Source organism: Trachurus trachurus, assembly GCF_905171665.1.
Source record: "Trachurus trachurus genome assembly, chromosome: 19".
NCBI lineage: Eukaryota > Metazoa > Chordata > Actinopteri > Carangiformes > Carangidae > Trachurus > Trachurus trachurus.
Window position 1 is genome coordinate 18,921,906 of NC_139913.1, and position 250,132 is coordinate 19,172,037.

General features: G+C 41.6%; 2 protein-coding genes across 2 annotated transcripts; both read left to right on the plus strand.

Moving 5' to 3' along the window:
- Window positions 1-1,882: 1,882 nt before the first annotated feature.
- On the plus strand, window positions 1,883-3,383 carry LOC311002311 (transmembrane protein 238-like). The gene has a single exon (XM_083993640.1). It carries the CDS (start codon window positions 2,116-2,118, stop codon window positions 2,599-2,601), a length of 486 nt encoding a protein of 161 aa, XP_083849766.1. The 5' UTR covers window positions 1,883-2,115; the 3' UTR covers window positions 2,602-3,383.
- Window positions 3,384-5,283: 1,900 nt separating this feature from the next.
- Window positions 5,284-174,292, plus strand: snx29 (sorting nexin 29). The gene is made up of 21 exons (XM_083993820.1): window positions 5,284-5,689; window positions 7,012-7,076; window positions 8,119-8,171; window positions 9,151-9,275; window positions 11,487-11,667; window positions 11,781-11,851; window positions 13,779-14,039; window positions 16,223-16,625; window positions 18,017-18,129; window positions 18,457-18,553; window positions 18,692-18,774; window positions 26,132-26,195; window positions 26,907-27,035; window positions 40,817-40,902; window positions 94,911-95,017; window positions 116,748-116,864; window positions 119,294-119,349; window positions 119,777-119,858; window positions 144,756-144,896; window positions 160,386-160,525; window positions 171,104-174,292. Exons 1-21 carry the CDS (start codon window positions 5,683-5,685, stop codon window positions 171,228-171,230), a joined length of 2,508 nt encoding a protein of 835 aa, XP_083849946.1. The 5' UTR covers window positions 5,284-5,682; the 3' UTR covers window positions 171,231-174,292.
- The last annotated feature ends 75,840 nt before the right edge of the window (window positions 174,293-250,132 follow it).

Genomic DNA, 250,132 nt, shown 5'->3' on the forward strand with positions numbered 1-250,132 from the left:
GCACAACGGCCACCAGACTGTTAAAACAAATGCAGCTTCTTACTGCAGATGTCAAGAAATCTGATTTTCCTTTTTGTAGAGTGCATCTGTGTTCAGCGACCAGTCCAACTTATTATCCAGGTGTACACCCAGATATTTATAGTTTAATACCACGTCAATGTCCACCCCACAAGTCTTCACAGGATGGAGAGGGGGCTTGGACCTATGGAAATCTATCAGCATTTCCTTAGTGTTTGAGATGATCAGTGGGAGGCAGTAGTCACTGAGGGCTTTCATCAGATCCTAATATTGAGATTCCTGTCCATTCCTGATGATCACCACAATAACAGTGTCATCCGAGTATTTCTGGATGTGGCAGGATGGTTGTAAATATGATTGTACAATAAATTATACAATGTGTTTTGGGTTTTGTTCAGACTAAACAAACTAAACTATGTCCTGTCACTATTTAAGTCAGTGGTTCCCAACCTTTTTTTGGCTCGTGACCCCATTTTGACATCACAAATTTCTGGCGACCCAATCAAAATGCGCCAGCTCAGATATTCGCATTTTATTTGAACTCGATTTATATTTGTGAAAGTATAGAATACAGTTGTTGAAGATTGTGTGAGGTGTTTTAATCATAATTTTAAAAAGAATAATAATTTCTTAAAAAATATTTATCAGTAATTTTTTTTTTCAATCAATTACTAGACATTTCTGGCGGCCCCATTTGAATTCCATGTGACCCTACGTGGGGTCCCGACCCCAAGGTTGAAAACCCCTGGATTAAGTGGTTAATAAAAAAAGAAAAAAAAAGGAACGAGCAGCATAATTTCACCTCTGTGGTGGTTAAACTGGGTGTTTGTTGTACAGACCGTAAATATAACTGTTTCTACATCCTTTGTTGCTGTACCATCATAAGCCTTGGGTGATGTTTACTCTTTGACATGCAGCCATCAGACCTGTGCATGTACTGTATACCTGCCAGCTGTATCACATGACATCCCTATTGTTAATGGGATAATACTCAGCCTTGTACAACAGCTGCCTGCTATTTGCCTGCACTGCACTATTACATCCTCCATATGAGACACCTAAACATTCAGAAACTGTCACGTGCACAGCTGAATGAGAATCCTCCCACATTTACAGATAAAGCATGTTGGAGGTGAAATGTAATAAGATTATCATGTTAACAGCCAATCAGTGGTGATGATGTTGTTGTCAACAGGTGGGATGGTCGCGTCTATTCATCCGGGCCCTCCCTCTGCTGTGTGGGTGTGGTGGTGGGCCATCTGGAATTACAGTGTGTTCACGGTTACTGGGCAGCAGAATAAGAGATGCATCATGCAGATAGCCTACTCCTGCTGGTCGTGCAGATGATTTGTCTCCTCCGCGTGACTGTTTGGAGGCGGCTGCAGTCATGAACATTGATCTCAATGGGCTGTGGCTCATCTAACAGGAAGCCTCAAGACACAGATGAGAGAAGACATTGGATGTTGAGTGCCTGCAAATTCTATCAATTGTGTGTTAAAAGTTTTCCCAGAGGGGAGAGATGAGATGAGATGCTAACAGGCGTTCTGTGAAGCAGCCATGGAAGTAATTGGAGAAACATCATTGGAGGATGACTGTGGGAGCCCTGCTGCGGCCCCGGGGAGGGCCTACCTCCACAAGCCCATCATAGTGATGGTGATGGGATCTCTGATGTCTGCTGCAGGCGGGCTCCTCTTCCTGCTCCGGTCACTGGGGGCGACCGAAGCGCCCCGCTCCGTGGCCTCGGCCTGCGTGTCCATAGGGCTGATGTTTGTGGTGATGGGGCTGGTGTGGATCCCTGTGCTGAAGGAGAAGCAGAGGAGGAAACATTACACTCAGACCATGTAAATGTCTAAGGTGAAAGTTATTTCTGTGAGCTCAGCTGTGATGCAACGGTTTCCCATGAAACGTCCGGTGAAGTCATGAACCTTGTGTTGTTGGTGCTGATAACCACTCGTGTACATTGCACTTTGACCAGTGTCACTGCCGATGGATTGTTTCATGTGTTTCTGACTGTCATTCGCCGTCCAGCTGCCGCCTGCACCACCTGCTGCTGCTTTTCCACATCTGGATTTTTTGGAGGTGATCTCCACTGCCACCATGTCAACATCTGTGCTGGTAGTAGAGCCGGTGGTGGAGAGGAGGTACGAGGGAGTGGGTCGCTGCAAGTGCTCCTTCTGGTTCGCAGTGGCCCACGACGTACTCGGCGTCTTCATCATGTTGGTCGGGGTGTTCGGAGGGCTGGTCATACACGACTTGTTCATCTACGCCGGGGCCATCATCATCTTCCTCAGCCTGATCTGGTGGGTGTTCTGGTACTCGGGCAACATCGACGTCCCCCCCGAGGAGCTGGAGGACGACGTGGGCCTGATCAAGCTGAAGAACAGGGGGCTGAGCCGGGTGGTGAGGCGAGTGTCCAACCGCGTCTCCAGCGGCATCAGGAACTCTTTCAGAAAGAGCGGCAGGTCCAACAGCAACAACAACAGATCTTCAAACACTGGTACAGATGTGTCACTCTCCACTATCTATGACCCCAGCTTTGCCTCCTCGTCCAAAGAACTAGTGAGAGAGACACTGTCAATATGAACTCATCCATGGAAATGACACTGAGAGACACTGAACTTGGATATTTACATTTGCTTCATTTGCTCGTCTGTTTATGCTGTTTGAAGGGAATCTATGTTTGATCTGCAAACATGTGCCGGTAATGATTAGACAACATTAAGATCTTATCTAGATAAGATCCACATGGTCTTATCTGGCTGATAAGAGGTCAACTTTGCACGCTCTATGTGTGTGAGTGTTGCAAATGACACTGAATCAGAGACCACAGCTTTCTAATCTGTCACTCTTTTTGTAATAAGTCATGTTTTGTTGATTCATAGACTTGCAGCAGAGTGCAGCGGGTTTTGCTTATATTTATTTTTATTATAATAGTCAATTAAAACTTCAGAAACCTCCACTGTAAGTCAGCTGTGTCTGACTTCACTGAAAAGCTCCTGAGGGTTTCAAGTTTGTCATTGTGGTAAATAATGTATTATGAATGCACTTGGAAACCATAAGCCATAATGGGCTTTTGCATTACTTGTGGGTGTCACTAGTGCAGGAAGATGTGCATGCAGACATTTCAGAGACATATAAATAAATCTTCCTTTTCTGAAAACTAAGTACAGTAATGGTGACTTTTTTTGAGGCACAGTTTGCACAGTTTTCTTTTTCCTCTGTCACCTACTGGGTCCATCGTGGAGACTGTTGTGCTCTGTTGTTTTCCCTCATGAAAACATCATCACAAACTCTTACGATCTCCTCTCACCTCTTTGCTGATGATTCACAGCTTTATCTCACATTACGATCTGGAGATTACAGGACATTTAGGGCTGGATGGTAAATAATTTCCTTCAGCTAAACAGTACAATACAGAGAAGGACAACACACTGTTTAACTGCGAATGACTATTTTCTATTTTGTTATTTTTGTTATTTATTTAAAGATTATAACTATTCAAGTCTGGTCGCTTTTCTGCTGTTTTGCTAACCCTCCTCCTGGCCATGTGCATTTGATGTCAACGAAGCCGGCGAGAAATCAATCCATGTAGTGGTGGATAAGGTTATATAGCTATCATATACGCATTACGATGTGTGTATCTGTGTAGTCTTGTCTGTCATAAACACAAGATTATGGGTTATAGGGTGCGTTTGTGTTGCCGTGTCGCAGAGATGAGAGTCAGAGGTGCTGATCTTGCAAAGTTGTTTGCACCGTCTGTTGCAGAAGGAGCTGCTTAGGTCTCCCACAGTCTGATGCAGGGGCTGAGAGGGGTTGTCCGAGATCGATGTCAGCTTGGCCAGCGTCCTCCGCTCACCCACATCCTCGATGGAGTCCAGGGAACAGTCCAGGACAGAGCTGACCCGTCTGACCAGCTTGTTGAGTCTCTTCCTGTCCCTCTCTCTGAGCTTCCACTGCTCCAGCAGACCACTGCATCCAGGATGGCAGAGTCATAAAAGAGCCGTAGCAGTGTCCTGCACGCTACGAAGAACCTTAGTCTTCTCAGCTGACCCTTCTGTCCAACACCCTATTTGTACCCCTCCACGATCTCAATGTCCAAACTCTGGATATTTACCGGTGCAGTGTAAGGCGACTTCCTGCAGAAGTTGATCACCACCTCATTTGCCGGGGCTGATGTGCAGATGGTTCAGAGCTCACCAGCCGACAAAAAATGGTGATGACCTCCCTGTACTCCAGATGATTCCCCTGCGATACACACCCCACAATGACTGTATCATCGCAGAACTTCTGGGGGTGACAGCTTTTGTCTGAGGTCTGATGTGCACATGGTGAAGAAAAAAGGACAGAGCACAGACAGTGGTCTTACTAGTTGCAGCTCAGGTGATGCAGTGAGAGACAGAGTAATAAAAAATGGTTAGAGAGACAGACATTGAATTAATTAACAAGTGATATTATGTATACGTATATATTATGAAAATTCAACAGTTTGTGTGAAATATACTATACTATTAAAGATATATCCTACATTAATTTTTCTTCCAGTCAGAAGCTTGTCCTCAGTGAACGGCAGCAGCTCAGGAGTCACAGTAAGAGGGAGAAAACATAGAGATTAATATTAGAGAGGAAAAGTATTTTCAGTTATGATAATAACAATAAAACAGATTCACTATAGTTGCAATAATTTAACACTAATTTCAAACTGAAAACACCTTTTGGGGTTATGAAAAATTATTTCTTAGCATTTGGCATAAAATAAAAAGATGTGGTCTTACATTGAAAAGAGGTGACCCACCACCGGTCAGTAGGTGCTCCTTCGCTGGGGGTCCATCTGTAGATGAAGCCTTCAAAGTTGTTTTTCCAAGCATTGTTTCACTGTAGAAGTATCCTTTTGGTTTTCCTGGGACCTGCACTTGAGGAGCTCAACAACTAACCCAAGAGAGGTTTTGGCTTTAAGGATCAATAAAGTTATTCAACTTCTGAGTCTGATTAACTACATAAAAATATGTCTTATGTTTAGCCTACAGAAAAGTGACACATTTTTCCTTTTTATCCATGTTGATGGTTCAGTCTTCACAGAGTTTAAGTGTTTGTTTTTAAAAACCTCCACACCTCCACTTTTTTGTCTGTGAAAACAATCCTGTTGTAGTTTCACAGCCCTCTCACTAAAGACTACAACTCCCACTCCGCATTTCGCGTCATATGACAGCTGTATGTTTTGTCACGTGACCTTGACACTGCTCAGTCGGCTACTCCGTTTCTCTTTTTCGCAGTGTCACAGGCTCCAAACTGAAAACACTTTGACTTCTCTGCTCTGCCAACCCCACACACACTTCACACAAGAGCTTCCGCACCTCTGCTTTCACATTCCGGGTTTTTGTGTTTGGACGGTTTTTTCCTGCATGTTTTCCTCCATGCAACTCTCACATGTCAGAGAGCGGTAGACTCGCAGCCCCGGCGGCTCCCCGGCAGGCCTTTGCCTTCACCGAGTGACTGTCAGTGTCCACGCCGCCGTAGGGTGGGTCCGGCTCGGCTACAGGGGCAGCATGGGTCCGGTGCAGGGCTCGGTGGAGCTTCTGGTGAATTAAAGCCATAGGAAGGGATGAATCACACCTGCGTTCATCTGTTTAGCTTGGATGTCACTGCCACCGCAGCTCAGCTGTCAGAATGAACGGTGAGTGCTGTTGTTTCATTGTTATTTCTGTCTTTCATTCAATTCTAAAAGCTTAAAAATGTCTCATCATGCCTGCAAGAGGAGACTCAGTCACTTGTGTTCAGACAGTCAGTGGTTTCTGCTGACTTGTTCACAGCTAAGGACACTAGTTCCCCACTGTTAACATCCAGCTGACTGCACAGCTGCAGTTTTCACACCTTGGTGAATCACTGGATCAACTTTACTCCTGCTCCAGGGAAAATCAACATCATTCAAATTGCACTTTCTGAGCTTTTAAAACTGCACGCTCTCCATGCAAATTACATCCAGTGCCTGACATCCTGCCCCGCCACAGAACCACACACTGTTCACTTCACAGCCTCTGTGACAGACAAGCTGCAAAACAGCTGATCGGTTTAGTGTCCAAGTGGCAGGTTAAACGATCAACAGTGTCTTTACTGAGGCTGTAAGTGATCATGAGGTTATAGAAGAGCAGTGGGGACAAGTTATAAAGCGACTGCTGTGGTTTGAGCAACTATAAAACCCAGAGCTGCAGACTATAAACGCCTGAGTAAGAAGTCCCATACTCATAAATAGATAGATATAGATATTCTTATACTACCGTAGAAATAAACAAAAAAGAGGCACACTGTACAACTGATAAAAAAAATAAGGCAGGATATGAAGAAGAACAAACTGCACAAAGTATAAAAAAATATGTCTATTACTGGTAAATTTTCAAATAATGGTATGAAAATGGAAATATAAATGAAAACAGCATCCATGTGTACAAAGCTGTGACAGTAGGCCTACACTTTCACTCCAGGTTCGTGAGATATAATGGCGCAAGTTTCACATTGAGTTGTAATAACTCACATTTAGACCTAAAAACTAAAAAAAATATCACAATAAGAACTGCAGCTTCTGTTCATTATTACACTCCTAATCACTGATTACTGTATAAACAATAAACTAGACAATAATAATATAATAGAGATTGTATTTTTCTGCTGGTCAATAAAGCACTGAGTCATTTCAGCTCTAAATTCAACTGTCATCATCAATCATTGAGAGTTAATGTAAAAGCATTATGAGAAAAAGAGAAAGCCTTGAGCTGTGTTACAGGAATACTCTAACACTATAACAACATGGCTCCTAATGTCATCATTGATGTATTGTAGTAACTGTTTTTGTCACGCTGACTGTGATAGCTCAGGACTTCAGTCAAAGTGAATTTCCTTCCTCCAGTATTGAGAAATCGAGTCAATCTTCTAGTTATGTTCCTAATCTGTCATCCAACTGTATAACGGGGTTGTTTCCTTTGCTTGTTGTCCCTCCTGCAGGCACTCAGCAGAGTGATACCAAGAGACAACACCTCCTGGAGAGGCTGCTGGATGCTGTCAAACAAGTGAGTCACCATTAAAAACTGCACGGGGCCGGTCGCCAAAATGTTGTACAGCAGCTCGATGGGAGAAAAGAAGACGCAAATATGTATTGATTTGACTTTATATTCACATCTGTCTCAATCTTTCTGCTCTTCAGTTCAAACACTTGTTTAGAGATGAACACACAGAGACTTCCATTACGCTGATACTGCGTTTTATGGTCAAGACGTCAGTATCACAAGTCGTATTAAAAACATCAAGCGTCTGTAGTGACGTGACGTTTTTCTCTGGAAAAAGGAAACTGACAATTTTAGTTCCCTCACCTGCTAACCCTAACACCAACGCACTAAAACACCATAAGAAGAAGTAAAACTGGCCACTGTTTATCATGTCTGGCAGATATTAGAAAATAAAGAAGTCATATTCTGTGAAATGTGCTTAACAGTAGAGCAAAGGAAAACAGTCACGGCAGACATGTTTTTATGGTTTTATGTCCTCTGCTGTGTGAAGAGGGAAAGAGAAAGTGGGAAGTTAATACAAAGTATCAGGGCTAGTCTGTGTTTGTATGAGATTTAGAGAGTAAAAACCAAAACTGAATGCACATCGGAGATATTTAATAATCCTAAACCTGCATGATGCAAACCTCTGTCTCATGCTGAGTTCTGTAACATTTCTTCAAGTGATCTCTGCTCAGGTTTTCCCAGAGGCTTGTGAGACGGCTTTCATTTATCTGAGTGTAAACAAATCCACAGCCCTGCAATTGTTGCTAGTGGCATCAAAGCCTGCGTTTATTTAGTCTTAAATTGATTGTCTGCAGTTCATTTTATCTGGTCATAATCAGGACTTTAGCCGCTGGTGCAGTTAACAACCTGCTGGGTTTGTGCTATTGTACAAAATCTTCATCGGTTCAGAGCATCGACAAAGTACAGTGTCCGTCTTTGTGGCCGCTGGAGCGATCAAGGCCGATTGAAATGTAAGCAATGTGCTCGCTGCGCTCTGGAGTGCGGTTTGGAGAAAAGAAGTGTTTCTTGGGAAGCCATTATCATTCCTTTCATATCTTTGCAGTGCCAAATTCGCTTTGGAGGAAGAAAGGAGATTGCTACAGACTCAGACAGCAGGTAAGAGAAGCTGCCTGTTAACCCACAGACCCTTTTGTTGTAGGCTACTGTATGTGTGTATGTGTCTGCTCAGCAAACAGGACGTTGTTTGGTTTACGTGTTTGAATCCAGGTCACTTGATGCTGTAGTGCTCCGCTGTTCCTCCAGCCTCTTCTATGCAGTGACCTGGCAACACACTCAGCTTGATCATCCCTTCCTTCACAACAAAACTATCTCAAAATCAAACTTTTTTTTAATCAATAAATGAATGAATGAATTTATTTCGAACATAAGAAAATAAAATTAAAAACAACAAGTAAAACTTATATAACCCTACCTCTTTCTTACTTATCTATTAATACATCTATAATTCTAATTTAATTTAAAATTAATATTATTACCAACACCCCCAGTGGATATTAGTAATAATTAATAATATATAATTATTAATCATATAAAACAAATCATCCCTTAACACAACTCCTCTTCAACCCAAGATTTCTTTTCTTTCTTTTTTTTTTTTTTTTTAAATATCTGAGATCTACACATTTTATTGCATAGAAGCAATAAGAAAGCTTTTTTAACTTGAAATATGTACGTTTATGTATGAAAAATGAGCTTCCAGCTTTAATTTCATCTGGCCTCATCATCCATCATCATCATCATCAAAATTTCATATCCTCTTCTTTTTACAGCTCATATTCAGGTTGTAACTTCAGCTTCTGAGCATTAATTACCATTCAAGACTGAAGCACTTCCACCTTGTAGCCAGCAAAAGACCGATAATGGATCAGAAAACGGACATTTCCCATGTGAAACTACATAATTTTACAATGATGTGTTATCTATCCATTAATCACGTGTTATCCATCCATCTATCCATCCATTATCCATCTAGTGGAGTTTCAAATTTCATCAAAGTGGTGTACTATGCTCCTTCATACCACTGTACATGTAGTTAAACCACAGTAATCTTGTCTTTGTTTTTGTCTTTGTGCAGAGTGATCTGTCTGTGCGCCCAGTTCGAAGCGGTGCTGCAGCACGGCCTGAGGAAAAGCAGAGGTCTGGCCCTCACCGCCGCCGCTCTCAAGCAGGCCGCAGGCTTCAGCAGCAAGACTGAAGCAGGTAAGATCCCTCCCACAGGCTGAGGAGACACGGTCTGAACCTGGAAATCAGGGCAGAGACGTGACATTAGCCTCCAGTGTTTACCTTGGAAAAGAGAGATCAGAGGAAGTGGCTGCCGGGCCTGTGTTTTCTGAAAGTCATGAAGGCGTTGGAGGATGTAGATGTGTCAGTGGGAAACACACACACACACACCTGGCTGATGGTCAGAATACAGATAAGAGTAACAGTCCATAGTGGTGAGTGTTTTTTTCCCTGTCTCAGTGGGCAGGACGCATGCTGTGACTTTGCTCTGCTCAAAAATACACAAGCTGAATTATCTCAGTTAGTTTGTCATTATAAATACATGTTGTGTATCCAAGCACTGTTTAAACCCACAGAGGTTTATTTTGAATTCCAGTCAGGATCTCAAACAGCCTATGGCGCTTTCAACTACTGGGACATGAAGTGACGGTTGGCACAAAATACAAAACACATCTGGTATAATAAGTTGATGTGATAGGGGAACGCTAAAACAACTTGGGTTGTGTCATATATAACTAATATGTATTTGGAACATGAAGACAGCATATACAACACACAGTGTTATATCTGGAGGTTCTCCTCCTCTGATCCTTAATGTTCTCAGACAAAAAGCATTTTCAAACCCTGTTATTTGCTCATTTTGTTCAAACAGAATCGTTCCAGACAGTCCTAATCCGACTAAGAAGCCTCATGTTGTTTGTATTTGTCGCTGCCGAGAGTTGCAGCTTTGTGGTTGTGGCTCCCAACCAGTTTTTTGGTCATCAACATAGCCCATTATTTTAACAAACATGTAAATCAAACTGGATGTTATTTAAAATGCTAAAATGTGTATTTAACAACACAGCAGCATGACCTTGATGCTTTAATTCTATAGTCATTACTTAAACTCATTACTTTTTATAGTTTATACATTTTTTTCCACCATTTATTCTTTAACCAGTATTTTTATGTATTTTAATTCAACTGGCTGAAAAGTCCTCTCTCTTACTTTTAGCTAGCCTACATATTACAGATGTTTATGCATTGCATTATGTTTGGCCAACTGTTCTGTTTATCTATTACCTTTAGCTAATTATAATTTTATGTACTTATGTATTTTTTTTTTTTTTTTAACCTTTTTCTGCCATTAATTTAATGAAATTTAATGAAAATACATCCGATACAGGATATAAATCCTCTACATCAGACTCAAAATAATGACAACAATACAGAAAATAAACACAAATATACCATTAGAAACTTCAATAACCTGTAGGTTACATAATATCAAAAAAAGTGTGGATTTAAAAACAAAAACAAATTATAATTTATCTCATCATAGCTGAGCTGCTTCTCACCACCAAACACACCCACACTGACAAATACAGATGTGCGCTGACTGGGGATCAGTGCTGTATACGTTACGTCAGGGAAGCGAACGGAGCGGAAAGTTTTATTTGCAGCCGTTACAAATCACTGAAAGCATTCAGCTGCTTGAGAGACATTAGTTTCACATTTTACTAAATTGTTTCTACTCTGTCATATTGAAGAACCTTGTGGTTATTAATCCCACGTTGAGAGAGGGGGCTGGGGGTGGGGGGTGGTGCATGACTTGCGTAATGGCTACCACCCCATATCCATTAGCATATCTGACATTTCCTGTATTTCACAGTCAATTACAAGAAAGGATTGTGGCTGAACTCATGGATTTCAAGCTCATTAATGAAGCCAAGACCTCAAAGCCAGAAATAGCTCACATCATTTTGAGGTTATATGCTGATTGCGAGAAAGCCTCTCCTTCCTACTGGTTACTGTACCGCTGCATAGAAAACTTGACAGGAAACAAACAGACACACATGATGTGAGTTCTGAGGTCAGTGAGACTACGGGGAGAGGTGGAAGAGGAAGTCAGGTGGGAGTGGTTGATATTTGTTAATGAGAGAGTGAAGATGTGCTGACTCTTGAGACTCCAGAGGTGTTTTGCATCACTGATCCTTTAAACCTGTTGTGTAACGCAATGATAGTTGTTTTGCAGCTGAGATAGAATAGAACTAATTCTTTCCACCTTTGCCTCTTTTTCTCTGCACCTTGCTCCTTTAACTCTTCATCATCCCTCTTTCCCTATTCCATTCCTTCCCTCCTTTTCCATATCTTAATTTTGTCCTCGCTCTCTTGTCACTCCTCTTCACCTTCTGCTCCGTCTCTTTCCAGAGTTGACTTTCTGGTTCTATGTGAAGGAGCATCTGAACCGCCACGAGCTCCAGCGCTTCTACTCGCTCCGGCAGATTTCCTCAGAGCTGGGCCGGGGTCGTGCATGGCTGCGCTGCGCCCTCAATGAGCACTCGCTGGAGCGCTACCTGCACACGCTGCTGGCTGACCGCCCACGTCTAGGGTCAGTACCGAGTGTGTGTGTGTATTTTCACATTAAAAGAAAATGCATTCAACGTTTTGCATCTGTTCTCCAACTGGAGAGCGTTACCTCAACTGTTGCCTCTTTTTTCTCAGAACTTACTATGAAGACTGGGCTTTTATTCTGGATGAGGAGAGAGCGAGTATGCTCCCCACCATGGCTGCAGGTGAGTGTGTGCTGTAAGACTGGGTTATTGTAGGTAAATGGGGGCACGCTGGTGGATCATTTGGTAGAACATGCACTGCACCATGTAGGTTTAGTTGTAGCTCTCAAAAAAATTCACCACGCTATGAGATAATAACGGAACGCTACGAGACAGAGTTGTTTTCGAGGTTAATTCATGCAAAACTGCTGATGCGTGTTGCCTTCAGGGAGAGTTTCTCAGCAAGCAGTCTCTGTATTTATGTGAATGTGCAGGTCACAACTTGTCCACAAGAGTGTTCTGGAGTTGTTGGATTGTGTATTTGATGAGTTTGATGAGGGAAACCAAGAAATCCCATGAGCCTCCGTAGCGTAGCTCTGAGCAGCTCGCGGCTCTGCTCCGCTGTTCTAAAAATAGCTTGCACCGACAATTAAAGGTAACCAACCTACTGCTATGACTATAGGGATTATGGCAATGGGCCAATTTGCCAAAATGTTGAACTATCCTTTTTAAGCCATGTAAGTAAGTAAAACTTTATTTTTATAGCACTCATCATAATACGCGTACTCGGGTGGGAGCGCATTCCACAACCTAGGGGCCACTGCCCCAAAAGACCGGTCCCCCTTTGTTTTTAGCCGGGTCCGGGGGACTGACAGGAGACCCTGGTCAGATGATCTCAGGGACCGGCTGGGGGTGTGGTGGTAAATGAGGTTGCAGATTTAACTGGGGGCGTGACCGTGGAGGGCTTTATAAGTGTGTAGCAGCACCTTGAACTGAATTCTGAAAAGGACCAGTGCAGAGTGGCAAGTATGGGTGTGATGTGGCAGGATTTTTTTGACCTTGTGAGTAGTCTGGCAGCTGCATTTTGGACAAGTTGAAGGCGGTCGATGGATGACTGATTAAGGCATGTGAAGACTGAGTTACAATGCTAATGCTACAGGTAATGGAATGTCTACATTAGTGTAATGAACCTGGAGTGAAACCATAAAACTCTAACCCACAACCTTATTGCTGAAACAGTGTTCGTACAATTGTACAGTGACAATAAAGACATCTTGAATCTTGAATCTTGTTGTACCACTGTGCCAACATTAACATTGATATTAATATGCTAATAATTATTAATTATTTATGTAATATAATTAAATTGTATGCATTGCTAGCATGGCAGGATTTTAATGTTTAGCTTGATAGAATAACAAAATATATGCCTAATTCACATGTAACTTACATTACAATATCATCATCTTGCATCATAATGGTGATAGTTGAAGCAGTTCAGTTCCAGTTAGCACGATAAGATGGTGTTACTTGTGTGTTAACATGTTAGTATGTTAGCATGTCAGTATGGTAACAGTAGCAGTAGTTGGTAAAATGCAGCTGAAACTGAGTCAAGCCTGTTGGAATAAAGTATAAAGAGTCTGACAGTCTGATCCTCGACAGACCACCATGCACAGGGAAACCCCGTCTTTTGAGGATCTAAAACCAAAACGAGAAACTTGTGACTACATTTTTTTTTAATCCACCCAAACAGTTCTACTGTTCTTCTAGTCTGAATGAAATTTAAAGCTGCTTTTCTCCGATGGAGCTGCTGTAAAGGCAGTGACTTAACTGACTTTGCACTTTTCTAGTGAAGCATGGCTGGGTTTACTGAAAACTTGAACGCCTTATGAATCTTAATGTCTCTTGCTTCGTAACTATTGATGAGCACAACTTGGATGAGCACAAACTCAAAAATATTAAGAATATTCACCATTGATCTTGTGCCAGAGCCTTTCCTCTGTTTTCACACACGGTCAGATCGCCTGGGTTCATCTTAGTTTTCCCTCTTTCATTGTGTGAGCCCAGAACTGCTCACCAAGCACTTTGCTGAAGTTCCTGATCTGTGATGAATTATACTTTGCCTCCCTCTCTTTCTCTCTCTCTCTCTCTCTCTCTGTGCTGCACTCAGGCCTGAACTCCATCCTGTTTGCCATCAACATCGACAACACTGACCTGAACGGAGGGGTGACGCGGGGTGGAGCTCCGTCCGTCTCAGACCTCCTCAAGGAGTCGACCCAGGGCATCGGCAGCCTGTGGAAGGAGTCGGCTCAGGGCGTCAGCAGCCTGCTGCGGGAGATCAGCACCGCCACGGCCGTGGTGCCCGGCTTCACCCCCCGAGTGGACGGAGCCTCAGACCCACTACCTGTCGTCCCACGCAGCACCTCTGCTGGTAGGAAACAGACGCATTTAATATGACTTCATGTTCTGCAACAGAATAATCAACAATACAGCACTATGACAGAGAAAAAGGAAATTACTGTTGTTTGTATTTGTGCCGTTTCAACTTTTGTCCAAATGCTGTTCTTCTGCAGATTATGAAGCTTTCTTTCTTTCACAGATTATATAATCTAGGTCTTTTGGCCAATTCATGCACCAACAGCAAAAATCTAACATTTGATTGAAATAAACTTTGTAGACATAGACACGGTATATCAGCAATTTCTTCGCAAAGCCAGCATTGTATTTTGCCAAGTTGGTAAAGGAGTCAGCTGTGAAATGAGCTGAACAGACGAGCAGATTCGGACTAAAATCCTGCGCAACCCAACTAAAAATAAACAAAAGCCACCGTTCTCTAAAGGCTTTGTCTTTGGGCAAACTGTGCAACGACACGTAACCCTCCTTGCATCCATCTACCGCACAACAACGCTGACATCTTGTCGGCTCACCTACTCCTACTACGCAGAATGAAAGGTACAGTGGAGGCGGGCCAGCTGGTGGAGGTGGGCGGAGTTGCCTTGTGTGTGACATCACATAAAGGAGGAAGTGCTATCCGCTCATCTTAAAGAGGAACTAAGCAGGATTTCTCCTGTGGCTATGCTACATTTACCTTAATTAAAAAGCTCCGGAGTAGTTGTGATAGTTAACTACATGACATGTGACTTGTTACAAGTGAGAACGGAGGCTCTCTGCCTTCCACCTGGCGTCTCATGGCTGAAAACCAACCTTGCAACATGTAGTTACTCGGTCGCCGCCCCGGTGTCCCAGCTCTCGTTTCTTCCGCACCGTGACACAAACATGGTCCGTAACCTGTAATCTTTTGTTTATGACGGTTAAGACTACATAAACACACACGTCGTAACATTATCCACCCTCCATTTATTGATTTTTCGCCTGCTTCATTGTAAACAAATGCACATGGCTGAGAGGAGTGCAACCAAAACAACGGAAAAGCGACCAGACTTGCATAGTTCCCCTTTAAAGGGAGAGTTTCTACAAACGGGCGGTGTGCATTTCTCCGTTTATGACCAGTTTGATGCATGGGACAGTATATAGGCTACGTGACCCCAAGACCTTCCCAAGCATGAAAAAAAAAATCATGCCATGGCGCCTTTAATTTGGGATTATTTTACTATGTTGTAAGGTGTAACTGTTGATTTGTCCATTTAACAAAGTGAATTATTCACCATTCAGTCGCAGCAGGGTTTTAACTGTTTTAGGCTTGGTGGTGACAGGTTTATTGTTGTGGTTCATTGTGTGTTCATCCTGAATCATCAGTAGTTTGATCTGAAACTTAATTTGTAGTTTCTGTTATTTTACTACACAGATCAGTCACAACATTAACACCAATCACCTGTTATAATATGATGGCTGATGGGTGGATGTCCTGATCCTCTGATTCTCAAATGAAACTGATCGGACAGACACACGCTTTATTTCATTCAAACAGAATATTGTTCTTTACTCTTTGAAAATGTGTTTGTGACACAAATTTATCCCAGAATCAACACAAACAGCACAACAACAGATGGATCAGTTTAAGCATGCTTAATGAATGCACTGGTATAACAAGTGCATTCGAGTGGATGCGACACAATGCATCTGCAGCACTGATCAAAATCCCCCATGAAGTGAATACACTCCCAGATTTCAGCCTCCTTATTTGACCTGGTTTAGCTCTCTGCCCCGGTCCGTCCCATCAGGGAAAACATCACACCGTTTTCTGGCCAGTTTTCTCAGTGAAATGAACAAGCTTTTAAATTCTAACTGTGCGCCGCTAAAACTTTCTACTGAAATGAATGCAAATTAAATTCGTGGGGCACCACCTCGTCTTGGTGCCCCCAGCTCCTTAAAGTGGGAAGAGCCATTCAGATTATTCAATGGTCGACTTGCTGATGCACAGCCAGGCTTTTTGGCTCCGAAAAGGAAAAGAGATGAACCACAGAAAAGCACTTTTAGAGGTATAATTGAAATAAACTTTAGATGCTGATGTCACCGTTACTAAACTTTATATGAACATTTAGAGGGAGCCAGTCTGGAGAGGGCGAAAAGTACTGAATTAATTTAAGTTTCACTTAATTTTGGGGCGAGATTGAGCTTTTTGTTCACTCTTTATTTCATCTTTCTCCAACCCAGACTCGGGGCTGAGGAAAGAGCGCCGCAGGAAAAAGAAGATCACCAACATCATTTCCTTTGATGATGATCTGGATGGAGGGGCGGAGGATGAGGAGGAGGGGGAGGAGGACTCCCAGAAGATGGGCGTGATGAGGAAGAGTCACACAGCTCCTGCTCAGAGCAGCGTGGAGGAAGGGATAGACCCCCTGGAGCCGGCCTTCTCCCAGTCGCCGGCCCAGAACGGTCTGGCTGAGCCGGGCATCGTCAGCTGGGTGGGGTCGCCCCACGCATCGCGTACGCCTCCCATGACTACACCTCCTTTGCCCGACAGTAAGAGCATAGACAACGAGGAGGAGGAGGAAGAGGAGGAGATGTACAAACCCAGAGCACAAACCCAGGAGGAGGAGAGGATCAGCTCAGAGCAGTGAGTCAGAGGACCGCAGCTGAATATGTGCAGAAATGAATATGAGCTCAAGGTCGCCCAGTAAACACTGGAGAAATTCAAAAGGAGATGATGGAAAAAAAAATTTAATTAGAGGCTCCTGCTGCTGTGTAACAGAACATAAAAACCTTTTTATCAGAAAACAAAGGCATTCAGAGCCTGAATCAACGCCATAGCTGCACTAAAAAGTAGGAAGCACTTCAGCTGGCCAAATGAAAAAATAATACTAATGAACAATAATTATAATAATGATAATAATGACAATAACTCTAATTTATATAGCTCCTTTCAAAAGGAGTTTACCGTATGTTTAATTTATGACAATCAAGATAATCTTGACGACCATAATTGCCAAGGCACAATGCAAGTTGCACTATTTCAATCAAATCATGATTTCTTACTTTCTTCATGTCATTTATGTATTTATTTTTTATTTGCCCTGAAAGAAAGAAAGAAAGAAAAAAAGTGACATACAACTCCTTAACAGAGGTATGAGCAAACAACAACAAAAAATAAATAAATACTTAAAAAACAAAAGACCTGTATGCTGTTTCGTATGGTACAACAGAAATAGACTTCAGGTCATTTATTTATAACATAAAACACAAATAAGTAAAAGATGCTCCACATTGCTAAGTTTTTAAGTTTTCTTCAGTATCGAAATAACCCAGTGTCAGTCATTTTTACATGCATCAACATGTCCCTGCTAACAGATAATTCAATAAATCAATATCCAATATCCTTTATTTAACCAGGTAAAAACTCATTGAGATTTAAAACCTCTTTTCCAAGACGGCAGCACACAAGCAGATCAGTTGCACAACACACAAGACACAAATAAAATACAATCACACATTTCAGGAAAACATGATTAAACAATGCAATCACACAGTCCGATTGAGCTCAATTCTCTGTCTATTATAATCGACTTGAATTCCCCCAGAGTTAAAAGATGTGTCAGTTTCAAGTCCTTCTGCACATCGTTCGGGGCAGAAAATTTAAAAGCCCTTTTGCCCACTTCCGTTCTCACTTTTGGGACCTGCATCTGTATAACGTCCAGAGAACGCAGGCCATATCGGCTGTGGTTTCTACACATGTGTAAACACAAATATGTAGGCAAAAGTCCAAGAATAGATTTATAAATGCCTTTAATGATTTTAGCAAAATGTAAACACATTTAAAAGTTTTAGTCCACAGCCAGACTCACTGATTGTAGTCCAGCATTCAACTTCCTGTGTCAGACTTTTGACCCACCTACACAACAGACTGTGGGCTGTGTTGTGTTGTGCAGCTGAGGCAGAGTGGAGCAGAAACACAGTGATTTAACAGACCTGCTGAACAAACTGACTGTGATTGAACGTCTCCTGTTGCAGGGTGGTGGTGGGGAGTCTGTCCAGCGTGTCCACCTGGAGCCCTCTACAGGTCATGACCAACCACAGCAGCTCAGACATCCTCATCCCCCTCAACCCCGCAGACCCTCAGCCAGGTACCACACACACACACACACACACACACACATACACACACACGTCATCCGCATTCCTGCACCTATACAAGGAAGACAGAAGCAAATCAAAAAAACGCTTCCTCATATCAAACTAGTTTTTAAATCTCTTCACTGCGCTCACTCACGCTGCATCACTGCTCTCCCATTTCCTACTGCTGTACTGTCACTGTTCACAGTTGACTCTGTTTGACTGCCGGCAGCAGCTGCTGTGTGTGTGTGGAGATCAGTTATCTATCAGATGAAATGTAGGGACTTTCTCTGTCTACTGCTCCGTCTACCTTCACTTTCACTTCCATTTTGTTTCAGTGAGCTCTGTGGAGGACACGGCCGCGTTTCCTGCCCAGTGTGAGTCAACAGAGCTGGTGGGAAACTGTGGGAGCAGCAGATCAGAGCTGACGTTCAAGTAAGCTTCACATGGGGAGCGATGCGTTGTCATGGGAGTTATTTGCAGGGCAGGGGAATAAATGTTTGTCAGGTACAGTCACAAATATGATGACACAGAGATTCAAAAATACCCGATTCCTCTTTCCACGTGTTGCAGTATGGAGTCCAGTCCACCGGCTCAGCCCACTCCGCTCTCCAGTGTCCTGCCGACATCTGGTCTGCCAGAGTCCATGACAGTCGGTGAGTGTTTCTCCTTTTCCTGTCTCTCTCTCTCTCTCTCTCCATCTCCATTATATAGCTTCCTTTGCTCTTCTTGTTTGGGTTGTTCTCAAACCTGTTCTGTGGAATGAATCTAACCATGTGAACCAGCTTTATAAGCTAACAACAAGGTGGATTTCATTCCTGACGACTGATGGCTATGGTAAAAAAAAACTAAAAAAAACATGTGAGGATTCGAACTGTTCCAATCTAAAGGATTCATTAGCCTCCCTCCGGCCTCTCAGGAGACACTCTGAGACTTCAGATAAAACCTGCACTAACAGGAGCATCAGTCATGCTCTGCAAAAATCTCCCCTGATAGTAAGAACAGCAGCCGCTCTCTCTGTGAACTAGTAAAATTTGCTGATTTCAAAAAAAAAAAAAAAAAGGAATCTGCCAGTGGGGTCAGCATAAATCACTTCTGAAGTTTTCTTCAAATTAGCATAAAAATCAAGGCTCTCCTAAACACTATTAATCCTCAAAAAAAAAAAAGGTTTGAGGCTGTTTAGCTCCATATAAACAAAAATACTGCAAGTTAAAGTTAGTGACTGATTAAATCTGTGGTGCAGTGGAGCACAAGTCTCTACAGGTCAAGTAAATATGAATAAATTCATGCATACAAACAAGTCAGTTTAAACACAATAGTTGAGTTGAATCCCCACTTCCTCTGGAGGGTTTTATCAGATTCTCTTATCTCAGTTCATTCCCAAAGTTAGTGACTGTAATAAATCCTTGTTTGGAAATGTCGCCCCAGCTGTTGTAAATGGAATCAAACCTGTCTACTCTGAGTGTTTTTGTCTTGTCCTTGCTGTTAAAAGTCATCTAATTGCAGTGAGCGACGCCCCCGAGCAAAGAGATTGCTCCTGTTATTCTTCCATCATAGCCCACGATCCACCAGGTGGCACTGTTGGTCCAGTGTCTGCACATGTTACTGTACTTTACACACACACATTCCCTCTCTGCCCCTTTAAAGGATTTTTCCTTAGAGGAAAATCAGACTGTGAATTCTTATAAAGTACGTCAGCTATGCAATTTCAGACATTTGAGATTCATGAAACATTTGATGAGCATTTTGTGTTTTTTTTTCTGCTCGGTGCCCTGCAGCAAATCAGAGCTCAGTCCCTTTAGTCGCTCCCAGTGATGGATGTTTGATTCTTGAATTCTCTGTGCACATGTGTGTGTGTGTGTGAGCCCAGTCACCTGTAACTGCAGGGATTGAGCCACTGTCCAGTCTATTAGCTCTTGATAAGAGGAGGTCACGGGGTCACGCAGAGAGCTGGTGATCTAAAAGCGGCCGGGCGGGCAGAGAGAGACGAGTCGTCACGGTGCAGAGTCACACGAGGCCTTAGAAACGTATACAACATCTGACCTCAGTCGGGGGTCAGGCTCTGATTAAGACAAGTCCACTGTTTTTTGATGCCTGTGGCTTTAAAATCACACAGCAACGAGCTTCTTCTCCACACGCTCTGACATCCAGCGATCACATTCAGAGCGATCCATCACGACGGAGGCAGAGGCACAAATTTCTACACCTACTGTCGGCTCAATAGACCGGAAACCAACGCAGCCAAAACACATTTTTGCATTTTGAATGGGAGACGGTGACTTTTTTTTTTTCTCGACTGACAAAAAAGCCTCTCATTCTCACTGGTTTGCTCTCCCCGCCCACTCACCTAAAACCCACAGCAACAAGTACAGCCTGCATTTCTCCAGGGGGTTGCACCAAGTCGTTCAAACGTAGTAAACCAGAGTCCTGGATGAGTTCTTAGAGAGAACTCAGGTTAGAAATTCATGATGCGCTGATTCTCTAAGACGACAAAAAGGCAGAACAATGTTTCTCATCTCACTTTGCTCACGACTTGTAGCTTCAGAGGCCAAATTTAAAGCGGCGCTGCAGCAGGTCTATATGATGTTCACTACTCATCGGGATGAGTAACGCTCACTCGGTGAAAACAGTTATGTAATGTCTTGTGTGGCTCTGGAGGGAGCTTTTGTAAAGTTCACAAAAAAATAACCCTGGTGATGTCATAGTGATGTCATCAGCGATATCTCTTCCTCCGCTTTTTCAATTTCAATACTTCCTCATGGCCAAGGTTGGACATTGACAAATAGTTTTTTTTTAATGCAATATTCAATCAATAGCCTGAAACCAAAATGTCTCAATGTGTAATTTTGAAAACACAAAAAAAGAAAAGAAGAGAGTTTTCATTGCTAGCGGCTGGAATCATCATTTTTATTCTAAAGAATTAGTTGAGTCATTTATTGATTGTCCTTGGCTGTTTGACGACCTGTCTCAGCACTAACTGTAGGTGATTCTAGTGAATGGGAGATTAATGATCTCTGGATAACACACTGAGAAGAAAATCAAACTTTGAGGACTTTGCCCTCACAATTTCATTCCATTCATAATGTAAAAAAAAAAATATATATATATATATCTATATATATATTTAAAGATCCCCTCCAGACATGTTTAAAGATATTTACCAATACTCTGATGCAGTTATTCCACAAAATTACATGATGGAAAATTCTTACATCTACTCCACCTCCCTTCATGGAAATATCCAGGGTGCGTGATGTCTCCTGCTTCACTGATCAGTCCATTATCAGTGCGTGTGCATGTTGGTTCACATCTAAAACTCAGTGATCACAGGGAAACTCAACTTCCAGCAAATGAACGTGAAAACGATAATGCATCATTGGAAAAGTGAAAAGCGAAGGCCAAATGCAAATTCAGCGATATGATATCCTTTCCTCTGCTTTGGTTCAAGGAAGACGAAAAAGATATCGTAAACTTCGATCTGAGGGTGAGAGGGTTGAAAGAAGAGGTCAGATAGGAGACACTGAGGGTCTTGTGAAAAACACTTTCTGCAGCATTATGGGAAATTGAGCATCTTGGTTTCTTCTTTTTTTGGAGTTTAAACAACTCCTGACTTCACTTCAGCTCAGCTTCTGTTCTTCTTTACCCTCACACACTTTGTTTAAAGGGATAGTTCAACATTTTGGCAAATTGGCCCATTGCCATAATTCCTATAGTTTAAGAAGTAGGTTCATTACCTTTAATTGTCAGTGCAATTAGAACGGCGGAGCAGAGCCGCAAGCTGCTCAGAGCTACGCTACGCAGGCTAATGGGATTTATTGGTTTCCCTCATCAAACTCATCAAATACACAATCCAACAACCAAAACACTCTGGTGGACAAGTTGTGACCTGCACATTCACCACCACGCTATGAGATAATAACAGAGCGTTACGAGGCATCTTGGTTTCTTCTTTTTTTGGAGTTTGATGAATATTAACGAGTGAAAATCAACATATTTCAACCCCTGCTGCTTCAATTTCGACAATTTTGTTGGAATTAGTCTCTTTATGGGTGAATAATACTAAATCACTTGAGCCCGTTGATTAATCCAGCAATCTGAAGTGAGTAATGACACGTTGTATGAATTGAAAAATGAGCAGTATATCATTAAAGCATATGTAGTGCTGAAGAATTTAAAAAAAACAACAACAAAAAAAAAACAGCTGATGACAGGGTGTGCTCCTTTCTTGATTAGGCCTTTGCAAAACACACACATACACACAAATGAATCCAAATCAGTCTGGATGTGAAGCTGTGTGTAGCAGCACAAGCTCTCCCACGCTGATCTCCGTCCACATGTGACAGCGTCTGAGGCTGCGCAGTCATTGATTGGAGAGTATGGAGTCTATAATTCACAAGGCACCTCGATTACATGGCCTTGCTCTCTGCTAATGCCTCTATTATTGGAACAATTGAGCAAGAGCAAGGCAGGTTTCCGGTGGACACACACACAGACGCACACACTTTACACATGCACTCATGCACAGTATATACAGTTTTTTTTTTTTTTTTTTACACTTTTCCCAGCAGAGGTGCATATATACATTCTCCACTCTCACACTTGTGCTGTAATTTGTCCGTGTCCCCTCTTTGAGGACAGAGGGGCGTCTGGCTCCACTGAAGTCCCTAATGGCTCGTCTGTGGCACCCGCTGTGAACGCGTGGTCGGACTAAAGGTCACATTTATTTCTGGCCTGCTGATGTGGAGAATGGAGCAGTGGAGATAATAGACTTTACTCTTTTTCTGCTCCCGTGTTGTGCTCTTCATCACTCTCCTCCTCCTCCTCCCCCCCCCCAGTCAGGCACTTACCTCGGGGCTGGAGGAGACCTACTTGTGTCTGGGGCTACATTGACACCCTACATTAGTTATGAGAATGGAGATGTGGTCTGTGTGTGTGTGCGAATCGAGGAATTCAAAGTGCAGAGTAGATTAACTCCTTGTCTCGTGCTTGTTATTTTGGGAAATTTGTGGTCTTCTTGGGTGTGCACCCCCACAACCAGAACTAAGAAGATGAGTCACTGTATCAGCATCTGTCCTGAACATCAGAGTGGAGCTCAACATCAGTCAGCAGCTGGAGCAGTTCTACTCAATGATCCCAAATTAGGAATAAGAGTTTTAGACTAAAGTTTCTGCTATCGATATCGTGAATTATCCATACTGTGTGTTGCTGCTGTGCCCATTAACAATTGTTAAATTGTTGAAATCAGTATTTCAATACTTCCTCATGGCCAAGGTTGGACATTGACAAATAGTTTTTTTTAATGCAATATTCAATCAATAGCCTGAAACCAAAATGTCTCAATGTGTAATTTTGAAAACACAAAAAAAAGAAAAGAAGAGAGTTTTCATTGCTTGCGGCTGGAATCATCATTTTTATTCTAAAGAATTAGTTGAGTCATTTATTGATTGTCCTTGGCTGTTTGACGACCTGTCTCAGCACTAACTGTAGGTGATTCTAGTGAATGGGAGATTAATGATCTCTGGATAACACACTGAGAAGAAAATCAAACTTTGAGGACTTCGCCCTCACAATTTCATTCCATTCATGATGTAAAAAAAATAAATATATATATACGTATATATATATTTAAAGATCCCCTCCAGACATGTTTAAAGATATTTACCAATACTCTGATGCAGTTATTCCACAAAATTACATGATGGAAAATTCTTACATCTACTCCACCTCCCTTCATGGAAATATCCAGAAACATTTGTAACACCAGGGTGCGTGATGTCTCCTGCTTCACTGATCCATTATCAGTGCATGTGCATGTTGGTTCACGTCTAAAACTCAGTGATCACAGAGAAACTCAACTTCCAGCAAATGAACGTGAAAACGATAATGCATCATTGGAAAAGTGAAATGCGAAGGCCAAACATCCAAGTGAAGTAACTTTAAGCCATGCACATTTCAAAGTGTAGGAGGACATATTATGTAAATATCACTTTTTGAAGGCTCTTTAACGTATATTTGGGTGTTTGTCTTGCCTTCCGGCCCCCAAAATGTGAGAATTAACAAAAAAAATCTGTAATGTGCTGGCTACCGAGGTTGAAATCCACGTGGTTTTATGAGCTGTTCCCTCAGTTGTCTTCCAGTGATCTAACTAGGTTTCAAATTTGAATAACCGGTAGGTAGGTGACCTGGGACCGGTAGAAGGGGCGGGGCGAGCAGTGGTTCATTTGCATTTAAAGGGACAGGCACTGAAACCAGCCGTTCTGAACAGGGCTGTTTTGAGAGGATGAAAAGAGCTGTGATGTTTGATCCTTGGGGGATTTTGACCAAAGCATGTCACAGACATGTCTTTAAGACACCTGGGAACTATTTTAATTTGTGGAAAGGGGGCATAATATGTCTCCTTTAATGAAATAAAGACAAAAGCAGGTTCTTCTGTCTTTGAAATGCACATATTTTATTCATATACAAAGAAAAAAATGTGTTGAACCCCTTGGTTCAACCTGGTTTCCATGAATTGGTTATAAAGTCAAACCTGATCATCAAATCACAAGTATAGACAAACCTAATGTGCACAAGGAAACACAAACAGTTACTATGGAAACAACCTTCAGGTCAGACCTGCACAGAGTTAAGGTATTTTGAACCGTTCTTCCCACAGAGCTGCTTCAGTGTCACAGCCTCTCCGTTTCATTAAGGTAGATTTTCTGATTTCATTTAAGTCCATGTGGTGGCCTATCAGTCAATAGTATTTTTTTTTTTTTTAGAGGATCACCTTCCTCTGTGGTGTCCTGCCATGGACGCACTCCTCCGCCATGATTTGCATATGACAGACTTGTGATTAGTGATGTTAACCAGCTCCAGTGATTCCTTTTAGAGACACTTTGTGGACTGATGAATATTTAGACTCCCTGAGATGACTTTGTAATCCCTCCCAGCTTTATGCTAATCAACAACTCTTGATTATAAGTGTCTGGGATCTATTTTTTGCAAAGCGTGGTTCACATCAGCAGACACGTCTTGTGAATAGCAAACTCAAAATAAGTCAGAGTGTCTCTAACTCACACCTCTGATCTTCTCTCCCTGACTGGACTTTAACAACTCCTGACTTCACTTCAGCTCAGCTTCTGTTCTTCTTTACCCTCACACGCTTTGTTTAAAGGGATAGTTCAACATTTTGGCAAATTGGCCCATTGCCATATAGTCTATATATAGTCTTAGGAGTAGGTTCATTACCTTTAATTGTCGGTGCAAGCTATTTTTAGAATGGCGGAGCAGAGCCGCGAGCTGCTCAGAGCTACGCTATGGAGGCTAATGGGATTTCTTGGTTTCCCTCATCAAACTCATCAAATACACAATCCAACAACCAAAATGCTCTCGTGGACAAGTTGTGACCTGCACATTCACCACGCTAAGAGATAATAACGGAACGTTACGAGAAATAGTTGTAAAACTATAGGGATTATGGCAATGGGCCAATTTGTTGAACTATCCCTTTAACCTGCACAAAGAGTGTTTGATTGACCTTTTCAATACAATTGCAACTTGATAAGTGTTTGACCATTTGACAAGAGTATACATTAACGCATATTCTATAGGGATCATTTGCTTTTTCTTACCACTCTAGTGTCATGCGAATGTTATCCACCTCTACATTTATCTCACATTACTTTCTTTCTTCAGTGTTTTATAGGCGCTAGCATAAAAGTATGATTTAGCAATAAAGACCCTGCTCTCTGTTAGTCTGATATATAACTTCTGTCTGTGGGAAAAAAAAAGTAAAACCTAATTTTATCAAAGCAGTTCATCTCAGGGATGGAGGAAAAGTGCAGCATTAATCCAGCGAATGGGGAGTGAAAGTGGGATTTTGTTATTTCTACATTTTCAAAAACTGAAGGTTATTAGTTTATGCATATTGCTGTGTGTAGTGTTTGTGTGTGTGCTTTATGAGATGTGAGGGCGGATTTAGTGCAGATGTCTCAACTCTGGTCTCTCTCTCTCTCTCCCTCTCCTCTGCAGTGGAGCTGCGTCAGGCCATCGTAGCCATGATGAACAGAAAGGACGAGCTGGAGGAACAAAACACGTACGTCGGGATCTATCCTTCCTTATCTGCTGCTCCCAAATCCCCCAACACACACAAACACACAAACACACACATACATACACTACACACATAGATATCGAATGACCTTTCTTTAAGAATGGTGTCAGCTTGTTTTCTTCTCATCCTGAGACGAGAGGCAGTTCGGTGCTGAATTTGAGGCGGGAGACAGTTATGATTATTATTTTTTTGTGTGTGCGTGTGTTTTGGTTTTTCACACAAAAGCCACCAGAGGCTGTGATTTACACTCGTTTAACAGCTGCTGGAATTGATCGTGGAGCAAACTGCAAAGCATAGCTCAATAATCTGCTGTTAGAATGGCCAGAAAACTCAGTATTTACGCGTACACATCTTTGTGATCAATCATAATTAATGCGAGTCTTCTGCCAAGCAGCGTCGAGATTTTTATGTTCCACTGTGATTTGCAGTCGCGGCATTAAATCAACAGCGATGCAGTCACAGATGTGTGTTCAATGTTTTATACCAGAGCCGAACGAGAGTCAGCTACTCGGTTATTATAGCAATTAAGGAAGCTTAATAATGTTTATCCAATCTACTGTTTATGATCCAAACATCACCACAATGTCAACATTTAGTGCAGCAGAGCAGATATATGCATCACCTGAATGTAACTTTAGTTGCAGAAAGCAGTCATGTACGTTGTGTGTGTGTGTGTGTGTGTGTGTCCGTCAGGTCTCTGCGCTGTCTGCTGGACGGGGAGATGGAGCACTCAGCGGGCCTGAGGCAGGACACGGATCAGCTGAAGAAGAAGCTGGCAGAGCTGGAGGAGAGACACACAGCCAAGGTCCAGGCTCTGGCCAGGTGAGAGGCAGCTGGACACGCACGTGATCATTTCTTCATGCAGTCTGGTCAATATTTTTAGCCCAGTTCAGGGCCGCAGGGTTTGATAAGCCGTTATCATGCTAGACTGACGCTATCCGGCTTCTGAGGTTTTCACCATTCGCTGCTGTTTCGGTAACCCTTTCATTCACAGGCAGTTAATTACGTGATCATTTCAAGAAATAGCCAAGAAATAACAATTGATTGCATCAAAATGTCCAGAAATAACGGTTAATTTCATAGTTATGTTGAGAAATATAGCCAAGAAATAACAATTGATTGCATAGAAATAGGACAGAAATAACGGTCAATTGCAACTAAGGACTTGGTGGAGAAAAATCTGGCCTTTCCCAAAAAATTCAAAGCATGAAAAGCATATGTAACTTTTTGCCTTTATGAAAAACACGACATTACATTATTTTTTCTAGGCTATTTCTTGACATCATCACGTAATTAACAGCTTGTAAATTAAAGGGTTACCTTCTGTTCTTTGTCTTATATTTAAGTAAACTAAATAACTGTGGGTGTTGGACTGCAAGTCAGATAAAAAATGTTTTTTTTGTTGATTTAAGTTTTTATTTAATTTCTAATGTCAAACATCATACAAAGACATCCAACTTCAACACAAACAAATCCACCATATTAAAACAAAAATACACATAATAACAACAAAATGTGCATATACATTTAAATAAACATACATATACAAATCCCAGCCCACAAACAGCGCAGCACATCTCCCAGCACTAAACCCTTTGTACACAAAAAGATTATATGATAATACATGAGTTGGATAAAAAAGGATTTTGAAATGCCACCATAACTGATATTTTCACTATTATAGACCAAATAGTCAATTAAGTAGTTGAAATAATTAGCGGCTGAGTCAATAAGGAGGAGAAAAGGTTCATTTTTGAAAAAACATATCAAAGGGAACACAGGGCTTCATAATCCACAGGTCTTTCACAGAAAACGGAGCAGACCCACTTATGACTGAAAGTGTTGCCAATATATATTTCCCTTCAGAGGTTTAAACTCCAGACAAATCACCCTCTGTCTGTGTTTTCATAGCTAAAACATGACGTTTCACGATGTAGCCATTACTGTCAATCTACGACCAAGAAATTACAACATTGACAGTTTCCTGGCACATCTCTCGGCAAACAATAATATAAATGTCACTGAAAAGAAATGTGACACATCAGAGAGATGAGAAGAAAGGAGGTGGCACACCTGATGTCCAGTAGGTCCAGGCTGAAGGACAAGATGCTGCAGATGTCGTTTCCTCAATCTTCATCTGAAAAGTAACAGGACGATGCAGGTGGGAGGAAAATATTCCAGAGTGCAGGAAAAACTTTTTTTTTTTTAAAGCCAGAAATGTAATCGCCTGACACTGTAATGACTGGGTCACCGGCACTCACCATTAACCTGTAACCTGTAGATAATGGCTGCTTCCTGCTTTAATTCTACGGCCACCTGGCCCATCTCTGTCGACCTTTCCCCCTGTTCCACCCCGTTACAATAGGAAACCTAATCACATTAAAGGGATAGTTTACACAAAATTGAAATTTCACTCATTATCTACTCACCCTCATGTCGACTAAGGGCTGGGAGAAGTTTCAGAGTTATCCGTGGCTTCTCTGAGTTACAGGGGGTCTCGGCGTAGCAGTGCATGTCCATATGACGGTTGCAAATGGATACCAACTGTCTTCGTAACACACCAAAAAACATCCAAATACCTCCATGCTGCTTGTATGTAATGTCCGTCTTGTATTGAAGCCCCGAAATGCGAAATTGTCCCGAAAAAAATTAAATAAGTCTATTTTTCAAGCTTGTTTGTAGCGGAAGCTCCTCTTCCTGCTTCGTCACATTTGGACGAACCAGGGTCTGTCCTCTTCCCAGTTCGTCCAAATGTGACGAAGCAGGAAGAGGAGCTTCGAGAAGCTTCCGCTACAAAACAAGCTTGAAAAATAGACTTATTTAATTTTTTTCGGGACAATTTTGCATTTCGGGGGTTCAATACAAGACGGACATTACAGACGAGCAGCATGGAGGTATTTGGATGTTTTTTGGTGTGTCTTTTTGTTACGAAGACAGTTGGTATCCATTTGCAACCGTTATATGGACATGCACTGCTACGCCGAGACCCCCTGTAACTCAGAGAAGCCACGGAGGACTCTGAAACTTCTCCCAGCCCTTAGTCGACATGAGGGTGAGTAGATAATGAGTGAAATTTCAATTTTGGGTGAACTATCCCTTTAATGACGGTCATCGTTAACAACAACTTCAAACTAGTCAAAGAAGAAGAGTCGGTTGTGAACTTTCGTTTATCGCCCTCGCTAAATCCCGTGTACACGTTTAAAAAAAGAGCTTGTAAGTCAGCGCAGCATCAATAACAGCTTCATGTGTGTGATTAAAGCTGCTCGTTGCTCTGGGCTGTGCCTTGTACCTACAGCAGCAGCATCACTGTGACACATAATCACAGTAATTAACCACTGTACGCCGACAGGAAGTGGAACTGTAACTATTGGATGAACGTCAGAGCAACTTGGAAAACTTTTTTTTTTTAAACATTTCCCGCCGTAAGATGAAGCGTACGCACACTTTTCGTCCCAGTGAGCGGCCACCTACAGTTTCCCTTCAGGTGATTTGCGTCACCTCGGCATCTACAATCGATTGCCCGGACGCCAGAAGTCTTCAGTTGAGCCCCGAGCCCTTTAAATAGAGGATTAGTCATCCCTCAGCAGTCTAAACAGGAAGCCCCATCACATACTGTAGTAGCCTCCTACAGCAAGTGGAGCCACCAGCGAGGATTGATTGAGTTACTCAGAGTTAAGTGTGTGGGGAACTGCTGAAGCTGCTGGGTTGGTAGTCATGACAGTGCAGGGGCTGATGGGGCTTTTTAATATGTGATGATTTTCATGTTCACATCATGGAGCACTTTAATGGAGTGGGCATGACAAGAGAGAGGTAGAGAGGAAGAGGGTACTAGGAAACTAAGTGATGGCCTCACTTTCCTCTGCAGGTGACTGTGACGTACAGTACAGTGCGCTTTTCCGTTTTCAACACACACACACACACACACAACGCGTAGACGCACAAAGCCGGTTCTATAGTCTGACGCTAAATCTCAAGTGCTGCTTTTCCTCCTCAGCCAAATCTGCCTCGATCAATCGCGGCTATAAATACCACTGGAGGAGCAGCTAGTAGCCACTGAATGAGGGTTGAAAGCTGTCAGCATCATTCAGGGAAAGAAGCTACTGGCAACAGTTGCTATGTATCCCACAATTCTTTGTGATTATCTCACACTAGGAGGAAGCTGGGAGCCAGAAAGCCTGACACTCAGCGCCATTATCTTAGCAGTTGGAAGGACTGTTGGCTCTCTCATTGACCAACAACTAACTGGGCTCCTCTGCTGGTTTAATCTGCACTAACGGCTCCAGATGGATGATGCTGCCAGTCAGCTGTGTGTTTTACTTCCTCTCCTAGTTATTACAACTCATATAGCGGCAGCCAGACCCACAAAAGTGGCAATTGTTTGTGTGCGTGCGTGTGTGTGTGTGTCTTGAGCCTGTCTATGGGGGTGGCAGAGGATGAGCGAGTCGCCATAGATAGATTTTCGGCTGACGTCGACTCCAGCAGAGGGGAGTGGGCTTACTCACACATCCATCCAAATATAACATGAAAATGTAAGACCCTTACTCGCACACATTGACACGTAGCCCACAGCCCACGTCCTCGCTCCCGGCTTCTTCCCGGACTGTCGAAAATCCAGGCGCACATGCAGCAATCCTCTTGTCTGGTTACGCATATACAGTTAGACCCAGTGGCAACTGAGTGGGTTTAGTTAGGCAGCAACAGCAGTCGCACTGTAAAACCTCCTCACATGAAGGTTATGATGCTCAGTGTTTGTGTTGTTTCAGGTCAGTTTTTGGAGGATTCAATTTGTGGTGCTGCATTATGTCTATGTTATTCCCCCTTCACTCATAGACTGTGTGTAATAGCTAATTGTTAAGTATAATAATAATGAGGGGTGGGAATCATCAGAGGCCCTGCGATACGATATTATCACGATACTTGTGTCTCGGTACAATATTAATGGAAATTAAAAATATTGCAATGTGATATATATAGTAGTTTTTCCACTGTAAATAATGTCATCAAATGAAAACTTTGTTAACATAAACAAGATAAAGAAAGATAAACTTCTTAGTCTGTTCAGATCGATACTTGGCGTCCGTATGTAGTTTCAATATTGCCATGCAAAATATCGCAATACTGTGCTGTATTGAATTTTTCCCCCACCCCTAAATTAATCTAATCTAATCTAATCTATTAATCACTAAGTGTTAAATCGGGAGCTAAACTTTGACTTCCCAAATTATTGTTTTAGGAACACCTTAACACCAGGTAGCTGCAATATTTTTGTGTTGAAATACATTTTTCTGATGAATTTTGAAGTGAACACACTTTGTTTAATGATAAATTGGAACTTTGATTGATAGGAAATCAGTGTGAACAAAGTCACATGGTTGTGGTCGATACAAATACATGTGACACATGAGACTTTGATGCCAATAGTCTCTGTTTCACTGACAACAGTTGGTGGTGATAGAAGGAGCACTGTGTTATCTAGGTCAGTGGTTTCTCACAGTGGGCCCCCAGGGGTCCTTGCGGGAGTTCCTGGGGGTTCCCGGACAAAATGGATTATCATCATAATTCCATCCATAACACAATGTACAAAGTAGGTAAGCATGTGAGTAACACAATGAGAAATTATATGGCTATTTTGTTTGTAAACGGCTTGTGTAATGAAGTCTCTAAAAGAAAAACTCTTAGCAGATCGAGGTCTGTGGTTTAATTTGCGTCCTTGATGTGAAAATGTTTGCCAACCACTGATCTAATTAATATGAACATAAACACCACTGGATTTACAAATCTGTTTTGCAACACTGGGTGTTAATGTCACTTCATTTCCCTGAAAAACTCCACAGGACGGCTTCAATTAGCAGTGTGATAGTCAGAAATATCGCAATTAAATTGAACAATTTCCTTTTTTAAGTTTGTTTCAATATGATGAGCAAACCCACGCACGATATCTGGCCTCACATCTTCACTGTCGCCGTTAATGATAACAGAAATAGAGCCATTAAAACAGTGTTGCTTTAAATATAGATGTCTAAAGTAGTCTTGCTCTGAATGTCTAACCCTCAAACTTAGTCTCTCAAGGGCCGCAGATGAGACACACACACACACACACACAGCAAACTTTCCCCACAACCATTTCTTGTCCCCCTTTTTAGACGTCACTTGGCAGAGCAGAAAGCAGGCCCCTCGCAGTAGGGAGATGGGAAGGCAGCCAGTCGAGTGGGCTCGGGCCAGGAAGTGGTACCTCGTCACAGGGAGAGGGGGTGGTTGGACAGGCGGACACATACTCACACTCGCAACGCACGCACACACACACACACACACACACACACAAAAGAAATGAGAGCAGATGCCTTTTTCTTAGCTGGCAGCGCTGCAGTCTTTTCTCCAGGCAGCCAGTCTGGTGTGGCTGATCTAAGAAGTGGCAGCGAGAGTGACTGTGAAGTTTGCCTAGTTTACTTGTTGGGAGTGTTTAGGCTCGCTGTTTTCCTGTCTGTGGGAAGTCAGTTATGTCACTCTGCCCAGGGGGGGCCTTTTCCCTTCAATGCTGAGGTTTTAACAATCCAGCCCCGCACCCTAGCCTGGCCTTGTTGTGCTTGAGAGTGGATATATATACTATACTGTACATATGTGAGTGTGTATGAGTTTATACAGCTCTGGGCCTTTTGGAAGTGTGACACAAGAGTGTCTGCTTATAATGTATTTTCTGAGAGACTGAGCGGTAAATTGCACTCAGGAGTTTTGCCCAGCGACGGAGCCGTCTGTCTCCGAGGGCGTCTTTGTACTTCTCATTTACTACTTCCAAACAAAACCAGATCGTACCTGAAGAACAGACAATTTAGCTGTGTTTATTGCACATTAAGTCGTCTGCAAAGCATGGTGATGATAAAAGAACGGGTGAGGGGAGGATACAAGAGAGAGAAAGAGAAACATGAAAATCACCCCAGGGCTTCAACTCAACTTAAGAAATTACTGTGTGTAGTTTAAGATTTCCTCTGGAGATACTTTTTTTTTTTGTTCTTTTTCCAGAGAAGATAAGACGCATCCTCCCTCCTCTCTCTCTAATAGTCTGTCACAGTATTTGCTTTATACAAAGCACACTCGAACTTTACTGTCATTACTGACTTCCCCTCTTTCACACAAAATATTTACCATTTCTTTATCTCTGTAACACACAGTTTGGTGCACTTTTTCCATCTTCATTTGCAAACACAACAGTATGAATTAGTCGCACTCAGATCACACAGTCGTTCTCTGTCTCACTTATTCTTCCTTTGTTCATAGAAGCAGCCACCGACTCGTTTATGAATCTTCTTATGCGCAATCGCTGTTTGTCTTTCTCGCTGGCCTCTCACATGGAAGAAGAAGATGAGATGACTTCAACAGTTTTATTAATCAACACAGCTAATAGGCTTATCCTCTGAGCACACATTCAGTCTCCCAATATTTCTGGGTCACACTCCCGTCCTTAATGAGAGAGCAGTTTGTGGCTGGTCCCACGTCAGCTGGACAGAGGATGCAGTCGTTCCAACGGAGAGATGCCGAAAAGCACTTTGCTTCCGACACACTCATTTAAAACTTTACAGTCCCCGGAGGCAGAGGAGGCACTTAGAGCTTCAGATGAGTTTCAAACACTCCACATTTGCAGTGATCCAACATTCACTCCAAGCGAAGCATCAAACAACTTAATGGATCGCTCTCAATTGGAAAGCATCGACAACAGAGACAAAGCTGCAGTTTCTTAGTACAATTTGTGGGGTTGAGAAAATGTGCCGTGTTGTAGCCTCCTGGGTGGTTTGTAGTTTAGCTTTGTGTAGTATCAGTGGCTCACCTGAATAATGTGGGTTCACTAAACTGAATTTGTAATGACAGACCTCCCAGAGCCCACTAATCTAGAATAACAACCTTACTTAGTATTTAAGCCGACACAATACATGGAAGTCTGCAACATAGTTCACTCACTAGTATCCAGGTCTAGAAAGCAGGGCATATAATAGGCAATATAAAAGCAGTATTTCTTCCCAAATTTTTTTTATTTATTTTTCCTGGGTAACACGATTTTTTATCCATTCTAGTAGATCCCCGACTTTATCATCATACAGATTTTCATGATCCCCAGAGGATGAATGAACCCCTCATGACTTTGGTGATATAGTGAGACCAGAATGTCAAAAACTTCCACTTTGTCCTGTGAAATATCTCAACGTCTACCAGATGAATTTGAAGAAAATTTAGGACATAAACAGTCATGGTTCCCAGAGGATGTATAACAATTTGGTTTGGTGAAGGGCTGCCTCAAAGAGCTGCCACAGTTTACATCTTCAGACTTCTAAAGCTGTTGAAATGACAAAAAAGAGATGGAAGAGAAGATGACTGACTGAACTGTCAAAGCAAGGGCAAGGGCTCACAAGAATGAAGGCCTCATTTGTTAGGTTTGTTTGCAAGTTAGGGACACAGGCGGTTTATCATTTAGTCGACTGACACAAAATGGCATCAGCAATTTTAATAATTAGATTTTCAGTCATTTAAAACAACATTTTTAAAGCAAAAAAAATCATGGTGGTTTGCTTGTCTTTTTGTCTTTTAATGTGTTTAATTTTTCTTGGTCTGTTGCCTTGATCTCTGTGAAATTTCATTGGGCATTTTCACTACTTCCTGACATTTTATTAATTAAAACAATGATTTGATCAATAAAAAAGAAAAAAAAATAACAAAACGAAACAAAAAAAGTACATAATTGCAGATGATCCAAGTGCCTTTAGCTGCAGCCCTATAGGGAAGCATCAAATTAAGAGGGTGAAATGTCATGCATCAAGAGTAACAGCAAATTTCTTTGGGCCTTGATGAGATGAGATGAATCCTGCTCTGTGAGTGGAAACATAAACTAAGAAGATTGATTGTTGAGGAGATGTTGAGGCAGGTTATTGAGAGGTTTCCCGTCAGTGCTGAGCAGGTTCATTGCACGAGAGGGAAATTCTGCTTTTGATTTAACATATGTTGGCTAAAGCTGCTGTATGACCTGAGGGAAGCAGCTTCAATTCAGTCAGGACACAGAGGATGTATTACACGCCTCAGAGTTGTGTTTTATCAGTCTGCACTGAAATTGGATTGGAAAATATACTGTGCAGCTCAGCCTGTTGTAAGAGTGGTGTTCGCTCAAAACCTTCAGGGCACTTATTTACATGGTTCCTGTAACGTTACCTGATATCAGTGTATAATTTCCCTTGTGGCCGCTCATGTTGTAATGTAGGTGTACATCTGTGTCAGGATTTTGTTGTTACATCTCTTCTTAAAAATTGATTTATTACTTTGCTGATAGTAAATGTCTGAGTAGCAGTCATACTCTTTTAGCTGTGAGTAAGGCCGAGGTTGACACAGTGGTGTAATTTTATCTGTTTAGACATTCCCTTTGTTTTTTAGTTCAGCCAGTGTTTTCAGATGGTTTTAAGAGAGACCACATCACATTTGCAGAAAACATTTCAGTTGGATAAGGGTGATCAGTGATTCAGCGAAATGTTTTGATTCACGGGTGGACTAACACTTAAGTATTGTTTGTTCAGACAATAATTTATTTACAGAAATGAAAAATTAGCTGTGATTAAATGATTCTCTGAACAAAGGAGGCTGAAAAACAGCCGTGTTCCTGAATAACTCAGTAGCTATTGGCAGCAACTCAACTTGTGGTGAGTTGTTATTATTGAAATGACCGAGGTACGTAATGGATTGTAGGCATCATAAAAACCCAGACTGATGGAGCACATCTACAGGCTGAAATGACTACATCTTATATACCGATATGGGCAAAAAAAACATTGTTTATGGAGAAGCATTAGCATGGATTTGCAAATGGATTCCTGGACATCTCAATGAATGATCTATTCTTGGCTGGTTTGTGGCTGAGAAAAAAAACATCAGAGAATGAACAAGATATTGAACCTTAAAGGAGACATATTATGCCCCCTTTCCACAAATTAAAATAGTTCCCAGGTGTCTTAAAAACATATCTGTGACATGCTTTGGTCAAAATACCCACAGCTCTTTTCATACTTTCAAAACAGCCCTGTTCAGAACGGCTGGTTTCAGTGCCTGTCCCTTTAAATGCAAATGAACCACTGCTTGCCCTGCCCCACCCCTTCTACCGGTCCCAGGTAGGTGATATTATGCAAATTCGAAACCTAGTAGTTACATCACTGGAATAGAACTGAGGGAACAGCTTGTAAAACCACTTGGATTTCAACCTAGGGAGCCTGAAATTCTCACATTTTGGGGGCCGGAAGGCAAGACAAACACCCAAATATATGTTAAAGAGTCTTCAAAAAGTGATAATTCCAGACTCAGCCATGAGAAGATGAGGCTGCAGTCAGCACAGTCACCAACAATGGTCTGTTGAAGAATGAAAAAAATGGCGGCCGGTCTGATGAATCTGGATTTCTGCTTAGGTGTGCAGGTGACAGGGTCAGAATTAGATGTCAACCACATGAATCCATTGACCCAACCTGACCCAACAGTCCAGGCAGGTGGTGGTGGTGGTGATTGATTTCCAGGTACACTTTGACCCTTTAATACCAGACATTGTAATCTTTGAATATCACAGCCTTACTGAATAAACAACCCTTTAGGCCTCAATTTACTCATGATCGAATGGCTACTTCCAGCCTGATAATGCATATGGTTAATATTAGCAGAATTTGTAGACCACAAAACCAACACAATGAGCTTCACAGAGCTGGAGGTAATAGCACGGTTGGGTTATAATCAAGGAGCGACCCCCTTTCACAATACTTATATCACAATAATTCTTATGTGCGTCATATGAAAATATTGACTAGTGCATCTTAAATGATGTCTACAAAGATGGTAAACATTTCAAGGTATTGTGAACTGATGACACAGTGGCACCTCTGTTTGTCTGAGGCTGAAAGGAGCAAACAAGAGAAAATAGCTGAAGTGATTAAAGTATTAACTAGAAAGGCACTCAGCAGAGCGTGTACCTCCAACAAGGCCAAACAGTCTGGCAGGTCCAGATTATTATCTGTGTCTCCCCTCCGATGTGTAGAAAGGCATCAATCTCAGTACTGTGAGTGTTGTGACACAAAGATTCATATGTTATTTCCTCAGCAACTAACGAAGGTCTCTTATCTGGATCGGCATTAGTAATACATCCTTCCTTGGACCCCACCCACCACTCAAAGTCGAGTCCAAATTGCTTCAAGACTTTTTTGCTTAATCCTGCTGATAAACAACCAAATATGGATGAAAACATGACCTGCTTGGTGGAGGTAACAAGTAAAAGCTCTACATTTGCGAAAAGAACATTTTAACCTGAGTCTCACGTACTGTACCAAGGCCAGTTGACTCACAGTTTTGTCAATTGCTATAATCTACCTGCTGCTACAATATTCGTTGTCTGTAAAAATGAGGTGGTTTCTGAATATCTATTTCCCCTGAGCTCCTCCACAAACACACACATGCACACACACACACACACACACACTTAAACCAAGTGGTGTGCATTAGCTATAATTTAATCAGGCTGGAACGGCGTCTGGGCCCCGGGTGGTTCTGATAACAACGATGTGGACGGCTCCTCGGAGAGCTCATCGTGTGGATTCAGGAGGTCTCCCGGCAGGCGCCCCTTTTGTTGGTGGAGAATGAGGGCTGATAAGCAGAGCACCAAAAAATCACCTATGGAGAAGGAAAGGTTGGGGGCCGGCGGTGGAGCAAGACAAAGGCTGTTAAATTTAACTGCCAAGGGCATAAAGCCACACTCCAACTCTGATTGATTTCCTCCCCAAAGTCGATGATGTTCAACCGGTTGCGGCTTGTAAGGCGGCTGCCTCGGTCTCTCACTCTTTTTTTTACCTTTATCACCGTATCTTTGTGTCTGAATCCTTAACCACAGTCCAACATGCACCCTCACATATACCAACACCCTGAGACTTACTAATGCGTGATTGTAGCTGAACAAGGCTGTAACTTTGACCCCATTTACACCTTACATCGTCCTCCCTCCTCTACCCAGACTCCTTTTCTGCTGTGGCTGGGTTTTATATAAACACATAGTCTGAGTACTGAAATCCAGTTTGGCTCAGAGGTCTGAGCAAAAGGTGCTTCTTCATGTTAAACTCTTGGATAATCTGCATACATGAAGCTCCTTGTGGACTCCCTTTGAGCCTTATGCAACAGATTAAATCATCCATTTATGTTGGTTTTCCACGTAATTACAGTTTTGAATTTGTTTGTGTGTTGTGCTGTTAGTATTTACTCAGTGTTTCCTTGTCTTTCACTTTTTCTGATATTCATTTATGCAGATGATTCCCCTTTGTTTCTACAGACTAACTGCAGTTGTCTTATATGTCAAAACACTGCAGTAATGAGTCGTCATGTCAAACATTTGCCCTGATGCTAAATTAAATTTTAATGTTCACCCTTCAACATTGCACCTAAAGGCAAACTTTTCATACCAAAATCATGGGTGTTATTAATACACTTTAACAACAGCTTTGACGCTGACATGAAGACTTTCCACAGCGCTTTAGAGCCTGGAGTCACTGCTCTGCTTTAAACTTAAGGAAACCATTTCTTTTTCATGTCAGTTTGAATCTTCATAGACAGCGACAGCCTCTAGCAAACTACTTCTCCCTGGAACTTGCTTTGTAGACGGGTCCATCAGTTTGAAACAGGCCTTTCCCAAACTGCTGGAAGTACACTGTTGTTGAAAATATCACTGCACGCTGTCGCACTGAGAACTCACTTTATGTGAACTGCGGTGCGTAACTGGAAAGAGGAAGAGCCGCCCCAAAAAGAACCCAACAGTGCACATGCACAGGTCTGTCTGCCATATGCTGTAGCTGTACTCACATTGGAGCCAGTATTAGTATTCACATGTTTAAAAATCTTCGCTCGCCCCCGACCATCAGTATCAGATTTGGACAGAAGCTGGAAATATACTGTTCATTTCCAGGCTGCATGTAGGCGAACATGCATAGGGTTTGCTGTGAGACATTTGCATGGCTACATTTATAGTTGCATTTATAACTTCACTGCACAGCTGTTACTTTATTTTTCTCAAATATGGTTATTGAGCTTTTTCCTTTTTTTTTTTTTTTTTTTTTTACATTAAAGCAGAAGTAAGCGATCCGGTCGTTTTGGCAAACTTTCTGTCAGCCTATGGAGTTAGCAGTCCCCGCCTTCGTCCCTACGCCACCACATTCACGCGCATCCCTTGGCTGCACACACACAGAGGACCGCCCCTTTATGCCGTTCTCTCTCCTCATTGGATAAAGGTTGTAGGATACAAGGAAAGTTTTCTCCTCGGCTTACAGCAGAGCTGAGTGACTAACAGACCCGTGTTTCAGACCAAACACTCTATATAGGTGATTGCTGTCGGAAGATTTAACTATTTAAGACTTATATTAACACAAATATTCCGCTTACTTCTGCTTTAACATAACCACAACAACAAAACAACAACAAATCATTCAACAGTGCTCTAGACAGTCCGTATACATACTTCTCACATAGACCTCACAGGTAAAATAAATAAAAAGCCCATAAAATCAATAAAATACACCCTGAATCACATTTTTGTGAGTCTCAAATGACAAGGTTGCAAGTACAGTGTTATGAGCACAACACAAGAAAAGAGCCAAGGGTCCATATAATGTTTTTTGTGACATCTGGAAGAAGTGTGTGGATTTGATTGCCCCTCTCTGTGTATCTTAAAGGGATACTTCAACATTTTTGCAAATTCACCTATTACCATAATCCATATACGTAGTCATAGGAGTAGGTTCATTACCTTTAATTATCGCTGCATGTTGTATTGAGATCCGCGGGGCAGAGACACGAGCTGCTCAGCGAACACAATGGAGGTGAATGGTACAGGTCCCCTGAACCTACCTCCTATGACTATACAGATTATGGCAATAGGCAAATTTACTAAAATATTGAACTATCCCTTTAATATACAGACCCAGACTGCCTGCCACCTCTTTACTCATTGTTTGGATCCACATTGAGAAGATAATCATCAGTTTTTGCGGCTCCTCTATATGCTGTTCGCTTCAATCCATTTACACAGCTGGATTTCATCATCTCTCCTTATTTCCACTTGAAAGTCTGTCCGGTGTAAATATCCAGCGTAAAGTCAGGCCTCTGACCCGTCTCTTACTGGTCTGACTCTGACTTGGCTCTTAGATCATGGGACCAGTCACATCTCTGTAAATACACCTCAGCCTGACCACCTGGATTAGATTTCAGCTTCTTATTTTCATCGCTCCTCAGGTGACAGTTGTGTCACAACAACAAGTTTCACACTGTCTCCCTTCACCACCCTGCTGTCATGAACCAGAGTAAACAACTTCCTATCACTGGTGTGTCGCAGCTCTCGGAGATGTTGGATGTACCCTTTGTCACATTACGCTCGTCGGTAGCATCTTCACTGTGACCAACCCCAGACAGCAGATGATTATTTTGTCTGCTACGAACAACAGTAGAGATAGTTCACATGAAAAGGTCTAAATTGCTTGTCTACAATGTATTGTGGTTGTAACCTTTTGTATTTCTGTTCAACCCTGGTTGTAAACTGTGTGTGTATGTGTGTGTTTGTGCAGGGAGAATGAGGTCCTGAAGGTCCAGTTGAAGAAGTATGTGGGGGCGGTGCAGATGCTGAAGAGAGAGGGGAGCGAGGGCAATGACGGTAAAACACTCACACACACACACACGCTTGCACTCCCGTACACTCTCTCTGCATCATTATGACCTGAAATTAGATTTCATATCTGTGTCCCAGTCCATCTATTCCGCTCGCAAACACAAACGCTTATAGATGTATACACAGAGAAATAAGGTCATCAGTTTCCTCCACATCCCAGATCAGTTCTGGTGCATTTCTCAGGGGCTCGGCTGACTAACCTTCGTCTCTGTGGTATGATGCCCCCCCCCTCTGTCTGTCTCCCTCAGACTTATCCTTTTCTTTTTAGTTTTTCTGGATAGGTTTGATGACTTTGACTTTGCTTTCCTGTTGCCGGGGGGATGCAAGCGGTGCTCTGTTTAAAGACTGGCGAGATAAGCCCCGGCTGTATCAAAGCAAATAAAATGAACATGGCAGATTATGGAGGGCCACATAATGGCTAATTGCATTTTGGGGGATAGAAGGGAGAGCTGTTATCTGTGACGCCCCCCAAGGGTTTATGTGTTTGTGAAGGTTTTTTGTGTATGTTTTTGTGAGACAGAGGTAAAGAGTTTTGTCGAACTTTGTAATATCTAGTTAATGGCACCTTAGTTTTTTATAATGACATTAGAACAAATGGTTACATTTTGCTGCTATGAGATAAGCCCTTTTTATCAAGCACCACAATGGTTATTGCTTTTATAAAAAACAAGCATGGATTTCGGTGATTGCATTGTCATCTATTTATTAAGTGAAACGAAAATTCCAGTTTTTTAAAAGCCCCGGCTGTCATTATTTTCGGCCATCAATTGTAGCCGTTATATAAACATGGCAACTTCAGTGCAGTCCAACAGTGCAGGACAAGCAGGGTATGGAGTCCGAGGAGTGTCATAAAAAAGAATAAGTCTGTCAAAGAGTGAGAAAAAATAAGTGTGAAAATATAACAATAAACAGATAAAAGAATAAGAAAAAGGCTTTCATCATCAGCCATTCATACAACAGCAAGTGTGGAAGGTCAGGTTTGTTGATGGATGTTGGTCTGTGATCAGTGATGCTGTGATGTAGGAGTGAATGAATGAGTCAAATCCTCCCCCAGTACTGAGATCAGGAAACTTCAAACCTGAGTATAAGTGGACAAATTTAAAGCATCACTGTTGGAAAGGTTTTTTTTGTTGGAAAAATCTAAAAACTCAAAACACACTGCTCACATTGTAATGTAATGTGAGTAATGACACTTGGATTATTACGTTCTATAAATGTGACATATTCACTTTCATATTCTGCTCTTACTCCTGTGATGGTGTTATACATGTGTGTTGAATGTGTCTATGAGCTCTCTGGGTTATTTACTAACATTGCTGTAATGGCAATAAAGTCAGCTGGAGGAAAAAAACAGCATCAGCATATAGCTGTATCACTCATTACATTGTTTCATTTTCATCACAAGAACCTTTAAACAACCTCAAGTTGATGGAGAGAGAGTATAACATGTAGTAGCCAACAGGCGTAGACATGAACCGTGGTGCAGCAGTGGGGCCTGAAGCCTGAGTGGGATCCTCCAGGGCGCCTCACGTAAACTCTGTTATAATAGAAAACAAGACGTTGTGATTTAAGCAGCAGTCGGCCTGTGGTCAGAAAACTATTTACCGACCGTCAACAGCCAACGTCAGCTTAGTCAGCAACATATTCCATCCTTGCACGGAGCCGCGGGGCTCGCACAGCCTCCGACTCTGAACAACAACCAGTCAGTCCAACCCTCATTGGTAGGCACGGCTACCGTTCACTCGCTGCTAGCCAAGAGGATGCAGGATTTAAATTAGACACTTTACCAGGAGGCACATTTCTCCTCTTGCCATAGAGGCTCTCCACCTCTGTGCCGAGCGAGGAGGCCGCATCCTGCAGCAGCAGCAGCAGCAAAGCACAGGAAACAGTCACTCCATTTAAAGTCTTGGTAACTTTGACTTCATGAAGTCTCACTGGGATTCACAGTTACTGAAACCTATTTGATGAATAATGCCAAATTTTACTGACTCTCGCTGATGGTTGCACAACCCTGCTGTGATGGAAGTTTTTAACAGACAGTTTGAAGAACAGTCTTACCATCTGCTTTGTTCTGCGGAGCGAATAAGTTTGTCTTTGTTTAAAAGCTGCTCATATTGTTTCCTTTGTGCCCAACATCTCTATGATATTATACATATTGTGGCCAAAACTATAAGGACCTAAGCTGTGTGAAAACTGGAATTCACATGTGTTGTGTAAATGTACTTGGTGCTTCATTTCAAGACACATACATTTTTTAAAAACCTTTATTTTACCAGGATTGTCCCTTGAGATTAAATCTATTTTGCGAGGGAGACCTGGCTAAGAGTTTGCACTGGTACAGCAAACATACAAACATACATACTGGTACATACAAGCACTTAAACATAATACAAACATATCATCATTCAGGAATAGCAGGTGCACTTTTCTGTTAATTTATGTTTTATAAGGGCTTTGAATTTCTTTCAATTGGATCCAAATCATTGATGGGGAAAACCATGAGGGCACCTTGTCGGTGTGTAAAAGTTATTCAGAGCAGGTAAAGCTGATGTCAGGAGGCTTGACAACCCCCTGCCTGTTCTCCAGACACACACACACACCTGTGTAACTCCGACCCACAGTTGCATCATGTCGGTCTCTGGTTCCTCAATTTCTGTGTGCAGCGTCGACCTTGGCCGCCTGGCCCACTGACACTGATGATCGGAGCGAGAAGGTTCCCTCACTCATGAAAATATGCATGTAATCAGGAAATAGCCACCACCCAGCTTAACTCCACGGTCCTGACAAACACGTTGTGGTTTGTTATCAGGCAACTTCTCTTGTGTGTGGTTTTGTTTTGTATGTTGTATGTGTTTTCTTTTTTTTTTTTCTTTTTTTTTATACCTCCGCTCATTATCTCTCTCACCGATGTTGACTTTTCTCTTTTCCATCATTTGTACCTTTTCTCCCTCCCTCCCTTCCCCCTGCTCCCTGTCTCTCCCTCTCCTTCCGTTCCCGCTCCCCTCATCCCGACAGGCGTAGTAATTCCCTCTCCACAGCGGCGTCTAAATGATTTCATCCTCCCTCGCCTCTGTCTTCTCCTGCTAATGATGTGCCTCGTTCCATCATACTTTGATGTTGAATACCAGAGTCTGCTGGTATTACGTGCGAGAGCGTATGTGTGTGTGTGTGTGTGTGTGTGTGTGTGTGTGTGTGTTGGGAGCATAGGAGGAGGAGGAATGATGTGTGAGCAGTTTAGAGGGGAGCAAAAATTGCGGAAAGAAAGAGGAAAAGGAAAAAAAAAAGAAGAAGACGAGGATGAATTGATACACAAGCGGCTCTTTTTCATGTGCTGTCAGCATGCCTCCCCACCATCAGTGCGCTGCCTCTCTGAAACCTCTCCTGTCTAATGACAGCGCCGCAGACGTGATCTCTCAAACGCTCCTCAGGCGCTGTCAGCCCCACTGACACGCCACAAAAGATGCTTCTCCTTTCCCTCTGTTTCAGAGGAGTGATAATTATTGTTTCCTGTGTGATGCCATCTCGCTCTGCTTCTTTGGGGGGGGGGTGAGGGGGGATTTCCCCTCTCTTATACTTATACTTGCATATGAGAGAATAGCATGTTTCCTGTTCCTGTGTGTTTTTCACATGAGCCCCTCTAACACGCGTGGAAAATCTGCATATGTCTGTTTAGCGGAAGGCAGGAAGTAGATGAACGTTACATTACAAAGTGGGCTGAACGCTCCAGATAGGTGCGCGTACGTGTGTGTGTGTGTGTGTGTGTGTGTGTGTGTCATTAAGAGAAGCCATTAGTGGCACCCAGAGGGACTTGTAGTGTAACAGTGACAGTCATGTTTACTGTAACGCAGAGTCAGATGAAGAGAAATCTCCAGGGAAAGACACGGAGCAGCGTGCGGAGTAACCCAGTTTTCCACAGTTCCCGTGGGTCTCCAAGATCCTCGAAGGTTTATGCAAACGTATTAAGTTTTTTTTTCTTCTTTTTTTTCCCCCCAACATGAATCAGTGGCCTTGAAAGAGCAGCAAATGAGTTTTTAAATTACTATAATCTGTGTAAGTCCCCTTCACTCCTCTTTATATTTGTGCAGGTAAACTTCAAACAAAGTGTCCACAGCGCGCTTTGGTTTTAATATTTCTGTCATGCCAGACGCCCACAAAACACATTTCTTAATCCATCATCATTTCCGTCGTGTCGCCCCAGCTCGCTCTGCAGCTCGCTCTGTCAGGGACCTGATCTGAACCGGACTCCGCATTCATACATAAAACATGGAGATCCTGTATGAAAAGGGACCAAGTCCAAACAGACTGAGGGATAATTAGACCTCATCCAAAGTCCAGTCAACCAAGGCAGACCTAACCAGAGAGAACAGTGACAGTGATTATGACGCAGCGTGTGATCAGAGCTGCTGAGAGCGAGTACGCTCGGACACACACACACACACAGACTGTGTCGATACAATAGGACACTGCCCAACCCCGTGAAACTGACTCAATTACAATATCTTTTGGATCATCTCCTAATTGGGTCCTGAGTTTTTCCGATTTTGGTTTCTAGGACCTGATTGGTCCAGTGAACACATCCTGTCCAGTTATCAGTATTTCTGTCTCTCTTCTTCTCTTCTCTCTTTCTCTGAGAACCCTAGGGTTGTGTATTGATTTTCAGTAACCTATTGGTTCTGATTCCACTACTTTGAATTTAATTTTTAACCATTCTTGTTTTGATACCAGTTTTTTTTTTTTTTTTTTTTTTAGCTTTTTCTTGTTATCTGATATCTTGGTTCACTGATGCCAAATATTCACTTCTTCACTCCTTAGGTATTTCAGATCAGATCAGATCAAATCAAATCAGAAAAACTTTATTAAATCTCCAGAGGGAAATTGAATTGTCATAGCAGCTACAACAAACAACAGAGCAAAAACTGGATTAGAAAAACATATTTATTTAAAAATAAAATAAAATATTTAAAAAATCTATAAAACACAAATATAAATATAAAAAGGACACTACTATTAAAGCAGATATCAGCTTCACGGCCGTTTCGGCTAATGCTGCGTTCAAGGCAGGCTTTTGAAACCGTAAGTTACAGCTTCAAGTCACAACTACGACTTGGTAGCGTTCCAGGTAACCCGTAGCTCGTGTTTTTACCATCCTGTTGTCTGTGAAAGTTCCCTATAACGGCCACTCGTAACTTCCGACCCGTGAACTCGTACCAGATCGAACTGGTATGACTTCACAGGAAGGAAAAACACAAAGTACGAGTTTCTTTGAACGCACCATGAGTTAGCAGCCCCCGCCCTTGTCAGGCATCAATTGGTCCTCGTGCTACGTCACCACATTCACGCGCATCCCTTGGCTGCACACACAGCCCTTCATGCCGTTCTCTCTCCTCATTGGATAACACTTGTATCCCACAAGGAAAATTTTCTCCTCGGGTTACAGCAGAGCAGAGTGACGGAGAGACTCGTGTTTAGGCTGAAATACTTCATGTAAGTGATTGCTGACGGAAAATAGGACTATTTAGGACTTATATTAACAAAAACATTCGGTAACGCTTTATATTAAGGTCCTTGTAATAAGCATTAGTTAATAGGTAATAAGGCTCTTATAAGTGATTACAAGATGCTTATTAACATTATTATGCATTTATAAGACTATATATGTATTAATAGACTCATTATAATATAGTTAATAGCAGACTATAATTGATTTATTATAACTTATAATAAACTTAGTTAACTGTTTGTTGATGCTTATGAACATTAATAAAATCCTTATGAGTATCTTATAATTGTTCATAATAACATTACAAACACATATATTGACTCAACTAGCCCAATCATTATGTCTTTGTTATGCCTTTATTAATCCTAAGGTATGTGTAATAAGCGTTAGTTAATAGGTAATAAGGCTCTTATAAGTGCTTACAAGTATTAATAGACTCATTATAATATAGTTAATAGCAGACTATAAAAGATTTATAATAACTTATAAGAAACTTGATAACTGTTTGTTGATGCTTAAGAACATTAATAAAATCTTCATGAGTATCTTATAATTGTTCATAATAACATTACAAACACATTGAGTGTAGCCCAACCATGATGTCTTTGTCATGCCTTTATTAATCTTTTTTGTTTGATTTATTAACATTATTATATACTTTATTGCTCATCTATTATAAATTAACAATGCACTTGTTAACAGTTAACTATGCTTTTTGCAGGTACTGGATCTAAAGCGAGAACAATGTCTTATTAAGGCTTATAAATCTTTTATTGTGCATTATTATGCCCTTATTATCAGTTAACTATGCACTTGTTAACAGTTAACTATGCTTTTTGCAGGTACTGGATCTAAAGCGAGAACAATGTCTTATTAAGGCTGATAAATATTTTTATTGTGCATTATTATGCCCTTATTATCAGTTAACTATGCACTTGTTAACAGTTAACTATGCTTTTTGCAGGTACTGGATCTAAAGCGAGAACAATGCCTTATTAAGTCTAACAAATCTTTTGTAATGCATTCATTAATGGTTAACAATGATTTTCACAACTTCCACATCTGTAATGAACAATACATGTGGTCAAGGTTGATGAAATGTAAAGAAAAGATTGCATAGTAATACAAATGTTTCAACAGTGAAGCCCAACATTGTTTTATTCATTGCTGTCAAGTAAAGAGACATTTTACTGAAAATGTATAAAAATCTAAATCACCTAAAACAGGTAGAAAGCACCTTTAAAACATTTAGGGATATTATACAAAACATAATCAAAAAAGTGCAATTTTGCAAAGTGCAACATGATTTTTATACTTAAAATGTATAAAAATAACCTAAAACAGGTCTTTGAAAAAAAAGTACACTTTTATTTTTTTAAATTTTTAATTCCATTGAACATTTAACGCAGCTGCTCTTTTGCACTCTTGTTTGCATCAAAAGCAATTCCCTCTTCCACTTCTTCTTGCCATCATCTGAGGTTGAGGAGCTTGAGGAGTCTGAGGAGGGGTCGGTAGAGAATGAGGATAGAGGAAATTTACATCTGAGTTTTCATTGACATTTTTTTAATGTAAAAACATAAAAATAAAAGTCTCGATATATCCTGCAATAACACTTTACAGTTGAATTTTCAAGCATTTTAAATAGAGTCTTAATGTAGCACATTTCATTAAACTCAAACTCAAATGACTGTGCTGAATGTTCACAGCAGTAAGTAGGCTATCATGTACAGAAAAGTGTCAAGAACATATCAGACGGTGCACAACGAAAGAGAGAAGTTAGCCTATATATTTCGACAATGTACACTGTATGTACTGTATATAAGCCTAGCTGGAGACAAAATAAACTAAATTTTAATATAAAAACTTTCTCACTGATAAACAGAGGAGCGCTTCCGTAGGGCAGCAACAGTCTTGAGGCGGCTAGGTCTACACTAGCTTCGGCTAACGTTAGCTATGCATGTTTGAGTTTGTACTAACTAGTTAGCAGCAGTTAAACTTACCAGAAGAGTCATCTTCCGTCTCACAACGCTTCCTCTTGTCAGCTGCTTCTTTTCGAGGCCCAGAAAGGGTTTGAATTCTACTCGGGGGCAGAAATGTTGGGCAACTAACTCCATTTTACACATGGGCATTAAGCTATCAGCTGCTAGCTTAAACCGGAACTTCCGGTTTTGCTGTTTGCCTTCAAAATAAAAGCGAAAGGGTAAAATGTTTCAAGTGAGAAGAAACTCTACAAGTCTGCTCTTCTCCTCCGACGCACCTTTCTGAAAACCAAAATCAAATGCATAATAAAAGATTTATCAGCCTTAATAGGACGTTGTTCTCGCTTTAGATCCAGTACCTGCAAAAAGCACAGTTTACTGTAAACAAGTAAACTTATAATAGATGAGCAATAAAGTATAATGTTAATAAATCAAACAAAAAAAAAGATTAATAAAGGTTCTTATAAGCATCAACAAACAGTTAACAAGTTTCTTATAAGTTATTATAAATCTCTTATAGTCTGCTATTAACTATATTATAATGAGACTATTAGGCTAATACTTGTTAGCACTTATAAGAGCCTTATTACCTATTAACTAACGCTTATTACACAGACCTTAAGATTAATAAAGACATAATGATTGGGCTAGTTGAGTCAATATATGTGTTTGTAATGTTATTATGAACAATTATAAGATACTCATAAGGATTTTATTAATGTTCATAAGCATCAACAAACAGTTAACTAAGTTTATTATAAGTTATTATAAATCTCTTATAGTCTGCTATTAACTATATTATAATGAGTCTATTAATACATATATAGTCTTATAAATGCATAATAATGTTAATAAGCATCTTGTAATCACTTATAAGGGCCTTATTACCTATTAACTAATGCTTATTACAAGGACCTTAATATAAAGCGTTACCAAACATTCCACTGATATCTGCTTTAACACTAATATTTACAAGTTATTATCAGGTAGAAAGGTGGTGTGCAAATTTGTGTTCTGGAGTGCAAAAAATGACAGGGTGCGATGAAGATTGTTAAGTCCAGTTCTGTATGTGTAGGTCTGGCCTGTTTAGATTTGGTATTGACTGTCGAGGCTTATTTTGATGCCCCATATAAGATTGAAGTTTGATACCATCAGGCTTAATTATTTTCAAAGGTGGAGGAGCTACCTGCCTCTTATTTTCTAGTAAAGTCCTGCAGCCCAGTGGGATCTCAATGCACATCCACTCTCGAAGAGGAAAAACATCAGCTTTATCAGCTTTACTCCTCAGAGTGACATATCACGGTTTTTATGGTGCATCAGATGTGGACTAACAACGTCATTAAATGATACGCCAGCAGCACCGTCGTCTCATTTCAGCTCAGCCGTCCTCCAGTACAGAAGAGACGGGGAAAGAAGTGTTGGAGGAAGATTTACGGCACAGCGGAGAGACGACGAGGACATAAAATCTCCGTACAAGTCAAAGTCAGAGACGATTATTAGGGCTGAAACTACCTAACGCTCTTATTTTAGTCTTATCTCGGTACTGATGTGAAGGAGGCAGCTCTGCTCTCGGTCACTGGGAGAGAGAGAAAGTGCTTGAGGTGTGGATGTCTATTAACTAAAGAAACACCACGGGTTAAGACGAGAGCGGATTGTGATGGAGCTGCTGTTGTCTGAAGTCAATTGGTGCGATGATAGATTGGAAATAAGGACATCGACTAGATAAAAAAAAACATTCATTTTCTTCAGAGTTGCCTGCGCTGCCTCGGCCTCAGAGGAAGCTCTTTGTCTTCCAGGTGATAATGTTTCGAGGCGTTTCATTCCCCCAGCGGGGAGCTTTAATGGCCGGCCGGTGTTTGACTGACTGCTTCACCTGGGGGATTGATTCCCTTCGGGAGGAAACGGTCACTGAACCCCGAGGAAACGGGCCCGGCCTCCTCCCTCTGAGATTGGCTGATTGCTGCATGCGGTCAGCTGAAATTGGCCCGCGGCGCTGTATATAAAAAAGATTGGCCTGCCAGCAGCGGGATAGGGATCAGGAGTTATTAACCTGTTAAGTGCTGGCTGGGCAAGCCGAGGACACTGGAGGAGATCGATAACAGGTCAGAGGGCAGTTAGTCGGGTGAGATGGAATTCCCCCTCTTCCATTTTCTTGTCGAGAGCTTAGTGATATTTCTATTTCCTCTCATTTTTTATCTACGCAGGCCATTACTGCCTCACATTAATGCTCTGTTTTTGTTGGGACAGCACAAATGGGAAAGAGTGACCTCAAGATGTAAAAGACTGAAGAAATTGGTTTTGTTTGTTTCAACCAGTCCCTTCCCCCCAAAATCCTTCTTTTTTTTTTTTTTTTTTTTACTTAACTTTATGACCTTATGTTTGTTTTTTCCAGATCCTTATGGATCCGGCTCCTCAGGGGTTTCCCATGGAACAAATTTGATCTTTACTTTCAGCCAGAAATAACTGTTTTTCAAAAAGATGTGCTATTTTGTCAGTCCAGTCTGGTTTCTGTACCTTCAAGAATTTTTTATTCCATATTTCCTGTCTTATTTTTTCTCATCTCCTGTGTTTCTCCCACCAGGATTAGACACGAACAACGAAAAGACCGGCGCTTTGATTCATTTTGCTTTTTGCCTGTCACTGCATACGTGTTTAATTCGTCCATAAATAAACTCGGCGCAGACAGCAGCTTATTCATCTCCAATAAGGAAATGGATTACATGGCCTTTTAAAACCCAATAAGCTTCCCCTCGCTTTGCCTTGGTGTCTCCTGCTTCCTGCCGACAGCCAGTGGCCCAGTGAGTGAATGAGAGGCATTTGTCACCGCTGCCCGGCCTAATAGGAGTGTGTAACTTATTCATTACGCACATAGATCTGCGTTTATTGTCCCCGTGCGCGCTCCGCTTCGCCCTTGTTGGGCCTCGGGGAGGTCAGCAGGCTTCCAGCTGTGATGTGTCAGCTCTATGAGTATGTGTGTGTGTGTGCTTTTTGTGTTTTTATTAATATGCACAAGTTGTGTTTGCATGTTATTAAAAACTTGAGACTGTACTGTAGGTCTTTTTTTTTTTAACCTGTTTTCTGGTTGGAGTTGGAGAAAGTACACAGCTCCAGAATAAGTTTATACTCCTGCTCAGGTGTTACTGCAATACTAGTTAAAGTTGTTCTGTTTGATTGAGTCGTGATTTAAAAAATACTAAGTACACATAAATGCATTTTTGATGTTGACACATTGTTGAATTGCTCAACATTTACAGAACCTAATGGCTCTGAAATGAATTACTGAAGTGCTGAGTCACTGTAGAAGCAGCTGTAGAATAATGGCCATAAAAACCACAATGAATGAACAGAACAACAGACATCTACAAGCTGTTTATCTGGATATAAACAAACATTTCAGGCTCAACATGTTTTCAAACATTGGATGGCAAATTTCTGTAGGTAGTGAAGAATTGTAGTCGTCGTTAAACGCAGTAAAAGTTTAAAACAAATGATGAATTTCAAACATGAATGTGAAGCCTCTTCTTTCTCATCTTTACCCAGTCGCCGTGACTGGGACAATACTTCACTTCAGAAATTTAGTGGAGTCATAAGTTCACTATTTGTCTTTTAAATGTAGTAGAAGAAAAGTCATAATCTTAGAAAGAATGAAATATAACACCTAAATTCATGCAAAACCACTGATGCGCGTTACAGTTCGGTGCAGTTTTTCTGGCAAGCAGTCTCTGCATTTGCCTCGAAAACAACTCTGTCTCGTAACGTTCTGTTATTATCTCATAACGTGGTGAATGTGCAGGTCACAACTTGTCCACCAGAGCGTTTTGGAGTTGTTGTATTGTGTATTTGATGAGGCAGATGAGGGAAACCAAGAAATCCCATTAGCCTCCGTAGCGTAGCTCTGAGCAGCTCACGGCTCTGCTCCGCCGTTCTAAAAATAGCTTGCACTGACAAATAAAGGTAACAAAACCTACTCCTAAGATAGGACCAATTTGGGCCAATTTGCCAAAATGTTGAACTATCCCTTTACAGTAAGTATATTGCTCAAGTACCCTACTGTCCACTTCTGGCTGTGTGTGTGTAGGTGTTAGTATAGAGGTTGGTTTTCATTACTTACTACTTTCATTACTAAACTTATGTGAGGAAATCAGGTCACGGCGGCGAGAGGGGAGTCATTACTAAACAAATGTGTGTGTAGCTTTGTGTTTTGTCGGGCGGCAAATGTGCATGTGTGCGCACGTTTCCTCCCATACTGTATTTGTATTAATCGGCTTTCTGAGTCCCCCGTCCCCTTTGGTGGGAGTGTAGGTGAGACTCGGTGTGTACGGACGCCGTCTAAATTAAACTGTGCTTTAGCGACTGTAGGTGGGGTACGAAACTGTTGTATCTGGTGTGTAAGTGCTTCATGTTATAAAGTTATTTACATCCCAGCAGGCCGACTGTAAAAGAGCAAAGGATGAGTAATTCTCTATGTGAATTGAGCTTAATTGTGCCCACACACTTTCAGCCGCAGCCTCCGATGGTAACGACAAGAGGCCGGGGCGGGCAGCAGCTCATATTGTTCCTTCTCTCAGGTCTTAATCCAACAGATTGGGGGTGTTTACCAGCACCAAGGTGTGAGCGGCTTTCATTTATTCAGCGCTGGGGTGGTCTGTTTGTGTGTATATACCACAATTAATCCCACAGACACTGTTTATTTGCCTGGCACGAGAGAGGTGACATTGCTTATTGTTTGTCGCAGGTGGGACCAGGTGGTCACCGCCCAAGCATAGAGTGTATGTATATGTGTTTATGTGCGTGTGTGTGGATTTATGTGTCTGTGGTGTCACATCTCACAGGCTGTTTCCATGTGGGTGCTACAGGGGTGTGTAACAGATTTCATAACCTGGATGGATCGGTGTTAATGAACATTTTAATCATCTCGCCCAACGCCAGAGCCTGCTGAGTGTCATCACGTCCGCCCTTTTCCCACGGATAAATATGGAAAACCACGGCCGAGGATGGAACGCGCTCCAGCAGGGCGTGTGTTCCCCAAACAGACTTTGGCTTCTTTTTTTAAAAAGTTTTTTTGTGTGGCTTTTTTTGCCTTTATTTGACAGTATAGTTGAGATAGACAGGAAATGGGGCGCCTGCTCTACTCACTGCACCGCTGTCTCATTGACTCATTGTCATTTTATTTCCATATTCGAGAACCTGAACGTCGCCGCGTTCGGTTCTCTCTCCGCTGTTTGGCTGTTGAGGAAAGAAGCCGTCAACTTGCTGGAGCAGGTTAATCTGTGTGGAAGCCGAAATCCTTCACTTGTTTCAACTATCAAAATCATCTTCAAACAGGATCAGGGAAGAGCTTACAGAGGGGGCAGAGCGATTTCCGAGCTCCGGGGCGACTGAGGCATTGTGAGCAAAAACTTGAGAGCAACTCCATTTTCGGAGGACGCCTCTAATATTTGCGCCGGTTCAATCCTCTTGAAGCTTTGTAATGGAGCGAGGCGTCCATCTCTGAGCCCGGATTAAGTAGAGAGAGAGCTGCTATGAGTCTGAGGATGATGGGGTGGGGAGGATGGGGGGGGCTCCAGGTGATGCATCTGGAGATTCACATCCTTATCTTGCCGTAGGATGTTTTTGAATCCACACTCTCGTTTGTTCACTCTTCTACAGATACACACACACACACACACACACACAGGCCTCCAGGCTGTTACTGTACCTGGTGCTCAAAGTCTTTGCAATCTGCGTCTCCCCTCCCTGCAGCCACACAAGTTCTTATATTCGTGTGCGAGACTGATGTGTTTGTGTTTTGCGAACCACCTCTAAATGAGCAGTCTCAAACACATCCACACACAGTCTCTCTTTTTAACATCGCCTCTTCTTTCCTCCTCCTCCTCCTCCTCCTTCTCCTCCTCTATCTTGGGAGTGATTACATCTGGTCCCAGCTTGCCTCCCTGCCTCCCAGCCTCTGTGAGGAACTGGTGCTGTATTAGCAAAAGGCCGTGGCGGCTAGCCGGTCATTTGCCGCATGGCTGCCCGTGCTGATGGCGACACGGCACGGACCTACTTTAGCATGCTGTCCAGCGGAGTTGGAGCTGAACACTCCTGCTCGCGGTGAGCAGATGTCTGGGACAGAGAAACGACACAGTTGCCTCTTGTTCTGTCTGCAGTTCTTTTATTTTGACATGTTTTTTTGTGTGTGTGTGGTGGAGCCGACAGTCGGGCACGTGTTTCACAAAGTAAAGAAGGAGAGTTTGAGGTCAAGTGTGTGTTTTGAAGCACAAAAGTTAAGAGTTTGATGCCTGTGCGCTTGTTTAAAGGAGGCGGTTTTTTAATTACAACAGCAGCTGCCTGTCAGACACCCGCGGCAGCTTCCACACCTCCTCTTGTTTGTGGTCGTTGAAATGCACTGTGGGTAGGAGGTGGAGGCCCGCGAGCGCACGTCGGCAGCGGTGATGTCATCGGCTCACAGAGGGGATATTAATCAGAGCCGATCGGTGCTCTGCGACGGCCGACCTACGCCGAGTCCCACACACAGAGGTGATAATGAAATTGTTTGGAGCATCTGTCTCTGTTGTCCTTTCCCCTCCAAGTGTTTTCCTCTCATACTGCTGAAGCCAGTATCTTTGGGATGTGAACGTTGTGAGAATGTACAGCACAGTTCCTGTTGTTTCCCAGCCTGGCCTCGTTCTTGTTGATTAACACAAGACTGCAGGATTATCAGCAAAATGTGCGATGACACTGTTCAATGTTGCGTTTACGATATGCGATACGATATATATATACATTCTTTTAAAGCCCCTGTACGGAGCTTTTAACTGGATACGCAAAAGTCTCTGGTTTCTGCTGATGTGTCTCTGTTACCTGTAACAGCAAATGAGCCCATCAGTGTGAAGATACGCTATTTCTAAGTAGTCTAATTCTATACCTCTGGAAGGTATGGTCGGGTCAGACCACTGACGAAACGATATGAATAGATACATTACGCTGCTTATGTAAAGTGATGAGCCCTGTCAAAGACAAATTTCTGCTACCCTTTGGGGCAGACAATAAATCCATCTATCTATCTATCTATCTATCTATCTAAAAAAAAACAAGTCTTCTTTCCGACGTTTCCAAAACAAATCTAAATGCGCCGGCCAGACAAACGTCTTTGTGACAGTGGGAAATGCAGTCTTCATTCCGCCGCTTTCGTCCACAGGGGCCGCCAAAATCAACACTAAATGATTATAGCTGCTGCGCAGCGATGGGTCGGGTCCGGGCTACTTTTGGGCATATTTAGGCAATTCTGAGCAACAAACAGGAGAATAGGAAGACAAGACAGTTGACCTTATAATGTTCAATTTGCATCATTTGAGGATTGAACCCAAAACCTCTAGAACCAAAGACCGTTGTCTATCGCACTGAGCTAATTGACAAGTGGCAGTGCAACAGTGGCTTCACAAATTGAGTAAGCCATTCACTGTCGTGTAGGCAGATTTGAAACCACAGTAAAAAGAAAAATCAGTTTTTGAGGTAAAATAATGATATGTATTTGTAAAACATCTACTGTGACTCTAAGATGTTAGGAGCCTTCGCACATGGTCCAGTCCAAGCTATTTGGATTTTTTAATTTAGAGGCTTGCTGTGATGGCACCATTAGGACAATTGTCTTGTGTTTTGTGTTGAGGACAACATCATCATCATCATCACCCTTGCTGGGTCTCGAACCCACAGCCTCTGACACCAAGAACCAGCTCCTAACTCGCTGAGCTAATTGGCTGGTAGTGAGGCCTGCTGTGTAGCTTCATTTATCCACTCAGGTGAGTCAGTGCCCGGGCAGCTGTTGTGAACGCAGATTTCAAAAATGGTCAAAAAGTCAGAAATTCTGTTATCTAAACAAAAATCTGTTAATACATAAATTGCATCTAGACAGCAAAACAGCTTGAGGACATGTGACATTTTGAACTGTTATCGTCATCATCACCCTTGTTGGGTCTCGAACTCACAATCTCTGACACCAAGAACCAGCTCCTAACCCGCTGAGCTAATTGGCTGGTAGTGAGACCTGCTGTGTAGCTTCATTTATCCACTCAGGTGAGCCAGTGCCCGGGCAGCTGTTGTGATGAAATGGTCAAAAGTCAGAAATTCAGTCATCTAAACAAAAATCTGATAATACATAAATTGCATCTTGACAGCATGGAAATGTTGGTGATTTGTTTTTAATGATAAGTGTTTTGCTTCATAAGAGAAAATGTGATGTTTAAAAATTCCACACTCACATTGATTGCAGTTGTTCCCATGAGAGCAGAATTCAAAATGTTCTCAAAAATTCAGTTTTTGAATTAAAATTGTGATATTTGCTAAACTTCATCAACCATGACTCCAGAATATTCTCATTTTTTTTCAGGAAGTTTGAAAATGTATTTAGCAAGAATTTGATGGTATATGTTTACAGTACCGTTTACAGTCAAACGTTTTCATGCACTGTAGGCTCAATTTTTGCTTAATCAAAAATCCGAGAAACAAGTTTTGTGGAGGACAGTCTGGAGATGCTCTGTAGCAAGTTTGGTGTCAATTGAGCAAAAATTGTAGGAGGAGATACATTTTAAAAGTTTTACAGTTATTGAAAAAAACAGAGTGATGGACTTCATAATTTGTAATAAATTTAAGTGGACAAAAGTTTCAGCAGTATTGAGGCTACATTGTGGTGAAGTTTCAACACTGTAGCATCTACCGTTGGTTTGGTAGGAATTTTTAAAGTTTTTAAATTTAAACGCTTATTGTGCCCCCCCTAGGAGGGGGGGGCACATGTCCTTGGAGTTGAGTGAATCTGGCATGGGGTCGGATGTTTCTGTGAAGTTTGGTGAGTTTTCGCCCATGGGAAGTATGACTTCCTTGGAAGAAGAAAGAAAGAAAGAAAGAAAGAAAGAAAGAAAGAAAGAAAGAAAGAAAGAAAGAAAGAAAGAAAGAAAGAAGAAGAAGAAGAATTCCTAGGAATACAATAGTGTCCTGGCAGCTGCGCTGCCCGGACCCTAAAAAGTCTGTACAGGGGCTTTAAGTACTTTTTGGGGGGCTTTTTGTCTTTAATCGATAGGACAGTTGCGAGAGACAGGAAATCGGAAGGCAGATAGAGGGGGCATGACATGCAGCAAAGGGCCACCAGGGGAATCGAACTGCAGTCAGCTGCAGTGAGGGCCCCCAATAAGCATATATTCAAGTGACACAGTTCCTGGATTTTTCTGCTTTAATCGAATAATACTATATTGAGCATACATTCATACTTTTATTGAAAAAAGTGCACATGAATGATCAATCAATTAAACAGAATGTTAATTTAACCCTTTCCTTACTCATTGCATTTTAGACAACCTTTTGTGATGTGTTTATCGTGCATGTTCATATTATGATGATAATGAAAATATACGGTCAGCTCTAATTAACACAGACTGTAATGGAAATGACTTCACTGTAAGTGATTAAAATAGTATAAATAGTTGTGATTATGAAGTTGACTAGTTAAAGATGTAAGTGAGATGTGATGTGATGCTCACATGTTTCTTATATTAGAAGCATCATTTTGTTATTTTAACTTCACATGTTTAATTTGAAATGGCAGCCTCAGATAATTGTCGATCCTCCTTTTAATTTGAGATGGACCATGAATGAGCAGCAGCAGATGTCGCCCCAATTTTCTGAGGTAGAGTCTGAATAAATTGGTTTGAGTGCAGAGGATTATTTGGTGTTTATTGCTTCAGACAGCTGACGGCAGTGGAGTCGCGCTTTTACATTAAATGTTTCATTTCTGTTTTATCTCCACACTTTGTGATTCTAGGTGGAGAAACAGTTAAACGTCAGATGCAGATGTTCGTTCTAATGTCTCCACGCTTCCTCAGAGTGTCTGTGTTTTTTCCCTCATCACGATCTGCTGCTCTCATTAATTATCACGGAGCTAAAATAGTGATCAGTCAGTTTGACAGTGACCCACGACACATCTCATCTCCTGATCAACTTAATGACTTAATGACTGTCAAAAGAAATATCTATCTTTTGTTGTGTGATACAGGGCATGTAGCCTACTCATACATGTGACATGTAATCTGACTGATTGCAAACTGCGTAGCCTGGGGAAGGTCTTTCAAATGATATTACTGTATTATATGTTTAAGCAATAATCAATATAAAGGCTGACTGAGGCCAATACTGACAGGGAGTTCAGAAATCTGATCACCAATTAATCACCCAATATTTCTCATACTTACACAGTGAAATATATCTGTGGGTCAAACAGTTGTGACAATTATGTAGTGGAGGCCAAACATTTTAAGGAGTCTGGAGGTTTTTGCTCAAAAATAAACGCTAGATTTATAAATGAAATCCATCTTAATCATCACTTATGGGCTACTAGTCCTGTGTGGTGGTGACTGTGTCTACAGAGCCCCCTCCCCCTGCCTGTATTTTTGTCTTTTGTTTTGTAGTGCACGGGGATGCCTCTGGGTGGAGAGTCGTGTTTTCTCTCCAGCCAATGACAGAGCTCAGGTGAAGTTCCATGCAGCACTAGTAGGAGGGCTCCTAGCCCCGCTAGCTGTCCCGGATGCTGGTGAGTGCTAGCGGGAGATGCTTTCCGCTATCGCTAATACCCGCTAGCTTAGCGTTAATTCCACTAGCGGTGGCGACTAGCATTCGCCGCTTGCACCCGCTTCCCAGCCCACCACAACGGCCCTCCTACTTGTTGCAGCATAACACTCGAGGCTCCCGCTGCTGGTAACGTCCAAGTTTTGGCCCGCCGCCCGAGAGGAGGGGCCCAGTTTAAATGTTTCAGCTGTTTCTAGAATCTACCTTTAAAACTAAATATTAGTGATGTACCGATTGTGAAGTTCTGGGCCGTTAACAATCGGCCAAACTGTTAGCTACTTTAAACATTGGCAACGGCCCAGAAACTTTAACAAATTGAAAGTGCACACAAGCCCCCCCCCCTTTCTGATGGCTGATGGCAGTCAATGACGCGAATATCAGCCGATACCGATGTTCAGCCGATGCATTGGTGCATCCCTACTAAATATATTGTGTAGCAATGTAGCACTGCAGCAAATTCTTGGAAAATGTAAGTAAAGTAAATAAAACTACAAAATGGACAAAAGCCTCTAATAAATAATTACACACTTTCTTCCCACAAGCCGTAATCAGACCTACAGTATTGTGTTGAGGCAACCTACAAATAAACGAACCACAATGAATGTAAACATTATTTTTTCTCTAGTGGATCAACCAATGCAAGGACATTCTGTCTAAATTAAACCCAGGCAGTTTGCGGTTCACCTGGGCACGAAATAAATGTTCATGGTGGTTCTTATTGGCCAGTGCAGATAGTGAAAACTGATATCTCTGAGAAGCACTCATATCAGCCAATTAAATCAGCCAGCCGATCAATCAGCCGGGGCCGTATAATTAGGTAATAAATCGGTTTAAAGTTTTTCTCATCAGTGAAATGATGGCGGTACTTGGCAGTAGGGCAGACACCAAAACTGCAAAACAGTAAAAGAAGATGACATATTATGAAGTAATGACTTTATATTGCACTATTTGATACTAACATACTAATGTGAAGCAGGTGTGTTCACTGTCTCACTTACGCTTAGCTGCTAATGTCCTCATGCAGACATTTGCCAACTGGCACCAAAGACTTGGTGCAGCTGAGGCTCATGGGAACATCTTTAATTTTGCAGGTGTTCGATCATAAAACAAAGAGAAATTAAAAAAAAGATTGGAGCTGAAAACTCAGGGGATGACTGGAGTTATTATTCATCTCATCACTCTCCTGTCACCGTGGGTAGTTGTACTTAATTTCGTTTCAATCTATTTAACAGCAGTTGAGTTACTTCAGTGTGGACCGGAGACTGTTGTTTGGTCACTGCAGATTAACAAGCAGACACAACAAGGACCGCAAAGGTCAACGCCACGGCGCCGTGATAAATGACTGGCACCAGAGCAGCTGCATGTGGGAGTCGCTGGCACCGGAGTGACTGCGACGAAAATGGCAGAAAACAAGAGTCACGCAGAGAAAGACGTTCAAATTTATTCCGAGACACCAGCGTTTCCTGTAATAATGAAAACAATAAATTTAGTTTGGAGTGGCTTTTAAGGAACCTGAGGATGCTGCACGACACAAAAGAATGATTCTTCTCGTCTGGTTTCAGATTGACTCTCCAAACACGTCGGAGTAATCTGTTTTGAGTGATATGTCTCGACTTGATTATGAGTTTTATTTTTCTTCTTTGGCGCGCTGCTGGGATTTTGGATATGAATATTTAGAGTCTTACACAGATAACTATCCACGCTCGTCTGGAGCCTTTTCATTTCAAACCCCATGGAGCCTTTGAGAAGCCGCGGCAACTCTCTTCTGAATAAGTGCCACCAGCAAACCAGCAAATCTCTATCTCCTTATCTCTTCCTCATAGCACATTACAACCTCCCAACCCCCCAACCCCTAACTCCACCTCCTCGTACTGAGTCGCTGCTTGTGTTCCTCTTCCTCAAAGACCCCCCCTCGCTCTTTATGTATATGTGTGTGTGTGTGTGTGTGTGTGTGTGTGTGTGTGTGTGTGTGTGTGTGTGTGTGTTTGACTTGTGGTTAAGTGTTTAGCTTGTTAATGTGCTGTGTGATAACAGTCCTGCTCTATAAACAACTTAATCCTGCTTCTCATGTGCCCGGGAGCTCTGTGCTCCTTCAAAGACCTGGAGGCTTAAGAGGAGAGGTGCAGGTGAGAGGGGTTAGGTCTGCATATACGTGTGTGTGTGTTTGTGTGTTTGTTTGTGTGTGTTTGTGAAAGGCTGGTGGATTGGTGAAAGTAATGTGAGTGAGAAGCAGGTGTATAGAAAGCGGTTTGAGCAGCACAGATTGAGATGAAAGTAGAAGAGGAGGATTTTTTTTTACTACAGTTGTAACTTGAAAATCTTAAAGTGCAGATTCTTCTTTTGCTCTGAAATCAGTGAACACTTTGCTGGATTTTGACTTGTCTTTGGTCATGATTGGAGTTGAGATTGAAGTTTTTACATTAGGCTTCATTGTTAATTTTGATGGTGGCTGTGGCTCAGGAGCTTGTCCACCAATCAGAAGGTGGTTTGATCAGAATTGCTCTTAATGGCATAAAGGCATTCTATTCTATTCTATTCTATTCTATTCTATTCTATTCATGTATTTATGATTGATAATTGATAGAAATGTGCAAGGAAGAGTAGAGTGGTGTTGGGGCGAATTGAAGGCAGAAGTACTGGAACACGCCTGTCCTTTTGTTCTTGTCCCTGTCTTTGTTTCTATCTATCTATCTATCTATCTATCTATCTATCTATCTATCTATCTATCTATCTATCTATCTATCTATCTATCTATCTATCTATCTATCTATCTATCTATCTATCTATCTATCTATCTATCTATCTATCTATCTATCTATCTATCTATCTATCTATCTATCTATCTATCAATTTACCAGTTAACTATTTTTCTGTTGAGATAAGAAACAACAAGAAAAAGTTTGTAGTTTCACTTCGCCACGCAAGCAGATGTGGCCCCACGTTGTTCGCTGCTCCTCAGTCCTGTATTTCTGTATTTGATTTATACAACTCTCTACATATCATCACATATTGTGATCAGATTTATTGCTACCGCTCAGAGTGCTGATGTTACAAGACGACTCTCTGCTGCGAGTTTTGACTCTTCTCATTTGTCATCGCCACATCTGGAGCCATGACAGAGAAACAGCAGCTTAAACCCTCTGCTTCCTCCAGAGTGAGACAAAACAACACCGGGCAAATGAGAGGAATAAAAGATAAGTGCCAGAATGACCAGATAGTTGTAATTCGGTAGCTTGGAGTAAAATATAAACTTCACATCCCCTTCCTCTAATGTGCAATGTCAAGAAAGGACAGCTCATTTAAACCAGCCAACAGATGCTTTGACGTGTTGAAAGGAGGGGAACGTCCTACATCGACACTTGCAGGCTACACAGTGTGATGTTCTTGTCTCTGTAGTGCGTGTCTTAGAAATGTTGGCCCTCACTTGTCAGTCTGTGACACTATTTTCCACAAAAAGCCCCAAAACTAATTTTTTCTTCTCTTCAAAAAATGGAAAATGTGTCCAATAGCCTCACTGTCATTAGAGCTGATATTTTGCCACACACACACACACATACACAAAAAGCTGAATTTCATTTCCAATGTGACTGCATTTTAAATTCAGTGTGTTACCACATCACATTTTTGTCAGACATTTTATGGCTGTGGTTTGATATTACCATCTCTGGTGCTCTCTCTGCGTGGTGCTTAGATTTCACTGCACGACTTTACGCCACTCGTCAGTGTCACACACACTGATGCTCTGCAGTTTTTTTTTTTTGTAACTGTTTCAATAAATCTTCCATCTAAACCCGTAAGCATCTACCCCGTGTCGAAGTGAAATGGATTTTTTGGGCTTTGCAGAGCACATTTGGTTAAAAAATTAGAATTTGTTTCAACAGCATTAAACTGGTGTTGACATGTTATGGTTCTGGGGGAGGTGAAGGAATGAGAAGAGAAGGAGTGAGAAGGATGAGAGACGGTGCAGTTTCTACCGAACCACTCCCTGATTACCTTCCCATCTCCTGACTCCAGATGGCTCTTTTGTATTTGTCCAATACAAACCCTCCTGTGCTGAGGATGAGAAGAGCTCCCCGAGGGCCTTTTCCAAACTTTCTCTCATTTCCTTTTTTCCTCCTTGTTGGGTGAAACACGAGCTCCGCCTGTCTTTCCAACCTGTTCTACTACATCTGACTCTGAATACTGATGAGGAGGTGAAATGTTTTGTCTGCCAAGCGGCATATTCTGCAGCAGCACACGGAGGAGCTGAGTCATTTACAAGTAATTTATGTCCTCCTCTGACACTAACACGCGTCAAGGGTAATCAGATTTTAATTTGTGAGCCAAAGAATGAATAAAAATCCAGGTGTAAATGCACCCAAGATGTATTAAAGATCTGCTGTTCTATATCACCCACAGGAAGAAATCTGAGGATGTCAGATATATAGGATCAAACCGTGAATGCTGCGTTGTAGAAATCTTTTGCAAACAGCCGTGTGTTGATTTTGGACAGTCAACACTGATGTGTGATTGATCTGAGCTGCTGTATTCAGTCCATGCATCTGAATAGATTATATAGCATTGAGTGTACTCAAAGCCTATGAATGTGATAGAGATGTAAATATATATGTTTCTGTTTTGGCCTGTATCTGATTGTGATATTGGTCGAGATCAGACGGGAGCCTTTGAGACTTATTCCATACTGTTTGTTTTTTAGCATCTCAGCTGAGTCCATAGCTATATTCCTCTAGTATTCAGAAACAAATTTACACGTCTTACTCAGCAATCTCATCTTGCATCATCTGTTAATCATCACATTTACATGTATACAAATGCAAACAAGCCCTTCTCAGATGTAATTGCATTATAAAGCTATGGTTGTGACACAGTAATGATAAAAATTGTTATTATCAAATATATTATTTGTAAGAATACCAGTTTGATATTTTGGGAAAATGTAACAAGTGGCAACCTCAGGGCGTGAAAATGGCCACTTAAAGAGGAACTATGCAATTTTTTTTTTACCTTTATTACGTTTAAATGATTAATTTATTAAACAGCTTTGGAGTAATTGTGATGGTTAAATGACTTGTTACAGGGAGAATGGAGGCTCTCTGCCTTCCACCTAGCTTCTCCTCGCAGAAATCCAACTTTGCAAGAAGGGCACCTCCGACCTGGTCCAGCTCTCGCCTCGGCAGCACCACGGCACATAACCCGTAATCTCTTGTTTGTGACAGATAAAACTATTGCCTTCTCCATTGAAAACAAATGCAGCGAGGAGGATTAGCAAAACAACAAAAAAGTGACTGGACTTGCATAGTTCCCCTTTAAGCCTGGCTCCAAATGGAAATCAATCCCCATAGACTCCCATGCTAATGTGCTCAGTCAGAAATAAACACTCAGTGCGTGTTTTATTTACAGACACTCATCTATTCCAAACGGTAGGCTACATTTTAATCTAGTCGGCCAGTGGTTAATGGTCAGTTCATGAGCCTTTGCCTCTTTGAACAAAAACATCCCTGGTATCAGTCGTCTCATCTAACTCTTGGCAAGAAAACACATTAGATTATTGCCCATAATCTAAACTAAACTACCGGCTGTAGTTGCTTATTGGCTCATTACAGGGGCACTGACACAGTGGCTCCAATGAAGTAACTTCCACAGGAGCTCCTCTCTACAGGCAAACTAACTGTGTCAAGTGCTGCAATGAAAAAGTCTCTGGCCATTTGTTTTAGCTTGTTTGAGTTGCTGATCGTTTCCAGGGGCCTTCGCAGTTTAATACTACATCAGCTGTAGACACTTTAGGTTCATTAATGTGAAAAGCAGACTGAATTGAAGACCAAACCCTTCATTATGGTGTTCTCCTCTACATGCCCCCGCTCCTGCCTGCTCCTTCTTAAATTGGAAGACTCTGTTGCTCTGATTAAATTGAGTCCTCAAAATTAACATGTTCCCAGCGCTCAATATACATACAAAACCCTTGGCATCTTTTATCCTGGAATGAGAACAAAACTGCTGAGGAAGATGAAAAGCGAACTTTCTACAACGTAATGAAGATAACTCACTTGGTGGGAATCCACTTAGTGAGAAAAGTTTTTTTTTTTTTTTTTTTTCCCTTCCTGCATTTTTTTTTGGACTTCATCCCTTGGTGAATCCCACTGTGCTGCAGCCAACTCAAAGAAATGCTTGTTTTGTAAAAGTTCTTTGGAGCCCGGATCAAAAGCATTTTCGTAGCAGCTCAATCTGTGATTGAAATATTTAATGCTGGCACCAGGCCTTGTGCAATCTCTTTCTCATGCTGCTGCTCACTTCAATCAATTGCATTCCCTCTCCTTTACATTTTGTTCCCCCGTTCGCCGTCCCTCCCTCTCTCTCTCACGTTTATTCTCTCCCTCAATCTTGTTGCATTAATAATCAGTGCTAATGCAGTGTGGATGTGGAGATATAAATAAGACACTGTATATATATTTGATCATCTCCAAGACCTCTGACCGGCCAATGAAAGCAGCTATAGCAGCTAATGCCGTGACTGAGCTGTCATCACAGAGAAAATAATGGATGTAGTCGCAGAAAAAAGAAAAAAAAAACAGTAACACAAAAGTACACTTAGAGTGGTTTTGCTGCGTCTCTCATCTCTTTCATGTGTAGAAAAGGCTCTGAAGTGCTGTGTTTTTTTTTATTCCTTCCGTGTTTTCCTCGTTGTGTAAATATGAATATGGAGAGAGGTGTCAGGATGTTTGTTGGGGGGGGGGGGGGGTATTGACAACAGAGACATTGCCGACTACTTCCTGGAGGTTTGCTGCTTAACCTCCTGAGACCCTGCGTCCTCATACGAGGACATTACATTTTTGCCTCTTAGCACCATGATACTCCATTTTTAAAAACTTTGACCTATTAGCCACATTTAGGGACACTGCCTGCACCAACTTGTGGTGATATCACAAATTTCACCAATTTCTTTGGGGGAAAAAAATGGCGGGAATTTCAGCCGGAGCCTTCTATGGCAGTTCCCAGAAGATAAAAGACCAAGATAAGAATTAAATCCAAATTTTATGAATGAAACCAGTGTATTTATGTACAACAATGTCTCTGTCTTCATATGGCATTAAAATTTGACATATTTTAGTAATAGTAGCAGACTAGGACATCAATAAATGTCACGTCCTCGTTTGAGGACGTTGGGACTATGTTATGTTATTAAAGTACCATGTTGTTGTCTTTTTTTTTGTGATATCACCACAAGATGGCACAGGCAGTGTCCCTAAATGTGGTTAATAAGTCAATAGGTAAGATAAGTTTTTAAAAATGAGAGTATCATGGTGCAAAGAGGCAAAAATAATGTCCTCGTATGAGGATGCAGGGTCTCAGGAGGATTCACATTTCTTAAAAACTACTTGTTATTACTTGACCGTTCCACTTCAGACTGATAGTACTTGACCTCAGGATGACACTCAGAAAAAATGAGGCCAATCTGATGTGGCATTTTAGAATAAAACCCCTTTGAACTTCCATATGTCACTGTATTCTATATACAGTAGGAGTCATTGTTTTTCGACCCGATGTCCTCATACGAGGACACTGATTTTTGAGAGAACTACTTATTGTAGAAAGCTGAAATTTTGAATTTACACAAATTGGGCCCTTCTGGTCCCAAACAGCAAATACAGTTTTTTTATGTTGAGATAGTCCCAGTGTCCTCATATGAGGACATCATTTTTTGCAAAAGCTACTTCCTGTACAAAGACAAACTTTAGGTATTGTACTTATTAGGTCCTACTTATCCCAGATAGCAAGGAGAAATAAAAAATGCACACCAGAACAAAGCTCGGGTCTCAGGAGGTTAATGACTGTATGTGTGTGTGTGTGTTTGTGTTTTGCATATGCCAGGGACAAGACAGGTGATCTGTTCACATCAGCTTAATGTGGCTCTCTGGGATAAACACAACAGCGAGGGGTCATTTCACAGTTTCAGCAGCTCTCAGGCTTTGTTTCCTCCTACCTGCTTTCCACAGCTCGGCTCTGCTGATTAGGCTCGACGAAGACAAAGCTCGGACGTCTGCAGATAAAGTTGGCGTGATTAAAGGCCACCTAATAAACTTTGACAACTTCTGGTGTCAGGACTTATTAGCTCCAGTTGCGCTGAGCCCCCGTTTGTGGTTGTGTGTGAAGGAGCTCGGCGTCGCAAAGGCGCGAAGTGGAGGAGTTTACAAAAACATATTCAAATACGGCACGGTTGTTTTCAAGAGCAAGGAGCGAGGAGCAGGTGCCGCTGATTGAAACTCGCCGTCACCTCGGGTGATTAGCGACGTCTGAACTTCAGTGTGTAATGGCACCCTCATCTCCTGCGTAATTGGCTCTCGTATTGATTAAATAACATATGCAGTTGGTTATGTTTGTTTGGGAACTCAGGAAGTTGGAGTTGTTGAAGTTGTGAGGCGGTGGTGTTAACACCTCCTTCCACGCCGGGGTTCACTGTGAATGGCAGCTGTATGATAAAAAGAAAGATGCAGGTACTTCAGTCGTTCTCTGCGCTGTTTGGAAATGCATAACACTTTTTGGAAGCTGTTTTGTGATTACATAGGTTTTTTTTTAAATTCCATTTTCCCTCCACGTTCCTTTATGTGCAGTTTTTGAGTGATTAAATCAAAAGATTTGCTTTTCCTAGATTTGTGTCAAGTTGTAGGTTCAGTTTTCTCTGTCAGGACATGGGGCATAATTCTGCAGGGAATAACTTCCTAGTTTAGTTTTAATTCTTCATCCTGCATGATTATCTTAAAGGGATAGTTCAACATTTTGGCAAATTGGCCCATTGCCATAATCCATATAGTTTTAGCAGTAGGTTCGTTACCTTTAATTGTTGGTGCAAGCTATTTTTGGAACGGCGGAGCAGAGATAATAACGGGAGACAGAGTTGTTTTTGAGGTAAATTCATGCAAAACCGCTGATGCCTGTTCCCATGGGGGGCAGTTTTTTGGCAAGCAGTCTCTGAATTTGCCTCTAAAACACTCTGTCTCGTAACTTGTCTTGTCCACGAGAGCGTTTTGTTGTTGTTGGATTGTGTATTTGATGAGTTTGATGAGGGAAACCAAGAAATCCCATGAGCCTCCGTAGCGTAGCTCTGAGCAGCTCACGGCTCTGCTCCGCTGTTCTAAAAATAGCTTGCACTGACAATTAAAGGTAACGAACCTACTGCTATGACTATAGCGATTATGGCAATGGGCCAATTTGCCAAAATGTTGAACTATCCCTTTAAGGCAGAAAGAGGACTCTTGGGCACATTGGTGTATTAGAGGGGGAAGATAGCCAATAAATACTCCTCAACTTCCAGACCACATGTTGCTGTGATGGCTGAGGCTTGATCCTATACATCTTTCAGCTTTTAGCAGGTCCATCACATGCCAGTGTCAGGAAAGCTCAACCATAACAGATAAATCGTCATTCGTTTTCCTTATGTTGCAGGAGAAGGAGCTTGTCTATTGTAAATCAATATGACGAGACACCATACGGGACGGGGTCAAGATATCATTTGTGCAGAATCTCTTGGCAGAAACTGTCTGGATCTGATGAGGATTTAACCTGGGCACAGAGTTATTTGTCGACATCAGTGCTTTTTGTGGATTCTGCACACACAACCCTTTCAAGGTTCAAGTGCTACACAGTGAAAGATTCACCTTTTCTCATCGGTCTAGGAAGACGAGGGGTTTTACAGACAAAATAATCAGCACAGAGATGTGATCTATAGATCTGACACAGTGCTCTGCTGAAAGCTGTTTCTGCAGCTGCAGTAGACTCAGAAGCAGCAGCAGCCATAGGTTAAAGCTGATCATAATTCTGGGTAAGTTTTTGTTGTTGTAGATTAAGTTGTTATCTACAGTAGATACTGAAGACGCAGCGAAGAAAACAAAAAGGCTTAAAGGGATAGTAGCATTTTAGAGGTTTTAGAGGTTTTACCTGAAAAAAATACACAGTTCCATTGTTCGCTATAATATAATTTTTTCCAGCCCCTCAAAGTGCAAGAAAAACGCAGTTTTTATTTGGACCTAATCAACTGCTGATCAGCGGGCGCTAACCCTGGGCGGAGGGATACGTGAGTTGGTTAGGTCCAAATAAAAACTGTGTTTTTCCTGCACTTTGAAGGGCTGGAAAAAATTATATTATAGCGACCAATGGAACTGTGTATTTTTTTCAGGTAAAACCTCTTTTAGGCCACGAAAATAGGCCGTTTCTTTGGGTCTGTTCACAACACTGTATGTTGTAAATCTCTGGGCAGGGCTATGGGCTGGCATTGCTAATGGGAGGGGTGCAGAGAGTCTTCATACTGCAATTAAAGTACTTACTGTAGGGGCTATTTGTAGATCATACAACCCCACTTTAAAAAAATGCTACTATCCCTTTAACTTGACTGATGAGGTGAGACAACAACAAGTTACAGTGTGGTAAAACTTTGCAGGAGGCAAATGTAGCACTAGCAGCAGGTCAGTCAGGTCAACTATCGACCGGTCTCTGAGAATGAGATTCCTCAACACAGCAGCACAGCTCCAGGTTCAGCACCACGGACAGCGGTCGTGACCACAGCAGCACATCACCAGTAACACCAGACTCTTGTATGGACTCTTCAATGACATTACACCACAGCTGATTTAGTTGTTTCCTCTCAGCAGCACCTGATGTTAATACATTCTCTTTCCTGGATCAGCTAGAAAAAATAAACCAACTCCTCTCTCAGTGTTATACACATGTCTGCTCAAGTAGAACAAGGTCTTTTGTACTATTCATTACCTGCCCCAGACGTATGTATATATTTGTGTGCCCACGAGTCTCCTGCACCACATGTGAGTGGTGTAATGAGAGGCAGACAGCCACTGACAGACCTCCCTAATGTAGATTTACTGTAATGGCCTGCAAGGAAATGAGATGTACACTGTTAAATAGTTTGGAAAGACATCTTGCTCCGCTCTGCCGTGGTCTGACCCCGCTCTATGAGCCAGCGAAACACCAGACCAGAACATCGATTTGACAAAGGCCGTGACTAATGATACTAGTTAAGAAGCGGGAAGAGAGGACAAAGGGGAGGAAAAAAAGCCGTCACAGTCTGTCTTTTCTTTTTTTTATCTCTGTTCTTTTGTGGAGATGTGGGGTGAAGTGATCTGAACCTGTTGATAAGGTCACGACAGCAGAGCGGTTTTCCATTAACGAGCGCCACCGACACATGCTCATGTACTCCCAACCCCCGTCTGCCGGGGATGTGCCTCCTCTTTCATCCGCCACCGGCTCTTTTGTCCTTTCACTTGGGTCCCTCAATTAAGGTTGCCTTTTGTTCCTGAGACTCATATGGAGCCAGTGATCTGTGTCGTTCCTCCTCATCCATTATGGATCCAGCAGCAGGAGTTAGACCAGAGCTCTGAGTGTTTTTGTAGAGATGGACTTGACTTGTGTGACTAGAGGTGACTGAGTGACAGTGGTTTTGATGATAATGTCGAACTTGGTGAAGATAATAAACAACTTTTAACATACATCAACTACCATCCATTGGCTGCAGTATATACTGTATATGTGTGGGGTTGCAGGAGGAGGCTGGAGCCAACCCCAGCTGACATAGGGCAGGGGTACACCCGGGCCACCATGAGGGCAGTTTAGAGTCATGCATCAAAATGATGGTTCAATTTTAGTTCAAAGTCAGATTTTAAGTTTATTTATCTTCTAGACTGTTTTCCAGTTGTGTTGCTTTGGCAATGGGCAAATCACAACTTGCTTTCACCAGTGCTACACACAGAGGCCCTCAACCTGTTGCACAAACAAGTTAACACCACTTTAAATGCATATATCTCAGTGGGTTGAACAGACATTACTTGCTTATTTCACCTATGCAATACTATGCAAAAGTTTCAGGAAAAAAAGGTGCTGAAAAGTGAGGACAATTCCAAAAATAATGCCCCTGCTATGTTTTTTTTAATCAATTAACTTCAAAAACTGTTGTATCAAGAATGATAAAGCTCTTCTAAATGCCTTTGTGCAGTTTTTCAGGGTACTTTGCAGGTAGGTTGTTCCAAGCATCTGGGAATTTGCCACTGCTCATCTCTCTCTTGATGCAATCCCAGACTGACGCCATGATGATGAGATCACGGCTCAGAGGGAGCCATGTTATCTGCGGCAGGACTCCTTGTTCTTCTTGTCCCTGGAGGTGTGCTCTTGACTGCTTGTGTGTTGCGTTGAGCTTGTCATACTGCTGCAGAATGATTTGACATCTCCAGGATGGTATTGCGTGATGGATAAGAATCTAAACATCTACAGTGGTGGAAAGTTTTGCAGAGAACTTTACCAATGCAGATGATGTGGTGAAACATTAGAAATATAAAGGAAGAAGATAAAGTGGCAACCCTTTAGTCTTACATTTTAAAGGGATAGAACATTTTGGCAAATTGGCCCATTGCCGTAATCCCAATAGTTTTAGGATTAGGTTAGTTACCTTTGATTGTCAGTGCAAGCTATTTTTAGAACGGCAGAGCAGAGTCGCGAGCTGCTCAAACCAAGAAACCAAGAAATCCCATTAGCCTCCATAGTGTAGCTCTGAGCAGCTCACGGCTCTGCTCCGCCGTTCTAAAAACATCTTACACCGACAATTAAAGGTAACGAACCTACTCCCAAAACTATTGGGATTATGGCAATGGGTCAGTTTGCCAAAATGTTGAACTATCGCTTTAAATGGGTGTTAATATTTCATTCTGTGTAGCACAAGAACATTGTGTCTGGCAACCTTTCAGTGGGTCACTGCAAACTGGGGAAATACAGATGAGATACTGTACGTGTGTGTGGTTTTTACCCTGGACTGGATGTGATCAGCTGTTTTTCTTTCATTCTTCTTCCTTCTCTTATTTGTCCTGACCTATTAATTACTTCTCTTATCAATATGTGTGTGTGTGTGTGACACTTTGTCGCTGCCATTCTCCTTTCCATTCATACACCGGTGCCTTCAGTAAAACTCACCTCTGCTGATCTTGATGACCACCTCTGTCCCGCTGCTGTCTCTAACTTCCTGTCCCTCTGCTTCTCATTATTGCTTTTCTTCTAATTCCCTCTCATATCTCTCTCTGTCACTTCCAGTAGCCTCCCTCTGTCACCATCCCTCTGGTTTTCCCTCAGCTCTAAAATAGGAAATGCCTAAATTACACTTGCTAATGGGTTGCAGCAGCCCTGTTTTTCTCCTCCTCTCTCCCCCCTCTTTCTGTCATCTTCTTTTTAATTCAGTGTTTGGGACTGTGCGCATTTCATTTGATACTAAATGAAGGAATTGGTCTGATCAGCTCCTGAAAAAAGAAAGGAAATACTCCTGTCTTCTCCTCTTCTTCCGTCCAGATGGGAACATTTATTTTTAATGCTCACTCTGCCCCCTCCCAATCTCACCATTCAGAACCGGAGCATGGGGCACCATCTCCTCCTTCACTCATCTGAAACACCTACAAAAACATCTCATCATCTTTTTTTTTTTTTTTTTTTTAGGTAAATACTCCCAAGACACCTGCGCCTGATCCTCATTACCAGTACTTCATGCAGTGCACACACATCAACAGATGATTAACATATTAATTTTGAGACATTAGAATAACTGCTCTCAACAAACGAGGCAATCATGGAGATGATTGGCAGCCTCCTCTGGCCTCTGCAGTGTGTTTTACATTTTGTGCTGACGGGTTGGACTTTCTGGGAACTTAACTTCATCGCATCTGGGCTGGCTGAGAGACAGATTGACTTTGACACTCACAAAAAAAAGAAAAAGCAGTGTTTGCGCTGTGTAAATGGGAATAGAAGAGTTGCTCACGATGGCAAAAAGTGAAATGAGAAATTAACTCTGACATCCAAAAACAAAGAAATAGAAATCCTCTCTGAGCTGTAATGAAATGAATTGTTCAATTTTTAGTCTATAAATCAGTTTTCAGAGTCCGAGTCCTGATTCTGGGCTCCTAATTCTATCATGTCTTTAAGCTGTGATTAAATAACAAAACAAACACGCACAAAAGAGTATTCAGAGTATTCAGTTCACCACAATGTTTTTTAGTCCTATTGTAACAGTGTGACTTTGGGGATAGCAAAGCCACTGTGTTGATTAACTGGTCCACAATGGAAAATCTCAGAAATCTTGACGTTCCCCCCTGTAGGGCCTGGACGATGGATAGAAACGCTTCTCCTCTAGTGTCACCACAAAGTTGCCTTCTCACTTTGTCCAAGACTTTTTGGTTTGTTTCCTTTTTTCTTTAAAACCCCAGTATGTAACTTATTTGGCTTTTTATTAGCAAAAATCAAATATTGATTTCATAAATACTAGGGGTGTAACGGTATATGTATTCGTCCCGTGCCGTCACGGTACGGGGGTCACGGTTCGGTGCACACAGTCACACGACGAATACGTCTGAATGAATATAAAAAAAAAAAAAAAAAAAAAAAAAAAAGTCGAGTCCTCACTCGAATCCAGGTGGCGGTAATGAGCCTCGAAGCTGCCTGCAGCCGTCATAGCAGACGAAGAAGAGAAGTGATGAGAGAGTGAAGTTAGAGGAGAGAGCTGTCTGCTTCATTCATGTCACTGTGGCTTCTCAATGAAACAAACGGCGGCGGCGGCGGCTCGCGACCATAATACATCCATGCTCGCGACAAAGTCCGTCGGCGATGTTTCACGGATGCGCGGTGCGTCGCTAGAAACGCATCAAACACGTAGCGCATGTTCAACCCGATATGTCAATCACTGGTGCAAGTAAAAAGACTAGTTGTGTGCAACAACTTATCCTGCAGCTTTTAAGCCTCTTGACATGAACACAGACAGGTGAGGAGAAAAGGAGACCGCACACTATATATAATCAGACACATTTTGTCTGATGAAGGGCTGACGCCCGAAACGTGTGAGTGACATTAAACTGTCACGGGAGCTTTCAACTAGTGTGCGGTCTCCTTTTTTCCTTACCTGTGTCTTTCTTGGTGGTCCAGCGCCTAGTCTTCAGATTTTTGGGGGATGTGCGTGTAGCTGCCTAATATGTTTTATGAACACAGGCAGGACCAGAAACATCACCAAAGTAACTGCTAGTCTAATTTAACTGTGTTAACCAACATTGATGTCAGTTTATTGTTTTGTTTTTTAATAATATTTTTTTAATAATATTTTTAATAATTCAAATAATAGTTGCCAGTTGTCAAGTGCACGTTTTTTTTCCTCTAGAATTAATGAATGGCATTATAACACTCCTAATGCACTTGTTATATTTTGTATTCTTTTTTCTTTTAACTTTTATAACACAAGACAGATTTTAGTTTTACATTCAATTAGTGTCTGTTGTACCGAAACCGTACCGAACCGTGACCCCTGAACCAAGGTACGTACCGAACCGTGACTTTTGTGTACCGTTACACCCCTAATAAATACGTATTTCACTGAAGTCGAATCACACCCGCATACAAATGAAAGCTTTCTCGTACCTTAAAATGAGTTGTTACAAATCGTTACAAATACATAAGAGGGGGCGCACCGTAACTTGGCTGTCATGTTGCCTCGCCATTTTTTACGTTGATTGGCAGCGTGACCGTAGGTAACCACGGAAACTCAGCGGAGCTGTCGGCTCGGGGAGAAAGTTTTCCAGGTAGCGCCTGTTAAAACTGTCACCACTGTGTAGTGTGAGGAAGGACGGAGGCACTGATGTTGCATTCAGGTGCAGTCAGGCAGACGGCCGTCGGCAAACCAACCGGATGTCATTTTACTCGACTAGAGAAAGACGGTAAAACGTGGGTCTGGTAAACAATACGGCATCACCATGACAACATATTGTCACGCCTGTATTGCGTCTGTTGTCTGTCTGACGTCTGCCTGATTTCACGTGAATGCAACATCAAGAATACGTTCCGATATGCAACCGCACCGCTAGATGGGGGTAATTCCTACATATTATACCTTTAAGTATATTTTTGAGCTTTTATAGCTTTATGATAGGACAGCTGTAGAGAGACAGGAACAGAGAGAGAGAGGGAATGACATGCAGCGGACGGCCACTGGCCTTTTTGAAAAGTTGCATCCAAGAATCCAGTGATGAACATGAGCTTCACTGAGGATCTTTGTCATTCATGTTTGCAGGAAGAGAACTGCAGTCAGTGATCAAATTTTGTGGGTGTCTTTTAACTTTGGAGGTTTCACAGAAACATGTGCATCGAAGCTTCCTCTCTCAGGTCGAGGTCCTTCCTTCTTCACACATGTAACTAACAAAGTAAAAAGTAAAACTGTGAGAGAGTGGATTCGACAAACTCCATCTGTAGGTCAGATGACACATCCCAAGAGTTTTTTTTTTCCCCCTGATGACTGACGGGAAGCTTCTGTTCAGAAAAATGGGTTTCTCACCCCATCCAGCTGTGTAGATTTTTCCTCCATGACAGGAGAATAAAAATTAAAACCGCCAATCAGACTCAATCAGTCATGTATGATTGATTTAACCGGAGAGGGAAGCTCTTTTTCTACGGCTCTGCTCTCTTCAGGAAATCAGCCACCTTGTTGTACAGAGTCAGAGGTCGGTGTCCTTGCTCTGCAGACACACAGTCAGCTCAGCCTGCTGAATATATCTGTCTTATAGCACCGCTTAGCCAGCCAGTGTCTGCCCTGAGAGGAAGGTCACAGCTCCAACAGCCTGTTGAGTGAGGGCCAACACACTTCTCTGCAGTTGTACGTTTTCTGTGCATTGAGTTTCTTTGACTTAATGAAGTTTTCTCACCTTGATCCACTGTGTTTCAGGGATTTTGCATTTGAATTTAAGCCATAAACCTTTTCATGCAATTCAAGCCTTTAGCAGGAACCCATTAACAACATCAAACAAAACACGTCCTCTTTTGGTTTGGTTTTGACCTCCAACCGCCTGCAGAAAGGTTTATGCTAACAAAGGTTGTCAGTATCAATGTCCCAGGAAAGCATTAAGCTGCGCCTCTTCCCTGACCTCTGTCCACTCTGGAGCTGGAGTGAAAAGGACTCAACAAGTTTTCTCCCAGCTTGATCAACGCTGTCTGTTCTCATCGTGTCTGTTCTGCTGCAGAGAGGGTCATTTGACAAAGGCACAGATTTTTTATTTATCTGCTTTTTAGTTTCGGTTCATTTCAATGCTACGCCCCCAGGAAGCAGTAGGACCTCGCCTATACGATGAACAGCTGTGTTGTTGCAGAGACTTCCTGAATCATTTATCTGGACGTTGTTCCAACTCGACATTGATGTTTTGTCTGAGATGTTGTTAGAGGGTCGTTATATATAGGTCTCTGTTTTCTTTTGCACGTCTTTCTTTGTGTGTTTTCAGATGCTTTTCAATTGTAAATACACTTTAATTTGATTTTGATTTTCATCTGTCCTTCAGTATTGACACTGGCTCTCTGCTCACAGTCAATATGATTTGTGCATTTGTTGCCTTGTTCCTGGAGCGTTTATTGCCTTTCACCGTTTGTAGCATTTATTGGTTGTACTGAAAATATTGAATACAAAACATAGTTTATTAAACATTCTTTTTAAATTGTTGTATGTCAGGGTTCCCACATGTCATGGAAAACCTGGAAAACCTGCAATTGGTTGACCAATTTTCCAGTCATGGGAAACACATGTAAAATGAGGAAAAAAGTCAAATGTCCTGGAAAAGCTGGAGTTGTCCTGGAAAATTATTTATCACATGGTGACATCAGCTACCAGAGCTCTGTTTGACTTTTTCAGATAAGGATTTGTTTTCCAAAGAAGTGCCTATAGTGAGAACTAGAGACTTTGAGTTGATGAGTGTTTCCAGTATTGGGCCGCGAGCATGAGGGTTTTCTCTGCTGAGTGACAGATAGAGGAGCTGTTGGGCGTGGTTTAAGAACAAAAACAACACGTTTCGTTGTTCTATGATAAATTTGTGAGATGTAAGCATGTAAGAGATTATTTCATTTTCAGTTAGAGCCATAGACTGCACATCTTTAAATCAGACTTCTTGTAGTGAGAGAATCTGAATCAGAATCAGAAAACCTTTATTGTCCCCTGCAAAAGCAAAAGCAGTTGAAATTCTTCTTTGACGTGTGCATAAAAGAAACACAAGTTAAGAAAAACACAGTTTAACATAACTAAAACAAACAACAGATAGATACAGAATAGCACAGATAAATACAGAGTAACCTTAAAAGAACATTAAAAGATTTCATAGTGAGTAGTTGATGATTGATGATTGAAGATAGAAACAAACTGATTAAATGTACAAGGTATAAGGGTATAAACTGTCAAAAAAGAATACTTCTCCAAAGCATGAATGGGACGGGGGATGTGTTAGTGTATGGTGTAATAACATATCTGTCATACTGTAGCAACTGAAAATGTCCTGGAAAATTCATGGAAAATGATTTCAAGAAAAGAGTGGGAACTCTGATATTGTATATTGTAGGAATGATGCATGGCTGATAGTACAGTACTTCCTGCAAGACTGAGTTCTACTGATCAACTCCACGGTGGTTAAAGAGCTGGACATGTATATTCATCATCACTGACATCATCTGTTTATCACAGTTGAACCACTGTACCACAGTCTGCTGGTCACGTCGACCCTCCTGCATTAGTCATTACTTCTCACCAACATTTCCTGCACTCGCACATGTTATTTCCTTGTATTTCTGTCACACTGGCAGCGGAGTCAGCCGAGGCGAGGTTCTGTAGAGGCGCTGTAGGTTTTCGGGCAGCGATCCATGGCAGACATGACGGCTAGACGACGTGTTTATTTGTTACTATGGCTTCACGTTGCCTTTTAAGTGCACGCGGAGCTCAGCTGCTGTGTACCTGTAAATGTCAAGGCTTGATGTTCTCTCGTTGCATAGTTACATTTTTTGTCTGCTGTTGTGATGTATGGCTCGCGTTTTCACACTGCATTCAATATCTGGTTTTCTTCAGCCCACACAATATTTACTTTGTCTGTGGTTTGGCCGTGATGAGGAGAATCATACACTCTGCTGCTGCTCTGACCAGAAGTCGAGCTCACCACTCCTTTTACACCTGACAAGTATTTTAACCTTTCTTTCAGCAGGCAGGGCCGACTGAGACGCAGCTCTGTTTTTATATAATCTAAACAGTAGAGCTTTGCTGCCCGATGCAGCCAGTCTGCCACAGCATGATACTGTCAAAGCTTGTGCCCATTTCTCCATTGTTATCTTCATTCATTTTCATTTTTATTTGTTCCATGCATGGACATTTTCGATTCATACAGAAATGACAAAATTATAACACATCCCATGCATGGAAAGGAGCAGGATGAAGAAAACTTACATTCAAACCCTCCACTCCTGAAACAACGTGTTGTCCTCCTGGGTCAGGGAAGGAAGGATGAAGGGAAGGAAGGAAGGAAGGCAGGAAGGACAAAGGGAAAGATGGGAGGAAAGAAGGAAGGAAAAGGAAGGAAAGATAGAAGGAGAGAGGGAACAGATTGGGTCAAAAAGGAAGGAAGAAGAAAGGACGAAGGGAAGGAAGGAAGGAAGGAAGGAAGGAAGGAAGGAAGGAAGGAAGGAAGGAAGGAAGGAAGGAAGGAAGGAAGGAAGGAAGGAAGGGAAAAGGGAAGGAAAGAAAGATGGAGGGAGGGAACAGATTCATTCAAGGAAGGAAGAAGGGAAAGAAGGGAGGAAAGAAGGAAGGGAAAAAGGAAGGAAAGAAAGATGGAGGGAGGAAACGGGTTAATTGGATCAAAGGAAGAAGGAAGGAGGAAGGAAGAAGTAAGGATGAAAGGAAGGAAGGAAGGAAGGAAGGGAGAGGAAAAGGATTGTGGAAAGAAGGAAGGGAGAAAGGAAGGAAAGAAGGAAGGATGGAAGAAGGGAACAGATTACAGGAGGATTAACAAGTCTCTGGTATTCTCTCTCCAGCTGACAACTGTGTTGTCCAAGTTTTACTACGCAGAGCTTACGCAATGCAGGTCGTTTAGGAACTGACCCTTTAACCTTCCTCATTAGTCATCGGTGCTAAATGGTGGTTGGTCAGCAGGCGGCTCCAAATGAATGTTCTGTGCGATTAAGGTGGATATTAGCAGCACAGGTGCCCTTTAACAGCTCAGACTATTAACACAACAACAACAAAAAAGCAATTAGATTGACTTTCTAAAATGGCAGTCAATTAGCAAAGCTGCTGCATCGTGGGAAAGGTGAGGAGGAGGAGGGGCGGGGGGGTAATCAGAGAAAGAAAGAAAGTGCTACAGACTGCATTCACCTTAAGTGACAAAACAAACATGTCATTTGATGCAATTTGGACTTAATAAACATTTTTATTCAGTGCAAATTCTCTGTTTCAGGGCTTTTATTGACCTCAGTAGTGAAGAGAAGTTAAACAGCCTTCTGGTTTTATTTCTTCTTTCCAGTTAATGCAAACTCGAAACATCCTCCATGTTAACCACCAAGCCATCAGGACTTCTGTTCCTTTATTACAGTATGTCACAACAAAGCAGTCACTACTCTCAGGCGCCCACCTGGACCCACCAATCTGGCCTTGCAGGAGTGTTTTACCTAAAATCTGCTATATTTTTTTCCAATCAATCAGAAAACAGACAGCCAATCAGATGTGAGGCTCAGACCATCCTATCTTCTGATTGGCTCACCAATGTTGTTGCTACAGCTCCAGAGAGAAGACTGAGAGAGGAGATGTAAAACTACACTTCTTAAGTCCACAAATATATCTTCTTATGGATTAAGACTTCAAATAAAACAGGGAAAGTGTAAAATATGGGCCCTTTAATAGATGTATTTTATCGAAACAGCCTATTCTAGTGTCGGTCCAGTCACACATTAAAAGGTTTAGTTCTTTCAAACACTGAAGTACAAAGGAAAAACCTGCTCAAAGCACTTTTTGTGAGATGATACAAAGATTTAAATCTTACAAACAAACCTGATTCTTTGTTTCTTTGGTTTATGGCTTAAAACAGTTTAAAGTGTTGCACAGCCATCTGTCTTTGTGTAATGTCTCCTGTCAGAACAAAGAGAGGGCCAGATTGACAGACACAGTTTGATTCTTATCCTTGAAATTTCAATTGAGGTCCACATCAATGCTATTTAAGTTTGTAAGTTGGAAAAGTCAAGTTTTTCTACCTGACATCTCCATTTTTTCTTGCATGCTGATGATATTTAGCCTAAAGAAGACTTGTGTCTGCGTGCCCGTCTGTCTGTACAGCACGGCCTGTTTGTTATTCAAGGGAGAAGCAACACAGCTTTAAAGAAAACGATGAGAAAGCCACTCTTCTCGCCATGCAAATTAAAGGTATTTACTCTGAGATGTTTTTTCCTGTGCTGTTTGGAAGTAAGAGCACTTTGCTACACGGGGAGTGAATGAAGAATAATGTTGTCAGGACATCACAAGGTCTGATTGTATGCTTCTGCACAGTGTGCAGACTGCTGCCACATGGAAGAAGACTTGTCAGGAAATAAGAAACTAATGTTGTCATGGGAATAGACATGATAATAGACTAAGAAGCCTTGGCCAGGCATCAAAGGCTGATACCTGTTTACATTAGGGCTCGTAGGTGATCCAGTCCTAAGTGCATATGTCTAAATATGTCGTCATACACCCCAAAGATGTTCAGTGTGCACTGAGAACCACATCAACAGATAATCAGGAATACAGTTAGAAAATCATTCATTAAGAAAAGTCAACAAACAGCCTTGGTACGGCAAACAAAGAGAGGAAACAAAACCTCCAGACTGAGAAAACTAGAAGTGGGGCACATTTGATATTTTTGTTTGAAAAATGAAGCTCACAAAATAAGAAGAACAGATGAATTATCAAGTGTAGTTGCTGTTTAATTTTCTGCCGATCAAGTCATTGGGTAATTGACTAATTTCAGCTCCACAGCACCGTACACAGAGACCACATAATTATGAATTAGAAGAAACGAACAGAAACGGGGCTAAATTGGGAAATAGCTGTTTCATGGCTTAAATGCATCACGCACAAACCATGTCATAAAATGTTGCACATCACTGGCACACACTCATCGAGACGGAAGAAGCAGCCACAATTTATGAACCTGATATTTTAGGGAAGGTGTCTGATGGTTTTGGCACATAGATATCGAAGTTAATAGCAGGTATATTTTAATAAAAACAAACTAACAGCCAGTGATGAAGTCACATTGCTCCCTAGTTCACTGATTTAGGACATTTTAATAATCTTATTAATCATTCTGTATGTGTGTGTCAGGTTATCATATACAGCATTAAATAGCAAAGGAGGAAGAACCTGTTTTGGCTTTTCAGTCTACATTTGTGCTACAGTAAGACTGCAGAGAACCAGGCTAACGCAGTAGAAAGTTTTTCCACTTTGATGCCTGAAGTACTAAATGTTCAGAATACCACAAAGCCACAGTATTCAGATCATAATGGAGCGATGAAACTTGTAGTAAAAGCTGCAATAAAGAAAAAGCATCGACCAACTCGGAGCCATTGCCAAGCTATTTAAATCAAAAATCACGTTAACTGCAGGTTGTGCAGAATAAAAAGCTCCATGTATCAGTCTGACCTCGAGACCTTCCACTCAGTTTTACTGTTTCAATCCTCACAGCAGTTTTTCCGCTTCATACAAGTTTTGTTCCTGCTGTCGAGACCAGGAACGCAAGATATCATCTACATGTGCAAATGCTCTGTGTTTATATGCAGGCATGCACAATATTTCATGCATAACCAATCATGAATTCCTGCGTGCTGTGTCGTGTGAGTTGTTTGGGAAGTCACCAGAATCGGCGCATAATGTGTTTGTGAGCCACTTTGTAAGTAAATGGCTGAACACGGCGTACGTGAGGATTGTTTTAAGTCAACTGGTTCACAGTTTCCATGTGATCGGTTCTGTAAATGTACGAATTTTGTCATGCATGAGTGTCAGGGGGTGTGAGCGCTCTGTGAATGCTTAATAACTCTTTTAATAGGTTGCAGCAGATTGAGCTGTGATGCTTTCCAGCTGAGACATTTTTGGGTCAGAGTGTATTTTTTTTTTTTTTGTCTAATAATTGCTTTGATCAAAGGAATAATCAGGTTTTCTTCTTTCCTCTGCTCAAAACACACACACACACACACACACAGTCTAATGGCCGACACAGGTACCTGCGCATGCACATTTCACACACTTTTAAAATAAACTCACAGATAGATACACAGATGGTTGTGTTTTGGAACAAGCTACGAAACAAAGTGAAACGCCGTCGCCTCGGAGATTGAGAGGGAACTCAATCGCCTTAATGCACGTAGATAATGTGAAGCTTCACCTTACTGAGCCGGGATAAGAAGCGATACCGAAGCTGCTTGTTTGCTGAGGGGAGCCGGGCCTGCTGTGCTCAAGGTGGAGACTTATAAAGCGCAGATTCAATTACAACGCCCCCCACAGTGTCGCTTTTCCTCCTGAGTCTTTTTATCTTAGAGGTACAATCATATCGTGCAGTTAACTTTTATATGAGTCCGGAGTAATCCAGCAAGTTTGAGTTTGTTTTTTTTGCTAAGATGGAATCATGAGCATTTCTTTGCAGAGGAATGCAACAAAAACTAAATTCGTTTAATTCCCTTCCTTCCCCAGTACCTGACTTTATTGCCTGGAGCTCTGCATTCGTTATGCTGAGGTGCAGTAGACCAACAGTAAGCAGAGAGAAGACATTTCTGTGTTCTAAATATGATAAAGAAAAGTGAGGAGGACCACAGTAAAAAGGCTTATTTTTCTCCTGCAGACAGAGTTTTAACACCACTGAGTTTTCTCCTGTGGAAACCTAAAATATCAATGTGCTAAATATGCACTGAATGAAGAAAGTTCAGTAACACTTTATTTTTGACGCCTATCTCTATAACACATTATAACCATACTTATAATGAGTTAAAATGCAGTTATAGCACTGTATAACTATAGTTATAAACACTCATAAATGATCATAATGCTTTATAACGATAATCATAATACAGTAGATTTCACCTTTATGATCTTTTCTTACCATCATGAAGTATTATAATACTTGACCTTATAAGCCATTATAAAATGCTCTATAATGTGTTATGCTTATTGTTATAAAGCCTTACGATAATTTATGAGTGTTTATAATGATAGTTATACATGTTTATAAGCCAGTTACAACACATTATAACTATATCTATAATATATTATTGATGTGGGCATTGTCAGCGAGTTACTAAAAATTATAGCATATTATAATACCTGACCTTAAAAGACATGATAAAATGCTTCATAGTGTGTTATTATTGTTATAAAGCATTATGAGAATTTATGAGTGTTTATAACTATAGTTATACAGTGCTATAACTGCATTATAACTATAATAATATATTATAAGTATGGTTATAATGCGTTATAGAGATATAGAGAGCCAAATAAAGTGTTACCGAAAGTTCTTCCACTGGTTTAATTTTGTGAAATGAGATTTTGCGCAGGTGTGCTTCCAATTTATTCCAGAGATAAGTGTTTTGTGTCTGTGTATGTTCCTGTGTGTGTGTGTGTATGTGTCCATGTATGACGGATGGCACATGCACACACCTCCTCCTCCACACAGTAATCCAGTTTTTGTCCTCACTCAGATTATGAGCCTTTGTGATTAAGCTCTTTACATTTCCTATAAATATTTATTAAATCATTCCACCACACGTAATCCACATATTGATCGCCCACAATCCACTGCATGACCAACGTCTCATCTTATCGCTTTCATCAGTGTTGCACAGCGCCGCACAGATACAGCTGCACTCCGTAACCCACCGAATGTATTCATGTAACACCGAGAGCTGTGGAGGCTAAACAAAAGCTGAATCCTTCAGATTAGAGCAGATGATAAAATGAAAGTTTAATAATCCCCGTGGGGGAAAGTGGGTCGTCTCAGAAGTGAGGGATAGAAGACGAGAACAAATGGAGACTTGAAGATAACGCAAGTAATTACAACCAGGAAGGAGATGCGGGTCAGGATGGGGCGTTGTTTACTGGCAGCATCAGCAGGTTTGAAACGTGATGTTCACTTGGACAGAGCTGAGAAGAACATATGCTGAGAACATATGCTCAAAGACGTCTCCCTGTCATCGCATTTAACAGCTTTGTTTGGGCACATTTAACTGCATCTCTCAGTTTGAACTGTGAACCTTTAATAAAGCAGAACAGCAGCCTCACAGCAAGCTCGTCAAGAAGCAGAAAAGAAAAAGAACAAATGTTGCAGGTTGCGGCTCGCTGAGGTCACACCAACACACTTACTTGGATTATGCGCTTGTCCAAACAATCAGTCGGCTGATTTGATCAGTATTGCGGCAGCCGAGCGGTCTGATTGCAGGCTGGATCTCTCATTATAACCTCGGCGTAACATAATCAGATTTAATCGTCTGCGTCCTTGTAAGCGCATCAGATGAACTTTATTGATCCTGGCAGCTAAATTGGGTCATTACAGTAACAACTATTAGAGGTGTATGTTGGACATCAAACAAACTCATTTTCTGATTCTCAGTTGATTCCCGAAGGAGAAATTCATTTTGTTAATGTGTGAACAAATTTTTTTATTGAAATAACAGTCGTAGGAGAGTTTTTAGCTCAGGTTCATAATGGTTGAATGAATATATCACCAGGGCCGTTGGATAGGGGGGAAAGGTGATGATAATTCTAGGGGCCCAGCGCCCAGTAGGGCCCACAAAAACCCCCAGTAGTTTAATCTTTGTATGACTGAATTATTCTGCATAAGACCCTGACTAATACTCATCAAAGCATGTGGGCTAAAGTGGGCTAAATAAAAAACGATAATACGTTTGTAGTCTAAGAAAAAAAGTGGAAAAGTCAGGGGGTAGGGGCCCACTTTAGTATTCTTTCAGGGGGCCCAGAATTCCTAGCAATGGCCCTGTATATCACCACCACTTGGTGCAATTTGAAAGTGAATTATTAAGTTTTGCACCTTAAAGCTGTGTTAACTGATTACTTTTGAGCCACTGATGTATTTCCACTAAAGTTATTGCCTATTGTCAAATGAAAAAAGCAAAAACATAACTTTAGAGTTGTGTTTCTGGCAACCTGACAAATCAAGTTCTACCTTCTCTCTTTTTATATCCTCTTATTTTGCTCTCCACCCTCTGCTGAAGGAAACATCTGGTTCTTTAGCTGCTAAACGCTCTGCTACGTTCACCAGCAGTCACCAGCTGTGTCTCCCAGTGATGTGGTGTTGGACGGAGGCTGTGTCCCAATTCATGGGGGCTGCATCTTCCAGACGCTGCATTTGAAGACCAATTGTGTCACAGCTGTGCAACTAGGCTGTCCCATATTTCAAGGGCTCCTTCAAACGCGGCCGTCTTTTCTTGGGCGATGAATGATGCTCAAAAAGTTGTGTGGTCGCAGGGTTGCTAGGTGACAGGAGACAGGAGAGACACTTTATGACGTGATGGTCAGGATGGGCGCAGCAAATCCTGCTCGGGCCGGACTGTCTCTGACTCTCTTTTTTTTTGTTTAAAATGCTGTTATGTTTGGAAGAGATGAATACATGAGAAAAGACAAAAAGAGAGAATGACCCAAAACAATTAGCTTAAAGGTCCAGTGTGTCATATTTGTCAAGGTTTATTGGCAAAATCTGAATATACTACCAATGAATATATTTGTAAAAAGTGTATAATCACTATAAAATAAAATCTGTTTGGTTTTCATAGCCTTATAATTCTTCTTTTATATATACATATACAGTAGCAAGGGTCTTGCTTAGAGAGTGTCGCCATCTTGCGCCACCATGTTTGTATGGAATGGAAAATCCAGCCAACCAGAGAGCACGTTTCAAGAGTTTCATGTTCATAAATAAACAATAGAATTATTTAATACATAAATAATAGAATCTGAACGCTAGATGTCACTGTTTCCCCTCATTTTACACACTGGACCTTTAAGGACCTTAAAATATTAATTGTTTTCTCAATGTTCATTTTCAGAGCGAGTCCTGCTTTATTACTCATAGCCGTTTTGGTCGCAGCTTTACACAGGTTATAAAGCAGTGAAGGTGAAAACGGCACAGATGAAATATTTAAATAGAGATGATCATCACTGCTCAGCCTGTTGACGTGTCTCTATCTGTGCTCATGTCATCATCTTATTACTTGCGTTAAAAACTCACCCAACGCACTGTTGCCTTTACGAATGTTCCGCATGAGTCATGGGCGTCTCATGATGCCGTTATGTCACCAGACCCGCCACGTCTTGTTACTATGGGTGGCTGTTAAACAGGAAATATTTGCTCATTTCTATTCCTTACCATCTGCCATACGTGATTTACTGATAGTATTCAGCTGAGGCCTTGACAATAACAAGACGTTGTGTTAAGGCGGACGGTTGGCGTCCAATCACAGAGTTCAATCAAGTGAAATCATGATATTTTATAGGAAACTAAATTGTTTTCAGAATTCTATTCAGAGTGTTTGGGGACATAATTTGACCTGGGGTGTAGTGTAAAATAGAAAACCCATAGTCTGGGACAGATGAAAAATGCTTTCAACCGCTTTTCAGCCTTTGTGTGATTCAGGGCTGCACACTGGCTGCTGTGGTGGTGATAGATGCTAGATGATAGTGGTTTGCTGTGATTGGAGTTGAATTCTGGAGACTTCTAAGAACAGAGTGAGCGAAGAGAAGCCATGGAATGAAAGAAGAGCGCGCACACAAAGAGCTTGACGGTTTGGAAATGATAAGTGAGTGTGTGTGTGATACATGTTTTTACATACAGAAGTCTTTATGTTCAGAATCTCCCACATTCAACACATGTCATTCGTTCACATGGTTAAAGTGAAAGCACCAGAGGCGTTGCAACAGGACAGGCACCCCAGGCAATTGCCTAGGGCCCTGAGCTGGAAGGGGGCCCCCAGGGACGGCTGACATTGGTCCATATCGGTGACAACCTGATGGATGGCTGGATCTGAAAAAACAACAAGCAAGCGAATGATTATGTACATTCAATTAACAAATATTATGAAAATAAAATATATATTTCTCGCTAGAAATGAAATCAAAGGGCATTTTTATGCAGAAACTACCTCAAAATATAGATTTTTCCACTAAAACTTATAGAAATATTTACTATGTTTTTTGTTCTCACCGCCAGAAACTTGAGAGTCACGTGACTTGGACGCAAAACAATAGGAAAAAAAATAGTCAGACAAAATGTAACAGTCATACAATTTAAGAGCCGTTATTGTAAACCCTCTATGTTTTTGCACTTTGGACTAACGTAGCCAAGGTACGTTTTATAGATAACCATGAGACTGGGTTGGCATAGTATGCAGAATTGAATCATTACAGTATAGTTTGGGATTTTTGGATTCATTAACAGTTAATGTTTGCGGTCCTGGTTGGGGCTGGGGGCCCTCCAAGTTACCTCTTGCCCGGGGCCTCCAGAGTGTCTAGAAACGCCCCTGGAAACCACCAAACTAAAACTACACCACACTCGTCTCACTGTTCATGAGCCGTGACGCCACTGATTGAAGCATGTCCACACTTTCTGCCCCGTACCTGTGTGTGTATCAGTCGGTGCACCCCCCCCTCCTTTGTCCTCTCCATACACATACATGGGCTGATAAAAAGGCCTCTGTTATCTGAAGGAGGGCAACACGAGAAATGAACTATGAATGATTAGAAAATGAAAGAAGATTGCTTTTGATTAGCACTCCTTAATTAACTCCGCCAGCCGCCCGCCTGCTCCCCAGCCAACAATCAACAATGTATGGTCTGACTGCCTTATTAACACAATTTTTTGTGTGTGTGTGCACGTGGGTAGAATACATGCTATTGTGCGTGTAGCAAGGCATGTGTTCTAATTCTCCTGACTTTTGATTGTATAGTTTTTTTAATCAAAAACAGATGAACCTTAAACCTCAATTTGCTTTGACGTCCGTCAGTGTGTGATGCTCACCTGTGTGTGTGCGTGAGAAATCTTTTTATGCATGTTTTCATTGATATGCATGCCTGGCCTTCGCAACACGCATGATTAGCCGTATGGGACTGCTGTAACGCCACAGCACGGTACGCCGCCGAGTGAAACTGAATGACAATGAATGATTGATAAAGGGGAAAAGGAATTAAAGGAGAGATGAGAGAGAGACGATGAGGAGGAGGAGGGATGGGGAGGAAGCGAGGAAGATTTCAAAGGTGAAGCGAGTATGAAGAGAAAGGATGAATGAAGGTTGCATACACAAGCAGAACGTGGGGAATACAAGGGTTTAAAGGAAAGATGCAACAAAGACGAGTGGGGGGAAAAAAAAAAAAGCCGAATCAATACTTCATAGAGAAAACTGCAAAACATTAAAAAGGAACATGTTTTTAAGTGAAAGGAGATGAAAGAAAGTTAGGGGCGCCAAAACAGAAAGAACAAAGGATGTGGAGTGGGAGCTGGGAGGGATGGAGCGATTTCATAAGAAGATAAGATACGGAAGACGAGATTTCACAAGAGCCCCAATTTCACAGCGGTGTGAGTGCCGTGGGTTTGTGCCGTTACGGCATTACAAGGAGCGCTTCACTTGATTGCGCATTAGTCCTATTGTGGTGGGAGCCCGGCGCATGTTTTATTTAGCAGGGCTCGCTCCGAGGCTCGGCTGGAGCAAGGATGGACGCGTGTTTGTTCTGCAGCCCGCTGTGCACTCGGGGGTCGCCGATGCAGAGCGGCGTCTTCTTGCTGCTAATGGACGGAGCAGCGTTGAGTCGAGTGTGTCAGGCCCTGCCCCCCTCCACCCCTTCCACCCTCTCTCTCCACAGCAGCCATCGACATTGTTATCACCCGTCAACACCGGAGGATGCATCCGGCTTTTTCTTGATTCGGCCCTGCAGGTGAAACGTCCCTTGAATAAGAACCCGCTGCTGCTGGAAATCAGCTTCATAAGGTCAAAAACCGAATTACGCCGTCTCCTCTCGTCTCCGAACCCCCTTTTCTTTCCAGCTGCTCGCAACAGCAGGACACGAGAGAGGAAATGTCTCCGCCTGTCCACGTCTCACCCTGCGCCATGGCTTCCGGTTGTGCTGGGAGACTTTTCTCTTGATCTCTTGACCTGCAGACAGTAGGCAGTTTTCAGCAGCTTGCCCTTGACACCCCCGGGGGCCTGATAAACGACTGAGACTCTGCTTCAGACAGCAGATTGTTATGTAACGGGCTGCGATGTCCATCTGCTCCGTGCTTCGCAATTAGAATCATTTTAATCTGCGAGAAAACAACAACAAAAACAACGACATGGAGAAGGCGCCGAATGGAAACGTTCCAAATTTACTGACATAATGATGTAACGTCGTGATCACTGGGCTCAAACAAGAGAGCAGGAGCTCGTGGCATCTTGAAACAAACAGGACACCGAGGACGGTTTTAGACCAGACCAGGGTTAGGGATTCTCACCACGTCCTTCCCTCCACCTGCTCCTGTTTCTTATTCAAGATCTTGTGTGTTAGGACGGGAATCCACCCTGTGGGTGTGTGTGTGTGTGTACACGAGGCCATTATCTATGTATGATATCTATCTTGCCGCTGCTCACTCAGCTCTGTGCTGCTGGGACTATGAGGGGAAGAACCCATGAAAAAAAGAAAAAAATCATGGAAGACTTCAGCAATGACCTGAATCTATTATCCATGGCAAGTCTTTCCCTGATGTTCAATTTACTTTTGATACATGATATGATAAAGCCAAATGCAAAACACATGTTGAATTGACATGATGCCTCAGACCTGATCACAGTACATCTCCTCACATATGACATGTTTTTCCAGTTTACGGATCAGTAGCTGTAAATGTCTGATAGTTCAGGTCCTAGTGTGGACAATATTACAGATAGTGTGTTGACTTTTGTCTCCTCTGCAATGGACACAAAGGCATCAGGGAGAGGTTATAATCTGTACGTCGTCTTTGTCTTTATGCAGCCTCTTTCCACACACATGTCGACATCCCTTCAGCAGAAAGAAAAGCTCCTGTGTTTGTTGTGTTCAGCTGAACAACGTGGAAATAACATGGTTTGAGTGAGTGTTTAAAGAGAACAGGGCCTGGTATAGGGAATACAGTACATAGACACAAAACAAGTTTCTAGTTTAACTGTCAAGCTCATGCACAGTCAATGTGTGGAAACCATGAATTGACCCTGAGATAAGCACCGTGAACCACAGTGGCTCGGATGCTAATGTGGCCTTCAAGGACCTGAGACATCATCGGTCCAGGGCGCACGGTGTCTGTCCGACTTCCTATTTCTCCAACTTCCTATTTCTCCGACCATACATTTCTATATTTTTGCGTTCATTAGTCCGACCTCCCATTTCTCTGACTTAAGTAACCCTAACCATAAGCCTCTAGAATAAGTTGGACTAATGGGTAAGGTGCAGCCACACTATACCCGACTAAATCATGTAGTGTCGTGTCGCTCTCATTGGGTCACACCGACACGGTGCAACCCAATGTATTCACAATGAGAGCGACATGACACTCCATGATTTAGTCAGGTATAGTGAGGCTGCACCTGTAGCCGGAGAAATGGGCGGTCAGACTGATGTACTGTATGCTCCCCATCGGTCCACAAGTAATACATTCTGTATTAAAATTTTAAAGGTTTTAACTTAAAAACTTGAGGTTGGAAAATACACACAACACAGTGTTTATATGATATAGGCGATTATAGAAGCATAGCATTAAGATAGATTTGATTTTGGGCAGTAAAAATACAAAGGCTACATTTACATTTGTATTTTCTTTAACTAAACACTTGGTTAACATCCCCAAAAATATAAAACAATGCCAAAGCCACTAAAACAGAACCAGAACACATCACTGCTCCTGAACGCTGCCTGTCTGAACACGTTGTCCAGTTTGAGGGAAACTCCTCAGTGTGAGGGTGCAGCCACTGGCCTGTATGCGTGTGTGTGTGTGTGTGTATGTGTGTGATCTCTCAGCGGACTCCCCCTCTAAACTGGCTTATTATCTCACACACAGTGAGCGACGCCTCTAGAGATGCACACACACACACACACACACACTCAGGTGAAAACCCGGGGGAGTTGCACCTCTGGGACGGTGCAGCAACAGAAACACACACAAACAAACACGCTCCAATAAACAGTTTCATAATATGATGCGACACCGTTTTCTGCTGCATGTGTCATTTGATATGTGGCTCATGTGTAGCTCAACATTTGTGAGGCTTTATACCGACACACACACACCACACACCACACACACACACAGCTGCTGGGGAGTGTTGCTCAGTTAGCTTTGTTATTACAGACCAGCTGTCTGCCAATTTCCCCGAGTTAGGAACATCTGTGTGCCCCCCTCCTCTCTATCTCTCTCTCTCTGTCTCTCTCTCTCACACACACAAACACACACACACACACACACACACACACACACACACACACACACACACACACACACACACACACACACACACACACACACACACACACACACACACACACACACACCATGTAGGTTTCATTATTAAGAGCCGATCAGTATGACAGGTAACTCAAATTCAACTGAAGGGAGGGAGAAAAGTCAGAGCTGAGGCAAATTGGTATCACAAGAGAAACCATCAGCAATCCTCCATACGTATGTGTGTGCGTGTGTTTCTATTTTTGTGTGTCTCTCACTGTGGGTGTACATCTTCACTGTGAATGTATAACTAGACTATTTTTACAGTACCTACAGTATGTATGTATGTATATTTTCACTCTGTCAGTAAGTCTGTGCATATGCTGTGTGTGTGTGTGTGTGTGTGTGTGTGTCCTACCAGCTGCTGACTGAGGTGTGTGGTAGCTACAGTGCTATTGGGGGCCGGAGATAAGCTCAGGGTTTTCTGTGCCGCTGGGGCGTCTGCAGGAGCCACGATAATGTGTTTCTGTCAATCTCTGTATACAGTATAATTGTGTGTGTGTGTGTGCGTGTGTGTGTGAGAATGCATGTGTACATCCAACTCTTTACAGTATGTGTGGGTGGGCTGGTTTGTGTGTGTAACTTTCCTGCTCTACCTGTACAGTAGTTGTAGGTTGTAGCACGAAAGAATTTTGTAGTTTAAGTTTGAACTCTGTATCACAGCTTCAGTGTGTGTGTGTGTGTGTGTGTGTGTGTGTGTGTGTGATTTGTGTTTTTATTTTATCTGAGGGTTTAGACTAATATTAACGAGACCATGATCAGCAGATGTTAATAAAAAGACAATAACAAGAGCAGCAGTTTAATTAGAAAAGCCCAATGTGATAATTTGCAACTTTCCTTTATCCCGCAACAGAATCACTGTGTTGTAATTGTTGCTTTGACAAATGTAATAATTTCAACAAGCTGATACAAGTTTTCATAGAAATGTAAAGCTCAAATTGTGAGTCACGAGGCAGCAGCAGGAAGTTAGAGAATCAGGTTTGTTAATGAAACATCGCCCATTTTGAAATTAAGAGTGCCTCCGAAAACCTGGAACGATAAAATTAATTTAAAGTTGGAGGAGCGCTGAAAATGTGTTTTTAATTAAGATTGTGGTTCCTGTTCCTGTATTTTAGAAAAATATTCAGGCCCCTTCTTTTTTCCTCATTTTATTGTGTTGTAGATTTAATTTTAAATGGATGAAAATTATTATTCTTGTCCACCAATCTACACTTTAATGAGAAAATCCATAGTAACAGTGTGTTTGGGAGATTTTGTCCATTTATTTGAAACCAAAAAAAAAAAAAACCAAAAAAACTAACAGACTTGCTGCAGACTGAATTGATTGGACATAATTTATATAAGTCCCCATAATTGACCCAGAGCTGCAGAGACATGAGAACCTGCTGGAAGGACGACTGTCTCACCTCCAGTCATCAGTCACACCTTTATGATAGAACAGATTAGCAGGTGACACAAAACATACGTAAATTAAAGGGTGGGAGCTACTTCACTCTGCTGTTTCATTATCAAAAAGGGAGTGAAGTAAAAACAAAGCCAAAAAAAAAGAAAAAGAAAGAAGAAAAGGCCTGTTTTCATATTCTGAGAAAGTTGGAGCCAAGATTTCACAGCCTTCCAAGGACTACATGCTCATCACAGGACAAACACAAAGCAGATACTTTGTATTTCTGATTTCAAAGTCTGGGTTGAAAATGATGCAGCCGAGCAGTCATTGTCAGAAATCTCAAAGTATCTTAAATGTGTAGTTGGTAAAGGTTTAGACTTAATAGATTGAGAAGCAGCATTCAAGACAAGGAGGAATGAAGCCAAGTCCTTGAAAAAAGATCTAACTCAGAGTGCATGTGACCTGACAGTTCAGCTGTCAGCAGCCTATAGGGAGTCCTGAAGGTGGGAGTTCACAAACACTTCCAATTCTAACCATTGGAGAAATGAGAGCTGCACAAATCTAAGCTTGTGGAGACTTCAGCCTCATTCAGACACATTTACCCTGTGTTAAAACAACGCGAGGGGGCTGCAGTGATGTGGGTGGAGGGTGTGTTGTTTCATGCACCCCTGAAGCACTGAAATGTAACCCAGAAAACCCATATGTGATTGTCTAATGCAGCATCTTCCCAGAGGAAGTCCTGGTGCAGTGGTTCATGAGAGTTGGACTTCACATATTCAGACTGAGAGTAAACAACATGGTCGTCTTCGTTTGCCTGTTCCTTACTCTATAATTTCTCCTCAAATAAACTCTCCCCTTCCATCCTGCTGATTTCCATTGAGCTGATAGAAAAGTGTTTTTTTCCTCTTCCATTTTATTTATATAAAGGTAATTTGACGCAGTTTGCTGTCTCCCTCAACAAGAATTGCCAAATTGCCTTTGAGTGAAGTGTTAAAGGCTGGTTGGTCGCCTCAGTCCATCAGTGCTGTTATTTGTGTACCTGCAGCAGCTTTTCCCCCTACTGTATGGTCCTGTCTGTGTTGGAACTACACTCAGCCTGCCTTCTCCGTCAATACCTGCCTCGCTCTGTCTAGACGCGCAGACACTTGCTGGGTTTTCAGCCTTTATCTAATCGGCACTATCGGCTGTATATTTTCTAAAATAAAAAATAAAAAAAACTCCTGCCCGTAGAGCCACCGCCACAGGTTTATTTGAGCTCCGCGCATGCAGCCTCTGGACCTGCTGAATTTCTCTCTCTGTGTACTTTACCTCCACTCTCTCTCCGCGCATATCACTCTCCCTGTCCCCTCCGTCCTCCCAGCCTCAGTGTGTTTGTCGAGGTGTTAGCTCCGGTGCACTGGCAGTAAAACCAACGGTGTTTATTTGCTTCTGTTGTGGTGGAAAAAACCATCCATCGTCCGCCCTCTGCAAAAAAGACACACAGCTCCTACTTCTAAGTTCAGTAGTTTTATTTCTTTATTTATCTTGCAGAAGGAACCCGATTAGCGGAAGTTTATGGGCTCAGAAGCGGCGCTTTAGGCTCCGTCATGATGACTTTAGCTGGTTAGTGAGCTACAGTCGTGCAAAGAAACAATAAACTCAGTCTGAGAGGAGTAGAACAGGCCATGGCGAGAGAGCGGGAGTTTATCATCTTGACAAAATGGAAACAAAGTTTTTCTGCGGATGAAAAATGTGTGAGTGCTCCAGCATTTTATATTGGACATACGAGGAAGGATGCACGCAATATAACCCAGAGGCCTTTGTGTGTCGCCGTCTGTGGGTGTGTGTGTTTGCCGGGCTAACCTCCATGATTATATGCTTTTTTGTAGTGTGCATGACTCATATCTTCTATAGTTTATAACATTAATTAAATAAAATAGGGGTTCATGGCCATCTCCTGGCTGCTAATGTGTATATTATATAGATGTGCTGCTCCCTGCGCTCCGTCTCGCGCTGCCGAAACAAAAGCATTAAACAGCCGCAGGTGTCACAACTCGCCACAGATGAAAACACAATGTGCATAATTGGCAAAAACCCACTGTTTATAATTCATAGCAAAGAGAAGAGGCTGTCAGTGCAGTGTGTGTGTGTTTGTCTTTTGTGTGTGTGTACAAATGTGTAAATGTGTGTTCTCTCTGTGTCTCTCTCTGCTGCAGCCCTGTCAGTGCTGCGGTCCAGTGAAGAACAGGCTCCTGTCCCGCAGAATAAGTTCATGGGTGACATCGAGGAGCTGGCTGCCAGCTACGAGCGGAAACTCATCGAGGTGAGTGCTTTTTCTCTCTCTCCCCCCTTCTCTCTCTTCTCTTCTCTGTCTCTGTTTGTTTACTCCTCACTGTGTATTAGTTGTGATAGTTGTCTAGGAAATCCACACTACCATTTCCCACAGGTTCATTTTATTGCTGTCACAGCTAATGCGCATTACCGCAAATTCCTTTTAATGCCACTATTTTCTTTCTTTCTTTCTTTTTTTTGATGCATGATTGTATGTTTTGGTCTGACCCCTACAGTAGTTTGAATCACTTGCCGGTGTTACAGTGATATCTGTGATCACTGTTGCACATTTTCAGCATTGTCTCATCGACTGTGAGTCGACATGTTGGTGGTGGTGTGTGTGACAACTCAGCCGAGCCCCAGTGGAACTGTCCACATCCTGTTTGCTAATTCAGCCCAGGTGGATGAAGACAGTTGTCTGGAGAAAGCAACAGGCTCAAGTTATGTTAATGTTTGCAGATTGTGGACGTTCGTTCTGCTATCTGTACATGGACGAACAGTAGAGTCTCATGGTCCTCTGATATTTGTTTCACAGTCGAATTGACAAGTTAAACCATCTCTGCTAACAGTCACCTCTCAGATAGAGCTGTCATATTATTATTTTAGCATATTTTGTAATACCCATGGCAGTGAGGCCTTTGAGTTTTTCTGGACAATAGTTCATGTATTATAAAGTTACATTGCGTAAAGCAGCATATTTTTCCATCATTATACACTTGAAAAATATTGCTTTGTGGTACATAAAAAAGAAAACATATGATTAATTTTCAATTACTGTGTGATTAATTGCGATTATTTACAGTATGGACACTTATTAATCGTCATTAAATATTTGAATCATTTGACAGCCTTAGTTCATTTCTCTCGGTGGGTAACAAATCAAATTTACAGCATTTAAAGGATCAGTTCAACATAACGAGGAATATTATCATTGATGGAAAGATCAATATCCTCCTGTCTGTCTGAGAGCCAAAGATGAAGCTAGAGCCGAGAGGCAGCCAGCTTTCCATAAAGACTGATGCAAACAGAAACAAACTAGTCTGGAGTCTGGAGTCACTGCAGGTTGCTTGGCAACCTCAAGGTAACAACAAGATGCTAGGATGACTTTTTTTCCCCCCCTTTGTAGTTTTGTTTCTTGTGTTGTTTTAAGACACTTGTTTTTGTTTTGTACCATTAGCTGTTCAACAGAGCTCGAAGCCAGTACTTAGATTTAAAAGTGCAACCCTCAGACTCTGGATCCATGAAGGATCCACCCTGAGGAGTCCTCATTGCCCCGGAAAGGAAGGCTGTATTTCTCTGCCATATTTGAAGGAGTCTTCAAATATCTAATCCCACAGCTGTGACGCTGTTAGTCTTCACATGCTGCCTCTGAAGGATGTGGGTCCTAAATTAGGACACGGATATAGTGTCACAGATAACTAATAGTTTCTGGTTTGTTACAAATTGAACAAAGTTTGTTTGTACTTTGGACAAAGCAAGGCTACCTGTTTACCCCTGTATCTACCATTCACCCTAACCTTAGCTAATTGTCAAGTTAATTGCTTTAAAGGGATAGTTCAACATTTTGGCAAATTGGCCCATTGCCATAATCCCTATAGTCATAGCAGCAGGTTCGTTAGCTTTGATTGTCGGTGCAAGCTATTTTTAGAACGGCGGAGCAGAGCTGTGAGCTGCTCAGAGCTACGCTACAGAGGCTGATGGGATTTCTAAAACTATAGGGATTATGGCAATGGGCCAATTTGCCAAAATGTTGAACTATCCCTTTAAAGGAAATCCAGAGCATGTAAGACTGTTTACAATCTGTTTGCTCTTATTCCAACAACTTAAATCACATTGCTACTTGTATTTAGAGGATGTTCAGTCTGAGTTTTGTATTGCTTGTTTAACAGAAATAGAACGAGCCAATTTGATTTCTCTGACCTGCTGTCACACGACGTAAAAACAGCGAAGGAGCCAATAACATTGTCGGCTGACAGTAATTTAATTCACATGTGGTAATGATTTATTGATGTAGACTGGAAGTTTTTAGTAAAGCCTGAACGGGTACATTAGCAAACACAGTTTAAGAAAGAATGATAAATTAGTTTGAGCTTGTAAGAGCTGTGCAGGGAATTTCTAATTCTTATACCCACCTGTTTTATCTAAATAAAACAGAGTGATGTACTTTTCAGTTGCATTGATATAATTTTCTTCTCAACGGCTCTGAGAGCTATTCCCCGAGCAGGTTCTTCTCCAATATTTTGATTGCAGCACACAGTGACGCTCTGTAATAATTGGACATCAGGCGCACTGCTGCCAGCTGTGTGAGGGATGATGGGAGCTGTGTCCAGTTCCCCGTTAGTTTGACCACTGAAGCAACACTCCCAGTGAGAGTGACATTGGCAGAGGAAAACAGCAGCGACGTCTCTGTTTTCTAATGGATAGTGAGGTGTGCTGGGGACGGCGGGGGGGGGCGTCCACATGAATAATTAATCCACAGTTCTATATTTCTTTAATAAGAAATAATTCTGCCTGTGTTTGGCCAAACTATGTTTTCACTTATTTATGCACATGTATGTGTGATGCATTTTTAATGGTGTTTACTTATTTATTTGTTCATTTGCTTGGCTGTCACTTTCGATTGGGCTTTCACAGAGAGCCTGCAGGGTGGTAGTGGGACACGATCGTGCTGCAGGGTCTCATCTGGTCCCAGGCCAGCCAGGACCTGGTGGCGTTGTACAAATAAGCCTGTCATGAACAACACAAGTGTTTTCCTTGTCGCCGGTATATAACAAGTTGAAATAAGCAGAAATATAGTGCAGTGAAGAACAATGGCTGCAGTGGTAAAGAGAACAGAGAAAAGAAAGATATTCAGCAAACAGGCGAGGATGTTTTCAATATTGTTCATCACTACTCTGGTTCAATAGGAGTTGTTATAAAATTCAGAGGGACAGTGTAACAGGGGTGTGTAGTGGTTAGCATTATAGTATGAATTATAATAGGCCTGGTTATGCCCTGCCCTTCCCTGATTTCAGATGGGATTGTGATCCTGAATGGAATAACAGTAAAGTTAATGAATGAAGAGGGGATAAAAGGTGAAAAGACGGATAAAGGAATTTAGTGTGTTGGTCTGTGTACAGACCTGTTGTCAGGATTGAGAAATAGTGCGGTTTACATGAGTAGCTGTCAACACTCCTGGTTCAGCTGTCTCGCTTCAGCGACTGAGACAAAACCTGACCGACCAAGTTATTGATTTTTGGAAATGTCACATCGAGGCTCGTTGGATACATAGAGGCCAGACACAAATAAATATTGGACAGGACTCAGCCTTCATTAACTTGGGAAATACGCCCGTGTTTGTGACCTACTTCAATTTTAATTTATTGATGCTAATTCATTGTATTGACTTTGGCTTTGTTTGTATTTGAGCCAAATCTCGAGTGGCCTGATGCTCTTTTCCTGATGCATGTGTCCTGTCAGGCTCTGCACTGTGCACGGGTCCATGAAAAGGCATTTCAGGTGAGGAATTTCTCCTATTGGCCATTGTCACCCCTTTAACTGGCATCAGCGTACAGTGGAGGTGGTGGTGGGGTTTTAAACACATCATCGGCCATGTGAGAAGCCGTAGTGTCGCTCTGCAGGTCAGTGGTTTCATGCCTTGTGGGACATTGTGCTGGTAAAGCCCTTCACTGAATGTAGCCCTGGTTCCTCTGAAACTACTGATTGCAGCATTCAAGCCATCAAATATGATGCTTTAGTCACTGATGGAAATAAATGAGCAGATTTTACTAAAAAAAAAAAAAAACACCTGCCGTTGGTTTTGGCTACAGTCGACAGTCAGTGTTTAGTAGATAGCTGAACGTTGCATTAGTTGATGTTTTGGCCTCTTGTGGTTGGCAGGACTAGCTGAAAAAAATCAGTAATTAATGTAAATGAAATTATCATGAAGCAACTGCTCATTCACACACACTTAGCAGCATTAACATTCGTGTTTCTGTTTTCCTTAGTCAAACATCCTCTTTTCACCAGCTCACTTTCTGGTTTTACTGACTCTTGAGTGAGATATCTGCTCCCCAGTTGCAAAGTGCTTCACTCTGTTTATCAGCTAGTTGCTAACTTTGTCTAGCTGCTGTTAAGTGGTGGGCAGGTTGTGCAGTCTACTCTGGGTTTATCAGAGCTGCTTCGCTAAAAACAAAGTTGCTGGCTGGAGATGAGGGTAGTGCGAGTGGAGTTTGTGGATCAGGAAAAACAACACAACAAACTTTAAGAGTTATTTATACATTTTTGCTGTTGCTACATGTCCAACATTAGAGTTACTTATCAGTCTAAAAGAAACATTGAGAGCTGTCTCCAGCTGTGGAAAGCAGCACCAATGTTAACTCTTGTTTCTATCACATATCACAAGTTAGCCTGCTAACCAGCTATCCACGGCCTGTCACGTCACTTTCCGATAGCGACTCAGTGGAGCATCTGATCTGCCCAGAGGACATAGCGCTGCTCAGACGACGTTTTACCACTTGTATTATTAAGTTAATGATGGCTGAAGCTCTTATCAAGCAACTACTCATGTGTACCCAGCAAGAATTCACCTTCAGTGGCAGAGAAAATGTGTGAATAGCTCCTTTAAGTCCAAAAAGCCTGGGAGAGATAACTGCACAGTTAATAATTTTGTGTAGGTTTGAAACTTTGAAATTGGTCAATCACACACATTCACTTCATCTCTTGTCAATATAGAAATATAAAAATGAATAGCTTCAATTCCGTTTGTTACATATTTTTATTCTCTGATAAATATTGAACATAGAGTTCATCCTTTCTAATTCATTAAACATAGTCCAATCTCTTGTCACAGTAGTGTGAATAGCTGCTAAGTGAGAAATGTCTGAATTTTAGAAATTCAGACGTTCTCAATATTTCTAACGTCCTCCCAGTGTTTGTATTCAAGGTTTCCTCCTGGTCTCCTTCTCCAGTTTCAGACACATGTGATTTAGAAATTGGTCCTAATGTCCATGTAGCTTTGTTTTTCTGACATAATATGAGCTGTTGGACATTGATTTCCTTGGTCATCTGTGTGTTATGTTTTAACAGTCTCTTACCTTAGTTCTGTCCAGCCTTGGCCCGTTATTTCACCAAACTGACTAAGAACATGAACACAGGGGTGGCTTGCGGAGGAAGTGCTTATTTTTACCCTTTGATGATTTCAGGATCTTCTTCCACTACTTTTTCCTACATGATTCTTCACACTTCTTCCTCTCTCCCCTCACTCCTTCAGCTCCTCGCCCTCACTTCTCGACTGTGACAGTGACAAAGTGATATGAGGTGTGTTCCTGTGTATGTGTATGCGTGTGCACATTCACGAGGTGTGTCGATTGCTGCCAGGATGAGTGTTTCTCACACTGATCTACATGGATGCTTGATCTAAATGGGTTTAAAAGGGGGAGGGCACTTCAACGTGTCCCCATGGACCGGTGCTTGTCAGAAATTGAAGAAAAAGACAATGAAATGATGAAATGAGTGAAAGACAGACGGAAGCAGAGAGAGATTAAATCATAGAGGGAAGAAAGTAAAACTACAACTCAAGGGGATACATGCATAAGAATTCTAATTTCCATCTTTATTGCATGGTGTTTTTCATTGTGTGTGAGTAATAAAAACAAATTACATAACGCAGTTAACTTGTCCACCGAGATTTCTGAGAAACAGCAAAACAGCATGACATTGATCTGTGAGGTTGGAGTGATAAGGAGAGGGTGGGCAGGTAGTGATGTAACACGTCCTCTTATCAGCACTCACAGGCTGCTGGTGTCAGGCTGATGGCAGCCTATACACTACACCACCGTCCCTCTGGACTTATCGACCGGCAAATCATTCACTCTCACCAGCATGTGACTGTTCACTTTAATTACATTTTTAATCCAGTTTGTTGTGATAGTTGCATCGATGTGTTGTGCTATTTTTTTTATTCATATGGTATAGAATGACGTCAGGGGTGCCGTTGTCAGTATTGTTATTGTCGCTCATGCAAACTGATAAAACAGACAGAGGGTGAAGACGGCCTCTCCTCAGGCACTTCAGATTTTCTAACTCAGTCTTTTAAGCCACTCGTGGCCGGTGTGAAAGAGGCATTCAAGGACTCCTCTTGAGCAAACCGTGTCTCAGAAAACCAAATTTGAATCTTTTTAAGAAGATATTAATGTTGCCTGCAAGTGGGTTGAATGATAATTTGCAAACCACTGAAAGAAATAGAAAAAAAAGCTGGCAGCAATAGACTGACTCTACTATGAATACACAACATATTCAACCACCTTTTATCATGTTTCATGCACAAACCTATACCCTGGTCAGGTCAGATGTCATGTTAATGCTGTCATTGCTGTAAGTTGAAGACTATAAAGACTATAAACTGTGGGAAATAAGGTTAGAGTTTAAGTTATTTTGTCAGAATACTGCTCCAAAGTCAAGAATCAAAGAAACTCTCAACTAAATCTTCTTCAGATTTATGAAAATGAATTGAAGTAAAGCTAACCACATCCCTACTTCACACATTTATCCTAAGGGGAACTCTTTGAAAGTTTAGTTTTTCCGACAAATTCAACATCAGCATTTACAGATTCATTAGCACTCACAGACTTGATCTCTCTACTTGTCACACGGTGTTTTCAGAGGTGGGAAGCCACCCCTGTTTTGCTTATTTTTCTTACTCACTTTCCTCTCTTGCAGTTATCACTCTCGCTGTGGCCCAGTCAGCCTCCTCCTCCTCACTCTCCTGCACAGAGTCATTGTAGCGCCCGGGCCACAAGCAGCACTGCTCACATTCATTGTAAATGCAATGAAGCTCTCAGCAAGGTAGATAAGCAACCAGCTGTTAATGCTAATGTAGCCATGTAGCGAACACAAAACTTACAAATAGCTCCCTGGAAATGTGCTCAGCTTGATTTATGTCCTCCTTAAAAATGCACAAAGTTAGAAGAGGTTTGGTCATTTCACATCGCTGATTTTTGATTTCCCTTTTTTTCTGGGCTCTTTTCTTTTGAGGGGGGGATGGCTCACCTAGACTAAGGGCACATTAAAGACATTTGACATTTGAATCAGAGCTTGATGATAGTTGTTGAGCTGTCAGTCAGATCAACACACACCCACACAGTCGCGTTAGAGCAGATGAGCAGAGTTTTTGAATTAAACTCTTAATAAAACATAAAGATAGGACGTTTTTTTAGCTTTCATTTTTTATTAAGCCATTAAGGTTTTCAGGGGCTTTAAAGATGTATGAAGTAATTTGTGCGACTTCTGTCGATGTCTGTTGATCACCAACAAATTAAAGAGATTAGTAATAAGATTACTGTAGCATGGGCACACTTTGAATAGAACGTGTTAGCTGTCTAATTAGAGCAGAGATCCAACAGGGATATCTGTGAAGATAACATCGCTGTATAAACTAGTGCTGTTTTGTAATATGTCCATATGGCCTGTGAACAAAATGTTTAATAGCACATAAATGTAATACAAGTAGGAAAATGACTTTATAAGCAGCCGTTCATGCAGATATGTTGTTGTTGTGCTATAGAAGCCCATATATGTAGTAAAAACACCTGCAGATTTAGATCAGTAGATCAATAGATGGCGCCAGGATGATTTAGGTGTTTCACATTTTGACAAAATGCTTTTGTGCTCCAAACTGAGGCCTCATTACATCACACACTGGTTCTGTAAACTAACTGGCTTCAAGGCTGGATCATCCTAACCCAAATTCTCCAGCAGACGTCTGACTCACATCCAATAAACAAACAGACTCTACATTGGGAGTCTTGTGACTATGCATTTACAGTTACAGCACATATTTTTTGTTGTTGTTTTGTTTTTCCCGTAGTGGATTTTTTTTTCTATTTCTGCTGTGCTGTACTGATGAGTAGAGGGAGAGTACTTTTGGAGGATAGAGAAGAGATATGGGTCGAAACTTCCAGTGGGATCAGGGATTCTCCCTTTGATCCGCAAGCTCATTAATTAACCATAAACAACATCAAGAACAAGAACAACAATTACAAGCCACCGACTCAGAGTCTCCTCTGTTCAGAGAGAAGACGCAGTAATAACCAGGAGAATATGAACCGATGGGCTTGTATAAGGCCTGTTCTTTTCGCTGTGTAATGCACGTGAATTTGACCCTTGAAAAGGAAAAGTACTGCATAATGCATGCTTTTCTTCTCAGAATAATGTAGGTGAGTCGTCTTTGAAGTGTTTTTCTCATTCTCCCAGTACGAAAACATTTGTAGGCCTTTTTCTTTTACGCAAATGATATCCTGTTTTGTAAGTCTCCATGTAAGAATGTCCATGTCCAGAATGGGATGACACTTTACCATCTTTTTATGCAAAAACAAAACGTAAATGCTTCAGTTACAATTTATCAACATTTTATTCCTAGTTAGATGAATCATCAAACCAGTATTAGAACTCAAACTTCCTGCTATGTGACTCAAAGATGAGCATTTACAGTGGGGTCAAAAGTCTGCACCTACTTTTAGATGTTGAAGTCATCCAGTGCTACAGTACAGTCTCTGCTACTTTTAGTACTGAGCTCAATGGGGAAATGACTGCTGGATTCATACATTTTGCATTGCAACTCTGCAATAGCAGTCAGTTAAAAACAAGTCCTACTTCATTATCAGACTTTCTCGCAGCTTCATAATCTGATTATTAAACTCAGATCTCTTTTAATTACATGTGCTAGGTTCATTGTGTGCAGTCGACAATAATAAGGCAGATTTGCTTCTCAAAACTCTGTAATTTCGAAACAGTGGGTCTTTGATTTAAGTCGGAGGGAAAAGTAGCTCCTCAACTGGAGCCAGAGACAGCAGATTGTGTCGTCTTAAATGCCACCTGTCGTTCGCAACTTTTATCCACTGTACCTAGCTAACTAGATAGCTAATTAAGCTTATTTTAGTGAATGATAAATTTGTTCCACAAACCTTGAAAGAGCGCTTTTAACTATTGTCTTAACGTGGCTAAAGCTACTGTACATTACCAGAAAACACCTGCAGATATGGAAATAAAGAAAGTTTGTTTCAACACTTGGATAGTAGCCTGATGTAGTTGCTATGCTAATGTTAAACCTAAACACTGTGGAGGCTTAAGTGAAGGATTTTCAAACATTGTCAAGTAAGCAGACAATACATTGTTTATTGTGCCTCTTGGTCTTGGAGAAAATCCTGGGTTACTAACATGTAAGATAGTTAGCCTGATGCTAATTATTACATTTTAGGTCTATGGATTAAACCTACTGTAATAAACAATGTTTAGGAGTTCCTTACTCTTTAAGGCTAAAAAAGACACCGCCCTCAAAACTCTTGCTGAGTCTTGCCACAGTCTTTTACCATCACAGAAACACAAATGCTTAAACTTTGACGTGCGGCAATAATCCATAAACCCCATCTTCACATTGTAAGTCCTGTCGGTGTACATTCAAATTTTGTCTCTTGATAGTGAAACGACTTTTTGAATGTAAACCTAACCTTAATCTGTCCAAATACTTTTGTCATGCGTAGACGGGGAGAACATGCACTAAGAGAGGGTTTTAGTCGCCTGAACGTTCATCCACATTGTGATGAAAACAGCCCAAAATTAAAGCTGACAGACTGTACTTTAACATTGTCATCACCGCAGCGTTTCAAAGTAATAATACTACATAACCCAAGAAGTGAGTGATCCGAGCGCTCATGGGGCTCTCTGTGTGATGCGGCAGTGACAAAGAGCTACGTCTGTACCATGGGCCAGATTTAGCCTTTTCTATAAACTCCCATTTCTGTCTTTTCTATTGGTCCATCTGCCGCTCTCATGTGCTCACACTTCTTAAGTCATCTCTCTCTCTCTCCCTCCATCTCTCTTTGTGTCTTTTTTTCCCACCTCAGTTCAGAGTGGACAGCACAGCTTGTGATGTCTATATTGGTCCTCTCTCACACTCCTTTTCCTCCTTTTTTCCCATCTCTCAGCCGATGTCTCTCCCTGTTAAGGAGCAGCTGTGCTGAAGTGAGTCAGAGACACAGAGTGAGACACAAGCAGCATTTAGATTTACAAAGTAGCCCAGCGTTGGGCCATATTCTGCTTGAGGTCTCACCCCGGTTCAAGATGTTTAAGTGAACCTTTGATGCCCTGCGACTGGGTCTCTCTTCTGCCATGAATAAAAAACGATGAAAGAATTTTCCTTTCAAGTCATGCTGTCCTGCCCACTATGAAATGGTCCCAGCTGTGATATGAGCACAGAGAACTGGCTCCCATTAGGTTTTATGTAACATCACAGTATGCGATAACATATCCTGATGAACATTTAATTTTTCTAAGAAATGTTCCAGTTGAATTGGAAAAGAGAAAAGTGCCGAGCACTGGAGCAAGTATTACATGACATACTTTCACGGAAGAATTTACATCAGAAAGAAGATTACATTTGACTTCTGGACTAAATTTTGGTGAGCATGTGAAAAACTTGGGATGAGTTAAAGAATGATACTGTAGAAACCAGTAGAAGTGATGTAGATGCTGAACTTACTTGGATTTGTAAAGGTCTGTTTAAATATGATGTAAATCTAAAATACATACTGCATTTCATCCCCTCTGTCTTTAAAGCAAGTTTCCAGTTCTTTATTTTCAGCTTTTAGATGAAAACTATTTTTTTTGATGTTTAACATTGTTAGAAGGAGAAGTAGTCTCTAACCAGGTCTTATTTTTCACAAGACTCCAATGATACTGGTGTTACTTTGCACTGTGTCTCTGTTGATGACAAAATATAGGTACATTTACCATAATAGGGAAACTTCGTTTTTTTTCAACCTGGGCCCTGTTTTCATATGTTTTTCTGTATACGTGAGTGATGGATAATACAATTATTGAGGTGGCTCCAGTATTGAGCAGGACAGGCAGCCTGTAGCCCAACGCTCTTCAACCGGGCAAGTGGCTCCCATCAAAGTTCGCCCTATTAAGGTGCATTTCTTTTCACACTGACAGGCTCAGATAGTTACAACGAGTGTCCGACGACATACTAGAAAGGAGAAATTAACGTACGTATGTCTCTACCTTTCTCTCTTCTTTGACTGGCAGTAGTCATCCCCGGTCAAAGTGCTCCTTTCTAGTATGTTGTTGGACACTCAATTGTAACTATCTGAGCCTGTCAGTGTGAAAATGCACGTTTATAGGGCGAGCCACTTGTACATTACACATTGTATTATCCATCACTCACGTATATGAAAACAGCGCCCAGGTTGAAAAAAAACAAACAAGTTTCCCTTTAAGTACGGATCTTTTAATGTGATCCTCAACATTTGGAATCAGAAGTATTGATCTGCACACCAACACTTTATGGGCCCACAGAAAACAGTCCAGAGTCCGTCCATCCATTCATCTATCTTCTTCTGCTTAGTCCAAAAGCTTTTCTCCATGTCAGTTATCATAGTAGCAAACAAAGCATATGTTTTCTTTCTAAACAAAAATGCAAGCAGCATTTATGTATCAGAGGGTAAATGCACCCAAAACTTGTATCTTGACTTTTTACCTTATATTTCCACTGAGCCAAAAACAAATGGCTTAAGTGACTGGGTTATAAAAAAAAACAAAAAAAACATCAGTGTGCATGTGATTGTTGTCAGTAAATGTGACCCCCAGTGCTGATATCAGCTCGCCCATGACCTTGTCTATCCGTCTGTCTCAACACTGACGTGGTTTGATATTCACTTCTTCCTTCTGACCTCATTTTGCTCCACCCCACTCATCCTTCGCGTCCAGACGAATTAAGGTTATTAGGTTTTGGGTCAGCTACACCACTGCTTCTCTTGCTCTCCTTTTCTCTCTTTTTTTTTGGGGGGTGGGGGTGTTCCAGCTCTGCCAGGGCTTTCTCAGCCTCTTTATTCAGGCCAGCTCAGCTTGGAGCGGCTCAGATCAGATCAAACACCAGAGGAGAGGAGAGGAAGAGGCACAAAGAGATTCTGCAGAGATGGGAGAGGGGAGCAGAGGAGGATGACAAGGCGTTGTGTGAAGGAGGAGATTTGTGTGTGTGTGTCTCTGTGTGCGGTGTGGTAGAGCGGAGTGTGTATGTGCGGTAGCGTGTGGTCAGCATCACTTGGGTGGCAGTTAGCTATGATGACTTCAGCAGCGCCGACAGTTGCATCACATTAAGCCAGCCCTGCAGCAGATACAAAGTGTCTGATAGCAAACAATTTGCATCACTGTTCTGCCGGTTGCTGTTTCAGTCACATCAGGCCATAAAACCCTTAGACCTTATATCATACACATTCACACTAAATATGTGATTGATTTGATTTATTCGTACATTTGACAAAACATAAACATATACACAAACAAATCAGTAATTCATGATCAATATGGGCGAAGGGGCGAAGGGAGAAGCAAAGCTTATTAATGCCTACCCTGTTTACAGAAAGAAAGATTACAAGAACAAAACAAAACAAAATTGTAAGAAGATTAAACGATTAAAGAGTAGAGTAAGTAAAGTAAATAGTATCAAAACAAAACAAGCAGAACCATCATTTAATAATAATAATAATTAACTTACTTTATCCTAGTGTTAAATATTTATTCAATACATTGATTTTAAACATCATTTTAAATTGGGTACTAGTTGTACATGATTTTAATTCATTGTCAAGGCTATTCCATAAATTTACTCCAATGACAGAAATGCATTTGCCTTTAGTATTTGTCCTTGCTTTTGGTTTGTTTAAAATGCAGGTCCCCCTGAGGTCATACTGGGACTCTCTAGTTGAGAACAACTCCTGTATGCAGAGTGGAAGTAGGTTGTTTAATGCCTTATAAGTTATTACAGCCGTGTTTAAATTGACCAGGTCTTCGAATTTCAATGTACTGGTACTGATGAAGAGCGGATTGGTTGGTGCTAAGTAATCCTTATGGTGTATAATTCTAATGGCTTTCTTTTGCAGTATGAAGATAGGATTAGTAATTGTGTTTCCCCATACCTCAACACAATAAGTTAAGTAAGGAAGAATGAGGGAACAGTACAGTATGTAGAGTGCGTTTTTGTTCACTATGTACGTACTTTATTTTATGTAGTATTGCGATTGTTTTGGAGACTTTTGTTTTAATATGATCAATATGTGATTTCCAGCTGAGTCTATTATCAACAATGGTTCCCAAAAAATTATGTTCCTAGATAAATAACACAGATAAAAAACTAAAACTATGTCACAGAGCTGAACCTCTTCTTACAAATGTTGTGCCTATATTTGTTTTTGCCTTATAACCTTATAGGGGCGATTGTATTATTGTATTATTCCCACCCACATTATGTAATTTGTTCTGACAGATACATGTTTGTAATACAACAAAAAGTTCACGCTTTTTATTCACTGTACAGTTCCACTTCTCTGCATTGGATGAAATAAATGATGCCAATTTATCTTTATTACATAGGGAATAACCAACATGGATGCTAATGTTCACTGCAGTGTACACAGGGTACAATGCATTTGTCATTGTTAATCACATCTGGAGAGAATGTTTTAAAAAGTTGGTTAGGTCATAGTTAGTTTTTATTGCTTTGTTTGTTAAACATTTTAGTACAAATTACATCAGATCAAATAAAAGAAGACGTTATAGTAGAACATATCAGAGTATTAATAGAATATTGTCTTTCATAGTTTTAGTTTTTTTATCTGTGTCATTTATACACAACAAAAACAGATTTATTGCCAAATAATTTCATTTCTGCAAAACTTAAGGAGCTGTTTTTACACTCACTGTTTCTCCCTAAAATTCACAATACCTGTCATTGATCCCTCGCACACCTATCAGATGCATTTCCTCCTTTTTCATCAAACATTTAGAATACAATCTTTATAGACCTGCATTGTTTACACGATGTTAGCTGCTAGCAGACTTTCACTCCCTCAGCGCTTTGCTGCGTTTCCTTCCACATTATTTCCTCCATCTGTCAGTCAGTAGAACGGCTTTAAACAGGCTCAGAAATGTGCATCACATCCCCATAAAAAACATTGGGGTCTGAAACTGTGCAGTCTACTTCTAAATCGTTCAGAATTTCCAAGCCAAACCCAATGATGAGAACGATGCACTTGCTTGAAGTGATAGGAGTATTTTACCTGATTCAGAAATAACTCAGTGAGAAAGAGCTGGGGAAAAACCACACAGTTTGTATACTACTGCAAAAAAAAAAAAGACTGTAGAGATTTATAAACAAGTTGCTGAATCTTCTTGTCTCAGCTCCCCAGGCAGAGCACTGCAGCACAGTCTGGTTGCTTTTGTCCTGAGCTTTGATGGTAGGATGGCCCTGGGAGCTCCCAGCCTGAGCCACACAGTCATGGCTTCAAGGCTGCGGTTAGGCCGGGACCTGGAGGAGGAGAGCAGGAGACGACGGCCTCTGCTTGGCTGACTTGTTGAGCTGTCAGGTTTAACCGTGATGTTTTTTTATGGCTTCGCAGTGACAGCTTTTTTTCAACCTGAAACTTTGCTGTTGCCACAAAGGAAATTGTGAGCCGTTCCATCACCCTCGGTGCTAACAAGGTTGTGAGTGTCAGGAGGAAACACACAGTGAATATACTGTAGACTCGGAGGCTGTACAACTCTGCTCCCCTGTTAGAATTAAAACCATCTCCCTAGGTTGTTCATTATTTTCTGTATGGCATGTTCTTTGGATCCAATTTAATCATTTATTATATTCAATGTTGAAATCATTTGTGCTGTTAAGCCGAAACCTAACTCGCTCCGACAGCGGCCTTTGGTTTTCAAAACCTCTTTGTTTTGGACTTTTGTTCTCTCTCATTAGTTTCTGCATCAAATAACTCACCCACGTCCTGCAGATATTCATTGGCTGATAGGAGCCTGCAGCCAGCTTTGGGGTGGAGAAAGGTCATCTAAAGGGAGAGATATTGCAACAGAGTAAAACGCCGCCCTGCATGGAAGGATCCGGGCACCAGCAGCGCACGAATGCCGAAACCTAGTCATGCATCATCACAATAACCTTACGTTAATAACAGTAGACCATTAAAAAAATTGGCAACACTAGCACGTAGCCACACAGCCAGTGCTTAATATAGACCGCCGAAGAGCAATGCACACACATACTGTACTGTACATGCAGACACACACACACACACATACACACGCGCCACCAGAGAATGACAAACTGATTAGCTCCCTCTCACTGAGAATTAATTGGGTTTCTTCACGCTTAAAATTAATTCCCTCTTTTATAATGTCCTATTTAAGAGTTGTGGCAGCTAAATAAATGAATGATGAATGGTTGGTGTGTTGAGGACAGTCACAGTGTTTCAGGGTGTTACCACTTCCTGTGTTTTTTCTTTTTTTTTCCCCCTTCAGAGTGGAAAATGCCAGGAGGTGGTGATGTGTGTTTGGGTTCTTGAAACCAACATCAGGGTTCTTCCAGGATACAGACAGAGACGTCAGAGGTTCGGGGGGATTAATTTTTGAGCCGGAGCTGGTTTTGTTTTATGTCTAAAGATTACCATCAGCTGTATTTTATTACTTTGCAGCCCTATCTGATCCTGAGGTTTCTAACATCTCTGCCGTTAAGAGTCACGTAGATATTGACTGAGAGCACTGATGTGTCGGTTTTTATTCGCTTAGAGTAAAAAGAAGCAAGACTGGGGATCAGCTGAACCCAAGTGCTTGGATCCAGTTTGATTCCCACCACCTACTGTAGTAGACTTCTGAAGTGTATAGTTGCTGAAGTAAAAAGAAATCTGCTACTTTCCATTATTTTTCACCCTTAAGTAAAAGACGCTTTTTTTCCCCCCCTTACTGAAAAAGCATGAAAATGATTATCGCTCAAATCAGCTGCAAGCGGCTGAAGGCCTTCCGAAATTCCCAGACTTGTTGCAACTAATTTATTTTGTACTTTGGATGATTTACTGCCTGTAGAGCTCAGGTTGTATTTGACAGTGGAGAGATTTAACAGCCTGCCCGAGGAAACGCACATTGTTATTCACTTCATAACTCTGGAGCGGCAGTTAAACAGTGGTACTGGGAGACAAAGACGGGCAGACACACAAATCAAAGAGGACTCGTTCACTGTAGCAGCTGTTGTGTTGGTGAGGGGGGTCGTTATGAATACAGCAGCATCCATTCTCAAAGTGTCATCACGCAGACAGAATTATTAGCATGGTTGTTGTATGATTGGTTTTATTTAGTGTGTATTATAGTCGTGTGAACACCCTGCCTGTTAAATACAATCAGTTGTGATTGTGCGCTTCATCCATTTTACTTAACATGCTCCCTCCGTCCTCTGAGTCTTTGTGCTTCCTGTTACAGTTTTTCTCTGTTGGTTTGGCTCATTTCTTGAAACAGAAATTACATTCTTAAAACTATAAGACCATTTGGCCAAACAGTCTTACAGTTCTGCACAACATTACAGCTCACTAGCAAAAGCGCATATCTCTCCCAAAACTGTTCACACATGCTTCAAAACTAGATTCCTTTACCATGTAAAGTGTCAGTACCATCAAAATGGCAAAGATCTTTCTCAATTGCTTTTGGCTCATTTGCATTCACTTAGTGCTTTTACCAAAAATAAACTGGATGGTTCAGCATAACACCATGGATGAGCTGCAGAACCTCATATCTCTCCCAAAACAGTTTACTTATGTGTCAAAACCAAACTTCTTTCTCATGTAAGTAGTCAGTGCCCCCAAAATGCATCATCCCTGTGGCATTCTGTGAGCACTGCAAGTCAAAATGCTTAGATGTTTTGTCACTATGGCAGAGACGTATAAAACCGAAGAAAAGGACTTTACAGTAAGAGCAGCCTCCAAAGTTTGACATCACACACACTGCACTCATATTGCCAAGGAAATTGTAACCATTTTTATTCACATATAGCCTACATAAGGTAACTCAAGATTATGTACTGTAAAAACAAAATGTATAGGCCTACAGTTCTCTGTACATGTACATGTATGAAATCCGCCTATTCCACCACGCATCTGCACTCCTCCTCCTCTTCTTCTTCTTCCTCCTCTTCCTCTTCCTTGAGCAGGGAGTTGCTCATGATAATTTTCTTGGCCAGGTACCTCCATGTTTATACTGCAAAAGGTACAGGCCCTAGCCAAGCTCTATATATACGCGTTTGGCAGCATTCACAATCATAGACAGCACCAGTCAGGTAGCTAAACAGCTGATTGATTGGTCATCTGAGATGTAGGAACTCCTCCTTCGTTAGTCAAGTTCTAATTTCACCTGACTGTCAATTACTGTCATGAATTTATGAAATGCTGCAAGAAATTCATATGGTTTTCATGGTATTAGCCTACAGTATGTTGACTAATTTTGACAGTTGAACAGACTATTGTGCATATGATGATTTACACAGTGAAATCATGCTGACATGTTTTGGAGAGAGCAACCATTAGACTGAGAATCAACTAATCAGCTTAGATCAGCAAGATCTATTCATTTGGAAAATGTGCTAAATGTATGCTCATTGTGCTAACTCTAGGGTACTTGTACATAACCATTTGCAAAGATGCACTAAGACACTTGAGACATGTACTAAGACATTTGCAATTTGATGAAATCAATGAGAAATGCCATTCTGTTGTGAACATTTGCAAGGTGGTTTGGAGATTTGTCCATGTTATTTTGAGAATGTAATTTCTGTTTCAAGAATTGAGCCAAACCAATAGAGAAAAACTGTAATACAAATGGAACAGATGAAAGCCTTTGTCTGCCTGAAACTTTAACAGCGCAGGGACGAGTGAGTGCAGCAGCATCATCTGAGGAGACAACATTTTGGTTCGGCGACTAAGTTGGCAGGTGATCTTAGGGGTTTTCTGATCATATTTTAAGGCAAATACAAGCAGCTCCCGATCAGAGTGTGATCTGTGCTCCATGTGGCCGTGCCTGTGTGCTGGTGAATACTGCAGCTGAGAGCGAGGACTTTGTCTGTGTAACAGCACCTGCAGTCGGGCTCAGCTTCACACTCAATACCTCGACTGTGGAGCTTCAAGTAGTTCATTTAGCCCTGTCTTTTATATTTCTCCTTAAAGCGCTCTTGCATAATGCAGTGAACAGTTTTTTTTTCTTCTTCTTATTGAAATGTCAACTTTGACTGTCAGATCTCTCAATGACACTGCGCCACCATCTGACCTTCAAATCTCAAGTTCCCAAAAGGAGAAATTATTTGTTATCATTCAGCCAGAGACAGTCTGCTCCAGAGGTGGGGACAAACACATGTACTTTAGCCTTGCTCTCTGTGTGTGTTTTTTTTTTTTTGAACTACGGTTGTCATGGCAACTGAAGCCTTGAAACTACTTTAATACCACAGCCAAAAACTGAATTCAGTGACTTTTTTTTTTTTTAATACTCATTAAATATGTTCCCCTGCATCTCCACTGCAGCATCACCTCTAGAGGGCAGCAGCGTGTGGCTGCCCCCCTACCAGGACTGATGGACAAAGCTGCAATTCACCTTTAATGATAGATTCATATTGTTTCTCGTCCTGTCTCGACAACATTTACACACCCGTGTGAACATTTAAATCAGTTTCTGGTGCTTAATAATTTTCCTTCCTGACTGAGCTGGCTGCTCACAGATCAGCCCCTAATGTGATTACTATGGGAGAGATGAGGTACAAAATTCAATGTCCTTATGTTTTCTGGCTTTAGTAAGTTTCCTCCTGTGCATAAACTCCTCCACTGTAGCTGAGGAGGAATTTAGGGAAACACAAAGCTCTTACATTAGAGCTGCATTAAGAAGGAGCCATAACAATGACTAAAAATGCTTCAGGGTGCAGTATAAGTGTTTTTAAGGACATATTTCAACATTTGAAGGGATATACTAATAATGATAATTAATACCAGTTTATTTGTGGCTTTTACATGTACCTGTAAGGCTCCAGCCAGCTGCTGGTTAGCATCGCTTATCATTACAAAGAGAAACATGGGGAAACACCTAGTCTCTCTCTCTATGAAGGTAACGAAATCCACTTAGCAACACATCGAATCTCACTAATTAACACATTGCGTTGCATTTTCCATCGAAATACAAAGGTGTAAAAACGACGTGTGTGTGTGTGTTTTTTTTTTTGTAGCTGCGAGCAGTCTTTATACCTGAAGTGTTGTGAGGTTCCAAGGACAGTCAGCACACAGACTTAAAGCACCCAGCCAAGAAACAGCAGTGAAGATAGACTTGAAAAAAAAAAAAAAAAAAAACAGTGAACCTGTCTGTGGTTGAAATGTTGTGAGCTGGAGAAAAAGACGATCACCAGGAGTTCAGATGTCTCAGGCAGAAAGTATTTATTGTAAGCTTTGGCGGTGAGGGGAAAATGATGAGCAGTACACAGCCAGAGGGACTCAGAGGAGCGCCACACCAATTTCTGAAGACGTCTGCTCTGACAGGGCGTATGTATTTATATTCCAGGGTACCACACAGTTGCAAAACTCTTCCATACTTAAATAAAGGTAAACTATAGTCTAAACCTGTATGTACTCAGACTGAAGACTCTTTCCTAATTAATATTGCATCTTTCCTTTTGCCTACTCCACTCATCCTTGTGTTTGGGCAGCATTCTCCAAGTTGATGCTCTTCCCTGCATCCTCGCATTGTCTGACAATGTTATGATCTGAACTCTTGGAGTGTGACTAAGGCCAAGAAAATAACGAGAGGTGACCAGAGGAATAAAATTCCTTCACACTGTCTTTTTACGAGGTAAATAAACTGGAGCTGGGGGTGAAATGTGTAGCAGAGGTCACTTGGTTAAATAAAGTTGATGATGGATGACCAAACAGTAAAGGGGACATATTATAGAAATATCACTTTTTGAAGGCTCTTTAACAGATATTTGGGTGTTTGTCTTGCCTTCTGGCCCACAAAATGTGGGAATTGACAAAGAAATCTGTAATTTGCAGGCTACCGAGGTTGAAATCCACGTGGTTTTACGAGCTGTTCCCTCAGTTGTCTGACAATGATGACAATTTGCATAATACCACTCCTACCTGGGACCGGTAGAAGGGGTGGGGCAGGGCAAGCAGTGGTTCATTTGCATTTAAAGGGACAGGCACTGAAACCAGCCGTTCTGAACAGGGCTGTTTTGAGAGGATGAAAAGAGCTGTGATGTTTGATGTTTTGACCAAAGCATGTCACAGATATGTCTTTAGGACACCTGGGAACTATTTTAATTTGTGGAAAGGGGGCATAATATGTCTCCTTTAAAGGTTTTGTTGCAGTGTCACCCACAGTCATATAATGACACAGGTCACAGCTTCCTGGTCATTTATTCTCTGTACCCATCATGCAGTATACAAACCAGGGTTATTAAAGTTATCAGAAAAACTAAGACTTAAAGCAGCAGTGACAATTTTATTTAATTAACTGAAATTTAAAAAACAAAACAAAACAAAAAACTTAACAAAACTAAACTAAACTGAAATCAGCTTTGTTTTTGTTGTCTCTTTAGTTTCACTTCTTGAGATAACGGGCTGCTTCCAGACGGGGGCAGCATAGTGTGTATGGCCTGGCGCATTCCGTAGAAGAAGATGCTCAACACGCATTTTGATTTGCTAGAAGTGGTTAAAGTTGCAGGAAGAAAATGCCACAGCCTTATGTGGGACTCAGCCTCTGCAAATCAGGGCTTTCTTCCTTATACCAAAAAGCTAAAACTAAATAAAAGCTAAACTACATTTAAAACTAGTCAATTCCTCAAAGTAAAAACTAGACTAAAAGTGCTTAATCGGTTGTTTAGCTAACTAAAACTAAATAAAAACTAAGGAAAATTTTAAAACTAAAATAACCTTGATTCAAAACTCACTGAAAACTGTCTCATTGCACAACTGCCTTTGTGTTTTTCTTATACTGTAGAAGTAATGTAGTCCCTGTACTTTCACCACAGCCTCTTGTTGAGATAATCCATGCTCATTCACTGTGGTGTAGTAATATTAAATTCTAGATCCAGACTTATCAATCCCACTTTGACACAAAGCTGCTTTGCGAGGTTTCAGCTGAACTCTGCTTCAAGTTTATTGTGATCATTATCACTGTTGTTATTACATAACAGGCCTTTCCTCCTCCTTTATGTCGGTGTGTGGGCTCTTAAATGTGGATGTGAATAAGTTAATGTACAGTATGAGGGTCTGCTTGCCTGTCAGCCGTCGATGGCGCTCTGCTGAAGCGGCCGTGACAGCAGGTGTCCTCCTTACAGCACAGTGTGTGTCACAGCTGTCAATCTCCTGACAGAGACCTGTCCGCACCGCCCAGCCTGGTTAGGCAGACACACACACACACACTCACACACACACAATAACCTGGACATATTTGCAGGAGCACACACATGCACACAGATGTGAATGAATGAATTGAACACCACGTCAAGGTTAGTTAGAGCTGAAGACAATTGATTAGCGGTCTGGCAGGAGTCTGGCTGTTTAGGATATGAACTGGTTTCACCCTCTCTCACTCTCTCTCTCTCCATCTCCATCTTTCTCTCTCTATTTCTCTCTCCTTCCATCTCTCCCATCTCTGTCAGGGGTGTGACTGTTTCTCAGAATCTGTCCCGCTGTCAACATCTATTACGTCTCACCTGGGGTGTCTCTGCCTTTTGTGTCTTCAACGGAAACTTGATTTATTTTTCTGTTTTAAATGTTCTAACGCTGCAAATAATGTGTTTACATAGTTCATAATTGTGTGTGTTCTTCAGCATGATAAATTAAAGTGCTTTTTTGTGCATTGTTTCTCTCTCCATGTGTGTGTGTGCGCTGCAGGTGGCCGAGATGCACGGTGAGCTGATAGAGTTTAATGAGCGCCTGTACCGTTCCCTAATGGCCAAGGACCACCTCATTGTCCAGATGAGACAGGAACTCATTGACCTGAGAGGACCGGTGAGTGACTGACTGGACACACACACACACTCTTGCACGCTGAGATCCCCTTTCATGTGATTTCTCTGCAGGTTTGCTCTTTCCTCCTTCCTCCCTCTGCCTCTGTTTGACTTTCATCTCCTCTTCGCTCTGTGTGTGTGTGTGGTTTTTTTTTCTGCACCGGTTCTCTGCTCATTTTCCTCCACAGTCAATGGGCTGCCGATAACGGTTAACTGCATTTTTTTTTATGTAGTTGTCATCAGTGAAGTTTCCCCGAGATAATCTGTCAGTCAAACAGCGCGTCCACCGCTCACGTCTCCCTCTCCCTCTCTCTCCGTGGGTGAAGTTTGATTTCCCTGTCGACGCTAATGCTAACCATCCGTTCCCGCTGTTCAGGCAAACTACTTTTTTCTCAGTACTTTCTAAGTTGTCCTCTGAAATAACAACAAACACAAACGGAGCGCCAACATCTGGTCATGCTCAGGAGAGCTTGAAGCAGTCGACTCGACACACACATACACGCGCGAGCTCTCCACAGTGTGAGTTGATACATTGGCAGTGATGGGAGCCCGAGGCAGAAGATAGTTCCTCTTATCCCTCAACTTCAGCCCTGCTCTGCTGGACCGCTCACTATGACTGTGTGTGTGTGTGTGCGTGTGTGTGTCCATCTCTGGCTTCTGATTGCTGCATGATTCCAGCTTGTAAGAGCTGCTACACATGACCAGGCAGCGGGTTACTTTCTCACCGCCTCCCACTTCCTTTACTTTCTTTCTCTTGGAGGGTTTGGGCAAAGCCTCTAGACAAGAGACCCCACTGAAAGGCCAGTGGTGGTGTAGCCCAGATCTGAAAAGTCTCTCTCTGAGGACTGAGAAGCTAAGAGGACAGCTCTGCTCCAGAGAGATGGATGCTTATTGCTTAGTCACACAAACTCACAAATACACACACATACAGTACCTGGAAGCATGCAAAGAGCGAGACAAATCACAGGTTTAGTCAACTCTCTCTCTCACTCTGCCTCCTTCTCTATCTTTTACACACACACTCACACATTTAGATAACACACAAACAACTGCACAGGTTAGTATGTGCATGTTGTGGCATTCCAGATGTGTACTCCAGCTGAGTAAACAGTGTGTCGCTCTGAGCTCCAGCTCCCCTTCAAGGACACCACCTGTCAAGCTGGAGATGAATTAATTTCAGATGATTTTAAAGGGGACGTTCCACAATCGGATGTTTTTTTATACAATTTAACTGTATTAAAGGAATAGTTCATCAAAAAATGAAATTCATTCATTATTGACTCACCCTCATGCTGATGAATACTAGTAGTTTTTTATTCCTCATAGTACATCTGGAGACCCGAGAGGGGGGTTCGTAGTCCAACAAAAATTTTTAGTCCAGAGTTTACTCGAAACAACGTAATTTTAAAAGCCTAAACAGTCCTGTATTGCACTCTGACGTTCACGCGCCCCAGGCAAATTCAATACAGGACTGTTTAGGCTGTAAAAATGTCCTAAATGACTTGTTTCAAGTAAACTCTGGACTATATCCCTTCAGGACACTTGGATTGCAGCGGACGAGCAGTAAGGAGGAATATTAAATGTTTTTATTGGTAGTTTTATGGACGTTTTTGTGTCGGCCGCTATTACTCTCATACATTTTTCGTTGGACTACGAACCGGCCTCTTGGGTCTCCAGATGCACTTTGAGGAATAAAAAACTACTCCGGAGTGTTCATCAGCATGAAGGAGAGTCAGTAATGACTGAATTTATTTTTATGGAGAACTATTCCTTTAAGGTCAAGTCTACATTTGCATTTGGCCTGGGTGGGGCAGAACATATACTGTAGGTTCAACCCATTCTTACCTTACTTTCAGATATTAATGTCACTTGTAGCCATCTGTTTACTAGTTTAACTGTTGACTTTCAGATATAGGATCTTTTTAGCTATATTACTGTTTATCCAGTACATCTAGTAGTATCCAGTATTATTAACTACCTATTATAAATCCCTGTCAGCTGACTGCTCTGCTCCTGCCTATGTTGTACTCATCCTTAGTTGCAGCACCTCAATGCTCAGGTGTTTGTGACTTAGGTCAGTGTATATTGTGTATTTTGCAGTTGGTCTCTTTTAGTGGGTAGTATAGTAGTTTGTGACAGTAGATCTTCTATAGTGAAGCATCAAACCTATTTCTATTTGTCTGTTCATAGTCATCCTCTTATGAATATGTTGCTATAATGGGGGAAAAAAAGACATATGAGTTATTATATGAGTCATGATATGATTTGCTCCACTGTCTTTCCATTTACCCCCTGCCAACTACAAAAGAACTTCCTGGCATGTTGTGCGTATTTGTTATATATGTATATTAGTTTGTACTGTATATATATACTGTATATATATATGTAATGAACATATATTGTTTTGTTTCTTTCTTGCTCATTTACCAGGTTCCAGGAGATTTAAGCCAGACGTCAGACGACCCCAGCTTGTCAGACTTTGAGACGTAAGAATATTTCTGTCTCTCTCTCACTCACTCTCTCTCTCTCTCACTCACTCTTTTTATACTAATTCCATCTCACCCCTGCAGTTTCTCTTGTTTTGAATCTTGAAATAGTATGTGTAAAATGTAAAATATCTGTTCTCTGTAATTATATCAAAGTTATATCCTCAAATCTACTGGTGAATAAGCTCAAAACACTGTTTGATTTCATCCACTCATTCGTTCGTTCTACTCCCGGTTCAAGACCAAATTAGATTTTGAGGTGTTTTACCCCAGAGAGCTGTAATTTGCTGTAACTGCCCAAGCCCGGTGCCGGCACACTGTTGATGCTGCCGCTGCCACTGAAAATGATAATGATGATGATATGATGATGATGGTGATGATAATGATGACAGCAGTGAGGATGGTTTGTTGTGTGTGTGTCACTCAGGGCTCATCGCGCTCTCATCAACGTGTGGATCCCCTCTGTGTTCCTGCAGGGCAGAGCTGCCAACGCCTACCACGTCTATCAGGTACGCTGCCTGAGCCGCGTCAGCATCCTCTGTTTACCAGGCTAAACTAACAAGCTCAGTCATTATGTCAGGACATATTGATTTCACATATAGCCATGCTTGACACACATCATATTCACAGCGGGGGGTCAAGCCCGGAGCGCAGAAGACATCAAGTGGGAGGTTTCATTTTGTGGTCATTTTTTAATTAAGATATAAACAGTACAATAAAGGAAATGAGTTACAAGTTCATTAAACCAAGTAGCGAGGGAAGAAATGATTAAGCTCTAAAAAAAGATACATTAATAGCTCATCACCAGTGTTCATGTCCATTAGCGTTGTTGCACTCGGTTCAAATGGTCAAACAGACTCTAATTCAAATAGACAGGGAGAAACTGTCAAGCTGTGTAGCCGTCCCAGCAAGGACAGTGTTGATGTGCTGGCCTGTCAGTCCGTCCGTCCGTCACCGTGGTCCCCACACACAAATACCTCAACGACAACCAGCACCAGATGCGTCATTTGTTCTGTTTGGCTCATGACCTGCAAACCTAGAGACATTCCCATCAGCCTCATTGTACTGAGTCATTAGAGTTGTTCCTGTGCTAGAAAAGTAAAATAGGATGGTGAAGTTGAGGAACTGAAGTTTTTGGTATATTATATATTATATTTCTGTCGGCTTCATCTTTCAATCCATTTCAATTCAATTCAGTTTTGATTTAAAGTGTATAATCACCATAAACTTGGTCTTGAAACACCTTACATTTGAATCAAAACATAGACAAGCAATACATTTACAAATTACAAACAATGTTATTACAGGAAGGAGAGAGACCAATGAAATAGGTACAATGAAACAGTTACAAAATAGAAATTAAATAGAAATAGGCAATAACACCAGTGAGTTGTACTCCTGTAACTGTATATTTCAGCCTCCGATGTTGCTGCCTGTTCAGTACTCTCCCATGTTGTACACTGTGTATGCAGTATACTACTCTATAAAGTAGTGAACTGTGGCTGTCAAGGTGAACCCACTCAAAAACACAGTAATGAATGTGAATGATACATGATTGGAGACTCAGCAGAATCTGAGAGCTGCTAGATTTACTTTCTACTTTCCAAGGACTGGATCGCAGCACTAAAACATAGTTTCAGGCTTCAGAATCTGTTGTGAAGAGCACGTTGCTGTTTTTTTGTTTTTCCAAATCTTTTTATTGAGATTTTCCAACAAAATGACATATAGTGGTTAGAGCTGTGCGATATGGATTTTTTTTTATATCCTGATATAGACAATTTTATATCCCGATAACGATATATATCCCGATATATTATTTTGTCTTAACATTATATATGAAATGAATGGCAATTTCTCTTATCTTTTCTCCTTTTATTTACCAAACACATTTAATTCCATACAGTAAAAAATACATTAAAAAAAATATATAAAACACAAATATCCAGTGGACAAATGGTCCACATAATAATCAGTTTCAAGTATGTAGTATCAAGTATAAAGAGAATTTAGAGATTGCCTCTGTGATTTTAGATGCTTATCAGTAGGGTGACGTCACGGTGCGTTCCACCGGGCCGCCGCCATGCTGGGTACCGAACACTGAGTTAACCTCTATTCAGATCAGTGCAGCCACATCCTCTCTGACCAGAAATGACTGCAGCCTGTAGTTTGGATATGGATATTTCTCATTTTGATGGCCTTGCCTTGAAAGCACACACCTCCAGCACCTTTCTGCTGAGACGAGCTTTGACAGCGCGGTGCGCCGCTCTCTCTCCCGTTAAAAGTGAATCTCGCTCACCCAGTGGACCTCTCTCTCTCTCTCCTCGTGCCTTTGGCGAATGCCTCTTTCAGGCATGTTTGGTTGTCTTTTTTCTTTTCTTTTTCACTGCGCGGTTCTGGGTTAGGTCGGACTTTCAAGCTGTCGTTGTACTGTTTTTCATGCCGTGTTTTTAAATGATAGAAGAGGTTTGTAGTGTTCGAGTCCCTCGTAATCACTTGCTGGCGGCATATTTTACAAATTACCGTGCTCTGGTCGGTGTCATTCTTTTTAAATCCAAACCAAAGCCAAGCGACAGAACTTCGGTTCCCTCTTTTTGGTATCAGTTCCTCCTCTGGCTCGTTTCCCCCTGCATTCTCAACAGGTCTGTCCTCCAAACTTTCCTCCGAACTCACCGCCCCCTGCATGTTGTTGTTTGCATCCATCTCTCCTCCTGTGCATGCTGCAGTGCCAGTGCCGTAAAGTCGCGGGTGACGTAAATTCCGCCGCAAAGTAGTGGCGAGGTGCTGCAATTAGAGCCCTCTGATTAATGTAGTTAAAATTACGATTTAAACGATAGACGGCTCTTTCGTACGGTAGACGTTTTTATATCGTACTACGATATATATCGTAATATCGCACAGCTCTAATAGTGGTATCTTACAGTGTGGGAAAAAGACATTTACAACAGTAGGCCTATGTCAACAAATCATATCTCCGCATCCAGAGATAGGTCAGGAGAACCAACAAACTCCAAGAAGGGATGTCAGGTGTCATGGAATCTCTTGGTGGAGCCACTGAGTGAAGGTTTTCAAGTTTCAGGTTATAAAGAAAAAGAACTTAAACCCAGTGATTACAGTATATGATGGGGGGCGGGTGAGCTTCCAATCAAGCAGAATCAGCCGGCGAGCCAGCAAGGTTGAAAAAGTCAGGGCTGTCTCACCGCAGCAGAGAGGTCACTGTCAGGAGGAGCCAGAAATAGCTGATATTGAGTTAGGGGGAATAATCTGGTCATAAGCGCCACACCTAATGGTATCAAAAATACTTTGCCAAAAAGTCATCAATGTAGGGCACGACCAGAACCTTGCTGTTTTTCAATGCTACTTTTTAACCCGTCTTTTCCAGCACAGGAGGAGGTTTTGACGCGACAGTCACTTCCTCGTGTTGTCACCCCTCCAGCTGAGCCGCACGGTGTCCCTTGTCACTGATTGGTGCCTCGCCAAAACTTTTCAAGACACAAGTCCATCCCAGAATAGTGACCCACTACAGTGTGTGCCACTTCTAAGTTTGCAACCAAGTCTTGTCAGAACTTATGACATTAGCTCAGCACAGCGGGGCTGGAACAGCTGCTCTTAACTAAAACTGTGGTTTGGTTTCCGTGCTCTGTGCCTGGTAACTGATCTGAGTGAGGCGTGTTGGGACCTGGACTGGAGAGCAGCTCAGCGGACCGGGCTGCTGCTGCTGCTGCTGCTGCTGCTGCTTCTTGTATCTGTCAAGTCATCGAGCAAAGTAGACAACAGCGGCTCATTCCCTCTGTGACTGTTTTACTGTGTCTGTCACATTAACAAGGTGTTACACCTCAGCTCTCACAGCAGCCGTCCCAGGGTTTCCCCCTTTGAGACACACACACACACACACATCCTTGTAATGCTATCTTTGTGAGGACACTCATTGACATAATGTATTTCCTAGCCCCTTACCCTAACCTTAACCATCCAAAACAAATGCCTAACTTTAACCATTACTCTTAACCTAATTATAACCTAAGGTCTTAACCCTCAAACAACCCTTGGAAAAAGTGAGGACCGGCCAAAATGCCCTCACTTCCCAAAAATGTCCTCACTCTGTTGGTTAAAAACTTGTTCCAGTCCTCACAACGTAGTAAGTACAAGAACACACACACACACACACACACACACACACTCAGTCCCCTGGCTCGGCTTCTTTTAAAAAAAAAAATTTTTATTGTGCGATACCAGTGACAAACATTAAGCAAACATAAAGACATGACATAAAGTAGCACAAGACCCTGGCTCGGCTTCTCGAGACGGACAGAGACTGACAAACTCTCACTCGGACACAGATATGGTGCAAGAAAACACACACATACCTGTTCACAGACTCACTGACATGCATAGAAAAGTGTGCAGACTGAGAAGCACCCCCCACACACACACACACATGCGCTGTACTGTTATCTGCTCTGTAGCCAGGAGGTACAGCTGTAACGTTAGTCAAGGGAACCGGTATGGGACGGGAAGAGACAGGTGACACATCCTCAGCTTTAACTGATAGTCAGGACTGACTGGCTATCGAGCTCAGCCCGCCTCGACTTATACATAATAGATGTAAACTCAGGGGGCTCAAACCGAGAGCTGTCTGACGCCTCTCTCTCTCTGAAATGATCTCCATCCTCTCCACATGACGGAGGCCTGATGAAGGCGGTGTTTTCATACCTCTCGTTCCCATCACATTCTTTGGGTCTGTGTGCTTTTTCAGTCAAGCATGGACACCAGTGATAAAAAGGAAAAATATCCAGGCACTTATCAACAAATGGGTGGAAAATGGTTTAGAATTAGCATTTTTTGTAGCAGTGGTGATAGTAAAACGCCACTCATGTTTAAATCACAGCGCAGTGTTGGGGAAAGTGAGCGGTTCCCTGCAATTTGGCAGCTTATTTATGCAGCAGGATGCACAGGTGGGTGCGTCGTAAAAGCAGAGTTTCAGAGAATTCATTACAGACTGACACTGCACTGTTTTTTATAAACCAGCCCCAGTCTCTGTCTCTCATGTGTTCACATTAGATTTTCTGAAACATGGGAAAGATGTTTCTACACTCATCAGACTCTTTTTCCTATAACCCAAACGAAGATGGAGGCTGGAAACGATATGTCATTTCCAGCTTTTTCACTTGATATTTGGCTCCAGTAACTCAGTTTTTGAAATAAAAGGATCTGTTATTTTTTTGTTTGTGTGTTCAGGGACAATGTTTTTGGCTACCTGCCTCAGGAAATACAGTTATGAGCTGAAAAACAGGTTCAAAACAGGTCCCTTTCCCCTGGTACAAAGACAGAACATCTTTATATCCAGATGGGCAGAAGAGGATTTGCATGTTGTTAAATAGCCATCTGGGTTTTCATATACTGCCAGATATTTAGGTTTCAAAAGATCGAATACATACTGCTGTGAGAGGCACAAAATGTACCTGATTAAAAATGTCTATAAGTGAAAGAAATCATTGTCTTTGTGTCAGCTGATAGACAGTTATATTTTTATTTTTATTTTTTTACCTGAGGAAATAAAGAAATAGTTGGATTTAAAGTATTGGGATCACACTGGAGCGTGTAGAATCGGCCAAGCTTTGGGCAGTAATCAGTTTCCACCTGCAGTTTCAGATTAGTGGACCGACTCCAGCATCGAACCTGAACATTTTCCATGTTTTGCACTGATTTAGCCTAATTTCTCCTTCTCAATAACGGCCTCAGTGAGACTGCTGTCCAGCCCTGGAGCTGGTATAAAGCGCAGCCCATCTGGTGTATTGGATACTTTCCTTCCCAGAGCTATATTCGTCTAATGGCTCCCTGTGGAAACAGCTTTTGTTCTTAGACAGGCTAATGGATGGCCAAGGTTACTGGAGTCATTGTTGTTAAGGTGAGGTAGTTGTCGTGATTGAACACCGAGCCAACATTCCTAAAGACCTGAGGGTATCATGAAGAGAAGGTAGGGGGCTCTTTAAAATACCCTCCAGTGGGTGCATGGATTTCTTTTTTTCTTTTTTTTTCCCGGAGTCTTTTTCTCATTCTCAAACTTGCACTCGCATATGCTTGCAAAATTGAACCAATGATGAGAGCAATGAGCCATAGCCGAAGCTAGAGAGGGTTCTGGGAGGCTCGGAGAGTGAATGGGATTTCAGAAGCCGAAGCCGAAGTTAGGTCACAGCAACCTTGTGGTTGAAAATAAGCACACTAACAGCTCTAAGCTGCCGCTGCACTCAACCAGAGAGTGGGAAAGGCCGATCTCGCCAGCGCCACCTCCCATTGTCTGTGCTCCTGGATGTCTGCTCCGTCTCTTTGTCGCCACTCTTTCACTCTGCCATCTTCTCCAAGCCTCCCAATTTTGTCTCACTCCCTCTGACAGATTGCATGGTATTATGGCCAGGGCAAGAATGCTTGTACTCCATTATCTCTTTTTGCATTTCTTTTTGAGCCACTTTTCTCTCCAAGCTCTCGGAAATGACTTCCATCTAAAGCTCCGTAAGGCCTGTGGATGGATGACGAGAGACAGACAGAGATGGAGGGCGAGAGACTGATGGATTTGCTCCATTATCAGTGGGGTTTTGCTTTTTGCGGCGCGCCGTGCCTCTGGGCCTTCATCCCTTCATCCTTTCCCTGTGCCTCTTTTCCCCCTCCTGAACTCATAATGAGAGAATTATACCGGCCGCAGCAAATCAGTGTCTCCCTCCCACACAATACCAACAATAGAGGCTATTATGAGGGAGGGAAGGAGGCATCATTTGCACGCCGTCAACGAACACAAGGAGTCATCTGCTGTGTGCAGGACTGTCTGTGTTTTCATTACCTGTGTATTTCAGCCTGGCATTGTGTTTTGAAATGAACATTCAGATGATGATGAGGAGCGCTCTTATTTTCTCTGTTGTATATTGTGAGGATCTGACGTGCTCTCTTCACAGCGTGCAGGGCAGGCAATACGGCTGTTGGCTAGAACTCATCTGCAGAGTGAATGAGGACTTTGGGAGAACCAAAGCAGCAGTTTCAGGCGACATGTAGCATTCATGCAGGATGAATCCACTTTGGTGATCTCCTGAAATTTCCTCTCGTGCCTCTGTTGGAGTGAGAGCGGGCTGCTCTGCACTCCGGCAGAACTAAATTGTAAGATGAGCCACGTCAGACATCAAAAAGGTTTGTAGTTATAGTCCAAACAGACACTGTCAAAGGGAAAAACCGACCGAGGGGGACGGTTCTGCATATTTTGAATGCACAGCTCCTCTCTCACCTCTGTACAGCTGGCCAGTCAAAGCATGATACGGGTGTGAAGTTATAAGCATGGTCCAGCCCCCAGCCCTCTCCTCTTTTTTTGTAATTGGTCAGTAATATCAAATAAACAATGATAAGCTTTTTGCTTGTCCATTCAACACATAAAACAACATTAACATAACTGGTTGAACCTCCTTTGGCAAGCTCTTCCAGTGTCATCCAGAGCTGCAGGAGGAATCTGAGATCATATTCTCAGGATGTCTGGTGTGAGCAGGTCTCCTGAGGTCGTTTCACAATAGGGTTGAGCAACTGATCGAAATATTATTGAAATTTCCAGATAAGCAAGTGCAGTTTTTCTTTTCTTTTAATGAAGGTGAAATATGTCACATTGTTACAGTATGATAAATGAACCAGTGTGGTGCTGCCGAGGTGCTTCAGCCTACAAATCACATTGTCCTGTACACAGTAAAAGAACAACCTCAGCAAAAATCAACACCAGCATCATTTTTTTTTAAAATTTGTATTCAATGAAAATGAAATACATTCCCACTGTATTAATATAATTGCACTATTTTCGCATAATGTTCAACCTTGTTCCACTGTACCTCTGTTGGGTTAATGTCTTGGCTCTGACAGGTTTCTCCAAAAGCTGCAGCTTCTTTGTCTGATGCCTTCTGTTGTAGTTTTACATCTTCATCACCCAGCTTCTACTGAGCATCAGTTGGCAGACATCCTGACATTATCCTGTAACCTGGTGAGAGACAGAGGCAGCAAAGCCCTGGAATGTGACTCTCCGTCCACCGGTTGTCACGTCGGTGATGGAATTGTTACATGATTCAAAGCGCCATATTAGTCCTGCTGCTGCATTTGAGCTGTTCATTATGTCTTTGGAGTAACCTCAGCTTAGCTTATGAGCTTGTCTTTTGGTCAGTGTATTGTTATGGCAACATACATCTTTGGTGTGTGTTATTGATCCAACTCCAACTCACATGTATGAGTCATGCTATTTGACTAAAGCTATTTTACATCCGTCTTTCGCTCCGTTGTAGTCCTGCTGGGAAACTCTCTGCTGTGCCGTTGTCTGATGGCAGCTTTCAGGTCATTGATTACTAGGTGTCATACCTGTGGTGTTGCAGCAGTGGGAGGGATATACTCTGTGTATTATAGCTGACGCCACTGAGCTATGATAAAGTTTTGTTAGCGAACAAAAAAGAGAAACATTTTCTGTAGTTGTTTACTCTCGCTGGGCTTTTGGAGAGTATAACCAAACCCCCGATAAATTCAGTTTACTCTGCTGAACTAAGACATTTCAGGCCTTCCAAACATACCCACAGACACACATCCCAGTGATGTTATGGCAGCGCCAAGTGGAAAAGTTTCATTTTCAACAACTTTTAATATGTTGCGGAACAGACAAAGCAGTAACATGGATAAGTCACCTTCATCTTTTTCCTCTTAATGTTTCAGGCTGAGTCTTATTTCAGACTTTTATCCCAACAAACTCTCAGTGTTTACAGCCCTTTTCATAGATTTAGCCGCTCATCATCATCCATCTTTCTGCCTCTCCCCCTCCCACTTTGCACTGTTTCCTTTATTATCTGTCTCTTGGTCTGTTTGTATCAGTCACTCCTCTTTTCCTCTCTCACCCCTCCTCGTATTTTTCTTTGCCCTCTCTCCCACTCTTTTGTCAATCTTCTCCCAATAATTTCTCCATTCTTAGACCAGGTTGGGAGGGAGCTGTTGCTCCTGATGAGGAGCTCCAGGACAAAGCGGGTGGGACCCTCCCACCTCCACAGCCATTTGACAACAATAATGAATCACATATTTCACCTCACACTGCCTCTCAGAGGAAACAAAGACAAGCACTTCTTCTATATGTTAAATCCACAGCGTTTTCCACCGTAAAAAAACAATTTCATAATTGTGCATCCTTCCATCTATGGGTCGTAACACAAATGCAAACACCGTTTAAGTACCCAACAGCAAATGGAGTGCATGTACATTAGAGCAGTATGGAAAAAGCAGTATGTCAGTGCTGAGAACTAGCACCTCTGATCCTCAACTCCCAGGCTGTTTTACATGTACATTTATACTGTATATGCATATATTCCAAATAAGCAATTCTCTTTGATCAGCAAAAAGCTGAGCCTATAATTTCCACACAAAGTCAGGGACTCACCGCAAACTTTTCACTGTTTTAATTATGCTAATGAGACTGGATAATGTCTGCTGCAACTTTTCTCACTCTCGACGTCTTCTTCTTTTGTGTTCGTCACACTTTTGTTCTATTTCTATAGACGTGCATCAGATGTAAGAGATACCATAGTTAAAATAGCACGTGTGCACACATCCATCTGAATGTCTTTTTTTTTATACCTTTAAAGGTGGCTGTTTATGGACTCTGAGAGCAAGAGAGTGGTAGAAGGTCCCAATTAATAGCAGTTACGTAAACCATCCTTGGCTCCCCTTTGCCTCCCCGAGCCTTTAATATGCACCATATGAAACCACATAAATCAGCCACTCAATGAATAATTGAGCCGTCCTCTCTGACACTCTCAGATGTGTGCACCGCTTGCCTGCAGTGGACTGCCATCCCCTAGAGAAATGCAATGTGGGAAAACGCGTTAGCACCTTTAATTTCTATATTAGCAGCTGGGTGTAGCTGGGCTTGACATGGGAGACCTGTGGCTGCCAAAGCATTCAAGCTTTACATCCAGACCTGCTCCGTTTGAGTTGCACTGCTTAGCCACAGGCTCGGACCACATGGTGATAGGCTGCTTCAGCTGTGCAGATGAGATAATACATCCATATGTATTAATATGAGCTCTGTGTGCTGGCGCTGCATTCAAAGACAGATAGATGTGCTGTTTTTAAATGCGCGTAATGCTGATGATGTTGTGCGCAGTTTTTCCAGCCTGTCTATGTGTCTTGCTGCAGGAATCTTGAGTGTGTGCGGACGTGCACGTGAGTGATTATGGTTATGATAATGGCTGGTTGGTGACAGAGGAATATAACTATTATGTTGATGATGGTAATGATGGATGTTTTACAATGATGATGATGATAATTACAGTCGTTGTCTTGGTCTTACATCCATCAGTTATAGATTAAACACCCTCGGGATGGCACAGAGGCTGCTTTTACTGCTGCACACTGCAGCACGGGCACCACATCAGCTTCAGCATCGGGGTAATTTACATCATATTTCCATTTCAGGCACTTTAGACATCAGTCTTAACTGAAGCGATTCACAATGGGGAGGTTGGGGTTCAGTGTCTGGTTCAATGGCATTTAAACCAGATACATAGCTGTTGATGGACAAGAACACCTGTAGCTCAGGAGGTTAGTGGTTCGATTCCTGGTTCCTCCAGTGTGTATGGTGAAGTGTAGAGAAGTTCTATACGTATTTGTCTGTGTATACAATATTATGTGTTATATATTTATATATGAGAGTTTTTCTTTCTTTTAGGGAGGGAGGTTGCAATAAACCACCTTCCCCACAGTTTCCCAATATATTGCAATATATCACATCCCCTACACAGCCTAATCTGAGATTGGCCTTTCAGAATATATCATCATCTTTTTTAAAGAGATAACATGTGTGGATCTTGATGTCAGATGAGATGACTTTTTACAGCTTAGTACAGATTCAGAGAATAATCTGGATCCAACAGAATAGGTTACATACTGACCCAGTGCCATTCTAGTGTTATATATAGTTTTTATTTGAAGCCGTCTAAATATTGCCTGTACCTGTTGGATATGAACGTCATCTCTCTGTACAGTACATTTTCTTGTGAGACCAGCGACTCGTCCAATTGTATCGTGTCTGTTGCTCACAGTGAGCTAGGATAGCCTTCGGCCCCCTGCAACCCTGGACAGAATAATTGGGCAGGAATAAAGGATGGATGATACTGTGGCCGTGTCTCATCCCAAGCATGAAATAAAACCTCAGACAAACAATAAAAACAAGTCAGACTCAGTTTTTCCAGCTATGTCTTCTTTTTTCAGACACAGACAGGATCTTTTTAGCAGCATATGGAAGTTTCTTCTCCTAACAACAATGTGAAACGTGTTTTTTTTTTATCTAGTTGATCTGCTGAAAAGTGTTGTGTTGTTTTTTTACACCTTTTTCCCACCCTTGAACAGCACCATTCGTCTCTATACACTCTTCTGTATTCCAACTTTATTGAACGCAGCTGAGGGACACTAAGCTGTATGCTGATCTTGGAGGCCGCCCAGCAGTCAGAACCAGAGTGAAGTCCTGCTGTGGCACTTCATCAGCCAGCCGCCCTCTAATAAAAACTTCAAAGGTGCCATGTTGGCCAGTGGAAAGTGGGGGGAGAGTAGGAGGTGGGACGGGGAGTTTGTCCCTGTGGGGATAATGGCAGCAGAATCAGGATTTGGCCGGTGACGGTGTTGTCGCTTCCAGGGAGTGAATGTGATGATCAGGGCTTTAACCTCGAGACATCTGATTAGATCTTTGGGCTGGGGAATAATTTGTCAGTCTGCCTCCCCTCCCCTCCCCTCCCCTCCCCTCCCCTCCCCTCCCCTCCCCTCCCCTCCCCTCCCCTCCCCTCCCCTCCCCTCCCGGCTCGGCTCTCTCTGCTTCTTCTCCCTTGTTACTCACAATTTATATTTACCCATTTTTGCTTGTGTCACTAATTGTCTGCCTCTCCCTCTCATGCTTCATTTTTTTCCCATCACTCCTCTCCTCTCTCCCCTCCCAGCTTTTCTTTCTTCCCCATTCAGCTCTACTTTGCTCTACATCCTCCACTCCGCCCTTACCTTCAATCATTTACTCCCCAGCTTTCTTAATATGCTCAAAGCCAGTTCTCAGGACTTGTCAGTGACTCATTCGTTCACATGAAAGAGGTGAGAGAGAAGGAGTCTCCTACCGTGACTGAGTTTTTAGTTAAATTGTTTGAGGAGGGACGCACAAAGACGAGAAGTGGGAGGGAGGGAAGGAGGGAGGGAAGGAAATGACAGGAGAAGGGAGTGGGAGATGAGGAGGACAGAATAAAGGGAGCAATCGTGATAAAAGATGAAGATAAGAGATGTGTCTTGTTCTGTTTTCCTCCCGCTGTGGCGTCAGACAGTTTTTCCAAGGTAGCTCCCAACTTAGACGTTGAGTGCTCATATCTGGTTACCACCCGCTGGTCTTATAGAACTTGTGCTGAGTCCTCAAGTGATAAAAAGCTTAAAGCGACTGCTGTATTGATGCCTGTTGTGTGAGGAAGAGAGGAAGAGGACCTGGAAAATGGACAGAACTGTTCCTTTTTGGGGCTTTCAAAGCTATAATTTAAATTGGTTCGATTCAGTCTTTGTTCAGTATGTTCAATGAGCCTCCTGATGTTTTGCACCTGAGTGCGAGGGTTCCCACAATTGGAGCCAACAGTAGCATTAGCAGCTCTTTACTTGCGGGTCAAGAAGAAATTGTGTAAGTTCAGCATTAAACTGGTGCCTGTTGTCTCCATCTTGTCTTTTCTTTGACTCCAGTTACCATGCTATCCGGCTAGCCCTGGCCCATGTCGTCACACTGTAGCCTCCAGTCTGCCTTGAAGACACAGTGCAGCTCAGAGGGGGAATTATAATCACTAATATTATAACAACAATGGATTTGGCTGTAAGAGTAATATGCTATTGTCAAGCCACAATCCCCACCACCCACTCCCGGCCAGAAACCACATTCACCAGCAGAGGAAATGTACTAATAACCCCTTTAAGAGGCACTGAAATCATTAATTTAAAGTAAGGTCTTAATTGGTACTAAAATACCTCACACTCAACTCAAGTTTCACAACTCAAGTCTACTTTTATTTTGAAGTTGTCACAGGAAATCCAGGGCAAATAAGACAAACTGTATTGGTACTGAACAATATTTTCCTCAGAGCTAAAAGAAGCAAAAAGAAGAGTGAATGTTGGACTGGCATTTATCAAATGGTGGTGAATTATGATTCCAATTGAATTGTAATATAATCATTATTTGCTGGATGTTTGAACTTCCGGTCGCATAAGATTTGTCTCCTTTATACCGCAGCTTATTGAGCATGAACTCTGTTAGTGGTGTGTGTGTGTTTGTAACCAGGATGGATTTAGTTCGGTTTTTTCCATGTGTTTTGTTTCCCCTGAGCGTTTTAGATAACTGAAGATCCTATTCAACAAAATTCAATTTCAACCAGATTGTGTCTTTCAAAAGCTCCAATATGCACTTAGTGTTGCTTGGTGTTGTTTGCTGAGATTGGTGGAGTGATGGGACAGTTTCTTCAATTCAGACAGTAAAATAGAAAACAGACAATTTTAATGATAGCTCCCTTGTTTTTTGACTGACGTATAGGAGAGAGCTTAGGGAGTCAGCCAGTCAGTATTAATGTGTGGAAAAAACCCTCCCTGCGCATTCTGCTTTAGTTTCAGTTATTAGATTTTAATGAGAAGGATCTTCCTCGAAACATCAGCTGCTTCTTTTGTTCGCATTTTCAAAGCCCCACAGAAACATAACAAAAGCGATACACTGATGTGTGCGCCGCATGAAATAAAAAGCGACAGTGCATTAACATCTGAAGAGCTGCTCGTTCTAAGGTGTTGAATTTACTTATTTTCAAGAATCAACAAAACACCTTATGTGCAGCGAGGCGCCCAAACATCTGGATTCAGCTGCATGCAGGAGATGGCTGAAAATACGTAGAATGAAAATGTATTTCTGTCAGTCCGGCTTTTCTTCAGTATATAACTCTTTGGTTATTCACTGCTACATTTTCTTGCTGTAAGAGGACAAAGGCAAGGGTGAGGTAATTGGTGAGGCAGATTTCTTTCTTCTTCTGCCTTCACCTCAGCATCATAAACCTCCAGTAACCCTCCCTCCAGCAGAGATACAGTAGAGTGTGTAGGGCACTTTTTTAAATATAATTTTATCTTCCAAAAATGAACGTTTCAGCTGTTATGGGCAGGTCGGGGGGTAGTTACTGTATATATGTAACGATGGATATGGTTTTAGCATATAAAGATTTCAAATGGATCCATGTATCAGGTTAATCAGAAGCAGTAATGTGTTGGTGTGCGCTGCAGCAGCTTTGTCGCTCTCATTAGCCGCCACTCAGCGACAGAACAATAGAGTTTGAATGGTTTGGTTCGAATACCACCCATTGCTTCATCAAGCTGCCACAGTGATGGCAATACTTGTTTTGCTTGTTCATTCCTTTGTGGACTCTCACAATCAGACGACAATTCACCCGTTTAATCACTCATCCATTTGTATAATTCAGAAGTGAGCACTGCCCTCAAAAGGCCGCTTCGTTTATTTTCCATCCACACGCCTCCACCTTCTTCCTCTCCTCCTCTTCACTCCTTCCTTTCTTGCCCTTCCACCCGCTCCTTTTTCTTAACAGGCTCAACTCGAGCTGTAACTCTTGCCCTTGCCTTGATTGTCTTTAGTTCGTCCTCCTCCTCATCCTCCTCTCCACTCCTCCAACAATATTCTTCCTCATCTACATTCAGCGGTTCCTCTCCTCACAGTGTCTAATTCTGTAGGATGTTTGCTTCAGGAGCAGCAGCGCTCTAAAATAAACACCTTAACTGCAGTCAGGGTAGTAATCACCCTCTCTCGTTCTGTCTCTTTCTTTGGCATCGTCTCTGTATTCCTTTTCCCCCCTCCGTTTTTCTTATCTCTGTTATCATGTCATTGTGTTGTGTTTTTCTGTCTTCACTGCTTTTTTTTTTTTTAAACAGTTATTTCTTTGGCTCTCAGCAGATCCCTGCTCAGAATCTTAAGGAGTTTTCTTATCAGCTAGAAAATAATCCATGAAATTCTTGTTTGAGGATAAATGGGAAAACGTTGCTACTTAAGTGTTGATGTGATGTCACGGCAACTTTTAGGGGGCCCTTGTCAATCAAACGGTGGATTTTCTTTAGTGGAAATAAAAGGGTTACCATGAAATCCAGTAACAGATTTGACTTAGGATCAGTTGTAATCACTCTGGCAACGCCCTTGATTTTCTATCTAATGCCATCAGCAGTGGTGGACGGCTCCTCTCTATTCGCTGCAGGATGGAGAGATACAGAGGATCCTTCATACACAGCCATCAGGCTTTTTAAATCTTCTGCAAATGGTAGATGAGCTGACAGACAAGTGAATTTCCCTTTGGGGATTAATAAAGTCATCCGCATCTTATCTTGTCATTGGATCAAAATTAATTTGTCCGGTAGCCTACTTTGGTTTATGACCAGGGGCGTCATCAGGCCCCTTTCACTGCAACACGAGCCCCAGCATAAATGAGCTGTGCACCAGTAGCCTAGGCTATAAATGTCTTATAAAGGCGGTATACTTTGGTGCTGAAAAAATAAGCAAACTCAGTCCCGACTGAGGTGAAATATCACTCTTTTTGTTGTTATTTGGATGTTAGAGGACCTGTTCTATTACTAAACATGTTTTCACAGTCATTTAGGCTAGATCAGTAGCTAAGGAGTAGTGGCAGTGAGGGTGGAGTGTGGCTACTGTATGGTGGTAGTGGTAGTGCTTAGTGGCTAGCAGTGCCCCTGTTTATGACCAAACATGTTCAGAGTTAAATAACTTTATGTGTTATGTTAGCATGTTAGCATCCTTTATCTGAACATGTTGGCATGCAGATGTTCACATTAGCATTTAGTCCAAAGCTCTGCCTCACAGGCTACAGCTGTAGCTACTACTCAGGATCACACCCAGCTGTAGAAGTTGTTTGTACTGAAGGTGTTTCCATGTAGATAAAACAGACAGCTAGCAAGTTCGTTTTCTAATTCTCTCTCCTTCAAACTGTATTTAAAGGGACAGTATGGGACTTTATTGGCTTTTTATTGACAAAAATCAAATATCGCTTTCATAAATACGTATTTCACTGAAGTGGAATCGCGCCCGCATACAAACGAGCGCTTTCTCGTACCTTAGAATGAGATGTTACAAGTCGTTACAAACATACAGGGGGGGGTTCACCGAACCTTCTCTGCCATGTTGAATCGCCATGTTTTACGTTCAGTGTCACCGTGGCTGTAAGTAACCTCAAACTCGGGCCGCCGGAGCTTCTCGGCTCGGGGAGAAAGTTTTCCAGACAGCGCCTGTTAAAACTGTCACCACCGTGTAGCTAGTGTGAGGAAGGACGGAGGCACTGGTGTTGCCTTCAGGTGCAGTCAGACACCTGAATGACGCCGTGAGTGACGCCGTCGGCAAACCAACTGGATGTTATTTTACTCGACGAGAGAAAGCCGGTAAAACGTGGGTCAGGTACAATACGACATCACCATGACAACATATTGTCACGCCTGTATTGTTTTGCCTCGTGCTGGCGGACCGTTTGTTTACATAGAGGCTTGTTTATCCTGATACATGCAGCGTGTGTTGTTTTTCTGACTTCTGCCCGAGTTTACGTAAACGCAACAGCAAGAATACGTGCCGACATGCAACCGCACCGCTAGATGGGGGTAAATCTCACATACTGTCCCTTTAAAGAAAACACACGTGTCAAGTTTACCTCAATTTTACTTTTTAGAATTTAGAAACACTGACATACCCTATTGATTGTCGAGCAACACTGTTGTACATTATGACACCAGTTAGGCCTACCAGTCATCCCCTCCCTCCAGTTTTCTAGAGTGAACCATTTCTACATTCCCATCGGTTGTCACCCAACTGTGTCGTGGCACAATAACCTTTAACTTTCATGGATTTCAACTTTTTCTGACACCTCATAATAGGCATGACTCTGTTCACCACCATGAGACCCTGCTGTTTTCACATAGAGAAAGAATGAAAGTCGGTCACTTTGACTTTCTTGGCACTTAAGGTCTGAACATAGGTAGCCTACTGTAGCCAACAGTAAGTCTTTTTGTCTATTTCTGTGTTGACTGTGGTATTGCGGAGTCGTACTTTCTCTTGTTCCCCCAAATAGCACTGTTCGCTTTAAGCAGGGTTTTAGGCACATATACAATGGTGCACACACACAAAAAATTTCAGGTCGTTCCCTTTCTGTGGTCACACACACACACACACACACCTCCCAGTTCCTCCTCTTCAACCCTCTAAATGGATCCTATTTTCTGCCTAATTGGGCAAATGCTCTGGCCTACAATGATGAAGAGGGAGGGGTGATGACATAAGGCTCTGCTGCCTTTGTGTTGGTTAGTCCTGGCTCTCCTCCTCTATCTGTGTGTTTTATTTTGTTGTTTTTCCTGCTTCCCTCTGATTTGATCAACACCTCCAGCTCGTGTTAAATTTCAACCAAACTCAATCAGGACATCTTGGAACAGGTCAGAAGCAGATGGAGGTTGAGTCATTGTGTTTTTAAATCTGAGTGAGTGATAGCCCTCATTACTACATGCTAATGTAGAAGACACCAGCTAGCTCCAAGCATGATTTGGTGATGAGATACATTTGCCAGGAAAAAGCCATCGTCAGCCATCTTGTCCTGGTGCCCAGCAGTTGTGTAGTGTTCCAACTGTGAAGTGAGCAGAGAGGCCTCTCTGTATATGGGCCTCCTGTGGTGCTGGGAATGGATTTGCACAAGTTTTTTAACCACAGCCTGAACACCTACAGTTAGTCTGGCTGTCAGATGGGAGGATCAACAGACCAGGGTTTTTTTTCTCAGAGAGAGATACAGCACAGAGAGAAACATCATTATCATCTGCACTCTCTGCAGTGCTGAGCCGTTACTCCTTGTTCCACCTGCTTGTTGGAATACCCTCAGGCTAAAGACCCAGTTAAATGTCAAGCAAAGAAAAAGCTGCAATTATCTGTTCACAGGCTTCCTGTTTCAGATCTTTAGTTCTGAAGTTATTTCACGGTACGCGAGGGCGCTTTTCCTGGGGTAGCTGTCATGCTGTGTGCTGTTTGCCCGGATAAGGCTGCAGATATGGCTGTTTGGTTTCGTGGCACTTTGCACGTTCTACTCGGCTTCATGTGGGTTTCCACCAGGTGCTGGAACTTCCTCCCACATTTCACACACACAATTAGAAACTTTGAATCATGCATCATCATGCATGTGTGTATGCAGACCTTGGTTGGCAGTCGCAGAGGTGTCTGCTAATGGGGGTCCTAATGAATAAATGAAAGCACATGCCTTTTACATCTAAGCATTCTGGGAAAACAGTGAGCACAGCTTTTGTTATAGTGTCACTGTCCAGGCATAACTGTCGACTATTGAGATGAAATGACACACATTGTCACAGGAAGGAACTGATTGTTTTCATTTTATTGTTCATTTACTGGCCCTTTAATTCCTTCTTCACATCTGAGCTGCTGTAAAAGTGAAGCTCCTGTTCTTGTTCAATGACCTTCAATCTTAAATGTCACCACTGATCTACAGGATTTAGTCTATCTTGTAGAAATGAGCACCTAAAAAAAGCTCAGTTAATAAAGACACAACAGAGACGGGGAAAAATATCACAGATATTTGTGGTTTTATTTTCAAAGGCTAGAAAATCACGAAACTCTACTGGAAAAGTAACTAATGTTCCTTATGAAATAGTTTGGAAATCTGTGGAAGCCTATGCTTTTTTTTTCTCCTTTTTTTTTTCTTCAGCAAATTTGACAAGAAAATTGACCTGGTCTCCACTTGTTGCCTGGCAACCTGGGAAAACAACTCTCCAGGAAGTCACTGCTTCCTGTCAAGAAATATTCTGGCACAATGATACAAATGTGACGTGTTAATTAGTTAGCTTCAGAGGTGTTGGTGGGCAGTGACCTTATCATTAATGGACACATATACCAGTTGTATCCCTCTTCTATTGTAACGGTATGTGGAGAAAGTGAATGAGCCAATTTCCCAAATGATCCTTGAAGTTGTGGCCTAATGTTTTATTTTTCAATTTGAAATCCACCAGTTTGAGGGTTTTTTGGAAGGAATGTAGAGCAGCGCTGAGTTCAGCCACATTTTTCAGTTTTGTGCTTGTCAGTTTCTGTCGTCTTTTAATCAATACAGCTGTCTGCACGGGCTGTAACGGCCTGCACTTTACTCAGATCTTTGATCTTACACATGTAACTACATTGATTACTGTCAGAACGAGACTGACCTACTCACTGTACTGCGCCAGAAAGCATCATGTAGAGGCACAAACTTTGACTGCTGAACAATAATGAAGTCTATGCATTTGTGGAGAATTGCAAACAGTGGAAAGATCACAATTTATGAACTGCCTTGTGTTTTTATTGTGTAGGCCTACTTTATGATGGGCCAATTTCAGTTTATTCCTGTGTCAAATGTAGCTACACAACATCTTTCAGAAGGAGTTCAATAAGTGATCATCAACAGTAAATGAGTCGGCGCAGACAGTCCCTCAGACTGACTCCTTTTTCTTTTTGAAAAATCCACAGAGACAGACATTTCTCTGTGCCAATGTTGGATTCAAAAGACAAAATTGCAATGCAGCTAGAGTGTAAGACATCTAGTATTATGACTAAGGAGCTGCATATACACTTTTTCTTGACCTTTCGTTTTGCTTCAATGTGGCCTGAAGCTGAATGCAGACAGTTTCCCCTGAAGTAGGTGAGTCAATTTAGAGAGAAACGCGGCTGCACCAAAGAAGTAAATCACAGCAGTTCACCATTAAAAGACCTTTCTTATCGTCATAAATTGCTTACACTTCAGTAACCAAAGGTGGATTTTCCCCTCTAATGTTGACTCATCGGGGTCATATTTTCATCAAACGTATTATTATGCTTTGTCAGATATTCTCATAAGCTATTTAAATAATGACAGAAGGACTGTGTCCATCACAGACGAGCTTTCAACAACAGCCAAAATCCATCAACCATTTTCCACACGCTCCTTCAGAGCCATGATTACAGTCCCTGTCCCTGTTTGAAGATGGCTTCTATTGTAGATATCTCAGCATCAGTGCTCCAATATTGAAGGATGCTGCAGTTTAGATGTTGCCAAGATTTTTGTCAGAGATAATGAAAGACTATTTGTGATTATTCAGGAGGAGGGAAGCTGGTAGCCGTGTGCAGAGGCTAATGTGTTGCCATAAATAAGTATGCCAATGAGACGGTGTAAAGTGGATTAAGCTTGCTGCGCTAATACCGCCGTATGTGAGGAGCCATTTGATGTCTGAGCAACTACAGACACTATGGGAGTCTATCATCACATCTTTGCTAATGCAGCTCTTAATGTGTACTCAGACCCAAGAGATGACATGTGGCTGTAGAACATGGAGTACTTGAGGACATTTTACCTGATGTACCCTCTATCGGGTCTGTGATGCAGGCTGCTGCACTATTTTCATTGGGGATTATGTAGAAATACAAGGACAATATCTGATTTATTAATCAATTTCTTCCCAGTTACAGATACATTTCTAGCCCGGGAACTATCACACACTAACTGTAAGGCTATACTTTTAGGTCAGTGTGGTGGATTGCATCAGGAAAAACTTAATGAGAATACATAGGTTTGTCCAGAAAGGTACCGTAGTGAGTTATTTATCATGCTCAGCAGAGTGTGTATATGGAATATGTAAAAGCATAGACCTCACTTTCCACAGTTGGACAATAATGTATGGAATATATTATGAAATGTCTGGCCCTCGACTTAATGCTACATTAAGTAATTGCTCAGTTTGGCCTTCACTTTGACATTGACAAGCCTGTTCACATTGATGGAGTGAGTAGATGTGAATGTGTGGAAATTCATCTCTCTGAAGCTTTTGCGTGTGACATTATGAAGGTGATTGAAATGTCAGACTGCTTACTATGTTCAACACACTTTTGACAAGTCCAGATTGAAGTTGTGGGTTATGAAATATTGAGCGAGATGACGTCTGAACAGTTCCTCTCCCTATAGATGCCAAACTCACTTGGAAACATTGAATTATTTTTCTCCGATCTTTCAAAAGTTGAAATGTCCGAGACATTTGATTGGACTGCAACAGCAGATCCATGTATCCATTCTTTAATCACCAATGCTTGTGACTGAGTGAGTGATCAAGTTTCACTTTCATTGGTCAGCTGGTAGAGTAGTTTTTACCATTAACTTCAGTGCTTTCAAACTGAATCGGGACAAACAGTTTCTAATGGTGTGGTTGGAGGAGTGTAAGTGTTTGCATCCCACAGTGTTGCCACATTTGTGTCTATATTAAAGCTAGACTACTTTTTGTGCAGTCAGCAGTTAAAAATTCCATAATCATCAATGAGCAAGATGTCTGCATCTCCTCTTGGCTGTTTTGAGACCGTTGCTGGAAACTCTCCAATCACAGGCCTTTGTAGAGAGGGAGAGAGAGTCCCTATTGGTTGTTCCAACAAATGCAGATATGTGTACACATCCCCTCAGATGGAGAGAGCTCCCTTTTCTTTTCTTGTACAGGTTGCCACCAGGTGATCCACCAGGGTGCCAACCATGTACTAGGTTTTGACCTAGTCTTGTTTGTCTAACCCTAACTTATGAAATAGTTTCATTCAGGAGACTTTGATTCATTCATCCTGGCCCAGTTTAGTCAGAGTCTCCATCCCTGTCTTTGATCATGATGAAAGATGCCATAACACACACACACACACACTGGATCATAACAAGTCAGTTCTTCTCTTAAGTTGCAAAAAAAGAAGTTGGAAAGAGCTTAGATGCCTCTGTAGGTCAGACATAAAGTGCTGAGATGACAAGTCTCCAATCCATTAGTGGCCTTGTCTGCTCCCATCTTGTCAATCGCTACTGTCATTTACGAGATTCTGGTCTTTCCTGAAGTGCAACTGCTCTTAATTCAAGTAGCTGTGAAGCAGACGTTTTCCACTGTCTAAAGCTGTGGGACACTCCTCAAGACAGATTGGCACAACAAAAGACAATAGCAGTTCCTGTTTGCAATTAACCTATTGATACACACACAATCCTCAGCATAAGACCCTGATACTGAGGAAAACTTAAAATAATTGTCAGAAAAGTTCTGTGTGGAGCATCTTTCTTTCCCAAGTTATGGACATGTGATCATAATGGACACAGATAATGAATGAAGGTGAAGTCGTGCCGAATCTAAAAATAAGTATCTCAACTTTGTGTGTTGAGTTTTCAGTGTGTTCTGACTCTGAGAAGAAGTAGCTTCCCTTAATTGCTGCGAGCAGACGACTCAATGAGTGAGCCAAACTACAATCAGCTCCCTTGTTGTACCTATGCTTTTTACCTCATGCACTTTGACTCTTGTCTGTAATCCGGGATATATGTATAAAAATCTAAAAGCTATTATTCTACCATTATCCTATAATTATGCTGTAGATAAAGTGAGCGTTTTGATGAAGTAGACGGAGAGAAGGTATACTTTCTCACCTCCCACTTGCTCAGTAAACGATGGTACGTGATGTGGAGCGTTTAATTCAACTGTACCGCTAAGTGTCATTTTCTCATCGTATCTTTTTATAACATTAACGGTGTCTAGACATGTCTGTCACTGATGCTGAAATATTAACAGGGAGACATTCAGGGCTGCTAACAAAGCTTCAGCTGTCAGTCTCCTCTTAATAGCTGTCCCAAATGCCACATTTTTCATGTTTGTCATGTAACCCAGACTGCACAGTAGCATGCATGCTGACAAAGATCACTCAATAAAGGAAGTGTCACCTCAAAACAAAACAAAAAAAATCTGTCATTATCCACTTGCTCCTGCGCCAGTCAAAATGTCTCAGAGGTTGAAATGAATACAAGATGTAGTCAGAGCTTCTGCAGATCTGAGAATTTGTTGTCTGCACCTTTAAAGAAAATAAATCTAATTGAAGTCTAAATTCAATAATGTGTTATGAAATTAATCTAAGGGGTGGTCCATTTGTCCACCATCTTTGTCTCAAATATCACAACTGTCTAGCGGAGCCATTCCCAAATTCAAAAATGCCACTTATAAAACTTCTGGGGTCCAAACAAACTTTATTCAAAACGATTCTTCTGCAAAGGGTAGATGAGCTGCCAGACAGAAGAATTTCCCTTTTGGGATTAATAAAGTAATTTGTATCGTGTTAAAGAATAATACTAATATAGTTAAATTAAAGGGGTCCATGGTCAGTGCAGTACTACCTTCAAGGGATAGTTCACCCAAAATTCAAATTTCATTCATTATCTACTCTCCCTTATGTCGACTAAGGGCTGGGAGAAGTTTCAGAGTCCTCCGTGCCTTCTCTGAGTTACAGCGGGGCTCCGTGCAGCACTGAATGTCCATATTTCTTCGTCCAAAAAGACACACCAAAAAACATCCAAATACCTCCATAGTGCTCTTCTGTGATGTCCCTCTTGTATTGAAGCCCCAAAATGAGAAATTGTTCCGAAAAAAATTAAATAAGTCTATATTTTAAGCTTGTTTGTAGCGGAGGCTCCTCTTCCTGGTCCGTCCAAATCTTGCGCGATTTGCGCCGGCATCAGTGCGACTACTGACGCTTCCGCTACAAACAAGCTTGAAATATAGACTTATTAAATTTTTTTCTGAACAATTTCTCATGTTGGGGCTTCAATACAAGAGGGACATTACAGACGAGCTGTGTGGAGGTATTTGGATGTTTTTTTGGTGTGTCTTTTTGGACAAAGAAAAGTGAGGCCCATTCGCAACCGTCATATGGACATGCAGTGCTGCACGGAGCCCCGCTGTAACTCCGAGAAGGCACGGAGGACTCTGAAACTTCTCCCAGCCCTTAGTCGACATGAGGGTGAGTAGATAATGAGTGAAATTAGAATTTTGGGTGAACTATCCCTTTCACGTGCCACACTTTGAGAATGACTGAGATTCATGGTCATCTTCTCATGATGTTGCTGTAGCCGTCAAGCAGTCAAACCTTTCACCTATTCGGTGACATCTCAACATCTACTGGTCATATGGACACATAGGTTAGCACCACCGTGAGGTAGATGTCTTGACAACTGTTGGATGGATCTACGTGGAATTTGGTCCATACTCATAGATTGAAGTAGATGTGACGTCTTTGCAGGAGGCAGGAGGCTTGACATTGTAAGATATGGGTGAGGCGAGGGGGGTGAGGTGAGGTGGGGGCAGATGCTCTTGGACCATTGACAAGCATTTCTCTTGGAGTGTACTGGTGCCTTCAGAGTCTTGTTTCCATCAGCAGCTGCCACCACAGTGACACACATCAGTCCTGGCTCCAGGGGCCTCGTGGGGGCCATCTCAGCAACCGCAATGTAACTGGGCAGCACTCTGAACACGAAGCAGCCCGCTCACTCAACTCTAGGTGACCCTGTAGCAAAGTCAGGGTTTAAAAACTGAGTCTTTATGTTAAAGTCAGTTCTCAACGTGAAGTCGATTGCCTCTGCTCAGGCTGTCTTGTATGCTGACAATCATTTAAAAGAAGAAATAGACTTCTTATACTTGCTGTTCTTGTTTCTTGACTGTGTGGAACTTCATGCTGGTTATTATGGAGCAGCAGCGGCCGTCGTGAACGCTTTCAGGACTGTGTGGCTTTGGAAAGGAATTGTGCAGTATAGGCTACAGCAGTATGGTGCAGTTTTGACGTTGTTGTCTTTTGTTTACTTTATTTTTTCATTAGCCTGGCAGGGGGGAGCTGTGCCTGGGCGCATTTGGTCGATTTTTAAATCAATTCTTGTTTTCATGTACCTGAATCGAGTCTATTTTATTTTATTTTTTTGTGGCTGGGCACTTTAAAATTGAATTCTCGAAAGCCGTTCTGCTTTCTCTTTTGTCTCTGTGCTTTCCATGTTTTTTTTTTTTTACTGTGAAAATGGAACCCAGCTCCTGCTCTCTTTCACCCTCTCTTTCTTGTAATAGGCTCATCTTTCCTTCTCTCTCTGCTGCCTCTATCTTCCGTGAGTCTGAATAAAGCAGCTAATGGTGCATAGAAATGATGGCGGCGCAGACACATCTATAGACAGACACAGTGTTGTGCTGCAGTATGTAAGTGAAAATACACATTTACAAGAATGAGAGAAAGTCATTCTTTCAGCCATCCTGTTTACGCATTGCAAGTGCTTGATGACAAATTCGTGGACTGGAAAAAAAAAAAAAAAAGACTATTACACAACAACAGTGTGCTACTGGTGTGTTTTCCATTTTTTGTGCAACCCAAATTGTTGTTTACTTCCCTGTGTGTAGGTGTACAGAGACTCACTTTGTCTCTCCAGCCATCCTATTATTTCCTGATTTGAGGCCTCTACAGTTTTCTGCTGAGATAATGATGATAATGATGGTTTCTTACCTTTCCTCAGGTGTACATCCGCATCCTGGACAACGAGTGGAACGTGTACAGACGTTACACAGAGTTCAGGGAGCTCCACAACCACCTGAGGACCCAGTTTCCACAGGTGGACGCCTTCAACTTCCCACCCAAGAAAGCCATAGGGAACAAGGTAAGCTGACAGTAACACTGCCTGCCTGGAGCTCTCTGTCAACCACTTGTGGCATGATGTAGTGGTGAATAATGAATAACATACTTCTGTATATGACCAACAACTGAAAAATAATGACAGAAATCAGTTGCTGATTCAACTGACTATTTTAATATATAGAAATCTTAATTGTCTTATAAATAAGAAGATAATTATGAAGAATTAATACAAGAAATAGGAACCAAACATTCACACAACACATTTCACATTCCCTGTTTCCATATTGTGCTAGTGGGTATTGCACAGTATGCTATTTAAGTATTTAAAATGTTTGTGTTGAGCCATTGAGTTGGGAAATACTACACATAGAATACTTCAAATTATACTTCTTGTCCTTCAAAGTCACACTGGTTTAGCTTTAGGTTTGCTGTTGTGGTGGTTTACCAGACATGCTAATATTTGTAGCTTATGTTAGAGCTATTGGCTATTGGGTTTTTGGTTTTGATTTGGCTTAAAGACACACTATCTCGTTTAATGCAGAGCATCAGTCCACAACCACTGCACCCCCTGTACACTGGTTTGGTGTGTGGAGATAACCAAAGCTTGACTTTCTGGCTGTGCCTATAGTTGCCAAACTCTGGACAATAGCTGGCTGTTCATAGGAAAGCTTTACTCAACGCCCCATTTAGCTATAAAGGATCCAATCCCCACATGACTTTCACCAGTTATCATAAAAAATTTACATCAGGCTGTAAAAGTTTATATCCGCCTATAAACCGTTGAGCAAATAAAGTGGTGATCAGACGGGGTTAACCAGCGTCAGCTCCCTGCCAGCAGGTCATTACTCCCCGGCTTTCTTCATCTTTTAATTTCGCTGACACACACTCAGTCTCACTCTTCATCTTCAGGGGACAGTCTCTTCCCTGGGTTTCTGTGGCTCATTTGCATCTCCAGTAACTCGGAGATCTCTCTCACTCCCCCTCACCTCACTCCCCTCTCCCTCCCTTTCATCCTGTTGTCCTCTGTCTCCCTCCAACCTTCGGGAGATAATTTGGTTCTGACCCCGATTCTCTGGCTGGTTGGATGTGACGCTGGCACAGCCAAAAGCTGTCGTCTGACTCCCCACCTTCAAAGACACAGCGCTTTCACGGCTGGAAACTGGGCTGAACGCTGACATGCATGGGCTGCAAATGTGAGTGTGTATGCGTGCGTGCGTGCGTGTGTGTGTGGGCGTGCGGGACCGTGTGGGATCATGTGGAGGAGCAAGTGTCTATCAAAGGCCTAGACAGTCGGTGTCATTGTGCCCTGGAAAGCTCTCTAAAAAGCTCATTACACTGCAGGTTTGTGTGAATTATTGGTTTTCACCGTCTCCAGGAAGTCCCCAGTCACTACAGGAAAAGCAGGTCTGACTCCGTTACTCTCTGACCACATTTTACATGCTGCTAGAAAGACCGGCACACACTCAACACTTGCCTTTCATTTTTAAAGTCAAACGGATGCATCAGTGCAAATCAAAACCAAAACATTTTTTTCTTTCCTTCTGACCTTCAGTTGTTGAAGTTTCACCTTGCTGCAGTGATGTGTTGCTGTGGTCGACAACAGACTCACTGTTTTCACCTGTATTTACATTTAAAGGGGAACTAGCGGTTGATAACGTTATACACTTTACGATGTGTATATTTGTGTTGCCTTATCTGTCATGAACAAGAGATTACAGATAACGCAGCGTGTTTGTGTCCTGGTGCCACCGAGATGAGAGCTGGGACACCGGGTCGGTGGCGCTGATCTTGTAAGGTCGGCTGCGTCGCCGTCAACCATTGGCCAATGGGGCAGTCTAGCCTTCTGAGCATTTCCTGATTGCATCCTTACGCAATTAACATCCTAACGTTAAATGTTTGAAAGTGGCGGCTTTATTGCACTCCCAACAGCTACTGAGCTCCTGGTCTTGGGCGGTGCGTCCCCCTAGAACAGGCAAAGGAAGGCTGGACTTGTATTGGAAGAGCCTTCGAATTGGGACAGGCCTTGTTGCAATGCTGTGATGTAATTGGCCTTCAAATGCTGCCTCCAAAGGATGCTAGTGTTAGCTGCTATGCTAATGCTAACTGTTCTCTTCAGTGAGCGGTATGTATCAGGACGGTTAGTTTTGTGGAAACCATCTGCTGTGACCAACATTGACGAATGGTTAGCATAATTAGCATCTTTTGTTTGTTTATGTTGTTTTCAGTGGCTGACACAGTGTTAGTGGTTGATTCATTCATTCATTTATTTCTCATATACACTGAGAGATTTCTTTTTTGTGTTGTTCCCCCTCACTGGTGAATTTTCATGCTAATTATCAGCTTTCCCTGTTTTCCTTCATGTTTTTTTTTTGTCTCTTCATTATGAGTGGAGCTGTTTTATAACCCTCTTGAGGTCTCTTTCCCTCACCCACACTGTTTGTTTTTGCTCTCTCTTTCTAAAGTTTCTAATACTTTACAAATATACTGTACCCACAGTGATGATGTATGAGTCAGGTTGTTCTGTGGTGAGCAGATTTCCCACTGATCCATCTGTCTGTACTGAAACCCGAAAGAACCTCAAATCGAGAATCTCTTACAAACTGCAGGTAAATGGGAGTCCCAAGGTGTTGTTGTATGTGCATGCAGGAGTTACAAAGATGACTTTTGTTTTGACATTTTCTCATGTTGCAAGCAGGAAAAAGCTTTCTGAAAACGTTCATGTAATCCATAACATTACAAATGTGACAGACCTGGTGAACCAACTAGCTGTAATTCACTATCAGAAGCAAAATCACAAAAACAAAAGCTAACAGAACAAAACAAAACAATACTGGACTAAATTTAATTATCTGCTAACATTTCTCAAATGAGCTGCTCCAGCAACAGATGAAGAAACCTCTCGACAGAAAGGAGCTGAAGGCCTTCGGGCCAGGCTGAGATGAAATGAGGGAGCAGGTGGAGAGCTTTATACCTTAAAGATTTCAATTTAAATCTACCAGACTGGTGGTGTTTGTGTGTATCATTGTGTGTGGTGTGTGTGAGAGAGAGAGAGACAGAGAGAGAGAGATTTTCCTAGTAATCAGCAGGCCTGCTGTGCTGAGTTTCTCTGTTATTTCAGTCCAGTCAGTGTTTGCTTCTGGCTCACCAAGAGCACTTTGTTGTGTTGGCAGCGGTGAAGACCTCCTTCTGCAGGTGAAGTGGAGAGCAGTGCTGCTGTTATCAAGCAGAGATGAAGCGTACGGGTAGAGGCATTTTACTCAAACAAAAATACTGACATTTTTAAATAGGTCTAAGGTGATCTACAAAGAAGAGTGAAAGTAACGTTGATTTTAACAAAAATAAAAGAACAGAGCTTAAAGGGATATTCCGGCATAAATTTAACCTACCAAGTACAGTAAGACCCCACCTCAAGAGATCAAGTTTGCCGACCTCTAGCTTCTCTAGTTGTAGCAACTTCAGCAAAGACCACACGATAGCAATACACTGGTGTATATTTCTCCACCAAGCAACCGCTATCAAAAAAGCCACTCATAGCCACAAATAATGCTCAGAACAGCACCAAACTTCAGCAACAGTACAAACAGGGTCCTAGACCATAATACGAGGCATCAAACACCTGCTGGCTTTGCCTGAAAAGAGACGAAAACAAAACTCACCCACTCTCCTCCAGCCGCTTGCTCGTCATGTTTCCCTGATGGACTCACTGGGGGATGTGGTGGAGACATGTGCCCTGAAGATGGTGGAGGCCATTCTGGACGGCTCAGATCATCCAGTTCATGACACCTTGATGGACCAGGAAAGCAGCAGTAGTGGACGGCTCCTCTCTCTTTGCTGTGGAAGGAGAAATGTAGAGGATTCCTTGTACCTTTAGCCATCAGGCTTTTTTGATTCTTCTGCAAATTGTGATGAGCTAACAGACAAATACATTTTCCTTAGGGGATTAATAAAGTAATTCGTAATCATATTCATATTTGTATAGATTTCTCATCTGGATCTTTGTTTTTGCAACTGTCGATTGATATTTTATTCATTTTTCTACTTTCATCTATTGCAATATAATATACAGTTCACCAATACACACAGGGCCTGTCATTATTATGAGAAGGGGATGATGGAGAAATGTTAATATAAGAATGGATGAGAGGGAGAGACCTTCAAAAGCCTTTTAACTGCACCATGAATATGTGTTCTGCTGCGTTTTGCTCTGGTTAGGATGAAACACACCAACTGTCAGCGGACATTCGGTAGCAAGGGAAATGTGTGCACATGCTTTCCTTACTAACTGTATTACATGCCAAGGACTCTCTCACTTTGATCCTGCCGGTTAACACATACACTCATGTTTCGAAATGATCGACAGTTCAGAGAGAAACAGGGATAAAGTTGTCAGAGATCTTCTGCTATATGGATTTACAGTAAGAAATGTATGGGAAAATATCTTATAGGTTCCTATTGCAAGTAACAGCTAGCGCACACAGACACTTGAGAGATTATTATGTTAACATTTCCCTGCCTTCTCCTTTGCTGATCAAATATACTGCGCAAAGAATCTTGGGAAACAGGAACCCCTTGCTCTCCTAGTTACTGGTTGGTTATTCCTTGTCTGAGCCTACAGTACGTGGCATTAATTGTGTATATAACAGCCATCTGGAGCCACCTTATCTCAGGACATAGGCTATATCTACATACCAATGTGAGGAGGAGTTAGGTGCTTACTGAATGTGTCTTATCTTGGAAGAAATAACTTTTATTTTTCATTTTAAAGTTGGCACTGTTAATGCATTTAAGTGCTTGGCTCCGGTTGATGCTGTAACCTTATATCTGTGCTTTTATAAGGTCAAAAAGATGCACAGCTTTCAGGAGTGATATTACCTCAGGTTCACCTTGGAAAGTGAGTCATAATGATATGGAAATCATGATTACATTTTTGGAGACTTGTTCATTACGTTTCAATATATACAGCTCCAATTTCAGGTCACATTAGTTAGCATCCTCCTCCCTTTCTACTTCGCTCCTTGTTTTCCTACTGTTTTCAAAATCACCTTCAGTACAGGAAACGACAACCACCTCTGAGTGACCTACAGTACACAATGAAAATGGCTCTCATATTGCACCAAGACAAATTCAAGTGAGTGTTTTCACCACAATAGCAGTTGCAGTGTTAAGAGCTGCAGCCAGACCTTTCTCAAGCACTGACACAGTGCTGGCCTCTTATGGCAATCTCTCTTATAGCCATGTAAGAGCTGTTTGAAATTACTGTTAAAGCCCACCTAAGGCCAGGAGCATCCTGGATGCGTGGCGCGAGAGTAGCAGCTGTGGGAACTGGTTTTCATTTCAGCACCCATTCAATTAATAGGTTAAAGTGGATACACTGGCTGTGTGATGTGCACATCTCTCACCTTGTACTTACATCACATTATCTAGAGAGTTGGTCTCTCGCCCGTGTTCAGCTGCAGCAGATGGGAAGATGGACCTGTTGATGACATCAGAGCAGCAACATTACATAAAATTGACACCTTTGTCTACATTGCCCAGTAACTACGTGAAAATTCCAAATTGAGTTTTTTGTGAAATTGAACTTGTCAATAAATGTTTTATCTCGTGTAAATTTTTCAGCGGTCAATGTTGCTCAGTTTTAGAGATATGAAAATTTGCAGTAACTACAAAATCACTCTTGAAACTGAACCAAACCGCAGTAACTGTAGTTACTGCACTCTGTATTATTAGTATTAGCTTCGGCAGGTTAGCACAAGCACATAACACTTTAACTAAACACTGGACATTAAATGTTAGCTCACTAAAGTTTGTACTGTCAAATTATTAATCACTTTTGCGGTGGCCAGAGTTAGTAATTAAGTAATGAAAGCTGGAAGAAAACAACATTGTAGTTACTGCACTTTGCCTCAGCATTAGCCTACCTGTCTATCTATTTAAGGAAATCTGGCAGCAGAGCGCAGTATCTGCTTTTTAGGGGTCAAATGTAAAATATGTGGTCATATATTTAATTGCATGAGTATTACTTGGGTCTGAAAACCTGTCAAATCTGTGTATTTTCACTAATCTACCTACAACACATTTGGAAGGCAAATCAAAAAACTTTAAAGCCATTTTTCTCAGTTTCACTGTTTGCGTAGTTACTGCCCTCCAGGCTGAATCTGAATCTGAAAAAGACATTTTTTGACAATATCTTAATCAGATATTACTTATTGAAAATAAATCCAACCTTCCAATTACATGCAAACTCCTTGTAGAGAGACAGAGCTGCAACAGAGATGTAGCTGGTCTGCCTCTCTCCAGCAGCTCAGCAGCAGCAGCAGCAGCAGCCACCACACTTATACATGTCCCCAGCGTAGCATCACCTACTGCCACTGCCTCATATTAAAAGAGTTTAACACTAGTAAAACACAGGATGGCTTTAATGGTGCTGAAGAAACAGGAAACCGTGTGTGTGTTACAGATTTGACAATGATGGTTCATTGAAGAACATGTCCACATAGAGAGACAGTTAATTTCTGGATTCTCAAACAGCTGCTCAATTGAACATGTTACAAGCTTCTGATCATATTACATGGTCTTCATCAACTGGTGGTGTGATTTTATACTGTCAAAATACATAGACACCTACTGATGTGACATTATTATGCCTAAGGTCGAGGTTTGAAGCTCAAACTTGATTTTGTGTTCAAACTTCAGCAGATGAGTGTGTCACGATGAAACTGCAATCTTGTGTAGCTTCGATTTCACCGGTGGCCCTTTGCTGCATGTCATTCCCTCTCTCTCTGTCTCTCTGTCCTATTTCCTGTCTCCCTACTGTCCATTTAAGGCCCGAAAAGCCCAATATATAAAGAACGAAACTGCAGTCGATCACAGTGTGTCATTAAAATAATTTAGCTCTCCCAGCTTTCTCACCCACATGATGTTTAGTAGTTTCTGAAAGACTGCAGATCACGGTGAGGGTAATGTGTGTATGCAGCACAACCCCTCATTAACATTAGCGACTGTGGAGCTTATAAACAGGACACCTTAAGCTATCACTATATAATTAGCAAAGTGTAAACACCGTTGAGGGAACGAGCATTTAGATTGATTTCATTCAGCCAGTGGCGGCGTTGACCCCTGACAGTGGGAGCTGTGGCTCCGCGAGGCCTCGTCACCATCAGGACTTCGCCTCTCTCTCTCTCTCTCATCATTGTGCATCTGTGTCCTGTTAATGAGCCAGGGAGACTTTCCCTCTGTGCGTCTCCAAGTGCTGGAGGGCGAGACTGGCCATGCGCAACCTAACAATACAGATGAAGCTACGCAAACACACACAAAGATGTAGATTTAACACACACATACAGTAGTCTGTGACAGCTCTTAACCAGCTGATCTGTCAGGGGCTCGGCTAGGCATACAGGCTAAATGTTCCCGAGTTGTGCCTGTCAACGCTAACGCTGATACATGGAGCGGCCAGAATGATGACATCAAAACCACGTTGTTGTCAGACCCCAGAGTCCAGCTGTCAGGTTTTTTTTTCCCGCTGGTCGCACCTCATAACAGATTTTATGGCTTTATGACCAAAAGCGTTTGCCTCTCTTTTTGTTCTCCTCCCTCAATATCAATTTTGTCTCATTTGCCCACTTGTATCACTGTCTTCTCCTCCTGCTCACTGAAGTCGCCCTCCCGCCTTGGGCTTTGATAAAAATCGCTTCATTTTTGGTGCGGCTTTTATCTCTCGCTCCCTTTTTTTCTTTCAAGGCCGCAAATGAAGGCGTTATGATTCTTCTTCTCCCAAGAGCAACAGAGAAAAAAAAAGAAAAGACCACCTCTGTGCTAGTTCCTGCTACAGTAATGTGTCTACAGCCAGGACGCACACACAGTGAGGTTGATTAGGATGTGTAGTAGATATCTTTACTTTTTTTTTTTCTCATGAGCAAAGTTTTAAAAGTCTGTCTGTGTTCAGCCCTCAGTACTTTGGCAGCTTCTACAATGTATCCAGGGCCGCTGATAGGAATTCTGGGCCCCCTGAAAGAATACTAAAGTGGGCCCCTGACTTTTCCACTTTTTTTCTTAGACTATGTATGTATTATCATTTTTTATTTACGTAGCCTACTTTGTTTTGATGCTAATGCAGCATTACTATGAGTATTAGTCAGGGTATTATGCAGAATAATTCAGTCATACAAAGATTAGAAAACTGGGGTTTTTTGTGGGCCCTGCTGGGCACTGGGCCCCTATAATTATCATCACCTTTCTCCCCTATACAACGGCCCTGCCTGTATCTCTTCTAATAATTTTACTATACTGTGTTGTAGCTGGGTTCAGAACATTTCACCAAACATCTGAACTCTTCTGGACACTGAATCAGTTTATGTCGTCATCAAATGTTAACGCCTGCTGCTGAATTTAGCTGTAGCTTTCGGTATTAAAAGTGATCTGGGAATAATGGTTTGTGTAAAGCGCTTTGGGTATCATGAAAAGCACTATTTAAATCCAAGCCATTATTATTATTATTTCAGTAAAAGAGACATACTGCATCACAGTAAATCCCACCATCATCCAAATGTCTTGTATCGTAGCAACTGCAGTAATTATATGCTCCAAAATGGACACAGCAGTGGACTGACATGACTCATGCTTTTATTAGTCTTGGGTGACACTGGGTTTTGATTTGGACATCATCTCTGTCCTCTTGGACTAGATATTCAACTCCACTGGTGTCACTAATTAGCAGGTATCACTGTCTGAGCTCACCCTATACGGCTTGTTAGGTCAAGTCACTCACTTGCTAATTAGCCGTGGGTTAGCCTTGGAGCAAGGTGCCAAGCACCGTTAATGATGCGAACGGGAGTGGACGGACGGCGTGCTGCCAAAGTCTTGGCCCCACACCGGAACCACCTCTTTGCCTATTTCAGGATTAGCCAGGGGTGAGGTGGACTCAGGCTGCCAAGATAGTGACGGCGCAGCAGCCCACTCTGAGCTTCAACACCACTCCTCTGACACCTGGGTGACATCACAGAGGCTTTACCCTAACCCATCTTTATATACAGGCTAGGCTCAGGCTTTTGATTATCCTATCACATTCAGTGTTACAATGTGTGTCACTGCTGACAAATTGTTTGGTTTTCTCAGCGTATATTATTATTAGGACAGACAGAAATGATCGTTCCTTTAAACCAGTCATGCATATCGCATATAAGGGAAAAGCAATAGCCATGTTTTGATTCTTTTTTTTCTATACATATTTCTTTATATTTCCATTTCCATTATGTCTCAATAAATTCCATTTACATTTGTACTTTACTTATTAATTCCATAATTTACATTTCCTGTGTTTATTTCCACATTTCTTTTCTTTTTTTAAAAAGCACTCCTCTGACTCCATAATGCACTTCACTCGGCAGTAATATAATTTGCACAGACTTAATTAAACAGGATGGCATTTACACAAGGGAATAGAGGCAAGATGAGAACGATTAAAAACATTTATTGACACTTTCTTAAATATCAAATATGTGTTAAAGTGGGATTTACAACATTGGCAGTTGGAGTATGTTGCTTTTATCATCATTTTGATTACAACAACATTATATAAGAGCGCAAAAAGGGTAAATCACATCCGAACAATGGCACTTACACAACTACCATTTGGCCTGTGCAGTTGGCCCATCTTTACATACAAAGAGAGAGGGAGAGAAGTGCCAAGGCTGCCCTGATTAATTAATCAGAAACCACAAAGTGAATTATTAACAGGTTTTAGTATGTTGTGTTCACATATTATGCAATATACATGTTTCACGCTTTTAATTATGACAAGGAGACATTGTGGAGGTCTTGTATGAGCATTCCTGAATTGCCTGTGATGTTTTATGCATGGCCTGGACCCATGGTTTGGTGTGGGTTTAAACGCAGCATTGAGAGAACAGGCTGTTCTGCCCCGCTGTGGTCCAGTGTGGGCTGACTTGGTGGAAAGTGTTGACCTTGTTTTCTAGTCTGCGCATACCAACACTCTGTGCATTCTCATTTAATTCAAGTGGACTGCAGGTTCAAAACAGAGCTCAGGTTGGTTTTCCTCTTCAAAGAGGCGACCTGGGAGATTCTTTGTTTTATTCTGACTGCAGAAGAAATGTTGAGAAACATTCCAGGAAACAGCCAACACACACCAAGGGCCAGTTGTATATTCTTGAAAGCCTTTTGTTTAAAAAAAAAAAAAATTCTTGCACCCTGCTTATAAAACATATCTGATTTGCCAAGACAGGGGCTTATTATACAATCAGTGAGTTTTGCCTGGGACTTACACCACATTACGCCCTTACAACCTCCTTTCTCTATTTCTACTGGAGAGATATACTTTTAAAAAGAAAAAGGCCTAACACAAAGCTGTTTGACTGCAAACACAGTAATTCTAGATTTTCACACAGGATTGGGGTCAAAGGCATTGATTTTCTATAGGAGAAAAAGGTGTATGACTTCATACCTCTCATTTCTAAAAGTGATTCTTGTTGGCAGGCAGCATTTAGTTGCTCTGATTTGGAGTTTTTTTTTTTTTCCTCTCCCGTGGTTGAATAGCGTATCGCTGGCAGCAAATTCACTGAGCAGTTGTGGAGACCAGGACGCATATGTGACTACTTCACGCTTCTCTTCCATTGACAGCTCCCCTCTCCTGCTTATCTGCTCTTTCTGGGAACTGACATTTAGCTGTGTATTTGTGTGTGTGTTTGTGCATGTGCATGTACTGTGTATTATACATCCAGTTTCTCTCTCTCTGCCTTTTCCATGACCATTTCAGAATCCCAGTCTGAAATGGTCTACATTTTGTACACACAACCACTGGTAAACATGTTCCAATGATAAGCTTGCGTAAAGAAATTGTGTCTTATCTCGCAGCCAGAATCCATGACATTTATGAAGCATATGCCCTGCAAAGGGAGAGTATTAACAACAGGAGCAATGAAGAAAAAGGTGTTAAAGTTTTGTCATAAAACCTAAATGATTTAAAGGAGAAAAAAGAAAAGAAATAGAAATAGAAATGCTACACTCTGCCCAAAAATGGTCAGATGCCTTCTTACTAATTTCTAATTTTTGCATCTTATTTTATGAGATTGTTGATAGGTTTCTCTCTATTTACATTGAAATCAACATGATTAACTTTATAATCTTACTTTGTAATTTAATCCCATATTTAAATATGGGGTTTTAGAAATGGCTCAGCAACACCATGTTGCATACATTGCACTCTTATCAAAAGCTGAGAGCTAGCCGCTAATAAGATTTGCTAAAGTAAGCTCATGCTAAGCCGGGTTTTTGGCATTGTTATTCAGCTTCACTGTTGCTTTGTAGTTTTATGGAATAACCCAGTCAATGAACCAAGATGTCAGCCCAACAAATGCATTTTTTTCAAGTAAAGAGCTTGGTAACTACAGTAGCTAAGGAAAGCTGCGGCTAACCCGCTAGCAAGCTCTCATTTGGCAGAGCTCTACATAAAGTACAATGTTGGACTCTGAGTTAAACCATTACTACAGAGCATTTGCTAAATGTGAAAACTATAATACAGTTACTACATTTAAGCTTGGGTTTTACCCCTTTTTTCTAGCTAATGCAAATTTTAAGACATATTTCATTTTTAACTAATTTATGTAAATCCTGGTGGAGACAGAAGTAGGCCATAAGACGCTTTGTATGTGCTGGTACATGTACTTCCCGATATGATTAATAATAATAGACTGATTTAGGCTTCATGCCATATCAGTACAGCAGTGTGGAGCAGGAGAGAGGGGAGGAAACTAGTGGAGCGCGGTGTGGCGATGGCTGCATGCAAGCAGATAGATGTAAGAGGACAGAATCAGCCTTGTACCTACATCAGTATGCCACAGTGGTTTCTACTCTGCCCTCTCATTCCTCTGTGCAAACAACAGACAGCACCTGGCCTCTCCAGCCCTCCTCCCCGTCTCCACAAGAGGATGAATCTGTCATGATGTCCATTAGTGTTATTACTGCTCTGACATCCATGAAAGCAGTCCAGAGTGTCCCTTCGTGTGTTGACATAGCATGAAACCCATGCTGGCAGACGCAGCCTAATCTGACACATCAGATTTACCCGTTCCTATAGTGTATATTTCACCCTGTATGAAGTAGAGTTTGGTTATCCACTCCTACTCACCTCGGCTCAGTGTACACACTTATCTACTACTAGGGGCGACAGTGGACCTCTTATCTACTCCCCTGTTTTAAAAGTTCTTTGTGGACACTGTGCTGTGGGTTCGGTTGATTCTGAGAGGCAAATTGCAGTGAACATGCTGTACCATAAGTGCACAGCTAAAGGCAGCAGATATGCCTCTTTATATCATCGGATGCATTGGAGTTGAAAGTCCTCTCACCTCATTTTCTACCTGTGTTTACACAGCTTCAGTCGGACACAGTGACCCACACCCTGACTGGTTCAGAACAAAGCTGCAGTAACATCATTAAAGCAGAAGTAAGCGATCCGGTGGTTTTGGCTAACTTCTTGTCAGCCAATGGAGTTAGCAGTCCCCGCCCTCGTCCCTACGTCACCACATTCACGCGCATCCCTTGGCGTGCACACACAGAGATGCCGTTCTCTCTCCTCATTGGATAAAGGTTGTAGGATACAAGGAAAGTTTTCTCCTCGGCTTACAGTAGAGCAGAGTGACTGACAGACCCGTGTTTCGGACCAAAAGTGATTGCTGTTGGAAGATATAACTATTTAAGACTTATATTAACACAAACATTCCGCTTACTTCTGCTTAATTAAAGTGTTGGTTGTTTGGACCCCAGTTGCTTTTGATCATCTTTGCAAATGGGAAGCCAGTGAGGGATCATTCCCATTTTTGCTGCACTAAGTCAGGTTGGTGATGCAGATGCATTAAGCCATAATGCCTATAACACACTGGTATGGAAAGCATTTCACAAGTTCAATCAGAGATTTGACAAATCAGAATGTGCATCCTTATGTGAACCCAAAAAAAAAAAAAAAAAAAACACTTGGATTATTTGTCTCCAGGCTTCTAATATTTAGTTTTGCTGACCACATAGCGTAAAGTAAATGAGGAGAAGTTGACAGCTAACAAAATCTTTGAGAAAAATAATAGTGAATTGTGAATTGTAATAGTTTAAGTCAACACTAATTAATCCCCTGATTGCTGTTTGTTTTTCCACAATCAAACTTAAACTCATGGCCTCTGAATGTAATGTTGCCGACGCTCTACTTTCTACACCACAAATCTTACTTCCCAATGACAGCTTGTTCTTGTTTTTATTCTTGTTATTGTGATGATTATTAAAATTTCTTCATTTTATCTCTTTTATAGCTGTTATTGATTATATTTCTGTCTGGCAGTTTTCAAATTAGATAAAGTGGAGTCTTGAATTTCATTATATTTTATTTGGAAAACATTGCTAGTAGTGTGAATGTCACTGCACTCAGGAAAATAAAAAACAAGCTTGTTGAAAACAAATGCATGAAATTCCCATGGGCTTAATTTATTAAAAATGTATTAACCAGGAGTAATTTCACAGCATTTGTTGATTAATGAATGTGGACCTACATCAGCTTTGGGTTATCTGTGTTTTAACTGTGAATTGGCTTTTGAAAAGGAGGTTACTACTGTACATGGAGCATTCTTTAATATAAAGTGTCCTTTTGTTTCTCACATTTCTCATGATTGCGTGTTCTGCAGCCATTCAGCCCTGGTACCACAAAGAGTTCATGGTTATTGTAAAGAAGAAACAAATGTGGACTTTAAGACAAGGCAAATTCTTCTGGGGTTTAGATCAAAAGGGATGCAGTAGTTTCAAAAAACAGGGAAATAAATGTTGGCCTCCTACAACGGCTGTCTGTTCCAGTCCCAAGCACCACAGAGTAAAAAGGAGCATTGCCCAGGCTTTGTTCTGAGCCTTGCTGGACACTGATTAGCTATGCTAACACCGGCCATGTGGCCCTGTGCCGCTGCTTCAGAGTCTCCCAGCGAAGGGAGCCTGAATGCTCAAAATGACTCTGCCTGATTTCTCTACAGGAACCAAATGATAAAGTAATGAATATTTGGGTGTGTTAATCCTCTTGTAACCTTTTTATAAAAACATGGAGCCACAGGATTTACAGGTCTGGTTTTTGGCAGCGCTGTGTACGAATCAAAATGCTTCTGGGTTTAACTGCAACCACAAAGTATTCACAGCGACAGGAGCAGGAGCAACACATCACATGGGGAAGCCTATGCAGGATTTGATTGATGCACAGTAACAAGACATAATCAGTCCTCAATGACGGGTCTTTATGTCACAGTGTGCAACTTTTTGCCTCAGGGCAACATATGTTATAGTCAGACCCATCCTCCTCCCCCCTGAGCTGGGCTGCGTCAACCTCGGTACATGTCGGTCACCTCCATGAGCCTCAAGCTGAGGGAAGCAGTTGGCGCTGAGAGTTGATGCAACCGAACTGTTATAATAACACAATCATCATCATCATTTTTGTTGCTCGGTCTTGTTTGCTAATATTGTTATTGTGCTGGTCTGTGATGGCCAAATCCCAGTTAACTGCTGGCCACACTCACAATAATGTTGCACTGAAGCATTGAAACAGTATGAGGGCTATTGAGCAAAGATTTGAATTATTAAAATATATATATATATATATATAACTACTCACTGTTGCTAAGATCTGGGAACAATCAGGGTAGTTGTGCCTGTGCAGATCTGCAATTATGGGTTTTTACTGACATTTCAACGGTGCTGCTGATTTAGACAATCTAAACTGTTACCCAGTTGGATTTTATTGTTGTAATCAAATATGTATATATATATAAACAAGGCTCAAGCTTCTACCTCCACCAGGAGGGAGAACAGATTGTTCAGTGTGTCCTTGGGCAAGATACTGAACCCAGAATTACCATATGTATCACTGGTGTGTGTGTGTGTCCATGTGTGAGTGTGTATGGTACTGTAGGAAAGAAAAAACATAATATTTACTGTGTAAGGAGAAAAAAAGTGCTGTGTGATTAGGTGGATGTGGTTTTGATTGGTTGCTAAGACGACATAAGTGCTGTCCATTTACTATTCAATAAATACAGCACTGAGATGTTTTAGGTTAACAAACCAATGAGTATTTACATAGCAGATAGATACAGAACATTATAATTTAAATGAGCAATTGGTTCACCTGCTGAACGTCTAATATTCACTTCACTTCTAGCGCTGATTTTGAGCTCCACTAAACAGCTGATGATAATATTTGGCCTTTAAGCTGTAAAACGCTGTATGTGTTGTATTTGATGCTGGGCATGTGGTATACTGAGGGCAAATAGCTTTTTCACTAAAAACAGCAGCGGCCAAAAACGGTGCTGTGAGAGCAGTGACAGTGATTCACAACAGCGAAGTAGCCAGAAAAACAAAACAACAGGGAGAGAGTCACTTGTTCTTCCGTGCTTTCGGCAGTACGGTGATTTATTATTGTAAATATCAAAGAATGAAGTCGTTTTACCTGTAACTGACTGGTTTGTCCCTGTCTCTCTGTCTGCAGGATGCCAAGTTTGTGGAGGAGAGGAGGAAGCAGCTGCAGGGCTACCTTCGAACGGTGATGAACAAACTGATCCAGACGCTGCCCGAGTTCACGGCCCGCCCCTCCAAGGAGACCCTGCTGTCTCTGCTGCCGTTCTGTCAGTAAGTGGACACACACAGGCATGTGTTCAATACGGGATCTCAGCTTTTATGTGAGCATGTGCACTTGTGTGCGTGTGTGTGGGTGAAAGGGAATAGGAAATAAGATGCCAATACATCTGCAGGACTCCTGTCTGTGAAAGACTGCTGCAGATATTTGACTTCTCCTTTTCAGATAGGCATAGTCAGGGATAAACGGACAGAAGCTAGGGGATCTGCTGTAAGTGTTTTTGTAAAGATTATACATCCTTATCATAAGATTGCAGTTTTCACTCTCACTTTTGTCCACGGAAAATTCAAATTCAGGAGAATTCACATTATTTACCTCTTTGGAAAAATGTGCCACTGCATCTTAAAACTGTATAAATCTCACTGTATGCTCACACATCCAACAAGAACAAACTGCCTGTCAGTTTTTGGCAATAGTTTGTACGTGTTATACAAATTTAATCTACAACATTTCAGAAAGAATTAGCTGCTACGGCTGTTGTGGTAGTAGTTGTTAGAGGATGCAAACAGGGAGGATTAATGTCACTGAAAATACAAAATCCCTTGCAAACAAACTTCACAACTTCACTCCCCTGCGTTTTACCCTTGTATTCACACGTAGAGCGTGCCGTACATTGTATGTTCTCTCTCTCTCTCACACACACACACACACTCAGACTAGCAAGTGTGAAAGTGCATGATGCCTCGGCTTCCCACCTACCTACCCAGCTACGTCTGAAAATGAGATGTTCCAGTCATTTCCTGTCAATAGTCGCATCAGTTTTGGCTTGCTGCAGTCAGTCGCTGAGTGTGACCTGTCACACCGTGTGACTGGGATGTCATTTCCTTTCTGCAGACATCTGAGTCATCAGGTGACAACAACAACAACAACAACATTGCTGACATGTATAGGGTTCTTCAAAGCATTTAAAGGGGCAACATGTGGGCATTTTAGTTTAAAACATTGATAAATTAACTCAGATAATCAATGGTATGTGTAGATATAACAATTTATGTCGAAAATCTACTTAAAGCAGAAGTAAGCGATCCAGTCGTTTTGGGTAATGCTGCGTTCCAGGCAGGCTTTTTAAACCGTAAGTTACAGCTTCAAGTCACAACTTACGACTTTGTAGCGTTCCAGGCAACCCACTCGTGTTTTTCCGACCTGTTTTACCTGTGAAAGTCACTATAACGGCCACTCGTAACTTCCGACCCGTGAACTCGTACCAGATCGAACTGGTATGACTTCACAGGTCGGAAATACACGAGTTACGAGTTGCCTTGAACGCACCATAACAGTCCTCGTCCCTACGTCGCCACATTCAGGCACATCCCTTGGCTGCACACACAGCCCTGCATGCTGTTCTCTCTCCTCATTGGATAAAAATTGTAGGATATAAGAAAAGTTTTCTCCTCGGCTCAGAGCAGAGCAGAGTGACTGACAGACCCGTGTTTCGGTCCAAACACTCTATGTAAGTGATTGCTGTCGGCATGGTGGCACAGTGGTTAGCACTGTTGCCTCACAGCAAGAAGGTCCTGGGTTCGAATCCCCGGCCGCCCAGGTCCTTTCTGTGTGGAGTTTGCATGTTCTCCCCGTGTCTGCGTGGGTTTCCTCCGGGTGCTCCGGTTTCCCCCACCACTAAAAATATGTCAGCTAGCCTGATCCTCCAGTCAGTGCCCCTGACCAAAAGCACTGGCTCATAAGAGTTGGTCCCCCCGTGGCTGCCCACTGCTCCTCAGGGATGGGTTAAATGCAGAGAAAGAATTTCACTGTACTAGCTGTATATGTGACAAATAAAGTACCTTTAAAAAGATATAACTATTTAAGACTTATATTAACACAAAAATATCGCTTACTTCTGCTTTAAGTTAGAGGCGAGGTCGCTAGTTTCCGTCTTGTAATGCCTCTTTTTACCTCAAGAGGCTTTAGTGAGCCAATAGCTTGTCCAGTCTGCCGTCAGTCCAGTCCATGGTCTGTGTATAAAGATAGAAACTTGTTTGTGAGTGGCCAGAGAGCCCAGTCCCTGAACACACACACACACACACACACATACAGGATGCTCCAATACACACCCTGAATGACCGGCACTCAGAAGAGCATGGTAAATATATCTGCGACTTTATAACAGAATCAAAGGATAATCTACAAAATCTATCAGCTGATGGTGGGAACTGTCAAAGAAGTGATTGTTTAAGAGGTTTTTGCTCGATTATCCATGGTGATGTGGTAACCATGGTAACACATATGCAGACCAGCCTGTGGCCGCAGAGGTTTTCCCAGATAAATCAGATGGAAAAGTGATCTTTTGTCCTGTTTACTACCATTTCCCTACAAGCTGCTCATTCTACACCATCTGTGACACATGAACAAACGTCATGTGTCACAGATGAACGAACAGTAAATGACTTCATATGAGTCCATACTGTATTCACATATCTTCATTTTTTTTTTCAACTTTGCCAGACAATAAATCAAGAGGGACATGGCTTTGATTCTCATTCTTTTATTGTTTTTGAACTCACAGGATTTAAGAATATTATTGGATAACACTTTATAGTTACACACCATTGAGCATTAGTTAGAAATTGTTTTGATTACTTAAGTTTCAAATTCATCAATTATTCTGCAATACTAAGTAGTATGTATTTCATAAGCATATTTATAAATGTTCAACTCTCAAATAATAAGTTAACGTATGATGTGTTCAATGCTTGTATTTCCATTCTTAATATATGATTAATTCAACATCAAACAAAGTATTATATCAATTAGGAACCAGTTATGGAGGGAAAGTAAATTATTAACGAACTATTTACAGTACATAAACATTATGCTGCATTTATAAATACAATGATGTACTGATGGTTAAGTGAGTGTGTTAACAGGTGTTTTATAATAGACAAACATAGTTGAACATTTATAACATGCTAAAGGAAAATGCTTTAAGTAGCCTATTTTTATAACGCCATTGCTTAATAGTGGAGTTATATGTTACCAGTTATTGCACACACTGGTAATAGCTCAGTTCTTGTGGGAGGTCTGGCAGCATCAGGGAACTGTAGAACCAGCTGAATGTGACGGACAGGATCAGACCGGAGTGTAATCTAGTAGCCGGTTGCCCTCGACAACACACCTCCACAGGTGTTTCCAATTACCGTGGCTGATTAGCACTGGGATCAGGTTGAAGCAGGGTGGAGCTGCGCTGCCTTTTCATTTCATGAATAAAAGGCTGAATGAAAAATATGAATACAAAGAAAAAAACAATTTTCCACATCGCACAAGTGCAGGAAGACTCAAATAGAGAGGTAAGTCTCCAGAGTCAGCCGTCCAGTAGAATAAGAGCAGCAGACACAAAGGCCCGTGTAAGCCTACAGAGCACAGCGTGCTCATTATTTAGTCTGCCCTGAGACGCTTCATAATCATATCTCTCTTTCTCATATCTCCGAGCTGAAATAGAAACCTTTCTACTCCTCGTCTTTGAATGGCGTGAAATATTAGAGTGTCAAGCCGGCAAAGTCTACTCAAGACTTCACTTTCTTTCGCAAGTCTTTCACTCTGAAATATTGTTACTCAGAGTTTAGTATGTCTTTATCCAAACCCACTGCTTCAAAGGGCGTCTTTTCTCACATAATTACTGCAATTGCTGAGTTTGTGATTGTAAATTCCTGCTTATGCACGTGAACATGGTACGTCAAGAAAGGAATAACATGCTGGACAATCTCTGTGTTGTTGAGTGTGACCGCCACCTCTGTAACAGTTGACACAAAGAGGGAAGTACCACAGCAAAATGACACTGCAGCATCTTGAGCACCGTGTCACATGTTTCAGAGGCTGCACACACGTCCGGCCTTGATGAGATTCAGCACTGACAGCTGACACAGAGCTGATGGTTAAGGGCTTGTTGTGCACCTGTTGTGATTGGTGGTGACACCCGAGTTTTTACCTGCACGACTCAGTGGAATTACAGCCGACAGTGGATCAACCCTGATCAGCATACCATAATATTCCTGGCTCGTGTGTGTGTGTGTGTGTACTCTCAGCAGAGGCCCTTTGTAATAAAGTTGCTCTGAGGCCTGCCAGTGCTGTCATGATGTTTCATGGTTTAATATGATGTTACTGTTTCATCTGGACTCCATAACTGCCTGTTTGGTTGGAGTGATCAAACCCCTGCTGGTCTCACATCTGAGGGAAGAAGCTCTGATTAGTCTGGTCATTAATTAATTAATTCAAAAAAATGAAAACCGTGCCTAGAAAAACTTGGCTGCGTTTTTTTTTTTTTTTTTTCCCGATTGTGTGTGTTTCTTCACGGCTGGTGTGTATCCATCATTATCTGCGTACGGGCAATTATCCTCTTGACCTCCGTGATGCCACCAGATGTTGTCGCTGGCAGATTTGCGGCACAATGGCGAGGTCTATGAGAGCAGGAGAGACTGTTATATGAGATGACAGATGTTCTGATGCATGGAGACAATTAGGAGCCAGTGAAGAGAGAACAATGACAAGAAGCAGCTGAGTGAGAACACAGGAGGGAAACGGACAGTGGAGGACGGAGGGAGAGAAAACTGGTCTGAGGTCTGAGGAGGAGATAGAGGAAGAAGGTGGGAAAAGACAGAAAGCACTGACGATTTGATCTCCTCAGTGCTCATAGGCCTGATGGATCTAGTTAACTGAAGAAAACAGGGTGTATTAACTAGCAGTAATAGAGACTGTTATGCCATTTTCAGGGATAATGTTCCTGTTACAAAGCCAGAAATGTTACCCCATCTCTGTTAATAACAGCTCAAAGTTAAGTCATTCAAAAAGCATCTTACATCCCAGTCCTCTGGTTGGATTCTGTCATAATTAACCACTCAGATTGATGCGAGTTGGCAGGAAACATACTTGGATGGGTTCCCGCTGCTTTGATTTAACGGAGCAGTAGTTTGACAAAAGCACTGACATCATACGTTGCTATTTGATGGCACAGATCTCTTACAGAGGAGATATAAAGGTAAAAGTGGATGACATCTTGTGATTTTAGAGGATCAAACAAATTCTCCCAGCAGAAATAAACAGGGTTCAGTTCAGTCTTATCTCCAGTCAGTCTACCCGGTGTGCACTTCTCTCAATACAGTCAACAAAACACTCCCTCCCTTGATATATGTATTTCTCTCATGCAGTGGTTTGAACATGAACCTGAATCGATAAATCCCTGTTTTAAATTTCATTTTTTCTGACTCCTGAGGAAACTGAAATGCTGAAAAAACATCAACTTTTTTGCACAGCTTTCAGATATATCACACAGACTTCATCAGTGCGATGATGTGGGTGTTTCCTCAGTTGTCATGGAGAAAAATTTCTTCCCAAGCTCAGTCGCTGTTATGTATTCATCAATATACTTTCAGGACATCTTACCTTATAACCCTAATAAATGAACAATAATTAATTTGAGAGCCCTCAGCCCTGCAAAAAGCTAAGTGAACATTTAGTTGGTATTTTTCTATCAAACTAATCAAGTATTTAACTAACTGTTAAAAACCATTGAATTGTCTCTCGAGCTACTCATACCCCATACTTACAGTAAATACTGTTTCTCAACAATGACTAGATGCATTAAGAAATCTGTTTCAGGTGATCATGTTCCCCTTAACTTTTCATAAAGCGCCATCATCTACTACACTTTTTTTGATTTTTTTAATACTATGGTTTCTGATTGAAGGGACTACGAGGAGTTTTGGAAAGCAAAGTGTTTTCACACTACGTTTCCCATGAGCCGGAGGATGGAGGAAAGCAAAAGCGTTTGCCAAGAAATCAAGACCAAAAGTCGGAGGTTTGAAGACGATCAGATATCGTCATAGTTCTGACCATAAACGATGCCAACTAGCGATCCGGCGGCGTTATTCCCATGATCCGCCGGGCAGCATCCGGGAAACCGAAACTAGGAAATGCTGGGCGAGTCGACCACTAAATAATAATATCAAAAATAACTATAAAGACAAAATGATTTATTGAAAATTGACCCATTAACAAGTGGGTAAAGTAGATTCATCCACATTAATATGAGACTCTTTTATAACCAAAAGCAAACTCCTCGGGGTCTCTTTAAATAACCTACAAAACTGCTGCTGTTCCCTTCAGCCTCAACTGTACTTTGAGCTCGTCAGCATGGCACGCTGACATGCTTCATATACAAGTTTACCTGCTGGGTGTTTCCATTAACCATCTTATTGTGCAATTTGTGAACTTAAAATCTAGTAATAGAAATACATTAGTTTCACTACATTGAAATGGAAACACCGTTTTGTTAAAGATGCGGTGCCTGCTGTGGCACACAGCTGGAAATCCGATTCATTTAATTTGCATGATACCTTGAGATATGAATGAAAATGAATACATGACATTCACAACTGTGTTTCGTCAACTTCTGTAAAAAAAGAAATGAGTTGTATTTTCTGCTAAACTGACATGGCAAACAGGCTGCAGGCAGAAATACTAATAGTGCTGTTTTAGTGCAAGTGATGACCTACACTTTGTCATCATTATCACATTTTTATTCAACAATAATGTGTGATGTTTGAGGAACAGAGCAGATAAGTGTCCTCATCACCAACGCACTGATGTGCACAGGTCTCTTTGTGTCTCCACACTCACTTCTGTGGAGTCACACTCGGCAATTTTCCTCACTTGTCTGAAACGGCCACACCGTCACACACCTCAGCACTTAGTATGCAGGTCCAGCTCAACACTGATATGGTTTATTCAGAGCACAGGCGTGCGCACACACACTCGTTCACTGAGTCGGGGCCCTCAGCTCATTGACCCTTTGCCTTGGAAATAGCAGTGTTGCTGACCTTTGTCTCACTGTCAAGAATAGTTTGTGGCAGTTTGACTTCAAAATGAGTGTGTAACCTTTCATTGAGGTAATAAATTGCTGGAACAATTTATTCCTGTCTACCTGAGTACAGTGTGGGTTTTACTGGGTTTTAAGAGGCGGACTGAAATGTCTGTGTGTGTTTGTGTGTGTCAGCAGATGTAGGGGGAATAGTTTATTATGCAGACTGTACTTTTTATCGCAGCCCACCTTTTACTGTTAGACAGTCAATTTGATGTATGCTTGTTTGTGCACCTGTTTACTCTAATTATGCTCCTCTGCAGTCATATTATTAATATTCCAGCAGTGCCTGGGAGAGTTATTATCCTCCACAAGTCAATATCATCATGTCCAAATGGGGGACAAGCACATGCTGAAAGCCAGAAAAGGAATCTATAAGCCTAATTACTTTAGCACATCTAGCTCCTTTACCCGGTTTGATATGAATGAAGGAGATGTCTTGCAGTTTTAGCTCTGCATGCTTCCCCAAGTTTGCTGTGATTTTTTGCTGATGTAAAAGTTTGGCCAGTCTGAGTCAGAGTCTAATTCAAATGATGTGACTGCACCTGCATGAACCTCCTTGGCTTCAGTGGAAATGGAGAAATAAGTGGCACCTGAGTCACTGCTAAATGCACATTTTATGGAATAATAAAAAGGAATGATGTTCATCACATTAACGAAGGTCAGGTCGTTCCCTCTGATCGGCTGGCCACACCCACCCACTCATACCTCTTTGATCTCGATATAATAATATGATAATTAACCTTATTTATATAGCACTGCCCTGAACACTTTTACAAAGTGCTCTCCTATTTAGAATGTTAAAAACATAAAACAATAATGAAACAAAAGGAAAATCCAACACAACACAACATTTAAAACATATAAACAATGCAATTGAAACTTTTTTAACTTAAAAATGGACAGTGACTCAGACAGTCTTATTCCCTTAAGCAGATAACTCCAGAGTCTAAGCCTAAGGCTTTGTCCCCTATTGTTTTCATCCTAGACTTTACAAACAGTAGACATCTGCTGGGTTCAAATGTCAGAGATATAATCTGGAGCCAGGTTGTGAAGGACCATAAAAGTAATCATTAAAATCTGAAAAACAATTCTAGAGAGCTGTAAAGATTATAAAACAGAACTTATGACACAGAACTGCACTACAGCTATAAACTGCATTCTCACTGTGCTGGTTTTTTTTTTTTTTTTTTTGCTGCCTCACATGGAAACATATGGCTGCTGTCAGTGACACTTCAAGCCGAAGCACCTCCAGTTTATTTTTAACACGTGTCGCCCCTCGTGGGAATCATGCTCCTATCCCAGATATCCTTAATCAGTGATCCAGTAGCCGGGGTGTGTCATCCAGCGGGGCCAGGGAGACATCAGCTGGGAGACGGCGTCTGCCTCTTCACTGTCTTTTAATATTTATTGAAAACCCCCTCTTTGTCAAAAAGGCACTTGACCTCGCGCCTCCTTCAAAAGAGTTGCTGCTCCATCACCAGCGGCAGGTGAGAGGTCACCGTCCTGGGGATGAAATGCTTCAGAGGGAGAGCGAGCAGAACACGAGGAGCTCCAGACGACAAGAAAGCATTTAACTCCAGGCATTCACTCACTCCGCTTTTCATTTCCTTCCTCCCACAAGTGTCTCTCAATCATCCTCATCGCTATCGCATAAGACTCAGGGATCAGCGGTTCATGTTGTGAAGACGGTCGTCAGGGCAACCAGGGCAATGATGTCATCAAGTGGCTAAGATTATTTCCTCCCAAGTAATGAGAAGCCTAAACATTGTCATGAGATTAGAAATGACTGTAATTTGATTCTTTGTGTCATAAATAATGGCCTCTGGTGGCGAGGGCAGGGAGGTGAGGAAAGCCACACAATTAATTCCACGTAACCAAATTAAAGCAAAAACAACGGCCATGTTTTCAATTAGCTGTTTGCTATTTGCTTTGGCCGGTCACATAGTGGGTTTCTACATGACACAAGTTACATTCGTGGGCCTTTGGTAAAAGCAATACTCATAGTTTAAAGGAGACATATTATGCCCCTTTTCCACAAATTAGAATATACTGTAGTTCCCAGGTGTCTTAAAGACATGTCTGTGACATGCTGTGGTCAAAATACCCCAAGGATGAAACATCACAGCTCTTTTCATCCTCTCAAAACAGCCCTGTTCAGAACGGCTGGTTTCAGTGCCTGTCCCTTTAAATGCAAATCACTTCTACCGGTCCCAGGTACAGTAGGGGTGGTAAACCTAGTTACATCACTGGAAGACAACTGAGGGAACAGCTCGTAAAACTATGTGGATTTCAATCTAGGGAGCCTGCACATGACAGATTTTTTTTGTCAATTCTCACATTTTGGGGGCCGGAAGGCAAAACAAACACTGTTAAAGAGCCTTTAAAAGTGATATTTCCATAATATGTCTCCTTTAAAGAGCTTGGGGGTGCTTTCTTTCCTGTTCATCTGCTCAAACAGACATTAACAACCCAACTAGAGAACCCAGTATCCACCATACAAGAACTGTATGCTGGTTCAAAACTTCCCCATCCATTGTGTAGAGTGGTGGCTGGCTGCTGTTAGACCAGAACACATCAGTCCATCCTCATCCTAAACGTAACAGTAAAATGTAGTATTTTGTACGGTGGCCCTGAGAGCTCAATGCACTGCAACATAAGAAAACATGTGCAAGGAGACAAAACACAACCGATCCAACAACACATGTTCTCACAGCACACACACTTGTTGAAGCACAATGCTTTGTGTTTTTTGAATTCTAAAGCATTCAATACCAACTGTATCCCTGCTGGGTTTATCACTTTGTTGAGTCCCTTGGAGACACTGCAGTGTGTTTGTGTATTTGGTTTTGGTTTTGTATACAGCACATACTATCATATTGATAAGGATGTTTTCTCTTTGTGTGATGTTTTCTTTGTGTTTTGTCTGTTTGCGTGTGTTTTCTTAAGTTCTGGTTTGCTGAGCTCTCTGGGCCACCATAGCTTTGAAAAACAAGTATGTAGGCAAAGCAACTAAATATAATTATATTAAAACAAAATAACCTTTTCTCATTATACACATAATACATTGACCATTTGCCCCTCCAGTACAGAACTGATGTTTCTATATTCCCAATCAGCAGGTAAGGATGTTTCCTTCAGACTTAATGTATGTTGAAGATGAGATTCATGTTGAAAACCTCTTTCACAGGTTTCCTATTTAAAATGAATCAACTGGAAACATTAAAAAGTCATCCATACTCATAAATCAAGCTACTACAGTATATAGCTGATAAAATATCCCAGTGACAGTAACTCACCAGCTGAAGGTCTTGTTCTCAGGCTGCTCACTTCTACCCAATCTGCCACCATTATCATCGTTTACTGCACATTTTCAATGCGGGAACGAAAAAAGCTTGATAGATGTGGAAATCATAACTGAAGGGAGGCAAACAGTCATTTAGATCTAGTGCCATTTTGCTGCTCTCTTTTTGCAGTAATGTAGAATAATTGTGGCTCAGCTTATTCTGGTGATGAAAGCTTCTCCATTTGCTGTTTTCACTAATGTCTGGTCTCCCAGGAGAAAACATTGTCTCACATAAGGGAAACAATGCATTTCAGCCTCCAGATGCAGCACCAGTGGTTTGTTTCAATAATAACCGTGGTAATAAACTTCTCCAGATGCTCATTTAAAGTCCACTACTTTTTTTCTTCCTCCTCTCTGCTCTTCTCTCTCATTTAGAGACACACCCCAGGCCAATGACGGTGGAGCCAAGACGCCTCGGTCCAAAACGTCATCGCGTTTCCCCAGACTGGGCCGCAACCGCAACCAGGAAGCCAGACCAGAACCTCAGAGTGGAGACCTTTAACCCCAGAGCCTTTGAACTTATGATCTCTCTCTGTAAAGGCAGAGGACGTCAATGTTTCCGTGTGTCTGGACTATACGACACGCTGACTCACAGAGTGTGAGGATGTCAAGGATGGCTAATGGACCTTCAAAGCCTTATAGAGAAAAAAAAAGCCTCAGTCCAGGAAGGGCCAATGGATGCATTCACATGGTATTTCACTCTAGGAGAATATGTAAATGTTTCTATGAGTTGCCTGGCTGAGTAAAGGATGAATTAGTCCCCCCTGAGGTTGCCTATCAATGGACCCAATCATACAGCACCTCTTACCTCACTGAGACCAAAGGACTCTCTGTAAACTGCACATGGACTAGCCTGGACTGCTCTCTTTCATCTCAGGGACACTGAGATGATGGAGATGCATTGTTTGTTTTTTTTCTTGTTTTTTTTTTTCGTACTCTATTCAGTTTTGTAGTGAAAGTGTATCATGGTCACAGTGCCTACAGTGTTTTGTAGCTGCTTTCCTGCTCTGGGGAGGGAGAGGAGGGTGACGAGGGGTAGTAACGTATCCTCTTGGGGAAGTGAATGTTGTTTTTCAGCTTATGTGTCAGCGTTATGGTGCCATTACATTTTAGATTAGACAAGGAGAATTCACAGTCTCTGGCGTGGACCACCGGGCAACGGGCATTCCTTTTTTTCTTACTTCAGTTATATAATTATTCCAGCTATTACAGATAATCTGCAGAAAGTGCATATCTTAACATTTCTCAAGGACACCAGGGATGCAGTAATTATCACAAATATATTTTAAATTCCACTTAATGGTCGTATTAAAGGATTAGGGTGAAACGCCACTGATAAAACCAAAATCACTGAGGGACTTTAGAGTTACTGAGGTGAGGAGATGGCCTGATTATATTTCACTTATCTAGAAGGTAAAAACCCATCCAATGTCATCCACATCGTCTTTTCAAAACATTGGGAGTCGGTTATTTCACCATAAATAATCATTATTAATAACAATTATTATTTTATATTTTCCAAATAGTGCACGTAAAATTGCAATTTTCCATACGGTAACAAGCAAACATATTTTCTACCATATGAATTAATAATGTGTAAAAGGAAATACTCTCCATTTACAATTCAGTGAATTCGCACCCTCCCTTCTGGATAAAGATTAAAAAACAAACAAACATATACCTTCTTTCCCCTTTTTATCTTCGGTCCCTTCCAAATAATTGAGTACAGTTCCATACTGAGACAGAACATAAAGAAGCTGCAGTCCTGCCTGTTTCTTCTCAGCTATATCTCTCCTCACATCCCTGTCTTTCTATTTCAGACACCTGCTGTGATGCATCTGTTTTTTGATTAGAGAGGAAGGGAAACACAGTTTTAACATTCAAATAGCGGGGTAAGCTGTGGGTTTACCTCCAGTACACCGCATAAATAAAGGTCTTCATCGGAGGTCGACTGGCTGCACTGAGAAATGCAGTGTTTAAAGATGGTCTAACTAATGTGGCTTAGCAGGATTTAATGCAGCGTTATGTTGCAAATGAATGTTTTAACGATGACTAAACACTTGAAGAAAAGCTGCTTGTTAGAGTGCAAGAAGAGGGCTGCCGAGCATCAAGTGTGCGTAAAACAGAAGCTCATGCATATGTATGGATTACCCAAGAGTAGTTGGAGACTATGTTCAAACGAGGAGTGATTGTGTTGGAAGGTTTCAAAAAACTTGAATCAAAGGGTCGGCGCGCAAAATGGTAAACACTGTTCACCGTCGACGGAGGGAGGTGAACAAACAAAGCTTGTGGGTTTTAATTAAGTTGTTATTCTTACACAGAAATGACCCTCACACGTATCCACATCCTGGTAAACAGTGTGCAGCATTGTCAGGAAACTCTCACAAGCGTGCTGTCAAATAAATGTTGTTATCAGACTCCACCGAGACCTTTTACAGAGAGACGGTGTCTCATGGTAACGCGGTGCGCTCGCCAATAAAACCAATAACATGGGAGAGAAGACAAGAAAACAAGATGCAGAGTGTAAACTTTTTAAAGATATTGTTTTACAGGATGACTTTCCTTTTTTCTCTCAGTCTGACAAATGACACTGGTGTCTATAAAAAAACATTTAATGTAACTTAAATATGAATTTCAATCATTATTCTTTTTATTAAAGACTATTTTCTGCTGTGATACAGTAAAACAGTACAAATGGTGATATTGTAGGTGTAGCACTGCCTTATATGTATTAGAAAAATCAGCCCACAGCACCATGATATACTCTGTACCACTGATGAACAACATTGTAAATAGTCTCTGCATTATAATAAAGAAGTAGCCTTTTCATAGACAGTTCTTTTATAGCAAATGTTGGGGTCGGTTTGGCTCTGTGACCACTTTTCTGCACAAAATTCACATTGTATTTGTGGCGATGTACAGCAGTTACGCACAGGATCGTTCATAGAAAGCTGTTTTAAAAAGACTTCTCCACTGTAGCATTGCACTCATTCAACACTGTCAGATACAGTACATTTAAAGAAGGATCAAAATCAATGCAGTAGAATCAGAAATATTATTATTTTAATTAAGCCCAGCACCTACAGTAAATTACCCATAGTTCAACTCGAACACCAACAGTTTGGTGAGGTGTTTGGAGGCGTGTCAGTCATAGCAGCTAATTTAGCCTTGAGCTCCCAGCCGAACTGTGGAGTCTTGTGACCACTAGTGGCGCTAATGGAGCAACGCTGTCACTGTATGATTGGGTAACCATTTTTATTGATTGTATAAAGGCCCTGTAGCTAGTTTCACGCTTGTCTGCTGGTAGATAGTTAGCAGCACTAACACAGAAAGACGTGCGCCAACAAAAGGAAGAGAAGGGCGGTGACTGCTACCTGGCAAACAGAGATTTAAACAATGCAGGATTCAATATTTAAAAACAGAACTTAGGAACACTGTCATGAGGACAGAGGCACAGTCAACACATTTTAAAACCTCAATGTTTTTGGTGAACGACACTGAATTCCTATTGAATTTTTGAAGGAAGGCAGGAACACTCCATAAGACACTTTTAAACGTGTTTAGTTCCATCGGGAACTTTACTTTTTTTTGTTCCAGACAACTGCAACACCAAGTGCAGGTTTTTTTTTCTTTTCTTTTCTTTTCTTTTCTTTTCTTTTCTTTTCTTTTCTTTTCTTTTCTTTTCTTTTCTTGTCAAAATGTTCTGTGTCAGGTGCTTTTGATAACAACAATCAATAAAAGTTCATGCTTTTCATTGACCACAGGATAAAAAGAGGTTCCTGGTTGATGTGACATTGGAAGCTTTTATATAATCACAACAACCATTGATATTGTTTTAAATGGCTGCATCTGCATCCTCCAGACTGAGAAGGATGTGAAGAAGGATCAGATTGTGATCATGGTGCAGCCACAGTGTCCTCCTACCATGTCTGTTCTTGTGTATCTTCTGTCTTTGCCTTAGTCAGCAGTCAGGCCTTATCTATCAGTGTCACAGCAAAGCAGGGTGAACAATAAAGTACAGAATGTACAGTACATACACAACTGCCTGTGTATCAGTGTTGTCATTGTCAACCTTGCGGCGTCCATATATGGATGAAGGCAAAAAGCCATTATGCAGCACGTGTGCTTTTTGTGTGTTAATGCATGTCATTGTGCATGTATGTATTCAAGCATGTGTAGGTGCATACAGAAAGTGTTGATGATGTCATTTAAATGCAAGCTGAAGGTGTGCGTTAAAGCTTGCATGTGTTTATAAGGCGAGATGAACAAGCTAACGCTCACATTATATTCTGCATATGAACAATATGCATAAATGGATGGGTAGATGCCAGTTCCATTTTCTCAGCATCTGTGACCCATCTGTGTGCGACTTCTTTTGTTTGTCAAAAGGTGACTTAACCTTTACTGCTTCTATAAGCAGTCATTTAACTTTAACTCAAACCATCCAACCCTTTTGGGAAAACAGTTTGTTTTGTTTTGTAATGTTTTGTTTTTTTTGGCTGCGCAGTGTTTGCTGTAGCGGGTTGGTAGAACAGAAGAATGGCAATGGGTGTACTGAATGCTCATTGTCCATTGACCAGAAAATTGGTAACAAGCCTGCTTAGGATCTGGGTGACTGCTTTTGGCAATGTTAGATATTACACACGCATATACACACAACTGGCTGCATGTGAGCCAAGTACCCTGACACAGACATGTCCTGTTTGTATAGCGTGGAGTTGAATAGACCGGCTTGGCCTCGGCGTTCATGAGACAGAAGGCCTATTGTATCAAAATACATAAGCTAACCTACCTGGATATAACCAAGTGAGAGACTTGAAGATCACAACACAAAGTGGAGGTAAGTCTGACACACCTGGGAGAAAAAAGAAAAAGGCTGAAGGCCCAGAGCTAAGTTGTTGAATGAGATCTCTCTTCTTTTTTTGCAGTTCTGTCTGGTGTTGGGCTTCAAACCAGGATGAAGAAGGACCAAAGGAAGAATCCTCACTTATTAAATAAAACACCCAGCACCAGCCTTGTAGAGTTCGAGGCATATTGTGGGTCATGTTTTCAGATTTTCAGCAGCAGTTAGAGTAGATCTACTTAGCAATACATTCCCAAATTTGCAATAGCAGGTGATTAAGAGTGTGATTTAACATAGACCCCATGATGATACGCAAGTCACAATTCTGTATTGTTGCAATTTTTCAACATTTTGTATTACAGCCAGTAACATATTGTGATGCACTGTGATTTATCCCTTTTTTGCAACTGCAAATTATATCCTGAAACTGAAACTTACTCACCATCTCTTTCATCTAGACAGACCAACACAGTAGTACTCTTGTATTCTAGTACTAAAATCTTTCTTTCATATTTGCAATATACATAATAAATACATAATAAAATATCACCCCTAATGTTGATAGAGGCAGCTCTTTTGCCCTCAGTTGTGCCTCTCAGGCGGTTGGTCCTCTCAGACTGTTGCCTTAATTAAAGGGTAATAACCCCCTCCCCCATCCACAACGAAAATTGAATTTTAAACCTGGTTAACATGTCTATACATGTCTATTTTATGCATCAGAAGGAAGTGACCACCATGCCTATTTCTACCTTGACATTTTAAGTGAACCAATAGGATTAAGACACAAATTCATACTCACCATATTTGGACATAAGCAAATCTACTACCGCTCTCATAAGTCTTCTAAAGTGTCCATACACAACAAACACCAGAATCTGGTCTGGTCTGTCTGAGGCTGAAACATGTGGCTGAGTCCCTCTGATGTTTCACTAACCACCTTCATACCCTCTGTTCTTTCTGTCAATCTAGCAGGAGCAGCGGTGATGGGCGGAGCACAAGGCCTGATCCTGAATTTCTTAACGAGGACGTAGGTGCAGAACGAACATTTTTACATATTTTTACACTTTGCAGTACATCTACTTACTTTAAAGGTAAGGCTGTGGTTTCAGTGTTGCTCTTGTTTACATGCTCTTTGACATATTCTACATGTGTGAATATTTTTTGTCCTAGAATAATACCAGCAATTGTAGCGAAAATGTCTGTGTGTATTTATTCTGTTATGTGCACTTCAGGCTCTGTATTTTTCAGGCATTAGCTAAAGATAAAAGTAAAAGGCCTTAAACTTAACTCCTACGTACAAACTCAAGAGAAAAGGTATTTATTGTAGTTCTCATGACTTTAAGATTCTGTTTATTTCAAGAGCCCCGCAGGTTAATTTGTTTAAGCAGAGATCTCAGATGAAAGCAGTACAGAAACAAAGGGGAGCATCTTTTGACAATGTGACCAAAGAAGCAATGTAATTCACAAGGTTGGCTTTTCTTCTCTCCTTAATAGCAGTTTGATCATTTCTCACAGAAACACAAAAAGACATACAAGAACATACAAATGTAACTCATGATAGTCTACTGTAGGAGACTATTATATATCTGGGCGGGTATTGCTCTAACCATCATGAGTGATTCAGGGTTCAGGGTTTTGCCCCAGAGTCAAGGCTGCTTGGGGCTGGCAATCAAATCCCAAAGGCTGATTAGCAGACGACCTGCTCCACCTCCTGAGACATGAGTGAACCAACAAGAGGCATGAAAGGTTCTTCCATGAGAGTGTGTTGGTCCTCAACCAAGACTGTCCTTGTGATAGCGTCCACCGGTCAACCGGTGTGAATTCATTATCCATGTTTCAGCTCTTCATCCTTGTCCACTCCTTCTCTGTCCCAGCCTCCCGCCTCTCTTTGAATATATGGAGGTCCTTTTACAGGATCGTATGTAATTACCAAGCTCTTACCTTTGTGTGAGGAACATCAAGGAGACAGGGACCCTGGTTTAAACAAGGTCACTGCATAAGCAGTAGCTCTATCTCTACAACACACAATGTCGGCTTGGCATCAAGACGCATGCTTATTATAATGATAAGGACGTCTAGGGAACCCTATAGACAACTGGCCCTTCAGGATGGAGCTGCCTAATAGAGACTGGGATTAACATGTGCTGTATATTTATGCTTGTAAGAAGGGCAACGGCAGATGTTCCTCAGAGACTGAGGAGTCTCCAGCAGCCCTGCTGAGCTGCATCTATCAGAAACGCTGCTGTTGGTAATTACTGTACAGGAACTTAAGCCTTTTGAGCTGTTTTGATTGCAGGGGTACTTTGCAGGTTCATGAAGGACATCCAGTTTCCTGATTGAAAAAAACAGTGTAGTCTTCATGTATGTTGCATAAACAGCAATTAACACTTTTTACAAGAACAATTACAGAGCAATTACAAACAACAGGCAATGAATTCCAATATGACTATTGATGAGGGCGGCACGGTGGTGCAGTGGTCCTACAGCATGGCAGATTTGGGTTTAGAGTTTGCATGTTCTCGCTGTGCCTGCAGACCAAAGACATGGAGGTGATTTTAAAATGTTGTGTGAATGCGAATGAGGTTATTTGTCTATGTGTTGGCCCCGTGGTGACCCTCACTTTACGTCAGCTGGGATTGACTCTTAACAGTGATGAGGGCAGGGGGCTGGACACAGTCTCGTAAGATAATGGTCCACTGAGATACAGGTGAGTGGGACAAACCAGGAATCCAATGACCTGGACAGGCAAACAATATCCAAGCTAGCAGGAGACGGGAGCTGAAGCAGAGGGATAACAGGATGACAGAAGGAAACAGGTATCAAACTGAGCTGTCAACAGCAATCAGAGAGATGAAACGAAGAAGGGAAGAAAGGTGAGTTGAACTGGCCCTTTGTTCACCTCATCTAACCTCACCAACTCGACCTCCTGCTGCCGATGAGTCACCTTCACTAATAGCTGTGTCTCAATTCATGGCTGCATCCTGTGGGCACCATGGTATACATGATCGGCTAAGGCTTTGTTGTCCACAGGCCGTGAACAGGTATTTGGTAAATGAGACGGAGAGGAGTGGCTGCTGCACGTCAGGGCCTCGCCAAAGCATGGCTCCGGTTGCCTATAGCAACCGTCCTCAACATTCTTGAAATTATTTCTTCATCTTCGCCATCTCCACAAAAAATGGCTCGAAATGCTTTGTGGGATAGGTTGGTCAGCAAAGAATCCACCAGGTGGATGCTTAAGATTCAGGAGATGGAGGCAGCTTTTGAATGAGCCTATGAAATTGGATAACCGTGGTCATGCCAATGTGACGCAGTCATCTTCAAATGCAGCCTCAGAACAACGCAGTTCTGAATTGAGACCAGACACCACCATTATAACACCGATAGTTAGAAGTCCCGTCACAAATGAATACACAGAAGTGTACGCTTTAATACATTCTTTTTTTTTTCAGTCCATCCACTAGCTGCTTCCCTGTACGGAGGAATACTGAGTGTGTTGGTTAGTTCTAGATAATTGGGAGGTTAGGGTTATGGTTAGGGGGATAAGGGGGCAAGTCCAAGTAATTTGTCTATTTGAGCATTTTATTTTTAAAAAAAGTAATGCAATAGTTAGGCTACTCTTCCTAGTAATTAGTTACTTTTTATAATGTATTAGGGTGAAATTACTAACTCAGTTACCTTTTGGGGAATTAATCACTTTTTATAAGTAATTTGCCCAACACTGATTGAGACACAGCTAGTCACCAGTAAACAGGGTCCATGGGTCATCTAAACCAAGTCCTACTATCAACAGGTGGTCAAGCAGTGCCTAATCAGAGAAGACCGGCTGTTGAGTTGATTTCATGATGAGAAACAGGTGTGTACGGAGACAGGTGGGAGGAGCAACAAGGAAGCCACGCCCATTTGGCACACACAAGGTCCTAATAGTGCAATATCAGAACACCAACATGCTTTTCGTCTGCAACCCCATACAGTAACAGAAGTCACATCCTTTGCTTGAAGTCAAGCTTGTGCCTTTGCTTCCTGTGTAAGTTTCCCCACAGCCTGTGATTTTATCGCTGCATGCTGTTTGTTTCCTTAATTTTCCAGGCTTTGGATTATTTGTCAGGAGGAAACATGTGAGCATGAGTAACTTTTTGTTGTATTCGCAGGCTCCTGTTCTCCAGCTGGCAGAGGTTGAAATGAAGCTTCACTGTGTTCCTCACTGATGATTAAATGCTACTTCCAGCACACAGAACAAGACCGTCTCAATCTCTCCTCGTCTCTATCCTACGCCCCCCTTCAGCCCCCTCTTTCTACCATATATCCCTTTGCTTTTTTTCCCTCTGCCCTCTCTTCCCATCTGATTTTTATATCCTTTCCTCCACTTTCTTCCTCTCCTCCTCTCCTGGTTGCTCCTTTCATCTCGCTCTCCTCCAGCCTCTCACTCTCCATCTCACCCCTTACTCTGATCTTTTCTATCCTGTCTTCATCTCCCAGTCATCTGTCTACCTTTATCCTTCTCACACCGCTTCCTCTCTCTCTCCCCCCCTGCCTCTCTCATGCCTTCCTCCAATCACCGCCTCATCCTCTGTTTCTTCATCTCTGGAGACTCAGCCTGCTTGGCACATTGTATTTACTCAGCCCTACGCTGGCTGCCTCTGTTTATTACCTATTCAGCGACGAGGCAGGGGAGACGGAGAGAACCAGCCCTTCGGAGGATTTTCCTCCCAGCTCTCCATGCTGCTGTCTGTCGCTGAATCTTAAAACGCAGAGTAGGAAAATTGATTGTTTCAGGGTTTTTTTTTCTTTTCCTTTTATCTTTTTCAGTTTATTCTGTATTGAGCACCACACCAAGCAAAAGTTCACTGACCTGTAGTTACCTGTGGCATTCTGGATCAGGAAAATGGATCACCTAAGGCTCTGAGCAGAGGATAAATTTCTCTTGTATCTTATCTGAATGAAATCCCAAGTTAAGCCGTAATGGAATATGTTAATTAATATGCTATCAGTTCAGGGGAACATGGGAAATAAACTGTGTGTTTTATCCCTAAGCTGTTTATAAACTTCTTCAGCAGTAAGGGAACATGCTGCTCTGTTGACATCAACTCAGTTAGATAAGGAATGTGCTGCTTCTCGCCATGTTTGGACCCAGTTAAGGACAGAAAAACAAATGAGCATGTGGCTCACATGTTAATTTGAAGATAAAGCTATAGTTAAACAGGTAGGATGGGTGGTTCGGAAAGTTCCCATGTTTCCACCATGAAAGCTCCAGTTTGGTGTGAAGTTCTCACTACAGAAAGGTAACATTTTCTCACAAGGCTCTGCTTTGTTCTTGTCCTCTCATTTGACTTTGTTTCCTTTACCTGCAGGCTGCCTCGCCTTCACAACGCAGTCGGATCCTGAAGTGTGCTCTCCCTGCCTCTCAAAGCTATCACAGTCCTTCACAATAGCCCGCGGCACTCTTTTGATCAACCCAGAAGCTTGATCTGAACACCTCGAAGCGCCGCTTTAACCGCAGCAGGGGAGGAGGTGCAGGGTGAGGGGAGGTGAGATGGAGCTGCACTGAGCAAGTGACAGGACTGACAAAGATGCTGGAGACGTTTGGAGGAGTGAGGGAGACTTGTATCAGCTCTGAAGTAGAATTAAAACTTAATGATGACAATATTTCAGTAGCAATGTTTCAGTGCCAGCCCAATTAGCCAGTGGAGGAATATTACATCTTCAGCTGTGGTGCATGTACTGTAGGCTACTTTGAGTATTTACAGTTTTGGTTGTATCTCTACATCACTACATTAATACAGCAATAGTTACACATGACTGTAGAATTTGGATTCAAGAAAGCTATTTTGAAAATGGTGGTCAAAGGTCAAGGTAATGCTGAACTAACACATTCATGGCACATAATAATTAGTTTCTTTAAGAAATCATGATGGTGCATACCCGAACACAAATGTAATATACTATATGCACATTTACATACATGTGAAGTAAAATCAAATATTTACAGATTTTATCATAGAACCTGTTAGAAATTGGAAGAATTTCACATATTGATGTCTAAAGTATACATGTGTACAGGGTGTTATGTAAATATATACCCAAAAGCCTGTCAATATGTTGATACTGTCTATTTGAATACGAAAGATGGATATAGATCTTTAAAATGAATGAGAAATTAATAAGAGATTTGTATGTGTACATATACAGTAGAAGTATGTTGCTTTGTTAAACTTGTATTTTACAATGGGTATTTCATATGAACATCTTCATACATCCAGATGATATGTGATAATGATATTCCCTAATAGGTGACATAGGGCAACATCTGCCATGATAGGCAAATATATCACATATTACGTTTCTGTTTCAGTAAAGGCCTGTATCTTAAATAACACATATGAAGTGACTGTCACCTCTGTGCAGTTGCTGTGTATTCTGTTTATTTATCAATGAATCTTGTAGAATTGTTCCATCGTGGCTTCACAATGACGGAACAGAATGTTGAGATCTCTTCACTTTGAAGCTTCATCTCTTCAGTCACTTCAACCTCGTGCATTTGCTCGTTGACCAGAGGAAAACACTGTCTCAGAGTTAGACTTGTTATTTTGCCATTATTTATTGGTCTTTAACATCACGTGACCTGGAGTGAACCTCTGGTGAGTTGATTATATTTTCTACAAGACACCTACTCTCTTTTCAGTGTCAAAGTTTCAAATAAGTTTGTTTCATTGTAAAGTCACTTTGTTAACCCAGTATTTAATATCTGTCAGATTATTTTTAGACATGGAGAGACACATTCATGAACAGACAGTGCATACACAATCAGCAGATTCCCTGAGAAATAACTTTTTTCAGCGCCCTATATTACTGTAAAACTTTCAATCTGAATTTTAAATGAAGTATGTAATGATGTACAGATGTAATATGTGTTTGTGAACTTATTGATGGGACACATTCAGATTTTATGAGTTACCTTAAGTTTCACTTGTACATCATTTAATTTGCAGTGCCAGTGTGTAATACATTATAACAGTTGCTGTTGCTGTCGTACTGAGCAATATTTACATTTATAAATCTGTGGTTTAAGCTGTAGTAGGCTTTGTATCTAAACTTCTTCCTCTCTCTCAGGTGTGAGCTTTTCTTCCATCATGGTTGAGAAGTCGATCACCAGAATCATCTCTCGGGGCTGGATTTCCTCTGCCTCTTCAAGTTACGAGGTGGAGGAGGTCCTGGGTTATGGCACCTTTGGTGTCGTCGCCCAGTGCATAAAACTAAGCACCAATGAAACGGTGGCTTTAAAACTTATACGAGAGAATACACGTAGCATGATTGAGGAGGCGAAAGCAGAGGTAGACTCACTTTCACTTGTGTTACGATAACGATACAGAAACACACACTGCATTCAATCATCATCTCTAACATCTCATATGATTTCAGGAGGCTGTGCTTAAAAAGTTGAGGGACCAAGACGCACACAAGTTCAACATCGTCAGATGGAACGAATCCTTCACCTTTAAGGGTCACTACTGTCTGGAGTTTGAGAAACTGGACATCAGCCTGTATGACCTCATGCAGCAGAGGCAGCCCCCATTTCTCCAGCTGAAGGAGATCCGCCCCATTGTACAACAGGTGTGTTATGTAATACAGAAGTTGTTACATACATTGGTGTCGAAATGTATGTCTTATGGCTTTTCGAAATCCCTGTTGCAACTTTTTGCTCTGTGTTCAGCCACAAAGACTAGACAGTAGTGCACATATTCACTTGTTCCAGTCACCGTCTTTTGTGTGATCCATCACCATGGCAACAGATCAGATTTATCTAGTTGTAATGTATTTATAGAGTTGACTGAATAGGCTTGGAAGATTTTTCAGAAACAGTTTTTTCTTTGTAGTTGTGCACAATGTCTTCCTCCATCCGTGTGTTGATGAAATGACCTCTGCAGGTGATGATGTCATGATTTCAGGTGGCTGTAGCCCTGGACTTCCTGAAGCGTGTCGGGATCATTCATGCCGACCTGAAGCCTGAGAACATCATGCTGGTGGATCATGCTGGGCGGCCACTGAAAATCAAAATCATCGACTTTGGTTTGTCATTTGACGATCCCGAGGAACAGAGGGGTTCGTTTCTTCAGACCCTCTGGTATAGGTGGGACACCGGACGCTCAGTCTGTTCATCTGGCAGCTGTGTACAAAGGCACAGCAAATGAGAGATGTCCTTGTTTGTGGCATCTCAGGGGTTTGTTAACCTCTAACCTTTTCTGTTGGTGTGTCTTCTTCTCATCAGATCTCCAGAGGTCCTGGTGGGGGCTCCCATCACGGAGGCCATTGACATGTGGTCTCTCGGCTGCACTGCAGTTGAGATGTTCACAGGTGCCCCGCTTTTCAAAAATGACAATGAACATGATGTGGTCAGTATTACACAATATTACACAAAAACACAACAAACACCCACCATCTTAAAGGGACTAGGAGGAGTTTCGGAAAGTGAAGTGTTTTCACACTACATTTCCCATGAGCCTCCGCGCGCACGGTGAAATTCTTGAACCGGCGCAAGGCGGACGAAAGTGAAAACATTTGCCAAGAATGTTTTCATTAATCAAGAATGAAAGTCGGAGGTTCGAAGACGATCAAATACCGCCGTAGTTCCGACCACTAAAAAACCGAAACTAGGAAATGCTGGGCGAGCCGACCACTAAATAATAAGATCAAACTAACTATAAAGACAAAACAATATATTTATTGAAAATGGAGCCATTAACAAGTGTGGGTACGTAGATTCATCCACATTAATACGAGACTCTTTTATAACCAAAAGCAAACTCCTCTGGGTTTCTTTAACCACTATATATTTTTTCTGTGCAGGTTATTCAACAGTTTAAATTGACAACAGTTTTCTCTGCCACCATATTGTGTTTGGTCCATAGGTGGAAAAAATCGTGGACACAATAGGAAACCCACCAGACTACATGCTGGATGGAGGATGGCACACTGAACAGTTTTACTGCAAGAGCCACTCGGTGCTGGACCCTCGGCGTTGGAGACTGCTGGTAACATTAGTTGTCTATGATTTAGTTGTGTTGTGCATTGTGTTGTGCATTTGGAGCACATTAGCTAATTAAAACATTTCTTCTTATTAGTCAAAAATTCATGAGAATGATCTCACTTCTGCCCCGGATGGGAAAGCCAGCCTCATGGACCACATTAAGGTAGGAGATGACTTTTAGAAAACATCTGTGTTTATAACTTAAACATGAGAACATCTGACAGGATAAGATCAGATTTTTGTTTTATTCTGGTCCTATAAAAGGCGTCTGGTAACAAGTCAGGAGAGGAGGGTGCAGCCGGTGAACAGGACCTGGAGAAATTTGTGGATCTACTCACACAGATGTTGAAAGTGGACACTGGGGAGAGAATCACATCGAGGCAGATTCTTTGGCATCCATTCATCACCATGGAACATCTCATCTGTGCATTCAGCGACAGCCCATAGTATGTGATTATATGCTGTGTGTATTATCTCTGTGCTGATACAGAGAGACATACTGTGGATATAGATACAGATGAAGTTGTTTGGCTCAGAGATTGCTTTTCTTCCAGTGTAAAATCCTGTGTAGAGCTGATGAATGCCTGCGAGGAGCTGAGCTTAAATAGTGAGGAGATGTCTCACAGCGCCGAGGACACTGCTCCCAACGAGGACAACCCTGCTGGGCTCAGCTGCGAGGCCTATTCCCTCCACGGAGGAGCCATCATCATCCAGAGAAATAATCCTAATGAAAGAAAAAGGGATGCTGATGCTGTTGAAGACAGGTATGAGATCTGGTGTTTGATACATCTCCCTGTATTACAGAAGAACAGGAGCTAAGAATTCAGTGTTTTTACAAACATGAGTGGACATGAGTGGTGTTGATGTTTGTGTTTTATTTCAGAAAGCAAGTCATTTTTCAAACAGTCAAACTGCTGCTTAAAGCTTCAAGAGATGTAACCATTTGTTTTGTTTTTATTGACATTGAAGTCCTCATGTGGCTCCAGCCAAGAGAATGAGGACTGAGCAGCCGGCACCGTTTACTGAGGCGACTGGAAGCACGAGCCCAGTGAAACCACCGCAGCTCAACAATGATGATGTCGAATCTAAAACCTCCACAGCAAAGAGGAAAACAGATCTCAGCAGAGAACTGGCAGACTGTGTGAAAGGTAAGCTCACCTGTACCAACACACACGCTTTCATTTAGGAGGTATTGTTCTAATACAGTGAGATTATCATAGATTACCAGTCTTAGCTTGATGGACACATATAATGTACATAAAAAAACACTTTCTTGTTTTTTTTTTTTTTTTTAGAGCTGCTTCACTCAGAGGGAGCCCAGTCTAGCTGCACTGAGGGGGATGTTGAAGGGGGTTTAGTCTCTGATCAGTCACCCACAGAGAAGAGAGGGAAAAGGAGTCTGGACCAAGGAGAATGAGAAGAAGGTTCCCACAGTCAGACTGGATGAAGCCACATCTGGAGATGACAACATCTTTATTAACCACATCTTTATTTTCATTTAATTTCACTTCTTTTCTTTATTCATTTTAATTCTTTTGTACAGTTTTCTTTTCTTTTCCTCTCTATCTTTTGTTACATGATTATAAAAGTAACAGTTCAGGATTAGTAGTAGCCACAGTAGATCCAGCATTATTTTTACCCCCACCTTTACCCTATGTAAGGGTAAGGGGTGGTAAATATCTATAAACTGGCAATGCTCTGGGTCTACTGTAGGTGTAATACACTCTAAATACTAATACTGTATGTCAGATGAGCTGTTACTATAAGCAATAAAAAAAAACATGTTATATAATAATTCATTTTTAATGAGATGTTTAGTTGCTCTAAAACCAATAACCTGGTCACATGGTGGGTTTTTAGGAACAATTTCGTGGAAAGGGTTTGTTTAGGTTTGCAATATATATTTTTCAAAGATTATTAAAAGCAGAGATGAACACAGTTTTAGCCACGAAAATATTTGACAAATCAAGAATCAAGACTTTATACATGACTGGCAAAATAGGTTTGGGCAGGAAAATCCCCACATGGTTAAAAGAAGCCTCTAGTGTTTAAATATCTCACTCTACATGTTCATGTTTATGCGGGTTGAACAGGTTATTGATGAAGATGATCAGCAAGAAAAAATGGCACAAGGATACAAATATGACAAGGGTAGTGGTCAATGGGGTAGCATGGTTTCAGTCTAGGGTGGCCATGGTGTATGCTCTGTATAGTAAATGTGATAATTGATGCTATCATGTTGACTACATTCACTCTGTTGTTCTTGTTGTACCAGAGAGAAACTGACTTTTTAAGCTGTGGATAGATTCAGTTTTTCCACTAATCCGATTGGGCAGTAGTTAATTTGTTGATCTCATCCTCTGAACTTAACCTCCTCAGGAGCATGTTAGAGGTTTATTATAAGTTACCATAGTGATTTACCCCAGTAAGAAGTGAACAACAGTTAAACCTGAATTTACCTCGATAACATCAGATCCTACATTGTAGTAGTGGCCTCTGGTCAGGAGGATACTGCAGCTGCATGTGGACTAGCACTTCAAATCCCTAGAGGTTGTGCAACACCCACCCTTCACTCCCACACTCCCTCTGAGCTCCAGTCCAATTGTAGTTTTGCTTCTTTATTTGTAATTCAAGCAGCCTCAGAAAATATACAGACCCTTCTCGTTTTGCACACTCGTTTGTGTGGTAGATTTACTTTTGAAATGGACACAATGGCCAATTAATCTCCTCTCTATAACCCACACTGATAAAGTGAATACATGTTTTTAGAAGAAGCGGAAAATCTATTAGAAATACAAAACAGAAACCTCTCATCTTATCTGCTCATAAATGAGGTAGTTCAGTCACTTGTGCAAACAGCCTAATTGAAAATCTGGCCTTTAATAAGGTCATTATTTATTATGTTACATACAACAAACCTCAAAGTCATCTGTTGATTCTTCAGAGATCTCTGCTTTATTTATTTATCTGGGATTTTCTCTACCTGCTTAATCTTTTCCAGGGTTACAGGGGCTGGACCCAATCCCAGCATCCACTGTGTGGAGGGCAGGGATGCATGGTGCAGATGTTGACTCACTCTCACTACAGCGATGGAGCAGCCACAAACTCACCTTCGTATCAATGGGCCATACAAGCTACACTCACACCTCTGGACTTCAAGGTCAGCTCTGGATAGCTTAGAGGACTTCTTACACCTGCCCCATGACATACCTCTCTCTGCTAATACAAACTGGAAGGGGATTTAAAAAGCATGTGTGCACTGTGTAACAAATCCCAACCCATGGTTTTCGCTTCATTGCACTGTGTGGTTTCAGGTTAAATTCTATTTTTCTTTCATTTTCACAGTTGTGTCTTATCGTGTTTCATGTTAATCAAGACTCAACTGGAGTACTATGGGATTCCTCAGGTCAGTGAGGATTTTTTAATACGGCAACAGATTTAAAATGCAAGTATGTTAAAAAAAAATCCTGTTGGGAAAAAACTGTTATGCCCCAGCGGCTGCATACCAGCAGCCGCTCTTCCTTTATGAAAATCAGATATATTTTTTTTTTTACATTTTATCTCTAATGTTTGACCATGGGGAAAATTACTGTAGATATGATCAGATGTAAATGACAAGTAAAATATGGAGCGGTAAATGGACTAACTTCAGAGATAAATGTAATGTTCCTTTGCTTCTGAGCATGGTTTTTTGGTGGTAACTGTCACTTGACAAGAGCTTTAGCCATTGTTGTGTTTATATGACAAGAGGTTAAAGGGGAACTACACATGTCTGGTTGCTTTTCCGCTGCTTTACTAATCCTCCTCCCAGCCATGTGCATTTGTTTTCAACAAAACCAGCGGGAAAGCAATTCATGGAGCGGTGGATAACATAATTCATCATATAATGTGTAATGTTACAACGTGTATATTTGTGTAGTCTTATCTGTCATAAACAAGAGATTTACGGGTTACGGGTGCGTTTGTGTTGCAGTGCGGCCAAGACGAGAGCTGGGACACCGGGTCTGCAGCAAGTTACAAGTTATTTATTTAACCATAACAATCCGAAGCTGTTTAATTAAGGTGAAAATGTAGCATAGTTAAGTTAAAAGTCTTGCATAGTTCCTCTTTGAAATACGCCCTCTGAGCAGTGTTACATCTTCAGTGCAGATTATAGAGATTAGTGATCTGCTTTTTGAAGAGAAAGATGACTGAGCCAAGGCTATAGCCAGTTACGTAGCATGCAAACTTGAGTAGAAAGGAAGACATGACAGAGATAGGAGTTGATGATAAAGTGTTGTTTTCAGTTCATGGTGGGAAAGGAATGAGGTTTGATGCTGAACTCACAACATTTCATCAACACTAGTCAGTAAACTGTTAATGCTACTGTAAAGTTAGCCATGTGACAGTTGCAAAACCTCAGTGTTTGTTAATACATTGTTAGACTAGCTACAGGTTTTTTTTTCTCATTTAGCTTCTTATGAGGATTTTTCCACTGTCAGAGTTTTTCTTTTCACCCTTAGGTAATGTGGTTTTATCTCACGGCTTTGATACCTCAACACTTTGGAACATTGATCTGCTGATTTGCAGCAGTAAAATGTGACTCGGGAGTTACGCCTCTACTCCTGTAGTTCTGCCATTTGCCAAAAAGACAGTTTTTATGTCCTTAAACTATGCTTGTGTTGCTTACATTGCAGGAAAAATGAATATGCAACATATAAACATCAAATGAAATAATGAAGGTCTTAAAACTTCCAACCTTAAGGCTATTTTCATGTCAGTTTATATTCTTTAATTTTGCACATTTCCAAACAAAGTTTCCATTAAATTGCACACACCAGCTGGCACAGTAAGCTCAGAGCTTTCAGGTTCATCTGAGCTCGTGGGCCTCAAGGGAGATTTTCCCTTTTGGTATCTAATCCAGAGCATGTTAATCCAGGTTTTCACTCCCACTGGCCTCAACAACACAAGCTGAGAGCACGATTTGAGGAGGCATAGGAGGAGAATGGTGTTGTAATTTGACACTTAATCACAGTAAGTGGTGTTTTAGTGGCCAAAACTGATGACCCTTAATAAAAGTGAGGATTGGATCTAGTGGTGGTGGAGGAGGAGGACTGTGATGACCCTGAAGCAGGAGAACTGCAAATATACTAGCTGAAGACTGCTTTTGGAGCTAGTTAGGGCTTTTGGTCTCTCTGTTACTCCCAGCCTCCATCTCCCTCATTTCACCTGCTCACATTTTCTCACACTGTCTCGGTGTCTCCACAGGACAAATTTAGTTAGCTCTGAGGCAGAAAGCGTTGATCCTAGACAGTGACCCCTGTCATTGCAACTGAGACTTTTCTCTGTTCTGCCAGAGCACACAGACAGAAAGCAGAGGAGCCCAAAGAGAAGTTGGAGGGACACGGACAGTCGAGTAAACAAGGTAGAAAATAATAAATGTGGAGCGCAGGAAGAGAGGAAAAGAAACAGAGTGAGGGAGGGGGGAAAAGATGTGAGCAGGAGAAGGGAATGCAAAGAGGAAAACAGAGAGAAAGGTGAGATTGAGACAAAAGAAGGAGAGAACAGACAGAGAGAAACTGCTCATCTACTCTGCTCTTCAGAAAGGGAAATGGAGCGTACAGAGGAGACAGAATTCCCAGCCGCTACCGAACACGCCGCAGTGGATCCAGTCCGTGTGCGTCGAACGAAGGTCAGCCTCATTTGTTCTCCACGGAGACACGGGGGTCCTTCATGTGACGAAAGGGAGAGCTACAGGGGATGAACAGGGGGATGAAGGATGACACAGTCAGAGATGGGAAACATGAAGGTTGATTCCATCTTGTGTGTGTTCTGACACACACACACACACACACACACACTGACAGGGGGGAATATATTTGACTGTCAAACAGGTGCTTCTCATAAATGTACAATGGTGTTCCCTGTGTTCGCTGCATATGAAAGGATGGACGGCCTTCACTGGTGAAAAACAACATGGTGCGATGGCATTCGGCAAAGACCTTGCCAAACGTCTATCTCTCCCGGTCTTTTGTCAAGGCTGAACAGGGCAAATTTTATACACCTGGAGCTCGGATTCACAGTTAGAACTTTTGAATTCAGAATAATTGAAACCCAAAGAAATGTGTCTAGGGTGAGAGAAAATGACAAGGGAATGTGCTCTATGAAATTGTATAATGAATGTGTGAAATTAAAAATCAGAAGAATTAATTTATTTATTAGTTTTTGCATTTCTTTGTAGTCACTTTTCATTAGCTGAGGTGAAGAGCTGAGCTGCGGCACTGTCCCTCATGGATCTCTCATTGATTCCTATTTAATTTATTGTGAATTAGAAATATTAACATTTGATCAGAGTATGATCTAGCCATGAATCACTCCTCAAAAAGACCTGTTTAGTCCCTTACAAAACACATGTGATGCACAGTATTTATTATACCACCATGTGGTGATATGCAAAATGCAGCACAGAACTTACATGAATATTATACTGAAATAAACTAAGGCAGACCATTAGAAATAAAGATTAGATATGCTTCACCAGTTTAATACAACACATTAATTCTTCGCTGGTTCTTATAATTTTTGTGATTTCTCACGAAATAAAGTAGTATAAGTTTATAGTCAGAGTTGTGAAAAATCCAAACAGATGAAGGTGAGAGATCCAAAGACGATCCCACATCAGTCCTGTTTTAAGTATTAGTTCACTGCATGCAGTTTTATTTTTTGTTTTCTGGTGTGTTTCTGCAGCTGTTTCGCCAGCTGTTGGTGCAGTTGCATTGTGGGAGAACAGACCTTTTTCACAGCAGGGAAAGCACAGGAAGAATTAATAACTTTCACAATGACCTAGTTCAGTGACGTGTCCCAATAAACCAGTGAGCCAGCATGAACAGCACCAGGACCTCCCTGACTGTTCAACCATAGCCTACACCTGTGGTTTTTCTGACACATCAAATGTCTGGTGTAAAAAAGCTAAAGAGCTCCACATCAACAGCACACTCAAATTCAAGGGTTTTTTAATCTGCACAATGACTGTGTAGAAGTATGCTATACTGCCTACTCAAAAAAAAAAAAAAAAAAAAGCTTTACTGGTAGTGTAAGTATCAGTGGGATCTGGGACTATTTGGCTTATTAATAATTAGTGCACTTGAACAGAATGTTCAGGTTCGTGCTATGACATGTCCGAACAAAAGACTTGGTAAAACGCACAAATCAACTGAAGGAGCTCCTCACAGCTGAAAAACACTAGTGAGACCTAGTTTAGCTACTGTAAGCTTTGCATAGTGTTCATGAAGTTTAATTGGCCGTTTGACTGATGCCTGTAGTTACACATGTTGCATCAGCTACAGTTGGAACAAAACTGGAAGGTATAATTTATGTCTTGTAGCATGACCATATTATATTGTGGAAATTACACAATTAGTATGGAATATGGGACTTGGACACAGCATGAAATGTCTAATGTGAAAAACATCTTATATAATGAAAGCACAAAATACGAGCTATGGAAAATGATATGTGAAATCAGATCAATTGTAGAAATCTACATTATTTTGTCTGCAGCCAACAAAATGACTCAAGATATCAAGGTGGAGGTCATCTTGAAAGCAGCCAGCACCTGCTGCATCACATCATCACTGAATGCTCAGTGTATTTTCAAAAAGGTTTGTATTTGCGAAGGCGGCGTTTTTAATGCAAATGACAGATTTTCCTGCGGGAAGAAGATTTATGGCAGAAGTTTCCCACTGAGTCATGAGTGGAATCCTTGTGATTTAGCGCCATGAAAGACGGCATGCGAAGCTGTTAAATATCACACCCTTAGTACTGTAGATTCCCTTCTCGCCTACACAAGGCTTCCCTCACATGCTGCAAGTGCTGCCGCTTTGTTGGAAGAAGGTATATGTGTGTGTGTTTTGCATCCACTTTCTGCACGTTTTATCACCGCTAACAACTGGCCGTCCTGTTTATCTTTTTAAAGGTCTTATTGTTTTGTGAAATAAGTGGCATTCTCACAGAGACAGGTAGCAGTACATCTAACATCCCTCTAATACATCAAAATTAATGTCAGTTCGTATCCCCGAGCACTCCAATACTGCTCCTATTTGCCACTCTAACAATATTGATTTTTTATTAGTCTCTGAGACTATTCATCCCACACTGGCATTTCCTGCAACACCAACTACTCATCCAACTTTGTTAAGCAGCTAAAAATGCAAATTAGAATCTGAAGGATTTGGGAGCTGCCCAAAATAAAGTTTAATTCAAAAACAGATAATCGGACCAGAAAGAAGGAAATCTCAGTACTTAGTGGAGCAATTATTGCGTCATTTGTACGAACATTCAGTGCTGTTAAACACCCAATATGTGATGTTTTCTTTTGTAAAATAGGCTACTAAATAGTAGTTATAGCTGTGACTCTTGTTACCATGCAGTAACCTTGAATGTTCATGTACAGAGCACAAAGGTGTATAAAATGAACTTTATCTAGTGCTCTTTGTCCTGCAGTCCCATTTTTCCAGCCTCTCATATTGCATAAGACTCTCAATGAGCCATATTGTGCTTCACGGAACCTCCCGCCCTCCCAACAGGGCTGTTGTTTAGTCTGTGTGTGTGTGGAGGCTGAGGGAGATTGTGTTGTTATGGTTTATTATTTATGTGCGTGAAGAAGGCAGTTTGGGGAAAAACTAAACTCGGGGACAGTGAGACTGACAGAGACAGAACAGAAACAAGGAGATATTTAGTTTGCCTTCCTTACAGTGAGTCTGGCAACCTTTACTCCTCTGCTCACTTGTGCTTTTTGTTGTGGGAGTAATTACATGTGGCCCGGGGCAGAGGGTGTCTTCACTTTGTCTGATCTGGAAGACAGCCACCGCTCCACCTACAGCTGGAACAGGACGTCTGTGCTGAGGATTAAACAGAGGATAAAATGAACAGCCAGTCGAAAACAATTCATATACGCTAGCTGTGTGTACTGGGGCAGATCTGTCAACCAGGACAAAGCAGTAAACCAGTCAGACACTTGTCCCTTGATGCTGAGTAGAGATGGAGAGCAACAGTCCAGTGTTTTACTGCAGGATTATTGTGTCTTGTTTGGCTCAGGTCCCAAGAGGATGCCACTGAGTTCAAAATAAATCCATAGAAAAGTTGAAGTCATTTGTCTTTGGTTAATAACATTTCATTTATTAAAATAGGAAAATAAAAAGTGAATCAAAACAAAAAGCATCTGCCAAATTAATTTAGGCTAAAACAAGATATGATAGAGAGTTAATCAAAAAGATGAGGAGACCAATTAAAATCCACATAAACTGAATCATGCAACACCAACCAATATTTGCTGTAAGATTGGAGAGGAATCACTGGCACACGGTGCACCCATTTTATTCACTTTTCCAACAGATAAAAGTTAGTAAAACAAAACAAATGTGCACAGACTGAAGCAGCTAATTCAACTTGAATGAGACAAACTAATAAACTGAGGGGGAAAAGGACACCGAGTACAAGCTGGGGAGATTTGGCAATGCAACCACTTTCTAATATTGATTATTACTCAAAATAACTTTTCCGCATCAAATGGGAAAATGAATCTGCTCAAAAAGGATCAGTGATGATGATGGACCTGGCCATGTCATGCCATTGGGAGGTCCATGTGGCTACTGCCACTGTGCAGTCTGGTGCAAACTTGCAGCACTCTGGGTTGAGAGGAGAAAATTAATTTAAAATAATGATTGTCTACAATGCTGAAGCACCAGACAAAAAAGCAGTCAGACAATCAACTAAACATGAAGCTTTGGCTACAAAAAATAGCCTACCAGAAATATTATGTAACAGCATCAACTAAATCATCTGATCAACTAAACAAGAAGCCTTGGCTACAAATACAGTAGGCCTAGGCCTACTATCAGAAATAGGTAGGCTATTACAGTACAGCATATGGTTAAAAGTGTCCGATTGAGTCACACTTGAAAGGGCCAATCAGGTGGATCCTACTCTGATGCAGAGCAGCCAATCAGCTGGCTCCCTGGGGCTCCGTTCACTCTCACCAGAAGCCGGACAGGTGTGCACAGCTGACAGGTGTCGCGCAATTAAGGTTTATGTCAGACTTTGGTTAGCAGTGACTCGTCCTCAACCCTCCCTCACATTGGACTGGACTAGTCTTTTGGGAGATGCAGCGATACAAGCCACTCAGCGGTGAGTACAAATGAAAAAAATGTGAATTGTCTGAAAACACGCAGTTGGAAAAGTCTGCAAGCCGTTATGCTAACGGCGAACGACGTTAGCATGCTAGCGGTGGGGGGCGTCGTCAACAGTGTGAGTTTTGTTGACGTTTTATGTTGCTGTTGTTGAACTATTGGTTGTGTAGGTTTATTGTGTAGGTTTATTGTATTTGACAGCACACTCTACTGCTTGGCTTATTTTCGTTTGTAGATTTTGTGTTGCAAAGAGTCTCCGCCTGGGAACACATTACTGCGTGTGTGGTGGTTGACGTCATTGAGTCGCTTCACACTACCTCCTGCGGTGCTGCTGATGTTGCCAAATTGCAGGTTAGTGATGCACAAAAGTAAAATAAATATTCTTTCATAAAGTCAGATTTTTAGCATATTAGCACAGCAAACTACCGGTAAGTCACATATCTCTCCCCATGAAGTCCATTTATGAAGCAATTTATTCCTGTGCCACAATTCGCCAAGCAGCAGCTGCATAGTAGAATTGTATAGAAGGCTAAAGACCAATAGTTTCTTCAGTCATAATGCCTTTAACTGTGATTCTGAGCTTGGATGAGAAAAAGAAGGGAGGATGTCAAGTTAATCACTTATTGATAAATTAGTAAATCTGTAATTACATTAGTTTTTCTTTCTGGTGACTGACATGCCCTTGTGTGTTCATTCTATCTCCGTCACTGTGTGTTTGTGTGTGGGTGTGTATGAGTGAGAGCGAGTGAGCCTCCCTGTTATGTCCCAGGAGAGTGCTGAGTGTGTTGACAGTGTATTTAGGGAGCTTTTAACTCAATATACGCTTCAAACCCCATGGCAACCAGGCCTTTTTATTCCTTTGCGCATCACCATGGAAACACTGATGTTCATTAAATTTCACCATCTCTTTGAAACTATTAAGATGAAATGAGAAAAGGTCCTATGTTTAAGGGAAACACTGACTACCACAGTGTTATCCTGTGAGTAAATAGATGCCATGTTTGTGGTTAAACTGAAGGTTGTGCTCCGGGACCTGTGACCCGCAGAGGAGGCTGATTTGCCTATTACGCCTCGTCCCATCAGTCTGCACGGCTTGCTAACATATGGACACCCACAGTCCTGCACATGGGATGTGGAGAGGGAAAATGGTGAAGGCTACATACAACTTAACATAGATGAAACACATACACATGAATGAGCAGAGCTGGCTGCAGGGACATTGTGGTCAAGCAGTCCGAAGGCCGACTGAAGTGCCCCTTTGGGAAAAATCAGTTTCCGTACGTTTGATGTTTGGGGTTGATTTGTGTGTGTGTGTGTGTGTGTGCACTATACTATCAGGATGCAAACGTGTGTTTCAGTCGTCTCCCCATGCATGTTATCCTGACAGATGTGATGACTGCACTCTTAAAAGAAAGTGGAGAAAGTGAGTGTGTGCTTGTGTGTTTGTGCGCAGATTAAAGTCAACAGTGTATTAGAGAAGTGATGCATCTGCTTCTTATAAATGAGCCCGAGTGTGGGACCGTCTAATCGGTGACACACACTGACAGACTTTTAAATACTGTTCTTACACACAGCAGAGATGGACACAGAAGCACATACATACAGTACACTTGATGTAGTCCAGTTAGCAGCTCCGCCTATATCACACTTGACCCCCACAGCAGCGGGATTGGACTCTCTCTCACCACATCTCTGTCAGCTATCCTCAACTCATTACAGCGAAGCCACAGTGCAACTGCAGCCGGGGACCCCGGGAAGCGATGTTATAGAGACAGATTGAATATGTAAAGCCAGCAGTGGAATCCCATCATAGTGATTGCTTTAGACCAGCTGAGAGTCTGAGATGGATTCTCTATTGCACTCTCTAACTGAGGTTTAGTGGGACGGGAGCAGTGCAGGGGTAAATAGCAGCTGACTGTGTGTGTGTGTGTGTATGGGGGAGGTTATATCGCAATAATATCATAGGGGCCGAGTGTGATTGATATGCATTCGACCTATATAGCCTACTCATGGTCAGCAAATGTAGACAACGTTTGCACAGAAGACCTTATTTGTGGGGTAGGAATTGGTTTACATGTGTATTGCCAGGTCTACTGTATTCACAGCATATTTTGTTGAAAATTTATGGGACATTAATAGAAATATTTGGTAATTATAAAACAAAATGGCACTCATGATGCTTCACCCCCTCGTTATGTAACACATTTTATTGTCTTCTTCTGATACAAATCAACAGGAAAGTAATCTTTCGTCTTTTGTCATTATTTTACTTTTTTTGTTTTTTTGTGAGGTTTTCTTTTACAAGTGTCCAAACTCGGGTTTTCCTAACTCTTGGCTCTACCAGTGTGAGATAAATTGCTGAGTTCAACCTGCTGAATACCACCTGTTTATCATTAAGGGTTAGGGTTAGTAATCGGTATCCTGAAAGTCAACGTGAGGTGGCTCCGTTTGTGGGAGAGCGTCATCCATATTAGCAGAGACTTTCACCTGTAAATTCAGTAAACCAGCAGTGTTAGTATGGTGGAGGACCTGACATATAGTATTTTGTAGGAGAAGATACTGGATAAAGAGCCTGAGGCAGCTGTCAAAGTGACAGAATTATTCCTCTGGGGCCGTATTCCTAAAGATTCTTAGTGCAAAGAGTTGCTCCTAGTGGCCAAATTCTAAGAAAATTCTTAGAATCATGATGTTTTCTTAGAATTTCTCCTAAAAGTTAAGAGTAGATCCTAGTAAAGATAAAAGCTATTCCTAAAGAATCCTAGCTCTTAAGAGAGCTCCTAAGGTGGGATCTGTTAAGAGTAGGGAAGAGGACTTTTAAGTGGCTTAGGAGTTCCCTAAGCAGAGGACAAAATGGTGGACAGAAGAGGAAGGAGAGATATTCTCCAAACACTGGATGACAGTGAATTAATGAAATGCTAGAGATTGTTCCTGTTCCTCTGTCCAGTTGGATTTCCTTGTTCTTTTCTTCTCCATTGCTGTTCACTGGTTTGTGGTAGATTGCAAAGCCAACCAACACTGCTTCTTATAGGCCGGTCAGCAATCACAGACACTGATGAAAGCTGAGCCATTTTACCCTCGTTAATACCAAATTGAGTTGGAAAGTTGAAAGTGCAAAAATTACCAGCATGGTAATTAATATAAGCAAATAAATCTAAGTTTCACTATGTGAATACTGTGCAAGTTTTCACACATTGTGTAGGATAATTTTAAAGTATAGCTTACTATTCATTTAACAGATATTTTCTTTTATGTGAAATAATTTTTACAATTACACAGTCTTCATAAGATTGGATTCTATGGTTAAATTTATCGATTTGAGGGTCCATCCTTTGCCCATTATCACCAAAAGTATATTTTTTATCTAGCTTTTTTTTAAAGTATATTTTTTGGGCATTTTGGCCTTTAATTGACAGAACAGTTGAGAGAGAGACAGGAAATGGGAGGCAGAAAGACATGCAGGATAGGACTGCTCCACAAGGGATTCGAACCGGGGCCACCTGCAGTGAGGACTATAGCCTCAACACATGGGGCGGGTGCTCTTTATCTAACTTTTAGGATCAACCAATCACAGCGTTTGAAATGATGACTCATACCTAGCAACGGGGGTCAACCACACCTCCTCACTAAGATAGGAGTTTCTGTCCACTCCTTGCTCAGAGTTCTCTGAGAGTGTTCTGGAATCATTCCTAAGCTAAGACTCCTTGCTAGGAATTTTTAGGTTAAGTTAGGAGCTCTCTGAGAGGATTCTTAGAATCTTTAGGAATACGGGCCCAGAACTGCAGAAACTGCTGTCTTGAAATATGCTGATGTAAATCACAACTTCTGAAAGAAAATCTTCCAGTATACAAATTACTGTAAGATGACCCTGTGTACTAAATATAAGATTTGCTTTCAAGTTTTTTAATGCCGCTGTGCTGGCGAATTTGGAATTTAGAGGGTCAAAGATTATAGTTGTGGTGATCTCATAAAAACTGTTTTTCCCGTTAATCAAGACTTCATGCAGTGATAGTGACAAAATATTATAGAAATGGTTTATATTTCATGATCATGGACCACATGTAACTTGAAACTAGTCTGTGTGGCAGGGTTAGGTAAGTTAAGGTACAGTAGGTAACTAAGTTGATGTTGGTGTCACATTAAAACTCAAAATGTATTTAGTTTTTGGTTATTAAAAGGGCTTTTAGTAAGAGGTCTCTGAATGTGGTTTCTTGTGAGCAGGTGGTGGTGATTGACAAGAGGCTATAATTCAACCCCTGAGCAGTGCTATGTCTTCAGGGCAGACTAGAGGCTAGTGAGTGGAAAGAAATGGAGTCTGGGGTTAGCTGGTTAGCACAGTAACTTCAGGATGTGAGAGAGACCAGGGGCCGTATTCCTAAAGATTCTTAGTGCAAAGAGCTGCTCCTAGTGGCCAAATTCTAAGAAAATTCTTAGAATCATGATGTTTTCTTAGAATTTCTCCTAAAAGTTAAGAGTAGATCCTAGTAAAGATAAAAGCTATTCCTAAAGAATCCTAGCTCTTAAGAGAGCTCCTACGGTGGGATCTGTTAAGAGCAGGGAAGAGGACTTTTAAGTGGCTTAGGAGTTCCCTAAGCAGAGGAAAGAATGGTGGACAGAAGAGGCAGGAGAGATATTCTCCAAACACTGGATGACAGTGAATTAATGAAACGCTACAGATTGTTCCTGTTCCTCTGTCCAGTTGGATTTCCTTGTTCTTTTCTTCTCCATTGCTGTTCACTGGTTTGTGGTAGATTTCAAAGCCAACCAACACTGCTTCTTATAGGCCGGTCAGCAATCACAGACACTGATTAAAGCTGAGCCATTTTACCCTTGTTAATACCAAATTGAGTTGGAAAGTTGAAAGTGCAAAAATTACCAGCATGGTAATTAATATAAGCAAATAAATCTAAGTTTCACTATGTGAATACTGTGCAAGTTTTCACACATTTTGTAGGATAATTTTAAAGTATAGCTTACTATTCATTTAACAGATATTTTCTTTTATGTGAAATAATTTGTACAATTACACAGTCTTCATAAGATTGGATTTTATGGTTAAATTTATCGATTTGAGGGTCCATCCTTTGCCCATTATCACCAAAAGTATATTTTTTTATCTAGCTTTTTTTTAAGTATATTTTTTGGGCATTTTGGCCTTTAATTGACAGAACAGTTGAGAGAGAGACAGGAAATGGGAGGCAGAAAGACATGCAGGATAGGACTGCTCCACAAGGGATTCGAACCGGGGCCACCTGCAGTGAGGACTATAGCCTCAACACATGGGGCGGGTGCTCTTTATCTAACTTTTAGGATCAACCAATCACAGCGTTTGAAATGATGACTCATACCTAGCAACGGGGGTCAACCACACCTCCTCACTAAGATAGGAGTTTCTGTCCACTCCTTGCTCAGAGTTCTCTGAGAGTGTTCTGGAATCATTCCTAAGCTAAAACTCCTTGCTAGGAATTTTTAGGTTAAGTTAGGAGCTCTCTGAGAGGATTCTTAGAATCTTTAGGAATACGGGCCCAGAGCTCTTAAGGAATTATATTTGATAGTTTGCAATGCTTGGTTTTCATCAAACTTTTGTCATAGTAGAGAAGATGTCTTCCAGATAATTTCAAAGTATCTCAACATTCAGAGTTGTCATAGGTCCCCTATAGTCACCTCTCTTGCTCATGTTCTCCTTGAGCACAAAACTTTTGAGGATGGGCTGCTCTTACTGTAGCAGGTTTACAGCTGTGCTGCACTCACTCCATTTATTTATGACTTTAACTTGATTCCAGTGGATTAAGGGGTCCTTCTATGTACAGGTCTATTTCTATTTCTATTTCTACTGCAGTCAGATAAAACTTTTAACAACGTTCAGGTTGTCACTTGCTGATGTTTGACTAATTATGTGATTTCTGAAACTACTGGCACGAGTGTGGCCATGTTCCTCTATATCTGGGTAGTTTCCGTCTGGTGTGGGCTGACAGCTGGAGCATTTTCTGTGTTGTGATGTGAAGAAGCCTCTGACAATAACGGTGTGTATGGGCCAGGCTTGGGGCTGTGGATGTACACTGGACAAGAAGTACAGTAATATACTTCTTCCCTGGTGTACACATGTGGCATATGACAAGTCTTAATATGTATAGTAGCTTAAATTTGTTTTTATATTTTGGCTGTAAAGGTACATCAGTTAATTAGTGTCAAGAACCCACATTATATCTTCCTGCCGTGTGTTTTTTCCCCCCTGAAATATTCACTACAAATCCTTCATAGTTCAACAGAAGTTCACCTGAAATGGACCACAACTACTGAAGCACTCAAGGAAAGAACTCGAGGGAACTTGGAGAAAGCCCTCTAAAAAAAGATGGACTAGATGAGAGTAAATACAGAAAATCTCCCTCTTGAGCTCAGATGGGTTTGTTTCTTTCATTTGGTTATGTGTAGATCCAGAGGAGCAGAGTGAGACACTGATGCCATAGTTGTTAGCAATCTGAACTTCTGAAGTTGGCTGGAGCGGCAACTTTGATCCTTAATTAGCTGAAGAAATCTGCAGAAATACTGTATCTTTGCCCCTTGTTCTCATTATGCCTCCTTGTCCATATACAGTGTTTTCAGACAAGTCTGCCACACAGTCATTTTAGCATCTGCAAGACTTACTTAAATTCACAGAACTATATCATCCTCAATTACAGCCTTCAGCAGTTTTCCTTTTGATGTAAACACTGAATAACCCCTGAGAGACTATACACACACACTCGTGCACACACACTCATATACTAGGAGAGCTCTGATTATAATAGCCTTTTTTTTAGAATCCTATTTCTAGAGTGAAGCATGAGAATCCCTTCACCATTCATTGAGGCCCGACCTCTGAAGTATAGTCAACAGCAGCATGCGGCGATTAATTAGAGATTTGTCTCGATGAGGGGAGGTTTGGGAGGCAGGAGGATAAAGCAGGCAAATCTGCTGGCCTAATTAGGGGAATTTAATTTCTCACAGGCTCACATTGACTCAGACCTTGATGAGGCGTTTTTGGGAGAAAAGTGGGATGGAGGGAGGGAGGGGAGGAGAGGAAGCAGCTTGTCCATGATGTTACATGCAGTAATAGATGGGTTAAGGGAGACTGCCAAAGGGAAGTGTGAGACGCTGCGAAATCAGGAAGCGATTTGACAATAGAACTCATCAAATGTGCTCATGTTGTACTCAGTTAGGGTGTTTGTCTGCATGGCTGACAGTCCAACTAGCATGTTTTGTCACTGCATGCGCCACCTTCAACACCAGTGACACAGTTGAACATCTGAATTGTTTCTGATGGTTGAAATGTTCAATTCAGAATGTGCTGTGTCTTAGTCCTTTAAAGCTGCATGTAACTATTTTCCTAGTTTTGGATTAACAGCCAGTTCATTGACTCTTCGTGCTCTTCAGCAGGAAACTGTTTTCAGCAGACCTGTGTAAAACCCACCGTGTGCTGCTGTCCCAGCACCAGACCAGCAGACTGTTAATTAGGGCTGGACTGGATTATAGCAAAAATCATAATCATCGATTATTTTGCTCAATTTTATAATCACAATTATTTACACAAATAAATGGGAAGGTGGAGGTGATGCCATTGTAATTGCCATTTTAAGAACCAGCAACAACAGATCAGAGGAGCTAACTAACTCACCAGCCAATGACTCAATACATTGCTTGTGTGAATTAACTGACACGTAGAGAAAGATGAATGATTGTTCATTTGTAGAAGGATGTTTTTGTTGTTGTCATTGTTGTGTGCAATATAGAACTGCTGCTTCAAGTAGACGAGCGTAGTTTCCTTTTTTTTTTCCAATTGTCTGTTTGTACGGCTTGGGCAGTGGGCAGAAACGTTTTAACGGCAACGTTTTAAGGTAAACTCTGAGTATGTCTCCGCTCATGTTCCCACACCAGAGAAGCACTGCTCTGCCCGGCTGTCACCACACACGAGTGGCCTCGTTCACAGTATTAACAGAGTGAGTGGAGTGCATGCTGCAGGGGCAGTATCGCGCATGCATGTGTCTTTCACAGTAAAACACCACCAATAGTCTGGGAAAATTATAAAATATTTGTTTTTCTTTTATCTTGCAAGTTTTGAGATTGTTTGCATCTAAAATTAAAATGATCAGAATTCAGAACTCCCTGAAGACTTGGAGCTTTGGAGTAGGGATGGGCATTTGAAGAAATCTTTTTGATCGATCTTCGGGAAAATTAACGATCAATTATCGATTAATCGTTAATATTAATATTAATATTAATATTAATATTCATAATTAAAAACTAAATGCGTGCGGCTATGGCGTGTGCCAGTAATCCAGGGCAGTTCCCGCGAAGGAAGAAGGTCAGACAACAACGTACACGGACGTCTGTGTGCTTGTGCTTCACTTGTACTGTAGGGACGGCATCATTTAGGTAAAAAAAAAAAAAAAAAAAAAAAAGGATTGTTGCGCTGCCTGGCTCACCTGCAGCTGAGCTGTCAGAGCAGCTCTGCTGTCCCTCTCTCTTCAGCCTCGTGTTTGGCTGCACTTGTACAAAAAAAAAAATCACAAGCACTTTCAAAATGTGAAAGCGTGTGTTTTATGGTTTTATTGTTTTTTCTGTGGCCAACACACGGCGGAGCGGCGCTCTGATCAGCGCGGCACAGAAAAGAGAAACTATAACTCTGCAGGATATTTACCTTAAGTTTCATTTTAACCGTCGTTAAACAGCTTCGGACTAATTGTGATGTTAGATAAATGACTTGTAGCTTGTAACTTACAGAGAGAGTGGAGGCTCCTTCCACACTGCTGCTGAAAACCAAACCTGCTGATCAGAGCGGGCGGAGCCGCGGTGTCACAGCTCTCGTCTCTGTTGCACTGAGTCCGCGACACAGGCGCGCACCGTCGTATTTAATGAATGATTTCACTCTTAAACCGTGTAATAATAATAATAATAGGCCTGTATAATAATACTTATATGGAGTTTATTGGTTGTTATGAAAAAATAAACCCGGGGTTTATTTCTCCATGACAACCTCTGCCCTCTACATGATCCCTTATAATAAATCGATAAAAATTTTCCGTGATCGATAAAATACTTAACGATCAATAATCGATCATCGATTAATCATGCCCATCCCTACTTTGGAGCGAATTGCAGCTTAACTATAGTGACAAATCAACAAGCACTCTCCATAATGGGTCCTAGTCATTCTTCAACATTTTGGCAAAGTCAGAGGATCATATCAAGGCTTTTACTCCACGTTCTCATGGATTATGCTCTTACCTGAAGCTGCTTTTGGAGAGAATTTGTTATTATTGATTGATTTTTATTGACTTTCTAGAGTTTCTGCTGGTTGCCTGTAACCTCGACAACAAGACTTCAGGAAGTTAATGCTGAAGAACTTGGCTACATAAGCCCTTTTGATAACTGTTGTTTTCACACTCTCACAGTTCCCTTAAAAAAAAAAAGAGAGATTCATGAGTGGAGAAGGTGTCCAAATCTCACCAGTAATTTTAACCAAAGTTTGAGTTGGCAAAACTAACCTCACCTTTTGAAGCTGTTTTAGTTAACAGGCTGCTATTTTGCAATCAGTATGACGTGAGGGGTTTTCCCTGAGCTGACACTCTTTTCATTCCTAATTCAAATTCCAATTTGGCGAGCATATCATCAAGCGTAAACCTAAAGTGAATTGGGTTTTGGGAAAAAGAAAACCCCAAAACAGCATGAGACGACCACAGAGGTCAGGCTCCATTCCATCAGGAAGATAGATACTGATTAGAAGGGAAACAAATGGTTTGTTTATTGAATTAGCTGCTTTGGTGGTGGGAGGAGAAGATGAAGATAAAGAGGGGAAGTCTTGCAATGTCAGACAGGTTTAATAGAGGAGCCTATTTTTTAGGAGGGAAGCTTGGTTCGTCTGCGTTAAATGTCAGTGGGGAATGAAGCAGCCGAGCAGCGAGGTTCATCTGAGCTGACAGGACGGCAGCCGGGCTCGTCAATCTCCTTCTGCTGGAGTAAACGGCTTGTACGATAACATACAAAATACTGTAATTAGTGCAGGTAGCACAAACAGACCTGACCCCTCTTCAGATCCTTTACCCACCTGTGAAGATGAGTCATGGCTAGTGAGTAAAAAAATAAAAATAAAAAAGAAGCATGAAAGTGATGCAGTCAGTCTATACACATTTCAGTTATAGCACCCAGAGGACCGCTAAAGAGAGCCCTACGGTGAAAGGGACTAATATTCTTTTAAAGACTATTGGCCTTCAGTGGCCAATGGAAAGGTGACCCATCATTGCTCACACTTTGTCTCTTTCTTTCTGTCACACACAGTCAGAGACAGAGAGAGAGAGACACACACACATATGCAGGGGCTAATGTGTTCTAGGCCTAATAGCTCTTTCATTAGTGCCAATCCACAGACAAATGGATTCAATAAGCAGCCCAAATCTATCTGTCTGTTTGGGTTTAGAAACACCCCTGCTCCCTCACTCCCTGGCTGGCGTTTATGTACTCAGAAATGGTTGGAGAGAAAGAGAGAGAGCGGCAAGAAAATAGATGAGAAAGTGGATGAAAACACAGGGAATGGACAAAATGAGGCATAATGACTTGGAGGGGGGAAAGGCGGCAAAAAAGCGACAGGCTAATGAGAACAGGCTATATGTCAAGATGCTGTTAACAGGATATCGACAAAGCCATTATTCAAAGTTAAAAGGACGAGCTTGATTGTGCATTTTCCAGTAAATAGATGAGGATTGTGAACATTGTTTGGGTGGTGTCGAGGATAATTTTGCGAGTGGAATAACAAGGGATTTTGTTGCGTTTGCTTCCCACACAGCTGAACAGAACATAAGAAATATTTCTGTGCTGAGACATTAATGGGACTCTGAGTTTCAGAACCTTTTGTGCTGCATTAATGGGAACTATCAAACCAAAAGAGGGAGTAATTAACACCTTGAATACAAAAGATCACTTTGCATATCCATACTGTGTATCCATTCACCCACTGGTAAAATGAATCTGCGCACCCTTGTCTGCGCCTGTCACTGAGCATTGGTGGTGCATGTACTTGAATGTGGACAATACTGGTTCAGCCTCTAATTGAGTCTCACAATTGAGTCTTGCCAATTTCCCAGCAAAGCCCTTTCTTTGAACAGGGGTCAAGTCTCCTTCACTAATGTGTTTGGCTGCCAGAGCAAGAAGGTGCCCGGCTGGCACCCCACCAGAAAGCTGGCCTGGATGGTGTTAAATAGCAGAGCGTGATACGTAGGTAGGGGCTACAGATGTGTGCGTGTGCATGGGTTTCATCCTGTCATTGAAGAGTTTTGGGGATCACTATTCCTCAAAAAGGTGCTAATCGACAAATTTCATTAATTGGGGTTTCAGTCAGTGTCATGTCTAAATGCTGATTTAGAGGCTTTCCCAGTTTGCCAACAGTGATTGAAGTAATATGCATTGTTGTGTGTGTGGTGTGGGTAGGATGGTGGGCAGCAGTGTGTGAGGGGGATGATTGGAGTGTGGGTGAGTGGGTGGTTTCGACTGGTGGTGGGGGCTCTCTAAATAACAATGGTCTGTCTGAAAGCCTGGAATAAGATACCTCTGTGTGTGTGTGTGTGTGTGAACATGCCTCTCACTGTGCTTATGATGTGACAGGACATGAACAAAAAGGATTTGGTTAGAATTAGTCAAGGATTAGACATCTATTTTAATGTCTTTTGTCAAGTAGAATGTGTTACATGCTGCCCGAACCAACGAAGTGGGCCAAGCCACTGCGCTGCATACCAAGCGATCTCCAGTGCACTGAGAAAAAAAATTGAAAAGCTAATACATGCTGTTAGATGATACAAAGCAAATGCCTTACCTTGCAGATGAATCAAATACACTTATTCATGGTTTGTTGATGGCATCAAAAAACAAAAAGTGCTCACATTTGTCTTTTCTTTCACTTTTTCCTGCGAGTCAGAACCTCTCAGAGCACATTTTTTTGCTTCCTTCAAAACTCTTTGCCCCTTTTGAGGGCCCTGTTTCCATAGCAACTAGGGCTGGGTTTGTGTGCTTATGTGTGTGTATCCAGCTCGACTTGTTGCATTTTGTGATGCTCACAAGCACTGAGCTGTGGCTCATGCTTCAGAGGACGGCAGCACATTGCCGCTGCTTAGTGGTTTCTTTTCAGTGAAAGTGCAGCGTTGTGTCGCACACACCTCCACTCATATGTATAGAAAACGGTGTGTGTTGTGCCCAGCATCAGGGTTACACGTTGCAGTCAGTAATTTGGAGGCAGAACATCTCTCTCATCCTGACAGTTATGGCAACTCTACCTGCCTCCCCCTCTCTCTCCATAACTTAAATCTAAATCATCAGTCTGGGCATCAGCACATATATCCCTCCATGTGTTCATCCATTCACCCACCTGTCTGTAAACCTCGCCTCTCTGTCCCTCGCTCCCCTTGAAACTTCTTACTTTCTTCCCACATGACCTCAGTTTCACTTGTCACTCTCCTTCCCTGCCTGCCTGCATCCTCCATGTACCAGCTCCATCGTAGCTCTCCACCTCCGTCCACATCACGCATCCCCAACCGTCATTTGTCACCTGTATCTCCCGTTGATGATAACATCTGTCTGTCTGTTGATAAATCAGTCATCTGCTGCGGATCAAAGTGCAGAAAACCTCTCAGATACAGGTAGCTATCGTTGTCATCCATCCACCTGTCACAGCCAGCCCTCCCACCGCCTCCTCCTCTCCTCTGCTGCCCTTGGTGACTGACATTAAAGTCAGAGACAGTCATGCACACAGAATAAAATGCAAATACCATAATTTGATGTCCTCTAATGTAGTCACAGATATTGTAGTACACGAGCAATGTCACTATTTGTTATGTTGTAATTGCTGCTAACCTTGTCAAAAGGCAATAAAATGTGTCTACAAATGTCAAATGTATTAATGGAGTAATCAGCATCAACACCATGTTGCTGAATATCAGCGATTCTACGGTAACTCCAGTGATTTGTAATATTTGGAGGAATATTGTACTGTGGTCTAATCATGTGCTAATGACAAAGAATGCAGTGTGCAGCACTATGAAGAACATACATCAACATACATTTATGGCCCATTTAAAGTCCCTTAGTAATTATGTTTAAACAGTTGTTGTGTTCGTCAGGATGTTGTCAACTCTTCTGTGTAGAGGTATAAGTGATGTAATGCATTAAATCCTTCATTTAAAGTGTTTCTTGATGAGAGTGCTCGACACATTAGCATACACTGTGGGCCAATGTAAAGTCGGAGTAAGTTTCTAAGAAACAAAAGTGAGTGAAGCCTACTTTACCATGGCATTTAAAACATGAGACATTGTTTTTTATATTCAAATTCATCATAATTTTCATATTGTGAAGGTTTATGGAAGCTGAATAGTTTGACATCATTGGTAGCATGGTACACTTACAGCATTCATTTAGATGTCAAACAAATGCATACCTGTGGCAGTCAAAGTGACGATCTCAACAATTATTAGATGGCAAATTTTGTATATTTGTGATGCCGAAGGATGAATCTACTGTCTTTGGTGATTCTGACCATCATTTTGATAGATTCTTTAACTTCACATGTAGTCACACAAGTTAAGTGAAATGAAAATAACTAGTCTTGCTAAAATACATCTTCGAATGTGTGTAATTGTTTCTATTAAATTATTTTGATCACAAGTTTGCATTCAGACTGCTGCTTGCTACTTGTTGAAGTTAAAGTTATTTTGTTGGATATTTTTACCTTTGTTGGATAGGACAGTGAAGAGACAGAGACTGGGGGATTAGATCCAGAAATGGACTGCTTCGAGGCAGACGATGCCCATATGGGATGTGCTTTAACCACTCGACCAAACCTACTTGTTGAATTTTTGATTGGATGAGCAGCTCTCGTTTCCCTGACTCCATCTCATGCTGAGAACAATAAACTTGTGTGTAAGACAGACCAAAAACATTCACATGTAGATTTACAGGTGCCCATATTAAATCTTTGTGGTCCACTTCAGCTGATAATCAGCAGCTAATGGAAGGTGGGATGTGAGCCTGTTTTGTTAGGATGAATGGGGATGTATTGGCTGGGATGTATCGGCTGGGCACTTACCTTTTAGCCAGGCGCATTGGGCGCAGCGGGGTGTAGCTCTCTTGGATGAGCCCAAGTATTTGGCATTCAGGTGAACCAGTCCCATACTTGGCAGTCAGAAAGGAGCCAGGCAGTGTGACAATTAGGCTAATGACAGGTGGGAACGGGCTCAGCGACTAGCGTGGCATTTGATTGTTGTGGGATTGAGGAGGAGAAACAGGACGAGGATGGCAGGGATTTCAAGGTGGCGTTGTTGTAAAACCTCAGCCCAGTCAGGTGTGCCAAACAGAGCAGAACAGTTGGCTGGGCTTGGTAGAGCCTAAAGCAGCACAGCTCGACTCAGGCCTGATGTGAGTTGCTGCCACTTCTAACAGCAGTACGGGAAAATGCAGAGGATAAAGAGGAGAGAAGATGGCAAGAAGGGATTGGATGATGTTAAAGAAGGTATGGAGACAATGTCTGATGATGGTGATAAGAAACAGAAGTGAGGAGGAGGAGTGGTGGTGAGGGGTGATGAGAATTTAAAAGGGAGGATGCAGTGATCGACGGGAGAATAAGACAAGTGTATCCAAGTGGAAGAAAGTGAGGGAAATTAAGTGGGTAAACACAGCGACACAAGACACGGAAGGAGAAACAGGGAAAAGTAATTCAAGCCACAGGGAAATTTCAAATTTAGTTAAAATTCTTTCGCCTGCTTGCTTTCGTGGTCTGTCTCACTCCGAAGGAGAGTAAACAAAAATTGTGTGACTACTTTCTGGTTACCACTTAACACTGTTTGGATAATGATATGAAATCAAATGTCAAATTACTGAAGGCAATGATCAAAGGCAAACCCTAAAAGAAAAACATGAAATGGGTGAGTGGTGCATATGCAGGCTGGGCATTGTTTTAGAGAATACATACATTTATTCTGTTTCTCACTCCTTGAGTTATCTTTTTACAAGTAAATATGGTCAAAATCACACCACAGCCGTTGTTTGTTGCTTTTATGTATGGTGATATTTTGTCGGATGACATTTGAGCAGTGCAACAGCTTGGGAGTTGAGATATGCTCCTAAAAGGCCGCGGCAGCCACTGTTTCACAATCCCTTTGTCTGACAGCAGGATAAAGATACTGTGAATGAAAATGGCTTTATATTTATATTATTATATATAACTAATAAATATCACATTTCCATTGTCATTATCAAGATGTTAACAAATTACCTTTTACTGTAGCTTTAGCCAGCCCATCAGAGCTGTTAGCATGGCTGTAGACTCTTCCTGTCCTTTAACAACCAATTCTTCCCAATCAGAAAAGTGCACGTAAAGCCTCTTCGAGAAACTTTCATGTTTTGCCAGAATGAAGACTGCATTTCCCATGAGCTCTAACGCGTAGTGTCATAAAGGCGCTTATCTGGCTCGCAAAGCATGTTTCTAGTAAATAAACATATCCTGTAGCAGACAGAGTAGAATAATATTGTGAGCAAAATTGTTGCCGAAGCGATGAAACGATACACCTGAAAGAGTTGGAGGTCAAACAAGTGGTTTCTCCTTCATCTCTCCCTTGTTGATTGTGTGCAACCTGCAGCGGTTAAAGCCAGAGCCGTATGAGGCTGTGATGTGTGATGATCGATGATGGAATTGAATTAGCTGTAATACTATGACTGGACACTGGAACGAGATCCTCTGCTGGGTATTCTTGATTAGATTGAAGATGTTCTCATCTCATTTAAGGCTGCTACAGATGGCAGTTCCCAGGTCACCTCTTGTAAATATCAAAACTGGGTTGATAATGGCTCCCAAAGCTAATTTAAGCCAAGACGTTTGTCAGGAAAAGAACCATGGACTGAGCCGATTAGTTAGAAGTGAGGACTTACAGTAAACTATAGTCAGAGGTCCTTTGGTCCCCTTGGTGGCGACTGATGCTGCACTTACAGAGGAGTTGATCCAGCTTAAAAAAGTTACAATAAACTAAAATCTTTTACTGATGCATCTCTTGGATTTAAGCCCTGTCTATATTGAGTTTGGCTGTAACGTGAGGTTTGATCCAGAACAAACGAACACCACCAATTTCCTAGTGTCATCCTAGTTGGCAGTGCAGTGCAGTGTTTGCAGTGGAGTGGGCTGTTTGTTCACTCCTAGAGCTGATACGGCTCTGAGGCAGCTGTTCAAATTAACTCTGATGGGTGAGGACTTAATATCAACACTATTACTGTTGATTTTCTGAGGTGAAAAAACACCAACAACACTGTTAGGTTTGCTTCTCAGAATGGCCCGACCATTGCTCATGCTCTGGTGCAAGGACAGTACCAGTGTCATTTATTATTTTAATGCATGGCTTTTGCTGCAGTTTGAAGCTGTTCCTGCTGAACCATTGCCTCACCTCCGCAAGTGTAAGCACTCAATTAAACAGGAGAGGGATGAACACAATCAGTTGTTTTTAATTAAATTACAATTTTTCCCTGAAATGAAACATTAACATCTCCTCAAATTGCCAGAGGATGAGCTGTCCACCAAACTTCAATTAATCATCTAATGAATACATAGTGAATAAAGACATAACTTTCTAACTTTATTGGCAGAGAAAATAACGCCATCCCTGTTAAGCTTGATGGGAATAGGATTCTGTTTAATTAAATCACTTTGAACACATCAGACGAAATACTCCAGAGATGTGCCAAGTAGGTACACAGAGCCAGGAAAAGTGGTGAATCGAGTTGAAACGAATACACTGAACTGGTTGGGAGTAAGTTTGAGTTTATATTAATATCCTATGAAGAGTCTATTCTTTGAATAGATCACACAATATCGCCCAGTCGCTGTAGTAATACCTTCTCAGCTCCACTCTCCAGAGAATCATCCCTGCTCGTACCTGGGCCTGCTCAGCGGCTCCCTGTAGGAGATTTTCAAGAGAGAATTTCTTTCTGTCTCAAAACTTCTTTTTTTCTGTCCAGTTGTTGAATTATTTAAAAGGGAAGTTGAGGCTCTGTTTCTAACATTCAAACTTTTTCAGCACTTGTAGTGGTGGTGGTGGAGGAGGAGGAGGAGGAGGAGGAGGAAGAAGAGACTGTTTCAGGCATCTGATTGTCTGATTTTCTTTCAGCCACACCACGAGTTTAGCATTAGAATTAAGGTTGCGGATATTAAAATGTTTAATTTGGCCACACCAAGCAGAGTTCCCATTTAGCCCAACTACTTTTATGTAGCACTCCTCTCTCTTCCTCATTCTGAAAATGTCCTATTCATGCAGATGTTCCATTATGAGCCTCCTACACGCATGATGATGGAGGCGAGGCGCTGGTGTGTGTGTGTGTGTGTCTCAAAATGATAAAGCTTCTGGTGGGGAAAAGGAGGAGACGGAGGGAGGAGGTAAGGGAGGAAGAGAGCGCGTGAGGAGAGCGTGTCCACAGAAACAGGCTGAAGGTGGCTGCTGTGTGAATTCAGGACCCCCAGCTGCCAGCTCAAACAACGCTCAGAGACTTTCTCTCTTTCGTTTCGAACAATGCACAGCTCAGCATCTCAACACATGCACCACAATGCTGCTGTCTTCCTCAGCCAGGCAGATGACCAATCCTTCAGCCCTTTGTTTCTGGTCTTTTTATTTAGAAAGCACCAAAATCTGCAGAGCTACAGTAGTCTAACTTTCCCTGGTCATTATGCAAAAATCACTGTGCAGTATGGAAGAAGCATTAACACAGACTACATTCATTCTGCATTATAACACAGTCAGACAGTGGTGTGGTATAGTTTTTGGGTGCTTGAATATGTTAATGAAACAAAACCTGACTGTCAACACTCTGATTTTCCTTACGCTGCAAGGTGGTTGAATGTTTGGCCCCTGGGTGGAGGTGGACTACCTCTCCATTACTTTACAGTCGGATGAAATTAGCAACTATTTTGAGCATTGTGGTGCAGTAACTAAAAAGGTAGTTTATATTTCTCAGGAGTGAGTCGAGACTAGGGATGCACTGAGCCGATATTAAGATCGGATATCAACCCAGATATTGACTAAATAGCTAGATTCATTCATCTATTCACTTCAATTTTATGTTTGTGACACGCTCTACCTCACACACATCATACATACATACACACACACACACACACACACACACACACACACACACACACACACACACACACACACACACACACACACACACACACACACACACACACACACACACACACACACACACACACACACACACACACACACACACATCATCGGTAGACAACAAACACAGAGCAACAACGTTTTACATAGTTAGGAAAGTAACGTCAAGTCAAAAGGCAAGCCTGGTACAACAAGTTTGTTTTTGAGTTGCTAATTGATTTTCATTTAATTTGCTGGATCTAAGTTCAGCTTTTCTGTATCCATTCCTATGATAGACTGGTGTCTTGTCCTGACTATACCCTACACATACACATACAGATTATTGTCTGCCCTACCGCTACCCTAAAGTGGTTAGCAGTACAGCTAATCAATGAATTACTGTAATATGTAGCCATCCAACTGACCTTTTATGCAGCAAATAGATGATTTACTGTAGATTGAAATAGTAAAAGCAGCAGAGCAGGACTGATTTGGCTCTGCTGCAGTAAGCACAGGACAGGATGACATATTAATCTCTATCTTAATGACAATGTGTGATACAGTTGCATTTATAAATTCAGCAGAATGGGAGAATAGCAGCAACACAACTTGGGGGTCTTCACAAATAATTTCAAACCAGCAACCTCTAATGATCAGGTTGTAGTTGCAGATAAGTAGCCCTAAAGTAGCTACTTTGGTTGTGCTAAAGTTACAGTGAGTGAATTACCAGATACAGTTTTAGCCCCTATAAGATTAGCTTCATGGCAGAACTGCTGCAATGCATCATTCAGCTTAAAAACATTGACATATGCATAGTATGCTGTATTCTTTTGTTTGCTTTTTGACACACCATGCAATTAAAGTCAATCTATCTGACTGAACCATTGGAACCAGCGGAAAAAATTAACTTTCGATGACACAGGAGAGGAGGATCTTAGTAGCTTACTGTCTTCCTACTGTATATGCAGGTATCATGAGACAAAATGAGAGACTCACTCCTGTGTTTTTTGTTGTTGTTTTTACTGTGAAAAAGAAACACTTTAGAGGACTCTGTTAATGACTGTTTCAGAGAAGTTGCAGCTGATGTCAGAGCAGTGTCTCACAATGAAAGGAGAGTGTGTCCCCGACCTGTAGCCTTGTCTGACCCACTTCAGCTCTGTGCTGCACATTCACTCTCCTAATTGCCCACCTGTGGGCATCCTAATTGGCTTAGTGCACCAGTTTTAATCAGGGAGAGTACCACGATTAAGACCCGAAGACTGCATCCATAAAGTTAAGACATGGCAGGAAAGCCGACAGAGAGAGAGAGAGAGTCAAAAAGGGAGAGAGAGAGAGACAGACAGACAGAGAGAGGGACTTAACTGCACCAACAGAGTTAGAAATGACTGTTTAGCAAATGAAAACAAAGTACTTGTGGCATTTTGAGCCACCTCACACACAAGCGAGTACTTAATGATGCGCATTAAAGCAGAGATTTATTAAGGAATCTGTAGAAGGCCATTAGCTACGCCTTTGATTTATTCATCAGGGAGTGAAGCAGCACAATAAATATGGAAATAACTCCTGGCCTTTTCAGACCACAGCTCTGGGGAAAACCCGACCAGAATGAGAATTTGGATCCAGAGGGTTTGGATATCTTGATTGAAGATGAGCTCATGATAGCTAGTTAGAGGTTTCTGTCCAGGCTGACATAATCACTCATGGTGAAGAACTCCAATAAATTCACTTCGCCCCAATCTGCTCAGCGCACATCAAAACCCTGGAAAACAGATCTTTTTAATGCAGTTTGAATAACTCATAATACAATTTATATCGCTGTCTTTCCCGTTGCCCTGCACAATGAATAAAATACAAGAAATTCATTCATCTGTAGAGATGTACAGGTCAAGGTCAAGTGGGGGAACCGGCTCCAGTGGAGACAAGGTGTTCTTGTCCTCTGACCCAGACAATTATCGTTAGTTGTCTGATCCCAAAGTAAGTGAATAAAAACCCTGGAATGATGAAGAGAATCTGCCACAGTGCCTGCAATCTATATTCATATATATTATCAATACGTATATGATGTGACGGATCTCATCACTCCTTCTCTATTGGAATATCTCAGTATTACAATACCTGAAGCAATAGGGCCTGACTGCACAAGGTATTTATTTATCTTAAGTGTAAATTTCTTAGGAGATTTATCATCTCTTAGAGTTTATTGTTTATAAGCTGATCAAGTCAAATATAAATAATTTAGTCTGTGCTTTAACATCTGTATATGCAATTAACTGAGGGTTAATTAAGGGTTAAGAGCTTCTGTCCATGTTAATTTAATTTTCCAATGCTGCATAAAACACATGAAGCGCCTTCTGTATGTACAGTATGCTACACACTGCAGCTCCAGCACTTCTATTTATCGCCAGTGATTTCCAATTTTTTTCAAATGTGTTTTTTTCCGCCTGATGAAGGCTACAATTAACTCTTGTTTTATCCACTTTGCCGCAGCCTGCTTATTTTGTTATACTCACGCTACTGATGTACTAAATTGCCCAGAATTTCTCACACAAAGTCCAAAACAAAGCTTTGGCTACACAGTTTGTGTACAAATGTGTCTATTCAATCCCTGTCTAACCTCCTTTGAATATTAATGTGAAGTGATGCATCTGAACTCAAATGAACTGACACAGGGGTTCCGGTAATGGTGGCTTGCTGAGAGGACATGCTCACTTTGGCTCCGCTATCTTCCTGTAAAACTCTGGACAATACTCTATAATACTTATATGAGGCATTGAACGACGTCTTAGAATGGCTATGATGACTCTCTCGCAAAGGAAATCCAGTAAAAACACCAGTAGGCCTAAGCCGATTCAGTCGAAGTTATCCAACTTCTAAGTTGAGCTCTGAAGTAGAGGCTGACATTTTCTTGGGATTCCCGTGTGAATCCCGTGATTCGGGAGTCAATTTATTTTTAATCACGTGATTGTGACGTGACGGGAAAAAATGTAAACAGGAGTGAACGGGAACGGGAGTCAAAGCACGACATTCAAAGAAGCACAAGCCAGGCAGTAGGCTACGTTAAGAACCCGGATGGTGCACTCAAACCGGTCCAAAAGTTGAGTGTGTGGACTGATGTAGTTCACCCTCAGTGATCACTGTCGTGGCTACGTAGCGGTGTATAACCTGTGTAAATCAACATACCGGTAGGCAAACGTTTTCCGCCGGCGGCGTAATCTCCACCTCGCATTAAACAGCTAATGCACACAAGCAAAAAATAAAGAAAGAAAAAGAGAGAGAGGGAGAGAGAAAGGACGAGTAGATCGTTCATTATCGCTAATTGAAATAACAAAACAAGACATCTACCGTCTTGTCTGTCATTCAGCCTGCAGTGTGCTGTACATGACGACTGTGTTCTAAAATAGAAAAAAGCGGGAACAGGACCGGATCGGGAGTGATTTATTCGGGATTTGAACGGGACAGGATTATTTTTTGACTTTGTCACGGGACAGGACGAGAATGTTTTTGCGGGAGCGGGACGGGACGGGATTGAAAAAACACTCCCGTGTCAGCCTCTACTCTGAAGCTCGCTGTGCCGATAGCGAGGCTAATACTAGCACATGGAGGAGGAAAACAGCGACAATGGCTTATTTGTATGGGGCTTGGGCACATAGATCTATTTGTTTTTTATTAATTTACGATCAGCAATAATGATTGCATCTATATTGGCATTAGATTTAGTTACTGTGGACAAGATTGTCAGCGCAGCACAGCTGCGTGTTTCTCCTGCACTTCAAGATGCTGTCATTAACTTTTAACCTGCAAAGGTGGCAGCGCCGCAACACTGTAGGAATTTATGAAAGCCCTTGTGAACATTTCAAAACAATATTTATTTGCAGTTACTCTATTGAACCAAAGCATGAGCAAACGGGCTGTGTCCGTTCGGGTCAAAGAGATGCACGTTTTATCTCAGCCGCAAAAGCTAGCATTACCTGCCCAGCACCAAGTCAGGTTACCTTGACAACCTTGATGACAATCTGTACAGCTTCACTGCACCTTGTCTACTTAAATCCTTGAACTGAACTTTAACTGTACAATCTAGGTAATCACATAAACTGAAATCTGAAGCAGTTTTTTAGGTTTGGATGTCAGACAGGCTGATTTCAGCAGGGAAGTTGTTCCACAAGAAAAGCACAAAAGAAAAAGTCACTGCAGTCCTCTGACTTCTTTTAAAGTCTGGGGACAAGGTACAAAAAGATGTCTCCAGTACAGGCAAAAATAGTCTATATAATAAGAGCAGTCATGCTAATGTAATGCCGTAGGTTTTTGAATCACAGTTACTCAGGTAATGAAATGTTCTTGCCACACAATTTGACATAAATCATGTTATGTCTAAAAACAATTCAAATGTAATTCTAGGTCTGCTTCAGTCATTTCAAGAGCAGCAAGTTTCCAACCAGAACCTCATCTTCAGCATCAACACAACAGACATCTTTCCCAGTGTCACCAGTGCAGTCTTTATAGAGCAATATATCACTGTGACAGATCTCATCACTGAACAGAGGCGGGGCAAGAGCTTTCTTTGTATCTACCAAACTGTGAAGCGCAACACTTTCATTCTGTCTGTAAAATGTTTACAGTGTTGTTTCACACAGTCACGACCTCCTCTTTGTAATCTTGTGGCCAGTGATGGATGCTAGATAAGTGATGAGTAACTCTTACCCAGTTCACCATTTTACACTTAATCAGTTTGACATTTGATCATTTGCGTTTAGCTGTGGTCATGTGACATTTTTCAACAGTAAGAGAAAAAGCAGGAAGCGGGCCACAAGAACTGGTACAGCTGTTAGATATTAATTACGCAACTTTCCAAGTAGTAACAATAAACTGCTAACATTGACTCATTTCAGCCTATTGACAAAAGTCAGTAACGGGTCTAAAGCCAGAAACCCTGTGTCGCTAAAATGATCCCCAGTCTGCTGAATTATTTGCCATATAGCTATCAGCAGGTTTCTTGGATTTATTTTCATTATTAAAGGGGAACTATGTAAGTCTGGTTGCTTTTCTGCTGTTTTGCTAACCCTCCTCCTGGTCATGTGCATTTGTTTACAACAAAGCCAGCGAGAAATCAATCAATAGAGCGATACATGACGTTATATATCATATACAATGCTATGAGTTGTATATTTTGTGGAGTCTTATCTATTGTTAACAAGAGATTATGGGTTACGGGGCGTGTTTGTGTCGCGGTGCACAGAGATGAGAGCTGGGACACCGGTAAAAATCCTGCATAGTCCCTCTTTAATGTTATTTGTGATTTATTTTAGTCTCCACTTTCTGCTTAAAAAGGTTATTTAATGTTTCCATATTCAGCCTACAAAAGACACTGAAACTATAGTGAATGGTGTCAATTTCATGCAATGTTGCTGTATGTGAAAACAGGATCACCCACTCGCTGGAGAGCCAGTTAGATTGCAAAGATAAACTCAGCATCTTATTCTCATTTGATTTTATGAAGCCCTGGAAATCCTAGTCCTCATGCTGCACATTGCATCAGAGTATTTCCATGACACATTGCATAATGCTGTGCATGTGTACGAACGGATCCCAGAGGGTGGAGAAACATGTCCTGTGTGCGTTCCCTGCAGTCATTTGCATTGTGTGTATGGGGCGTGTCTTACGGTGCCGTAGACTACGGCAATGGTTGTTTCTGACCCTGGTGCTGCTTCTTCTACATTACCATGTCATATGTCTCTGAATGCATCCCTTCCATTCACATACAAGCTTCATATACACTATGGCACAACCAAATCTCCCACAGACACACTTTTATACTTACACAAGCAAACACAAACCCCATCTCATATGTGTATATACAGTACATGCACACACCAACTCCCCCCCCCTTCCTCTTGCCTCTGAGGAAATCTAAATAATAATTCTCTGTGTAATAATGCCAGTAACACCAATCCATACCAGAGTGAGCACAGGGCGTCCTGCGGGAGTGTTGCCTCGTACGCACATCAAAGCCATAATAGAGAGATTGGCATCCAGGCAGGCTGCTGTGTTTGTCTATATGTGTCTATTACATACAATAATATGGAACAAGATGCTCCCAAGTGAGCATCCTATAAACCTCACTCTGCGATAATCAGATGAGTCCTCCATTATTAAGCGCTTCTTGTTTTTTTGCAGGATCAAGCCACAAGATACTGTAGCTACATGTGATAGTTTGATCAGGACCAAATGGCTCCAGAGCACGAGGCGAATATGAGGTTGAACATGCGCACAGGGACAGGCGGAGGATGATATTTTCATCATTGAACATTTAACTGAGAGACGAACGTATTTTTAGAACTCATATTTTTAGGCATGATCAGTCTGACATTTAACTCCAAGAGACGCAAGCTTGAAAGCAATGCAGTCACAAAGCACAGATATCTACAAAATGCACACACATCCACACACGTGCAGCACACTGTCATTTGTCTTACAGTTCAGATACCATTGTTACAGATCAAAAAACAAACAATGGACATGTAGTTCCAAACAGACTGAGGGAGGGGACAAGAACATATGTACATAGAGCTTCACGCGTTGTGGCTACATATCTCTGAACCACGGTTGATGCAGACAGCAGATAGAATTTACCAGTGAGTGCATGTTTACATATGCACATGCCACATGGCTCTCCAAAGCCACCGCTAGCTCCTGGGATGGGAATGGATCCAGCTGTTGCCCTTGGCTACAGATTAATGTCTGTGTGCATGTGCGAGCGTGTGTGAAGTGCATAAATGCGTTAAAGAGCCATATCTATCTCTCAAACACCTGTGATCCACTCTCTAATACCCCCCACTTCCTTTATGCACAAAGAGGAAGCTTGAAATAAATTCAGAGAATTCACTTTGGTAAAAACTTTGCAGTCTTTGAGTTTTGCAGCTCAGAACTATGACTATCAGACATAAGCATGTGTGAGGCACCGCGGGGATGATTTCACAGTGTCACAATGCTCATATTGATTCGTAAAGATGGATTATGGGCAATACGTATAGCATGATCAATGAGATCAAAGCCAGGTAAGCTCTTGAATATAATGCAGGGGTCACAACCAGCCATTTTTCATCTTAAAAGGCAGAAAGCCACACATTATCAGGGGTTTCTCAGCAATGAGAGCAAATGCAGGAGGTAAAGTGTACTTAAGGACTGGTGTGAAGTTGGTCAGAAATGGAAAGAGCACAGAAAAAGTTTCAAACCCAATTTACTAGGGGTGCAACAGACAAAAGTCTCACAGTACAGATCATTGGGGGTGGGGGTATTTATGGTGCCAAGGAGCTGCACATTTTATGAACACGTTTGGTAGAACGAACGATTGTTTATTTGTACAATAGAAGGATGTTGTTGTTGTGCGCAACATAGAGCTTCAACTTCAAGGTAGATTAGTCAAGTAGTCACGTTTACGTTGACTATCAAAATCGTTGCCGACTAATTTAATAAGTGACGCCATTGTTTATTTTTTGCAGCTTTGTTTTTCTCTCAAAACTGCCGCTGTACCTTCCGCTGCCTTGTCTGCTTGTCTGTCCTTGACGCACATGCGCAGTAGTGGTAATCGGGGTCAGTCGTGATGTCACCGGAAAAGTTATGCTCAAACAGTATCATTGCTAACCGGCAATGGAGCTCGAAAGTTTGGGGGAAAACCTCTGTTTTGCTAATCCTCCGCCTGGCCATGTGCATTTGTTTACAACAAAGCCAGCGAGAAATCAATCCGTGGAGCGGCGGATGACGTAACTGTCATGCGGGTTACGGAATGCGTTTGTGTCATGGTGCGCAGAGACGAGAGCTGGGACACCGGGGCGGCGGATATTGCAAGGTTTTCAGCCACAGATGCCAGGTGGAAGGCATTCTCACTCGTAACAAGTCATGTAGTTAATTAAATCCCTGAAATATCCCTTTAATGCACACAACATAGACTTCAGAGCAGACCGAGCGACCTCTTTGCTGCAAACACACACTTCTCTGCTTTGTTTACCCCAGGGGTTACAATCACATACCGGATGTACACAAACCTTGCATTCCTGACCTTGGGATGTCTGTTGGAGGTCAATTTGTAAAAATATGTCTAAGCTGCTGACGTCTTGTGTTTTTAGCGTTGAACTCAATGGTGTAATGTTCTTCCAGTTGACCCGCCTTCACATGTCTGTTCTCTCCTCTTCCTCTTGAGCTGGCAGAGGAGGAAGAGGCCAGCGCCCTAACTTGACACTTTACAGCAACTAGCGAAAGTTGCCAGTCTGCCAATTGAGCTGGAAATGACTTCACTAATCTCTTTCACTTTGCTCCAATGTGTTATAAAGTTCGAGGGTGATATGTAATTAATTAGTTCCTTTACTTATATATACTTAGGCATAGTTGAAATCCATTGAATAATGGTTTGTCATATTTCTCCCAGGACCACCACTGTGCCTCAAGTGTGGCTCAACAGGCCTTTCTCCACTTTGAGTCATTGTCAGTGCAAACAGCATCCCTGCCATAATCCTAATCCTGATCCAACGCTCACAGGCCTCCGCTTCCTGCTTATCCTCCTCATCAACACCATCACTATCACTATTATCAACAGCAAACTTATCTCCTTCTGAACCTCCGTCCCTTACTCCTACTGATCTGTCTCCATCATTACGTTTTTATGTCATCATCATATTAGCGTGTGATGGCTGCATGCAGATAGCCTCAAAGTCACCTTTATCCTGCAGATCAAAGCTGCCATCAGTGCCTGAACACCAGGGACTGATGTTTGTGGTGCTTGCTGAGTTAAAACTCCGTCATTGTGTGGAAGAAGTGGCTGACAGAAACCCCCCCACCCCCCCACCCCCAATGATTGCTCTGCATTTCATCATGCATGTGCTTTGTTGGTGTCAGCTGAACTGCTTTAGACTTGCAGATAGACTTTAACAGCTGAAATGAGAATCATGGACTGATTGGTTATGGGTGTGTTGTTATTTCTTGAGCTGTCAATAAACGGAGCAGGGCGGCAGGCGTCTGTGACGGCTGCGTAAAGCTGGAGATCATCATCGCACTCCGTTAATTGACAGCAACTGCAATCCCATTTTTCATTTACTGTTAGAATATTTTTGCTGCCAGAGCAGAGAAGTGTAATTGCACTGTGCTGCACACAGAGCATTTCTTTATGTTTTTGACACTGTTAATCCAGGTATAAAGGCTCTTATCCCTTATGGACCTACTGTCCTCAAAAGAAGAGATGAACTGTAGATAAGGGAGGGATTTTTCAGACATTACACAGCTGAGATGGATCAATATTGGCTGCAACTTTTGAGATTTTGTCTAGTGAGATGATACACTTCCACATCTGTTTTTGTGGCACACTGAACAAAATGATTTCCTATAAATGGGACTAGAGAAGCTAATTCAGGGAAAATATTTTAATTTGTTGGAATAAAAAGCCTTCAAGTTGATCATTCTGTAGCCTGACTTGCACCATCACTGTATGATGACATCATGTTGATGGTCAATCAGTGGGCTGAATAACTTTGTGAGCAGAGAGAAAGGATTGAGTTTTTCAGAAATGCTCAGTGAGAGTTTGGAGTGAGTTACAAAGGCCCTTGAAATACAGGCCCTAGGGTAGATCATTATGGCAAAGTCAAACATGAGAGTAAACAGACAAATAGGAGGCTATAGAGAGCAACAACAGTTCTAGCACAACTAGCCCTAGTGTGTTGCCAGCCAACTAGCGTGTTGGCAAGCTTGCCAACTTGCTGTAGAGCAGTCACCAGGTTTTTTCAGCCACAAACTTAGGAATCCATGACATGTAAAGAACCCTGTCACTCTCTGAAAGACATAGAGCTCACATAAGACTGTTGTGGATCTCAGATAAAGTGTGATTACATTCACTTTGCGGACATCCCTGCAGATATGAGAAGTGAAAATGCCTCAGTGGAAGAAGCAGGAGCTCCTGTATTTAGCCTCCAGTCTTTGCCGGAATGATTCAACCGTGTCTTCTGTAGGTGTCGGAGCCAACCTGCTGATGTCAGGTGGGTTAACCTACATTTCACAGGTTAACGTGATAACCTGCCAACAAGTCTCTCCGGATTTGCTGTCACATTCAATTACCTCACCTGAGTGGCTGCGTTTGTATGTGAAGGCAAGAGATAGAGGAAGAGGGAAAAGGCAAGACGGAGAGAAATGATACCGAGCTAAAAGAGAAGAGATTGATGGGTTTTTAAGCTTGTATTTGTCTGTTGCTTGCTTGTAAGAATGTGTCTACCTCTGTGTGTGTGTTAGATTGTGTATGTGCGTGCTAATTCACATGCACCCAGGCCTGGGTGAGGTGCATCCCAGCCATGTGTAAAAGTGCTGCCAGAGAGTTAATGTGATTTCCACTGGAGCCTTTGAAGTCGGTCTTGTCATCCTCATCACATCGTGATTCATCACCATTCAGCCGTGTGTTTGACCTGCACTGGCTTGTGAAAACTTTCCCCTGTCATGTCTTCAGTATCAAAGAGTTACATGTGGAAGACTGATCAACAGCACGTTTTATAGTCTGTGACAGTGAAGGATATCCACTTGTTGGAGTAACCGTGATGTTGGCGTTAAGAAATCTTTTCTAACCTTCACTATGAATCTCTTTAATCTCAGTTGTCTGTGTCAAAGCTGCCGCGGCACAAACTCATATCTCCTTGTATGCACTAAAATAAAAAGATTCATGCTTTGTCTCAAATGGGACACTTCAGTTTACAGGAAGTATACTGTGCTCTCACTGATGTAGTGCGTGAATTCTGACAGGGCCGTGTAGTATAACATCAAACATCATTGTGTCCTCATTCACTCACTGCTTTCTCAAGTTACATTACTAGTTGCATTACTTTGGTGTTCCCTCCCCTTCTGTTACATAGACCAGATGGCATCACGGCAGGTGCAAAAACTTATATGTGTTGCATGTTGCCGTACTTGTTAATGTAACAATTCTGCATTCAAAACAACAAGTGGGAGTACGGAAGTATGTGATTTGACCTGTGCGCAGGTTCTTGATTTGTAATGAGCTTGGACATGTACTGACCTGATTAATATAGAAATTAGGGCTGCCCCCAAATAGTCGACCAAACCTTAGTCGACCAAAATTCCATTGGTCGATTTGTTGCAGGAAAAAGAACCAAAACTTTTGGAGCCGTGTCTTGTCAAAATTAGGTCAAAATCAATATGACTGAACTGTAAAGGCTATAGGGCTTTTAATTTGAAAGGTCAGATACAGGAAGTCGTGACACTCACTCGCTATCAGTTTTTTTTTTACACGGCATGGCAGGTCCTTATTTTTGTTTCTTTTTTGTCAAATGTGACTTTTTCCGATGTTGTAACAGACGTTTCTGGTTTGGAGACTCCGACGTGAAAGCACGGATCACTGCTGTTTTCGATTGATTAGTCGACTAATCGCCCTAAATGACTATTATTGGTCCACCAAGAAAATCTTTGGTCGGGGGCAGCCCTAATAGAAATGATGCAATGAACAAAGGAGGCTGTAATCAACCAAGGTTATCTGGCTGAATGAAATGTCTTTCTGAATTACATGTGAACTATTAACATACGTAGAAAGAGTGGTTAAAGCCATGCTCTTGAGCAACTTAGAACGATTTAGATGTCCCTTTCAGTGTGCTATAAAATACCCACAGCATCAAGACAAGAGAAAATGTATTTCATACTACTTGTTGTAGTTCAGATCTGCCGTTATTTCAAAGTTCTAAATAAAATTTAATGCACCATGTCCAGTAAATTCTATTCAACGCTGTGCTGTACCTGGTGTCTGGAGTACTGTATAGTGCTACTGAACTGATGTTTACATAATGTATTTGAGGGGAAAGCACATTCATTCACCTCAAATGCATTACGTGAACATCAGTTGGAGTTAAGCGCAGTAACATTAAAAGCTGGACGTGCTAATTATCCAGTGCAGAGGAAAATGGTGCAGTGATGTGGTGCAAATGAAAAACCCTCACCTGATCTTAAACCATGAAACATTCTGTTTGTGGTTGATTTAAGCACAGTATTTTTCTGGACTGTAATTGCTGCTGCCACTTTTGTCTTCAATGACAAATTAATCACATGCTTCATGTATGCCACAATATAAACTTGTGTGTTTACTTTGAACCTGATGCATCAATTCCCACCTCAGCGAAGCGTCAGAACTTTTATCCACTCCATTTTTAATGTTCAAATTGTGTGTATGTAATGTGCATGAAAGCCCATGTTGGATAGAGGTAGAGATGCACTTAGTGTCCATGTGTGAATGACCACAGTGTTTGGCCGATGGCCTGCAGAGCTGTGGGGGAAAAACAAACTCATGTCCCAGTTTCATAAACTGCAGCTGGAACAGAAACAGGATCATTTTAAAGCATTTATCAAATTCTCAACAGACAAACATGTACATGCAAAGGAACATCCAAGTGCTGCTGTGTTTTTAAGATTAATTAGGCTTTTTGAACACACTGTTGTATTTGATTATTTAATCCTGATGCAGTTTTGTTATTTGTAGCATGTTTACATTTCTTTTCACTGTAGCTCAAGTCTGTTTTACATTTTGTTTGGTTACAACATGGAAAATCTCAGGGCACCCATCAACCCACACACTGTTGCAGATGTGGCAACATGAAGTTTTCTAATATAATTCATATTTTACTTGACTTGACAAAAATGTATCTTTGGGCTTTTCCTGTAACGCCTGGTACTGTTAACTCCTTTCAGCATTGCACAATAATCAAGCATTAAGCTCTTTTTTCTGTTTGCATTGTGTCTGCATGGTATGGATGAATGCAGATAACTCTCTAAAAAAAGTCTAGAGATTTCAGTTTATTTGGATAAATAGTTATTGCTCACTTTATTTTACCTGTTGGAGAAGCAACAAACACAAGAATCGACTCATCTGAAGAGACTCTATGATTATTTATGCTTTGATAGTTTAATTCTTTGTTTGGGTGCCTGAAAAAATGAATTATTAAAACCCAAATTAGAGGTTAAAACCTGCACTCTGTCTATAGAAATATGTAAATAATAATTGTGTGTGTGTGTATGGGTGTGTGTGCGTGCAGCTGTGTGTGTCTGCCAATCTGCATCCTTATTTACTTATCAGCATACTTGGCAGAGATTATAAATTATTTTGCGTATTTCAGTTTTATGAATTCGAAACCTCCTCCACAAGCCTTTCGATAGGTGATTTAACAACACCAAACAAATGTTTTCTCCTCCCCTGTTTTCAGAGCCAGGGAATTACAAAATGTACCATGACACTGACATATGGTGATGTTTTTCAGTGGCTGGAAAATCGGGCTGTTATATTTTCCCATTGATCAAAGCGTTATTGGCTCTAATTCATAAATCTGTATCCTGAAAAAAGGGAGATAATCTCTCACTGTAGAACAGATGTAATGCTTTTGAAGACTTGCGTTCATTTCTAGTTCAGTGGAAGCGTGCGTGTATGTGTCACTGGAACGTTGCCACTAATTGCTCAGAATAATTTCAGTCTTTATTAAGGCATAGTACGTAAAGCAAAGATGCACAGTAATCTTCCGCGGTTGACTTGGTTAATTCGGATGGCGTACTGTGTCAAATGTTGACTGCTTTGGAACTGTGCTGATGAGGAGAGTAGCTAACATAAATGTAAATGCAATGCAGATAGTGGTGTTGGGCTTTAATGCAGAATCTGGAAGAAATACTACATATCAATAAAATGGACCTTAATATGAATAAATTAATGAGTAAAATTGGAAAATCCCATCTACCAATGACTCTATTTAGCTGAACACCTCAGGCCAATAGGCTGTAAATAAAGCTCATACTGGGCTGCTTGCTGTCATCCTGGCAGTGTAAGCGCCTGGCCAACCCCTGGCTAATCCAAAAAATGGGCAAAGGAGTGTGGTGTGCATGGAGGTGATGGGCTGGCTTGTGGCAGGAACACACAGGACTCAATGCTGCAACACCCTCAATTATTCAGAGTATAAAGTGTGAATAAAATTTGAGCAGATGCATTTGTACCAGGTAGTGAATTATTCTGCTGTAAAGCTTGACATTTTAACATGGGAGCCCATGAGGATTGACTCACATCTGCCTCAAGTGGTTATTCAAAGTGCTGTTTTTAGCATTCAGTGAATTTTTCTGCTTAGGTACAGTAGGTAGGTTGCTGCTTGGCTCATACTGATTTTAGCTAAAGACGTTTTTACACAAGATGCCTTTGCCTTTAATTTGTCAGTTATTCCACGACAGGGCTACAGTTTGCACTTCCATAAAGTTTGGCAAAGGTCAAATAGACTGGGTGTGTATCCTAACTTTTAAAGGGAAACTACGCAAGTCCGGTTGCTTTTCCGCTGTTTTGCTAACCCTCCTCCTGGCCATGTGCATATGTTTACATCGAAGCCGGCAAGAAAGCAATCAATAGAGCGGTACTTAACGTTATTTATCATATACGATGTTACGGCGTGTATATCTGTGTAGTCTTATCTGTGATCTGAGATTAGCACAACATGAAAAAAGGCAGAAGGATAACAGGTTTAAATGTTGCGAGGAGGGAATGTTTGCTGATGTTGAGGAGTCTGACCTTGAATTGTTTGCTCATTGGGCTGAAGCCCCGATCAGCTGCAGCAGAACACAACACTTAACCTACTTATGTTATGTAATAATATGCATGAGCTGTAGGCTAAATCATTCAAGTTGCACGTAAAGATAATAAAAGCCATATGTGAGATAGTTTTGCAGCATGCCCAAGGGAATATTGTTGGATGGATCTGATGCGCCACTGGACGACCTCGGTTTGCAATCAGTGCTGAGGCAGAGGGCGCGTGGAGCCAGCAGGAGATCCCAACGAGAGGAGAACTGCAGTCGGACCAAAGTTCAAAAGAGTAATTTCAGCTCCATTTCCACCAAAAGTGAAAAGCCAACTTATCTCTCCCACTGTTAGCTGACCCATCCCCTCTAAATCCTAACAGTGCTGTGAAGGATCAATAAACATTCTCACTTAGAGGGAGGGAGAAGAGAAGAGAGAGGCTGCACATTCTTTCAGTGTCTTTCAACAAATCCACAAGGTTAATATTAGATTTTTTTTCTTGAATTGATTAGGACTGAGTTGTCTGAATTCACTGTGTTGGCATGTGCACTGGGATGTTTGTGTGTGAGTGTGCTTTCTGCCTGATTGGCTCTGTGCTGTGGTCCACCTGCCTCACCACTATATTACGCCGTTCCCAATCTGTGGGTCTTTTGCTAAGCCGCTGAGCACCTGAAATTATCCAGGTGTGTTGCCATAGTGACAGGTTGTGTGTATTGGAGCAGAGGCTATAATTTGAAGTGGTGTGGTTTTGTTGCTGGCAATCGATGAGCTGCTACAATGATAAAAAAAACAAAATCTCTGAGGTGAATTTATGTGACGCTGTCTCACACTGCAAAAACACACACATCCTCCTCAGAGAAACAAGCTAAACAAATTCAGCCTCTCACACTAATAATACACATTAGCAAACATCTCACATAATCTTCCATCCAGCTTGCAAACACACGCTGAATCAGAGAGAGGAAAAAGGACACGCTTGTTTCTTTCTGGATGCACTGCTGCTAAGATTTTTTTCAGATTCCTGCAGAGTAACTTTCGTGCATGAGGCTGCAGCAAACTGTAAACTCACCCACGCAGCCGCACAAAAAACAGGCATTAACAAGGCAGAGATAGAGGGGGGATAAACGACAAGTAGCCAATCACATGGCTCAGGAGGCACAAACAGCCCCCTTCTCACCTACGAGAAGGAGCGAGGAGCACCGACTGGCGGTTTGTGCCTGGCAGCCACAGCAGTCATAGACTTCTCCAACTGCCTTGACTCACTTTTCACAACAATGTGCAGAAATTACCCTCTTGATTTTGTCCTCGGAGCTCTAACTGTACGACGCACACAGAGTGAAAACAAATGAGTCAGCAGTGAATCATGAAATGAAACCAGAACTGTTTGATAAAACTTTGCTGCTCTTCACAAAATAAAATGACAGATAACAAGAATGGATGTTGTTACATCTGTAAATATCTTGGTGTTTAAGGTTTGTCTTTTAAATGTTAATGGCTGCCAGGTCAGTGTTTGTTACTCAATGTCTAATAATCAGTTTTCTAGTAACTTGTCCAGAGTTTGTATGATGTGATTCCACTAACCATAGTTTCTGTAATTGTATGTCTGTGGGTCTGCATGGATTTATTCCATGGATTTATTGGCTCAGTCTCTTAGAGGTACTAGATAAATGCCAATGGCAGTTTGTGAGACGAGTGGCTGAAAAGGTTGTACTTAAATGCTGAATTATTTAATAAGGACATATCACACTCTCTGAGCTACCTGCATGGCCTCTGTGCTGAAATAACTTGCTGTTTTTTTGTAGTACACGAGACGGTGACTCTTCATAAATGAATCGCTGAAAGTTTTTCTGGTCCGTCTGACTCTGCAGCAGGTGTCCCCTTTGTAGATTCACCTGTCTATGTCAGTAAAGTGATTACCAATTATACATTCAAAGATTAGCATTTAGGGCTTTGGGGTGAAAAAAGGAAAAGTTCATAAAACACGGGAAACATTCTTTTGCATGAGCTCAGTGGACCTGTAGCTCTTCTTACTCTGAGTCAACAAGTCTTTGAGGCCCAGCGAGGCAGCTCAGATAGCAGTTAGGCCGCAAACTGGAATTCACATTTCACTAGTTGCAAGACTCTAATGCCATCTGTGAGCACTGGCAGCTCGCCCAGAGCAGGACGGACCTGAGAGAGGGAGATAGAAAGTGATATAAAATGAAATTAGCAGGCAGGTAAGTGTGGATTTAATGAGGGTATAATGTCCATATGACAGCATTCGCTCTTTTGGGCTCAGGTGGCAGCAAATAACAGCCAGTGTCCTCTTCTAGAAAATATTCCAAACTATTTAAATGCAATAAGGGAAAATTTCATTGAGCATGTGGCTGTGAGGGGAGAGATGTTGACAAGTGTTGGCCAGCACAGTGAGCTGAGAGGAACAAAATTAAGTCTGAACTTATTGCATTTATTCAGCTGTTTCTTCATTCAACGCCAACGGCACCTGCTGTCTATCTTTATCTGTTTTCATTAAAGCAGCTATGTAAGGTCTGTTTTTGCTACACAACCAGTGTTGACAGCATTCATAGTCTCCAAAAAGTTACAGTGAACATGCTAACCAGCTACAGAGTTGATTTCAGCTGTTTGAGAAGGTTGTTCTTCTACACTGGTAAATAAAATTGTTAAAGTTTAAGTATAACTACAGGGTGTAATAAGCTTCTTGCCCACCACTTCTCAGTCTATAATGTACTGATTGTACTCTACAATGTACTGATTTCTCTTTGTCTTGAAGAGGATTTCACCCTGTCTCTCTTGTTTTAAAGTTTTTTCTAATGAACCTGCCTCTTTCAGTCTTTTTTTTCTTTTCTTCCTTTCCCTAAGCCTGACAGTCGTCACTACACACTCCACTGCTGCCTTTTGACCATTTTAAGACTGCTTCGTTTACTCCGTCCACTGATTTCTAATGAGTGCAGTGACATCCAAGTTAAAATGGTTTTTAACAATACAAGTTGTTAATTGCAGCAAAGTACAGTCAGGATGACAAGTCGTTGAATGTCTGATCCAGGTGACATTCTGATTCACTTGACTTTACAGTTTCAGTATTAACGAACCAAAAGCAAAACAAAGTGAAGCCCAATTAACATTTTCTGATTAACAGCAGATGAACTGTTTGTGTCATGTGAAAGGTGGTGTTTGTATTGCAAATCCACAGAAAATAAATCACCATTCTCTGCAGCTCTAATCAACGTTTCAGCCTATTTCAGCCAATTATCTTGGTTTACTGTGTGAGGGTTCAGTCTCATCACGTTCATCAACCTTGTTCCCAGTTTCAGCAGGTATTATTTTCCTTCAATAAACAGATTATACTCTAAGTGCCAGGCATAAGCTGGTGAATAGCGTAGCCAGATATTTCATCCGAGAAGCTACAAGTAAAGCTAATATTGAACTCACATTACCCAAATGAACAAAAACACTATTAAAAATAAATGCTAATGGCTTATGTCGCTCCATGGCTGCTGGGCAACTAACAAATCCACCATATTACCCTTCATAAGGTGTTGCGTAAACCCCAGTTGCCATAAAATCAAGTAATATTAATTGTAGCCTACACTTCTTACTTGATAGCTGAGGTGAAGGCAATCACATGTTGTTTACAATTGTGTATATTTGTGCCTCTCTCACAGGCATCCAAATTTTACCAATGGACAAGGAACTATCAATGAATCCTTGCCAGTAAGTTGTAGTGAACTGTCGTTTTAAATAAACCAGCAAAGTAATCTTACATCAGTACAGGGCTGACGTTCTGCACATCTCGTACCATGGCTGAAATTTAATCATATCAGATAAAGACAGTTGACTCACGACACAGCGGAGAATCTCCCTTATCAGTCCGTTAATTACTGAGTTTGTGAGAAAGTGGATGACGGAGAGAGACAACTACGAGTAATTACCTAACAGGAGCGACACGAGCCCTGCATGCAGACTACAGAAGATCAAGAGAGAGTAAACTCAAATTCTTTGTTCAAAGATAAAAATCGGCCGCGAAGATGAAACGGATGACGATAGTTATCCTGAGGGGATTTGACGCAAAGATATCAAAATGAGGCGCTTCATATATATATATACCACATAATTCCATCGAACCTTGTTGTTGTGCCTCTCGTCACAGTTTTTAATGCTCTTCGTCTCACCAAACTGTTGCGAGCTCAGGCCTTCCTTTTAAATGTAATTCCAAGCGAAGCTGACTACCAGGTCCCATTTTAACGGAGGGCATGAGGAGGCAGCGGGAGCAGCATTATGCTTCTCATTATCACTGGATCCAACTGCTCTTTTACCCTGGGCTACTGGCAAAGCTCATTAAAACAGGCCAACAATGTAGTCTCGTTGTGACTTCCTCACACCAAAGAGGAACTCAGATATTTCTCTGTCAGACTCTGTGTTGAATGTCACTCATGTTTTTTTTCCTTCTTTCTTTCCAGATTCTTGAACAGGTCGTAGCTCCTGTCATTGTGAGTTGCCACTTGGTAACTCCTGGGTGCTCCAGTCTTCACACCTTTAACAAGAAACACAACCTCCCCTGGTCATCCCCTCTTGCTTGGGCTTATTTGGTGCCATTTTGCAATGGAATATACTGAAGACAGATGGTGAGACACCACAGCAACTCTGTTCAAGTAGCTATTTAAACCAGAGATGTCTTGATCTTGATGAAAGAAACACCACTAATATAATGAGCTAAGATTTTCAGCATCAGCACTAATTTTGCTGCCAAAAGGAAATATTCAGGTTTCTCTAAGGAGGGTCAGTTCACACAAATTACAAAAGCATATTTTCCCTTTCACTTGTTTGTCAAGGTGCAGACTTTCCTGGAGGAATTTCAACTATGCTGCAAAAAGATGAAGATTTTACAAAAATATTTGCAGTATCTATAATTGTTACAAACATTTCAGTAACTGACCTCAGTATCAACATTTTTTTGCAGTTTGGCAATAAAACTCTTGATTGTAAAAGTTACATCTGTCAGCACAATTTAAAACATCGATTTTTTGGCTCCATGAAATGTACCATCAATTCACCAATGTTAATCAAAACATTGAAAAACATTTTCATTTTAAATGTATATGCAGTAATTTATTTGCTAAAATTCAACTACCGAATTGAGGCAACGCCTAAAACATTATAGTCTACTTGCCAGCCCATAGGGCCCCATTGTGAACCCGGAAATGTTGAGTACCCCAAAGTTTTATGTTAGAAATAGATAGTATGGGTCCCCAGTATTCAGAAACTGCCGGATGCTAACTTATATATATTGGGCAATTAGCATAACTGACATAATTAGCATAAATTAGCATAATTTCCTATATGGGCAATATTTCAACAAAATTGACTTGGCTGATCTGGGCAATATTGGAGTGGTTTGAGGGGTTATTGATGATGCTGATTCCATTTCTGACATTTTCAAAATTCAAAATGGCTGTCTAAACCGGAAGTGACCAGATTTTAACCGCCAGTGGGCCGATTTTGATGGATTTCAAAATCTGGTCACCGGTTTAGACGGCCATTTTGGATTTTGAAAATGTCAGAAATGGAATCAGCATCATCAATAACCCCTAAAACCACTCCAATATTACCCAGATCAGCCAAGTCAATTTTGTTGAAATATTGCCCATATAGGAAATTATGCTAATTTATGCTAATTATGTCAATTCTGCTAATTGCCCAATATATATAAGTTAGCATCCGGCAGTTTCTGAATACTGGGGACCCATACTATCTATTTCTAACATAAAACTTTGGGGTACTCAACATTTCCGGGTACTCATTGTTGGCAAGTAGACTATTAGGTGAGAAACAGTCAGTCGTTCACCTGACCTCCTCAATTGAAAACCTATGGGGGATTTGGGGCCAACGTTAGCTCACCACCTTCATCAAAACACCACTTGAAGGAAGATCTTTTGGAAGAACCGACACTTATGGACTCAATACTAATGGGCAATTAAGTTGTTATGGGCACATGTGGCGGCCCAAAACCTCCCTAAGATGCATTGCCTTGATCACCCGTCTATATGATATTACCCACTGTGCAATTTGTGACTAAAATACAACATTTATTTCTGTTTTTTTTTTTGTCTTCAACGTGCAGGTACTCAAGAAGATTCAGGGCATGGAAATGTCAATAGTGACTTCAGGCAAAAGTAAGAACTTGTTTACTTCATTAACATTTAACCCAAACCACAATCCTTCCCTGATTATAACTGAAGTGGTCTTATTGCTAAATAAGTAGCAACGATATCTGCTCTCAACATGTAACGGATGAAACAAACCAGTCATTTCTGGGACAAAAATCAAAAATCAGACACAGGGGAGCTGAAGCGTTTTTCTGTGTAAGAGGAACACAAGCGTGTTGAACGCTTACGTACCAGGTAGAAATAGTGGCAGAGATGAACTAAGAGTTGTTGAACCTAGAGAAATCTAAAATGACATACTTTACATACTGCACATAACTTTCTTTTGTTACACATTTCTCCCCTGGGGCTGATAAATGCCTTTTTCTGCAAGTTAAAATATGCAGGAATGTGCAGAAGTAGAAACCACCTATACAAACATGCATGTAAGAAGAACCATACTATTGTAGCTTCTGGCATGCATTTAATAATTAAATTCAGAATGGAAATCTGCATGCTTTCATAAAAAGAGCCCTTTATACATCTCTTGTATTGTCCTTGCATGTACACACATGAAGTACAGTATCAGTGGTGTGTGTGTGTGCGTGTGTGTGTTTTGCCTATAGTGAAGCCAGGAGGTGGGGGAGCAATGTCAGCTGTGAAATAAACCTTTGGTTCTTGTAGCACATTGATAGTGGGAGGCCTGGAGTGTGTGTGTGTGCGCTATATGAAGGCATATCAGTGTGTATGTGATTATTTGTGCCTTAATTGTTTTCTCATTTAGTCTCAGTGGAAAAACCATGTAAATATCTAAGCTGTTTTCTGGATCAGCTCCACAGACTCCACAGCAGAATGGGCCTCCAATGGCCACAGTGTGTGGTTGTGTGAGAGTGTTGAGTGAGAGCCAAATGTGAGAACAAGGTAAGGGGACAGGAGTTTAGAGAGTAATATTCTTCTGTTAAAGCGGGACCCTGACTTAAATTAGATTAAAATCTTTTTTTTTTACTTAGTGAGCACCTATTACACAGCACATTAAACTTCAACTTGGTAACAAGGCAAGAAAAGGCAAGAAAACTGGGATAAAAGTGTCAATTGTATTATATTGCAGTACACTTTTATTATGGCAGAGGGAGTACCAGAAATTATATATGAGATAATTATAAAATTATAGATAATATTTAAATGTTTTTAACCCTAACCCTCCGACTAGAGGATGTGGGCTCTTGTTCACCCCCCTTTTCACTGTAATCTAGTTTCATGATTTGCTATCGCTGCATATCTCTACATTAGCATTAACGTTTGTTTACTTAGAAACCAGCATCACACTTTGTGCCAAGAGCTGTTTCCTGCAACATCAGTGTTAACAAATTTTAATTATCATTTTATCAATATCTTCTACTGATGTTTCTGTGCCAACTAGCTCGGCCAGAGGGTTGTATTGTCTTGTAAATGTACAGTAACAATGGCTGGGGCTCTGAGCAAATAGACAAGTATCTGGTTGTGACATGTAGCATTGATTATTACAAAAAGGGATAACACTGCTGAAAGTGAAATGATATATAAGCCTGTTGTTTGAGAACCGTATTTTCGGACTCATCTGTGTACTACTTCCCCTTATAACTACCATCAGGTACAAAAAGCTTGGGCGAAAACATATGAAAGACATTTGGAGTTCCGGAATTTGGAGAAATATGTGTGATATATTATTTTGTAATAAGTTAGTTTTGTGTCTGTGTGTCTTTGTGTGTGAGAGAGGAAAAACTGGTGATTTGGCATTAGCCGTAGGTTAATAATACACACTCCTCTGTGTGTCAGAGCCAGGATCTGGCCACAGCAGTATTGATCTGAAACTGTGATCCGTCTTTGTAGCTGAGCCCGAACAGACAGCAGAAGAGACTTAGCTGAGCTAATAGCCTTCACTCACCAACCTCCCCGCTAGCACAAACATGCAATGAGAAAACTGTGGCAAGGTGTGTGTGTGTGTGTACGTGTGCGCATCATCGAGTGACAAAACAAGCATGTGTGTTCAGCTCTGGTATAAGATCTGACAGAGGTGTGAGGTGTGTGTGAGTTGGACCGCCTGTGCGCGTGTATTTTTATGATAGTATACGCACGAGTGCACATGTGCAAATCTGTGTGTTTGCTTGTGTGCTTGCATATGTGTAGCTTAAGCAGTGTGATACCTCCCGGTGCCCCCCGTTCACCTATCCCCTAATCTCTGCCGACTCCCAAGTGAGATAACGGGAGCTTTACTGACATTTGAATATTCCGACTCCTCGGCTGGAATATCAATTAAGACCAAGGCGGAGAGCGCGCAGCTTCCTCTTTCCTCCGCCGCCCCACTGTGCTCATTTGCTGTCACTCCAACTGCCTGATTTTGTTGAGAGGGAGAGAGAGAAAAAAAAACACTTGATGTGCACAAGGTGAAGTCTGACCAAGTTTGCACCACCATGGGAGATTTTAGCATAAAGTCTGTGCTGAGCTGAAGTCGTCTGTTCTCCCCTTCGCCAAGTGGCTGATTGTCTCCAGGCAGTGGGGAGAGATGAGATGAGATGCAATGCTGGCGTTAGATAACAGATACCTTTCCACTGAGCTCCGTGCAATTTCGGGGGATTTGATTTGATTCAATTTCCCTCTAATCTCCCTCCCTGACGCACATTAAAATGTGTGGAGCTGCGTGTGAAGTGTAGAATTGGGGGAGAAACTGATGAGAAATTTCCAGTTGCTTTGAGTAACGAGCAGCCTGAAAACGGGAGGGTTGCATAAATCTGCATACATAACCCAAATGTAACCAAGAGCATATTGAAATAAAGTCATTCATCCTCTCTCTGTCAAGTCTTTCTGTCAACTTACACTTTTCTGGCCTCTTAAGAAAGTCACATTATTACATTATTCATTATATTTATTATAGTGGAGATAGCGCTGCAGTAGGGCCACTTAGATTAGTGTGTTTTTTTTTCACATTCACTCTCATACGCTTAATCCAGAAATGCTGAGAAGAAACATGTCTACTGTGTTAGTCTTCCCTGCTTGATTTATGCAATCAATTCAAACACAGTGGGAATTAGCGAAGCCCTGGAGCAAGACAGTTCAAAAGTTAGCAAAATGACTCCAGTAAATGTTTTTAAGTCACAATTCGAACTCTCAAAAATCTTGGATTCAGTTCTCATAGGAAGAGGAGGGAGAGAAAACACAGAGAGGCTTTTGGAGGAGAAGGAGTGCAGGAGAGAGGTAGAGAGAGGCAGACGTAGACAGGGAGATTTCTGTAGACGGTAGGCGTGCAGTCGGTAAAGGAAGCGTTGACTTATTGTGTCCTGTGTGAGCTGCCTTCCCAGAGAAGCGCTGCTGCATCCATTTGGCTCAAAAGAATCTGCTGAGTAACTTTGTTTGGGATGAGGTTACAGCAAACTGTAAATTCTCCCACGCAGTCGAGAATCATCCAGCATAAACAAGGCAGAGATGGAGGGAATAATAAAGCCCGGGCTCATAACTCTGCACCTCAAACAACAGCCCATCTCCCTCTCTCCTCTCCTCTCCTCTCCTCCGCCTCATTCTCTTATTTTTTCACTCTCCCTCTTCTGCCCAATTGCCCTTTCTTTTATTCTCCCTCCTCCCCTCACCAACTCTCTCCTCTTTCCATCCATCCATCCTTCCTTCCCTTCCTCCCCACCCATCCACAGTCGTTGCCTTGGTAACAATACAAAGAGATTTTCTTTGCAGCTCTGTCACCGTGGCAACGCTTGGCTTTCCTCCAGGCCATTGTTGGAAGTGCGCCGCCCTCCGGTCCACTCCAGGCGGCATGCGCTGACCACCGTCAGATCGTGGCCGCCCATTGGCTGGAAATCGCTTCAAGTGCTGATGATGCCTCTGTCAGCGAGCTCCGGAGGAGATGCAGATCCTCCAAGATCGAGCTTCTGCGGCTGTGAAACTGTTAGAGATTCAGTGTTTTGATTGTGGAAAAGGCAGAGACTTGGGCTATGGCTCAAGCAGTGTTGGTCTGGGCTGTAGAGATTATCAGTGTCTAGACTGGAATGGATTTACTGTCTCTTTAAATTATTTTCAGTCTTTTTTGGTGCTGGTTTTGTTTAGGTTGCATCCAAAATCCCACTCCTTTCTCTCGGGGCCCTAACTCTGAAAAAACGTTATAATCTGAGTAGGACATTCGAAAAATAGATTCCTTATAACTTGATCTAGTCCCATATTATGGTTTATTTCTGGATTATAACCATGGATGTACAGGCAGAGGGTGCAAATTTTCCCCTTACCCCTCCCAAAAAGTTGCAGCTAAGAGGTAAGAGTTGTCCATTAGAGGTGGATAGTTTGGAACAGCAATATGATGCTGTTAAGAAGAAGAGGAAGCTGTTTGGCCACATCTTGATCAAGATGTCGTCTGTTATGTAACTCACATCTGGATCCATTAGCATAAATCTCTCCTGGTTGAATCATCATTGCAAAAGTACAAAAGATGCATCAGTGTGAAAGATGCAAACACAGAAAGGACTAGGGTTAAAACTACTGTGCAGTCTGCATTTATAGCTGTCGACCTTGCAGTATTGGCTCAGTTTTAGAGTGATTCACCCGTTCGTGTTTTCAATTTAATATTGCTCTGATATGAACTTCTGACTGACTTCTTGGCTTACTCCCCAGCCAGGACTAATGTGAGTTTTAGTAATCAGGGGACTCCGAGGGGTTGAGGGTCCCTGGTGGTGTAAAAGACGAACAGGACTGATGAGATTCACGATAATGGTGTTGATCAGGAGAGCCACTGTCCTCTACCCATGCCCTTAATTGCCTGCCACACCCCTGCTGGTGAAACACAGATATTGCTGCAAACACTAATGCTGCACAGCTGGTGCTGAAACTGCGCGCCACTCGTGAGGCACGGCAGCCAGTTGGCAACCGAGAGGCTTATTACAACAGCGACAGGAGACTTGACATTTTGGATCTTTTGTGCCAATGAGCAAAATGCACTTTAGAGATGTCACGCTAATGGGATTGTGTTTTGGCAGGACGGCTCTGGCAGGGGTTGGGAATTTTACACTTTCACCAGGCCAAAAGCTGGCATCAACGCTCCGGCAACTGGTTACTCTTGTGTAAGAGTGTCAATGTTTTGTTGTACAAAGTCTTTTGTACGAGTGTCAATGAGTTTGAGTTTTTGTTTTTTGTTTTTCAAATGGACTCTGCCTCACACCAAGGCCTGTTGAAAAGATGTCTGTGTGGATATTGTCTTGACGGATTTTTGTCCTCCATACCCTCATCGTCATGGTGATTGCATGACTACAAACTGGTTTCAATTCAGACACAGTGAAAAGAAAAAAAAAGAAAAAGACAAGTCATCTACTGTATAGAGGAAAGGGCACCTAACCTATTACACATTACGTCCAATTTTCTTGTCATCCCGTGAACAGCTTCTTTACCTGTAGAGCAAATTTTCCCAAGTTATAAAGAAAAAGCCTAATGTCATTAGGTTTATATGAGCACTGTCTTGATTTAAAATAAAAAGCTTTCTAATGGCCTCTAAGGGCATTTTAGATGGTTTAATGGAAGAAACTAAAAGTCAAGACATCTAAGCTTTATAGTGTTACCGTAATTCTATACCAATGGAGTATCCACCAGATCAGAAGAAATGTTTTCAATAGGTTTATCCTCGTCCTAGTGGATGTTGGTCTACTTGGAAAGCCTTTTGTTCAAATGCATCAACACCCATCAAAACCTGTCTTAACAAATGAAAAGTGCCCTTTTGACCTCTAGTAGTCCAGCGTAGAAATATGACTCACATGTTCACCTGTCCACAAATCAAGTTTATCAAGAGATTAAGAAACGGACTGTGCTTGTTTGCTTCTTTCAAAATTCTGTGGTGCTGGTTTAATTAACCAAAGCATGACCATAGGGATCATGAAGCCAGTCTGACATTAAGAGGCTATCTCATGCACTCACACGCACCGATTTAAAAAGCATATTCGTTGTTTTTTTTCTCCCACTTAAAACACAGTGTTCATGTTATTGTGGAAATGCCTGCTGATAACATTTTCAACTTGCCAAAAAAAACAACAACCTTTAAATCTTATTTTAAAACCAGCCTATTTCAGTGCAATGTTACCACATCAACCCACTGAGATATAATGGTAATGTGTGATAGGGTGCAGGTCTCTAAATCGTGGAAAGTACTTAGTTCGGGTGGGTGGCGTGTGGATTATTTAAATGACATCAGAGCCGATCCCCACATCACTAACACACACAGAATATAGTATAGCTGCATCACCATGAAATCCTGGGCTGTTTGTTGAGAGATGCTCCTGTCACAGTTGAGAGGCTGCTGAGTCACGTCACCACTCCAGCTGTTCAACTGAGGACACTGATTGTTTGCTGCTCTTTTCTATTCTGCTTTGTTCTGTTTTCTTTGTGAGGTGGAATCGATACAAGATCTCTTTTAATTAACAAAACAAAATGAAATCCATGTTATTATGTTTTCTGTTTTGTACTCTTTAGTTATGCTCTTTGTTAAGTAATGAAAAAGCCTGATACTATTGTATTTCTCTTCTCTTCTCTTCTCTTCTCTTCTCTTCTCTTCTCTTCTCTTCTCTTCTCTTCCAGTACAGTGAAGTCTTCCTCTCCCCTGCCTCTCCCTTCATCCTTCCGTCTCTACTTTCCAGTGCATTTTCGATATGAGACATTGATAGAACGCCTTGAACTAACTTTGGAAACCTGTTTATATATAGCAGCCGAGTAAATATACATCAGCTGCCTTCTGTATTGTCACGAGGTTGAGACCTAAATGTCTTGCACATGTCAATTCAAAATGAATTTCAAAGCAGTTTTTCTCTTCAGCTTGCTCTACTTTCTTTATACTGAACATTGAGATATTGCAGTGGTGATATATAGGTGACCACACATGAACCTACTGTATAGGAGTGAAACATCAATGATACTGTGAACTGAAAACGGCTTTTGAAACTTTTGATCACGAAACAAAAAGGAACAGTGCAAGTAGAGGTGCTTCAACATTTATAGTTTTTAATAACTTTTCTTCTTCTTGAAGTTTTGGAGGCAATTTGGCTGCAAATCTGACTGCAGAGACAGATCTCATCGTTATCCTGTGAAATCAACAGATGCTCAGATGAACTCAGTGTGAAGCAACCTACAGTATGTGCTCGACCCTCACTCCCCACTTCCCCCTCCCCCTCCCCCTCCCTCTCCCTCTCCCTCAGCCGACCTTTCCCCTGTGACTAGTGTTTCTGTGCAGCGCAGGCGGGCAGCTGATTGTCTAATTACAGAGATGATGGACTGACACCGTGTCCGACAGGCTGACTGTTGAGGTACGTCAGTGGCGCTGTGAGACGCTCTTTAAAGATACTGAAGGTTTGTGTTTGATTACATTTGTGTGTGTGAGAGAGGGAGAGAGTCACAGAAAAGGAGAGGGGGGAGCTGGAATAGGATGATACAGTAAAAAGCTATTCAATGCTGAAAGCAATAAGAAATGTTGAAGTGCAGCCAATGAGAGTATGTTTGAGTAAGAGGTGAACTGAAAAACTCCTGACACACACAGTAAATAGCTGTACTGTGTGTGTGCTTGCATGTAAACGGTGCTGTCACAGTGTGTGCCGGGAGGCCCTGGCAGGGCACGCTGGGACAGTCGGAAGTAAAGAGCCATCTGACAGTTCCAGTGCTGAAATGCACTCTGGGAAAAAGGGAAAAGGAAAGCAAGAGAGTGGCCTATTTGACAGCCTGTGTGTGTGTGTGTGTTTGGTTATACAGTACATCCAGGTGCAGGTGTTCTAAGTGGTGTGACTTAGGTGTGTGTGTACAGGCATGTGTGACTGTACATTTTTCTCTGTGTGTTTGCATTTCAGTGTGTGTGTGTGTGTGTGTGTCTGTGGTCCTGTAGTAATTAGGTAACAGTCTGGCCCTCAGCGATCCATTTCCTGTCAATGAGGACAAAGAGAGACCTGCTGATGAACCATCTGGTGTCCAGGTGCATCACTGGCTCCCTCTCCCTCCCTCCCTCTCTCACTCCCGTTAGCTCCGTCCTCTTTATAACTGTCGGTGTGTCCCGGTCTCTCTCAGCCCCCGGGAGGCTGCTTGACCCCCGGCGGCGTCTCGCTCCCGTCTCCTTTTGTGAAACGGATTACATTAGCAGGAATGATTAAAGTGTGGTTATTGTTGCTGTCCATTTTGTTCTGAATAATGCCACTTCTCTGTGTAGCCACACACAGACTCATTAGAATCGAGCAGAATGTTCTTGATCACAGGCAAATTTGTTAAAGAGGGTTAGACGTCTGCCATGGTTTTTTTTTTTTTTTTTTTTTTTTACAAAATCTGTGTGTGGTCATCATTAGAGATAATGGTGCAGTTTTGATGAAGCAAGTCTGTACACCAGAGAAGAAAGCAGCAGTTTAATGATGAGGACACCCTTGTTCACAGGTGGATCTCAATGCAACACCAGGGAGACATATTGGTTGCACTTTGTATGCACTGCTGCTCTCACGAGTGGAGCTGTGCTCGGCAGGAACATTTCCACAGAAAATCAATTGTACATGGTTAGTCCATGGTATACCCTTATACATTTGCTAGGATTTATTTCCTGATGCATACACTGTTTTCACCATGTGATAAAAAAAAAATCATGTATTTCACAGTTAGATAAAATACTGTGGTGTTGGGGCTTATTAATCCTATTTGTGCCCTGGTTCTGCCAGTATTTTACCAACACGTGGACCTGCACCATCATGGAAATAGTTCAAATGTCCATTGAAAGAACTATTTTTACACAAACAGGCACACCCCAGCTATTACACATAGTCATTGTCACAAATGTTCCACTACTGACACAAACATGTTTATTGTAACATCTTAAACCAGCTTGTTAACATCATGTTTTTCATAACAGTAAAACAAAACTAACAATACTCCTCAATCTTATTAAAGCCCACTCAATTACTGTATGACCAATACTCTCATCGTGTTTGACCCCAGGTTAGATGCTTGTAGGTGTAGTTTTTTTTAATTTGGTGGCGGCCACCAACTTTTTATGATTTATTTTGAAAGGACAGCTGGAAAGAGACAAGGACACAGAGAGAAAGTGAGAGGGGGGATTGACGCAGAGTAAAGGGACTGTTTGGTGGAATCAAACCCGGGGTCGCTGGGATATACGATTCCATCGGTCGTTTCCATGACGTTGTGCAGCCTGACGCTGCTTCATTAATGCCGCCGCTGCTTCAGAGTTGGGGCAGGTGCGCAGTAACAGTCACCTGTTACTGTTACCATACCGACGAGCTAACATGTCCTTTTTAGTTAATAATCTCCTCTCCTGTCTCGTGTCAATAAACACACCTGGAGACGGTGCTGCGACCCAACTACACAGCTGTTAGATGATTGTCTGTTTGCCTGTCACTCATAGCCTGTTTCATTGTCCCACATCCTTGAGTTTTACACCTGGAGACGTTTTACAGGTGCATCTCAATAAACCAGAATATCATGGAAAAGTCTATTTATAGTAGGCTAGTTCAAGTCAAACAGCCCCAACCAACTATTGAGAGCATATAGATGGACATACTTTTCAGAAGGCCAACATTACCACCATATTAAAAATGCTTTTATCAATTGAACTTTTTTGTAATATTCAATTTTTCTGAGATACTGAATTTTAGATCTTCATAACATGTAGGCCATAATCATTACAATGTGTAATGGATCTATACAGTATAATATATTAGTTTCACTTTTTGAATTAAATTACTGACATAAATAAACTTTTCCATGATATGTTTTATTTAGATGCTCCTGTAAACCTGCAGACATACAGTATCCCCGCGGTACCACCACCATCTCATTTTTGTCCAGGAACAACCCTGGTATTACTAATGCATACTGCTGCTAATGATTTATTTTAATCCAAATCCTAGTTGTTATTTTAACCCAAGGACTAAGACCTAGAATTAGATTGGCTAACAAAGACTGAAACAGCTTAAAGAAATGAACTGAACTGTTGCTCATTTCTACGTCTACCCTGAAAACACAGTCCAAGCACCACACATTTCGATAAACACACTTACCACTGTACTGTCTTGTCACTCAGCTGCATGTAGCACATTCTGTACTCTCTGCTTTCATTTGCAGTAAGTGATTTCCTGTCTCTTATGTTACCTGCCATGTCAAGTCACATTGCACCGATAAGAAAAGTGAATGTGAAATACAGTAATCTGTCTGATATTCAAAATTGTCCTTACACAAGGACAGATGTGCTCTTTTAGAAAAGCACTGTCCCAATACACACTGCCTCTAATTCACAGCGACAAGTTGTTTGATGGTGAAGTCTGACAAAGGGGAGAACTTATTTATTCAATATTCCACATTATGTCCCCTTCCAAAGAGCAGGGAAAGGGGCCCAGCTTAGCATAGTGTGTTTTATCCCTGAGAGCCCAGAGCACACTTTGTCTCTCTGTGTCTTTGAATAGTGTATTATCTTGACAGAGAGCGGGAGAAAAGTCTCCAGGGAGATTGGCAGGTCAATCCTTTTGACAAGATGACTCATTGAACTTTGTGTAGAGGATGGTCTCATAATGCACCGCCTTCTGCATGAGATAATTTGCTGTAGCAGGGTCATGAGGGGGAAGAGAAACACACTTTGATGTGCAGCACACGCACCATGACAGGCGCTAACTTTAGTTACGCTGCTCAAGTTCAGCTTTACATTTCCACTGACATGTATGACAATAACATCTTTATATCAGCGGCAGAGTAAGTCACTAAGAGCAAAAGGTTAAAGGTCTGAGCTGTAGTATTTGGTGTTTTAGATGGCTTGTTTGTTTTGCACCTCAACTTATTATGGATTCTGTTGATATAATAGTTTATATTATAATGACTCTTTCTTTCACAATATTCCCTTGTCCTTTTTTTATTCACAATTTGCATATGAGGTCCATGCATCCTATAAAAATAATTTGTAGTCTTCATATTTGCCCCTTCTTCTCCATTCTTAGAGACCTATTAAACTGCAGTGCACATTTCTTAATGTCAAACAGACAACATTACTATGTTATGAAGCGAAGCTCTCTTGGATCTCAAAGTTCAAACAAACAGTGTAATAGACGACAAAGTGAGTCCCGTCATCACTGTCAGTGGTATCCCTCCAGGCTGTGCATGGCTTTCTCTTCACAGATTAGAGTCTGATTCCTCCTGGTCTGAAGCCTTGGAATGGAGTGTTTCATTTTCACAGATACTGATTTTTGCTGCCCTGGGCCATGAGAATAACATATGCAATTTCTGAAAAGCTGAGTGCTGTTTTCGCTATATAATTGATGTGCTGTGCAGTGAGATCTAATGCTTCAGCCGACTTATTAAAAAATACCAAGTGAACATTGAGAGAGGCATTAAAAGATTATTCCTGATGACATACCAATACAAAATCATTGTTAATGTCAAAAGACAGTTTGATTACAGCTCCAGGAGGCTTTGTCAGATCATTGTTGTTTAGGTCATGTTTTTAGAAACACTGCGATATAGACTATCCAATGCAGATACAGGACACTGGTGTAGTTTTAGTAATGGTAGTAGATTTTGGCTCTTAGATAAACACCCAGTAGGTTGGTACAGCCCTGGAGTGATTTTTATATCTGTCAGATCATGTTTTTTGTTTCTGTTGGTGAGTATTTCCTGTTTAGCCTGGGTAAGATATGGAGTGCCACAGGGTTCAGTTTTAGGGCTAATCTTTTTTTTCCTTGGTTCCCTGCGGTCATTCATACAGGGTGTTACATTTATTATATTTGTTACATGGACAAACTCTAATATATCTCTTGGTGAAGCCCAATTACCTCACTAATCTGTCTTGTCTGGTAAATGTCCAACAGATATGAAAGATTAGATGTCTGCAAATATTGTTTAATTAAATGCTGAACAGAGGATCTTATCATTAAGAGCATTTTACCCACCTGTGTCTGTGCACATTTTCAATTTGCATAAAAACTTGACTGGAAACTCTGGAATTTCTTCTTCATCTTCCTTGTCCTCCCCCAAATAGAGTTAGTGCAACTGTTTGTGTGGTCCATAATACTAGAGGATAAAGCATATACAATTGTAATTTCTTTTGCCAATTTTCTAATTTTGAATTTGGGAAAAAAAGGTCATGTACAACTTTTGTAGTGCAGATAAAAACATGAACGAATAAATAAACAAAATAAATATTATTATTTGTTTTTAACTTCAGTCAATGTGAAGTAAGCTATCGGGTGAAAGACAGAAATAAAACAAATGCATCTTTCTTTCATTCATGGATGTGCATTTCCATGGCAACAACACAGTGGCAGAATCCATAGCGCCCTATTGGCTCTCTGAAAGATAGAAAAACTGATGACACCCACTTGACAAGCAGGAACAGAGTGACCTCTGCATACATCTTCATACATTTCAACTCTTGTGTCGTTAGACGCAGCATCTTGGAAGTCTTACCACTTCTGTTTGACTGGCCTTCTCCATGCGCCTGTCATTCAGGATGCAGGCGCAGATCCAGTGCAATGAGCCCAAGTCTGACAAGGCAGTCTCCATGGTTGGAAAGCCTCACTGGTGTTCACACACTTCTTCACTTGTATTTCAACTTCTGTTCCCGATCTTCTCCTCTTTGGCTGTTTCCTTGGCAATTTCTCTTTCTTGACAATGGCCTTTATTTTGTCGGGTGTAAGCTGCTGTCATGCTGCCGCCGATAGACATTCCACCAATGCACTCAGCTTAACATCGCCATCAGTCTGTCGTCTGCAGTCTCACTCAATCCTATTCAAAAGTCTCACAGTCTGGCAGCAACAGAAGGGTAGATTGCTCCTTCTCCTTCCCCTGGTAATCCCAAAATTGGCACTGTCCGTTAGCATGTGTCAGAATTACCGTCTCTTGGTCCCATGGCCCCTTCCTCCCATATCTCTCTTCTTCTCTTCTTCTTTTTCTTTAGTGTGTGCAGTGCACGAACACAAGCGCCCCCTGTTGCTGAGAATTTGCACTTGGCAGTTTAATAAAATTAAGATTGAAGAAAAATATGAATTCCCTCCAATGGGATGCTCAATCAATATTCAATTAAGTCTTAGCTTGCAAATAAATCTTAAACAGACAAGCTGTACTTTATGAATGCTAATAGATAAGAAATGGTAAAATACTTATTTTGGTGTACTGTTAAGGGAATATCATTTAATTAAATCACCTTGCTAACTCATGAGTCTGTTACTGTAAGTCTGTAATGTACAACATGAAATAGGAGGGAAATTGTCTTTTTGTGAATTCAGGTCAGGTGTTTTACTTGAATGAGATCAAGTTTGACAGTGATGAAGATTTAAAGAATTAATGACACAATAATGACTCTTACTTATTATCTATACGTAATCAGACTCCCACTAGTCAAAAAAAAAAACCAACAACTAAGCAGCTAAACATTTAAGAAGTTGTATCAATAGTAAAACTGCTTTGACCATATTGATGAAGAAATAACAGTAAAACAAGTACAAAAAGATGATGATGATGATGATGATGATGATGATGATGCCCCTGATGGTTGAAGCAGAGATCAGTGCCAGATGGCTTTAAACACACAGAGAGCTCTTGTTGTGCAGCTCCGCTCTGCTAAGCAGGATTCAGGAAGGTAGAGAGGGATTGGCAGGGGAACGGGCGAAAAGCAGGTTTGCTTTGTTTTGAGTTTAAATTCCCTGGACTGTTTCCTCACTGCCAATAGCACTGGCAGCCTGAGTAAGTAGCATAAACTCACGTTGTGCAAATACTTGTGTCTGTTGAGGTGTGTATTTGTGTCCTGATGGGAGTGAAAGCAACATTTGTGCACATTGTTTCTTTCTTTTCCTTTTTTTTTTTTTTTTTTTTACCTTTCATGCAGTATGCACATGCACAAAACCCCCTCAAAAAAAACTACAGTTACAACCAGTAAAGTTTGATTTTGTCTGGCAGTGATATCCTGTTTGAAGCCCAAGGACACATTAACGCTCTGGCTTCAGCTCTGCATTCATGAAGAGGAGCTGCAGGAGCTTTGAGAGGAGAGGAGATATTTTTATGGTGCATAGATGTTGGTTTGAATATAGGACTTTGTAGACTGAGGTACATTTCATCTAATCTGCGACCATTTATGAATGTATTATTAATGGAGGGCTCAATGCCATTTTGGTTGATGGCAGCCATGTTTTTCAACCAATCTTGCTCATTTATAATAGAAATGAGGATCTAGGTCCCTTGAGGCAGTTTACCATATTTGGCGTTGATTAAAGTTAAAATATCCAAAGTTCTATTATTTTATTGTTTTTCCCATTATGCAAAATCCATCATGGTCCAAGAGCACACTATTTAGAGCACATTGAGCTGGACTTGTGTGTTAAATGTCAAGTCAATCGGTCTCTGGTGTGGCGTGGCTTTCCCAAAATCGCATTTTTGAGCCTTAATTACAGCGCCACCATCTGCCAATGGGACTCATATTTCTTGGACAGTTGATGATCACCTGAGCAAAAACAATGAGTTCTACCACTTCAGGGTTCGAACCTTAATAAGGCTGAGAAATCATTTGTTGGTTCCATTACTACACAATTTACTACGTAATGACCTATTACATAATTATATCTTCAATTTTATTCCTTAAGATTTCAGTCTTGATTGATGTGTTATCTTTAGAAACTAATATCAACAAGTTGGTTAAAGACAACAAGTCCCAGAATTCTATGGACATAAAAGAATACAATCCTGTTAGCTCATGTATCACTGTGTCATCTCCTTTCTGTTTATTATTTCATGCAATATTTAAAACTGAGCAGCAGCTGTAAAATGGAGTAGATCGCTGGGCTTTCCACTGTAAATATGCTTTTTGAAGAGTGATTATTCCCGTTACTTCTTCACAATTAAAGGCACCCCATGGCTGCCAGCTAAAAGCTTTTAATGTGAGGCAGCAGCAGTAGGTGAAGGTAGGTGAGCATTAACAGTAATTTAATACAGCTGTGATAGGCTACTGATATGGCTACAAGAGAACAATCTCCAAGTACTGTGGTGGTGAAGAATAGTCTGTGTGCACCAGATCATTCTACCATATGGGAGGAATTGCTCTGGCTTATTTGCATGTCTTTAATCCAATCACAATTTTCTTGGATGGTGAGGCCAGGTGCCAGTGGAATACAGTGTTGGAGAGGAACTTGAAAGTGTAATTGGGACTTTGCGAGTACCACCATTAAAATAGTTGATTCCCTACAAATAAAACGCCACAAAAACAATGAAGATCAGAATCTTCATTAAAAGCAGCCATTTCCTGTAGGTTTCTTGCTTGGTCATTGTTGTTTCCCAAATGCTGCCTGGAATAGATGCCCAGTAGCAGGCATACCCACAGCTTCCTAGAGCTATAGGTGTGGATCACACTGGCTGCATGGAGTGTGCATGGCAGCTGTAGAAGCTTTTGGTTTTCATTTTAGTGCCCAGGTTTAATGCCCACATCTCCCAGCTAAAATAGACAGAGAAAAACCTGTTAATTCATATGTTACAGCAACATTACATAAATCTGACACCCTCCACTGTAGTTGTCTATGGTTCTAAATCTGAATGTGACAGACGTGAAAAATATATTTTTTTAAACAATTTTGTCAGCTATGTGTCTGTGAAGAAGGTGGCATTTTAATGACATGAAAAGAAATTCAACATTTGAATAGTCTGCAAACTCTGTAGAATTATAAAGCTGGTGGGAGCGGCAACTTAGCTGATGTGAACACACGTGTGCTTTCCAGCGTTAACAGTAAATGGTGAGGCTGACCCTGCCACAAAGAAAGTACTGTCATAAAGAGGTTATTACCTAATCTAAATATTCTGAATGGCTTTTGTTCAAAAATGCATACCACACATGCTACTAAATAGGTGTTAAACTCCCATCTTGGTGACCTTTAGCATGCAGCCATCTGGAATTTGTTTTTACAGTTGAGTATGAATGTTACTTCAGCTTTCACCTTCTTACATTTGCTTTTAAAGTTGTTCCAAGACAGAGTAACAACATCTATTTAACACTGGATGTTTTGCTGGGAAGTGCCAGAGGAAGCGGAGAGGAGGGAAGTGGGAGGGTAGATACAGTATGAAGGCAAGAGGGAGGAGGAATAAAGAACAGTTGAAGGACTGCATAGTGTAAAAAAGACAAAGGAACAAAGGAGAATAACACCAAAGAAAGGCAAAGACAGGCAGCGTTTTTACAGAAGTCATCTTTTATTGCCACGTAAGAAAGTTGTATATAGAACAATGGTGATATACTGTCAGATTGCAAATCAACAACAAAAGAAGAACAAAAATATCCCTGTCATCCCTCCCCAAAATAAGGAAAACAGACTAATTCATAGCAACACTATGGTAATATATTTTTTGGACAAAACGTCTGCTATACCTCTTTTTCTAACAATAGTTGAATAGTACCAAAATACAGCTTTTTCATAACGTAATTTCACAAATTATAAAGTGAGTAAACAGTAAGAGGACGATGGGGCATCACGGTGCATATTATAAGCTACTGTG

What these genes read in the sequence shown, in the direction of transcription:
- snx29 (XM_083993820.1), top strand. An exon ending in GCTCCCCACCATGGCTGCAG is followed by an intron (nt 11,852 to 13,778) that starts GTGAGTGTGTGC and finishes TGCTGCACTCAG; the next exon opens with GCCTGAACTCCATCCTGTTT. An exon ending in GGGGAGCGAGGGCAATGACG is followed by an intron (nt 40,903 to 94,910) that starts GTAAAACACTCA and finishes TCTCTGCTGCAG; the next exon opens with CCCTGTCAGTGCTGCGGTCC.
- LOC311002311 (XM_083993640.1), top strand. Translation starts at nt 2,116, where the DNA reads ATGTCAACATCTGTGCTGGTAGTAGAGCCGGTGGTGGAGAGGAGGTAC.